Below are 236,359 nucleotides of genomic sequence, written 5' to 3'. Positions count from 1 at the left end.
CTGGGACCAGATTTTACAGAACTTATTCAAGATACATGGAGGAATAATAAAGAAGATTGAAGCTACTGCTCATTATCATTCTTTCATACTTTTAAGAGTTTGCATTCCTAGCACTTGGAATAGTTGATCATATACACAGCTGAAGGACGTATCCCTGAATGAGACCATTATATATAAACTGTAAAATATTTCACTATTTTTTTATTTTATAAATCTTTGTAGAAATAAGCAATGAAATACTACTTTCATCTTTTGAAATGGGATTTTTCAAGGCATTGTCCTTTCGGCATTAAGGTAGGGGGGAGTTAATATTCTCTCTGCCTTTTTCCATGTGAATCAATATGAAGTCATTGACATTTAAAAATCTCAATTTAATTTCTACATATATACTATGCAGTATAGCCATGAACAAGCAATGTAGACTTAGTTTTCTCATCTTCAAATGCCCTGATCACCCTACCTCACAGGGTTGTTGTGGGGATAAATAAAACTTTTATGGAAGCACTTTTCTTTGATGATATTTTATGAGCCTTTAGAGACACTGTAATATCTAACAACTTGTGTAGTGCTCTTTTTGTTTAAAAGTGACACAGTTTTTTTTCACATTTCTTTCCCTTTTGATGATCTTTAGGACAGACGTATAAGGAACATAATGTAGGTTACATATAAGAGAACAGGCTTGGAGAAGGATGTTACCCAAGACCTTTTAAGTATTTTGGGAGATTTGGATTCAAATATCACATGTTTTCTTCCCAAGGTCTTGGCATTCTTGTATAAGCATATTTGTACATAAATACAAAGCTTCCTCAAGTTATAAATCAATTTAGTTAACAAAATGTTCTTAGGAATAGAATTCACTGTAAAAGCTTGTGGTACAAACTAGGCCATAGAGTTTAGCAATCCAATTTTAATTTATTTTTTCCTTTATTTATTGATTTTTAGAGAGGAGAGAGAAGGGGGTGGTGGGGAGGAATGGGAAGCATCAACTCCCCATATGTGCCTTGACAGGGCAAGCCCAGGGTTTCAAACTGGTGACCTCAGCACTCTAGGTTGACTGCCTTACCCACTGCACTACCACAGGTCAGGCAGTCCAGTTTTTAAACTAGAAAGAAATTCCAACTTCAAAGCGCACACCTTTGTTTTACAAATAGGGAAGTGTGTCTAGAAAAGTCAGATTAGAATCGAGGTCTCAATTACAATTAATGTGGCTTTGGGAGGAATGACATTCTTAATTTCTACAACTACTGTCGTGCAGAAGTGAAAACATTTGAATAAAACCTGAAAAAAGGGGTTTTAAAAACTAGAGATCAGATGACAAAGAATCAGGTTATAGTGAGCTAAAATAATAAATTTGTCCTTGATGGACTAAACTTGAACCAATGTAGCTAAAATAGCACTGGTCCTACCCATCTGATAAGATTTTTTTTTTCTCTAGCTTTTATTGAGTAAGGTTGACATAATATGTAAGTTTAAGGTATTCAGTGTGGCAATTTGATGTACAGATATATTTTGAAATGTTTACCACAGTAATTTAACACATCCTTTGCCTCACATGATTACCATTTTTTTTATGGTGAGAACATTTAAAATCTTTAGTAGCAACTTTGAAGAATACAATACAACATTATTTATAGTCACCATACTATATATTAGAACCACAGAACAAGGTCCCCACAAAACTGGAAGTTTATAACATTTGGCCAATACCTTATCTTTTCCCCCACTCCCCAGCCCCTGCTGTGATTAGATCTTATAAAATAGCCTGGCCTGTGGTGGCGCAGTGGATAAAGCGTCGACTTGGAACACTGAGGTAGCCAGTTCAAAACCCTGGGCTTGCCTGGTCAAGGCATATGTGGGACTTGATGATTCCTGCTCCTCCCACTATTCTTCCCTCCCTCCCCCAAAATGAGTAAAATAATGCACAGACAGGTTTGAGAGTCACTTAAATAGACACTTAGAAACCAATGATGGTTTTAGATGAATAGTTGACATGGGAGTATGGTTAACAGGAGCATTAAGTTCAGAAGAGCTGAATTCAAGTCCTTAACATCCATGTACTTAACAAAGCTGCTGAGCCTCAGTTCGTTCATCTGTAAATGGGTGCACCAAGATCTGCCTTTCAGAATTTCAAAGATGAAACATGTCAAAGCATGTTATCAACTATAATGCAATATACAAATAACTACCAAATTGAAATGTTAAAGCAGCTAGTTCTCTTGAGTGTGTGAAAGATATACAGTTTTCAGCGATGACTGAAGTTAGAAGGGGCAGAAATAGGCAGTACAATTGGTATTACACATGTCTGGGAGAGTTTTCAAGAAGAGACATGAGCAGTAGGGTACATTAAAATGAAAACGAGAATAGGTCATCTATGATAACGTTTTGGTGAAAATACACAGTGTTCAGGAAAAAACAGGTGATGAGGAAACTGGAGAGTAAGTTGACTGGTTTAAATAAAAGTCTGGTAAGTAGATGGGGTAGCAGGCTCATATAAATTGCCAAGTTAGAAGTCTCTCAGCCTGACCAGGCAGTACGCAGAGCATTGGCTTGGAATGCTGAGGACCCATGTTTGAAAACCCGGGGTCGCTGGCTTGAGCCAGGGCTCACCAGGTTAAGCATGGGATCCTAGACATGGTGCCATGGTCGCTGGCTTCAGCCCAAAGATGGTGGGCTTGAAGCCCAAGAGCCCCAATCACCTGGTCAAGGCACATATGAAAAAGCAATCAATGGCCTGACCTGTGGTGGCACAGTGGACAAAGCGACCTTGAACGCTGGTGTTGCTGGTTTGAAGCCCCAGGCATGCCTGGTCCAGGCACATACGGGAGCTCATACTTCCTGCTCCGACCCCCTTCTCTCTCTCCTCTCTAAAATGAATACATAAAACCTTAAAGCAATCAATGAACTAAAGTGCTACAACTGAGTTGATGCTTCCCTCTCATTCCTGGTCTGTCTGTCCCCCTCTCCTCTCCTGCTAAAAAAAAAAAAAAAAAGTAAAAATAAAAAATAGGTCTCTTAGTAATGGATGAACCAAATTAACTAGTTTTACATTTGATGTATGACAATATTTGTTGAAGGTAGCTATATGCAGCCTTCCTAATGAGAGTAGAAATAATTTAAAACTCTACCTTACTATGTGATAGATACTGTGAATGGCAGAGGAAAGCAAACCTGAACTGCCCTCAAGCTTAGTCTATAAGTGGAGACAATATAGTTGGGAAAAGGGTCATGAAGGAGAAAAATAGCTTTGAGGGTGCCAATGGATCTAGGCTGAAAGTCAGGCTTGGGCTGGCTGAAGTTGATGCTTCCTGCTTCTCCCCCCTTCTCTCCTTTCTCTCTAAAAATGAATAAATTAAAAAGATTCTTGGGTAGGTGCAGGGGCGGGGGCAGGGACAGTTTAAAGTGGAGAAAGTGCATGACTAGGCGGTGGTGCAGTGAATAGAGTGTCAGCCTGGGATGCAGAGGACCCAGGTTCAAAACCCTGAGGTTGCCGACTTGAGCGTGGGATCATACACATGACTGCATGGCCACTGGCTTGAGCTCATAGATCACTGGTGTGCTGCCCAAGGTCGCTGGCTTGAGCAACGGGTCACCTGCTCTGCTGTAGCCCATCGATCAAGGCACATATGAGAAAGCAATCGATGAACAACTAAGGTGCCACAACGAAGAATTGATGCTTCTTATCTCTCTCCCTTCCTGTTTCTGTCCCTCTCTGTCACACACAAAAAAAGAAATATCCAGTCTTGCTTTCCTGAGACTCTACCTTGGGATAGTTGATTGTATCCTCAAATCCCTTTAGTAACTTATTATTTCCATTTCCTGGTTCAGGTTACTGCCCCACAATGCTGTAGGCTGTGTGTGTGTGAGAGAGAGAGAGAGAGAGAAAGAGAGGGACAGACACACAGGAAGGGAGAGGGATGAGAAACGTCAATTCTTCATTGCAGCACCTTAGTTCATTGATTGCTCTCTTGTATGTGCCTTGACCGGGGGCTACAGAAGAGCAGGTGACCCCTTGCTCAAGCCAGCAACCTTCAGCTTCAAGCTAGTGACCTTTGGGCTCAAGCTAGTGACCATGGGGTCATGTCTGATCAAGCTGGTGAGCCTGCACTCAAGCTGGTGACCTGTGGTTTCGAACCTGGGTCCTCTGTGTCCAAGTCCTACGCTCTATCCACTGTGCCACTGCCTGGTCAATCTGCTGTAGGCTTAATAATATAATAAAAAACTGTCTTTCTATGGGACCTGGCTATGTTTTCTTTTGGGACCACCTTTCAAGAAAAGAAACACTTGCCTGGTCATGGCACATATGAGAGTTGTTGCTTCCTGCTCCTCTTCCCCCCCCCCTCTAAAAATTGAATAAATAAAGTCCTTAAAAATAAATAAATAAATAAATAAACAAATAAATAAATAAAAAGAAAAGAAACAAAGGCCTGGGGGCTGTTTTTTCCTAGGAGGAAAATCCCAGTCTTGCATAAAAACTTATTCATGTAGTCATTCAACAGTTAAGTGTCTACTATGTGCCATACTCAGACTTAAGTATAGCAGAACTTTGCTTGTCTGGTGGTGGTGCAGTGGGTAGAACATCAGCCTTGGACACAGAGGACCCAGGTTGAAACCCTGAGGTCGCTGACTTGAGCATGGGATCATTGATATGTTGCCATGATCGCTGGCTTGAAGCCCAAGTTTGCTGGCTTGAGCAAGGGGTCACTGGCTTAGCTGGAGCCCCCGGCCCTCCAGTCACAGCACGTATGAGACACAATCAACAAAGTGCTGCAACTACGAGTTGATACTTCTCATCTCTCTCTCTTCCTGTCTCTCTCTTGCAAGTATAATAGAACTTAGTCTCAAAATTTCTTATCTGAAAGTAGATTACTAGGATGTATTTAAAATATCTGAGGCTGAGCCTGACCTGTGGTGGTGCAGTGGATAAAGTGTCGACCTGGAAATGCTGAGGTTGCCGGTTTGAAACCCTGGGCTTGCCTGGTCAAGGCACATATGGGAGTTGATGCTTCCAGCTCCTCCCCCCTTCTCTCTCTCTGTCTCTCTCCCTCTCTCTCTCCTCTCTAAAAATGAATAAATTAAAAAAATTTTTTTTTTAATAAAATAAAATATCTGAGGCTGAGAATGGAATACTGGAAAGATACTGAGGTACCTTGTGGCATTTACGGAAGAGCTGGAAAACTGGACCTCAAGAGAAGGCAATAGGCAGTCAGGTAGCCTGGGAAATCATTACTTCATCAGAGGTTTGTGGTCTTCCCCTCAGGGGCTGTCAATTCCCAGGCAGTGAAAGTCTCGTTCCAAATTCTAGAGCCCTGGGAAAGAGAATCTTTCCATTATCACTACATAACAATTTGCCTCAAAACTTAAAAGGTTTGCCTGACCAGGCGGTGGTGCAGTGGATAGAGCGTAGGATTGGGATGTGGAGGACCCAGGTTCGAGACCCCAAGGTCGCCAGCTTGAGCGCAGGTTCATCTGGTTTGAGCAAAGCTCACCAGCTTGAGCCCAAGGTCGCTGGCTCGAGCCAGGGGTCATTTGATCTGCTGTAGCCCCCCTGGTCAAAGCACATATGAGAAATCAATCAATGAACAACTAAGGAACTGTAACAAAGAACTGATATTTCTCATCTCTCTCCCTTCCTGTCTGTCTGTCCCTATCTGTCTCTCTCTCTGACTCTATCTCTGCCACAAAAAAACAAACAAACAAACAAAAAAAAACTTAAAAGGCTTGAGATAACTTTTCTCACAGGTCTTTGGGTTGACTTGGCTCAGCTGAACAACTCTTGCATGGGGTCTTCTGTGGATGCATTGAAATGGTAGTTGGGGATGGAATCTTCTGAAGGCTTAACCAGGATGAATGTCCAAGATGGTTTCTTCACTCCCATGTCTGGCATCTCTGCTGGGCTATCTCAAATAGACAGGGGGTGGCTGAGTACTTCTCTTCCAAAACAGCTTCCCCATATGGTTATCTTGAAATAGCACATGGTAGTCATAGGGTAGTATGACTTCTTAAATAGCAGCTGGCTTCCACAACAGCAAGCATTCCTTTTTTTCCAAGTGAGAGGATGGAAGATATAGCAACAGATTCCTGCATGCACTTGGACCAGTATCCACCCAGCAACCCCAGTCTGGGGATGATGCTGTGCCCATCTAGGACCATGCTTGCAATTGAGCTATTTTTAGCTCCTGAGGCTCCAATAGAGCTATGGCTATGGGAGGGGAAGAAAGAGAGAAAGAGAGAAAGAGAGAAGGGGGAGAGGGAGGGGTGGAGAACTTCTCCTGTTTGCCTTAACTGGGAATAGAACCTAGGATATCCACATGCCTGCTGACGCTCTACCACTGAGCCAACCAGTCAGGGCCCAGAGCAAGCATTCCAAAAGGCACAGGTGTAAGGTACAAGGCTTGCTATGGCCTAGCATTCATTGGATGTCACTTCTGCTCTGCTCTCTTGGTCAAAATGAATCATAGGGCTAGCCCAGATTCAAGAGGAGGGAACCACATCAAGGCTTGAATATTGTTCGGTGAAGGGCCCCCTTTGGAGACTAGTCACTAGGAATTTAAGGATTTCACTGGGTTACTTATATATATATCCCACCTAGGGGGAGATCCACGAGCTTCCTTAAAAAAACGGAGGGCCCACACAATGAGAGGCCCGGAAGGTACAGTATTATTAACTTCACAGTTAATCTGCTTCCAACCCCCCTTTTCAAATCAGCTATGGTAAAGGAATAAATGTGGCTTTGGGGAGCCCACTAATACTTGCGTACTAGGAGAATTTCCAGACAAGGAGGAATCGTGTGAGCTTTCCCCACCCCCTATCAGAAATGTCCAGTTCAAAGTAATATGATCATTTGAATCTCTAGAACCTAGGTCTTCTGACTTCCAACAGTGAATTTTCAAATACACCATATTCCACAGTGGTACAAAAAAATCTTACTCTATCCTCTGTATACCTTTTCCCCCTCTCTGGCTGCTCCTTAAATGTACATGTCCTTCAAGGTTTCTTCTCATTCTAACCTATTTTCAGATCGCCTCTTTCACATAATTCTATCCACTGCCATAATCAGATGACTCCTAATCCTCTATCTGTGGTCCAGGCTTTTATACTTCCAAATGTATACTAGCCAATTCCATCGAATGTCCCACAGGAAGTTCATGACCTGTGTGGCCAAAAATCCATTCCTTATTAGGATGAAAGGGACCATACAGTCATTTTCATAAACATTTACTGAGCATTTACTATGTGCCAGGCACTGGATATACAGTAGTAAAGGACAAGGTACTCCAAAGAGACATGAAATAAACAAAGTCAGAGATTGTGATAAATGCTATGGCAAAAACAGAGTGATGAGATAGAGTAACTGAAGAAGCCCCTTGCAGGAGGGAGATTAGGGAAGACCTTTCTGCAAAAGTAACATCTGCACTGGACTGACTTGTGATGGTGCAGTGGATCAAGAGTCAACCTAGAGTGCTAAGGTCACAGGTTCAAAACCCCTGCCTTGCCCCATCAAGGCACATATGGGGAACAACTATGAGTTGATACTTCCTGCCCCCCCACTTTCATGCTCTCTCCCTCTCTCTCTCAAATGAATAATAAAAAAAAAATTCTACTTTGATTTGAAGGAGGAAAAAGTCAATCATGCAGAGGTGTGGGAAGAGCAATGTAGGCAGAAAGTCTAAAATAGGAAAAGGCTTAACCTTAGAGAGCCAGTAGCAATGAGGTTAATGAGAGAGACTGGCGTAAGAGAGCAGGTGGGAGGTAGAAGTTAGTCTATGCAAGGCCTTGTAGGCCAGAGTAAGGAGTTGAATTTTACTATAAAAATAAGAGAGAGAGAAACATTGATTTGTTGTTCCACTATTTATGCATTCATTCGTTGTTTCTTGTATGTGCCCTGACCAGGGGTCAAACCTGCGACCTTGGTGAAAGGAGACAATGCTCTTCAGAGTCCAAGGGCAGTCTGGAGACAGAATTATTTCCTCAGTGTTTTCTTTTTTTTTTCTTTTTGTATTTTTCTGAAGTTGGAAATGGGGAGGCAGTCAGACAGACTCCCGCATGTGCCCGACTGGGATTCACCCGGCATGCCCACCAGGGGGCAATGCTCTGCCCATCTGGGGCGTTGCTCTGTTGCAACCAGGGCCATTCTAGCACCTGAGGCAGAGGCCATAGAGCCATCCTCAGAGCCCGGGCCAACTTTGCTCCAATGGAGCCTTGGCTGCGGGAGGGGAAGAGAGAGACAGAGAGGAAGGAGAGGGGGAGGGGTGGAGAAGCAGATGGGTGCTTCTCCTGTGTGCCCTGGCTGGGAACCGAACCCGGGACTCCTGCACACCAGGCCGATGCTCTACCACTGAACCAACCGGCCAGGGCTTCCTCAGTGTTTTCTTAAGGCCTTAAACTAACTGGATAAGAATGACCCACATTATGCGGGATAATCGATAATCTGCTTTACTAAGTCTACTGATTTAAATGTTAAGACCATATAAATACAGCAAATACTAGACTAATGTTTGACCAAAAATTAGGCTAGGTACCATGGACTAGCCAAGTTGACACACAAAATTAACCATCACAGTCACTAAATTCTGTTGATCTTAACCTGTAAATATCATACTTCTCAGATTGGTTCCTTCCTCTCTGTTGCCATTACCTTATTTTAGGCTTATGTACTCACTTAATTAAAAAAATACAGCCTGGCCTGTGGTGGTGTATATATGAGAAACAATGAATAAACAACTAAAGTGAAGCAACTATGAGTTGATACTTCTTGCTCCATCCCCACCCTCATCTCTGTAAAATCAATAAATAAAATATTAAAAAATATATTTACTTATGTATCAGACAGTGCCAAAAGTCAGAGACAACAATTGTTAATGAAAGATAGATTGTACTCTAGGGACCTTACATTCCAGCCTTTCGCTTCCTTCAGTCCTGTCTCCTTCCAAAAATCTTCATAAATGGATGTCTGTGTATCACTGCCTCTCACATTTTAATATGCAGTCAGATTCTGATTCATTAGGTCTGGGATGGGGCCTGAGATTCTGCACCTCTAACAAGCTCCCCAGGTGTTGCTTCTGGATCAGGAACGAACTGTGCATATGGACTGCAGAATATCTCTTGAAAGGCCATCTTTATAAAATGTGTATTTGTAGACACTCTGAAAAGATTGACAAGAAATGGGAAACAGTGGTTACCACTAGAAAGAACAGAAAGGCTGATCGTTGTATATATATAGCCTTTTACAACCTGAACGTTGTACCAAGTACATGTATTGCATATTCGAAAATCAAATAAGAAAATAACAAAAGCAAAATAAAGTATCTGAAACTGCTCACTTCTAAAAACCCTGCAGTGAGAAAAGAAAGAAGAAAATAAATAAATAAATAAATAAATGAAATAAAAATCCTGCAGTGGAGCCCAGTGGCCCACAGGTCAGAATGCAGCTTACCCTATCTTGGAGCCCTTTATTATGATCCGTTTACCTGTTCAGTTTATCTCCAGTATCGCCATTCAAGTCAGGGACTACTTGGGTACTCTCTAACCAGAGCGAATTTCACTTGGTCTTCTAAACTCCAGTTTCCGCAGCTCTAACCTCAGGCAGCCTTTCACGAATCCTTCCGTTCCCCCCGCTGTTAATGATACCTTTCTACATTAACCTCACAATGCTTCTTTTTGTTTCAGTTATCACACTGTGTCGAAATTTATTTACATGTCTATCTTAGCCACTCGACTGTGCGTACCTTGAGGACAAGGCTAGAGTTTACGTCTAGCGCAGACCGAGTTCCGAAGTTATCCTGCGAAAGAACTAATCGTACTGGCCTCTAACGGCTCATAGGAAGGGAAAATCCTCGAGTACCGTGGCTCTCTTCGATCCCTTCGTGACGACCGCGAGGCCACCGTGCCAGGAGCTGAGTCCGAGCACCCAGGCCAGGATCGCCGCCAGAACGCCGCCCTCTGCACTCGCCGCTTCCCGGGAACACAGCGCACGCCGGCTTCCAGACGATGTTCCCGCCCCCTGCACGCGACTGCGCCCTCAGGGGGCCGGGAAAGCGGGTCCACGGTCCCCACAGGCGTACAGGCCGTTCAGAGCCCGCTTCGGAGCGTGGCGCGATTAACTGGAAGCCTCCTTGGTATCCGTCAGCGATCACCGGCGGCGCTCAAAGTGACGCTCGGGGTGCGGGTAGGACAGGCAGGGAAGGTAGCGAGGACCGCAGAGAGCCAGGCAAGTGACATCCTGCTAACTTCTAAGGACTTACATTCCTTCCCCGGGGCACAGGCTGGCGTGGCAGTCTCCAGGCTGCCTCCTCTCTCCCCTCCCTGCGTCGCGCCCTCCGGCGCAGACGGAGGACCACTTCCCACGCTGCCTTCCCGCGCTCGCGCGTTGCCTCTGCCAGAGGGGGCGGGGCCTGGGCCTGGGCGTACAGTCAGCCACGGTCCCAGCCTGCCCTGCGCGGGCCAACGAGTGCGCAGCCAGTGACTCACCCCCGCCGCGCTAACTCCTCGGTACCTCTCCCCTCACACACGCTCACGCCCGGTTCGACATGGCGGCGACGGCGGCGGCGGCGGCGGGGGACTCCGACTCCTGGGGTGAGGAGAAGTTCCGGGGGCAGGGCCCGAGACTGCGCTGGCCCCTTGGCGAGGCAGGCACTAACGCGGCTCGCTCTCTTCCGTAGACGCGGACACGTTCTCCGTGGAAGAGCCGGTGCGGAAGGTGGGGGGCGGCGGCACCGCCGGCGGGGACCGCTGGGAAGGCGAGGACGAGGACGAGGACGTCAAGGTGGGTGCGGGCCGGGGCTGCGAGCATAGCGGGAGCGGGCTGGCGCCGCAGCGGGTGGGTTGCCTGCCGACAGGTGGTCGGGTGGGCTCTGGGCCCAGGGGCGCCGCCCGGGCCTGCGATCCCAGGGTCCAGGCGCGAGCTTAGGGCCCAGCGGTGCCCTCGTCCCCTCCGCTTGCCAATCGTATGGGCCGGAGACGGCGGCATGGCCTTTCGGACTTCCCCGGCGAGGGAGGCGGCGGCCCTGGCCCTGACCCGTCTCTGTCGGTCTGCGCCCCGGCCTGGATCCCACCGGCCAACTGGCGACCGGAGGTGACAGCAGCAGTGCGGCCGGCCCACGTGCGAACTTCGTCGTGAGGAGCCTCTCGCCGAGATGAGACCGGCAAGTTGGGGATTGAGCCCATGGCTTATCCCATATTGAAAATCTAGCAACGCACCTGCCTTTTCGAGCTCAGGTCGCCCCAGAGCCAGTAATTAATGTCCCCGAAGGCTCAGTTGGAGAGTTTGTACAATTTGATAAGTGAAATACTGTGGATTAATTTTAACCTTTTTCTCACACAAGAGAAATAGAAACAGTAAAGTGTAACGACTTTAGCCTCCCCAGTGTGTGCAAAGCTCCCACATTTCTAAACATCACGTTCGATAAATTGAACATTCCCTCATCAAACTCAGGTGAAAAGAGTAAAATTAAAACAAAAGCAGTGGTTCATCCTCTAGTAAAAGGATGGACTGGGAGTACTGAGATAGCAGATACTGGTCAGGAACTTGAGTAGTCCACACAGCGACCTGAAAAATGTCGAGTTGACAGAGTGGTATTAATTGTAACACGAGATATCAAAGATTTGGTGGTTGGAGTAGACAGGAGGGCCAGAGCTTTATATATTTTTTCCTATGCTTTGTAGATCTGATCCAGATTTACCTTCCTGGTTTGTTTTTGAAAACCCCTGGGGCTTATCTTATGGTTTCAGATGACATTGTGACTACAACATTCCTTTTTTTAAGTGGCTTGAAAAGTCTCAAGCCCAGTATGTTAAGACTGTTATTAACAGAGTTCTCAAAATCTTTTTTTTATTTTTTTATTTTTCCGAAGTGAGAAACAGGGGCCGGCAGACAGACTCCTGCATGTGCCCAGCTGGGATCCATGGGAATGCCCACCAGGGGATGATGCTCTGCCCATCTGGGGCGTTTCTCTGCTGCAACTGGAGGCATTCCAGTGCCTCAGGTGGAGGCCATGAAACCATCCTCAGTGCCTGGGCCAACTTTGCTCCAGTGGAGCCTTGGCTGTGGGAGGGGAAGAGAGAGACAGAGAGGAAGGAGAGGGGGAGGGGTGGAGAAACAGATGGGCTCTTCTCCTGTGTGCCCTGGCTGGGAATCGAACCCTGGACTTCTACACGTCGGGCCAATGCTCAACTGCTAAGCCAACTGGCCAGGACTGAGAATTTTTTTTTTTTAATTGAATGAGAGGCAGGAAGGCAGACAGACTGACTCTCACATGCACCTCCACCAGGATCCACCCGGCAAGTCCCCTACAGGGCGTTGCTCTGCCCATCTGAGAACACTATTCTGTTGCTCGGCAACCAAGCTGTTTTAGTGCCTGAAGCAGGCCATCCTTGGGCCTGGGGCCAACTTGCTGGAACCTTTCAAGCCATGGCTACAGGAGGGAGAAATAGAGATGGGGGAAGGGTGGAGAAGCAGATGCTCGCTTTTCCTGTTCTCTGACCAGGAATTGAACCCAGAACTTCCACATGCCTCAACCACTGAACCAAACAGCCAGCACCTTTTTCTTTTTTAATTTATTTATTGGTTTTAGAGAGAGGTGGAGAGAGGAGCAGGAAGCATCCACTCATAGTGGTTGCTTCTTGTATGTGCCTTGACCAGGCAAGCCCAGGGTTTCAAACCCCCGTCCTCAGCATTCCAGGTTGATACTTTATCCACTGTGCCACCACAGGTCAGTCTGTAGCAGATTTTCTGATTTTAGGCTATAGTTCATATTTGTCCTTTCAGTTTTTCTATGCATACCTAGATGCAACAGTTAAGACATCTGTAAATGAAAATTGGAACTAAGTTATAAAATGTAAAATGAGGGGAATAGATTATCCAATCTGGACAAAAGTACTAGAAAACGAGGTTTTAATGGAGTAGTCTGGACTGATAGGAAGTAGACTGCCTGAGATTATTGGATCTAAATGGTGTCAATCTGCCTGGTCTGTGGTGGCAAAGTGGATGAAGTATCCACTTGGAATGCTGAGGTTGCTGGTTTGAAATCTTGGGCTTGCTGGGTCAAGGCATGTATGAGAAGCAACTACTACAGAGTTGATGCTTCCTGCTCTTTCTGCACTCCCTCTTTCTATTCTATCTAAAATCAATAAAGTCTTTAAAAAATGTTTAAAAAATAATAAATGGTTCCAATCTTGATAAATGTAATTCTGTCCAGTTGGGATTAATTTTGGAGATTATTTCAAGTTGTAAGGGACCATAAAGGTCATCTTTTCCATTCACTCTTTCAATACAGAATTTCTTTTATACAAATAGCTTATTTCTTTTACATAAACTCTGAAGTTGTTCTTGAAGAAGAAAGTTGAACTTGTCCATTTTATTTCCAAGTTTAAATGTTATTTTATTTCTGTTGAGTTTCTTCAAGATTCTTAGGATGTGATATCTATGGAGTAGTTTGATTCCTGGACTCTGCAATCAGACAGACCTGGGTTGATATTGTTGCCTTTATATTTTATATATTTGTGGTCATAAACAAGTTTTTTAATCTTCCTGTTTTAGTTTTCCAGTCTGTAAATTGTCATTATAGGAGCTTCCTTGGGGGGCTAATTTACATTTTATTTTATTTTTTTTAAAGGACTTTATTTGTTCATTTAGAGAAAGAGAGAGAGAAGGGGGTAGGAGCAGGAAGCATTAAGGCACTTCCCGTATGTGCCTTGACAGGCAAATCCAGGGTTTTGAACCAGTGACCTCAGTGTTCCAGGTCAATGCTTTATCCACTGTGCCACCACAGGTCAGGCCATTTTATTTTATTTTATTATTTTTATTGATTTTAGAAAGAGGAAGAGAGAGAATGGGAGAGAGACAAGAACATCTATCTGTTCCTGTATGTGCCATGATCCAGGATCAAAACAGCAGTGTCTGTGCATCAGGATGATGCTCTAACCAGCTGAGCTCTCTGGCCAGGGCAATTTACATTTTGGGTGAGACAGTTCAGGGACAATTCGGGAAGCATTAAGCAGAGCTGCCTAGTACTTGGTAGGCGCTCAATAAATGTGAATTCTCTCTTCTAGATGTAGTCTTACTTTTTCTGGCTAATAGAAAATATGCTTAAGCTGTTTAGACCTAGTATTGGAGTTTATTTTGTGCCACATTTTTGATTTTCTTAGCTCACAAGGCTAAGTTCTTTCCACAGTGGCTATTTACTGTGAAGTTTGTGTTTTGAATGGAATGACCATGTTTTGTTTTTTTTGTTTTTTTGTTTTTTATTTTCTACAGAGCCAGAGAGAGGGATAGATAGGGACAAAGAGAGATGAGAAGCATCAATCATTAGTTCTTCATTGCGCGTTGCAACACCTTAGTTGTTCACTGATTGCTTTCTCATATGTGCCTCGACCGCGGGCCTTCAGCAGACCAAGTAACCCCTTGCAGGAGCCAGCGACCTTGGGTTCAAGCTGATGGGCTTTTCCTCAAACCAGATGAGCCCGCACTCAAGCTGGCGACCTTGGGGTCTCGAACTTGGGTCCTCTGCATCCCAGTCCGATGCTCCATCCACTGCGCCACCGCCTGGTCAAGCGGAATGACCATGTTTATCAAGCACGTTTTTGCTTGCTCAAAGGTTACTAATCTAAAATTTGTCTCCTTGGATGATAATACCAAATTTCTGAATCCAATGTTTAATACTTAATCCTTTTGTAAGGAGATGCAAACAAGGCTTAGTTTCCATGAGATCGAGTCATCATAGTCCTTAATACAAATGTGATTTCTTATTTTAGCAAGGGAGAGACAGACACAGGAAGGGAGAGAGATAAGAAACATCAACTTGTAGCACTTTAGTTGTTCATTCATTGTTTCTCATACATGCCTTGACTCAGGGGCTCCAGCTGAGCCAGTGATCTTACTCAAGCCAGCAGCCAAGGGATCATACCCATGATCCCATGCTCAAGCTGGTGACCCGTGCTCAAGCCTGCAACCTCGGGGGTTTTGAACCTGGGACCTCAGTGTTTCATGTCCACACTCTATCCACTGCGCCACCACTGGTCAGGCACAATATGTGAATTTTTAAAATTCTTGAGGAGAAATGTGGAAACTACAGTAACTTCTTCAGTTTACATCAGTAGCTACTGTTTAACCTTTAAGAGTATAGTTTTGTTTTTAAGTGAGAGGAGGGGAGATAGAGAAACACCTGTGTGCCCTGACCAGGAGCCATCCGGCAACAATACCTGTCTGGGGCTGAAGCTTGAATCAGCTGACCTATCCTCAGTGCCTGGGGCCAACACTAAACAGTTGAGCCACTGGCTCTAATAGGGGAAGAGAAAGAGAAGAGGGAGAGGGAGAAGAGAAGTCGGTGGTCACTTTTGATGTATGCCATGACGGGGGATTGAACTCAGGATTTCCTGCACACTGGGTTGACACTCTATCCATTGAGCAAACCAGCCAGGGCCAGAAATATAGACTTAAAAAATTTTTTTTATTTATTTATTCATTTTAGAGAGATGGGGGAGAGAGAGAGAGAAGAGGATGAGCAGAAAGCATCAACTCCCACATATGCCTTGACCAGGCATGCCCAGGGATTTGAACTGGCGACCTCAGGGTTCCAGGTCGATGCTTTATCTACTGTGCCACCACAGGTCAGGCCAAGAATATAAATTTAATGTCATTTGTAATGTCCGGAGAAATGAAAGGAAAATTGAGGTTTTTGTTATAGTAATTTACTCCAATAGTTTACTACCTTTTAGTAGACATGTCATTTTGCTGCACTTGACCTTTCAAATAGCTGTCTGGCAGTGGCAGAAGTGGATTTAGGTGAAACTGTAGAATTATTACTATTCATGATACAGAGGAGGGGGAAACATATGCTTATTCCCAGCTTAAAATGTTAGAACTAGGGAGCATATTTTCCTGATAACACTGACTTTCTTTTACTTACTATACTGATGTTATGCAGAAGCAGTGGGAGGAGTTGTTCACTTGGTATATGGAGTCCTTCCCCATTGCAGGAATGATGTGTAGGCTGTGTTGACAACAAGTCAGTGAGTACCTGCCCACTGCAAATAGGGACAATAAAAGTTTTAGTAAACTTTACTAGTCTCCAGCATTTCGGTAGAACAGATTAGAAGCTAGATTTAATCGAAGGGTGTAGAGTTTGTTTTGAAAAAACTGCTCCTGGTTGTGTTCAAGCATTTCAGGCATTTGCTTCTATTACATACTGTAGAATTTCTTTAAAAGATCCTAGAGAACTGACTTAGTTGAAACTGCCTGCCTCACCCTACCCCTTGAACCATCCTTTGTGGGTTAATAGCTTAAATCTACCACAGTAATGACATTTTTTAAGCATTGCAAATAGTACTTCTGAAGAATGGGATCTGTATTTCAAAGAAATGGGAGATTGTTGGAAAATAATCAGTAGATAGGCATTTTGCCAGGAAATGGGTATCTTGAAGTGTGTGTAACTTCTTATGAAAAAATTTCAATGATACGCAGAAGTAGAAAGAAAGGTTTAATAAACCCATGGCCAGTCTTCTGCTGTATCCCTACTTACTGCTCTCCTCCAACCAGATTATTTTGAAGAAAATCTCAATTATATCATTTTAATTCCCTGACAGTTTTTTTATTTTTATTTATTTTTTTTATTCATTTTAGAGAGGAGGGAGGGAGAGCAAGCGAGAGAGAAAGGGGGGAGGAGCAGAAAGCATCAACTCTCATATATGCCTTGACCAGACAAGTGCAGGGTTTTGAACCGCCAACCTCAGTGTTCCCGGTTCGACGCTTTATCCACTGCGCCACCAGAGGTCAGGCTCCCTGACAGTTTTTTAAAAAAGGTTTTTTTATTTGTTTTTTAAATTGACAAGAGAGAGAGAGAGGGAGGAGAGAAATGAGAAATATCGACTCGTAGTTGCTTCACTTTAGTTATTCATTGATTGCTTCTCATGAGGTAGGGGGAGCTCAAGCCAAGCCCGAGACCCCATGCTCAAGCCAGCAACCTTGGGATCATGTACATCAGGGGTCCCCAAACTTTTTACACAGGGGGCCAGTTCACTGTCCCTCAGACCGTTGGAGGGCCAGACTATAAAAAAAACTATGAACAAATCCCTATGCACACTGCACATATCTTATTTTAAAGTAAAAAAACAAAACGGGAACAAATACAATATTTAAAATAAAGAACAAGTAAATTTAAATCAATAAACTGACCAGTATTTCAATGGGAACTATGCTCCTCTCACTGACCACCAATTAAAGAGGTGCCCCTTCCAGAAGTGCAGCGGCGGCCGGATAAATGGCCTGAGGGGGCCACATGTGGCCCGCGGGCCGTAGTTTGGGGACCCCTGATGTACATGATCCTGTGCTCAATCTGGCAAGCCCATGCTCTAGCTGGTGACCACAGGGTTTCTAACTGGGTTCCGGGTCAATGTTCTATCTATAACGCCACTAAACCAGTCAGGCTACCCTGACAGTTTTTATAAACATAAGCTTTTAGTTAGGAAGCATGTACACTATTGAAAAATACTTGCCCAATGTTACTGTAATGCTGGAATACTGAAAATAAATAGGCCAGTTGTTTAGATTTCATTGTCTTGATCATGATCTTGCTTAACCTGAAATTTAAAATCGCATTGATTGATAACAGTTTCGAATATTAGACAGGTAGGCATTGAGGTGGAGTTCAACTGAGTGCTTGGCTGTGTATATAGGATGTTAAAAACTCAGTGAAATTGAATTAAATGAATGACATGGCTTCCAGAGACCAGCACAGTTCTGAGATGATAGAAAACGCTTGAACTTCTTTTAAAAACTGAACTTTGCGGCCCCGGCCGGTTGGCTCAGCGGTAGAACATCGGCCTGGCGTGTGGGGGACCCGGGTTCGATTCCCGGCCAGGGCACATAGGAGAGGCGCCCTTTTGCTTCTCCACCCCCCCCCCCCTCCTTCCTCTCTGTCTCTCTCTTCCCCTCCCGCAGCCAAGGCTCCATTGGAGCAAAAGATGGCCCGGGCGCTGGGGATGGCTCCTTGGCCTCTGCCCCAGGTGCTAGAGTGGCTCTGGTCTCAGCAGAGTGACGCCCCGGAGGGGCAGAGCATCGCCCCCTGGTGGGCAGAGCTTCGCCCCTGGTGGGCGTGCCGGGTGGATCCCGGTCGGGCGCATGCGGGAGTCTGTCTGACTGTCTCTCCCCGTTTCCAGCTTCAGAAAAATACAAAAAAAAAAAAAACCCCAAAAAAACTGAACTTTGCCCTGGATGGTTGGCTCAGTGGTAGAGCGTCGGCCTGGTGTGCAGAAGTCCTGGGTTCAATTCCCGGCCAGGGCACACAGGAGAAGCGCCCATCTGCTTCTCTGCCCCAACCCCTCTCCTTCCTCTCTGTCTCTCTCTTCCCCTCCCACAGCCAAGGCTCCATTGGAGCAAAGATGGCCTGGGCGCTGGGGATGGCTCTGTGGCCTCTGCCTCAGGCGTTAGAGTGGCTCTGGTTGAGACATAGCGAGGCCCTGGAGGGGCAGAGCATCGCCCCCTGGTGGGCGTGCCCGGTGGATCCCAGTCGGGCACATGCGGGAGTCTGACTGTCTCTCCCCATTTCCAGCTTCAGAAAAATGCAAAAAACAAAACAAAAAAACCCCTGAACTTTGCTGTGAAATAAGCCAGACATAGAAAGAAAAAAAAATCCTTGTATGATCTTAATTTGCATATAGAATCTTACATAGTCCAGTACATAGAAGCAGGTTGTAAAATGGTGATTAGCAGGAGGGGAAACAAAATTAAAAGATGTTGTCAAAAGGGTAAAAAGTTTCAGTTGTATAAAATGATTAAGTCTAGAAATCTAATGTACAGAATGTGACTACAGGCCTGACCTGTGGTGGCGCAGTAGATAAAGTTTGACCTGGAATGCTGAGGTTGCTGGTTTGAAACCCTGGGCTTGCCTGGTCAAGGCTTATATGGGAGTTGATGCTTCCTGCTCCTACCCCCTTCTCTCTCTTTCTCTCCTCTCTAAAATGAATAAATAAAAATCATTAGCCTGACCAGGCGGTAGCGCAGTGGATAGAGCATTGGACTGGGACACGGAGGACTCAGATTTGAAACCCCAAGGTTGCTGGCTTGAGCAAGGGGTCACTCGGTCAGCTGTAGGTCAAGGCACATATGAGAAAGCAATCAATGAACAACTATGGTGCCGCAACGAAGTATTGATGCTTCTCATCTCTCTCCCTTCCTGTCTGTCCCTATCTGACCCTTTCACTATCTATCTCTTCACACACACAAAAATTATTATTTTGTTTTGTTTTTTGTTTTTTTTTTTTTCATTTTTCTGAAGCTGGAAACAGGGAGAGACAGTCAGACAGACTCCCGCATGCGCCCGACCGGGATCCACCCGGCACGCCCACCAGGGGCGACGGTCTGCCCACCAGGGGGCGATGCTCTGCCCATCCTGGGCATCGCCATGTTGCGACCAGAGCCACTCTAGCGCCTGAGGCAGAGGCCACAGAGCCATCCCCAGCGCCCGGGCCATCTTTGCTCCAATGGAGCCTTGGCTGCGGGAGGGGAAGAGAGAGACAGAGAGGAAAGCGCGGCGGAGGGGTGGAGAAGCAAATGGGCGCTTCTCCTGTGTGCCCTGGCCGGGAATCGAACCCGGGTCCTCCTGCTTGCTAGGCCGACGCTCTACCGCTGAGCCAACCGGCCAGGGCCACAAAAATTATTTTTAAAAAAAGGAATGGTCTGACCTGTGGTGGCGCGGTGGATCAAGTGTCGACCTGGAACGCTGAGGTCACTGATTCAAAACCCTGGGTTTGCCTGGTCATGGCACATATGGCATATGGGAGTTGATGCTTCCTGCTCCCCACCCCTCACCCCCTTCTCTCTTCTCTAAAATGAAAAAAAGAAAAGAATTGGCTACAGTTAATAATACTGCATTAAATATTGGAAATTTGCTAAGAGAATAAATGTCAAGTGCTCTCATCACACACAAAAACAGTGGTAACTACATTAGCTTGACTGTAGTAATTATTTTCTATGTATCTGTATCAAATTATCATCATGTTATATACTTTATATATATATATATATATGCTTTTTTAATTTTTAAAGTAAATAAGAAAAGAAAACCGCAAAACCCCCTGAACTTTCCTGGGAAGTCCAGCCTTGCCAACAGCCATTACAGAGTTTTGAGGCCTTTCTCACAGTAGGTCCATACAGCTTACAAAACACCAGCCAGTAAAAGACTCTTTTACTGTAAGAGATTATGCTTTATTCTAAACCAGATTACTTAAAGAGTGGAAGGAGTATATGTTAGACTGTGACTATGGGGTGGAAGAATTTTACTGCTCTTTTGAAGCTACTTCAACTTGACAGTCTATAAATATATCTTGCTTAAGCTGGAAAGCATTTTCAGCCCTAAATATGTTCTCTCATTGCATGTGACATTCTGTAGTTGTACGTGATAAAAATGACAGACCAACCAACTACTGGCCACATTGTTAGAAATAAAAAGAAAGCAGGGTTTAAAATTTTTTGTATTTTATATTGGGAATCAGTTTTATTTTTTCTTTAAAGATTTTATTTATTTTAGAGAGGGGAGAGAGAAAGGGAAAGAAATTGGGGAGTAGAAAGTATCAACTCCCTAATGTACCTTGACTGGGCAAGCCCAGGGTTTTGAACCGGCGACCTCAGTATTCCAGGTTCACACTATCCACTGTGCCACCACAGGTCAGGCAGGACGCAGCTTTTTATTTAAAGGGCTTTTAAATTTTTTTTAAATTTTTTTATTTTATTTTTAAATTTTTTTTGTGAGAGGAGGCAAGGCAGAGACAGACTCCCACATATGCTTTGACCAGGATTCACCCGGCAGGCCCACTAGAGGGCAATTCTCTGCCCATCTGGGGCGTTGCTCTGTTGAGGCTGGAGCCATTATTTAGCACCTGAGGCGGAGGCCATGGAGCCATCCTCAGCACCTGGGGCCAACTCGCTCTAATCAAGCCATGGCTGCAGGTGGGGAGGAGAAGAGAGAGAGAGAGAGAAAATCAAGGGGGGGGGGATGGAGAAGCAGAGGTGTGCTTCTCCTGTGTGCCCTGACTGAGAATTGAACCCGGGACATTGACACTACAGGCCGATGCTCTACCACTGAGCCAGCTGGCCAGGGCTGAAGGGCTTTTTAAAAGATTATTTTAGAAGAAGTGGTGGAGAGAGAATAAAAAAACATCAGTTTGTAGTTCCATTTATTTATGTATTGGTTGATTCTTGTATGTGCTCTGACTGGGTGTTGAACCCACAACCTTGGTGTATCAGGATGATGCTCTAACCAGCTGAGCTATTGGACCAGGGCTATGAATCAGTTTTTAAATTTGAAAAACAGCCATCTCTTTCAGAAAAAACGGCTCAAAGGACTTTGAGTGTGTATCTATAGAAGAAGAGTATAGAAAAATGAGTGGTAGTTTACAAACAGCCTCTGTTCTAAGGAAGCTACCCATGTTAGGAGAGCAGCATAGCAGATTCTTTTGGAGATAAATAGGGTATAATAGTTGGAAGATTTATTGGCTACCTAAAATAATTAGATAAGGAATTTAATTGGATTCTTTGATAGGTAGTCTTTTGAAGCACATAACCATTTAAGGCTTACTAAATTATAGACTTCCTATTTTAAGTGTTAATTTTAGGTATTTCTCTAGGAATCTATTTTGCATTTTATTTGAATTTATTGTCAGCATTTACAAAGTCCTAGTGTTTACAGAAAATTCAGCAGATTCAGGCATTAACTTGTAGGGCAGCTGCAAATTTTATAACTAAGGAAACAAAACTTCTGTTCCTAGCCTTTTGCTTTGGAGATTATAACTATTTGGAAATATGACCAGTCTCTTTTTACTGATATCACTATGCTCTCTTCTTTAGGGATTTCTCACTAGTATGGTAGTAACTTCGGGGCGAACTTATTTCAGGTACTCTTGGGGTGAGGGTGACAGGAAAGGCATGCCTTTCAGTGTCCTTTTACAAACTCATAACTGTTTCTATAGCTTGTTAGGAACCACTGCTTTTGCTACTAAAATCCACTCCTTTGTGAAATTCAAGGTAGCCTTATATCTAGCTGATGAGATAGCTTAACTTGACTGTCTGGGGTTTTTTGCTTTGATGGGTAAACCCAGGAACATTAGAATTAGTGTGAATGAGATACTGAGGGAGCAGTGATAGAGTAGAGCAGGGGTGATGTTTTACTGGGAAAGGGAATTAAGGAACATTAGCATTGAATAAAAATGCTTTTCTGGCCCTGGCCAGTTGGCTCAGTGGTAGAGCGTCGGCCTGGCGTGCAGGAGTCCCGGGTTTGATTCCCAGCCAGGGCACACAGGAGAAGCTCCCATCTGCTCTCCACCCCTCCCCCTCTCCTTCTTCTCTGTCTCTCTCTTCCCCTCCCGCAGCCAAGGCTCCATTGGAGCAAAGTTGGCCTGGGCGCTGAGGATGGCTCCATGGCCTCTGCCTCAGGCGCTAGAATGGCTCTAGTTGCAACAGCGACGCCCCAGATGGGCAGAGCATCGCCCCCTGGTGGGCATGTCGGGTGGATCCCGATCGGGCGCATGTCTGTCTGCCTCCCCGTTTCCAACTTCAGAAAAATACAAAAAAAAATGCTTTTTGCAGCTGTTCCTCTATTTTGTAGTTATTGGAATAGAACTGCTCATTTTCAGCCATACCTCTCCTTTTTTTCTTTTTTTTTTTTTTTTTATTACAGGAACAGAGAGAGAGTCAGAGAGAGGGATAGAGACAGACAGACAGGAACGGAGAGAGATGAGAAGCATCAATCATTAGTTTTTCGTTGTGACACTTTTTTTTTTAGTTGTTCATTGATTGCTTTCTCATATGTGCCTTGACCATGGGCCTTCAGCAGACCGAGTAACCCCTTGCTTGAGCCAGCGACCTTGAGTCCAAGCTGGTGAGCTTTTGCTCAAACAAGATGAGCCCGCACTCAAGCTGGCGAGCTCGGGGTCTCGAACCTGGGTCCTCGGCATCCCAGTTTGATGCTCTATCCACTGTGCCACCGCCTGGTCAGGCTTTTTTTTCTTTTTTTAAATTTATTTTTGAGAGAGAGGGGGGGGGATAGACAGGGACAGACAGGAACGGAGAGTTGAGAAGCATCAATCATTAGTTTTTCATTGCGAATTGCAACACCTTAGTAGTTCATTGATTGCTTTCTTTTTGTGTGTGTGTGTGTGTGTATTTTTCTGAAGCTGGAAACGGGGAGGCAGTCAGACAGATTCCTGCATGCACCCGACCGGGATTCACCCGGCATGCCCACCAGGGGGCGATGCTCTGCCCATCTGGGGTGTCGCTCTGTCGCAACCAGAGCCATTCTAGCGCCTGAGGCCATAGAGCCATCCTCAGCGCCCGGGCCAACTTTGCTCCAGTGGAGCCTTGGCTGCGGGAGGGGAAGAGAGAGACAGAGAGGAAGGAGAGGGGGATGGGTGGAGAAGCAGATGGGCGCTTCTCCTGTGTGCCCTGGCCGGGAATCAAACCCGGGACTCCTGCATGCCAGGCCGATGCTCTACCACTGAGCCAACCCGCCAGGGCAGATTGCTTTCCCATATGTGCCTTGACCACAGGCCTTCAGCAGACCAAGTAACCCCTTGCTTGAGCCAGCTACCTTGGGCTCAAGCCGGTGAGCTTTTGCTCAAACCAGATGAGCCCGCGCTTAAGCTGGCAACCTCGGGGTCTAGAACTGGATCTTCCACATCCCAGTCCGACACTCTATTCACTGCGCCACCACCTGGTCAGCCCCCTCCCTTTTTTTACAAAAAAGTTTTATATTGATTTAAGAGAGAGAGGAAGTGGGAGAGAGAGAGACAGGAACATTGATCTGCTTCTGTATATGCCTTGACAGGGGATTGAACTGGCAACCTCTGTGCTCAGGGGCAACTCTAACTAATGCTATCCAGCCCATACCTCCCTTTTTAGCCTTCCAGTACCTGAGGCGCTAGTACAAAACCATCACAGGCAATTTGAGATGGGTAACTGATGTAGTTGTAGCTGACCCTTCTCTTTGATGAGATTCCTTGTCATTCCACCAAAGCTCATTCAGAACTAATTGAAAGAACAAATTTTGGTGGAGAGGAACCTAGTTCTCAGATAGTTATTTTATACTTCAGGACTCAGGTGAGAAGTCAGGTTTACCATGACATTTTAAAGGAACTTTGGCCCATTCAAAACAAGTTTCTTCATTATTTTTCACTGAGATTGTGGGGTAGCTATTTTTGGGTCTTAGTGTCTTTGTCTGTTAAATGAAGATAACAGTACCTTATAGGACTTTTGTGAGCCTTACTTTTTTTTTTTTTTTTTTGACAGAATCAGAGAGAGGGACAGCTAGGGACAGACAGACAGGAAGAGAGCGAGATGAGAAGCATCAGTTCTTTGGTGCAGCACCTTAGTTGTTCATTGATTGCTTTCTCTAATGTGCCTTGACCAGGGGGCTACAGCAGAGCAAAGGACCCTTTGCTTAAGCCAGCGACCTTGGGCTTCAAGCCAGTGACCTTTGGGCTCAAACAGTGACCATGGGGTCATGTCTATGATCTCACACTCAAGCCAGCAATCCCATGCTTAAGCTGGTGAGCCTGCGCTCAAGCCAGCAACCTCAGGGTTTCTAACCTGACTCCTCTGCGTCCCAGTTCGATGCTCTATCTACTGCACCACCACCTGGTCAGGCGAGGCTTACTTTTTACTTACATATAAAACCCTTTGCACAGTGCCTGACATACACTTAGTAAATGCTGTCTGTCTACCACCATCATCATCATCTCTATTAGGAGACAGTTATAAATATGCACTCCCTGGAATAGAAAATGGTCCTCCTCTCTGAGGCACTGCCCAAGCATTTATCACTCACAGACCTAGCTTCCTATGTTCTGTGAAGATTAAAACAAAACAAAAACAAGTAGTTAACTTTTATTTTTAGTTTGGTTCTCTTTGTCCTAGAGTGTATTGATATAAGGACTTAAGTAAACCAGAAATGTAACACAAACATTTGCTTTCTATTTTCCAACTCTAGTATATCAGATTTCCAAACAATGGCTAGCTGGTTTGCTTGCTTTCTTTTTTAATCAATAAAATAGCCATTTATTTATTTATATATTTATAATATATATTTATTTATTTATTTTAGTGGGTAGGGGGACAGACAGGAACGGAGAGAGATGAGAAGCATCAGCTCATAGTTGCGGCACCTTCGTTGTTTATTGATTGCTTTCTCATGTGCCTTGACTGGGGGCTCCAGCTGAGCCAGTGACCCCTTGCTCAAGCCAGCGACCTTGGGCTTCACGCCAGTGATCTTTGGGCTCAAGCCAGTGGCCATGGGGTCGTGTCTATTATCCTGCGCTCAAGCTGGTGAGTCTGCGCTCAAGCCGGATAAGCCCACCCTCAAGCTGGCGACTTTGGGGTTCCAAACCTTGGTCCTCTTTGTCCCAGGCTGATGATGCTCTATCCACTGTGCCACCACCTGATCAGGCTTATTTTTCAGTTATAATTTACTTTTAATATTATTTTGTGTTGGTTTCAGGTGTACAGCATAGTGTTTACACAATCATATATACTTTATAAAGTGTTCCCCTCAGTATTTCCAATATCCACTTGCCGCATTCATAGTTAATTACAATATTATTGGCTATATTTCCTTTGCTGAACTCTACATCCCCATAACTATTTTGTAACTTCTGGTCTGTACTTCTTAACCCTTTCACCTCTTTCACCCAGTCCCCAGCCCTCCTTCCTCTCTGGAAACCACCAATTTGCTCTTGGTTTGCTTTCATTCTGTGAACTCTGAACTGTGGGTTAAATTGCCAAAGTGATAATAAAAATATTTTTATTTGTATGCAAGTCCTTTCTACTCTGCTTGCAGACCCCATGGCAGCCTTAATTAGGACTTTTGTTTCCTTGATGGAGTTACAGGTTTTTGTTTCTTTTTTTAAGAATCTAGGCTTGGGTGTTTATATATGTAGAATGATTCAGATTTATGTTCTGTTTTGTTATAAAACCAGAAGCTTGGTGTCATAGTTAAGGCACATTAGTCAGCCTCAGCGTCATGCAATAGCGTCAGGGCCACTTGCTCTGCATCTGCCGTCTTGTGGCTCAGCTTCCAATGGTGTGTCATACTATGCCTGGTGGTTGCTTAGACAATGACCAGGCTACCTGTGCATTAAAGCCCTATTTAAATTCAGAGCTGTGTCTATCCTTATTAAACTTAAATTTAAATTCTGTTAAGCCTTTAGAAAATTGTTTGAAGTTGGTTTATTTTTAGCTCAATGATATTAGGCATAGAAAAGACAGAGTATGTATCCACCTTAAAGTGCCCCACCTAAGTTAGGGAGTATGTTCCATGAAACTGTTTATCAGTTCTTGACTCTTCTTAAAGATGACTACGTGAGACAGAGTTTATTCTTGTGTTGTTTACTAATTATTGTATTATTTTCCATAGGAACTATTGTAAACCTACTTTTGCCCTTCCCTGCACTGTCTTATGTAGATTTAATTCAGTAACCAGGGTTGTGTTATATGGAATATGACTTGAAATAATTGAACCAGTGGTTAGAATGCTGGATGTTTTTACATTTGAGAAAGTAAGAAGTATAAAGTCCTTAGTTTTTTTGTTTTAAAATAATCGGCCTGACCTGTGGTGGCACAGTGGATTAAGCGTCGACCTGGAAATGCTGAGGTCTCCGGTTCGAAACCCTGGGCTTGCCTGGTCAAGGCACATATGGGAGTTGATGCTTCCAGCTCCTCCCCCCTTCTCTCTCTCTGTCTCTCTCCTCTCTTTCTCTCTCTCTCTCTCCCTCCCTCCCTCCCTCCCTCCCTCCCTCCCTCTCCTCTCTAAAATGAATAAATAAATTAAAAAAATTAAAAACTAAAATAACCGAATTTTAAAGAGGCTATTAGTTTTGGTTTGGTTGTCTTGTGTTTTGTTAATGAAGCAGCTTTTTTTATAGAATTAGACAAGTAGATATAAAAGTTCATATGGAAAAACAAACATGCAAGAATGGTCAGGAGAACACTTTAAAACCTGAAAATCTATGAGAGGAGACTAGCCCTGGCCTACATAAATAAATACTACAAAGCCTATGTAATTAAAGCAGTGTTGTACTTACTGGTATATGAAGAGACAGTAGTCCTGTGGGATAAGATAGAAAGAAATAGACCAGGTAACTATGAAAATATAGGATATAGTAAATGATGTGGCAAAAGTGAACTTTTTAATAAATGATGCTGTGATACCCATTTGGAAAAAGATATAATTAGATCCAGACTTTACACCACACAAAAGAAACTATTTACGATACAGTTTTCTTCAGTTTATTTATTTATTTTTTTATTTTTTTCCTGTATTTTTCTGAAGCCGGAAACAGGGAGAGACAGTCAGACAGACTCCCGCATGCGCCCGACCAGGGTCCACCCGGCACGCCCACCAGGGGGCGACGCTCTGCCCCTCCGGGGGGTCGCTCTGTTGCCGACCAGAGCCACTCTAGTGCCTGGGGCAGAGGCCGAGGAGCCATCCCCAGCGCCCGGGCCATCTTTGCTCCAGTGGAGCCTCGGCTGCAGGAGGGGAAAAGAGAGACAGAGAGGAAGGAGAGGGGGAGGGGTGGAGAAGCAGATGGGCGCTTCTCCTGTGTGCCCTGGCTGGGAATTGAACCCAGGACTTCTGCACGCCAGGCCAACGCTCTACCACTGAGCCAACCGGCCAGGGCCTACAAAAGAAACTCTAAGTGGACCAGATATATAAATGAAAACAATGAAATCATACTTGTTCTAGAAAATTTTTTGTTATAAAATCAAGAGGCAATAAAAGAAAAGATTGATAAATGTTACTGCATAAGTGTGCTGAAGTGCACATAGCACATCATGGGGAAATTAGAGTAATTTTCCTTAGCAGGAAAAGGCAGTGATGCCCATTATCTCTGCTGCTATTCAAATTGTGCTCTAGAGGTTTAGCCAGTGCAATTAGATAAAGAAATTGGCATAAGTGGTATAGAAGTAAAGCTATCTCTTGTTTGCAGATGATATGGTAGCATACCTTGAAAACCCCCTAGTCAATGATAAATCTAACTTCAAGTGATAAATGACATCAGTAATGTAGTAATATATAAAATTAGTATATAATTAACTAATGTCACACTTATAAATTCAATAAAAAAGTAAAAAAAAAAAAGCTTTTCTATTTACAAATAACCAGTTAGAAGACATAAAGGGGAAAACCTGTTGATAGTAACACAGAGGATGAATACTTGGGAATAAACCCAGAGAGAAATGTGCAAAACCTTCAAGAGAGAAACTTGAAAACACTTTAAAAATACAGAAGTCAACTTGAACAAATGGAAAGATAGCTCTTTTTCTTGGTGAGGACAGTTCAAAATGAGAAAGATGTCAGTTCTCCAATATTTATAAATTTAATGCAGCCTGACCAGGCGGTGGCGCAGTGGATAGAGCGTCGGACTGGGATACTGAGGACCCAGGTTCGAGACCTGGGGGTCGCCAGCTTGAGCGCGGGCTCATCTGGTTTGAGCAAAGCTCACCAGCTTGGACCCAAGGTCGCTGGCTCCAGCAAGGGGTTACTTGGTCTGCTGAGGGCCCATGGTCAAGGCACATGTGAGAGAGCAATGAAAAACTAATGATTCATGCTTCTCATCTCTCTGTTCCTGTCTGTCTGTCCCTGACTACCCTTTCTCTGACTCTCTCTCTGTCTCTGTAAAAAAAATAAATAAATAATAAATAAATAATTTAATGCAATACCAAAAAATACCACCAATTTTTTTTTTTTTTTTTTTTTTTTTTGGTGACAGAGACAGAGAAAGTCAGACAGGAAGGGAGAGAGATGAGAAACATCAATTCTTCGTTATTGCTCCTTAGTTCATTGATTGATTTCTCATATGTCCCTTGACTGGGAGGATACAGCAGACTGAGTATCCCCTTGCTCGAGCCAGCGACCTTGGGTCCAAGCTGGTGAGCTTTTGCTCAAACCCAATGAACCTGTGCTTAAGCTGGTGACCTCTGGGTCTTGAACCTGGGTCCTCTACATCCCAGTCCGACGCTCTGTCTACTGTGCCACCACCTGGTCAGGTCCAACAAGCATTTTTCTATGGAGTTAGACAAGCTGATAATTAAGTATACATGGAAAAGTAAACATGCAAGAATAATTAATGGAGATTTTTTTCTTTAGGATAACTGGGATGATGATGACGAGGAAAAAAAAGAGGAAGCAGAAGTAAAACCTGGTGAGCTACTGGGGTTTCTCCATTTTTGGTTTTATGTTATGGAGAGCTTCTGATGCTTACATTAATTGTAAACCAGTAGTTTTATTGCTAGCTTTACCCAGTGGCCAAATAAGTTTCTGTTGAATGAGTACAAAAACGTTTTACATAAATGTTAAAGGCACACTTTAAAATTAAATACCCATTGAATTTGAAGTTATTTATTACGTTCTATAAGCTAATATATTTTTAAAGTATGATATTTGTAAAACACTGTGTAATATGACAACACGAGAATTCTCATATCCGTCCACAGTATGTTAAGACAAATGACAAAATGCTCTCAAAATTGAAAATTTTGGTATTTAGAAACCAAATGCTCTTCCATTCCCTCTTTATCTTCTCCCTGCATCTCTTCTCTCAAAACAGAATCAGATTGGCTACCTGTTGTTTTTCTGAGCATTGTTCTTAGGAGAGAGTAAAGGGTGTAGCATCATGGTTGAATGATCTAAGTCCCGCCTGAAAGGCTGTAGAAAGATATGAAGGGAGATGTTTGGATCTTAGGGATCATGTTAGAGAAGAAAAAGGAAGAGAGCCCCAGAACTTTCCCATTCTTATTTGCCAGGAGATCACCATATAAAATTGGAGCTGGGAGAGGTTTGGTCTCTTGATATACACACATATCATGTCTCTCTCCTTTGTAAACTGGAAAATATTCTAGATAATTGATTTAAAAGTTTTCTTTACTTTTAGAAGTAAAAATTTCGGAAAAGAAAAAAATAACAGAGAAGATAAAAGAGAAAGAACGGCAGCAGAAAAAAAGGCAAGAAGAAATTAAAAAAAGGGTAAGTACTATTGACTTTCTAAAATATAGAACTCTCACCTCAGTAGTGGTACAGTGCCTTAACAGCAAATATTACCTAGCAATTTGAGGGACTTTATAAAGACTTTTAAGTGGACACAATCAGATAAGTGAGTCCCCAAACTAAATTTGTGATTTTTGCAAAAACCAAACCCAGAAGCTTTATTAGAATACCTTTTTTAAGTTTTTGCAAACATTCAGGAACAGTCATGATTGTGTAATGACCACATTCAGTGACTTTTTGCTAGTGACTGTAGTTCTTTCTAGTTGAGATTAGTCTTTATTTGCAGTGTACATATTGAGTGAAATACAAAAAGCATCTGTTTCTCTGCCATGTAGTATGTGTGTTTGTTCTTAATTATTTGGAACAAGATCAGGAATCTTATATTAATTTATTTGTTTTCTTGAATAGAAAACTTTTTTTTTAATTTATTTTATTTTATTTATTCATTTTTAGAGAGGAGAGAGGGAGAGAGAGAGACAGAGAGGGAGAGAGAGGAGAGAGAGACAGAGAGAGAGAAGGGGGGAGGAGCTGGAAGCATCAACTCCCATATGTGCCTTGACCAGGCAAGCCCAGGGATTCGAACCGGCGACCTCAGCATTTCCAGGTCGACGCTTTATCCACTGTGCCACCACAGGTCAGGCAGAAAACTTTTTTAATTAGCAAGAGAGAAAGACAAGAGACAGGAAGGGAGAGAGATGAGAAGCATCAACTTGTAGTTGCTTCACTTTAGCTGTTCATTGATTGCTTCTCATATGTGCCTTGGTCAGGGGGCTCCAGCAGAGCCAATGACCCCTTGCTCTAGCCAGGCATCCCCAAACTACGGCCCCACGGGCTGCATGTGACCCCCTGAGGCCATTTATTCGCCTGCCCCCCCCCCCCCCCCGCCGCACTTCCGGAAGGGGCACCTCTTTCATTGGTGGTCAGTGAGAGGAGCACTGTATGTGGCGGCCTTCCAACGGTCTGAGGGACAGTGAACTGGCCCCCTGTGTAAAAAGTTTGGGGACCCTGCCTGACCAGGCGGTGGCACAGTGGATAGAGCGTTGAGCGTCGGACTGGGATGCAGAAGACCCAGGTTTGAGACCCCGAGGTCGCCAGCTTAAGCGCGGGCTCATCTGGTTTAAACAAAAGCTCACCAGCTTGAGCCCAAGGTCGCTGGCTTGAGCAAGGGGTTACTCAGTCTGCTGAAGGCCCGCGGTCAAGGCACATATGAGAAAGCAATCAGTGAACAACTAAGGTGTTGCAATGCGCAACGAAAAACTAATGATTGATGCTTCTGATCTCTTCGTTACTGTCTGTCCCTCTCTCTCTCTCTCTCTCTCTCTCTCTCTGTCTCTAAAAAAAAAAAAGTTTGGGGACCCCTACAGTGACCTTGGGCTCAAGCCAATGACCATGGGATCATTTCAGTGATTCCACACTCAAACCAGCAACCCTATGCTCAAGCTGGATGAGCCCACGCTCAAGCTGGTAACCTCAGGGTTTCGAACCTGGGACCTCAGCATTGCAGGTCAGTGTTCTATGTACTGATCCCCTGTGCTACCACTGGTCAGATTGAATAGAAAACACATTTACATGATTTAAAATCAAAACAATATTAAGAATCTCTCCCAATCCTTCATTCATCTATACTGTTTCCCTCTGCCCCATAAGTAAATATTGGTGTCTTTTTTTTTTTTTTTTTTTTTTTTTTACAGAGAGAGAGTCAGGGAGAGGGATAGACAGGGACAGACAGACAGGAACAGAGAGATGAGAAGCATCAATCATTAGTTTTTCATTGCGCATTGCGACACCTTAATTGTTCATTGATTGCTTCCTCATACGTGCCTTGACCGTGGGCCTTCAGCAGACCGAGTAACCCCTTGCTGGAGCCAGCGACCTTGGGCTCAAGCTGGTGAGCTTTTGCTCAAACCGGATGAGCCTGTGCTCAAGCTGGCGACCTCAGGGTCTCGAACCTGGGTCTTCCACATCCCAGTCCAACGTTCTATCCACTGCGCCACCGCCCAGTCAGGCAATATTGGTGTCTTTCTGTCTCTATAATGTCTTTATGTATTTGGATACAACTATTGTATATTCTTATTCCTTCCTTCCTTTTTAATATAGTTTTCACCTTTTTTTTCCGCTGAAGTTAGAAGCAAGGAGGCAGTCAGACAGACTCCTGCATGTGCCCAACTGGGATCCACCCGGCATGCCCACCAGGGGGACAGTGCTCTGCCCATCTGGGGCATTGTTTCGTTGCAGTGGGAGCCATTCTAGCACCTAAGGTGGGGTCCATGGAGCCGTCTTCAGTACCCGGGCCAACTTTGCCCCAATGGAGCCTTGGCTGCAGGAGGGGAAGAGAGAGACAGAAAGGAGAGGGGGAAGGGTAGAAAAGCAGATGGGCGCGTCTCCTATGTGACCTGGCCAGGAATTGAGCCTAGGACTTCCACACACCGGGCCGACTCTCTACCACTGAGCCAACTGGCCAGGGCTCTGCCCATCTGGGGCTATGTTTGCAACCAAGCTATTTTTAGCATCTGAGGTAGAAGCTCCATGGAGCCCGAGGCCAATATGCTCGAACCAGTTGAGCCATGGTTGCGGGAGGAGAAGAGAGAGAGAGAGAAAGAAAAAGAGGAGAAAGGGGTAGAGAAGCAGATGGTCACTTTTGCTGTGTGCCCTGACCAGGAATTGAACCCAGGACATCCACACACTGGGCTGACACTCTACCACTGAGCCAGAGCTAATCTATTATTTTTTTGCTAAAATAAAATCAAATAAGTAACAAGTATTACTCATTTTACATCTGTCCTCAAATGGAATACTTTAGAGGTAATGCTGTGTGCTTCATATTTCATCACATCAGTAGTCATATAATGTCTGTCTTATTATTAGTGATGCTAAAGTCGATCAGTGGTTTAAGGTGTGAGCAGCCTTATCCCTTTCATAAAATTATGTATTTCTTCTGACAGTTTCATGTCAGTTTCTCACCCATTAGTTTTGTATTATTTCACTAGGTAATGCAGATTGGTGATTTTTCTCCTTCTGTGATTTCTCTTCCCTTTTTTTTGTTGGCTGGCTTCTCTTTTCCTCTTCTTTTGCTATTTGGCTACGTTGGATCTAGTTTCTACTAGAAAAGCAGAGTAAAGCTTAATTTTTTTCTTTTTAATTACCAACTTTCAGAGTAAGGAAGGGGTATAAAAACTTCAAGTGGTGAAAAATGAGTGATATTGTGGATTTTATTTAAGGCTGTTTATTTTTGAGTAGATTTATAGACTTACAGATTATTATAAATTCATTGTGTTTTACTAAGATACAGTAGTTTTTTGTTTTTACAGAGACAAGATAGTGAGTCAGAGAGAGGGATAGACAGGGACAGACAGACAGGAACGGAGAGAGATGAGAAGCATCAATCATTAGTTTTTCATTGTGCATTGCAACACCATAGTTGTTCATTGATTGCTTTCTCATATGTGCCTTGACCGCGGGCCTTCAGCAGACCGAGTAACCCCTTGCTGGAGCCAGCGACCTTGGGTTCAAGCGGGTGGGATTTTTGCTCAAACCAGATGAGCTCGTGCTCAAGCTGGCGACCTCAGGGTCTCGAACCGGGTCCTCTGCATCCCAGTCCGATGCTCTATCTACTGCGCCACTGCCCGGTCAGGCCAGTAGTTTGTTTGTTTGTTTGTTTTTTTTGTATTTTTCTGAAGCTGGAAACGGGGAGAGACAGTCAGACAGACTCCCGCATGCGCCCGACCGGGATCCACCCGGCACGCCCACCAGGGGTGACGTTCTGCCCACCAGGGGGCGATGCTCTGCCCCTCCGGGGCGTCGCTCTGCGGCGACCAGAGCCACTCTAGCGCTTGGGGCAGAGGCCAAGGAGCCATCCCCAGCGCCCGGGCCATCTTTGCTCCAATGGAACCTCGGCTGCAGGAGGGGAAGAGAGAGACAGAGAGGAAGAGCGGGGGTGGGGGTGGAGAAGCAAATGGACGCTTCTCCTATGTGCCCTGGCTGGGAATCGAACCCGGGTCCCCCGCACGCCAGGCCGACGCTCTACCGCTGAGCCAACCGGCCAGGGCCCCAGTAGTTTTTTTTGATGCTCAAATTGTCCCAACTTTGGGCAGTAGGCATCCCCTTAAGTAATTCCTATCTTCATCCTTTTGACAGAACCCCAGTAATCTTTGAAAGCTTCCTTGTTTTCTGGCACAGTAAGTGCCAGGTGCACCTGATAAACTGTCTTCTTTAAGTCTGGAATCAGCTACTTTTCTGAAGTTTATTTTAGTGGGAAATATGTAGTGGACAAATCTAGGTGCTCATAGTACTTAGTGTTATGGTGAGAGCCTTGCCATCTGCACCCATTTTTATGGATTAAACTAGGAAAGTGTGCGTGTGTATGTGTAATCATTAGTTCATATTGATATTTTCTGTTCTTCTCACAAGGATTTCCTTGCAATTCTTTTTGGGATTAGAATATATCCTGTTAGCCTGACCAGGTGGTGGCGCAGTAGATAGAGCATTGGCCTTGAATGCTAAGGACCCAGGTTTGAAACCCCAAGGTCACCAACTTGAGCGCAGGCTCATCTGGCTTAAGACAGGATCATAGACATAACCCTGTGGTTGCTGGCTTGTGTCCAAGTCTCTGGCTTGAGCAAGGAGTCACTCGCTCTGCTGGAGCCCCTCAGTCAAGGATCATATGCGAAAGCAATCAGTGAACAACTGTAGCACAGCAACAAAGATTTGATGCTTCTCATCTCTCTCTCTCACTAAAAAAAAAAAGAAAAAAATGTATCCTGCTAAGAATGTATAATTATATTCTGCATTTTAAAGTCATTTTCTGGGCCCTGGCCAGTTGGCTCAGTGGTAGAGCGTCAGCCTGGCGTGCAGGAGTCCCGGGTTGCATTCCCGGCCAGGGCACACAGGAGAAGCGCCCATCTGCTTCTCCACCCCTCCCCCCCTTCCTCTCTGTCTCTCTCTTCCCCTCCCGCAGCCAAGGCTCCATTTGAGCAAAGTTGGCCCGGGCACTGAGGATGGCTCTTTGGCCTCTGCCTCAGGCACTGGAACGGCTCTGGTTGCAACAGAGCGACACCCCAGATGGGTAGAGCATCGCCCCCTGGTGGGTGTGCCAGGTGGATCCCGTCAGGCACATGCGGGAGTCTGTCTGACTGCCTCCATTTTCCAACTTCAGGGGGAAAAAATAAATAAAATTAAAATAAAGTTGTTTTCTGTGTCATTATGTCTAATATGATGTATATTTGTTTCAGTTTTCAGTTTTAAAATATTTAACTTTCTTTTTATTATTTTGTATTAAGTTTTTATTACTATTATTTTTTTTTAATAATTTTATTTTTAATGGGGCGACATCAATAAATCAGGATACATATATTCAAAGATAACTCCAGGTTATCTTGTCGTTCACTTATGTTGCATACCCATCACCCAAAGTCAGATTGTCCTCTGTCACCTTCTATCTAGTTTTCTTTGTGCCCCTCCCCCTCCCCCTTTTCCTCTCCCTCTTCCCCTTCCCCCCCGTAACCACCACACTCTTATCACTGTCTCTTAGTTTCACTTTTATGTCCCACCTACGTATGGAATTCAGTTCCTGGTTTTTTCTGATTTACTTATTTCACTTCGTATAATGTTATCAAGTTCCCACCATTTTGCTGTAAATGATCCGATGTCATCATTTCTTATGGCTGAGTAGTATTCCATAGTGTATATGTGCCACATCTTCTTTATCCAGTCATCTATTGATGGGTTTTTTTGTTGTTTCCATGTCCTGGCCACTGTGAACAAGGCTGCAATGAACATGGGGCTGCATGTGTCTTTATGTATCAATGGTTCTGAGTTTTGGGGGTTATTATTTTTGTATTAAGTGAGAAGCGGGGAGGCAGAGAGATTCCCGCATGCGCCTGATGGATCTACCCAGCAAGTCCACTAGGGGACGATGCTCTGCCCATCTAGGGCTGTTGCTCCATTGCAACCAGAGCCATTTTAGTGCCTGAGGTGAGGCCATGGAGCCATTCTTAGCACCTGGGCCAACTTGCTCCAGTGGAGCCTTGGCAGTAGGAGGGGAAGAGAGAGAGAGAGAGAAAAGAGAGGGGGAAGGGTGGAGAAGCAGATGGTCACTTCTCTTGTGTGCCCTGACTTGGAATTGAACCCAGGACTTCCACACACTGGGCCAATGCTCTTACTATTGAGCCAACAGGCCAGGGCCTTTCTTTTTTAAACATGAAATACTATATGTTCATTAGTCAAAAGTTCCATTGAGTGGATCTTTCTTGGTCATTAAAGTTAGAATTATACTTACCCTATTTCCCCATGTACAGTATAAGACGCACCTTAATTTTGGGGTCCGCAATTTGAAAAACGTGTATTACATAAAGTTATTGAACTCAAAAGTTTTATTCATCGTAAAATTCATGCAACTCATCACTATCAGAACTCCCATGCATTAGCTTGTCCTCATCTGTGTCTGATGACGAATCAGTGTCTTCAACACTGAGTGCAGAAACAAGTGGGAAATGCAAGTAAAAAAAAATCTACAACCACTGTATAAGATGCACCCAGTTCTTAAACCCCAAATTTTTTGAAAAAAGTTGCATGTTATACTTGGGGGAATACGGTATGTTGTTGTATCTTGGTATTAGTCTCTAACATAAATCTTAGTTTGAATGTACTCAGTTTATCTTGGGCCAAGTATTAAGATATATTTAGGTTGTTTTTTGTTTTATTTATTTTTTACAGAGACAGAGAGTGAATCAGAGAGAGGGATAGACAGGGACAGACAGACAGGAACGGAGAGAGATGAGAAGCATCAGTCATTAGTTTTTCATTGCGCGTTGCAACACCTTAGTTGTTCATCGATTGATTGCCTGTGCCCTGACGTCAGGCCTTCAACAGACCAAGCAACCCCTTGCTCAAGCCAGCGACCTTGGGTTCAAGCTGGTGGGCTCTTGCTCAAACCAGATGAGCCCGCGCTCAAGCTGGTGACCTCAGGGTCTCGAACCTGGGTCTTCTGCATCCCAGTCCAACCCTGTATCCACTGCGCCACCACCTGGTCAGGTGATATATTTAGTTTTGATGCAGGAAATACTTTATGTCCAGACTTAACTGTTAGACAGTTAAGGTATTTCCCTTTTTCTTTGTAGAAAGTGTTCTGAGATTTTCTAACTTGGCATAATGACCCTTTTCACTTCATCTCTGTAAGAAATACAACAATCTATTTCAGAAGTGGACTTTTTTTTTTAAGCAAGAAAGAGACAGACTGGGACAGACAAACAGGAAGGGAGAGAGATGAGAAGCATCAATTCATAGTTGCGGCACCTTAGTTGTTCATTGATTGCTTTCTCATATGTATGTGCCTTGACCAAGGAGGTTACAGCCGAGCCAGTGACCCCTTGCTCAAGCCAGCGACCTCGGGTTCAAGCCAGTGACCTTTGGGCTCAAGCCAGCAATCATGGAGTCATGTCTATGATTCCATGCTCAAGCTGGTGAGCTTGCACTCAAGCCAGTGACCCTGGATTTTCGAACCTGGGTCCCCAGTATCCCAGGCCAACGCTGTATTCACTGAGCCACTGCCTGATCAGGCCAGAAGTGGACTTCTAAATCAAAATCTTCAAAATGCATAGGCATGGAATGATTATGAGTGGCACAACTTCCCTTTACGTTTTCCCACTTTGATAATTATTAAAGATTTCCCCTCATAAAAAAGGCAGTATGGGCCCTGGCTGGTTGGCTCAGTGGTAGAGCGTAGAGCGTTGGCCTGGCGTGCAGAAGTCTCGGGTTTGATTCCCGGCCAGGGCACACAGGAGAAGCACCCATCTGCTTCTCCACCCCTCCCCCTCTCCTTCCTCTCTGTCTCTCCCCTTCCCGCAGCCGAGGCTCTATTGGAGCAAAGATGGCCCGGGCGCTGGGGATGGCTCCTTGACCTCGGCCCCAGGCGCTAGAGTGGCTCTGGTCGCGGCAGAGCGATGCCCCGGAGGGGCAGAGCATCGCCCCCTGGTGGGCAGAGTGTCGCCCCCTGGTGGGCGTGCCGGGTGGATCCCGGTCGGGCGCATGCGGGAGTCTGTCTGACTGTCTCTCCCTGTTTCTAGCTTCAGAAAAATACAAAAAAACAAAACAAAACAGTATGTGTTGTAGAAAATTATAGTGGTACCTTGAGATACAAACAGACCAACATACGAATTTTTTAAGATATGAGCTGTGACTGAGTCGTATTTTTGTTTGAGATCCAAGCGGAATTCCTAGATACAAGCCGTGGTTCAGGAAGCTGCTGCTAGTTGGCGCGTTGCACATGGGTCCAATATCAGCAATTTGATATACGAGTTGACTGACTTACGAGCTCGGTTACAGAACGAATTAAATTCATATCTCAAGGTACCACTGTGTACCATAGTATACCAAAATGATTATATTAAACTGTTAACTGTCATCTCAGAGGACTGGGATTGAGACATAAATGACAACTTCTATTGTTTTGAAATTTGTTATGATAATATGTATGTTTTTCATAGTACAAAGTAATATGATAAAAAAATAAGGGGAAAATATTTTTCTGATTGGGAAAAAAACACTTAATGTTTGTATAGTATTGTCATATGGGTATGCCATACTTTATTCTGTTGTTGAACATTCAGATTATCTCTAAATTTATTTGAAATTATAAATACTCCATTGGACATCCTTGTGGATAAAATCTGTGTGCCTCTTGGTTTCTTAAGATAAATATCTAGCAGTGGAATCACTTGATTAAAGCCTGTCAAAATATTTTAAGACTTGATACATATTACCAAGTTGTCCTGGGAAGGTTGATTCAGTATACAGTGTTAGCAGCAGTACATGACAGTGCCATTTTCACCTTGTTCATAGTTTCAATTCTTTATTTTTAACAAAGGCTGTAGAAATAAATTCAGTCTTCCTGGGTTTGAAGTTCCACTCTTCCATTACCAGCTATGTTAACCTTCTGTTACTGTGGACAGGTTGCTTAACTTCTCTGTGCCATAGGTTTTTTTCCTGTTATTTTAAGATAAGACTAAAGTGTTTAAAAGAAGGCTGAAATACAGTATGTAAATGCTTTGTGTTTGCTATTATTTATAATTACATGTGCTTATAAAAAATTCATACAATACAGATGTGTTGGGTCAATCCATCATGATTCCAGCCCTTCTAAAACTTCATTTCTGTCCCATTGTAGTTAGAAGAACCTGAAGAAAATCAAGTACTAACACCAGAAGAACAATTAGCAGATAAACTGCGGCTAAAGAAATTACAGGAAGAATCAGACCTTGAATTAGCAAAAGAAACTTTTGGTAAGCAGGGGGGTGATTGCAGTACAATATTGAGGTTCCAAGTGACTACTCTGAAAGTGTTACTAGTAATGAATGTTCAGGAAACACCTTTTTTGAGATTTCATTAATTACAGTAGAGTGGGTACATGTTCAGATTTTTTTTTTTAAGCAGGGGTGGTTGGAGGACAATGCCAGACAGACAAGGGAGAGAGATAAGAAGTATCAAGTTGTAGTTACGGCCCTTTAGTTGTTTGATTGCTTCACATACCTTGATGGGGGGGGGGGGCTCCAGCTGAGCCAGTGACCCCTTGCTCAAGCCAGTGCTCTTGGGTTCAAGCCAGCGACCATGGGGTCATGTCTATGATCCCACGCTCAAGCCCTGTGTTCAAGCTGGTGACCCTGTACTCAGCCTCGGTTTTTTTTGTTTGTTTGTTTTTGGGTTTTTGGGGTGTTTTTTTTGTATTTTTCTGAAGCTGGAAACGGGGAGAGACAGTCAGACTCCCGCATGCGCCCGACCGGGATCCACCCGGCACACCCACCAGGGGCGAAGCTCTGCCCACCACGGGGCGATGCTCTGCCCCTCCGGGGCATCGCTCTGCCGCGACCAGAGCCACTCTAGCGCCTGGGGCAGAGGCCAAGGAGCCATCCCCAGCGCCCGGGCCATCTTTGCTCCGATGGAGCCTTGGCTGCAGGAGGGGAAGAGAGAGACAGAGAGGAAGGGGGGGGGGGGGTGTAGAGAAGCAAATGGGCGCTTCTCCTATGTGCCCTGGCTGGGAATCAAACCCAGGTCCCCCGCACGCCAGGCGATGCTCTACCGCTGAGCCAACCGGCCAGGGCCATCGTTTTTGTTTTTGACAGAGACAGAAAGAGGGACAGATAGGGACAGACAGGAAGGGAGAGAGATGAGAAGCATTAATTTTTCATTGCGGCACCTTAGTTGTTCATTGATTACTTTATCATATGTGCCTTGACGGGGAGGGGGGGGCTGCAGCAGAGCGAGTGACCCCTTGTTCAAACCAGCGACCTTGGGCTCAAGCCAGCAACCATGAGTCATGTTAATGATCCCATGCGACCCCACACTGAAGCTGGTGAGCCAGTCCTCAAGCCGATGAACCTACACTCAAGCTGACAACCTTGTGGTTTTGAACCTGGGTCCTCTGTGTCCCAGTGTGATGCTCTATCTACTGCGCCACCACCTGGTCAGGCTTGACCTCAGGGTTTTGAATCGGGGTCCTCAGCATCTGGGGTCAGTGATCTGTCCACTGCATCAGTGCCTGGTGAGGCAGTCTACCACTTTTTTAAATGTATTTGTCCCCTGGCCGGTTGGCTCAGTGGTAGAGCATCGGCCTGGCGTGCAGAAGTCCTGGGTTCGATTCCCGGCCAGGGCACACAGGAGAAGCACCCATCTGCTTCTCCACCCCTCCCCCTCTTTTTCCTCTCTGTCTCTCTCTTCCCCTCCCGCAGCTGAGGCTCCATTGGAGCAAAGATGGCCCGGGTGCCGGGGATGGCTTCTTGACCTCGGCCCCAGGCGCTAGAGTGGCTCTGGTCGCGGCAGAGTGAGGCCCGGGAAGGGCAGAGCATCGCCCCCTGGTGGGCAGAGCGTCGCCCCCTGGTGGGCGTGCCGGGTGGATCCCGGTTGGGCGCATGCGGGAGTCTGTCTGACTGTCTCTCCCTGTTTCCAGCTTCAGAAAAATACAAAAAAAAAAAAATGTATTTGTCAGCTGGATGAAATTTGGGTGTAATGTGAGGTCTATAGCTTTGAGATTTTAAGTACTGAACTGCATGTAGGACTGTCCTATTGTTTGGGTTTTTTTTGTTGTGTTTTTTTTTTTACAGGGACAGAGAGAGAGTAAGAGACAGGGACAGACAGACAGGAATGGAGAGATGAGAAACATCAATCATTAGTTTTTCATTGCGCATTGTGACACCTTAGTTGTTCATTGATTGCTTTCTCATATGTGCCTTGACCGTGGGCCTTCAGCAGACCGAGTAACCCCTTGCTCAAGCCAGCGACCTTGGGTCCAAGCTGATGAGCTCTGCTCAAACCAGATGAGCCTGTGCTCAAGCTGGTGACCTTGGGGTCTCGAACCTGGGTCCTTTTGCATCCCAGTCCGATGCTCTATCCACTGCGCCACCACCTGGTCAGGCTGTCCTATTGTTTTAAGTCTGGATAAGGCTTAGACAGTATTGCATGCTGGTCCCAGGAGAGGGTGGTGGTGGGGAAGGGGTGGCAATTCAGCTTTGACTATTCTTTCTTGTGATCAGTGTGATTTCTTTGTGCAACTCTTCTTGGCCCTCACATGCTCTAGCTCTAGAGGACTTGCATTTCTGTGCACCATACTTGCAGCTGTGATAAAAGATATGCTCAGGATCCTGTAAATATATAAGTGCATGGTGTTCTAGAAGGAGTTATATGACACAGGTGGTAAAAGTAAGGAACATGGCCAGAGAAATTAAAAGCTCTCACTTTGGGCTCTGGCCGTTTGGCTCAGTGGTAGAGCATCAGCCCGGCATGTGGAAGTCCCAGGTTCGATTCCCGGCCAGGGCACACAGAAGCGCCCATCTGCTTCTCCACCCTTTCCCCTCTCCTTTCTCTCTGTCTCTCTCTTCCCCTCCTGCAGCCAAGGCTCCACTGGAGCAAGGTTGGCCTAGGCGCTGAGGATGGCTCCATGGCCTCTGCCTCAGGCACTAGAATGGCTCCAGTTGCAACAGAGCAACGCCCCAGACGGGCAGAGCCTTGCACCCTGGTGGGCATGCCAGGTAGATCCCAGTCAGGCACATGTGGGAGTTTTCCTCTCTGCCTCCTTGCTTCTCATTCTCACTTCAGAAAAATAAACAAAAAAACTCTCACTTGTTTTACCAAAGTATTTTGCAGAGTAGAAGATCATATTGAAACAGATAAATAACTTGAAATTGAAACCTAGAGCCAAGATGGATCTACTTTTTTCCCCTACCCTCTTTTTTAGAATGGATCAAGCAGGCTGACTGTCGTGATCATTTCCTTTCCATGGGAAGTGTCACCTTGTCTTTCACTGGTAATCTCAAGAGTTGCAGTTGATGCTCCTGTCCACTGATGTGTGCTTGCAGTGTCTTAATTGCACTCATCTCATTGCAGAGGGCACTCAGCCCTGATCCTGTGTTTTCCTAGGATGGTAAAAGCCACCCATGTGTTTATTAAAGAGAAGGGTTTATGCAGTACCCATAAATCCTAATATGGGACACTAATTATAGATTAAAAGGCAAAAACGTGCATTCATACAGTCATTGTTTAATAGGATTTCAGTGTTGTGTTTCTCATATTAAAATACTGAATCAGTGCTACTGTTAACTAATTTACTTGACTATTGAGGAGAATACAAAAGTGTACCATCTCTTAGCCTAGAATCCTTTTAGGACATATTAATTTTTCTATTGGGATTAACATATGGTTTGCTCCTCCTCAGCTTCTAGAGTTAGTTAACTGGATCCTTTCACAGGAACCATCTTTTTCTTTGCTTTTTTCTTTCTCTCCCCACTTTACTAGGGGCCGTTTCTTGACAGATACTTTAAGAAAGTGTCCTGTGTGCCAGAGACTCCTTTGGCAGTCTGGAGAAACCTATGTGCCCCTTTCTCATATGTTTTTAAATGCATAAAATGCAAAGGATTTTACTTACAAAAGAAATCTTTTATATTGAAGTAGGTATCAAAATATTAAAATTACTTTTGATACAGTAATTACATGCTTTATTAATGCATTAAATAAGATATAGGGCAGGCCTGATAAGTAATGTACTTTGAAAATAATGGTTACTGTGAACAATATTTCAGGATATTGGCAGCAGTTGTAATGTGATACAAAAGTATCTGATATCTGTTGGTAGCAGTCAGGCTAATACCACTGTGATTTGTTACCTGTAATCAAAATGGAAGGAAACACTAAATGAGAGGCTAGTAAAAATAAAGCTATAATCCAAATTCATGGATACCCTCTGAATTCTGTTCAAGGACTCCAGTGGGCCCAGTTTAAGAATCTGCTGTAGAGGCCCTGGCCCGTTGGCTCAGTGGTAGAGCGTCGGCCTGGCGTGCGGGGGACCCGGGTTCGATTCCCGGCCAGGGCACACAGGAGAAGCGCCCATTTGCTTCTCCACCCCCTCCCCCTTCCTTCCTTTCTGTCTCTCTCTTACCCTCCCGCAGCCAAGGCTCCATTGGAGCAAAGATGGCCCGGGCGCTGGGGATGGCTCTGTGGCCTCTGCCCCAGGCACTAGAGTGCCTCTGGTCGCGGCAGAGCAACGCCCGGGAGGGGCAGAGCATCGCCCCCTGGTGGGCGGAGCGTGGCCCCTGGTGGGTGTGCCGGGGATCGTCGGGCGCATGCGGGAGTCTGTCTGACTGTCTCTCCCCGTTTCCAGCTTCAGGAAAAAAAAAAAAAGAATCTGCTTTAGAATGAAATAACAGGGTTATTCAGATGTCTAATTGGTTTATAAACTTTATTATTTTTTTATTTATTCATTTTTAGAGAGGAGAGAGAGAGACAGAGAGGGAGAGAGAGGAGAGACAGAGAGAGAGAGAAGGGGGGAGGAGCTGGAAGCATCAACTCCCATATGTGCCTTACCCAGGCAAGCCCAGGGTTTCAAACCGGCAACCTCAGCATTTCAAGGTCGATGCTTTATCTACTGCGCCACCACAGGTCAGACTAAACTTTATTATTTTTTAGTTGAATTTATTCAGGTACAGGTTCAGGTGTGCAACTCAATAAAACATCATCTGTGTACTGCATTGTGTGCCCATCGCTGCAAGCAGAGTCTCTTTTGTCCCCATTCCGCCCCACCTTAGCCCACCTCTACCTGCCCCCTACCCCCCTTTCCCTCTGACTGTCACCACACTATTGTCTGTGTCTACATGTTATATATGCTTGGGGGGGGGGCTTAATCCCTTCACCTTCTATCATCCAGTCCCCCAATCCCTTTCCCCTCTATATCCATGTCTCTGTTTCTGTTTTGTTCATCAGTTTAATTTGTTCTTTAAATTCCATATATAAGTGAAATTATATAGTATTTGTCTTTATGGGGTACTATGTAGCCATAAAAATGAAGATCTTATATTTTGTGACAGTGTGAATGGTTTATAAACTTTTGAAAATCTTTCTGATATTTTCAGTGCCCCTTTTCTGTTACAGGTGTTACTAATACAGTTTATGGAATAGATGCTATGAACCCATCTTCAAGAGATGACTTCACAGAGTTTGGAAAATTACTAAAAGATAAAATTACACAATATGAGAAATCACTATATTATGCCAGTTTTTTGGAAGCCTTAGTTCGAGATGTGTGTATTTCGTGTAAGTAATTCTAACCTCTAGCCCCTGTGGGTGGGTTTTAGTAAGGGCACACTTAGGAAGATGGAGGCTGACTTTTGGGGGGAGGGGGAGATGCTATAATATATAGACTTAGGATTTTCTTTTTAGCAGTTACTATGAGAATGTTCTGCAGGTACGCAATTAGTTTGGATGGTTTTCATTTTATTTTTGAGGTTTTGTTCATTCTTAATGTTTTTACAGTGGCTTCTCAAAGAGACATTGAGATTTCTTGCTAGGGCAGCTAATGTCTAATTATGTCTTGAAATGAGCTAGGAAGTGTCTTTGAGTGAAAATACTCTTTGGGCATACAAGATTTTAGAGCCTTGACCACAGTTAAGTGTCTGTTCATTTTACAAACGAGGAAGTCTGTGACCAGGTATTAAGTTGCTCAACAGAGCTGGAACCTACTCTCTGGGTCCATGGGTGTGGTCTGTACCTTGAGAGAAGTCACACATTTCAGGGGCCAGGTGTATGGGAGTAACAACCAGTGGTGGTGCAGTACTAATGTGGAAGGGACTGGTTTTGCTAGTATTTACTGTTTTTAAGAGTAATATATAATAGATTTTAAATTGGGTTTTCTTAGAGAAATTATTTCTAAGTTAGAGGTTATTATATACATAATACCATAATACTATATAGTTGGTATTTCTGCATATACTATTTTTCCTGTTTTTGAAGGTGCTAACAAAAACTGAACACTTTTTAGTAGCTAAAAACTGGTATCTGTCTTTAGCTTTATATTTTTATAAAGATGGAAGGATACGTTGTCCACTAAATAGGCTTGTCTCCTGTTAGGACACAGATTTCTGAGATATCTGCTATTTTCGTTCTAGTTCGTGTATTAGGAAATGGAGACCCCAAGGTGGGGGGTTGTCATCTGTAGGTTTCAAGAATTGTCATTCCATGTTCATTCTGCTGCGCCTTACTGAGCACCAGTGTGTTATGGAAGGGCATGGTTATCTGTATGTTTGGTGGGGAGAGAGGATGGTAGGGAACACTGAGTTATAAAGACAGTTTTAGTTTCTCTTCAGTTGAGTATTGGTGTCTCGGTGACAACAGGTCATTATGAAGATGAATTTTTGTTGCTGAATTTGCCGTTTTACTTTAATAGTTCTGATTTGTAAGCCTGGCTGTAGACTGAATGATTTTTTACTATGGTATGTCAAATAGGGGAATCATAGCCTTTTAAATGTTATTGAAGTTGATGACAGGCAAATTAGATTTCTCATAACCATGGGGAAGAATGTATATTTTGCTTTCATTTATTCCCTGAAATGATAAAAAAAATTAGTGATACACCTTTTTTCTTTCTTTAGTGGAAATTGATGACTTGAAAAAGATTACCAATTCATTGACTGTGCTTTGTAGTGAGAAACAGAAGCAAGAAAAGGTAAGAGCAAGCTGTGTGGGGCACACGTGTTCCATTAGGATGGCAGTGCAGGCAGTTTCAACAAGCCTAGAAAGCTTAAAGGTCAAGCAATTCACCAATACCATTTAAATTGGATTAGAACACGAGTATGATATTTACTGTCTTTTACATGTTCACAGTCTTATTTTTTGAATTAATCATAGAAATTGCCCTGGGTTAGGTCTGGGAATCTCCCTTAGAGAACTAAAGTTTTTCTGGGACCAGATGCTTTGGTGTCTCTGAGCTATAACAGATAAGATGCATATGGTGCCTTAAGTCTCACAAATTTAACTCTTTTATCTTTAGCAAAGCAAAGCCAAAAAGAAGAAGAAAGGTGTGGTTCCTGGAGGGGGATTAAAGGCCACCATGAAAGACGATCTGGCAGATTACGGTGGTTATGATGGAGGATATGTACAAGACTATGAAGATTTCATGTGACATTTTATCTTCTCTGGTGTCTTCTTTTTGTTGCCCACAATCCCTTCAACATGTAGCACAACTTCCTTTCCTTTCAGTTCTGCCAAATGCTACAATCAGAAGTGCAGTATCTTTTGTGCTGGTTATTTAACCCCTTGACACTTAGGTGCTAATGTGCAAATGAGAGAACTTGGATCTTGCTGCCAAGGGGTTAAAATTGGGAGCCTCAGTTGCTACTAAATCATAGTTTAAAGAAAACCAACAAAAACCTAATAATGTGGTCATTGTTGCTATCTGATTCTGTAGGAGCAGTCACTAAATTGGAAACAAGGGTTGCAACACGACAAAAAAGTGTGTAGTATTGACCAGCACCATTCAGTAATACAGCCTTAACCACACCTTTCTGAACTACTTCATAACTTGTCAAGAAAAGCAGTTTGCAGCAAGGGCATATGGTGTGCACCTAGTATTAAAATTGCTTTGTCTTAAAATCGAGCGTGAGGATATTAAACATACATTGTGAAGAAGACTGCTTATCTCAGAGTGAAGATACGGCAGCTGAAAAGCACTAGTTTCATACTTAAAAATTAAATAACCAAGCCCTCCAACTTTGAAGCTGAAGAAGGTAAACCTCTGTTATCGCATTACAAGTTGTGGAATCTCTTGAATGCAGACTGGCTAGTTTATCAGACTATTCTACTGATGGGGAGCAAAATCCTACCTGGTTTATTTGCCTGACTTAAGTGTCTGAGAAACAAATCTTTGTTCTCCTAGGCTGCAATGGAACAACTTTAAACAGGGTTTTGGCATTTCCTTTCCTTTATAAAACATGCTCAGCAAGCTGTACTAGTTAACTACAGTTTGGTAAATTGTTATGTTAACAATTATGATATCTGCAATGTTTTATAAAGCAACTAATTTAATAAAATCACTATTGTGAGGACGTAAATTTTGTGTTAACTCCCAAGAGGTATTTTTGGAGAGTATAGAGCACAGCTCTTGGGACTAGAGTTCTCTATATACTTACAAAGCTTAATAAATGTTTGATGAGTAGTTAATAGCTTTAAAACAAAAATAATTTGTCAGGCCCTCAATAGTGTCAACTTACATCAACAAAGTTATAGAGCTGCCTTCCTCGTCTTATTTATTTGGGGAAATTATTTGGTTGTCTAGATACTGAGGCCTAATTAAGCACCTAAAAGACTTATTTATTTGTAGTAATTGAGCTTATAACGCACATTACGGCTGTAAGCATAGACTGAGTGATTTTATTATATATTTTCTTTTAAGCAATTTAACCAAATTTGTGATTAGAGTCTGTTTTGAAACTGTCACAGATTCAAAACTAGGGACAGAGCAAAAAATGTTTTTAACTAGTCTTACATGTGAAGGGGGGAGCCTTAGTGCAAGCTCTGTAGACCACTCTGTGGAAGACAGGACCGTCCATAAGATTTGAGGAATTAACAGAAAGTAGTAACTACACAGCAATAATTATAGCAAATAAAGATTGTCTTAAGGCAGACAAGGGCTAAGATTTCCTTAGCAGTTAATAATGACATACACTGAATTTAAAATCTATTTTATTATAGAGATCAGTTTCTAACTAACGGAAATGTATCATCTGTTCCTTAACTATGTAAATAACATTAAATTCCTTTGAAACTGGAATTTGCAGGCACAGGTATTTTTTAACCAATATTGTATCATGTCCTAAAGTAAAAGCCATCCTGAGGAAGATGGAATTTTTGGTCTTAATACCAATATCTATATAAAATGGTACAGAGGAACAATTATTTTTAAAATAGTAATTACCTTGTAAAAACTTGCATTCTTTACCTACTATTCACAAAGGACTAATATGATTAGTTCTGGGGTTTTATTACTTGGACAACAAAGATTCCCCAGATGCATTATGCTCCTCTGATCACAAACATCTGTCAGAACCTCGTTTCAGAACAAGGAAACAAGCCCCTTATAACCATGCTCTTGTCATCTGAATCCATCTAACCTGCTAGCATGTCCTTCAGACAGCAACCTGTCTGAGGGTCCCTCAGAAGCTTGTTGACAACATCATAAAATTTGTATTCATATGCCAGCTTGTAATATAGATAGACATCTTCACAATATGTGAGTAACTTCTTCATGTTTTTCACAGCCATGTCAGTAGGCTGATGTTGTTTATATCTAGACAAAGAAACAAGAATGTACAGGTTTAAAATACTGTATCTTGAGCAAGGGCCATCAGTTCTGACACTTAGGACTACATACAGAGGAGAAGGTGCAATGCTAGACAGTCTGGGAAATTAAGAGGAACTAGCATTAGGGGGTGTCTGATGAACACTAAAATTATTTCTTTAAAAATGAGTATCTTGCCTGACCAGTGGTGGTGCAATGGACAGAGTGTCAACCTGGAATGCTGAAGTTCTAGTTTCAAAACCCCAAGGTCACCACCTTGAGCATGGGATCATCTACATCAGGGGTCGGGAAAGTTTTTGGCTGAGAGAGCCATGAATGCCACATATTTTAAAATGTAATTCTGTGAGAGCCATACAACGACCTGTGTACGTTACACATTATCCAATAAAAATTTGGTGTTGTCCTGGAGGACAGCTGTGATTGGCTCCAGCCACCTGCAACCATGAACATGAGTGGTAGGAAATGAATGGATTGTAATACATGAGAATGTCTTATATTTTTAACGTTATTTTTGTTTTTTATTAAAGATTTGTCTGTGAGCCAGATGCAGCCATCAAAAGAGTCACATCTGGCTCGTGAGCTATAGGTTCCCAACCTCTGATCTACATGATTCCCGGGTTGCTGGCTCAGCTTGAGCCCTCCGCCCCCGGTCAAGGCACATATATGAAAAGTAATCAATGAACAACTAAAAAGTTAACACAACTATGAGTTGATCCTTTTCATCTTTCTCCCTTTCTGTCTCTCAAAAAAAAAAGGAGTATCCTGACCTGTGGTGGTGCAGTGGATAGTGTCCACCTGGAATGCTGCACTTGTCTGGTCAAGGCACATGGGAGTTGATGCTTCCTGCTCCTTCTCTCTCTCTCTCTCTCTCTCTCTCTCTCTCTCTCTCTCACCTCTCTAAAATGAATGAAAAACAAAACAAAACAAAAAGGAGTATCTTAATGCTTACCTTAATTAGAATAAGTTTAGTACTCCAGAGGGAACTCTGATTAGTTTCTGGCACCTCAGGCTAGCTAAGTAGCTGTCTTCCAGTTTTAAGTACAGCGCACCATAAGCAAACTTTTTAGCAAGAGAAAGAGGGACAGACAGGAAGGGAGAGAGATGAGAAGCATCAACTCATAGTTGTGGCACCATAGTTGATCACTGATTGCTTCTCATATGTGCCTTGACTGGGGGTGGCTCAAGCCAAGCCAGTGACCATGGGGTCATTCATGTCTATGATCCCATGCTTAAGCCAGCAACTTTGGGGTTTCGAACCTGGGTCCTCTGCGTCCCACACCAATGCTCTATCCACTGCATCACTGCCTGGTCAGGCAAGCAAACTTTTCATCTGTTTGCATAATTCATTAAAAGATTTCTTCTTTCTGGGCATTCCTGACAGCTCTTTGTCATCTCAAACAGAGGGGTGGCTACAGGCATGCTTAGTCATTAAATTCTTACCGTGCCTTACCCAATACAGAGGCATTTTAATACTTACTTTTTTGAAATCTCTTCAAATATACTCGTTCGTAATAACCTTTGCTGCTTAAATTCTTCCAAGTAATTAAAGTCTCCTTTAAGAATCACTTGTTGGTATAGAATTTCAGCCCAATCTGGAACAAAGTCATAGGCCTCAGCCACAATAGAAGCCTTAAAGGGATGGGGGGGGGGGGGGGGGGAGAAAAACACTATGTAAAATTGATGGCAGATTGTTCTAGAAAACAATACACTCATACAGTAAATGTGATTATTACCAATCATATTAAAAGGCTCTATCTGTATCAGAATTGGTGGAAAGCTTGGTGTTAGTGTGACATTTCCCTCCCCCTAAACCCCCAAATACTGTCCTTTGGTGGATTAATAAAACAGCTAAGAACATGTTTTCAACTAAACTGTATAAGGAACAGTGAAACCATCCCTCAGTAAAGGACTGGAACTAGGCTGCTAGGAACCCTGACTCCCTGTGCTAATCCAGGTGCACCCTTCTGTAAAATACTAGGGCTGAAGCATGCTTGCAGGACCACTAGCAGGGATATTCCTCTGAACCTCACTGTCTAAAGGACAAAGGTGTCTGCCCCTCTGATGGCCTAACCTTTGTCCAAACATGCTAGCAAGAAATAATGCCATAGAAAGGCAATTTGTATGTCAGACAGTTAAGTCAGGAGAACTGAACTGTCCTGGTTCTGTCACTAGACTTTTGGCAAGTATACTCACTCTGAGTCTTACTAGACAGCAGGAGAGGATGGGCAATGCTGGCTAGATTTTTCTTCCTTGCTCACCTGGTAAAACCGAGGTAGGGACAAGATGCAGTCCATCAGCCTATGCTGGCTCAGATTGATAAGCATTGTGTTTTGGCCACTGTTCAGAAAGTGAATCTGCAGTGTTAACAACTTGGTGAGCTGATGACAGTGCAGGGCCTGTCGTACGCAGGAGTCCTGAGGGACAGGGTGGAGGGAGGCACACATAAAGACTTGAACAGCATCTCACCATGAACCCTCCAGCAATTGGACTCACTCCTGCCTGCAGTTGGCCCAACTCCCACTTCACATGGAAGAGCCAATAATCCCTGTGGACAGCAAGCACCAAAACCAGTCTGGAATAGAACTCTGCGGTTACCTTGGCATAACTCTCGGCTGCATCCAGCATCAGAGTCAGGGCCTTCAGCAGCAGCTGCTTCAGTTGGTTCCCATCCTTGAGGCTGTCCTCTGCAGAGTAAAGGAAGCTTGTGGGTGTGTCTGACTCGCTGGCTACTGTCCACCCCACTCTGATCATGGGCTGGACTAGAAATATGCCAGCTTGTGTTCAAAGGGAGGAAGATATGCCTGACTCAGGTAAAGGGTGTTGGGCCACAAGTACACACATTCTGGAGAACTCAGTGCCCCATCTAGTTTTTTATTCTGAAACATCATAGCAGTCTTAAATGGCATTAACATACACAGTGGTTCCTGACAGATGACATCTGGATGCACAGGCTACAAGATGGACAAATGCCTTACAATTCCCCTTCCCTACCCAGCTGGGGCCCGCTGAACAGCTGCTGGAAGCTGAGGTAGGTAGTTGTCAATCTCATGGGCTCTTGCTCCTTTTAGCCATAAGAACTTTCCCTGAGGGTGCTGCTGTGACCTCTGCTCACCCCAGGGCTGAGACTCGATCAATTTCAGTTGGATGCAGGCAGCTGCCTCATGGTTCTCCCCGATCTCCCTGCACATGCTGAAGCACAGGGCAATCATGTTGTGTTTCTCACTGTCCCCAGGGCGGCAGCGTTTGATGTAGTCCAGTAGGGCTGTCTTCAGAGTACCACTCTGCCCAGAAAAACAGGGAATACCAAGGTCTCAACCAGGAACTGCAAGGCAGGCAGGACTGGCTGAGTCCCCTGGTTCTGATAGTTCCTTAGAAACTCCCAAGAGCTTGACCATGCAGTGGTGCAGTGAATAGAGCATCGGACTGGGATGCAGAGGACCCAGGTTCAAAACCCCAAGGTTGCCAGCTTGAGTGTGGGCTCACCAGCTTGAGCACGGGGTCGCTGGCTTGAGCAAGGGGTCACTCCATCTGCTGTAGCCCCCCAGTCAAGGCACATATGAGAAAGCAATCAATGAACAACTAAGGTGCCACAATGAAGAATTGATGCTTCTCATCTCTCTCCTTCCTGTCTGTCCCTATCTGTCCCTCTCTCTGTCAAAAAAAAAAAAAAAAAAAAAAAAAAAAAAAAAAAAAAAAAAAAAAAAAAGGAAACTCCCAAGAAAAAGGAAAAGATAAAAATGAATATTAAAGTTTATGCTATCCTGAGTATAAGGAACCAGATACAGTCTCTTTGCTGGTGAGAGTATGGATGGTAAAACTTGTCAGAGGGGGGAAGGGGGACTTGTTAGAGGGAAGAAGCCTTTTTTTTTTCCTTTTTCTTTTCCAAGTGAGGAGAGGGGAAATAGACTCCTGCATGCACCCTGACCGGGATCCACCCAGTGACCCTCCTGTGGGGCTGATGCCTGCCCATCTTGGGCTGTGCTCGCAACCGAACTATTTTTAGTGCTCAAGGTGGAGGCCCCATGGAATTTTCCTCATTGCCTGGGCCAATGCACTAGAACCAGCCATGACTGCAGGAGGGGAAGAGAGAGGGCGAGAGAAAAAAAGCGGGAGAGAAGCACATGGTCACTTCTCCTGTGTGTCCTGACTAGGAATCAAACCTGGGACATCCACATGCCCGGCTGATGCTCTATATCTGAGCCAATTGGCCAGGGCTGGGGAGAAGCCTTAAAAATGCACAAATGTAAAAAAAAGGCACAAATGTGTTATTCTAACAATTCCACTTCTAGGAACCTATCCCTAAAGAAATAAGCAGAGAGGTGCTAAGATGGGTATAACAAGGATATTTATTGGAAAACAATTAGAAATAATCCAGATGTCCAAAATAATGGCTAAGAAAATATCACATAGCCATTAAAGCTGATGTTGATTTGGGAAATGCTCATTACATGCTTATCAATTGAGAAAGGCAGGCTATTTCATATTGGGCAGCATGATAAAAGCTTTGTTAAAAATATAAAGTATATGTGTATGTTTGTGGGTACATGTGCAAAGAAAGGGCCTATACCAAAATGTTAGCAGTGGCTATCTCCAGATGGTAGGTAAACAGGGCTTCTTTCTGTGTACTGTTTCTCAAGTGTCTTAACATTGAATATGCTTTACTTTTTGTAATAAGAAAGTTATTGCCTGGACAGGCGGTGGCGCAGTGGATAGAGCATCAGCCTGTGACACTGAGGAGCCAGGTTCGAAACCCCGAGGTCACCAGCTTGAGTGCTCACTTATCTGGCATGAGTGAAGGCTCACCAGCTTAAGCACAGGGTCACTGGCTTGAGCGTGGGATCACAGGGATGACCCCGTGGTTGCTGGCTTGAGCAAGGGGTCACTGGCTCTGCTGAAGACCCCCAGTCAAGGCACATATGAGAAAGCAATCAGCCCTGGCCGGTTGGCTCAGCGGTAGAGTGTCGGCCTAGCGTACGGAGGACCCGGGTTCGATTCCCGGCCAGGGCACACAGGAGAAGCGCCCATTTGCTTCTCCACCCCTCCGCCGCGCTTTCCTCTCTGTCTCTCTCTTCCCCTCCCGCAGCCAAGGCTCCATTGGAGCAGAGATGGCCCGGGCGCTGGGGATGGCTCTGTGGCCTCTGCCTCAGGCGCTAGAGTGGCTCTGGTCGCAACATGGTGACGCCCAGGATGGGCAGAGCGTCGCCCCTGGTGGGCGTGCCGGGTGGATCCCGGTCGGGCGCATGCGGGAGTCTGTCTGACTGTCTCTCCCTGTTTCCAGCTTCAGAAAAATGAAAAAAAAAAAAAAAAAAAAAAGAAAGCAATCAGTGAACAACTAAGGTGCCGCAACTATGAGTTGATGCTTTATCTTTCCTTCCTGTCTGTCTGTCTGTCTCTCTCTCAAAAAAAAAAGTTTTTAAAAGGATATTTAAATGCAGAAACAAAGATACCTGAAAAACAATTTAAATATCCTCTCGGGGATCCTAACGGTGTCTAGGACTTGCTCCTCTCCTGATTACTATGCTGGTCTGTCCTGAAACTAGCCCAGCACTGAGGGGGAGTTTTTCTGCTTTATCTCTTAATCCTGCTGGGCTGGGCCCGAGCTCCAAAAGCCAAAAGTGTCCTGTGGTTTTTAAATCTTCAGAGGTGAAATGGGCTGAAGAAATGAGTCAGTCAAATAAATGCTTTGAAAACAGGCTCTGTGAGTGACATACTTGGTGTCACGTAAGCATGCTGAGGACAAACGCCCAGAACTCAAAGGCCTATTAAGTCAGTCCTTGGCTACAAGACTTCTTCCTACTCATCATAAATAGCTCCACAGCTTTCCAGGCTCAGGTCTTGGTATTTACTTCCTAATAGTTTTCATGGTCCCCTGAAAACGCTCCACTGTAAAAGCCCACACACACGACCTACTACTGAGCTGGTCAATCCATTTCTGCAGGGCTCTCAGGAAAGGGTTTTGACTGTCACAGCAGACATTCAGATAGTTGAGGCAGGTGACAGCTGAGGTGGCCATGCACAAACATTTTCTTCACTATTGAGCATCTGTTACAATAATCACTACGTGGTCTGAACTCTGTAACCTTAAACTACTGGTTACAGTATATATCCTAGGGAGGTCCTTATTCCTTCCCACCATCCCCGAGGTCTACTCTGATTTGAGATTATTCCTGGGAAAGTCTGAGACTCCTGAAAGTCAGCAGTACATGTCATCCTGGAGCTCAAAATACCACACCTACCGGATCCAACTTCTTCCTCATCAGCACCTCGAAGTAGTGCTTTTTATGCAGCAATTCAAATATGTATGTCATTTCATTGTACCTTCCAATGCCAGTGAGCAGACGTACCTGAAAAGGGAGAAGGCAGCTTCCATCAGCATCAGTTGGAGTTCTCTGAGCCCGACTACCACCCTCATCAAGGTTGCTTGCAGATGCCAAGCTCCAGGCAGAAGGCCTGATGGCCAGGCTGCAGCTTCGCTCCCTCTCTCATGCACCCCACAGGGGCTGCTTCCAGAGGACAAGGAAATGCTAGTGATTGAGACACCACTTGCTGTTCCTTCCTCTGTTGTTTCTAAAGTGACTATCAAGTGCTGAAGTGCCCCCTCCTGGGCAGGCATTCTTCCCCTCTCCCCACTCCTTACTGCACTGCCCAGTGGCTTGCTCTGCCGCTTGGGGCAGTTTCAAGCCTAGTGTGTTTGGGAGGTTCAGAAAGCCTGTTATCAGCTCATTTCAATTCAGAGATAAGAGGTAGGTCTGAACCTTGTTTTGGGGGAATTACACCTTTTAGTCCCCTAGAAAAGCAAACTACCCTGGCAAGAGGGACGGTGGCCCTGGAGCACAGGTGCTCTCAACTTCCCCTTTGAAAGAAGCTGGTTCTGACAGGACTCACAGCCTGGAGCAGAGGATAGAGTGGCCCAGCCAGCTTCCCAGTAAACAGTGGTATACGGATGGGCAAACTCCCTAAGACTGCATCAGCTTTGAGCTGGTCCCAAGACGATCTGCTCTCAAAGGTTTTCTCGGGGTGGAAGGTGGGGGCGAGGGGCGGGCTTACCACCAGCCCATACTCCTCGCTGGGGGCCAAGTGGTCGTCCGTGAGCAGCCGGGCGGCCTGCAGAACTCGGATGATGCCCTCCATGTGGCACATCAACGTGAAGCAGTGATGGGCCAGGATCAGCAGCTCTGTGGCTGGGCAGGTGGGGTACTGGTAAGACAGGATTGTGAACCCTGGCCACCCACTGACTAGTTCTGTACCCAGCATGACTCCGAGGGCATTCTCTCTCTCAGGGAAGAGCCTCAGGGCCCAATCAAGTGCCACGTGACATTCTAACCGCTTTCTAGATTCATGAAAGATTTGACTACATACAAATTTAAAACTATTACACACAACCACTGTAAGAACAATTAAAAGGCAAACAGGAAAAATATTTGCAATGTTAAGACAGAAAAAGTTCTCAGCGTTAATGCGTGCTGTGCCTTCCGGGCCTTGGTACCTGTGAAGCCTTTCCAAACCTACTGACGACTGAGCAGCCCTGACTACTAATCCCTCAGGCCTCGGTTTGGACATTTTCTCTGAAAACCTCTCCTGACCCTATCAGTCCGGCTCTTGCTGTGTTTCACACCCTAGTCTGTGGGCCCCAAGACTGCTGCCCCATCTGTTCACATCTCTGGTATTCAGAGGACCTGGCACACAGCTGGTACTCTGTAAAGTCATTGAGCTGAACTGAGAAGATATATAGAAACCTATTTACAAATAAAACTGTTCAATCTTTTAAATGTTCCATTTATTCACTAAACATCAGTAAAAGGCCTTTTATTGGTCCATCAAATTTGCAAGTGGAATGGGTTCCAGGAAATGTTACTCTCACAGTTTGCTTACGTGGGAGTAGGAAGGGAATATTTTTCTGGAATAAAATTTGATAATATATGTATAAAGCTCTAAAAATTGTCACACTCTTGAATCAGGAGTTTATTATAGGGAAATAATCATAGATGTGCACATAGATTTTCCTATAAGGATGTTTGCCAGTGTTTGGTTTTTTGTTTGTTGTTTTTTTTTAGCAAGAGAGACAGAGAGAGGGACAGAAAGGCAGCAAGGGAGAGAGATGAGAAGCATCAATTCTTCACTGTGGCACCTTCGTTGTTCATTGATTGTTTTCTCATATGTGCCTTGACGGGGGGGGGGGGGGGCTACAACAGAGCAAGTGACCCCTTGCTCAAGCTAGCAACCATGGACTAAAGCCAGCGACCATGGGGTTAAGTCTATAATCCCATGCTCAAGCCGGCAACCCTGCACTGACGCTGGTGAGCCTGTGCTCAAATTGGTGACCCTGGGTTTCAAACCCGGGTCCTCTGTGGCCCAGTCTGATATTCTATCCACTGTGCCATCACCTGGTCAGCCTTGTCAATGTTTTAAAACAGCAGAAGCCCTGGCCGGTTGGCTCAGTGGTAGAGCATCAGCCTGGCATGCAGGAGTCCTGGGTTTGATTCCCAGCCAGGACACACAGGAGAAGTGCCCATCTGCTTCTCCACCCCTCCCCCTCTCTTTCCTCTCTGTCTCTCTCTTCCCCTCCCTCTCCCCTTCTCTCTCTTTCTTCCCCTCTTGCAGTCAGTGGCTCAACTGGTCCAAAATCGGCCTCAGGTATTGAGGATAGTTTGGTTTATTCAAGCTTTTTCCCCAGATGGGGGTTGCAAGGTGGATCTGATCCTGGTTGGGGCAAATGCAGGAGTCTGTCTTTCTATCTGCCCTCCTCTCACTTAAAAAACATCTAAAATTTGGCCCTGGCTGGTTGGCTCAGTGGTAGAGCGTTGGCCTGGCGTGCAGGAGTCCCGGGTTCGATTCCCAGCCAGGGCACACAGGAGAAGTGCCCATCTGCTTCTCCACCCTTCCCCCTCTCCTTCCTCTCTGTCTCTCTCTTCCCCTTCCGCAGCCAAGGCTCCATTGGAGCAAAGTTGGCCTGGGTGCTGAGTATGGCTCCATGGCCTCTGCCTCAGGTGCTAGAATGGCCCTGGTTGCAGCAGAGTGACGCCCCAGATGGGCAGAGCATCGCCCCCTGGTGGGCATGCCGCGTGGATCCCAGTAGGGCACATGCGGAAGTCTGTCTGACTGCCTTCCCGTTTCCAACTTCAGAAAAATACAAAAAAAGAAAAAGAAAACAGCAGAAAAGGCCAGATAGCTTGGTTAGTTCGGGCATCATCCCAAAGCACAGAGGTTGCCTGGTCAATCACGCTCAGGACACATACAGGAACAGATTGATGTTCCTGTCTCTCTCTCACTTGCTCTAAAATTAATAAAATCAATATTTAAAAAAAAGAACCCAGAAAATTGGAAACAACCTAAAGGTTCCCATAATAGAAAATACAATTTTAAATTACATATAAAAGAAATGATGTGTAACCATTAAAAATAAGATGAGAGCCTGACCAGTGGTGGCACAATGGGTAGAGCACTGAATTGGAATACTGAGGTCCCAGGTTCAAAACCCCGAGGTCGCCACCTTGGGCACAGGATTGCCAGCTTGAACGCATGATCATCAACATGGTCTCAGGTTCACTGGCTTCAGCAAGGGGTCACTGGCTCAGTTTGAGCTCCCCCACCCCCATCAAGGCACGTATGAGAAGCAATCAATGAACCACTAGAGTGACACAACTATGAGCTGATGCTTCTCATCTCTCTCCCTTCCCCCACCCCCAAAAGGAAAATGATACAGGAGAATATTCAAAGTCATGGAAAAATGTTAATGACAGCAAAGTCATAAAGTAATATAAACAGTATGCAGAGTGTAATGCCATTTTTGAAAAATAAAAACCTATAGATTTTCATGGAAGAAGATCAGAGGGCCATATTCTACTAAATGCCTATAAAGAACATTATGTAAAGTGAGAGGCTTTTAAATCACACAGACTGGATTCAAATATTAGTTCTGCCATTTAATAGTTAAATTTATTAACTCTTCTAAGCTTCAGTTTCCTTCTAAAATGAGGACAATATCTACTTTGCAAGATAATTTAAGAGTAAAATAAGATAAATATGCCAAATGTTAAAAGGTTATCTTTTTGTGTGATTTTAAATTTTGGGCTGCTTTTCCACACATATTTCCCAAACTTTCTTTAATTAACTTACGGTTTTCTATCAAGATCTTACAAACTATGCTGGAGGCAGATAGGGATAGGAGCCCTGAGTTTTGGGAAGACTAACTCTGGAAGACTTCTGCTTGCGCCCAACACACGTAAGAACGTGGCCAAGAACTTACTGCAGGACAGCTCCCCGGGGGGGACGGAGGAAACCTTCTCCAACAACTTCATGCCTACCAAGGTGCGGTCTGGACACAAAGCGGTCAGCTGAAGAAACGTCTGGCTTTCTTCTGCTGGGGTGACCATCTGCTTATGCCCTGCACAGACAGATGTGGAGAAAGGTGCTGGCTTTACCTTGAGAGAGCTGGGAGGAAGGTAAGAGCCCCCATGTGCCCAGGCATGGGCACCAGGAAATAATGCTGAAGGAGTTCCCAGTGCAGCTCCCTTACTGGCCTAGAGGTCATCTCACAGAGCAGCAGGCGTTCATTAGCTCAGAGAAAGGCACAGCTACACTAAGCATAATCATAAAACAATAAGCAACAACAACAAAATAAAAGCAATGTATTCCCTTACAAGTGCGATCTAGTAACTTAAGAGGGCAGCATGCAGGATGTATGTGAACAGAACATCCAGTCCTTAACACAGGGTACTAGTAAAGAGGTCTGGAGGGCGGGAGGCCTGCAGGGCAGCACACCTGCTCCCTCGGACAGGAACAGCAGCTCCCGGATCACCTCTTCGGCCACAAGTTCAGCCACCCTGTCTGGCTCGAGGCCCTGGGTGCTGATGAAGGCTTGGGCTCGCTTGCATCGGTCAGGCTGCTGAGAGGCCAGGATTGCTCGGAGCACGGCCTCCCCATCCCGAGCGGCCACATCTGTGTAGGAACAGCCCAACTCCTGAGAGAAGGCAAAATCAATCAGAACTGTTGTTAGAAGCCAAGAACAAGAGCCCTTTCTGAATTCTGATATGGACAGACTCCACTGCTCACCCCAAGCAGAACCTTAGAAAAAGAAGCAAGCACTGGCTCTAGCCCTTTCTATCACTTCACCAATGAGCCGAACCCCAGGAGGAGAAAGCTTGTCTTCAGAACACATCAGGTGACTGATCTCATGCTGAATACTGAGCTTTCAAATGTTATGAAACATGAGAAAGTTAAATAAAAGGCAGGAGCCACTTCCATGTTGTTCCCACGGCAGCAGCAAAATCCTCAGTTTCCAAAAGTCTCTGAGCCTTACCCAAGAGGGTAAGCAGAGGGGCAGAAGAGGGCTTTAGTGTTTATTTCTCTCGGACATTTTCTCTTCCACTTCACTTAAGAGTTTGCTTCTCTCTTTCAATCGGCACAAAGCCACAAACAATTCTTACTACTCTGGCTCCTGTCCTGAGGGTCATCACATGCCATTTCATTTTATTTTAAAACTTATTTTGGGCTCTCCCTCATATGGAAAGCTCCAAACAATCCTGAAGAAAATCTGGGATACGCGGGTGAGAATGGTCAAATCATTTATAGATCAAGAACGAGGGGCCTGGAGAAGTGGAACGTCTTGCCCTGACTTCTGGCTGGCTAAGCTGCAGCCGGGACTCAAGTCGCCGAGGCATGAGGCACGAGGCACGTGGTCCGTGGTCCGGCATCCTCCCCGCTATTCCCAAGGGATCGCGATCAGAGCTCTCCTCCCAGGTCATGATCATCATGGGCTGGCTTGGCAATGTCCAAATTCTACGCCCAGCCTCCCCCGTCCCTCCCTCCTGTGGAAGCCCCACCCTTTGGCACCACCTTGGAAAGCTCATACAGACAGAGGACCCGCCGGCAGTAGTTCTTCCCATGGAGGCATCTGCTTGTCAGCGTTTCCAGGTTAGTCACCACTTCATCACTGGGGGGGAGCATCACAAATGACTGACTATCCAAACTGGAAGCTGGAAGCAAATGCAGATGCAGGGGGGGTTGTTAAACTGGCAAGTTAAAGCCTCTGTCCAGCCCACTATGACTTCACCTCTCTGCCACAGCTTCCTGCACTGCACCCCCATAAATCCCTTTGGGTCTGGGACCACCTCTGACAGGGCCTGTTCCCACTTAAACTTCTTTCATTGCCTTCTTTCCTGGAAATCCCAGGCTGAAATACTTCAAAGGCCTCATAGGCTACAAAAGACTCAAAGCCACCTAATGAACACTAGAGAGCACCCCCCAAGCTGACTGTTAGACTCTCTTTCACAACCCCTCCTCCTAATTTCCCCTTATATCAAATAAATCACCAGTTCTAGCTGACTGTATATCAGAAACATCTCTCAACTCACTCCCCTAGTTGCAGCCTTCCTCACCCCGCATCTAAGAGGCTACCACTATCTCCTGCTGCCAGCCACCCCTTGCCCCAGGCCAATCTTCCCCACACAGCAGGATCTTTGTAAAATGCAAATCACAATAAAACAAGGATCATCTGAATAAATGCCACAAGGGAATAGTAAAATAAAAATCCATTCCTGCTTTAAAAAAAAAAAAGGCCCTGGCCCCGTTGGCTCAGTGGTAGAGCGTTGGCCTGGCGTGCAGAAGTCCCAGGTTCGATTCCCGGCCAGGGCACACAGGAGAAGCGCCCATTTGCTTCTCCACTCCCACCCTCCTTCCTCTCTGTCTCTCTCTTCCTCTCCCACAGCCGAGGCTCCATTGGAGCAAAAGATGGCCCGGGTGCTGGGGATGGCTCCTTGGCCTCTGCCTCAGGCGTTAAAATGGCTCTGGTTGTGACAGAGCGACACCCCCTGGTGGGCGTGTCGGGTGGATCCCGGTTGGGCACATGCTGGAGTTTGTCTGACTGCCTCCCCATTTCCAGCTTCAGAAAAATACACACACAAAAAAAAAGCTCTTAGGCTGAAATAGAAGAAAACTTTCTTCCCCTCTTCTCCCGCAGGCACCCCAACTGGGATCCACCAGCCCACAACCCCCATCTGGGGACTCTCTGACCAAGCTATTTTTAGCACCTGAGGCAGAGGCTCCAGGGAGCCATCCTCAGCACCTGGGGCCAATACCCTCAAGTCGAGCCATGGCTGCAGGAGGCGAAAAGAGAGAGAGAAAGAGGGAGAGAAAAAAAAGGGAGTGGGGAGGGAGAGGAGGGGGGAAGTAGATGGTCATCTTTCCTGTGTGCCTGACTGGGAATTGAACCCAGGGCTTCCACATGCCGGGTCGACACACTACTGCTGAGCCAACCAGCCAGGGCCAGAAAATTTCTTACTTTCATCAAGTGTATCAAGTGTTTCTATTAGAGGAAAAAGGAAGAATATTTACATAACACTTTCTAATAGCACAATAAAAACCTGAAAAACTTAAATCTGTATCAATAAAGCTTTGTTAAATATTAGTATATCCATATAGAATATTTTGAAGCTCTTAAAAAGAATGAGGTCAGCTCACTTTGGCAGCACATATACTAAAATTGGAAAGATACAGAGAAAACGTGAACTGGGCCTGGCCTGTGGTGGAGCAGTGGATGAAGCATGGACCTGGAAATGCTGAGGTCGCTGGTTTGAAACCCCGGGCTTGCTGGTCAAGGCACATGTGGGAGTTGATGCTTCCTGCCCTCCCTACTTTTTTCCTCTCTCTTTCTTCCTCTCTTTCTCTCCTCTAAAAATGAAAAAAAAAAAAAAAGTGAACTGACAGAAAAAGTGTAGAATGTAATTTCATTTTGGTAAAAAATAAACTGTGTGTGTGTATGCATGAGCCCACATGTACAAAAAACACACATGCCAAGCAAGTAAAAGATGTTATTTCAGGGAATTTGGTGGGGGTGGTGTTGAATGGGTAAATGACTTTATTTTTATTTTACATACTTCTGTACTGTGTTCTTTGTTACACTAAGTGTGTACTATTTTTTTCTCTGTGACAGAGAGAGAGAGAGGGACAGACAGGGACAGACAGGAAGATAAGAGATGAGAAGCCTCAATTCTTTGTTGAGGCACCTTAGTTGTTCATTGATTGCTTTCTCATATGTGCCTTGACAGGGGGCTACAGTAGAGTAGCCTTTGCTCAAGCCAGTGACCTTGGGGTCATGTCTATGATCCTACGCTCAAGACAGCAACCCCTTTGCAAGCTGGATGAGCCCACGCTCAAGCTGGTGACCTCGGGGTTTCGAACCTGGGCCCCCTGCATCCCAGTCTTATGCTTTATCCACTGAGCCACTACCTGGTCAGGCAAGTGTGTAATACTTTTGTATTTAAGATATTATACATTAAAAGTACACTTTTTTTCCCTAAATTTTTTATTTATTCATTTTAGAGAGGAGAGGGAGGGGGAGAGAGAGAGAGAGAGAGAGAGGAGAGAGAGAGAGAGAGAGAGAACAGGGGAGGAGCTGGAAGCATCAACTCCCATATGTGCCTTGACCAGGCAAGCCCAGGGTTTCGAACCGGCGACCTCAACATTTCCAGGTCGACACTTTACCCACTGCGCCACCACAGGTCAGGCAAAAATACACTTTTAAGACAAAAGTAAAAAGCAACACAGACCACGTTATTCTCCTACTTAAAATCCTGCATTGGAGCCCTAGCCGGTTGGCTCAGTGGTAGAGCGTCGGCCTGGCATGCAGGAGTCCCGGGTTCGATTCCCAGCCAGGGCACACAGGAGAAGCGCCCATCTGCTTCTCCACCCCCCCCCCCTCTCCTTCCTCTCTGTCTCTCTTTCCCTCCCGCAGCCGAGGCTCCATTGGAGCAAAGATGGCCCGGGCACTGAGGATGGCACTGTGGCCTCTGCCTCAGGCACTAGAATGGCCCTGGTTGCAACAGAGTGATGCCCTGGATGGGCAGAGCATTGCCCCCTGGTGAGCATGCCGGGTGGATCCCGGTCAGGCGCATGCGGGAGTCTGTCTGACTGCCTCCCCATTTCCAGCTTCAGAAAAATACAAAAAAGAAAAAAGAAAAAAAATCCTGCATTGGGGTTCCAGTTCTAGGTGAGGGGGAATAAGCTCATTCCACCCTCTCTCCCGCTGAACTCAACATAAAACCGACACGCTGCATGCAGCACTGTATGAGGACTCTGAAATGAAAACAGTAGCAGGTGGATTGAAGATGACCAGAAGAATCATTTTCTTCCCCTCTAGCAGTGGTGGGATTCAGCTGGTTCACATGAGTTAAGCAGAACTGATACCTAATTTTTTGTTGAGTTCAGCAAACTGGTTGTTAAAATGGCTCTTGTAATTAGGGTTCTCTCTAAGGTGAGCAGCTAGAAATCACAAATTTATATTCCTTACTCTTTTTTAACATCCATCTGCACAAGAGCGTACTATAAGAGCCGTAGTAATGTTCATTCCATCCACAGCTGAAAAAATTGCAAGTGAGGACACCAATCAAGAAGCAATATCGAGTCTGACCCAGATGGTCGCACAGTGGGTAGAGTGTTGGACTGGGACACAGGAGACCCAGGTTTGAAACACTGAGGTCTCTGGCTTGAGCACGGGCTCACCAGCTTGAGTGCAGGGTCACTGCCTTGAGCATGGGTCACTGCTCTGCTGTAGCCCCCTGGTCAAGGCATATATATGAGAAAGCAGTCAATGAACTAAGGTGCTGCAACGAAGAATTGATGCTTCTCATCTCTCTGCCTCTCTGTCTCTATCTGTCCTTCTATCCCTCTCGCTAAAGAAAAAAAAAAAAGGCAATATGGAAATATCTTAAATAGCAGTTTTATTGTTGGGTTTTTTTTTGCATTTTTCTGAAGCTGGAAACAGGGAGAGACAGTCAGACAGACTCCGCATGCGCCCGACCGGGATCCGCCTGGCACGCCCACCATGGGGCAACGCTCTGCCCACCAGGGGGCGATGCTCTGCCCATCCGGGGCGTCGCCATGTTGCGACCAGAGCCACTCTAGCGCCTGAGGCAGAGGCCACAGAGCCATCCCCAGCGCCCGGGCCATCTTTGCTCCAATGGAGCCTTGGCTGCGGGAGGGGAAGAGAGAGACAGAGAGGAAGGCGCAGCGGAAGGGTGGAGAAGCAAATGGGCGCTTCTCCTGTGTGCCCTGGCCGGGAATTGAACCCGGGTCCTCTGCACGCTAGGCCGACGCTCTACCGCTGAGCCAACCGGCCAGGGCCCCAGTTTTATTGTTTTTTATCAGGTATTATTTAATATTTTTTATTGTTATTTTAAAACCCTTTCTGATAATCTAGTTTTGTGTACCTCTTTTATTGTTCTTATGTAACTATTAAATGCACAAAATAATAAACTACCTTTCAGTGTATCCTTTTTTATACTTAAAATGGTCATTAGGGCAGAGAATCGGTTGTTAAATTATTTGAAGCCCACCACTGCCCTCTAGTAACCTTCAGCCTGATAGCAGTGCCACGTACAACCCGGAGCCTGCACTGAGGCTCACAGAGAGAGCCTGTCCCCAGGAGAAGCCCTCTAGTATGGGCTCAAAGAGCGGGGACAGGAACTCCTAATGCTCATTCTCTTTAATCCCAGCTCTTAACCCCTTGGCGTTGGTGGTAGAGGCTGAAGCAGCAGCTGACAAGAGCCAAAACTCTGAGAGGAACCTTCTTTTTGGATCAGAGGAGCTCTGGTCCCAAGAGTGTGGAGTGAACCCCTGTTCCTTTTTGCATTAGCCTCCTGTAAATTGGCCCTGGCTGCAGGCAAAGTCAGGGAAGTGCATAACAGAAGGGGACAGAGTGGGGGAACTAATCCTGCAGCTTTTGGCCAGAGGACTGAAAAGGGAAGCCTCAGGAAACCAGAAAGTACTTGGGGGAGAGATTCAGGAAAGCAACACAAAGGTGTTTATAAATGCTAGGGTTCACTCTTGGGCTTTGTGTGTGTGAATTTGATCCTAACCAGCATATCAAAGATTTTGAGAACTGAATTAGCAGATAAACCACTAGCCAGGTCACAAACTGACCTCAGGTGGATCTGAATAATACCACAAAGGACTTGAAAACTGAACTGAGGTCACAGGAAGTGGGTCAGAACGTATAGCCTAAACCTAACCAGGTCAATAGCCTGCTAAAGAAATATCAACATTCTGCCTGACCTGTGGTGGTGCAGTGGATAAAGCGTCGACCTGGAAATGCTGAGGTAGCCGGTTCGAAACCCTGGGCTTGCCTGGTCAAGGCACATATGGGAGTTGATGCTTCCAGCTCCCCCCCCCCCCTCTCTGTTTCTCTCCCCCTCTCTCTCCTCTCTAAAAATGAATAAATTAAAAAAAAATTATAAAAAAAAAGAAATATCAACATTCTTCATGGGATTTAAATAAGACTCAGAGTCTTATATTATTCAAAATGTTTAGATGTAACAAAATTACTTAACATACAAAAATATAGGATATCTCAACTCATGAGAAAAGACAATCAACAGATGACACTCAGCACTAACATGACATAAATGTTGAAACTCTGATAAAGACTTTAAATCTATTATATAAATGTTTCAAAAAGTAATTATGAATGCTCTTGAGACAAACAGAAAAACAAAACGTCTCAGCAAAGATATAGAAGATGTAAAGAAGAATAAAATGGAAATTTTAGAACTGAATAACTGAAATTTAAAAATCACAGAAATGAAAAAATTCAACAGCAGAATGAAAATGCCAGAGAAAAGAGACAATGAAATTGAAGATAGATGAACAGAAATTATCTGAACAACAGAGAGAAAAAAAGATTGGAAAAAAAAATTGAACAAAGCCTCTGGGACTTGTGAGAACATTAACAAAAGTTCCAAGATTCATGTCCCAAAAGGACAGAAGTAAAAGTATGTAAGAGAGAAAAATATTTGAAAAATATCTGAAAACAACCTAAATTTGGTAGAACATATAAACCTACATGTTCAAGAAGGTCAGTAAACCCCAAATAGGATAAACAGTAAGAAGTACATTCCCAGTCACACTATAATCTAACTGCTGAAGACTAAAGTCAGAAAACCATCTTGAAAGCAACCACAGAGAAAAGCATTATCTTTAGGGGGAAAAATAATTCAAATAAGTAACTAGATTATTCACTGATACCATGGAAGTCAAAAGAAAGTGGTTCAACATTTTTAAGTGCTGAAAAAAAATAAATTCTTTATATCCAGCAAAAACCATGCTTCAGGAATGAAGGTGAAATAGATACATGCTGGTTTTTCTTTCTTCTTCTTCTTTCCCAAATGAGAAGAGGGGGAGATAGACTGATTTCTCATGTGCCCTGACCAGGAACCACCCGACAACCCCCATATGGGGCCAATGCTCTGCCCATCTGGGGCCATACTCACAACTGAGCTATTTTTAGCATCATGGAGCTATCCTCAGCACCCAGGACCAATGTACTTGAACCAATCAAGCCATGCTGCAGGAGAAGAGGTGGGAGAGAGAAAGAGAAGGGGGAGGGGTGGAGATCGCTTCTCCTGTGTGCCCTGACCGGGAATCGAACCCAGGATTTCTACACACCAGGCTGACACTCTACCACTGAGACAACCAGCCAGGGCTAGATACGTACTTTCTTAGATGAAAAAAAATGAAGAGCCTGACCTGTGGTGGAGTAGTGGATAAAGTGCCGACCTGGAAAGCTGAGGTCGCAGGTTCAAAACCCTGGGCTTACCCAGTCAAGGCACATATGGGAGTTGATGCTTCCTGCTCCTCCCCCTTTGTGTCTCCCTTCTCTCTCTCTTTCTCTCTCTCTTCTCTCAAATGAATAAATCTTAAAAAAAGAAAAACAAAGAGAAGTTGTTGCTAACAGACAACTCTAAAAGAATTACTAGACAGAAGGAAAAAGAAACCAGGAGGAAACTTGAAACATCAGGAGTAAAGGAAGAGCAACAAAAGTTGTAAATATCTTAGTAAATATAATAAATATTTACTAATTTATATAATAAATTTATATAATATATAAATTTATATAATAAATTAGTTTCCCCTTGAGTTTTTAAAAATATATTTTTTGGGCCCTGGCCGGTTGGCTCAGTGGATAAACTGTCAGCCCAGCATGTGTCCATCACGGGTTTGATTCCCATTCAGGGCACATATGAGAAGCAACCATCTGCTTCTCTCTTCCTCCCTCTATCCCTTCTCTCTCTCTTCCCCTCACAGCCAGTGGCTAGGTTGGTCCGAACATTGGCCTCAGGTGCTGAGAATAGCTTGGTTGATTAGAAAGAACATCAGCCCCAGATGGGGGCTGCCAGGTGGATCCCATATATATATGCAGGGTCCAATATATATATAGTTCTTGAAAGCAAAAATTTATAGCACTCTTTGATGGGGTTTCCAATGTACATAGATATAATAAGACAACCTGTTATAGGGCTGTAAAGGGAGAGAAGTAAAATCTACATGTGGTCAAGTTTCTGCAGTCCAGTTGAAGTGGTAAAATACTGACTTTAACCAAATATATGGTGATGGTAGATGACTGACTTTGGGTGGTGGGCACATAATGCAATATACAGATGATGTATCATAGAAATGTACATTTGAAACCTATATGATTTTTAAAAATATTTATAATGGGTTTATATTTAATATAGTATTTCTCATTATGGAGGTGTTACTCAGTTAATAATATAAAAGCCTTTTTAAAACTCTATTCTCTATTTTAATGTCAATACAGAGTATTTTTTACATTGTCTTTTCTTCATTTCAATGTTAGATACAGTGAAAAGATTTTTTAACCATTTTTCCCCCCAAAGGAATAAAAGTTTTAAGATTTGACTGACTATATTTAATATCTAGTATCTAGGTACAATATTAACTTGGGAGATAACAGAACAAAAATATAATAAAAATATAGAGATCAGACGAGATCGGGCGCGTTCAGGGTGGTATGGCCGTAGACATAAAAATATAGAGAAAAGACCCCTCAACCATGCAGGAGACAGTGACTACATTTGAATAGTGGCAACTTCCTAGGGTTCTGGGCAGGTTTCCTTCTTCCAGTTCCATGTGCTTTGAGAATTCTGAGACTATTAAATATTACTTATACAAATTTCAGCCATCTTACTTCTCTGACTCTCTTTCCAATTAGCAAATACAAATTATAGACTGAAGTTTTCAGTGTATTATTTGTTGTAAAAAACATTTTTTTCCACTTAAAATATATCGATTTATTTCCATTTATAGGAAAACTAAAAATGTAAAATTACCCTATTTATTGTTTCTTTGGAATTTTCAGACACCAAAGCTCAGATTTTAACCTCAATAGCTCAAATTTTTTCAGGGCAAGGTTTGATTCAGGAGGCCCTTCAAGTCCCACCTCTCCATTTCTCTTCCCTGCATATACTCCCAAACAAGCACAAATGCCTGTAATGCAAAGAACCACACCTAAAAACAGCACGATTGCATCTCCAGCTTCTACTGCTTCAACAATAGGCATCCCCGAAAGCAGTGAAATGAGGACTAAGAAAAACTGTCTGAAACTGAGGTCATGATGGCTGGATCTTGAGTGCTGAAGGGTTCAAAGAAACAGTATACGTATAAGTCTATCTAACTTGAAACACTCCCTTCCTGGAACTCTGAATATTGAGTCTAAGAGGTTCCATGTGACAGCGCCTTCCAGGAAGCAGCCATTACAGGAATCAGAACATATATGATTTTCTTTTTTTTTTTTACAGAGACAGAGAGAGAGTCAGAGAGAGAGTCAGAGAAAGGGACAGACAGACAGGAATGGAGAGATGAGAAGCATCAATCATTAGTTTTTCGTTGCGCGTTGCGACACCTTAGTTGTTATTCATTGATTGCTTTCTCATATGTGCCTTGACTGCGGGCCTTCAGCAGATCGAGTAACCCCTTGCTCTAGCCAGTGACCTTGGGTCCAAGCTGGTGAGCTTTTGCTCAAACCAGATGAGCCCGCACTCAAGCTGGTGACCTCGGGGTCTCGAACCTGGGTCCTCCGCATCCCAGTCTGACGCTCTATCCACTGTGCCACTGCCTGGACAGGCACATATATGATTTTTAAAAAGTTAACTTTAGAGGGAGAGGAAAGGAGAGAGAGACAGAAATAACAGTCTGTTCCTGTATGTGTCTTGGCCAGGGATCAAACTGGCAACCTCTGCATCTGGACGATGTTCTAACCATTCAAGCTATCTGAGCAAGGCCTATATGATCTTATTAACCAATGTCACCCAATAAATTTAATAAAAAATACTGACCTTAAGTAGACTGAAACATTAATAATGTATAATGTAATCCCCCAAATAAACAATTTTTAAAAATTATGCAAAGATATATAGTCAAAGTCACAATAAACTAAAATGGAATACTAAAAATGTTCAAATAACCTAAAAGGCAGGAAAAAAAAAGTTTCATCAAAACCCACAAACTGGCCCTGGCTGGTTGGCTCAGTGGTAGAGTGTCGACCTGGCGTGTGGAAATACCGGGTTCAGTTCCTGGTCAGGGCACACAGGAGAAGCGAACATTTGCTTCTCCTTCCCCACTCTTCCCCCTTATTTCTCTCTCTTTCTTTCTCTTTCTCTCTCTCTGTCTTCCTCCCGAAGCCATGGTTCGAATAAGTAAACTGAGGATGGCTCCATGGCCTCATCTCAGGTGCTAAAATAGCTCAGTTGCTGAGCAATGGAGCAGCAGTCTCAGATGGACAGAGCATCAGCCCCAGAAGGGAGTTGTTGGGTGGATCCCGGCTGGGGCACATGTGGGAGTCTGTTTTTCCACCTCCCTGACTCTCACTTGATAAAAAAAAAAAGAAAAAAAGGGACATAAATCTTCCTGGAAAGAGTGTTGACACACTATTTAGGACTCAGGACAGTTTTATCTCCTTTACTTACTGCTTGGGGCTTTTCTTAGTGGGGTGCGAGGTTCCTTTTCTTCTTCCAGCAGCCCAGCACTTTGTAGGAGAGCATGGATCTCTGGATGTAGGTCTTGCACACTAGCTTCCCCTGAAGCCAGTGCTCTGCAGTGCAAGACCAAGGCAACATCTTGGTTATAGAAACGAAAATACCGGCATACTCTACTTGCTTCATGCACACAGCTATCATCCAATAGGTGACCAATTAAACAGTTTAGTGACTGCTGCTCCTTCCAATCTAGCCTATTCTCACAAGTCTCTTTGGATGGAAGGCCATTAAGTTCTAAGTATTTTGATGTGTTCAGAGCAGCCAATTTGGAGAATGAAAACTCACTGGCTAAGCTATCAAAGGAAAGTTCAGCACTGGTTGAGATCTGTTGAGAAAATCTGGGCTGTGTTTCCTGCTGGTTTCCTCTGCGGACGTCCTGTGTGATCCGGCAGAGCCAGATCTGCTTCTCCAGCTCCTCCAGCTCCTCCACTGGCACCGGATCCTCCTGAGCAAGCCAGTGCCCTGCCAGGGTTAGCAGCAGATGGCGCTCCTCTGTGCTGTTCTGTGCTTCCTCAGGAGGGAACTCACATACCACAAGGGTCTGGGCTGAGAAAAAGGAAGATGCTGCTTTGCTTGAAACAGAATTTTTCTTAAAATTTTCATGGCATTTTTTCCAGAAGTCAATTCTTGCTTGCTTCAGGGACCACTGGTCAATGTGTTTTAAGGTCTGCATTTCCTGTGTTATCTGTGAAATTTAATGAAGCGAATGTTAGCTTTTCCTAGATAAAGAGGTATCATAAACGCTACAGTTCCCTAATTATACAGAGAGAGAGAGAGAGACAGAGACAGAAACAGGAAGGAAAAGAGACGAGAAGCAACAACTTGTAGTTGCATTACTTAGTTGTTCATTGATTGCTTCTCTCATATATGCCTTTATGGGGTTGGGGGCTCTAGCCAAGCCAGTGACCCCTTGCTCAAGCCAGCAACCTTGGGCTCAAGCTAGCAACCTTTGGGCTCAAGCCAGCAACCACGTGGTCATGTCTATGATCCCATACTCAAGCTAGCGACCCCGCACTCAAGCTGGTGAGCCTGTGCTCAAGCCAGATGAGGCTGTGTTCAAGCTGGCAACCTCGGAGTTTCAAACATGGGATCTCAGCATCCCAGGTTGACGCTCAATCCACTGTGCCACTACTGGTCAGGCTAATTATACCATACTTTTTAAAACCAAGTCAGAGAACATGGGACATGGCTACAGACATTCCTGGGTATTTTATCTGGAAAGTTAAGATATGGAATACAGCCTGACCTGTGGTAGCGCAGTGGATAAAGCGTCGACCTGGAAATGCTGAGGTTGCCGGTTCGAAACCTTGGGCTTGCCTGGTCAAGGCACATATGGGAGTTGATGCTTCCAGCTCCTCCCCCCCTTCTCTCTCTCTCTCTCTCTCTCTCTCTCCCTCTCCTCTCTAAAATGAAAAAAAAAAAAAAAAAGATATGGAATACAATTCTAAATTTATCTAATTGAATGGGGTTCAAGAAGAAGCCACCTGGCCCTGGCCGGTTGGCTCAGCGGTAGAGCGTCGGCCTAGCGTGCGGAGGACCCGGGTTCAATTCCCAGCCAGGGCACATAGGAGAAGCGCCCATTTGCTTCTCCACCCCTCCGCCGCGCTTTCCTCTCTGTCTCTCTCTTCCCCTCCCGCAGCCAAGGCTCCATTGAAGCAAAGATGGCCCGGGTGCTGGGGATGGCTCTGTGGCCTCTGCCTCAAGCGCTAGAGTGGCTCTGGTCGCAATATGGCGACGCCCAGGATGGGCAGAGCATCGCCCCCTGGTGGGCAGAGCATCGCTCCTGGTGGGCGTGCCGGGTGGATCCCAGTCGGGCGCATGCGGGAGTCTGTCTGACTATCTCTCCCTGTTTCCAGCTTCAGAAAAATGAAAAAAAAAAAAAAAAAAAGAAGAAGCCACCTTATATTTAATTCTATTCAAAGGAAAATAGTTGTAGCATAGCCTATAAGCTAACCTTACATTTAAAGTATACATTCTTCAGTAATAGGAACCCCGGGCTCATCCATTTTCTGAAACTAATGTGTGCCAAAGTAAAAAAGCCTTATCTCCTATAAACTACATATCTCATTTGATTCTTTGTTTAATGCTGGTTCAAAAAGCTAAGATTTTAAATAACTTAAAAGACTTATGTTACCTCTTCAATAACCAAGTTGTCCACAGGTAACTCAGCTAATTCTGCTACCCTCCTAGCCAGAGCAAACTGTCTGTTTGTCTCCAGTTTTTCCAAAATAGATCTACATTCATGCTGAAAATTCTCAAGGCTATAGCTGGTAAAAATTACATGATTAATGGCTATGGATGTATCCTTCAAAATTTGGCTAAGGACACACAGCTTCTTCACATCGGGACCTGTATCAAAGAGAAGAGGATATAATCATTTCACCAATAAAATGCCGCTATGGCATTTCAAGAGTAACTAAATATCAAGAAGGAAATATCCATATTTAACATGATATTGTGGTTAAGAAAAACAAAAACCTCTTTTCCTACTCTAGATAATAAACAGAGGACGCAATAGGCAGCACCTTTCTCTGTATTTTTAAATTTTTATTTAGAAAATTAAATTTAATGGAGTGACACTGATCAATAAGAGTACACAGGTTTCAGGTGAACATCTCTATAGCATTTGAACTGTTGATTATGTTGTGTGCCCATCACCCAAAGTCAAGTCATTTTCCGTCACTGTATGTTTGCCCCAGCAGCTCCTCTATTTTAAGAACTGTTGGAGGGTGGCACACGGCCTCAACCTACACATCAGGCTTTACATACAAGGCAGAGGTTGGTGGTCTACTATGCAGTAGCAACTCAGTCATTCTTGGGAAGATCTGACCATTCATTCACGTTAGTCTCATCTCTTTCTGGATTTATCTCCTACCTTGTACAAACTTGTTTTCATGATTGTTCACGTGTTCATTTGATGCAGTGTCATGTGGATGAAGACACAGAACTTGTCAGTCAGCTGACACTGCAGCTGGCCAATAGCCAAAGCTGTATTCAGCACGGAGCATCTCTTGCTCCTCCAGATATCTATCCACTTAACCCTATGAGAACTAGCTGTGCTCTTCCTGATGTCTCTGGGAAATTCTTATCACTAGTAACATTAGGAATTCTCTGCCAACAACTTATGTGGCGGGGTTTGTTCCCACTCCCAAGCAGTCTGTGAGAAACCTATATGTGCATAAAAAGCACTCTATAGGAACCTGCTCCCAAAGTCACCCGCTGGGCTGTGCTCTGATGCAGGTAGTTCCAGAGACAGTGAGGCATCCTGCACAACCACCACCAGTATGAGCAGGCTAAGTTTCTTTGCTGGCATCATATAAAACACAGGCTTAAAAAGAACATATTTCTTTTTCCCAAGCACATACATGGTATATACACACACAGAAATACTCTTTAAAAATAAAAATAACTTAATTATGTGAATAAAAGCATTATAGAAATGTTAGCAATCTAGACAACCTTTGTAAATGGGATATTCATTTATAAAAAAATTAAAATTACTAAAAATCATGAAGACACCATTATGTTAAAAGGAACTGCTCTTTGGTAGACACAGTTACCTTCTAGGCCCTGCATTGAGGAAATAGCCCTTTTATCTTCCAGTCATCAGCCCTACAGCCTACTATAATGGCACTGAGTCCAGCATTCTCTGTGTTCTGTATAAATCTGAGCATATGTGAGTTCAAATGTGATAAAAATAACCCTAGTAGTGAATAAAGTCAGAATATAGTGTAAAAGAATAACATCATCATTCAACAAAAACTTGAAATTATCAAACAAGTAGAAAAGAGAATAAAGGCAATGATGGTTTCATTCACTAGGTAGCAAGGTTAGACAATGTCAGTGTCTGGAAACACCTGCAAAAAATGAGTGCGATTTGTATCTGAAAACTTCAATACAAAGTAGATATTCCTGAAATAAGTCTGTGACCCTGAGAAGTGACGATATGTTAAGGTTACTGTTCAGAGAAAAGAATGACAGTGACAGGGTAATATAGAGGCTAGCCAAGGGTAAATGTGGCTATTTGACAATTGCTTAGAATGAGAAGACAGTTCCGATATTTATGTCATATCCGGTGGTGCTATGTTTTGAATGCTTTAACCATGATTGAAGTTTCATAACCTCTTCTTCATACCCTGTTATGAACTATAAATATAATGTTATATCATATGCATTTTAATTTCCCAAATGCCCTTCTAAAATATTTTCAAGAGTAAGAAAGCAAACTTCTTAACAGTAACTTGACTGTAAGGATCATCTTACCATCAGAGAAGAGATGCTCTATTCCAACAAACAGCTGTAAAAGCTTCCCCAGCTCATACTGGGTCCTACACTGCTGCAGCATAAGCTTCAAAAGAAAACACACCTGCTCCTTTAGCCATGGGACAGGGATGACAGCATGGACCTTTTTGGCTGCTGTTTCAATCTATAAAATAAAAAAAGAGGGCCAGAGAAAGTGGTTACACAGGAACAGCAAATCAAAGTTCCAAATGTGGGAATATGTAAGAAAACCAAGGTGCCATCTCCTTCCAAAATCCTGGGCTTGCCCAGTCAGGGCACATATGAAGAGCAATATGAGTTGATGGTTCCTGCTCCTCCCCCATGCCTTTCTCTCTTTCTAAAACCAATAAATAAAATATTTTTTTTAAAAAGCCTGACCAGTGGTGGCGCAATGGCTAGAGCATTGACTTAGGATGTTGAGGTACCAGGTTTGAAATCCTAAGGTCGCCAGCTTGAGTGTGGGGTCGCCAACTTGAGCATGGGATCACAGACATGACCCCAGAGATCGCTGACTTGAAGCCTCCCAGTCAAGGCATGTATGAAAAGCAATCAATGAACAACTAAAGTGACGCAACTATGGGCTGATGCTTCTCATTTCTCTTCCTTCCTATCTGTCTTTCTCTGTCTCAAAAAAAAAGCATTTCCTGTCACAAAGGGTTATACTTCTTCAGGTCCTTTCTATAGCAGGAATTGGTAGTGTGGCTCAGAAGAGTGGCAAAAATAAGCCCTCCTTGGAAGCTCTGTAGTTTGTCTCTTTGTAGGACATCTTGGTGTAGAGAACTGTGTGTGTCAAAGTCAAAGATTGGAAAGGGACATAAGACTACTTTGGAGTGAACTGATGCAAACACCTCCAGTTATTGACAACCAAACAGCCCTGTGAATTGCTGTGAAATTAACCAGATGCATTTCTTCTTTTTTTTTAATAAATTTTTATTAATGTTAATGGGATGACATTAATAATTCAGGGTACATATATTCAAAGAAAACATGTCTAGGTTATCTTCTCATTAAATTATGTTGCATACCCCTCGCCCAGAGTCAGATTGTCCTCTGTCACCCTCTATCTAGTTTTCTCTGTGCCCCTCCCCCTCCCCCTAAATCTCTCCGTCCCTCCCTCCTGCGTCCTCCCTCCCCCCACCCCTGGTACCCACCACACTCTTGTCCATGTCTCTTAGTCTCGTTTTTATGTTTCACCAATGTATGGAATCATGTAGTTCTTGTTTTTTTCTGATTTACTTATTTCACTCCGTATAATGTTATCAAGATCCCACCATTTTGCTATAAATGATCTAATGTCATCATTTCTTATGGCTGAGTAGTATTCCATAGTGTATATGTGCCACATCTTCTTTATCCAGTCTTCTATTGAAGGGCTTTTTGGTTGTTTCCATGTCTTGGCCACTGTGAACAGTGCTGCTATGAACATGGGGCTACATGTGTCTTTACGTATCAATGATTCTGAGGTTTTGGGGTATATACCCAGTAGAGGGATTGCTGGGTCATAAGGTAGTTCTATTTGCAGTTTTTTGAGGAACCACCATACTTTCCTCCATAGTGCTTGTACTACTTTACATTCCCACCAACAGTGTATGAGTGTTCCTTTTTCTCCACAGCCTCTCCAACATTTGTTATTACCCGTCTTGTTGATAATAGCTAATCTAACAGGGGTGAGGTGGTATCTCATTGTAGTCTTGATTTGCATTTCTCTAATAACTAATGAAGCTGAGCATCTTTTCATATATCTGTTGGCCATTTGTATTTCTTCCTGGGAGAAGTGTCTGTTCATGTCCTCTTCCCATTTTTTTATTGGATTGTTTGTTTGTTTGTTGTTGAGTTTTATGAGTTCTTTGTAAATTTTGGATATTAGGCCCTTATCTGAGCTGTTGTTTGAAAATATCAGTTCCCATTTAGTTGGCTGTCTGTTCATTTTGATATCAGTTTCTCTTGCTGAGCAAAAACTTTTAATTCTGATGTAGTCCCATTCATTTATCTTTGCCTTCACTTCTCTTGCCATTGGAGTCAAGTTCATAAAATGTTCTTTAAAACCCAGATCCAGGCCCTGGCCGGTTGGCTCAGCGGTAGAGCGTCGGCCTGGCACGCGGGGGACCCGGGTTCGATTCCCGGCCAGGGCACATAGGAGAGGCGCCCATTTGCTTCTCCACCCCCACCCCCTCCTTCCTCTCTGTCTCTCTCTTCCCCTCCCGCAGCCGGGGCTCCATTGGAGCAAAGATGTCCCGGGCGCTGGGGATGGCTCCTTGGCCTCTGCCTCAGGCGCTAGAGTGGCTCTGGTCGCTGCAGAGCGACGCCCCGGAGGGGAAGAGCATTGCCCCCTGGTGGGCAGAGCATCGCCCATGGTGGGCGTGCCGGGTGGATACCGGTCGGGCGCATGCGGGAGTCTGTCTGACTGTCTCTCCCTGTTTCTAGCTTCAGAAAAATACAAAAAAAAAAAAAAAAAAAACCAGATCCATGAGTTTAGTACCTATGTCTTCTTCTATGTACTTTATTGTTTCAGATCTTATATTTAGGTCTTTGATCCATTTTGAATTAATTTTAGTACACGGGGACAGGCTGTAGTCGAGTTTCATTCTTTTGCATGTGGCTTTCCAGTTTTCCCAACACCATTTGTTGAAGAGGCTTTCTTTTCTCCATTTTGTGATGTTGGCCCCTTTATCAAAGATTATTTGACCATATATATGTGGTTTTATTTCTGGGCTTTCTATTCTGTTCCATTGGTCTGAATGTCTATTTTTCTGCCAATACCATGCAGTTTTGATTATTGTGGCCCTATAATATAGTTTAAAGTCAGGTATTGTAATGCCCCCAGCTTCATTCTTTTTCCTTAGGATTGCTTTGGCTATTCGGGGTTTTTTATAGTTCCATATAAATCTGATGATTTTTTGTTCCATTTCTTTAAAAAATGTCATAGGAATTTTGATGGGAATTGCATTAAATTTATATATTACTTTGGGTAATATGGCCATTTTAATTATATTTATTCTTCCTATCCAAGAACAAGGAATATTTTTCCATCTCATTGTGTCTTTTTCTATTTCTCTTAGCAATGCCTTGTAGTTTTCTTTATATAGGTCCTTTACATTCTTTGTTATGTTTATTCCTAGGTATTTTATTTTTTTTGTTGCAATCGTGAAGGGGATTATTTTTTTGAGTTCATTTTCTAATATTTCATTGTTGGCATATAGAAAGGCTATGGACTTCTGTATGTTAATTTTGTATCCTGCGACCTTACTGTATTGGTTTATTGTTTCTAGTAATCTTTTTGTGGAGTCCTTTGGGTTTTCGATGTATAGGATCATATCATCAGCAAAAAGTGATACCTTTACTTCTTCTTTTCCGATATGGATGCCTTTTATTTCTTTGTCTTGTCTGATTGCTCTGGCCAGAACTTCTAGCACCACGTTAAATAAGAGTGGAGAGAGTGTACACCCCTGTCGTGTTCCTGATTTAAGGGGGAAAGTCCTCAGTTTTACGCCATTTAATATGATGTTGGCTGATGGTTTATCATATATGGCCTTTATTATGTTGAGATATTTTCCTTCTATACCCATTTTGTTGAGAGTCTTAAACATAAAATTGTGTTGTATTTTATCGAAAGCCTTTTCTGCATCTATTGATAAGATCATGTGGTTTTTGTTCTTTGTTTTGTTGATATGGTGTATTACGTTAACTGTTTTACGTATGTTGAACCATCCTTGAGATTCTGGGATGAATCCCACTTGATCATGATGTATTATTTTTTTAATATGTTGTTGTATTCGATTTGCCAGTATTTTGTTTAGTATTTTAGCATCTGTATTCATTAGAGATATTGGTCTGTAGTTTTCTTTCTTTGTGCCATCCTTGCCAGGTTTTGGTATGAGGGTTATGTTGGCCGCATAAAATGTGTTTGGAAGTATTGCTTCTTCTTCTATTTTTTGGAAGACTTTGAGTAGAATAGGAACCAAGTCTTCTTTGAATGTTTGATAGAATTCACTAGTATAACCGTCTGGGCCTGGACTTTTATTTTTGGGGAGGTTTTTAATAGTTTTTTCTATTTCCTCCCTGCTGATTGGTCTGTTTAGGCTTTCTGCTTCTTCATGACTCAGTCTAGGAAGGTTGTATTGTTCTAGGAATTTATCCATTTCTTCTAGATTATTGTATTTGGTGGCATATAGTTTTTCATAGTATTCTACAATAATTCTTTGTATATCTATGATGTCTGTGGTGATCTCTCCTCTTTCATTTTGGATTTTATTTATTTGAGTCCTGTGTCTTTTTTCCTTGGTGAGTCTTGCCAAGGGTTTGTCGATTTTGTTGATCTTTTCAAAGAACCAGCTCCTTGTTTTATTGATTTTTTCTATAGTTTTTCTGTTCTCTATTTCGTTTATTTCTGCTCTGATTTTTATTATCTCCTTTCTTCGGCTGGTTTTGGGTTGTCTTTGTTCTTCTTTTTCTAGTTCCTTAAGGTGTGAAGTTAAGTGGTTTACTTCGGCTCTCTCTTGCTTGTTCATATAGGCCTGAAGTGATATAAACTTTCCTCTTATTACTGCTTTTGCTGCATCCCAGAGATTCTCATATGTCGTATTTTCATTTTCATTTGTCTGTATATATCTTTTGATCTCTGCGCTTATTTCTTCTTTGACCCATTCATTTTTTAGAAGTATGTTGTTTAGTTTCCACAATTTTGTGGGTTTTTCCCCCTTTTTTTTACAGTTGAATTCTAGTTTCAAGGCTTTATGATCAGAGAATATGCTTGGCACAATTTCAATTTTTTTAAATTTGCTGATATTGTCTTTGTGGCCCAACATATGGTCAATTCTTGAGAATGTTCCATGTACACTAGAGAAAAATGTATACTCTGTCGCTTTGGGATGAAGTGTCCTGTAGATGTCTATCATATCCAGGTGTTCTAGTATTTCGTTTAAGGCCACTATATCTTTATTGATTCTCTGTTTGGATGACCGATCTAGAGCCGTCAGCGGTGTATTGAGGTCTCCAAGTATGATTGTATTTTTGTTAGTTTTTGTTTTAAGGTCAATAAGTAGCTGTCTTATATATTTTGGTGCTCCTTGGTTTGGTGCATATATATTAAGGATTGTTATGTCTTCTTGATTCAACTTCCCCTTAATCATTATGAAATGACCATTTTTGTCTCTGAGTACTTTTTCTGTCTTGTAGTCAGCATTATTAGATATGAGTATTGCTACACCTGCTTTTTTTTGGGTGTTGTTTGCTTGGAGTATTGTTTTCCAGCCTTTCACTTTGAATTTGTTTTTATCCTTGTTGCTTAGATGTGTTTCTTGTAGGCAGCATATAGTTGGATTTTCTTTTTTAATCCATTCTGCTACTCTGTGTCTTTTTATTGGTAAGTTTAATCCATTTACATTTAGTGTAATTATTTACACTTGTGGGTTCCCTACTGCCATTTTATAAATTGCTTTCTGTTAGTTTTGTATCTTGTTTGATTCTTCTCTTTTGTTTTTCTATCATTTGTTTTTGTTTGTTTGTGTTCCATACTTCTTTCCTCTGTTGCTACCTTTTTTAAGTCAAGTGTTTTTGTGGTGGTTTTTTCAAGGGTGGTTACCATTAAGTAATGAAAAGAGTACCTACCATATTCATTGTAGTACCCTATCTTATGAGTATTTCTGCACTTCATCGTCCTTTGCTACTGTTAATCTCCATCCTCTCCCCCCTTTTTTTCCTTTGTTGTCACAGTTTAAGTTTGGTTTTATTGTGTTCTTGGTGGAGCTGTTACTTGTGGTGTTGTTTTCTATTGTTCTTTGAATCTGGTTGGAAAACCCCCTTTAGTATTTCCTGGAGTGGGGGCTTTCTGCTGATAAATTCTCTCATCTTTTCTGTATTTGTGAATGTTTTTATATCTCCTTCGTACTTGAAGGATAGCTTTGATGGGTATAGTATTCTTGGCTGAAAGTTCCTCTCTTTCAGGGCTTTAAATATTGGGGTCCACTCTCTTCTAGCTTGTAGAGTTTCTGCTGAGAAATCTGATGATAATCTAATAGGCCTTCCTTTATATGTTGTACTCTTCTTTTCCCTGGCTGCCTTGAGAATTTTTTCTTTGTCATTGGTTTGTGTCATCTTCATTATGATGTGCCTTGGAGTGGGTTTGTTGTGGTTAAGAAAACTTGGTGTTCTGTTTGCTTCTTGAATTTGAGGTTTTAATTCTTTCCACAGGCTTGGGAAGTTCTCATCTATTATTTGTTTGAGTATATTCTCCATTCCATTTTCTTTCTCTTCTCCCTCTGATATACCTATTATTCTTACGTTATTCTTTCTGATGGAGTCAGACAATTCCTGTAGGGCTTTCTCGTTTTTTATTATTTTTGAGTCTCTTTGTTCTTCTCTCTGTTGCGCCTCAAGTTGCTTGTCTTCTATTTCACTGATCCTGTCTTCTATCTGGGCTGTTCTATTAGCTAAGCTTGTTACCTCATTTTTCAGCTCTTGAATTGAGTTTTTCATTTCTGTTTGATTTGTTTTTATAGTTTCAATTTCCTTGGTAATATATTCTTTGTGATCGTTGAGTTGTTTTCTGATTTCCCTAAATTGCCTTTCTGTGTTTTCTTGTATATCTCTGAGTATTTTTAAGATTTCTATTTTAAATTCTCTGTCATTTGGCTCCAAGGCTTCCAATATGTTAAATCTTTTCTCCATAGATTTTTCCACATCTATTTGTGTTACCTCTCTGTCTTTTGTATCCATAATGTTCGATTTCCTTTTTCTTATTGGCATCTGAAGGTGGTCTTGATGATAGTGTTAATTGGAATTAATAAAAAATAAAAAGGAAAAAAAGAAAAAAGGAAAACACTCCACAAAAAAAAGTAATAATTTATTATTTCCCCCTTTTTTCTTTCTTCTCTTCCCCTCCTCTCACCTCCTTAGGGAAATATCGTGGTGACCTGTGAATTATATTATGCTAAATGGAACAAAAACTGCCTATAATGGAGGGCCTAATTTGGGGTGAAGAGTTCAAGGGGCAAAAAAGAGAGTAGGGACCTACTAAATACAAAAAAAAAAAGGGGGGGGGGAGAAAATCTTAGACAAGCATAAAATGATTTGCTTGTAAGTGATGGTTGACTAAGAGATATAATGAGAGGGATGAGAGGGAAACAGAAAAAAGGAGAGAAAAAACAATAATTAAAAAATAAAAAAATAAAAATAAAAATAATAAGTAAAAATCTGTTGTATTAAGTGGAGTGAAGACTAAATACAATGTGACTTTGGGTTGGGAGGAATGCTAGTGAGTTAAAAAGCAATGTAAAAAGTGCCCAAAATGCCACAAAAACAAACAAATAGAGGAAAACCAAGAACAAAAGCAGACGAAGAAAAATAAAGAACAACAACAACAAAAAAACCCCCACAAAAACTTGAGTCCCAAATTAAATAATTTGTTCGTGATTGAGGCTTAAATGGGAGGAAAAGTAAAAGGAGAAAAGAAGAAATGAATAGAAAGGAAAAAATAAGAGTAAGAGAGAAACGAAGGAAGAAAAAAAGGAAAGGAAAAAAAACAAAAGGGGAGAGACTGAGAGTTAAGGGTTTTGGAGTGTAACCCTAAAGGAGAGTTAGGATGAAGAAAAGAAATAAAATGTAACACTCATGGGTAGTGTAGTTCAAGAAAAGGGTAGCATAAGATGGGCAGAGAGTAAAAGGACCGAGGTGGAAGAAATAGAAATAATAATAAAGGCAATAAGATAGAAGAAAGAAATAACAACAACAAAGAATTAGTGGAACAAGTTATAAAGTCTGTGGATTTTTCTTGATTTTGAGAGGTTAACTTCTTCCTTTTTTTTTTTTCTCCCCCTCTTCCTGGTCGGTGACTCTGTACCCCAGGTTCTGCCCCTGTGTCACTCTTAGGTAGGAATTTGCAGTTGATGGTATTCTATGGCAATGTCATATAATTGGCTTTAGTCTCGCTGGTAGTCAAGGCTTGTTGGCGTTTGAAAAGTCCAACAATGAGAGAGTTTGCTTTCCTGGAGTCTCTTTCCTAATCTCCCCTTCCTGAATTAGCAGCCTGGTGATCCAGCTATGAGGCTGCCACTGCTTCTGTCTGGGGAGTAAGAGGCTCAAAGAGCTGGGAAATCCCCACTCTATCCTCACTCAGCGCAAGGCTCTGGGTAAGGCCCTGGCAGTCAGAGCCTCTAGCGTAATCAGGTGGGGCTGGGAGTCAATTGTTGTCAAGGTGACTGTTCAGCGCCTATCATTCAGTTGGACCACTCAACCCAGGCTTTCCACACTTGGTAGCCTGTTTTGGCTGGGAAGAAGCACTAGTCGCTGTTTGCTTTATGGATCTTAATATCTGCCAAGTCCCTCTTGTTAGGTATATCCCTGAATATGGAGGCTCTGTCAATCAGAAGTTGCCCCCGCCCCTTTAGCGAAAGGCACCAAAAAATATCATGCCTCTTGTCTTGGATCGCTGAACTGGGAGAGATCTTATCAATTAGAGCCCCGTGGGTGCGTAGATTTCATGGGTTAAGCTAATTTCAGTGATTGGATCCGCAGCTGTGCTCCAGAAAGTATTTCAGGCTGTCTGCGCGCCCCTCCCCCAGCGCTTGATTGTTAGCTTGAATGGCTGGGTGAGGTGCCCCGCCCACGGAGAGAATCTCCTGACTAGGAAAGACAGCCTTGGCGCCCCTCCCCGACCGTGGCTGGGGGGGGAGGGGACGCGTGCGCATGCGCGTGCGGTTTCTTGGCACACCAGTGGCCGGGGACCACAGCACGGTGCGCGCGCAGTTTCTCAGCACGCCAGTGGCCGGGGACCGCGGAACGGGGCGCGCGCGGGGTTTCTCCGCACGCCAGCGGCCAGACGCATTTCACATAAGAGCTTTTTCAGAAGATATACCCTGCCCTTGACTCCAAAAACTTTGAGATTCATGTATGAAGGAAGCTTAGAAAGACTAGCTTAACACTGCTGAACTGGTTCTACTAGTTAGCTTGTAGTTTGTAATATTGCTACAGAAGGATATCAATTAAAAAGGTTGGATTTATGTCATTTGTTTTTGTTTTTTGTATTTTTCCAAAGTTGGAAACGAGGAGACAGACAGACTCCCGCATGCGCCCGACCGGGATCCACCCAGCATGCCCACCAGGGGGCAATACTCTGCCCATCTGGGGCGTTGCTCTGTTGCAACCAGAGCCATTCTAGCGCCTGAGGCAGAGGCCATGGACCATCTTCAACGCCCGGGCCAACTTTGCTCCAATGGAGCCCTGGATGCAGGAAGGGAAGAGAGAGACAGAGAGGAAGGAGAGGGGGAGGGGTGGAGAAGCAGATGGGCGCTTCTCCTGTGTGCCCTGGCCGGGAATCGAACCCAGGACTCCTGCATGCCAGGCCGACGCTCTACCACTGAGCCAACCGGCCAGGGCTTATATCATTTGGTTTTTGACAAAGAGAGACAGAGAGAGGGACAGAGAGAGGAACAGATAGGACAAACAGACAAGAAGGGAGAGAGATGAGAAGCATCAATTCTTTGTTGCAGCACCTTAGTTGTTCACTGATTGCTTTCTCATATGTGCCTTGACTGGGGGGCTACAGCAGAGCGAGTGACCCCTTGCTCAAGTCAGAGACCTTGGGCTCAAGCCAGCGACCATGGAGTCATGTCTATGATCCCACATTAAAACTAGTGACCCTATGCTCAAGCTGGGGAGCCTGCACTCTAGCCAGATAAGGCCCGCGGTCAAGCCAGCGACCTCGGCATTTCGAACCTGGGTCCTCTGCTTCCCAGTCTGACTCTCTATCCACTGTGCTACCTCCTGGTCAGGCTGGATTTATGTCATTTTGATGAAATGCTAAAAATATTAATAGGAAAATGATCCCAAATAGAGGCCTCATTAGTTTGAATTAGACCATGATTTCTTAGTCTGTTTTTTACTGGTTTACCTACCTCTGTTGCTTTAAGAAGAGGGACTACAGCCTGGCCAGGCGGTGGTGCAGTGGACAGAGCGTTGAACTGGGATGCAGAGAACCCAGGTTTGAGACCCTGACATTGCCAGCTTGAGCACGGGCTTATCAGGTTTGAGCAAGGCTCACCACCTTGAGTCCAAGGTCGCTGGCTTGAGCAAGGGGTCACTTGGTCTGCTGTAGCCCCCCAGTCAAGGCACATATGAGAAATCAATCAATGAACAACTAAGGAATAGCAGTGAAGAATTGATGATTCTCATCTCTCTCCCTTCCTGTCTGTCTCTGTCTGTCCCTCTCTCTGATACTCTCTGTCTCTGTCAAAAAAAAAAGGGACTACAGAAGGCAGATGATGGAACTAGTTAAAGGAAAAACCATATGGAAATAAAGGGCTGAGGCAAGGATGGAGCAGTGGCACTGCCTCTCTGCAGGAGGCTGAAGCAGGAGCAGCCAGACAAGAATAAGAAGACACCCTGGAGGATCAAAATGTAAAACTCAAACTGATAAGCTGAACCTCATTAAAATTAAAATTTTCTGCTCTACAGAAGACACAGTTAATAGAGGACTGTTAACCAAAATATACAAAGAACTCTTTAAACAATAAGAAAACAAACTACCCTATTAAAAAACTGGACCAAAGACCTTAACAGGCATTTGATCAAAGAAGATATCCAGATGGTAAATAAGTGTATGACAAAGTGCTCAACACCATATATCCTCAGGGAAATACAAATTAAAACAGCAATGACATATCAACATACCTAGAGAATGGCTGAAATCTGGAACACTGACAACACCAAAGGCGTGCAAGACATAGACAAGGGCCCTCTCGTTCACTGCTGGTGGAAATGCAAAATGGTGCAGCCACTTTGGAAGACAGTTTGTTGGCTTCTCACAAAACAAAACCTACTCTTATATCATATGATCCAGCAATTTTGCTCCTTGGTATTTACTCAGAGCAGTTGAAATCTTACGTCCACACAAAATCCTGCACACATATTTTTAGAGCAGCTTTATTCATAACTGTGAAAATCTGGAAGCAACCAGGATGTCCTGCAGCAGGTGAAAGGACAGGCTGTGGTACATCCAGAAAGTGTAGCATTATTTATTATTAAAAAGAAATGAGCTATCAATCCATGAAAAGACATAGAGGAAACTTATATGCATATTACTAAGAGAAAGAAGCCAATCCGAAAAGTCTACATTCTATATGGTTCAAATTACAGCACACTCTGGAAAAGGCAAAACTATGGAGACAGTAAAGATATCAGTGGTTGCAGAAAAGGAAGGATGAACAGGTAGAACACAGAGGATTTCTAGGTTTCTGAAAATATTCTATATGATAGTATACTGATGGATATATATCATACATTTGTTCAAATGTATGCCCAAAGAATTTGCACCATCAAGAGGGAACCCTAAGTGAACTAGAGACTCTGGGTGATTACGATGTGTCTGTGCAGGTCCATCTTGGTAACAAATGGACAACTCTAGTGAGAAATATTAATAGAGGGGGAGGGTGTGCATGTGTGGGGACAGGGGGTACTGGGGAAACCTCTGTGATTGCTTGTAACATTTGTTGTGAACTAAAACTGCTCTAAAAAATAAATTCCTTAAAAACAGGGAGGGGGAGGGCGGTAGAGTGGAAAGCACTAGGAACCTGTCTCCCCATCTAGATAACAATTACACTAGTAGAATCTGTCCAATACAACTGTTTTGGAACTCTGGAGTCTGTTGAAGACTTGAGATTTCCAGAAAAAAACTTGGGAGGTAAACTGAAGTAATTCTGGTCAATTTCAGTCCTTAGCATAGTAGCAGCTACCCATCTCCCAATCCTAGTCAGGTGGTTGGCAGCTGTGCACCTGTTCCTGAAGCACTTGCACACAGCTTGCAGAAGTGCGTGTGCAAGATCCCATCTTCCAAATATCAAGAGATCTGTACTCCACTGGCTGATTGCTGCTTCTAACCACAGAGGTGCAGACAAGACAAAGAGGTGAGCAGCCATTTTTGTTTCACCTCCCCAATTATAGCAAGCCCCTCCTCCAGCTTAAATGACTTTCAGGAGATTTTAAGGGCTCGCACTTTTTTCTCCCCTCTTTATTTTTTGCTTTTCCCCCTTTCAGGACCCAGACATTAAAGACTAGGACATACAAAACAACTACACAGTCAGACCAGGTGGTGGCACAGTAGATAGAGCATCAGCCTGGGATGCTGTGGACTCAGGTTTGAAACCCTAAGGTTGCTGGTTTGAGCATGGGCTCACATCCTGCTTGAGTGCAGACTCACCAGCTTGAGCGTGGAGTTGCCGGCTTGAGTGTGGGATCATATAAATGACCCCATGGTTGCTAGCTTTGAGCCCAAATGTCGCTGGCTACTGGCTTGAGCAAGGGATTGCTGGCTTGGCTGGAGCCCCCTGGTCAAGGCATATATGAGAAGCAATCAATGAACAACTAAAAGTGCTGTAAGTACGAATTGATGCCTCTCATCTCTCTCCCTTCCTGTCTCTGTCTCTGTATCTCTCTGTCTCTCAAGCCAAAAAACAACAATAAAAAATACCCACAAAAAAACAACTATATGTCAAACAAGGAACAACAGAAAGCAACTATGTATGTCCAAGTAAAGGCTCAGAAAAAGATCTGAGAACTTAAGTTTACACCTCAGGTTGATGCTTGGCACAGAGACAGCCTATGAAATTAAAAAAAAAAAAAGTAACAAAAAAAATCGAACCCTGAGAAAGGGGGGTATTCTGATTTTCAAAGTAACCACACTATTAGATTCAAATGCCCAGTATTCAAAAAAAATCCTAACACATACAAAGAAACAGGAAAGTAGGAGGCAGAAGAGGGTCATGGGGGCGGACAAATGATGGTAGAAGGAGACTTGATTTGGGGTGGTGAACACACAATACAATGTACATATGATGTATTATAAAACTGTACACTTGAAACCTATATAATTTTATTAACCAATGTTGCTCCAATAAATTCAATTTAAAAAGTAAATAAGTAAAGACAATTCAAAGGGAAAAAATAAGTCAATCAACAGAAATTGTCTCTGAAAAGGAACTTATGGCAGATATATTCAATAGTAAACAAAGACTTCAAAACAACTGTTTTAAAGATGCTCAAAGAACTAAGAAAAATTTGGAGAAAGTCAAGAAAATAATGTGTAAACAAAATTGAAATATCAATAAAAAGACAAAAAAGCCTGAGCAGGAGTTGGCATAGTGGACAGAGCATCAGCCTGGGATGCTGAGGACCCAGGTTTGAAACCCTGATGTTGCCAGCTTGAGTGTGGGCTCATCTGGCTTGAGCATGGGATCATAAACATGACCCATGATCGCTGGCTTGAGCAAGGGGTTACTGGCTCAATTGGAGCTCCCCAGTCAAGGCACATATAAGAAAGCAATCAATGAACAGCTAAGGTGCCACAATGAAGAACTGATGCTCTTGATCTCTCTCCCTTCCTGCCTGTCTGTCTCTCATCAAAACAAAAAAGACACACAAAAAGACTAAAAAGAAACCCCAAAGAAATTGTGAAGCTAAAAAGTATAACAAAAATTTCACTAATGGGATTCAAAGGCAGATTTAACCAGGAAGAAAGAATTGGCAAACTTGAAGACTGGACAACTGAAATTACCAAGTCAGAGTGAGAGAAAGAAACAGACTGGAATAAAAGTAAACAGAGCCTAAAGGTTCAATAAGGGTAAATACACCAACAATTTTAAAAGTTAGTATAGGGACGTCAGAGTAATGGCGGAGTAGGAAGCGATACCGATAAATCTCCCCCAAAACTCAACAAGATCTTTAACCAGAAACAGAAAAAACTATCCTTGGAGCCTCCAGATGTTTCACAATACACCCAAAGGTATGATCGAGCGAAAAATTGGCTAAATATATAACCAAACCCCGAAGGAAACAGGGAGTAAGAAATGCTCCGCCTTCCTCACTAACCTAAACAGGGCGGTTTTCACTGGAAACTGAGAATATAGAAACTAAGGCGGACAAAGGGGGTGAATAGATCCAGGCTGCGGCACAAACGGCCGCACCAGGCTGTGGCACGGAGATCCAAGCCGAGGAAAAACTGTTCCTGTGACAACCCGGGCAATACAGCTAACACTCACGCCAAACCCAGACAAAGAAAGACAAGCAGGGCAGCCATTTTACCTGATCTCCTGGTCGGTGCACGCGCAGATAGTGGGCTAGAGATTCCTTCCAAAGCCCCAGGAGGGTGCGCCCGTATTACCCCACAGAGAGGCAGAGTCAGAGGCCTTTGTGTGGGCCGAAAGCCTCTGGGCCGCCCCAGCGCCCTGGGAGAGCTGAACACGGGGAGAGAGCGAGAGCTAATTCCAACACTGGAACTTTTCAGTGCGGGCGGGAGGTTTCACTCAGAGGGCAAGACTCCGGCCTCACATCCTGGTCTGCGCACACAGAGAGTGGGCAGGAGACTCCTCCCAGCACCTCGGGAGTGGGAGCCCGTGTTGTCCCACGGAGGGGCAGAGTCGGGGGCCTTTGTGTGGGCCGAGGGTGGAGTCTCAGGCCGCCCCAGCGCCTTGAAAAAGCCGCACACGGGGACGGAGTGAGAGCCAATTCCAACGCTGCAACTTTTCAGTGCGGGCAGGGGTTTCACTCAGAGGGCGAGACTTCCGGTGCCCGCCCGTGTTACCGGACAGAGTGGCAGAGCCAGAGGTCTTTGAGTGGGTGGAAGCCCTGGCTGATTATACTAGCGGCTCTGACTGACTGAGCCTTACACAGAGCCCTGTGCTGAGTGGGAATAGAGTGGGGAGTTGCCAGCTCTTTGAGCCTCTTACTATCCAGGCAGAGGCAGCAGCAACCTCATAGCTGGATTATCAGGCTACTAATTGAGGAAGGAAAGACGAGGAGAGAGGCTCCAGGAACACGGACTCTCTCATTGTCGGAGCCTATAAATGCTAATGAGCCTCGACTGCCAACGAGACTGAAGCACAATACATGACATTGCCATAGAGACTTATCAACTGCAAACCTCTACCTGAGCGTGCCAAAGGGGCAGAACCCGGGGTACAGAGTCACCGACCAGGAAGAGGGAGAGAAAAGAAAAAGCAAGAAGATAACCTCTCAAAATCAAGAATAATCCACAGACTTTATAACCTATCCCATTTTATTATATTTGTTCGTTTGTTTCTCTTACCTTCATCCTTGATTTTTTTTTTTCCTCCTCCAATTTGGTCGTTTAACTCTCTACCGGTCTTACTCTCTACTCTCCTTGAACTACACTACCCATAAGTGTTACATCTCCCATTATCTTTTCTTTCCTCTTCCTTTCTCTCTATGAGGGTTGCACTCCAAAACCCTTAACTCTCTCTCTCTCTCTCTCTCTCTCCTTTCTTTTTTCTTCTTTTAGTGGTTCCCTCTTTTTTGTCTCTCTCTCTCTTTCTTTTCTCCCTCTATATTAGTTTCTTCCTTTCTCCTTTACGTCTCCTCTCATTCAAACCTCAATAACGAACAAATTATTTAATCTGGGACTCAAACTTATGTTTGTGGCATTTTGGGGGGTTTTTACTTCCTTTTTTTTTTTTTTTTAGATTTTTATTTATTCATTTTTAGAGAGAGGGGAGAGAGAGAGAAGGGGGAGGAGCAGGAAGCATCAACTCCCATATGTGCCTTGACTGGGCAAGCCCCGGGTTCTGAACTGGCAACCTCAGCGTTCCAGGTCGACGTTTTATCCGCTGCGCCACCACAGGTCAGGCTTTACTTCACCTTTTTAACTCACTAGCAGTGCTCCCATCCCTGGCTCTCCATTTTATCAAGCTCTTGTTCCACTAAATACAATAGTAATTTTTTAATTTGTCCCCCCATTTTCCTGTTTCCCTCTTACTCCTCTCATCATAACTCTTAGTCAACCAACACCTAAACGCAAATCATTTTATTCTTGATCCAAATTTTTTCCTTATTTGCTTTTTGTGGGTCCATACCCCCCCTTTTTTTATTTTTTATTTTATTTTTTTTATTATTTTTTTTCTTGCCCCTTTATTACTTTTCCCCAAATCAGGCCCTCCATTACAGGCATTGTTTGTTCTATTGAATACAGTATAACCCACAGTTCACCACAAGATTTTCTCAAGAAAGAGGGGAGAAGAGAGGAGAGGAAAAAAGGGGGGGGAATAATTTCCTTTTTTATAATTTAAATTTTATTTTATTTTTCTTTATTTCATTATTAATTTTAAAAAACTTTTTTCGATTTTTTATTTTTTTAACTTTTTATTTTTTATTAAATCTCATTAATACTATCAACAAAACCACCCTCAGATGCCATTAAGGAAGAGAAAATCGAATATCATGGATACAAAAGAAAGAGAGATAACAGATAGATGAGGAAAAATCTATGGAGAAAAAATTTAATATATTGGAAACCTTGGAGTTAAATGACAGAGAATTCAAGATAGAAATCCTAAAAATCCTCCGAGATATACAAGAAAACACAGAAAGGCAATTTAGGGAGCTCAGAAAACAACTCAATGAACACAAAGAATATATGTCCAAGGAAATTGAAACAATAAAAACAAATCAAACAGAGATGAAAAACTCAATTTACGAGCTGAAAAACGAGGTAACAAGCTTGGCTAATAGAACAGGCCAGATAGAAGAGAGGATTAGTGAAATAGAAGACAAGCAACTTGAGGCACAACAGAGAGAAGAAAGAGACTCAAAAATTAAAAAAAATGAGATAGCCCTACAAGAATTATCTGACTCCATCAGAAAGAATAACATAAGAATAATAGGTATATCAGAGGGAGAAGAGAGAGAAAATGGAATGGAGAACATACTCAAACAAATAATAGGCCCTGGCCGGTTGGCTCAGTGGTAGAGCGTCGGCCTGGCGTGCAGAAGTCCCGGGTTCGATTCCCAGCCAGGGCACACAGGAGAAGCACCCATCTGCTTCTCCACCCCTCCCCCTCTCCTTCCTCTCTGTCTCTCTCTTCCCCTCCCGCAGCGAGGCTCCATTGAAGCGAGGATGGCCCGGGCGTTGGGGATGGCTCCTTGGCCTCTGCCCCAGGCGCTAGAGTGGCTCTGGTCACAACAGAGCAACGCCCCCTGGTGGGCAGAGCAGAGCATCGCCCCCTGGTAGGCGTGCCGGGTGGATCCCGGTCGGGCGCATGTGGGAGTCTGACTGTCTCTCCCCGTTTCCAGCTTCAGAAAAAAAAAAAAAATACAAAAAAAAAAAACCAACAACAAATAATAGATGAGAACTTCCCAAGCCTGTGGAAAGAACTAAAGCCTCAAATTCATGAAGCAAACAGAACTCTGAGTTTTCTTAACCCCAACAAACCTACTCCAAGGCACATCATAATGAAATTGGCACAAACCAACAGCAAAGAAAAAATTCTCAAGACAGCCAGGGAAAAGAAGAATACAACATATAAAGGAAGGCCCATTAGATTATCATCAGATTTCTCAGCAGAAACTCTACAAGCTAGAAGAGAGTGGACCCCAATATTTAAAATCCTGAAAGAGAGGAACTTTCAGCCACGAATACTATACCCATCAAAGCTATCCTTTAAATATGAAGGAGAAATAAAAACATTCACAGATACAGAAAAGATGAGGGAATTTATCATCAGAAAACCCCCACTCCAGGAATTACTAAAGGGGGTTCTCCAATCGGATACAAAGAACAAAAAAAAATAAAGCCACAAGTAAAAGCTCCAAGAAGAACACAATAAAACCAAATTTAAACTGTGACAACAACAGAAAGAAAGGGGGGAGAGGATGGAGATTAACAGTAGCAAAGGACGATGGAGTGCAAAAGTACTCACAAAATAGTGCGCTACAATGAACAGGGTAGGGACCCTTTTCATTACTTAAAGGTAACCACCATTGAAAAAACCACCACAGAAGTACATGGGATAAAAAAGATAGCAACAGTGGAAAGATGTATGGAATACAACCAAATAAAAACAAAAGATAGAAAAACGAAAGAGAAGGATCAAACAAGATACAAAACTAACAGAAAGCAATCTATAAAATGGCAATAGGGAACCCATAAGTGTCAATAATTACACTAAATGTAAACGGATTAAACTCACCAATAAAAAGACACAGAGTAGCAGAATGGATTAAAAAAGAAAATCCAACTGTATGCTGCCTACAGGAAACTCATCTAAGTAACAAGGATAAAAACAAATTCAAAGCGAAAGGCTGGAAAACAATACTCCAAGCAAATAACATCCAAAAAAAAGCAGGCGTAGCAATACTCATATCTGATAATGCTGACTACAGGACAACAAAAGTACTCAGAGACAAAAATGGCCATTTCATAATGGCTAAGGGGACACTGAATCAAGAAGACATAACAATTCTTAATATATATGCACCAAACCAAGGAGCACCAAAATGTATAAGACAGCTACTTATTGACCTTAAAACAAAAAGTGATAAAAATACAATCATACTTGGAGACCTCAATACACCACTGACGGCTCTAGATCGGTCATCCAAACAGAGAATCAACAAAGATATAGTGGCCTTAAACAAAACACTAGAGCACCTGGATATGATAGACATCTACAGGACATTTCATCCCAAAGTGACTGAGTATACATTTTTCTCCAGTGTACATGGATCATTCTCAAGAATTGACCATATGTTGGGCCACAAAAACAACATCAGCAAATTCAGAAAAATTGAAGTTGTACCAAGCATATTTTCTGATCATAAAGCCTTGAAACTAGAATTCAACTGCAAAAAGGAGGAAAAAAATCCCACAAAAATGTGGAAACTAAACAATATACTTTTAAAAAGTGAATGGGTCAAAGAAGAAATAAGCGCAGAGATCAAAAGATATATACAGACTAATGAAAATGACAATACGGCATATCAGAATCTATGGGATGCAGCAAAAGCAGTGATAAGAGGGAAGTTCATATCACTTCAGGCATATATGAACAAACAAGAGAGAGCCCAAGTGAACCACTTAACTTCACACCTTAAGGAACTAGAAAAAAAAGAACAAAGACAACCCAAAACCAGCCGAAGAAAGGAGATAATAAAAATCAGAGCAGAAATAAATGAAATAGAGAACAGTAAAACTATAGAAAAAATTAATAGAACAAGGAGCTGGTTCTTTGAAAAGATCAACAAAATTGACAAACCCTTGGCAAGACTTACCAAGGAAAAAAGAGAAAGAACTCATATAAACAAAATCCAAAATGAAAGAGGAGAAATCACAACGGACACTGTAGATATACAAAGAATTATTGTAGAATACTATGAAAAACTTTATGCCACTAAATTCAACAACCTAGAAGAAATGGATAAATTCCTAGAACAATACAACCTTCCAAGACTGAGTCAAGAAGAAGCAGAAAGCCTAAACAGACCTATTAGTAGAGAAGAAATAGAAAAGACCATTAAAAACCTCCCCAAAAATAAAAGTCCAGGCCTCTGATGGCTATACCAGCGAATTTTATCAAACATTCAAAGAAGACTTGGTTCCTATTCTACTGAAAGTCTTCCCAAAAATTGAAGAAGAAGCAATACTTCCAAACACATTTTATGCGGCCAACATAACCCTCATACCAAAACCAGGCAAGGATGGCACAAAGAAAGAAAACTACAGACCAATATCTCTAATGAATACAGATGCTAAAATACTAAACAAAATACTAGCAAATCGAATACAACAACATATTAAAAAAATAATACATCATGATCAAGTGGGATTCATCCCAGAATCTCAAGGATGGTTCAACATACGTAAAACGGTTAACGTAATACACCATATCAACAAAACAAATAACAAAAACCACATGATCTTATCAATAGACGCAGAAAAGGCTTTCGATAAAATACAACACAATTTTATGTTTAAGACTCTCAACAAAATGGGTATAGAAGGAAAATATCTCAACATGATAAAGGCCATATATGATAAACCATCAGCTAACATCATATTAAATGGCACTAAACGGAAGGCTTTCCCCCTTAAATCAGGAACAAGACAGGGTTGTCCACTCTCTCCACTCTTATTTAATGTGGTACTAGAGGTTCTAGCCAGAGCAATCAGACAAGACAAAGAAATAAAAGGCATCCATATCGGAAAAGAAGTAAAGGTATCACTTTTTGCAGATGATATGATCCTATACATCGAAAACCCCAAAGAATCCACAAAAAGACTACTAGAAACAATAAGCCAATACAGTAAGGTCGCAGGATACAAAATTAACATACAGAAGTCAATAGCCTTTCTATATGCCAACAATGAAACAACTGAGAACGAACTCAAAAGAATAATCCCCTTCACAATTGCAACAAAAAAAATAAAATACTTAGGAATAAACATAACAAAGACTGTAAAGGACTTATATAATGAAAACTATAAACCATTGTTAAGAGAAATTGAGAAAGATATAATGAGATGGAAGAATATTCCTTGTTCTTAGTTAGGAAGAATAAATATAATCAAGATGGCTATATTACCCAAAGCAATATACAAATTTAATGCAATTCCCATCAAAATTCCAATGACATTTTTTAAAGAAATGGAACAAAAAATCATCAGATTTATATGGAACTATAAAAAAACCCGAATAGCCAAAGCAATCCTCAAGAAAAAGAATGAAGCTGGGGGCATTACAATACCTGACTTCAAACTATATTATAGGGCCATGACAATCAAAACAGCATGGTATTGGCAGAAAAATAGACACTCAGACCAATGGAACAGAATAGAAAGTCCAGAAATAAAACCACATATATATGGTCAAATAATTTTTGATAAAGGGGCCAAGAACATACAATGGAGAAAAGAAAGCCTCTTCAATAAATGGTGCTGGGAAAACTGGAAAGCCACATGCAAAAGAATGAAACTGGACTACAGTTTGTCCCCCTGTACTAAAATTAACTCAAAATGGATCAAAGATCTAAACATAAGACCTGAAACAATTAAGTACATAGAAGAAGACATAGGTACTCAACTCATGGACCTGGGTTTTAAAGAGCATTTTATGAATTTGACTCCAATGGCAAGAGAAGTGAAGGCAAAAATTAATGAATGGGACTACATCAGACTAAGAAGTTTTTGCTCAGCAAGAGAAACTGATAACAAAATAAACAGAAAGCCAACTAAATGGGAAATGATATTTTCAAACAACAGCTCAGATAAGGGCCTAATATCCAAAATATACAAAGAACTCATAAAACTCAACAACAAACAAACAAACAATCCAATAAAAAAATGGGAAGAGGACATGAACAGACACTTCTCCCAGGAGGAAGTACAAATGGCCAACAGATATATGAAAAGATGCTCATCATCTTTAGTTATTAGAGAAATGCAAATCAAAACTGCAATGAGATACCACCTCACCCCTGTTAGATTAGCTATTATTAACAAGACAGGTAATAGCAAATGTTGGAGAGGCTGTGGAGAAAAAGGAACACTCATACACTGTTGGTGGGAATGTAAAGTAGTACAACCATTATGGAAGAAAGTATGGTGGTTCCTCAAAAAACTGAAAATAGAACTACCTTATGACCCAGCAATCCCTCTACTGGGTATATACCCCCAAAACTCAGAAACATTGATACGTAAAGACACATGCAGCCCCATGTTCATTGCAGCATTGTTCACAGTGGCCAGGACATGGAAACAACCAAAAAGCCCGTCAATAGATGACTGGATAAAGAAGATGTGGCACATATACACTATGGAATATTACTCAGCCATAAGAAATGATGACATCGGATCATTTACAGCAAAATGGTGGGATCTTGATAACATTATACGAAGTGAAATAAGTAAATCAGAAAAAACCAGGAACTGCATTATTCCATACGTAGGTGGGACATAAAAGTGAAACTAAGAGACATTGATAAGAGTGTGGTGGTTACAGGGGAAGGGGGAAAGGGAGAGGGAAAGGGGGAGGGGGAGGGGCACAAAGAAAACTAGATAGAAGGTGACAGAGGACAATCTGACTTTGGGTGATGGGTATGTAACATAATTGAAAGACAAGATAACCTGAACTTGTTGATCTTTGAATATATGTAACCTGATTTATTGATGTCGCCCCATTAAAAAATAAAATAAAATTATATAAAAAAAAAAGTTAGTATTGTTGTCACAACAGTTTTTTGTTTTTAATATGATTAAGAGACTAATTTATTTAAAGAAAAAAGAACAAATATTAGTATAAAAGCTAATTACTATAACTTTGGTTTGTAAAATTAAATCTTGTTTTCTTCATAATTTAAGAAACAAAATCATTGAAAAGAATTTATGTTTCAGGGTATACAATGTATAAAGATGTAATTTTTTGACAACTACAACAAAAGGCGGCAGGATGGAGCTGTAAGGAGCGGTTTATGTGTATTATTATAGTTAAGCTGGTATGAATTAAAATGACATTGTTAAGTGTAATCTTCATGGTAAACACAAAGAAAATAGCTATAACATAGATACAAAATGAAGTGAGAAATTTAAACAATTCACAAAAAAATCAACTAAACAAAATAGAAGACATTAATGCAGGGAATGAAGGACAAAAAAGCTATAAGGCATGTAAAAAATAAATAGGACAGTGACAGAAGTCCCTCCTTGTCAGGAATGATTTTAAATGTAAATTTATTAACTTCTCCAATTAAAAGACATAGATTGGCAGAATGAATAAAAACACATGATCCAACTATATATACTATCTACAAGAAATTTTCTTGAGATCTAAAGATCTCAATCAGGCTGAAAGTAAAAAGATGAGACAAAGAAAGACATTTATTAATAGAAGATTCAATATAGCAAGAAAATATGTCAATTAAAAACATTTGCACACCTAATGACAAACTATCAAAATATACTGACAAAATTTAAGGGAGAAATAGAAAGTTCTACAATAACACTTACTCACAATAATGGACAGAATAACCAGATACAACTTAAGTAAGAAAAGAATAATAGGAAACACATTCTTTTCAAATGCACACGAAATATTTTCCAGGGTAGAACATATGTTAGGCTACAAAATAAGTCTCAATACATTCTAAAAGATAAACATACAAAGTATCTTCTCTGACTACAATGGAATGAAGTTAGAAGTCAATTACAAAAGGAAACTGAAAAATTCAGAAAACTGTGAAAATATATTTTGAAAAAAAGAGAAGACTCAAATTACTAAAATCAGAAATGAAAATGGGAGACATTACTACCCTACCTATTCTACAAAACATAACAAGGAGTACAAGAGAGTACTGTGAAAAAATTTTATGCCAAAAAATTAGATAACCTAAGCCCTGGCCAGATAGCTCAGTGGTAGAGCGTCAGCCTGGAGTGCAGGAGTCCCAGGTTCGATTCCCAGCCAGGACACACAGGAGAAGCGCCCATCTGCTTCTCCACCCCTCCCCTTCTCTTTCCTCTCTGTCTCTCTCTTCCCCTCCCGCAGCCAAGGCTCCATTGGAGCAAAGTTGGCCCGGGCGCTGAGGATGGCTCTATGGCCTCTGCCTCAGTTGCTAGAATGGCTCTGGTTGCAACAGAGCAACGCCCCAGATGGGCAGAGCATCGCCCCCTGGTGGGCATGCTGGGTGGATCCCGGTCAGGCGCATGTGGGAGTGGGTCTGACTGCCTCCCTGTTTCCAACTTCAGAAAAGTTAAAAAAAAAAAATAGATAACCTAGATGAAATTGAAAAATTCCAGAAACACAAAACCTACCAAGACTAAATCAGAAAGAAACATACAGTCTGAATATACTTATAACTAGTAGGAGAATGAATCAGCAATAAAAAATCTCCCAACAAAGAAAAGTCTGGAGTTGATGGGTTTACTGGTGAATTCTACCAAACATTTAAAGTACCAATACCAACCCTTCTCAAACTTTTCCAAAAAATTAAAGAGGAAGGAACACTGCTTAACTCATTGTATGAAACCAACATGCTATTCACACCAAAGACAGACAAAGACACTACAAGAAAACCACATACCAATATCCTTTATGGATGATGATATAAAATCCTTAAAAAAATACTAGTAAACTGAATTCAGCAGCATCTTTAAAAAATTATACTTCATTACTAAATAGGATTTATGGAATGCAAGGATGATTCAACATACAAAAGTTGATCTTTAGATACATCACATCAATAGAACAAAAGAAGAAACTACATGATCATCTCAATTAATACAGAAAACATATCTGACAAAATTCAACACCATTTCATGATAAAAACACTCAACAATGCCTTGGCCAGATGGCTCGGTTGGTTAGAGTGTTGTTCCAATATGCATAGGTAACAGATTTGATCCCTGGTCAGGGCGCATACAGAAACAGATCAATGTTTCTGTCTCTTCCTTCCTCTCTCTCTAAAGTCAATAAAATAAAAATTAAAAAAAACAACTCAACAAACTAGGAATAAAAGGAAACTACTTGCATATATAACAAAAGCTATATGTGAAAACCCCACAGTGAATATCATACTCAATGGTGAAAGACTGAAAACAACCCCCTAAGATCAAGAACAAGGCAAGGATGCCCATTTTCATCTCCTCTACTCAGTACTGGAAGTGCTAGCCAGAGCATTTTGAGGAAAAACTGCATCCAAATTGGAAAGAAAGAAGTAAAAGGATTTCTGTTTGTAGATGATAAAATTTATATGTAGAAAGCCCTAAAGATCCGCCACCGCCCCCCAAAAAACACCAGATTAAATGAATTCAGCAAAGTAATAGGATAGAAAAAGTCACCATACAAAAGCCAGTTTCATGTCCATACAAAAACAATAAACAATCTGAAAAGGAAATTATAAAAATAATTTCATTTCCAATAGCATCAAAAATAAAATACTTAGACATTAACTTAATCAAGAAGGTGAAAGACTTGTACAATGAAAACTATAAAACACTGTTGAAAGAAATTAAAGACATAAAAAATGAAAATAGGCCCTGGCCAGTTGGCTCAGTGGTAGAGCATCAGCCTGGCATGCAGGAGTCCCGGGTTCGATTCCTGGCCAGGACACACAGGAGAGGCGTCCATCTGCTTCCCCACCACCCCCTCTCTTTTCTCTCTGTCTCTCTCTTCCCCTCCCACAGCCAAAGCTCCATTGGAGCAAAGTTGGCCCGGGCGCTGGGGATGGTTCCATGGCCTCTGCCTCAGGCGCTAGAATGGCCCTGGTTGCAACAGAGCAATGCCCTAGATGGGCAGAGCATTGCCCCCTGGTGGGCATGCCAGGTGGATCCTGGTCAGGCGCATGTGGGAGTCTGACTGCCTCCCCATTTCCAGCTTCGGAAAAATACAAAAAAAAAAAAAAAAAGAAGAAGAAAATACAAGACCTGGCCGGTTGGCTCAGCAGTAGAGCATTGGCCTGGCGTGCGGGGGACCTGGGTTCGATTCCCGGCACATAGGAGAGGTGCCCATTTGCTTCTCCACCCCCACCCCTCCTTCCTCTCTGTCTCTCTCTTCCCCTCCCGCAGCCGAGGCTCCACTGGAACAAAGATGGCCCGGGAGCTGGGGATGGCTCCTTGGCCTCTGCCCCAGGCGCTGGAGTGGCTCTGGTCGCGGCAGAGCGACGCCGCGGAGGGGCAGAGTATCGCCCCCTGGTAGGCAGAGCATCGCCCCTGGTGGGCGTGCAGGGTGGATCCCGGTTGGGCGCATGCGGGAGTCTGTCTGACTGTCTCTCCCCATTTCCAGCTTTGGAAAAATACAAAAAAAATACAAAGAAAATACATCCCAGGTTCATAGATTGGAAATCACTATTTAATAATACCTAAATGTCCATATTATCTAAAGCAACCTACAGATTCAATGCAATCCCTATTAAAATCCAAATGATGTTTTCAGAGAAACAGAAAAACCCATCCTAAAATCATATGGAATCTTGAGGGACCCCAAAGAGCCAAAACAATCTTGAAAAAGAACAAAATTCCCACTTTCTGAATTTAAAACTTACTACCAAGCTACAGTGAGGAGCCACTGTGCCACCTCACCCACAGGTGTTGTAAAGTACCAAAAGCTACAGAATTAATATTAATATTTTGGGAGGCTTGAAGAACATTTTATTAATTTGGGTTAAGGTGTGCAGAGAAATTGTGAGAATAGTCCCTGTACTGTGTGACTGGCATGACCAGGATGGTCCTTGGCATTGTATTGTAAATGCAAAGGGGAGGAAAACATGGATCCCCAGACATTCCACCACGCCTGTGGGGAAAGGGGTGAATGGCTAGCCAGGTACAGGGAGAGAAAAGCCAAAATAAACCTTTTCTCATAGCAATGAGCCATTTGCAGGCATTTGTCCCCACAGAAACTACCTCTCCTATGTAAATGCATGTGGTTAATACGTATGACTCTGGACAGAGAGATAGCAGATAAACACTAGATAATATAGGAAAGCCTTTTTTTTTTATTTTTTTATTTTTATTATTTATTTTATTTATTCATTTTTAGAGAGGAGAGAGAGACAGAGAAAGAGAAGGGGGGAGGAGCTGGAAGCATCAACTCCTATATGTGCCTTGACCAGGCAAGCCCAGGGTTTCGAACCGGGGACCTCAGCATTTCCAGGTCAATGCTTTATCCACTGCGCCGCCACCACAGGTCAAGCAGGAAAGCCTTTTAATATGTAAAGAGACATCTTCCTACCATTGTGTTGACTTGTAAATTTTGTTTTCTCCAAAATAATGTATGGCTTGCAAATTGAACGTGGTCCTATCATGTTAAAGGACATATGACTATAACCAATAGCGGTAAGGGGCTCTTAATTACAATTTTTGCTTCTGTACTTCCCACTTACAAAACTATAAAAACTAAGTAGAACAAAGGGCTAGCGTGCGCTCCCTCAGACCACTGTTGGAGCTGCTGCCGCTTGGCTAAGCTAGACAATAAAGCTTTGGTGTGTAATCGACGGATTTTGTTCGTGTCTTCAATGTTTCGGGTCCCTCCAGATTAGGCTTAACAGTAATCAAAATTGTGTTGTATTGAGATAAAGATAGATATGTAGACCAATGAAATAGAATAGAAAGCCCACAAATAAATCCTTGCATATATGATCAAATGATTTTTGACAAGGGTACCAAGATGATTCAATGAGAAAAAGTCTTTCAACACATGGTGCTGAGAAACCTGAGTATCAACATGCAAAACAAATAGCCTGACCTGTGGTGGCACAGTGGATAAAGCATCAATCTGAAATGTTGAGGTCACAGGTTCAAAACCCCTAGGCTTGCCTGGTCAAGGCACATACAATAAGCAACTATGAGCTGATACTCCCTTCCCTCTAAAATTAATCAATAATTTTTTTTTTATTAAGTGAGGGGGGGGGAGGCAGTGAGACAGACTCCTGCATGCACCCCAACCAGGATCCAATGGGTAAACCCCTACTGGGAGATGCTCTACCCATCTGGGGCTGCTGCTCTGTTGCTTGGCAACTGAGCTATTTTAGGGCCTGAGGCCATGGAGCTATCCTCAGTACCCAGAGCTAACTTGTTCAAACCATTGAAGCCATGGCTGTGGGAGGGAAAGAGAGACAGAGAGAGGAGGGGTGGAGAAGCAGCTGGTTGTTCCTCCTGTGTGACTGGGAGTTGAACCTGGGACTTCGACACACCCGGCCGACGCTCTACCACTGAGCCAAATGGCCAGGGCCAATAAATACAATAAAACAAAAAAGAAAGTTGGACCCTTACTTAAGAAGATACATAAAAATTAACTCAGATGAACAAACTACCTAAATATAAAACCTAAAACAATAAAACTAGAAGTAAACATAGGACAAAAGCTTTACAACACTGGATTTGGTGATAATTTCTTAGAAACAATACCAAAGGCACAATTAACAAAAGAAAAAAAATATACAAATTGGACTTCATGAAAATCTAACAATTTTCTGCATAAAAAGACACTATCAAAATAGTAAAAAGGCATCTCACCAATGGTAGAAAATATTTGCAAATCATATATCTGACACCGGATTAATATCCAGGATATGTAGAGAACTCCTAAAACTCAACAACAAAAACAATCCAATTCAAAAATACAAAAAGGGCCTGACCAGGTGGTGGCACAGTGGATAGAGCATTGACCTGGGATGCTGAGGACCCAGGTTTGAAATCCTGAGTTCATTGGCTTGAGCATGGGATCATAGACATGACTGGCTGGGCCCAAAAAGTCGTTGGCTTGAAGCCCAAGGTCTCTGGCTTGAAATCAAGGTCGCTGGCTTGAGCAAGGGGTTACTGGTTCTGCTGGGACCCCACACCCGACAAGGTACATATGAGAAAGCAATCAATGAACAATTAAAGTGCCCCAACTACGAGATGATGCTTCTCATCTCTCTCCCTTCTGTCTGTCTGACTCTCTATCTCCACTAAAAAAAAAAAAAAAAAAAAGAAATAATGCATAAAGGACTTGAACAGACATTTCTCCAAAAAGATATACAGGCCCTGGCCAGTTGGCTCAGTGGTAGAGCATAGGCCTGGCGTGCGGGGGACCCGGGTTCGATTCCCGGCCAGGGCACATAGGAGAAGCGCCCATTTGCTTCTCCACCACCCCCCTTCCTATCTGTCTCTCTCTTCCCCTCCCGAAGCCAAGGCTCCATTGGAGCAAAGATGTCCCGGGCACTGGGGATGGCTCCTTAGCCTCTGCCCCAGGCGCTAGAGTGGCCCTGGTGGGCGTGCTGGGTGGATCCCGGTTGGGCGCATGCGGGAGTCTGACTGTCTCTCCCCGTTTCCAGCTTCAGAAAAATACCAAAAAAAAAAAAAAAAAAGATATACAAATGGCCAATAAATACATGAAAAGATGCTCAACATCAGTAATCATTAAGAAAATGCAAATCAAAACTACAAGACACCACCTCACAACCATTAGTATGATTACTATAAAAAAAAAAAACTGGGCCTGACTAGGAGGTGACACAGTGGATAGAGCATTGCACTGGGACACAGAAGACACAGGTTTGAAACCCCAAGGTCACTAGCTTGAGTACAGGCTCATCTGGCTTGACCATGGGCTCACCAGCTTGAGTGTGGGGTCACTGGCTTGAGCATGGGATCATAGACATGACCCCATGGTCGCTGGCTTGAGCCCAAGGTCACTTATCCTGAGCAAGGGGTCACTTGCTCTGCTGTAGCCCCTCAGGCAAGGCACATATGAGAAAGCAATCAATGAACAACTAAGGAGCTGCAAGGAAGAATTGATGCTTCTCATCTCTCTCCCTTCCTATCTGTCTGTTCCTATCTGTCCCTCTCTCTGTCACACACACAAAAAACACAAATAAAAAAACAATGGATGGACATTATTATGGTAAGTGAATAAGCCAGGCAGAGAAAGACAAATACTATATGATTTTACTTATATGTGGAATCTAATGAGCACAATAAACTAAGGAACAAAATAGAAAGAGAGACAGGGTCACAGGGAACAGATGGACAGCTGTCAGAGGGAAGTGGGAAGTGGGAAGTGGGAAGAGGGAACGGGATCAAAGGAGGTGAAAGGATTCTCCAAAATCATATAGCTTAACACATATATACAGACAACAAAGTAGCAATAGCCAAAGGGAAGTGGGGATGGAGGTGGGGGTAAGGGGGACAAAGGGGGGGAAATGGGGGTAAAAAGCGACTTTGCATGGGGCATGGAGGGCATGATGTAATGGGTAGAGGGTGTTATATTGAGTGGGACACTTGAAACCAATGAACAACTAAGGTGCCACAGTGAAGAACTGATGCTTCTCATCTCTCTCCTTTTCTGCCTGTGTGTCCCTATCTGTCTGTCCCTCTCTCCCCGTCACAAAAAAAGTCTTAAAATATATATAAATAATAAAATAAACACAAGGTCGCTGCTTCGCGGATTTTCGCCTACCGCGGGGGTTCTGGAACCTAACCCCTGTGATAGATGAGGGACCAGTGTACTTAGAGTTGCCAAGATCAAAGACAGAAAGCAGAATGAGGGTTGCTAGGGGCTCAGGATAGGGGAGAACAGAAAGTTATTAATAGGTATAATTTCAGTTTTATAAGATGAAAAATTATTATGGAGATGAATAATGGTGATGGTCGCACAATAATGTAAATGTTTTAAATACCATTGAACTGTACACTTTAAAATGGCTAAGATGGTAAAGGTTATGTGTATTTAACCACAATAAATAATAATAATAATAAACAAGAAGATACCTGCAAGGGTCCCAGCTATGGAGAGTAGAGACCAAACACATTTTATTTTTTAAGAGAGAGAAAGAGAGAGAAAGGGACAGCAGACAGGAAGGAAGGGAGAGAGATGAAGAGCCTCAATTCTTCACTGTAGCACCTTAGTTGTTCATTGATTGCTTTCTCACTTTTTTTTTTTATTCATTTTTTAGAGAGGAGAGGAAGAGACAGAGAGAGAGAGAGAGAGAGAGAGAATGGGGGGAGGAGCTGGAAGCATCAACTCCCATATGTGCCTTGACCAGGCAAGCCCAGGGTTTTGAACTGGCGACCTCAGCATTTCCAGGTCGACGCTTTATCCACTGCGCCACCACAGGTCTGATTGCTTTCTCATATGTGCCTTGAGCAGGGGTCCAGCCGAGCCAGTGACCCCTTGCTCAAGCCAGTGACCTTGGGCTCAAGCTAGTGACCTTGGACTTCAAGCCAGTGACCATGGGGTCACGTCCATGATCCTATGCTCAAGCCAGCAACCCCACGCTCAAGCTGGTGAGCCCACACTCAAGCCGGCGACCTTGGGGTTCAAACGTGGGTCCTCTACCTCCCAGGCCGACGCTCTACACTGTGCCACCACCTGGTCAGGCTAGACCAAACACATTTTTTAAAAAAAATTATTGATTTTAGTGAGAGAGGAAGGGAGAAAGAAGAGAGAGACAGGAACATCGATCTATTCCTGTACGTGCCCTGACTGGGGATCAAACCCACAACCTTGGCATGCCAGGACAATGCTCTAACCAACTGAGCCATCCAGCCAGGACTAGACCAAACAAATTAATGTCTCTGTTTTCTGTGATTTAGAAACAGCAGGCATATTTGAATAACAATCTATATTTTCAAGTAATAAATAATAATCTTCATTATAGTTAAGACCAATGTGATAGAGAGCAAAAGCCTATATTGAGGTTCCACTGTGATATATTTGCTGGGTAGACTCAGTAAATAGTTTTGTCTTATTTATCATAGAGCCTTTTTGTGGTAGAGAAGGCAAAAGTGCCAAAACCCCAAGTAGAACTAAGGCATATTTCTCTTCCTTTTTTTTATAACTTCCGGTTTTTTCATAGGGTTATTAATCTTGGTTGCAGCATTAGGATACTGATCAGAGCTAGCACATTAGATGAAATCTCTGTCATTCCTGACAACTGAGGTGGTACAGGCAAGGCCACTGCCACTCCCGCTCTGCCTCCTCACTTTGGAACAGTACAAATGATTTAGTTTGAATCATGCCACCTAACAGCTATTCACCTGCTGCTACATCCTAACTACTAGCAGACAACAAATCACTCAAATGATTTTCAGAGTGGTGAGACAGAGCATATAATTCTGACTTACCGTTTCGAGGCTCTTCCGGAACTCCAGTAGTTTAGCTTCAGCTTCCTTGTAATTCTTGAAGAACATACACAGTTCATACATCTCCATCATCAACAGTAATGGTGAATCCTTGGAAGTAGAGTTTGAATGAAATTACAAAATCCCAAACTTAATACTATTTTCTCATGAATAATGCTAATATAAGGGAAGGTTAAAGTAAAAAACAAATACTGTTAATAATAGCTTCATAGAAGAATTAAATCATGTATGCTAAAAAAGAAAAGAAGTTAAATTTATAGTTCTTTTTCCTTTCGGGAAAAGTATCCTTTTGGGAAACAATACTTCGTCCAGGTAATCTACTTAATAGTCTATTTTCTGTCTATTCTATAATTATATAGAGCAGGACACGTTGCAATAGATGGTGCTAGGAAACCTCTACATACACTCCTAGATAATCGGCTCTACTGACCTGCTGGCCTATTACTGCCTGTGGCCTAAGTCCATGCAGTTCCGTCACCTCGGTGGGAGCTTTCCAGTCAGAGGACAGGAGTCGGGGATTAGAAAGTATGGATGTGAATTTTAAGTACACCACTTACGAAAGTACTTTGAGACCCTGGGCATGTTACTTAAATTCTGTTGGTCTTCATTTATTATTCTGTAAAATGAGGATAAGACCACCTCATAATATCCTCGTACAATATTATCTTTGTATAGGATTATTGTGAAAATTGATTCAAGTAATGTATAGAAAGCAGTTTGCTAAATAAATGGTAGTTCTATTATCATTTGTTGTTGGTTAAAAAATAAATCCAGGAATAGGTAGAAAGTCTGTGTGGGATATTCTAAAGTAATCCTTTTAAACTCAGGAAAGAAATGAAGTGACTATCATTACCTTGAAGAAAAGCTGGAAACCTCTGATGAGAGTTTTGCTCTTCTCCTTTGTTAATAATGTTCTCCAGATGACCGAGAGGTCCTTAAGGTCCCAGGTGTGACCCTCCGTTGAGCCCTGAATATATCCTATTGCTTCAGCTGCAATACTGTCCTCCACAGAAGTGATAATCCAAACACAGAGGCAAGAAATAGTGCTGGCATCCTACCATTGAATAAGAACTTTTCAAAATAAAATAACAACTGGCTTGGCTTACCTGATAGAGGAAGTTTCCAGCAATACTACAAATATGGATGGCTATTTTCTGTTTGGAACAAGTCACCTCACTAAATTGGTTAAAACAGCTTGAAAAGCCTTCAAATGTGAAACAAACTCTAATGAACAACGAAGGGACTTTTATAAATAATCCTGGAGTACGGCAGGTCAAAGACCCGGAGAGGCTGACAGATTTGTGTGAGAGTCAGGGAAATACTAAGTATAAGAAAACACAACTGCCCTCCACAGTACTGCTGAAAGGGACTATCTAGAGCAAGCAGTGGTTTTCCAACTTTTTACACTCAGGGACCGATGAAAATAGGAGAATTATTACAGGGACTGCTAAAGCAGAAACCACCTAGAGCACTAGTGAATTCAACTAAGATCACTGGGTTTATAACCTTCATACCACACCAGGTTGGTTAACTCTTTCATGGACTGGCGCAAAATTTCTGGCAGACTGGTCCGTGAATCAGTGGTTGAAAAACACCGGTCTAGAGCAGTGGTCCCCAACCTTTTTTGGGCTACGGACCAGTTTAATGTCAGAAAATATTTTCATGGACCAGCCTTTAGGGTGGGACAGATAAATGTATCACGTGACCAAGACAAGTACCAAGAGTCTTAGACGGATGTAACAGAGGGAATCTGGTCATTTTTTAAAAATAAAACATCGTTCAGACTTAAATATAAATAAAACGGAAATAATGTAAGTTATTTATTCTTTCTCTGTGGACCGGTACCAAATGGCCCACAGACCCGTACCAGTCCGCGGCCCGGGGGTTGGGGACCACTGGTCTAGAGTATCCTTCTTCGCTGCTCAGAGGTGGTCAATCCACCAAAGTATCTTTCTTTATGAGTGCCAACCTGGACTAGGGCTCTGACCACTTAAGCTACTATATGTCAAGGCATAAGAAGGTACACTGGAGGACATGGATCCTAAGCTGGAGAAGCATGGCAAGTTGCAGCGGCCTTGGACACACATGCTGGAGCCTCAATATCATCACCCCCTACACCCTCTCTGATTATCAGCCTGCCCTGTCCCTCCTACTTTTGCTATGGCTCTCTGAGTCCTTAATTTAGGCTTCTTGTGAGCCTCACCTGGAGACAGGAGGCTAGGACACTAAGAATAGGGGCCTGTTGTTTCACTGCTTCAGCCAGGAGCCAATACCAGGAGTTTGGCTCCTCTGAGCACTGGAGCAGAATTTCAAGGAAGTCAGTTGTCTCATTGTTTCTCTGGAGTGCCGGGGAGGACCTGTTGCAGAGTTGATCACTGTCCGTTCTGGAGATGGACACTGAGGGCAAATTCTCAAAAGCTAGCCTTAAGTGGTCTTGAAGGACAGGGCTGAAATACTGGAGAAGAGATTTCACCTGGAAAATATATTAGATGATTCAAACAGACAACCAAGTTGTTTTTTTTTAATTTTTCAATTATAGTTGACATTCAATATTATTTCATATTAATTTCAGGTGTACAGCATAGTGGTTAGACATTTATATAATTTACAGTGATCCTGCCGATAAGTCCAGTACCCACCTGGCACCATGCATAGTTATTACAACATTATTACTATATTCCCATGCTGCAGTTTGCATCCCCTGACTATTTTGTAACTGCCAATTTGTATTTCTCTTTTTTCTTTTTTTTGGGACAGAGACAAAGAGACGGACAAACAGACAGAAATGGAGATGAGAAGCATCAATTCTTCGTTGTAGCACCTTAGTTGTTCATTGATTGCTTTCTCATATGTGCCTTAACTGGGGGGCTACAGCAGAGTGAGTGACGCTTCACTCAAGCCAGCAACCTTGGGCTCCAAGCCAGTGACCTTTGGCTCAAGCCAGCGACCCCGCACCCAAGCTGGTGAGCCCATGCTCAAGCCGGCAACCTTGGGTTTTCGAACCTGGGTCCTCTGCATCCCAGTTCGACATTCTATCCACTGTGCCACAGCCTGGTCAGGCCAATTTGTACTTCTTAATCCTTTTGCCATTTTAACACATCCCCCCCAACCCCCTCCCATCTGGCCACCCTTAGTTTATTCTCTGTAACAAAGAGTCTCTTTCTATTTATTTTGACCTTTAAATTCACATATAAGCGAAATCACATGGTATTTGTCTTTCTCTGTCTGAATTATTTCATTTAGCATAATATTTTCTTGGTCCATCTGTATTCTCTAAAATGGTAAGATTTTATTCTTTTTATGGCTAAGTAATATTCCATTGTATCTATGTGCCACACCCTCTTTATTCAATTGTCTATTGGTGGACACTTAGGTTGCTTCCAAATCTTGGCATTTGTAAATAATGCTGCAATGGACATAGGGGTACATATATCTTTTTGAATTAGTGTTTGGTATTTCTTCAGATAAATATCCAGAAGTGAAATCGCTGGTTTATAAGGTAGTTCTATTTTTAAATTTTTGAATGACCTCCATACTGGTTTCCACAGTGGCTGCACCAATTTGTAATTGCACCAATAGTGCATGAGCCAGATAACCAAGTTTTATCAATAATTTCAGCTGGAGCTGAAAATGTTAGAAATAAAAGCACAGGCAAAATTGTTCTTTCTCAGCCTGAACTGTGTCAGAGGTATAATTTTACAAAGGTGTTTGTTACTTTTGAGTGAATTTCTATTTGCAATCTGGAGTCACAAGACGCTTCTTTCATCTCTTTAGTACTAATGACTAGTCCTTTGTCTGAAGCCAACCCAATTTTAGTAAAATAGTAGTACCATATCAAACAAAAGCCTATGTGTTCCCAACAGAAAGAACACCTTTTATTTTAAGAAGTGTTCCAATATCCTCTTCTTGAAAAACTGGCAACTATCAGTGGCTTACCTCCTCAGGGTGGTAATTATGGAGCTGGCTGTGAATAATGAACTGTAACCAATCATTTGCTTTGGCACATTCTCTAAGGTAAGATGTGCTCAATTTCAAATTGTGGAGCCTGCAGAACTGTACCACTAATGCCCACTGGCTGCTAAATTCGCTGGATAATCTGTAATTGGGGTGGGAGTGGGAAAGAAAAAACTTGTTAAAGTATTGCTTTAGTTTTAACTAAAAAATTAGTAAAAATTACATAAATTTAACTATAGTATATTTTCTAAAAAGCTTTTCAACAAATACCAAATATTTATTAGAATGCTTTGAAAAAAACAAAGAAGGACTCTTACCCATAAAACACAATAGCTTTTCTTAGCATGGTGGTACGATTTATTCTTTTCATCACCCAAGTATCTATATACAATTTCATCAACCAACTAGCTATGTACAATCTTTAGAAGAGAGAAAATAGTCACTCAAGAAATCTTCTGAGTGCTTAATTATCTTTCATGATTCACTTTAGAGAATTAGAGCCCTGACAGGTGCGTGGACTTCCTCACTAAGGGGAGGATACCTATTCCTACTGAAAGCAGGAAGCTGTTGAGAACAGTCCGTGACAGGAGTTACCGAAGACTGGTGTACTCCCAGGGTCTGGGGTGGCGGGGTCTGTCCCAGTGGGATAGCACAGAGGAAAGACAACATGAATGTACAGGGTGGAACAAAAGTAGGTTTACAGTTGTTCGCCTGGAAAATAATACATTAATAAATAATACAAAAATAAACTCTGTGTTTTGTGTACTCACAACTGTAAACCTACTTTTGCTCCACCCTGTATAAGGAGAGGGACTTTTGTGGATAGATGGTCATCTCAACTTCCATTATCAACTGACATATTAGCAAGAAAAAAATATGGCTTATTGGAGTCCAATTTTCTGATATCCATCCCACATTTTCCAAAATGACTTCAACATGCAACCTGACCAGTCAGGCAATGTAGGAGACAAAGCTTCTCTCCATATCTTGGAAACTCCATCTCTTAAGAGGGAAGCATTATCTTCACCCTTCTTCTACTAATGGTAGTATGTGATTAAAACCCAGTACCTACTATATGCTGGGTAAGAAGATAAGGTCTAGGGGAACTGGTGAAAACATCTGAGGTGTTGAAAGAAAGACGAGACAAACACACGTTGGGACAATAAAGCTTGCTAGAAAGAGGCTGGGATGACAACTCACAGACCTCTTTATTTCCTGTTGCTGAATGCTGTTCCATATACCTTCTTCTAAGAGAACAAGCAATTCTTCTATAGTTGCTTTTTCACCTACAGCCAGTTTAGACAGCTTTTCAACTATTAAGAAATATAAACAACAAATGTGGTCAAGAGAAAAAGTTAGGAATGGGCATTTCTGTTTGAAGAGAGTAGTCCAGGGTCATTTCAGTATCCAACAAAAGGACCCAAGATTAAGCAAGTTAAAGAACAAACACTGAAGGAAAAGGATAAAACAAAAACAAAACTGTTTCTTCCCCAACCCCTCACAATTCAATGCCTTTGACCTATCCATCCCATGCCCTCTACAAACCATACCACAGAAAGAAAAGGTGCTGTACCCAGCGACTCTCTGAGAAAGCTGTACGGAGCATCTGCATTTCTAGCTCTGTAGCTCAAAATTATATTGGCAACTTTCATATCCACTCTGAGCTTGAGGCTGTCGAGGCCAAGCAATTCTAAGAAACAAACACAGGCGGCTCCTATTGAAGGTGTGTGGAAGGAAGAGAGACCTAAAACATAGGCTTCATTGCCTGCTTGCTGAATCCTGGAAAAGAAAGGAAGCAAAATCATGTCAGCACATGAAAAGTATTTCTCATCAGGAAAAGCAGATGGAATCACAACAATGACACACGGAGTATCAGACAAGTGATTTTTGGCTTCCTCCCCCTTCCCTTTTTGCGCCCCTGGCAACCATTCATTTAGGTTCTTAGTAGCTTTTATCTGTCTTTTGGCTCCATAGCCCCCCGTATCTCTATATCTTTAAAACACCTAACTCATAGTCCAAATTAATCTACTTCCAGTTTCATCCAGGGAACAGGAAATAGAATTTACAAAAGACTGCCAATTTGTGATTTTGTCAATTATATGTACACAAACTACCACAAAAATTAATGCTACTTTAAGTCTGACATCATAAAGCACATAAATCTTAAAGGACTCATATGTACTTTTTTTTTTTTTTTTTTTTGTATTTTTCTGAAGCCAGAAACGGGGAGGCAGACAGACTCCCGCATGTGCCCGACCGGGATCCACCTGGCATGCCCACCAGGGGGCGATGCTCTGCCCATCTGGGGCCTCGCTCTGTCGCAACCAAAGCCATTCTAGCGCCTGAGGCAGAGGCCACAGAGCCATCCTCAGCGCCCGGGCAAACTCTGCTCCAATAGAGCCTTGGCTGTGGGAGGGGAAGAGAGAGACAGAGAGGAAAGAGAGGGGTTGGGGCAGAGAAGCAGATGGGCGCTTCTCCTGTGTGCCCTGGCCGGGAATCAAACCCGGGACTCCTGCACACCAGGCCGATGCTCTACCACTGAGCCAACCGGCCAGGGCTCATATGTACTTTTATATGCATAAAAGAATTTCAAAGAAAGACACAAAAAATTAACCGTGTTTATTTATTATGTAGACTGAGGACAGAAAACTTAGGGACTTTTATATTTCATTTTTCATCCTTCTGAACTACTTGAATATTTTACCATGAAAACCATTACTTTGTTAGTTATAAAACAAACCAATAAAGTAAACCTAACAAAGATCTTACATATAGAATTTACATCTCCTTATAGAATTCTCTCTTAAACAAAATGGCTAACATTTGGCAAGCTCCTGGGTTATTTTTTTTAAATATAAAATAAACTTTTTGTGTACCTGAAACCTATATAATTTTATTAACCAATATCACCTCAATAAATTCAATAAAAATTTTTAAAAAGTGAACCTGGCCAGTGGCTCAGTGGATAGAGCATTGGTCCAGCATATGGATGTCTGGGTTTGATTCCTGGTCAGGGCACACAGGAGAAGCAACAATCTACTTCTATCCCCATCCCTCTCCCCCTTCTCTTCCTCTTCCCCTTGTGCAGTCAGTGGCTCCACTGGTTCAAGCATGGCTTCCCATAGTGAGGATAGCTCCTTGGTAGCGCACCAGCCTCAGGTGCTAAAAATAGCTTGGTACTCTAGCATAGGCCCCAGATGGGATGCTGGGTAGAACTATCTTCCCTCCTCTCACTTAAAAAAAAAAAGTATATACTTTAAATCATTTTTCCTATTAACAAAAGTAACACACACTAAATCTCAAAAACCGGGGATACACAGAAAAGCACAAATGAAAAAAAAATATCACCATCCAATTCTAATCACTGTTAACACTGGTATACATGTTCCCAGTACATTTTTTTTAATGTACATATAAAATACACAAATAGGCCTTTTATAAACAGTAAAAATTTTGTTTTAAGTACTCACAGCTGCTTGGGTGTCTTGCTCTTAGTTAATTCCTGGGCCAAGAAAGTACCAAATGCAAATGATGGCTGTCCATGATATAAATAATAAGCAAAATTCAGATGTTCCACTATAGCATATTTATTAACCAGGTCAGGGCTAGAGAAATGTGGGAGATGACTTGATGTATCTGGGGGGAAGTGAAGCAATGTTAATGCTTTGCACCTCACCATGATTAATTGCAGATCTGCAAAAGGAAAACTCAAGCCTGAAATAGTAAATTAAAGTTGGCTGCTATGATCATTTTGTGCCACTGTGTGTCACTCTGAACCACCAAAATGTAAGTTTTATTTTAATGTGGAAAGATAGCCCTCATTCTATGCGAAAATGTATACCTGAGAAGCTGCATAAAAACATAAATTTTGCTTTTTGTCCATTGAACTTACTTGTAATTTTAGATGCTTTAATTTCATATTTAACTTCACAATGGCAATAACTCTTTAGCTACAAAAATTTTGCCACAGATTTGCAAAATGTTTTTCATTCATTCACACAGCTCATTATATAGTAAAATCCCTACTTAACATATATATGTGTCCTCTATTCACCAAGGCCAACTCACTGTACCATTCTCCAATAAACACCCTGAGAAGGCTCTGGTTTCTCCATACCCTCCTATACTCTCCTTTTGTTATCACTAGTTGTATTTTCCGATGTTGTATGCATAGAGCACCTTATCATCTACATATTGGTATCATCTTTCCAAGACCAGCAGAGTCACCCAGTTTAAAGTTCTTCTGTGCTCATGAAATTAGCCAAAAAAAATATATTTTTTAAATTTTCTCTAAGAAAATTTAAAGTCAGAACATATTTAGATGTAAGAAGTTACTATGAAATAACCACTCCTGTCAAGTCCTAATACGTCTTCTAGTCACTTACTATATATTAAAAAGAGAGAGAGATAACATTCTGGAAAACAGTGCATGTGTACTCATTATCAAGGTTTAAAGCTTACTTCTGAAATAAAGTTTTAGCCTCCCACAGAATTCCAAAAAATTTTTATATTGTGACTTGACTCCTACAAAAAAAGACAAGGACCTTAATGGTGTCTTGTCATCTTACAAAACTATTACTTAAAACTACACCCCCCTTTGAGATTAAATATTGTCACATGCCTTATCCGTATGCTTTGCAAGATCAGAGTAACTTTGGTAACTTATAATTCCAGATAAAACTATTCATTTGTCAAATATTTTCTGAGTACATGTCAAGTATATGGTACTTTCAGGTGCCAAGTAAGTAAACTTTAGTTAGTAAGCATTCTCATTAAATACAACTCTCCAATTTTATAAATCTGTATTACTGTTTTCATAATTGTTTCATTTCCTTTGTGCTTTATTTTCTCAGATGTGTTTTAAATGTCTAAAACCAGGCAAAGAACATGTCTTCAATTTCCTCTATTTCCCTAGTGTGTGCCTAGGAGTTGGAGTTGGAGGCATGAGAACAGGACAGGTGATTTTGTCTACTCTCTGGTTAACTTCATTGAGATTAGAACATGTGTTTTCATTTGAAAATGCAACAAGCACTACTTCATTCTGCACTCAACAAATATTTATTGAACATGTATTAGAGGTATGCAACGGGCTCTGGATACCAGGTAAATTCAATGTATTGAAATGTGAACTTACAAAACTGACACATTAGAAAATTCACTTTAATGTGTGTCAATAAATATTTACGGGTTGTATATTATGTACTAAGTACTAATTTGAAGCCAGCTTTAGAGTAATTTGGGTAGAAGCACCACAGGTAACATGATATTAAAGGCTAACTCTAAATGCAAAGAAAAAAAAAAGACAGTTTAAGAATGGAATTTGTATGTTAGCTATACTAAAAAAAAAAAAAAAAAAAAAAAAGGCGCGCACACACACACACACACACAAACAAACAAAAAACCACCCAGAGAAATTCTTATAGTCTAGACAGAAAGGCAATGTGTGTGTATCTGGTGCTGACCATGTGGCCAAGAACTGTGAGAGTTTGTTAAGTGCTTTGTCTCCTTTCATTTTCTATGTAGCATGTGAGGTGGGCACTGTTATTAAACTGTTTTAGAGGGAATTGAAGAGAGGTTAAATCACTTGCCCAAGGTCCTACAGCTATTACATGGTAGAGCCAGGATTTATCTAATGCCAACACTTGTGCTCTTTACCTTTATAAAACAATACTGCTAACAAAGGGGTTTTTGGAAAAAAAGAAATTTAAGCAGATAAGTACACATTACAGTTCCCAGCAAGTACAGCACTAGTGACCTAATCCAATGACTGCTAACTCGCAAGTTTTCAATTCACTGGAATACACCTTTATTTTTAAAATAGTAAGCAGTGGAAAGAACTGGATTGGCTCTACAGAAATCAACTCCTCCTATGGATCAACACTGCTGAAATCCTTCCAAAGCAAGAAGTACCTGTATTCATAATGACTTACCTCCTATAGCTAGTGTGTTGGCAGACTGCCAGCCAAACAATCTGCTGGGATCAAAGGGCAATAATGACTGTAAAAGGAGAAAAGTCAAATTAGAGTTAAAAGTCTAATAGCCTCTTGGAGCTCTACTCATAATCAGCATACTTCAATCCACTACAAAATATCCCTAAAAATTTGTGCAGACTCTGCAGATTCCAAAATAAAACTAGGGAATGTTATTGGACAACACATATTTCCCTAATCAAATCTGCCCCAATTCACCTAATAGGACGAGATTTTCCTGAAATTAATAACGTCCGTACAACCTTTTTCCAGAAGGTGAAATGTATTTAGAACTAAATGAATCAGATACTGAACCAATTGGGAAAATTAGGAAACTAATCTTGAGACTGACTGAACATTTGCTAACTATCTTCTTCATTAACTTCCATGAGAGCCTTAGGGGCAGCTTAACAGGGACCCTCTCCTCCCTTCTAGGGGTGGTGGCCCTCTCCCACCTAGGCCTCTTAAGAGGGAAAAAAAAATAACTTAATTGATTCTAACATAAGCAAATAAAACTATATTAAAGGACTTCATAGATAGTCTGCTTCCATTCTCCAGGGCAATTAAAAATCTTATCTTTCTGGACATATAATTCTTTGAACTCGACTAAAAAAAAAAAAGAATATATGTGACACTTTCATTTTAATAAAAATAGAACCAGTTATGTGCCTTTTAAAGACTCTCTTCAGGCCCTGGCCGGTTGGCTCAGTGGTGGAGCGTCGGCCTGGCGTGCAGGAGTCCCAGGTTTGATTCCCGGCCAGGGCACACAGGAGAGGCGCCCATCTGCTTCTCCACCCCTCCCCCTCTCCTTCCTCTCTGTCTCTCTCTTCCCCTCCTGCAGCAGGCACTAGAATGGCTCTGGTCACAACAGAGCGAAGCCCCAGATGGGCAGAGCATCGCCCCCTGGTGGGCATGCCAGGTGGATCCCAGTTGGGCGCATGTGGGAGTCTGTCTGACTGCCTCCCCGTTTCCAACTTCAGGAAAAAAAAAAAAAGACTCTCTTCACTTCAAATTATGTCTGCAAAATGCACACTCTTTTGGCAGAAGCAACATTAATAATAATGTAAAATGGACTCTGAAATGTTTTTGGAATCAAAAGGCAAGAGAACTAGGAGACTAGAAACTGTTGTCATGTACCGTATTTCCCCATGTATAAGATGCACCTTAATTTGGGGTCTCAAAATTTGAAAAAAAAAAGTACTACATAAAGTTATTGAATTCAAGTTTTATTTATCATAAAATTCATACATGCCCTCATTACTGTCAAAACTCTCATCCATTAGCTTGTTCTCATCTGTGTCTGATGATGAATCACTGTCTTCAACAATGAGTGCAAAAACAAGCACGAAAAAGCAGAAAGTGCAAGTTAAAAAAACTACAACCACTGTCTAAGACCTACCCAGGTTTTTTGGGGGGGTTTTGTTTGTATTTTTCTGAAGTGAGAAGCTGGGAGGCAAAGACAGACTGCTGCATGAGCCTGACCAGGATCCACCTGGCATGCCCACCAGGGGGCGATGCTGTGCCCATCTGAGGCATTGCTCCATTGCAACCGGACTCATTCTAGCGCCTGACGCAGAGGCCATGGAGCCGTCCTCAGTGCCTGGGCCAACTTTCCTTCAACGAAGCCCTGGCTGTGGGAGAGAAAGAGAGAGATAGAGAGCAGAAGTGGAAGGGTGGAAAAGCAGATGGGCGCTTCTCCTGTGTGCCCTGACTGTGAATCGAACCCAGGAGATCCACATGCTTGGCTGATGCTCTGTCACTGAGCCAAGCGGCCAGGGCTGCACCCAGTTTTTAGACCCCAAATTTTTTGAAAAAATGTGCATCTTATACATGGGGAAATATGGTAAGCATGATAAGGTGAGCTAAAGCAGGTCAGGAAAGGAAAAGAGTAAGACAATCAGATCAATGGTTAAAGGAATGTGATAAGCAAATCATCAATAACAAAGAAAACAGCAGATTAAGGTCAAGTGTGTCAGCAGTTTTGAGAGCAGGGAGCAGTGGATGTTTGAAATTTTTTTAATTTTTTAATTTTTTTATTTTATTTATTCATTTTAGAGAGGAGAGAGAGGGGGAGAGAGAGAGACAGAGACAGAGAGAGAGACAGGGGGGAGGAGCTGGAAGCATCAACTCCCATATGTGCCTTGACCAGGCAAGCCCAGGGTTTCGAACCGGCGACCTCAGCATTTCCAGGTCGACGCTTTATCCACTGCGCCACCACAGGTCAGGCTGAAATTTGTCTAGGCCAAAGGTTTAGCAAAGACTATAAACACATGGTGGGAGGGAGATAGGAGAAAACAGAACCAATAAGTCAAGGTTTGGATGGGTAAGGAAAGAGCAGCTTTGATTTTAAATCAAGGGAGAACTTGTGGACTATTAAGGAATATTTTTCCTGAAATAACAGGACTAGAAAATTGCATGAGCCAAGTTGAAAACAAAATAAAGAACAACCTGAAACCACTTTTGTTTTAGGCTGATTGAATCCATAGTGAAATTGTGATTTTTACATAATCCACTTTCTAGTGCAAGATTCTAATCTCATCTCAGCAACAAGCAAGTAATGGACTGGCACTGCTTGGGGGCCACATTTTTGAGTAGCAACAACCTATACCCTAAGAATTTTTCCCATCAGAATAAGAGAGAGTTTGGGCCTTTACAGGAAATTTAAATAGCATCTACTTTAAATTAAAAACATTACAGGAACCCAGAGGAAAAAAAGTGAAAGCAAATGAGAAATGAACAAAAGAAGGTGTTTTTAACAAGGATCCCTGAATAGGTTTCAGGGAATCTTCACAGATTGCTTTGAAATATAAGCAAAATTATAAGCATCTGTGCAATTTGTCTGGGTAGAGGGACTCATAGCTCTTTCACATTCAGGTCTTTTTCCTGAAAGAGATTAAGGAGCACTAATTTAAATAAACAGAGCTATTCATTAAGAAGAGACAGAATTCATCAGTGGTGGAATGAAGTGCCTTTTTTTTATATTTTACAGAGACAGAGAAAAAGTCAGAGAGAGGGATAGATAGGGACAGGCAGAAAGGAATGGAGAGAGATGAGAAGCATCAATCATCAGTTTTTCGTTGTGACACCTTAGTTGTTCATTGATTGCTTTCTCATATGTGCCTTGACCGTGGGGCTACAGCAGACCGAGTAACCCCTTGCTCAAACCAGCGACCTTGGGTCCAAGCTGGTGAGCTTTGCTCAAACCAGATGAGCCCACACTCAAGCTGGCGACCTCGGGGTCTCGAACCTGGGTCCTCCACATCCCAGTCCGACGCTCTATCCACTGAGCCACCGCCTGGTCAGGCTGGAATGGCTTTTATGACAGTAGCAGACAAGTCTGAAGTCAACTACCTGCTCTCAGATCCATTTCCACATTTCTCCTGCTCTCCCTGTACTGCAGTAAACTGTACTGCCCTAGCCCACTTGCCCTTTGGCTCGCAGGTAGGTTTAGCCATGAGAAACCACATGAGAGATTAAAAGGTGAGAAGAGGGGAGAAACCAAGATGTTTTTCCTCTTCTTTGTTCTCTGGGGCATCTCCTCCAAGGTTCCAGCCCCACCCTCTATGTTCTCAGCTCCTATTAGGCAACCTGGATTTGAGGTTAGAGCCCAGAGATAGCTCCAGCTCTGGGTTCTAATAACACCACTTTCTTAACAGTGTTCTTGCAACCTTAGAGGTGTTAATGGCTTTGTTCTTGGTCAGTTTTGGGGTTGTGTCACCATGGCACATCTGGTTTCTCCATTCTGCTATCACTCTATTTAAGCAATTCTCTATGCTAAGTGTTCTCCACTTGAAAAACCCAGAGTGGTTTCTGTTTTCCCGGCTGAACCTTGACTGATACTCCTAAATGCCAGCCACGTAAATAAATACTGTACCTGAATAAGGTGATAGAGTGTGATGTCAGGTGGCAGGACACTAGGGGCAATGTACTGTGGGAAGAGAGCAGTTTTTAGCTTGGGATAAGGTGTTAATGCCATCTTCAGTAGCTGGGGATCTACTTTCTTCAAATAGCTCTTATTTTCTTCATTCTGAACAACCTAAATAAAAAGACAGATAACATCATGTACAGTAATGTTTCGCTCTTCTCCAAATTTAAGTCCTTTTTCCATAACAACTTTGTGAAACAAGGCGAGTTTGGGAACGTATGTTGTAATGAAAATAGCATTGGACAAGGAGTCAGAAGCCAATAGTTCTGCTTCTGAGTCTAAGACAAACTACCTGTATGACCTACAGCTTTAGTTTCCTTACCTACAAAATTGAGAATCTCAGCTCAGTGGTTTTCAAACTCTATGTGGGAAAGTTGTTTGAAAAAGCATTGCTACTATAATAGTTAAAATACTTAAATATTAAATATTGCATTAGATATTAAATGGTAAATATTTTTAAAAATACTAGACAAGATGACTTGCTCAGCTCTCATTTACTCTATGACTATTTTATTTTATTTTTTTTAACTTGGTATTCTTTTTTCCCCATTTATTTAATTAGTTTATTATTATTATTAATTTTAATGGGGTGACATTGATAAATCAGGGTACATATGGTCAGAGAAAACATCTCCAGATTATTTTGACATTTGATTATGTTGCATACCCATCACTCAATCTATGACTAATTTTTAAAACTGATTTTAGCAAGTGACACAGGAGAGGAAGCGGGAGAGAGAGGGAAACATCCCATATGTGCCCAGACCGGAGACTGAACCAGCAACCTCTGTGCTTCAGTACTATGCTCTAACCAACTAAGCTATCCTGCCAAGGCTCTATGACTAATTTCTGACAGGTGATTAAGTACAGAGGAATAAATAACCATATAAGTTAAGGTATACTGCAATAATCTAAAAGAGATGGTATTAAATTGTTAGCATCAGCAAGAAATTTTTTTTTTTTTTTGTATTTTTCTGAAGCTGGAAACGGGGAGAGACAGTTAGACAGACTCCCGCATGCGCCCGACCGGGATCCACCCGGCACGCCCACCAGGGGGCCACGCTCTGCCCACCAGGGGGCAATGCTCTGCCCCTCCGGGGTGTCGCTCTGTCGCGACCAGAGCCACTCTAGCGCCTGGGGCAGAGGCCAAGAAGCCATCTCCAGCGCCCGGGCCATCTTTGCTCCAACCACTGAGCCAACTGGCCAGGGCAGCAAGAAATTTTTGAATATTAAATGTTTAAAAGCATTTGTAAGTTTCCTCTAACCAAGCATACTATAACTTTCAAAAAAGCAGAGATGGGAAAATTCCCACTGGGTCCCTGAAAAGAATTTATATGGGTAGCTAAAAATTATGATTTCCTTTTTACCTGTCCAAGAGGACAAATAGCACAAAATAATTCCTAAGCTACAGATCTAAAGTATACTTACAGAAACAATCAGATCCTGATTCTATCCTGAAAATAAATCTGGAGCTTTAGAAAACAAATAAAGGAGAAAAATAACAATCTTCGTACAATATTAGGGTGGTTATCTCTTCCGTGAACCAGCACAAAATTTCTGGCAGATCGGCAGTTGAACAACACTGCTATACAGCATATTAGTTCCCTTTCAACTTAAGAGGATATAATAGAAAAATTTTAAATTCACCCTTGTTTTATGCTCTTTAAGCTAATGAAAAACTTATAAGTGGTTATATTTTAATATCAACTGATTTTTAGAAAATCCATAGATATTTCTACAAAATTTACAATATGTCCTGTTTTGCCATAATAGGTAAAGGTGCTATCCATACCTGGCTGACACCACCGGGAGCATACATTGTGGTAGCGAGAGCCAGGAGAGTATGTCCTTCCAACAGCATACTGCTCACACTGGCCTGGTTGCTGGGAATCAGTATTTGAGCATTTGCAAGGCTAGCCTGAAAGATCAGCTTAGAATCTGGAAAACAAAAAAGTATGATTTTCTCCTTAACATAAATTAAGAACTATATAATTCTGGGAAAGAAATTTTTAAAAAATTATTTTTTTAATTTATTGATTTCAGCGAGATAGGAAGGGGGCAAGAGAGACAGACAAGAACATTCTGTTCCTATATGTGCCCTGACTGGGGATCAAACTGGCAACCTCTGCACTTCAGGATGATGTTCTAACCAACCGAGCTATACAGCCAGGGCAAGAAAATTAATTTTTAGCTCTATCCACAGTAAGAAGGGCTTTCTAAATTTAAAAGCAATAGGAAAACATCACAAAAAGAAAAATGAAAGGTCTATCTACATAAAAATAAAAACTTTTATTAAAAAAAAAAATTGAAAGGTAATAATGAACTTGGGGGAGAAATTAACAACAGATGACAACCTAAGAATTAATGTCTTTAACAAAGAGCTCATACAAAACAACACCCCAAATACTGATTCTAACAAATAGACAAAAAAAATAACCATTTTATAAAGGAGAAACTTTAAGTGTCCACCACATAAAAATATATAATTCACTAACAATAAAGAAATGCATATTGAAATAATTAGATGCTATCTAATTATTAGCCTCAATGTTAAAAAAAGAGACAATAGTAAAGAGTATATCCATACAGGTCCTGGCCGTTTGGCTCAGCGGTAGCACCTATCATAATAGCAATGATTTTAGAAAACAATTATCCTCAGTCACAGAGCTGGTCAGGGTGTATAGAATAGCTGGGACTTATGGATAAAATGGTATAAACCCCCTGGAAAGCAATCTGGTCTTTTTTTTTTTGTATTTTTCTGAAGTTGGAAACGGGGAGGCAGTCAGACAGACTCCCGCATGCGCCTGATGGGGATCCACCTGGCATGCCCACCAGCAATCTGGTCTTATAGCAAGAACCTTCAAAGTGTGTATAACCTTTGATCCAGTAATTTCATAGCCAGAAACCTATCTGTACTAAAGAAATAATCTGAAACAAGAAAAAAAATTTATGGGCAAATATAATCAAGGATATTAATTATAGGAGAAAAAAACTGAAAACAGCCTCAATGTTAAAAAAAGAGACAATAGTAAAGAGTATATCCATACAGGTCCTGGCCGTTTGGCTCAGCCGTAGAGCGACGGCCCAGTGTGTGGAAGTCCTGGGTTCGATTCCCAGCTAGGGCACACAGGAGAAGTGCCTATCTGCTTCTCCACCCTTCCCCCATCTCCTTTCTCTATCTCTCTCTTCCCCTCCCGCAGCCAAGGTTCCATTGGAGCAAAGTTGGCCCCCGCACTGAGGACGGCTCCATGGCCTCCGCCTCAGGTGCTAGAATGGCTCCAGTTGCAGCAGAGCAATGGCCCAGATGGGCAGAGCATCACTCCCTGGTGGGCACACCGGATGGATCCCTGTGGGTGTATGCGGGAGCATCTGTCTGCCTCCTCCCCACCCCCGCTTCTCACTTCAGAAAATTACAAAAGAAAAAGTATATACATACAATGAAATATTATGTAAGCATAAAATGGTCATTGCCTCTAGGAACACCGAAAAATTCTTATGTTATAATTAGTTTATGAAAAAAGCAGTATACAAATACACAAGTGTTTCTGGTTGTATCCCTAGCACTAACATACTACACAAGGTAGGAGCTCAATAAATATATATTTGTTATTTAAATGAAATACAATTTTAGGTTTAAAAAAAAGTATGGAGAAAATAAGTAGGACAAAATACATTAAAATATATTAAGAGTTAACTATGGATCTTCCTGTCTATCTTGGCTTTTCTACCTATGGACGTTTATCATTTTGATAGTTGTGGCTTCCAATTTATTTATTTATTTTACAATGAACATATATTACTTTATAATCATCATCAAAAGAACAAACAAAACAAAGCAACACACACACATATTACAAAAAAATTCTTCATTTTTGTAAAGAAACTGGACACGATATAGAAGTGAAAGATTGGCTGTTGACTGACAGCCTTACCCTTTCCCGAATGTCAGCACTAACACCAGCAAAACCCTCATGGCCCACAGGGCTATTCCACCCGGTAACCAGAGCCACACTGTCTGCAGCTCCCCAACAGAAGACACAAGCCCATACATACTATGGATTTCTTTTCACTCCATCTAGAGTTCCATACTAAAATAAGACAGACCACTCTTCATGGGAAAAGGGTGTCAATCTGCAGAGAGCAGGAATTAATTCAGCCTGTGATAAACTGGCAAGATGAGAGATATCCAAAGAGAACAGAGCACAAGGCTTAGAGGAAAAGGAAACAACTGCACATTCTGTCTAGGCTAGGAAGAAGCTAACATCTTCTACTTTTTTTTTTTTAGCCAAGGAGAGAGAGAGAGAGACAGAGAGGCAGATAGAAAGGAACAGACAGGACAGGAGAGAGATGAGAAGCATCATCTTGTAGTTGCGGCGCTTTAGTTGTTCAATGATTGCTTTCTCATAAATGTCTTGACCGGGGGCCTCCAGCTGAGTCAGTGACTCCTTGCTCAAGCCAGCGACCATCGGGTTGTGTCTATGATCACATACTCAAGACGGTGACTCCGCTGCTCAAGCTGGTGAGCCTGTGCTCAAGCCAGATGAGCCTGCGCTCAAGCCAGATGAGCCTGCTCAAGACAGCGAGCTCGGGGTTTCAAACCTGGGTCCTAAGCGTCCCAGGTTGATGCTCTATCCATTGTGCCACTACCTGGTCAGGCAACTACTTAAAGTTTGAGCTTAGATTATGGTCAGATATTTGTCTACAGCCAAATGATTTATTTAAAAGAGTACACAAGCCCTGGCCAGTTGGCTCAGTGGTAGAGCGTCGGCCTAGCATGCGGAGGACCCGGGTTCGATTCCCGGCCAGGGCACACAGGAGAAGCGCCCATTTGCTTCTCCACCCCTCCGCCGCGCTTTCCTCTCTGTCTCTCTCTTCCCCTCCCGCAACCAAGGCTCCATTGGAGCAAAGATGGCCCAGGCGCTGGGGATGGCTCTGTGGCCTCTGCCTCAGGCGCTAGAGTGGCTCTGGTCGCAACATGGCGACGCCCAGGATGGGCAGAGCATCGCCCCCTGGTGGGCAGAGCGTCGCCCCTGGTGGGCGTGCCGGGTGGATCCCGGTCGGGCGCATGCGGGAGTCTGTCTGACTGTCTCTCCCTGTTTCCAGCTTCAGAAAAATGAAAAAAAAAAAAAAAAAGAGTACACAAGTTAAATGTCATTTAAGAGATCAGTTAAGACCAAAGAAATTTTTATATTTAATACAGTACACCCATACCTGTTAAGTTACTGGAAACTTGTCGACACTGAACTAAAAATTCAAACCAAGGGTGAGCTTCATGTAATTCTTTTTTTCCCAAAAAGGGACAATTTGGAGGACTAAGCCTATATATAAAACAAAAAGAAAACAAATTCTCTTATTAACATACAGGAAAAGACAGACAGTTACAACTGTGTTTGCTCAGGTAATAACTAGCATAAAAAAAACACACAAAAACTTGAAATTAAAAAGTAGGCCCTGGCCTGACCGGTGGTGGCGCAGTGGATCAAGCATCGACCTGGAACTCTGAGGTCGCTGGTTCAAAACCCTGGACTTGCCCAGTCAAGGCACATATGGGAGTTGATGCTTCCTGCTCCTCCCCCCCTTCTCTCTCTCTCATCTCTAAAATGAATGAATAAATAAATAAATAATAAAATTTAAAAAGTAGGCCCTGGCTGGTGGGTCACTGAAGAGAGCCTTGGTCTGACCTACGGACCTCCTGGGTTCGATTCCTGGCCAGGGCACACAGAAGGAGTGCCCATCTGCTTCTCCCGTGTCCCCCTCTTCTCTATTCTCTTCCTCTTCCCCTCCCACATTCAGTGGCTTGGTTGGTTCGTGCGTGCGTGGCCCTGGGTGCTGAGACAGCTCCTTTCCACTGCATTAGCTCGGTATTCAAGCATCCGCCCCAGATGGGGTTGCCGGGTGGATCCTGGTTGGGGCACATGGGGAAGTCTACCTCACTATCTCTCCTCCTCTTATCTAAAAAAATAATAATAAAAATAAATAAATAAAAATGTAAATATAATATACTCCCACTTGTGTTGTTTTACATATTCCTTATGATCTATAAATAGAGGAAAATTTTAGAGACAGAAATAATAATATTTAAAATGTGTTTACTGCCATAATACTTTTTACCAGCTCTGTATAACATTAACAGATAACCTGTATTTTAAGATACTGTATATTTTATTATTTTTGGAACAAAAGCTCTTTAGCATTTTCCAATTTAAGAGGGTTTTTTGTTTTTTTTTTTGTTTTTTTTTGCATTTTTCCAAAGCTGGAAACAGGGAGGCAGTCAGACTCCTGCATGCGCCTGACCTGGATCCACCCAGCATGCCCACCAGGGGGCGATGCTCTGCCCCTCTGGGGCTTTGCTCTGTTGCATCCAGAGCCATCCTGGCGCCTGAAGCAGAGGCCACAGAGCCATCCTCAGCGCCCAGGCAAACTGCTCCAATGGAGCCTTGGCTGCGGGAGAGGAAGAGAGAGACAGAGGAAGGAGAGGGGGAGGGGTGGAGAAGCAGATGGGCGCTTCTCCTGTGTGCCCTGGCCAGGAATCGAACCCGAGACTCCTGCATGCCAGACCGATGCTCTACCACTGAGCCAACCGGCCAGGGCCCAATTTAAGAGGTTTTTAAAAACCTTTACATAACTATAGAGAAGCTAGGACTGTGGAGTTAAGGCTCAGAATAGGTTTTTCAAAAATATAACTTTTAACATCATCTCGTCAGTAGCTTTGGGGAAAACATTTCTTTGTGTAAGTAAGCCTCAACAACATAAACCAGACATATACCCTCTTGTTTGAATTCCTAGTCTTTACTAAGTAAGGCAATTAATCTCTCTCAAAGCTTCAGTTTCCTCATCTGTGAAATGGAGATAGTAGTAACCATCTCACAGAGTTACTACTAAGATTGAGATAATCTAAGTGCCAAGAATATTGTAAGCACTCATATATTAGAGACTACTATTACTGTTGCTATACTGACTCAATAGCAATAAATACTGGCCATCGATATGATTCTGCCAGTTGATCTTAAGTAGGTATATATCGGTATCCATTCATCCATCCATCCATCCATCCAAATATCTAACCTGCAGTGGTTATGAGGTCAAGTTGTTTAGCATTTACCTAGCAATGAAAGTATCAAAGAACTCCAAGTTAACCTTCAGTATCTTCCTCTTTTAAACTTTTAAAGTATTTCTTTCTCCTTATTTTAATCTCTAGTTATTTAAAAGGTTAACAGAGATGTTATACATTTAATATCACCAAAAAAACACATGATAGCATTTAGTTGAATGTAGCACGGATAAAAGATATATCAAGTGCTGCAGTGGGAGGAACTACTTCAAAAAGATCAGTATTCCTCACATGAATGCTCAATATTTTCCTATTGTCACATTCAAGTAGAACTGAAGGAGGAAATATGAAGACCTGCTCAAGGACAAATAAATTCTCTGTACTTACTTGTAACAGTCGAGATAAACATAAAGAAGATACTGCAGACTGTGTTCCAAACAATAGAGAATAAAGTGGGAATGGAAATCCCAACCTTCCTTGGACCTGTAGTTTTGAACAGGAAGGGCATCTTGCATCACACCCCCAATACGATTCAGTCTTAGGAGGAAACATTCAAAGTCTTCTAGTTCAGATGTAAGAAAAATCCCATTCCTATAGGGCAGGTTTAAGATACGGCAAGTTAAAAAGTTGCTAGATTCAGAGAACACCAAACCAACTTCCATCAGTTGAAGTCCAACTACAGCAGGTCCCCAGGTAATGTCCTTTGATTTGTTCAACACCATTTTGTTATAGCACAATATTGATAAAATGCTGTAGTAACTTAACTCTTGTTTATATCAATTAGCCTGTGGTAAAACTGGTTTCATTATGGGTCATTTCACTTAAAGTCATTGAACCTATAGACAACATTAAGCGAGGGCTTACTGTAGTTAACAAAAAAAAGTATTTACAAATTACTACTGCCAATTCTTACTCTAAATACATTCTGACATATATTTTGTTGGTTTCCAACAAAGGATCTTGAATCATTGTAGTATTTAAAGGTAGTAATGACAGTCTCAAGTTATCTTAAATATTTTAAAAGTATTTAACTAAGCTATCTTCTTTTTTTTTTTTTTTTTTTTTTGCTTTGACTGGAACTGTCCAACCCAGTGTGCATCATTGGCTAACTCTCGAAGCTTGATGTTTCAAGCACTAAGAAACTCACCAATATATACAGTGTGTCCGTAAAGTCATGGTACACTTTTGACCAGTCACAGGGAAGCAACAAAAGACGATAGAAATGTGAAATCTGCACCAAATAAAAATGTGAAAACTCTCCCAGTTTCATACCTATTCAGTGCAGTTCGATGTGGGCTCATGCACAGATTTTTAGGGCTCCTTAGGTATCTATCCCGTAGAGCCTCTACAGACTCGTCACTGACTGATGACCTACCAGAATGGGGTTTCTCTACCAAACTGCCGGTTTCCTTCAACTGCTTATCCCACCGAGTAATGTTATTCCTATGTGGTGGCGCTTCGTTATAAACGCACCGATATTCACATTGCACTTTGGTCACGGATTCGAATTTAGTGAGCCACAGAACACACTGAACTTTCCTCTGCACCATCCACATCTTGACTGGCATGGCTGTGGGCTGCTCTACACAGTGTTACATCATCATCTGTGCATGCACACATGCTGCCACATCATCCTACAGAAAGTGGGAGGGTTTTCCTTTGATTTGGTGCAGATTTCACATTTCTATAGTCTTTTGTTACTTTCCTGTGACCGGTCAAAAGTGCACCATGACTTTATGGACACACTGTATTTAAGAAGTCATTAGCCCTGGCCGGTTGGCTCAGCGGTAGAGCGTCGGCCTAGCGTGCGGAGGACCCGGGTTCGATTCCCGGCCAGGGCACACAGGAGAAGCGCTCATTTGCTTCTCCACCCCTCCGCCGCGCTTTCCTCTCTGTCTCTCCCTTCCCCTCCTGCAGCCAAGGCTCCATTGGAGCAAAGATGGCCTGGGCGCTGGGGATGGCTCTGTGGCCTCTGCCTCAGGCGCTAGAGTGGCTCTGGTCGCAACATGGCGACGCCCAGAGCATCGCCCCCTGGTGGGCAGAGCATCGCCCCTGGTGGGCGTGCCGGGTGGATCCCGGTCGGGCGCATGCGGGAGTCTGTCTGACTGTCTCTCCCTGTTTCCAGCTTCAGAAAAAAGAAAAAAAAAAAAGAAAAAAAGAAGTCATTAAGAAACAACAGCAAAATAGTTTAAATAAACCAACTATTAAACAATAGAATTTGGCATTGAAATATTACTCTTTACAAATTTACTGTTAAATACATCATGTACACCATACAAAAGGAGTACAGAGAATATATTATGTGGAGTTTAAAGAAATGCCATGTAACCACCACCCAGATTATAGCACATTATACCTGGAAGCCCTTTGTGTATCCCCTTCCCAATGCATGTCTTTTGCTACCCTGACTTTGTAATAACCATTTCCTTAGTTTTACTCATAGTTTTAGCACTTATATATGTAATCCCAAATAATATAGGTTTGGTTTTATCTACTCAAACTTGTGCAGTTTATCTAGGTTGATACCTGTGATTACAGTTTGTTAAGTTTTTGTTATACAGTATTACATTGTATGATTATACTACATTTTATTTATCCACTCTACCTTTTTTTTTTTTTTTGGTATTTTTCATAAGTGAGAAGCAGGGAGGCAGAGAGACAGACTCCCACATGCACCTGACCGGATCCACCTGGCAAGCCCACTAGGGGGCAATGCTCTGCCCATCTGGGGCCACTGCTCTGTTGCAACCGGAGCCATTTTAGTGCCTGAGGTAAGGTCATGGTGCCATCCTCAGCACCCAGGCCAACTTGCTCTGGTGGAGCTTTGGCTGTAGAAGTGGAAGAGAGAGATAAAGAGAATGGAGAGGGGAAAGGGTGGAGAAGCAGATGGTTGCTTCTCCTGTGTGCCCTGACTGGGATTCGAACCTGGGGCATCCACATGCCAGGCCAGTGCTCTACCGCTAAACTAACTGGCCAGGGCCTAGCCACTCTACCTTTGATGGTCATTGCAGTTGTTCTTAGATTTTTTTTTTTGTAAAATAAATTTACTTTTCCATTACTACAAATGAGGAAGAGCATCTTTTCATGTTTATTGGCCATTTTTGTTTCTTCTTTGTGAAGTGCCTAATTGTGCTGGCTGGCATCTTCCCCTTCAGATCCAAGCTCTCCTCCTCTGCTGTGTCCCTGGAGGCCCACCTGTATTGGTTGCTCCACGCCCCAATGCCCTTAGGTTTCTGTTGTTACTTTGCCTTATGGGAGATCCCCACCAGGAGATGTCAGAAAAGTGTAGGATGGGGATGTCTTGGCTCTCTCTGTGCTGGATGTGCAGACTGACTAACACTCTCCTCTAAGAGACCCAACTCCTGCCAGGTAGCTCTCTTGATCTGTTTTCTTCCTTTGCCCTTCAGGACTTGTAGAAAGCACACTCTCATGGTCATGAAGATATTCTTCTGTATCTTCTAAAAGCTTTATAGTTTCACATTTGATATTTAGGTTTAAAAATCTACATGGAATTGACTTTATGTACAATATAAGGGAGAGGGTCCAATTTAACTTTCCCCTCAAATAGCTATCATCCAATCAACCCAGTTCCATTTGGCGAAAGGATTATTCATTCCTCACTGTTTTGTGGTGTCACCTTTGTCATCTATAAAGTGAATATGCATGTATAAGCTTGTTTCTATGCCCACTACTCTGTTCTACTGATCCATTTATCCATCCCTGCACTAACACTCCGACTGTCTTCATTGCTATTGCTTTAGAATAAATTTTGATATCTGGTCCTTCTTTTTTAGGGCTATTCTTGATCCTCTCTGCATTTCCAAATTAATATTTATAATCAGCTTATCAAATTCCAGAAAAAAACCTGCTGAGATTTTTATTGAGACTGTACTATATCTAAAGAGCAACTTGGGAAGAAATGATAGCAGGCTTGTCTTATTCCAAATCTAAGAGAATGCTTATAATGTTTCTCCACTCTTTTCTAATGTTACTAGATTTTTTTTAGATACCACATCCAAGTTAAGAGAGTTGAATCTATTCTTAGTTTGTTAACAGTTTTTATTATAAATATATGTTGAATTTTATTAAATGCTTTTATGTATCTATCAGGTTGGTATTTTTTTCCTTTAATCTGTTAATATAGATTTCAGTAGTTCATTATTGTCATATTTCATATTAAATCACACATATATTAACTTTTAAATAATCAAATATTAAGCAAAATACTTAATAAGAATAGAAGTAATATGAAATTTTACTTTTAGTAAACAAGAAGAGGCTTAGTACAATGTAAAGAAGAGTGAACAGAAAGTCAAGGGTAAAAAAAATTAAAACCTTTAAGTACTGTATTGGATAAAGGTCTTAAGTTCTCTGGGTCTCATTCTCCACACTTTTTACATTTTAATTCTTTTATTGATTTTTAGATAGAGGAAAGAGAGAGAGAGAGAGTAGGGAGACACAGGAAACATCAACTTGTAGTTGCTTCCTGTATGTGCCTTGACCAGGCAAGTGCAGGGTTTTGAACCGGTGACCTCAGCATTCCAGGTTGATACTTTATCCACTGCATCACCATAGGTCAGGCTCACTCTCCACATAAGTTAAGTAAACAATACAGCTATACTTCCCCAATAAGTATAATTATAAAATAAAGCATGAGAAATTAAATTTAAGAAACTTAAAAATTAATATACACTTTGTTTCCTTCTATTCTGACAGCTTAGGAAGATAGACAAAGTTGAACAATATAAAATTGCTGATAGTCATCCATTTTTGACCCACAAAAATGGCAAGTTCACATGATTTGATCTAATAGAATTATTTTTAGAAATTAAAGTTTTTGTTTTTAAAGATTTTGTTTATTCATTTTAGAGAGGGAAAAGAGAGAGAAAGAGAAGGGGGAGGAGCAGGGAGCATCAGTTCCCATATGTATCTCAGCCAGGCAAGCCCGGGGTTTTGGGGGGGCCCTCTCAAAGCCTGGGGTTTTGAACCAGCAACCTTAGCGTTCCAGGTCAACACTTTATCCACTGCGCCACCACAGGTCAGGCAGAAATTAATTAAAGTTTAAAGTCTTCCAGCAATCCCTCTACTGGGTATATACCCCAAAAACTCAGAAACATTGATACGTAAAGACACATGCAGCCCCATGTTTATTGCAGCATTGTTCACAGTGGCCAGGACATGGAAACAACCAAAAAGCCCGTCAATAGATGACTGGATAAAGAAGATGTGGCACATATACACTATGGAATACTACTCAGCCACAAGAAATGATGACATCGGAACATTTACAGCAAAATGGTGGGATCTTGATAACATGATACGAAGCGAAATAAGTAAATCAGAAAAAACCAGGAACTGCATTATTCCATACGTAGGTGGGACATAAAAGTGAAACTAAGAGACATTGATAAGAGTGTGGTGGTTAGGGGGGGGGGGAATGGGAGAGGGAAAGGGGGAGGGGGAGGGGCACAAAGAAAACAAGATAGAAGGTGACAGAGGACAATCTGACTTTGGGTGATGGGTATGCAACATAATTGAACAAGATAACCTGGACTTGTTATCTTTGAATATATGTATCCTGATTTATTGATGTCACCTCATTAAAAAAATAAAATTATAAATAAAAAATTAAAAAATTAAAAAAAAGTTTAAAGTCTTCCCTTAACACTTCAGGAGTTTCTTCCCCTCACTTATCTCTTAATTGAGTAGTTCTCTTTAGTTCAAGGCCATACATAGCATATGGGTGCAGTGAAAAGAGTGGGAGACACTACAGGATGCTAAGCTGTCCTTATCTCAGCTCTTGCCACTTGGTCCTTGTAGCTCACTGACAGCTTACCATTTCTACACCAAAGTACATACTAGGTTTAGGGAAGAAACTTCATCTAGAATTTGAGAGCTTATTCACCCCACATGATGCTAAATGCATGAGGTTTTAAAATCTCAATATATAATAATGCCTTTTTAATTTTTAAAAAATTTTTATTAGCCCTGGCCGGTTGGCTCAGCGGTAGAGCATCGGCCTAGCGTGTGGAGGACCCGGGTTCGATTCCTGGCCAGGGCACATAGGAGAAGCGCCCATTTGCTTCTCCACCCCTCCGCCGCGCTTTCCTCTCTGTCTCTCTCTTCCCCTCCCGCAGCCAAGGCTCCATTGGAGCAAAGATGGCCCGGGCGCTAGGGATGGCTCTGTGGCCTCTGCCTCAGGCGCTAGAGTGCTCTGGTCGCAACATGGCGACGCCCAGGATGGGCAGAGCATCGCCCCCTGGTGGGCAGAGCATTGCCCCTGGTGGGCATGCCGGGTGGATCCCGGTCGGGCGGGAGTCTGTCTGACTGTCTCTCCCTGTTTCCAGCTTCAGAAAAATGCAAAAAAAAAAAATTTTTTTTATTAATTTTAGAGAGGAAGGAGCAGAGAGAGACAGAGAAATACACACACACATAGAGACACTGATTTGTTCTACTTATTTATGCAGTCATTGGCTGATTCTATTTTTTGTGAGAGAAACAGAGAGAGAAACAAAGAGAGGGACAGATAGGGACAGGAAGGGAGAGAGATGAGAGGCATCAATTCTTCGTTGTAGCTCCTTAGTTATTCATTGATTGCTTTCTCATATGTGCCTGGACGGGGGTGGGGGTGGGTGGGGGGGACTGCAGCAAAGCGAGTGATCCTGTGCTCAAGCCAGCGACCTTGGGCCAAAGCCAGAGACCTTGGGCTTCAAGCCAGTGATCTCTGGGCTCAAGCCAGCACCATGGGGTCATGTCTATGACCCCATGCTCAAGCCAGCGACCCCATGCTCAGGCTGGTGAGCCTGTGCTAAAGCCGGATGAGCCCATACTCAAGCCGGCAACCTCGGGATTTCGAACCTGGGTCCTCCACATCCCAGTCCGACACTCTATACACTGCGCCATCGCCTGGTCAGGCCATTGGTTGATTTCTGACTGGGGATCAAACCTACAACCTTGGCATATTGGGACAGCATTCTAACCAAATGAGCTAACCAGCCAGGGCCTAACCTCTCAATTTTACAATACTATGAAACAACATTCCTCTGGAGTCATGTCATTTCAAAGGAAACATCACAAAATTATTTTTTATTGCTCTTCCCCAGAGTTATTGTACCTGGCAAGCTCATCTAAAATTTTATTCCTCATGTTGTTGTTGCAGCAAGTATTCTGATCAATAACATCAACAGTTAGAGGAGGCCATTTGTTCTGCTGAAGTGAAGAATAACTAGTCTGGGTCTGAAATTCTTCAATCCACGAGATAATGCTTAACCAATCATGGTGAGCTGTGAGGTATCTCCAGAGGGCTTCGGCAGAATATGATTTATATTCTACATTAAAAACAAAATACATTTTAAGATAGCAATGAATTACAATTATTGAGACAAAACTTAATACTAATCAATAGAGAAAATATGATGATCTAAACAAATATATATATATATATATATATATATATATGAATTATTCAGGGCCTCTGCTTCTTTTACTGTTTTCTTCTTTTATGTTGTTGTTCTTTCTATAATCAAGTCAGCTGGAGAAAGAGCTAAGCATTGCTTCTTATTAGTATAGTGGTTAAATAAAATTTGGGAAAAAACCCTCTTTTTCATTTTCTTTTAAAATATATATATATATATCTCATTGATTGATTTTACAGAGAGAGGAGAGAGGGCGGGGGAGCAAGGAGTATCAACTCATATAGTTGTTTCACTTTAACTAGTTGTTTCTGGCATGTGCCTTGACTAGGCAAGCCCAGTTTCAGACTGGCAACTTCAGCATTCCAGGTCAACACAACACGTTTTCCACTGTGCCACCACAGGCCAGGCTCTTTTTCTTTCTTTTTCTATTTTAGCGAAGGGCAGTGGGGTGGGGGGAATACAGACAAGAAGAGAGAAGCATCAATTCTTCGTTGCATCTCCTTAGTTGTTCATTGATTGCTTTCTCATATGTGTTTTGACTAGGGGGCTCCAGCAGAATGAATGACACCTTGCTCAAGCCAGTGACCTTTGGGCTCAAGCCAGCAACCATGGGATCATGTCTATAATCCCACGCTCAGGCCAGCAACCCTGTGCTCAAGCTGATGAGCCCACGTTCAAGCCGGGGACCTCAGGGTTTTGAACTGGGTCCTCAGCATCTCAGACCTACACTCTATCCACAGTGCCACTGCCTGGTCAGCTACTTTTTTAATATAAATAACACTTTGGCTATAATAATAAACATAAATTTTATACCCTATGAATTACCACTATTTACTACTGCTAGTTATTCCCCAGAGGCCCAATGTGATATAGACCCTCAGTTTACACAAAAAGAAACTCAAAGACTCTTTGGAAAAATAAAAATGTCACTTTGAAGCAGGGAAGAAAACTCAATTTACTGAACCATACAACTTTTCTCTTTCACTATAACATTATAAGTCCCTTACAAAAACTTTGAGACAAAATGTTTTTAACAACTTGCATTTTAAAGCAACTGAATAATTTCCCCCAAAGGAATTCTAAAATGGAGACACCCCAAAATACACTAATGCCTAATTTAATACTCATTCAGTATGTTCAAATATCAGGCTCTCTCACACTTGCCTTCTGTATTTATCCTAGGGAGAAGAATGGATTCTTGCATTAGTTGATTCCACCACTGAGCCCAATTTAATGCAATTCTATGGTGCTGTTCGTTCAATATATCTTTATAATCATATTTCAGGAATGAGTCCAAAACAGATTTGTGCTTGAAAAAATCTTGTTCCTTTATCCAATACCTAAAACAGTGATATAAATTTTTTTTATTTTGGAGGAAAAAGCATAATTTCTTTTTATCTACTCAAAAACTTCTATTTTGAAAGAGAACATATTTTGACATTCTTAATATTGTATCTATTATCTTTAAAATACATATATTTTTAAAGAACAGGAAATTCCTGAGTTTATTCTGGACGATGCAAGTTTCACCTCCACAGGGAATGTAAGCTCAGTCCCACAGAAGAAATTGATGCTCACTAGCAATTAAAAACTAAACATGGCCTTGGCTGGTTGGCTCAGTGGTAGAGCACTGGCCTGGCGTGTGGATGCTCCAGGTTCGATTCCCAGTCAGAGCACACAGGAGATATGACCATCTGCTCCTCCAACCCACCCCATTCTCTCTCTCTCTATCTCTCTCTTCTCTTCCCACAGCCATGGCTTGATTGGTTCAAGTGTATCAGCCCCAGGCACTGAGGATGGCTGTGGAGCCTCGGCCTCAGGCTCTAATAATGGTTCAGCTGCAAGCATGGCCCCAAATGGGCAGAGCATCAGCCCCAGACGGGGGTTGCCAGGTGGATCCCGGTTGAGGCGCATGTGGGAGTCTATCTCCCCTCCTCTCACTTGGAAAAGAAAAAAAAATTTTTAACAAACCAACTAAACACTATCTAAAATATTCTTCCCATTTTATCAAAGGGGGGGCTAACAAACCAACTAAACACTATCTAAAATATTCTTCCCATTTTATCAAAGGGGGGGCTAGTGAGACTACCTGGGAAAGGACTGGACCTCCACATTTTCTTGTGAATGTTCTGAATAAAACTTCTCAACTTGACACACGAAGTCTATAGTTCTTTTCTCTTTTTCAGAAAAATAATTTTTTTCTTTTAAAATGTCAACCTTGAATAAAAAGTAATTAAAGCAATGACATCACAAAAATCAAGCACATTTGCAAAACAAATGTCATGAAGTTAATGCCATTTAGGAATTTTGAATTTGAGGTAATGTATACATTCACACAAATTTTCCTTTACCACAAATGCAAAATGATCATTTAAAAAGACAAAAGGAGTTGTCTTATTTTTACTTACTGGATATTAGTTGAATGTTAATTTTCACCAAGGTTTACTAGAAAGTATAAACTACATAGTCTCACCTTTACCTACCAAAAAGTCCCGTATATTTTTATCAGTTGTATAGAAGCATATCTTGAGCAACTGTTCTTTTACATCAAAGCCCTATAACAAACAGAAAAAATCTTAATTTTGTAATGGAGCTATTTTAAATATAAATATATATGTTGGGTACAGAATACTCTATTACAGACATGTATAGAACATCACAGCTTTCCTGCTTCTGTGAACATTCATTTTCTATATTAATCATACATATTTACTGCCTATCCCTAAAGTCATTAAGCATTTTTCCAGAACAAAGGCAGCACATCAAATAATTTAGGATAATGCCAGGCTATCTACCATTGGACCAAACTATATGTATCTGCTATGATGATTCACTTAAAAACAAAAGTCAATGCAGCCTGACCAGGCGGTGGCACAGTGGATAGAGCGTTGGACAGGGATGCAGAAGACCCAGGTTCGAGACCCCAAGGTCTCCAGCTTGAGCGTGGGCTCATCTGGTTTGAGCAAAAAGCCCATCAGCTTGAACCCAAGGTCGCTGGCTCCAGCAAAGGGTTACTCGGTCTGCTGAAGGCCCGCAGTCATGGCACATATGAGAAAGCAATCAATGAACAACTAAGGTGTTGCAACGCGCAATGAAAAACTAATGATTGATGTTTCTCATCTCTCTCCATTCCTGTCTGTCTGTCCCTGTCTATCCCTCTCTCTGACTCACTCTCTGTCTCTGTAAAAAATAAATAAATAAATAAGTCAATGCAAATAACCTTATATAGTTTCACTCCTCTACATTTTCACGGGGAAGACTCTAACCATGAAGACTAGAGCCACATCTTAGTTTAGTTCACAAGACCTACCTCTAGGACTTCCTCTCCTCCAGTGAAGTAAAACCATGGGCTTAAAGCAAAGGCATAATGCATAAGCTATTAGAAAGATCAAATGGAGGTATAAGGGGTCACAAGAACGTTGTAGAATTTTCAACAAATAATGAGGTTCTGTGTAGGTTTTGATATGTGTGAAGTCTTCAACGAGAAACACTATCTACTTCTAGGCCAAGTGCCATGTCTAACAGAAAGCAAATGAATGAAAAATATCTTCAAGAAAGTTCTCAGCCCCCAAAAATATTTTAGTATTGATGTCATTATTTCACAAATGTCTTAGTCTGTGATCCAACTAAATACAAATCAATTCTTTCTCTTTTTTTGGATAAAATTTTGGCTTTATTATTTTATATTCAGTAGGTCAATTTAAGCTCCTGTCTATATCTTGTGGAGTGGAGGAGGCTGGGCCATAGTCAGCATGGCCTTTTCAAGTTATAAATCAGTAACAGCAGTCCAAAGGTATCTAATACATGTTGAGTTTATTGCATCATCGCAAACAGAAAAATTGTCTCCTCTTGACCAGACACCCAAAGGGTTATAAAAGAAATGTAACTTAGCTCAAATTTGAGCATTTGTACTAAAAAATTTAAGCCTCATCTTGGTATTTGTAAAAGACTAAGTGTGATCCTCTACAAGGCCTTCCATGTCATAAAAACATCCTACCACATCTACTTTAAAAGGCTGCAGGTTCTCATTACATTTGTAGTTCCATTGCAACTATTTAAATAAGATAAACATTCACACTGGCTGGAATGAAGTCCGATTTCCAATGACCAGCGCAGTCACAAATCAATTTTTTTGTCCATCGATTTCAGAGAAAGACAGGGAGGAGGGAAGGAAAATAGGTGGGGGGAGGGAGAGAGAGGGGGGAAGGGAGAGAGAGAGAAGGGAGAGAAAGAGAAAAGGGAAAGGAGAGAGGAGAGGAAAGAGAGAGGGGAGGGGGTAAGGAGAAAAGGGGAAGGGAGAGAGGGGGAAGGGAGAGAGAGGGGGAAGGGAAGGGGAGAGAGAGAAGAAAAGGGGGAGGAAGAGGGGGGAAGGGGATAAAGGGGAAGGGAGAGTGAGGGGGGGAAGGGAGAGAGGGGGACAGAGGGGGGGAGAGAGATAGAGAGGCAGGGGTAGGGAGAAAGAGAAGCATCAACTTGTTGTTCACTTAGTTGTGCACTCACTGATTGTTTCTCATACATGCCCTGACTGGGGCTCAAACCAGCGACCTGGGGTTAAGCTGGACTCCAGGATGACTCCAGGATGCACTGTGCCACCAGCCAGGATAAACCAGTTCTTATATCAACCAGAAACTATATTAAGTACATAGAGATCTTCTCTTACTTTAGGGACTTTAAGATCAGACAAATGGATTATACTACTCACCATATTCTTTAAAAGTTCAGAGGCTTCCTTTATATTTTTCTTTTTCAAACAGTCAAAGACCAAATCTAGGCCTATTCTAATCAGCTCTTCCAATCTTTGAGAGGAATGATTATTAATCCTGAAGAAAGTTTGTGCTTCTGGTATTTTGTTGTTTAAGATGGCATTGGCAATAACTTCCTAAGAAAAGGAGGAAAAACATCTGCCTTTTAAGTTCCTTTTTATTTCCTTATTATGATTATCAACATGGACTTACACATTTATCAAGCACCCACTATGGGACTTTTATTGAAAATCTACTACTACTAAATTTGGGCTTTGCACAGGGGATATAAAGTTGACTGAGACAGAGACACTGCTGTCCAGGAGCTTTTAGACTAGTGGAAGACACACAAATAAAGCACTGACTCTAGTACTGCAGGACAAGGGAGAGGATACAGGTATCCCAGGGTGCTGGAGAGGAGGGTCCAGAAGAGGAGCATCTAAATAAGAGGGGTGCCAACAAAGAAAAGGCTCTTTAGTATAGATGCCTGATGAGGTGAAAAGTTTCTTTTTTTAATAAATAAATTTTTATTAATTTTAATGGGGTGACATCAATAAATCAGGGTACATATATTCAAAGAAAACATGTCCAGGTTATCTTGTCATTCAATTATGTTGCATACCCATCACCCAAAGTCAGATTGTCCTCCGTCACCTTCTATCTAGTTTTTTTTGTGCCCCTCCCCCTCCCCCAAAAGTTTCTTTTTTAAATTTTTTTATTGAATTTATTATGGTAACACTAGTTAACACAATTATATAGGTTTCAGGTGCACAACTCTATAACAAATCTCTGTACAACATATCATGTGTTCAACTCCCCAAGTCAAGACTTCATCCATCACCATTTATGTCACCATATCCTCCTCCACCTCCCCCCTCAAGTAAAAGTTTATTTATTTATCTGAGAAGAAGGGAGATAGTGAGACAGATTCCCACATGCGCCCCAGTCAGGATCCACTTGCAAACCCCATCTAGGGCTGATGCTCAAATGAACCGATCTATCCTCAGTGCCAGGGGCTGAAGCTTGGACCAACCAAGGCAACCTAAGTACCTGGGGCGATGCTCAAACCATTCAAGCCACTGGCTGTGAGAAAAATAGAGAGAGAAGGGAGAGGGGGAAGGTGGAGAGGCAGATGGTCGCTTCTCCTATGTGCCTAGACCGGGAACCAACCTGGGACGTCCCTATGCCAGGATGACGCTTTACCCACTGAGCAAATCAGCCAGGGCCTCTTTCCTCAATATATATCACCTGTCTGTACAACTTTTGGGGCCAGGGCCTCTTTCCTCAATATATCATATATAACACTGTCTGTACAACTTTTGGGGCCAGGGCCTTTCCTCAATATATATAACGTTTGTCTGCACAACTTTTAGGTCCTGGCTGATTGGCTCAGTGGGTAGAGCACCAGCCTGGCATACGGACGTCCCAGGTTGATTCTGGTCAGGGCACACAGAAGAAGAGACCATCTGCCTCTCCACCTTCCCCCTCTCCCTTCTCTTTCCATCTCTCTCTTCTGGCTCAGTTGGAGCAAGTTGGCCCCAGGCACCGAGGATGGCTCCATAGCCTCACCTCAAGCACTAAAATATAAAAAGTTTGATTGGTGAGCAATGGAGCTGTGGCTCCAGATGGGCAGAACATCACCTGGTAGGGGGCTTGCCGGGTGGATCCTGGTCAAGGTGCATGCAGGGGTCTGTTTCTGCCTCCTTGCCTCTCACTTAATTAAAAAAAAAAAAGAGAGAAAAGACAAGAGTTCATAAAAGAGGGAAAATTATGTATAGAGGCAAAAGTATAGAAACAGGATCAAGTCATCATGGAACTCCAAATTACTCAATATAACAGGAGAGAAAAAAAAAGAAGCCTGACTTGTGGCGCACTGGATAAAGTGTCAACCTGGAACACTGAAGTCATTGGTTTGAAACCCCAGGCTTGCCTGGTCAAGGCACATATGGGAGTTGATGCTTCCTGCTCCTCCCCTCTTCTTTCTCTCTCTTCTCTCTAAAATGAATAAAATCTTAAAAAAAAAAAAAAAAAAAAAAAAACAGAAGAAAAAAGCCAGGGAAAGTAGCAAATGAAATTTGAAAGAAAAGTAGTGGTTCCATCATGAAGAGCATTGTGTGTGAGATAGATTTTATTCTGAAACTTATGTGGAGCACTGAAGGATCTTAAAAGGGTGAGGTGAGATAAGCGCATATAGTATATGGGATTCAAGCTCCAGATAGTGAGGCATTAGGTTACTGCAATAATTCAAATAAGAAAAAAATCAAGCATAAACTGAAGACCTAAGCCTAAGAGAGAATAGAAAGGTGGTGGCATTCTTTTTTTTTTTTAGAATGTGCACAAGACAGAGAGAGATAGACAGGAAGAGAGAGAGGTGAGAAACATTAACTCATAGTTGTGGCACTTTGGTTGGTCATTGATTGCTTTCTCATAGGTGTAGGTGCCTTGATGAGGAGAGGGGGGGGCTACAGCAGAGTGAGTGACTCCTTGCTCAAGCCAGCAACCTTTGGCTTCAACCCAGTGACCATGGGGACATGTCTATGATCTCACGCACAAGCTGGTGAACCCGCACTTAAGCCTGCAACTTAGGGGTTTTGAAGCTGGATCTTCAGTGTTCCCAGTCAATGCTCTACCCACTGCACCATTACCTGGTCAGGTGAAAGGAGGCATTCATAACCAGGGGCTTTAGAGGGGTCTGTACACCCCATTAAGTCATGTACAAAACTGTGTATGTGCACACACATACATTCATATGCATGTTTTTGGACACAGAGTCTACAGCTTTTATTAAAGTAGACTATAACCTCCCTGAAATTAAAAATCAGTGATTTTGATTAAAAAGAGCAGAGGAACATGGAAGGAGCCTTGAAAGACATTAAAAAGGGGTGGGTAGGGAGGAAGAGGAGGTCAAACCTGCGAATGAGAATGGAAAAGAAAAGCCAAATAAAGTAGGGGAAAATAGTAGCTTTTGGCTAGAGAATGAGTAAGGGATATAGAAAAGCAGTTACACCAGGCACTTCCATATGTCTCCACCCCAAGAACAGCAGTCCTGCGAACCTGGCATCCTCTCTTTTTTTTTTTTGTATTTTTCTGAAGCTGGAAACGGGGAGAGACAGTCAGACAGACTCCCGCATGCGCCCAACCGGGATCCACCTGGCACGCCCACCAGGGGCGACACTCTGCCCACCAGGGGGTGATGCTCTGCCCCTCCGGGGCGTCGCTCTGCCAAGACCAGAGCCACTCTAGCGCCTGGGGCAGAGGCCAAGGAGCCATCCCCAGTGCCCGGGCCATCTTTGCTCCAATGGAGCCTTGGCTGCGGGAGGGGAAGAGAGAGACAGAGAGGAAGGAGGGGGTGGGGTGGAGAAGCAAATGGGCGCTTCTCCTATGTGCCCTGGCTGGGAATCGAACCTGGGTCCCCCGCAAGCCAGGCTGATGCTCTACCGCTGGGCCAACCGGCCAGGGCCGGCATCCTCTCAATCTTATCACTCTCACTGCCTATTGATGCTGATCAGCTGGGTTAAGCTAGTTTGGCCTTTGTCGTTCCAATGCCAATGTTCTCCACCTGGGTGGAGGGAGTCTTCTATTTCCTGGTCCAGCACAGTTTGACTGTATTAACCTCTATTATAAAAGAAAGGCAGACAGTGCCCGCCACAGTCCGCGGATCTGTCTCTTGCTTCAACAGTGTTTGGACAGAGCAGACCCTTGGACATCGTTTCTTCCAGCCCTCAAATACCTTCCAATCTCTTTTTCAGTCACTACCTTCTGAACCACCTCAGCCTCCAGAGACCAGCCCACACCATTTTTGACCTTAACTCCTTACTGCGTAGTAACCATGAGCTCCCAAGTTCGTCAGAATTATTCCCCGGACGTGGAGGCTGCCGTCAACCGCCTGATCAACCTGCATCTGTGGGCCTCCTACAACTACCTCTCTGGGCTTCTATTTCAATCATGACGATGTGGCTCTGGAGGGTGTAAGCCACTTCTTCTGCAAGTTGGCCAAGGAGAAGCGGGAGGGCGCTGAGCGTCTCTTAAAACTGCAAAACCAGTGTGGTGGCCGCATTCTCTTCCAAGATGTGCAGAAGCCTTCCCAAGATGATTGGGGTAAAACTCAGGATGCCATGGAAGCCGCCATGGCCTTGGAGAAGAGCCTGAACCAGGCCCTTCTGGATCTGCATGCCCTGGGTTCTACCCGTACAGACCCTCACCTCTGTGACTTCCTGGAGGACCACTTCTTGGATGAGGAGGTGAAAATCATCAAGAAGATGGGCGACCACCTGACCAACCTCCGCAGACTGGCTGAACCCCAGGCTGGGGTGGCCGAGTATCTCTTTGAAAGGCTCACCCTCAAGCACGACTAGGAGCCTTAGAGCCCAGAAGCCTTTCAGGGGCCCCTCTGCATTCCCCTCTGCAATGTGTCTGGCATTGGTTTGAGCCTCTCCCTGAAACCATTCCTCATCCTTTTAACCTCCCTGCAGCCCTCTCCCATGCATTGGACCAAATTGAAATAAAGCTTTTTGCAGCAAAAAAAAAAAAAAAAAGAGAAAAGAAAAAAAAAAAAAGGCAAACAGATGAGCACAGTAAATTTAAATGGCAAAATGCCTTAACTAGAATCTGAGACAGGACTCAAATCAAATATACTTCCAGGCGATAATGTTATAAAATAAAAGTTTCCTAGGACTGAATCACTAGCATCAATTCAAAGAATGGGCAGAATGTGTAAGTCCAAAGTACCAGGCCCTAGTCATGCAGGAAGTGCTGCTCATGGGTTTGGGGCTGGGCGTCTGTCACCGGATCCAAGTGGGCAGAGGTGGCACTAAGAGGGAGCCTACCTGTGTTCTGAATTAAATAAACAAAACTTATAAACAAACTGAAGTTGTGCCCATAGATCTCCAAATCTACAAAACCTAGAACTCTTGCAAAAGATTCTGAATCACAGTATACAGAGTCTAAATTCTGTTTCTTCTATTGTTTTCTCAGATCATCTGAATCTGGAAAATAAAAGAAGTGATAATTACTCATATTTACCTCAGTGCTGAGTTTCTTCCATATACTGCTCTCCTCTACTTTGGGGACATTTTCATTTACATCATATTCATCTACAGTATCTGTGAGCTTCCAAGGAAACTTGATCATGAAGGTTCGAAGTTCATTAATGTAGCTGGTCAAAATGTTCACTCCTTTCTGTAGATGTTCATCTAACTCTATGGGAAACACCAACATAACAGTTTCAGACAAACATAAAAGTATGTGTGTGTATAGAAAGAATATATCATAAGCTGTTATAATTATAAAGAATTCTAGAAAATGTCAAAATTCAAACTCAAATGTTTTCAAAACTTCAAACAAAAAAATCTGAGCTTTTTCCTATTTATAAGTAGCTCCATGATTTAATGCAACTCTTCTCACAGCAATTAGTCCTTTCTGCCCACTTCCCTGGGGTTGAAGCCCATTTCACTCACTCAGTTACACAAATGGTACTCCACTGGTTTACGTGCTCTCCAGCAATAGGACCACTTACACCTGTGTTCTGACACAGAATAGAACAACTGCACCCTTCTTTGCTGCTACTCTTACCTTCATTGTGAATAAAAAGCTCCTTTATTTGTTTGTTAAGGAAGGACAGTGTAAGGTTAAGCAACTGTTCTGAGAAGTTTTTGCTTTGGGTTTCAGAATCATTTTCTCTAATTGCTGAGCAGAGTAAATCCAATGCTGGTGTCAGCTCTTCCACATCTGAGAAAGAACCAAAGAAATTAACATGAAGAACACCAGAATATTCCCAATAAAATGAGCATATCCAAAAATACCATATTTTAAAATATGTCTTATTCTCAAAAAGCTCAGAAAAATTTTATTATTATTTTTTTTATAGAGGAAGGGATTTAGTGAGACAGACTCCTGCATGTGCCCGACTAGCATCCACCTGGCAATCCCTGTCTCTTGCTGATGCTGGAATCAACCAAGCTACTTTTAGTGCCTGAGGCTGATGCTCAACCAATGGAGCTATTCTCAGCACCTGGAGCCAATGCTTGAACCTGCCTGCAAGAAGGAAAGAGAGTGAGGAGGACAGGGAGGGGAAGAGAAGCAGATGGTCACTTCTCACATGTGTCCTGACTGGGGGTGAAACCCAGAACATCCATATGCCAGGCTCACACTCTATTCACTGAACCAGGCAGCCAGGGCCTAAAAAACTTTTTCTTTTTGAAGTGAGAGTAAGGGAGATAAGAGTCAGACTCCTCCACGCGCCCCAATTGGGATCCACCGGCAACATCTGTCTGGGGCAGATGCTTGAATCAACCAAGCTGTCCTCAGTGCCTGAGGCTGATGCTCAAACCAACTGAGCTATCCTCAGCACCTGGGGCCAATGCTCTCAGACCAATAAGCCACTGGCTATGAGAGGGGGAGAGAGAAAGGAGAAAGAAAGAAGAGAAGTATATGGTTGCTTCTCATGTGTGCCCTGTCCGGGGATTGAAACTGGACGTCTGCATGACTGGCTGACACTCTATCCACTAGAAAAAAAAATTTTTTTTTTTTTTTTAAAGAGGCAGAGATAGACAGGGACAGACAGACAGGAACAGAGAGAGATGAGAAGCATCAATCATCAGTTTCTCGTTACGCGTTGCGACTTCTTATTCATTGATTGCTTTCTCACATGTGCCTTGACCGTGGGCCTTCAGCAGACCAAGTAACCCCCTGCTGGAGCCAGCGACCTTGGGTCTAAGCTGGTGAGCTCTTTGCTCAAGCCAGATGAGCCTGCGCTCAAGCTGGCGACCTTGGGGTCTCGAACCTGGGTCCTTCCGCATCCCAGTCCGACGCTCTATCCACTGCGCCACCACCTGGTCAGGCTAGAAAACTTTTATAAAGTCTTATTACTGCAAACTTCAGTGATTCTACTTATTACTGGTCATTACTTACTGTAATTACTAGTAACTATCATTTTGCTGACCATCTACTACATCTTAAGTATTGTATTGGGTGCTTTTTGTTTTGTTTTGTTTTTAGTAAGAGGAGGGGAGGCAGTCAGACTCCCACATGCACCCAACAGAAATACACCCAGCAAACCCACTAGGGGGCGATGCTCTGCCCATCTGGGCCCCTTGCTCCACTGCAACTGAAGCCATTTTTTTTAGCGCCTGAGTCAGAGGCCATGGAGTCATCCTCAGCACCCAGAGTCAACTCTGTAGTAGGGGAGGAAAAGAGAGAGAGAGAAGCAAGAGGGGGAGGGGTGGAGAAGCAGATGAGTGCTTCTCCTGTGTGCCCTGGCCGGGAATCAAACCCGGGATATCTACACATCCAGCCAAAGTTCTACTACTGAGCAACCTGGCCAGGCCTGTATTTGGTGTTTTATAAATGCTATCTCATTTATTCCTTTCAACAACCTGAGAGATAGGAGGTATAGCCTCCTACCTAATAGATGAGGAAACTGAGATTCAGAGAGAATAAAAAACTTGCCCAAATTAATTTGGAAAGTGGCAGAGCCAAAATCTGAACTTAAGCCTGATTTCAAAAACATTCTCTTAAACATGATGGTGATAGCAAGGGTCTTCCATTGGCCACTTGCAGGCCCTAATGAAGCGTTTCTTGTTTACCTCAGCATCAGCTCTAGAACTGTGTGAGTAGCAAGGATCAGAAACATGGATTTTCCCCTGGGAGAGCAGATAAAGCTGTTCCCATGCTTATTTCCAGTCTCATTCCTCTAGCCTTTAGGGCAGAGCAATGCGGGTGAGAGTTAACTGACCAGAAATCACCAGCCACGGAAAAGCAGTAGTAAGTAATGACCATATAATCGCTGATGGAGCCACACTCACCACCACAGACAAGGCTCTTTTCTATAAATTTGAGCAGATTAAAAAAAATTAGAGCATAAAAACAGTAGCAATTCAAGAGGGAGGAGACCAAACTGCACTCAAAACAGAAGAGAATGTTTTTTTGGTTTTTTTTTTGTTTTTTTTTACAGAGACAGAGAGAGAGAGTCAGAGAGAGGGACAGATAGGGCCAGACAAACAGGAATGGAGAGAGATGAGAAGCATCAATCATTAGTTTTTCGTTGTGGCACCTTAGTTGTTCACTGACTGCTCTCTCATATGTGCCTTGACTGCGGGCCTTCAGCAGACCGAGTAACCCTTGCTCAAGCCAGCAACCTTGGGTTAAGCTGGTGAGCCTTGCTCAAACCAGATGAGCCCACGCTCAAACTGGCGACCTCGGGGTCTCGAACCTGGGTCCTCCACATCCCAGTCTGACACTCTATCCACTGCGCCACCGCCTGGTCAGGCTAGAATAAAGTGTTTTGTTTTGTTTTTAAATTTCTAATCCCTATTCTTTCTTTAAAATCATATTTATTGATTTTATAGAGAAAGAGAGAAAGAGAGAAAGAAAAAGAAGAAGGAAGAGAGAGAAATATCCAGGGATAGAACCCACAACCTTGGTGTATCGGGATGATGCTCTAACCAACAGAGCTACCAGCCAGGGCTCTAAATCCACCTTCTTAGAGAGAACCAACACTACATTGGCGGAAAAGCAGGTTGTCATTGTCTTCACATAACTAGAATACAAGTTGGTAAAATTTTTCTGAAGGACAATTTATCAAAGTATTTAAGAATATAAAATATATACCTCTTTGACATGGAAATTCCATATCTAGAAATTTATCCCAAGTAATTAACTGTATATATGTGATATTTTATACACATGGCATTGATAGCACATAGAAAAATAATAGTAAAAATTGGGATCAATCCAAATGTCTAACAGAAGTTTGGCTGGGTAAATTACTGTACAACCCATGCAGTGAAATTCTATGTCACAGTAAATACCCTGTCCAAAATATCTACAAAGACATTTGGTCCAGCCAGCTCATCTACCTTAATCTCATGTGCAATGACCAGCAAGTCTACTGAGGCAAGAAGGGTTATAATTGGCAATACAGCCACAACACAATTATTGGACCAATAAAACATGTTTTTTCTTTTGGTTTTTCTTTTTTTTAGGTGAGAGGAGGGGAGATAGTGAAGCAGACTCTCCCATGTGCCCCAACCAAGAACCATCTGGCAACCTGATCATGGGCCCATGCTTGAGTACCGAGCTATTTTTAGCACCTGGGGCTGTTGTGCTCCAATGGAGCTATCCTCAGTGCCAGGGGCCATGCTTGAACCAACTGAGCCACTGACTGCAGGGGGGGAAGAAGGAGAGAAGGGGGAGAGGGGTGGGGAGGAAAGCAGATAGTTGTTTCTCCTGTGTGTCCTGAACAGGAATTGAACCCAAGATGTCCATACACTGGGTGGATGCTCTATCCACTCAGCCACTGGCCAGGGCCCATTGTAGTATTTTTAATGTATTAATCCTGTAAACTAAAAGTATAAATAAACATTATGGGGCTGTTTGAACTCAGGGACATTTCCTAAGCATGGACATTTCTTTTTTTTAAGTGAGAGAAGGAGAGATAAACAGACCCCCACATGCACCCCGACTAGGATCCACTCGAAACCTCTATCTGGGGCCGATGCTTGAATCAACTGAGCTATCCTCAGTTCCTGAGGCCAACACTCAGACCAACTCAGTTATCCTCAGTGCCCAGGGCTGACACTTGAACCAGTTGAGCCACTGGCTGCGAGAGGGAAAGAAAGAGAGAAGGGGGAGGAGGAGGGGAAGAGAAGCAGATGGTCACTTCTTGTATGTACCCTGACAGGGGATGCAACCAAGAATGTCTGCATGCTGGGCTGACACTGTATCTAGTGAGCCAACTGGCCAGGACCACATGGACACTTTTGATAGGACCTAATTTCAAGGACCTTTAGATGTAGATTAAATGTCTCCAAAATGTTTGGACAGGACCAAAAAAAAAAAGTTCACTAATCCCATAAATAATAAGTATGTCTATTATTAACAAGAAAGATGTCTATAATATATCATCAAATAAAAATATTATAAGATTATAAACTTAGCCTGACCAGGCGGTGGCGCAGTGGATAGTGTCAGACTGGGATGTGGAGGACTGAGGTTCAAGACCCCAAGGTCACCAGCTTGAGCACAGGCTCATCTGGTTTGAGCAAAAAGCTCACCAGCTTGGACCCAAGGTCGCTGGCTCGAGCAAAGGGTTACTCAGTCTGCTGAAGGCCCACGGTCAAGGCACATATGAGAAACCAGTCAAGAAACAACTAAGGTGTTGCAACAAAAAATGGATGATTGATGCTTCTCATTCATCTTTCTTTCTTTTTTTTTTTTTGTATTTTTCTGAAGCTGGAAAGGGGGGGGGGGGGCAGTCAGACTCCCGCATGCGCCAACTGGGATCCACCCGGCACGCCCACCAGGGGATGCTCTGCCCCTCCAGGGCGTCGCCCTGTCACGACCAGAGCCACTCTAGCGCCTGGGGCAGAGGCCAAGGAGCCATCCCCAGCGCCCGGGCCATCTTTTGCTCCAATGGAGCCTCAGCTGCGGGAGGGGAAGAGAGAGGCAGAGAGGAAGGAGAGGGGGAGGGGTGGAGAAGCAGATGGGTGCCTCTCCTGTGTGCCCTGGCCAGGAATCAAAACCGGGACTTCTGCACGCAAGGCCGACGCTCTACCACTGAGCCAACCGGCCAGGGCCTCTCTCCATTCTTGTCTGTCCCTATCTATCCCTCTCTCTGACTCCCTGTAAAAAAAAAAGATTATAAACTTTATGTACAGGGGGAAACACACTTTATTACCCTATGTCTCAGCAGAGAAGATCTGTATGGCTACCAGTCCAAGAATAAATGCTAGCTTTCCTGTTTATTTAAAAAAAAAAAAAAAAAAAGACAAGGGTGGTGGGGTGGGGGTGGGGAACTAAAAAAATAATAAATTTTAAAAGGACAGCCAAAATTTTGAAGTGTTGGTATTTCAGCAGATGAGTTAGGCTGAAAATTCTTATAACAAGTCCCAATTCATAGCTCAGTCAGCTGCACTGTCACTATACATCGGGCAGTTGCAAAGGTAGGCAATTTTACTAATGAATTTTATTCTCTTTTGGATAAAAACCTCTTAATCCTGGCAGGGTAGCTTGGTTGGTTTGAGCATCATCACCATAAGCCAAGGTTGTGGGTTTGATCCTCTGTCAGGGCACATACAGGAATCAACCAACGAATGCATAAATGGAACTGATGTTTCTATCTCTCTTCTCCTCCCTCTAAAATCAATCAATAAATTGAAAAAAAATTTTTTAAAGCTCTTGAATTTGAACAATCATCTCTTCCTTGCAGAATAAAAATACAAAGCATAGTACAGAATCTGAATAATAAATAGCCCTCTTAGAATGAGAATATTTATAGATTCTCACAACTCAACTTTCCACAAAGTAAATAAAATCTCATGACTGAGTGTGATAAATAAGTCATCAGAAAACACAATGATAATTTGAAAGTGATTAAAATGATAAACACAATGTAGACATCTTTGTTTTACTTACTTCTTAAATATAAATGAGATGGAAAGTGATCAAACTGATCAGGTACAGAAGATTTTGGGGATGGAGTCAAAAGATTTTCCTTGCTCTTCAAAAAGAAATTTACTGTGTCCAGTTGACGGTTTTCTATCCCGGCCTACAATGAAAGAAAATCAGAAAAAAATTACAATAGGAAAAAAAGTCAGGGCACAATATTTTTTTAAACTTCAGAACTTAATGTGCTGAGACTGAAGACACAAGTCTCTCTTCATCATGCAGGAGGGCCTACGTTCTAGTGAGGATTCTGACAATGCTTAATTATGCAACCTGGGGCAAGTCTCTGTAACCTTTCCAACCATCAGTTTCTGCTTCAGCAGAAAAAGGTTAGACTAGAACACCCTTCCAACTTCACTATTCTGTAATTCTATAACAATACAATGCTAGGTACTTGTGGCTCACTCTTTTTTTTTTTTTTTTTTTTTTTTTTTTGTATTTTTCTGAAGTGAGAAGCGGGGAGGCAGACAGACAGACTCCCACATGTGCCCAACCAGGATCCATCCGGCATGCACACTAGGGGGCGATGTTCTATTGCAACTGGAGCCATTCTAGTGCCTGAGGCGAAGTCACAGAGCCATCCTCAGCACCCGGGCCAACTTTACTCCAATGGAGCCTTGGCTACAGGAGAGGATGAGAGATAAAGAGAAAGGAGAGGGGAAAGGGTGGAGAAGCAGATGGGTGCTTCTACTGTGTGCCCTGGCTGGGAATTGAATCTGGTACATCCACATACCAGGCGGACGTTCTACCACTGAGCCAACTGGTTAGGGCATGGCTCACTCTTACAATTAATTTATACCCTGAATTAAAATGTTAAAGCAGTACAACATAAAGTTAAATGAAAAGCAGGCTAAAAACAGGCTAATATTTCTGATCTTGAATAACCTCTCTAGAGAGACTATTTTAAAATCACAGATTTAAAAAAAAAATGTGTGAGTTTATGTGTATGTATCTTTTTTTTTAAGTGAGAGGCAGGGAGGCAGAGAGAGACTCCCACATGTGCTGTAACCAGGATCCACCCAACAACCCTCGTCTAGGACTAATGCTCTGGCCATCTGGGGCTGCTGCTCAGTTGCTCAGCAACCAAGCTATTTTAGCACTTGAGGGGAGGCAATGGAGTCATCCTCAGCACCCAGGGCCAATATGTCTATGGGTGAGGGTGGGGGAGAGAGAGAGAGAGAGAGGAGGGGGAGGAGTAGATGGTCGCTTTTCCTGTATACCCACCCGACCAGGAATTGAACCTGGGACTTCCATATGCCAGGCCAACACCAGGGCCAATGCTCCACTTCTGAGCCAACCAGCCAGGGCCTGTGTGTGTAATCTTTAAATGCTCAGTTAAATGGGAAAGAAAGTAGAAAAAGTACTCATGGGATAAAAATGAGGAGAAGAAAGACAAATTCAGCAAAGTGACTGAGCTCTAAAGCCAACTGCTGGCTTAAATTATCTACAGAGACCTGTTGGATTAAAACAGGGTGGAAAACAAAAGCCCACCAGTCAAACCCAGCCTTCGTCTGTTTTGGTAAATGAAGCTTTATGGGAACACAGCCACACCCACTCACATACTGTTAATGGCTACAACAGCACAACTGAATAGCCCAAACAGAAACCACAAGGCCTGCAAAGCCTAAAATATTTACCATCTGGCCTTTACAGCAAAAGTTTGCTACTCCTAGAGTAAAGTACTGTAAGCACCACCTAAAGAGCTTGTGAAAATGTAGATTGCTGAACCCTGCCCCCAGAGTTTCTGATTTCCTAGGTCTGGAATGGGATCTAATAATTTGCATTTCTAATAAATCCCCAGGAGATAGTGATACTGCTGGTCTAAGGACAACACTTTGAGAATCAATGGACCAAAGTTCTGGGTATTAACAGACCAGGCAGGCTGGGGTGAGAAGTATTGGTGGAAATTATGTATGGAGGAAAACAGAGAGGCTAAACCTAGGGGCCATTCAAAGTAACATTCTGAAAATGGCTGAACTAGATAAATTATCTCCCCCAGAGGAAGACCATAAACAAATTAAGCCTTTGCTCTGGGAGGTAAGAGGAAAAACTGAATTATGTATGATTTAAAAAAAGGATATTACTCTAAATATCTGCTAAAATATTTAGAGTTCACTTTATTATTTTTTGAAGTTTCTCTGTAAATTTGAAAATTTTCAAAATAACACATTTAAAAACAATGACCTAACAAATTCTAGATAAGAACTATTAAAATAGAAATTATATGTGTTTTATATCAGATTAGATATAACTAAAAAGAATTAATGAGCTATCAACTGCCATTTTGCGGAGCGTTTCCTCAATCCACTGAGACTTTGCCTCCCAGCAACTGTCAACAGTTTGGCTCAACTAAACTTTTTTTTTTTTTTTTAGTAAGATTTCTTTTGTTTGGATTTTTATTTATTCATTTTAGGTATGAGAGAGAGAGAGAGAGAGAGACAGAGGAGAGGGAAGGGGGGAGAAGCCGGAAGTATCAACTCCCATATATGCCCTGACCAGGCAAGCCCAGGGTTTTGAACCAGCAACTTCAGCATTCCAGGTTGATGCTCCATCCACTGTGCCACCACAGGCCAGCCTGGCTCAAATAAACTTATAAAAATTCTTACAAGCAGTAGAGGGCACAGGAGCTTCTGAAGTGCTAGTAATGTTTTATTTCTTTTTTCTTTTTTTTCTTTTTTTTTAGAGAGAGAGAATCAGAGAGAAGGACAGATAGGGACAGACAGACAGGAATGGAGAGATGAGAAGCATCAATCATCAGTTTTTTGTTGTGACACCTTAGTTGTTCATTGATTGCTTTCTCATATGTGCCTTGACTGTGGGCCTTCAGCTGACCGAGTAACCCCTTGCTCGAGCCAGCGACCTTGGGTCTAAGCTGGTGAGCTTTTTGCTCAAACCAGATGAGCCCGCACTCAAACTGGCAACCTCGGGGTGTCGAACCTGGGTCCTCAGCATCCCAGTCCAACGCTGCGCCACCACCTAGTCAGACATAATGTTTTATTTCTTGACCTACATGGTAGTTACAACAATTTTTGCTTTGTAAACTATACATATATTCTGCATACTTTTTACTACATGTTATACTTTAAAATAAAATAAAATTGTTAGGGATAAAATAAAATAAAATTGATTAATGTGGCTTATTACAGTAGCCTATTAGAGATGATTCATACAATTATCTTAATAGATTCAGAATAAGCATTCAATAAAATTCAACACCCATTCATGATAAAAACTCAAAGCTGGTGTAAAAGAAACTTAAGCTTATAAATTTTTTTCCTTAATATACACACAGACACACAACTTCATAGTGAGATAATACAGGTATCTTTAAAATCAGGAATAAGATAAGGATGCCCACAATTACTTCTGGGTCTATTATATATACTAGAGGTCCCAGCAGCAAAATACAACAAGAAAAAATAGTAAAAAGAATAAGAATTTGAAGAGATGAGAAACAAAACTGTATTATTTTGATGTTAAATGTAAACTGACTATATAAAAACGTCAATAAAATCTAACTGGTAAATTATTTGAATAAGAGAAATGAGAAACTTTTCTGGATACAAATTCAATATATAGGCCCTGGCCAGTTGGCTCAGTGGTAGAGCATCGACCTAGCATGTGGAAGTCCCGGGTTCAATTCCCAGTAAGGGCACACAGGAGAAGTGACCATCTGCTTCTCCTCCCCCCTCTTAAAAATAGCTTGGTTGCCAGCATGGGCCTCAGATGGTCAGAGCAACAGCCTTAGACGGAAGTCCTAGGGTGAATCTCGGTTGGGGCGTATGTGGGAATCTATCTCCCCCCCCTCACTTAAATTAAAATTTCAATATATAAATGTTAAATATATTTATATACTACTAACAAACAAAATGTAAATTAAAAGCATAACGTTTATAATAGCAATATACACAGTATTTAAATATAAACATATACTATGCATTTTAATACATATTTAAAATATATATACACACACATATAAAATATTTAAATATCAACACACACCAAAAATAAAGCTAACAAAAAATATCAAGCTTTTACTGAAAGAAAAAACTGTAAAAATTGTAATTCTTATTGCAGGACATTAATAAAGACCTAAAAAATGGGGAGAGTGATTATGTTTGTGGATGGAAACATTAAGTAGCCTAAAGATGTTACTTACTTCTTCCCAAATTGACATATAGATTTAACGTAATTCTAATAAAAATCCTAATAGCTTTTCATGAAACTTGACAAGATGATACTAAAATATAAAAGAGCATTTCAAGAGAGGGAGAATAACAAAAAAATCCTGAAGAATAATAAAGTGAGAGATTTATAATTCAGATAGGATATCTGAATTATATCCTGGGCCAAAGACAAAGACCACTCATGCATATGTGGAAACTTGACAAGGCATTTCTGATCAATGGTAAGATAACTTTTGAAAACATGGTGCTGAGATAAATGGTAATCAATATGGGGGGAAGGGGAATAGGTCTCTACCTTATATGCATAAACATAAGTTCCAAATGGTAAAGGACTTAAATGTCAAAGTCATAATTTTAAAACTTAGGAAAAAATATAAAAACATCTGTATAACTTCAGAATAGAAGTCATAAACTATAAAAGAAAAAGCTGATTAATTAAACATTAAAATTAGAGACCCTGTGAAAAAAGTAAAAAGCAAAGATTAAAATATGTATATTCACCACACTTACAACAAAGAATTAGTATCTAGAATATATCAAACACTATACAAACCACTAAGAAAAAGACAAATACCAAAGAGAATAAAAGGCAAAAGACTTAGTCACCAAAGAAATCCAAATAACAACATAATATTATATCAACATATAAATATAATATATATAAGTGCACAAGTTAATCAGGGAAATGCAAATTAAAATCCATCATACCATCAGACTGGCAAAAATTTTTTTAATTTTATTAAATTTATTGGGGTGACACTGGGTAATTGAATTATATAGGTTTCAATGTGTTTCACTAGAGAATTGGGTAAAAAAGATGTGGTACATATATCCAATGGAATACTACTTAGCCGTAAGAAATGATGAAATTCTGCCATTTGCAACAACATGAATGGATCTTGAGAATATCATGTTAAGCAAAGTAAGTCAGGCAGGAAAAGTCAAGAACCATATAATTTCCATTTATGTGTTGCAAAACTTTTTAAAATCTGAGTATGTCAAGTGTTGGCAGAGACATAGAATAATTAGAACTCACATATATTGCTGGTGAAAGCATAAACTGACAAAACAACTGTGGAAAATTACAGTACTACCTAGGAAAGTTAAAGATGCATATGCACGCTGACCCAGAAATTCTACCACCACCATAAGTGCTACACAGTGCTATAGTAGATGCATAAGAAACAGTTTCTAGCAACATTGTTTCTAACAACAAATGGAAATAAGCTAAAGCTGGATAAATACACACACACACACACACACACACACACACACACACACTATAAGAGACTACATAGGGGTGAAACTGAGTGAATTAGTTATACAAATGAACATAAATAAATCACAAAAAATCATGTTGAGTGAAAAATGAAAAAAGCAAGTACCAAAAAGAATATACACAGTGATTCCATTTTACACAAAATTCAACAACAGTCAAAACAAAATGGCATTATTTGAGAATACATTTATATGAAGCAAGATAAAGAAAAGCACTGGGATGGTTAAAACGTTCAGAATGGCACTCAACTCTGAGGTTTGGTGAGGTAAGGAAATAGGATGGGGACCGCACGCATTCAATAGGAAAACCACACATTCAAAAACAGTGCTGATAATGTAGCTCTTGCCTGCATGGTACAAGAACATTTGTTTTATTATAGTTGTTATCACTTAAATCATACATATTCACTCATTTTTACATGAAGAAAGACATAGGTCAAAACTATGTTGTATTCCATGCAATTCCAATTAAACACACACTTGCATGCACACTGTATAAGGGCAGAGGCTCTGCAGTCACACTGCCTGGGCTCAAATCCTACCACTACCACCTACTGTCCATGTGTATCTGAATTAGATTTCCTAACCGTTCTGTGTTCCCTCATCTATCAAATGGGGATAATAACAATATTTACTTATAGGGTTGATAAGATTATGAGTTAATACTTGATTATTAACATTAATATTTAGAAAAAACAAGTACTATATAAGGAAATAATCCTAATAGTAAAACATGATGGCTTCTAGATAATAGATTTATAGGTGACTGACTTGCTTTTTTTCTATTACTCAAACTTTCTATAACAATATTTTGCAGTATATAAAAGTTTTTTAATATATGGTGCTGGAACAACTGACTATCTACATGTAAAAGGATAAAGTTAGATTTCTTCTTCATATCATATATGAAAATTAGTAAAAATGCATCATAAACCTAAAATATAAGAGCTGAAACAATAAGACTCCTATAAGAGCAAATCTCAGATTAGGCAATGGTTTCTTGGATATGACACAAAAGCAAAAATGACCAAAAAGGAAAATTTTGACTTCATCAAAATTAAAAACTTGTGTTTCAAAGAACAATCATCAAGAAGCTGAAAAAATAATCCACAGAATGGGAGAAAATATTTACAAGTCTTATATCTCATAAAGGTCTAGTCTCCAGAACATATAAAGAACTGTTCAAACTCAACAGTAAACACAAATAACTCAACTTAGAAGTGGACAAAGAATATAAATAGACATTTCTCCAAAAAGATAGATATACAAATGGTCAATAAGCTCATGAAAACATATTCAACATCATTAGTCATTAGCAAAATGCCAAATCAACATCACAATGGGTACCACTTCATTTTGACTTTGCAACGACTAGGATGGCTATAAAAGGAAAAGTGAACAGTAAGTGTTGACAAGGATATGGAGCTATTGGAACCCTCATATATTGCTGGTGAGAATGTAAAATAGGGCAACTGTTGTGGAAAAGTTTGGTGGTTCTTCAAAAAGTTAAATGATCCAGTCATTCCACTGCTAGCTTATATACCCAAGAGAAATGGAAACATATTGTGATCACTGTTCATATCAGAATTGTTCATAAAAGCCCAAAGGTGGAAACAACTCAAATATCTATCAACTGATGAATGGACAAATGAAATGTGGTATATTCATATAATGAAGCAGTTAGCCATAAAAAAGAATGAAGTACTGAAACATACTACCACATGTATGAACCTTGAAAACATGCTATGTGAAAGAGCCAGTCACAAAAATCTATTTTAAATTCCATTTATATGAGATGTCCAGAAAAAGCAAATCCAGAGACAGAAAGCAGATTCATGTTTGGGACTTAGAGGCTCCAAGGAAAAAGAAGTGACTGCTAACAGGTAAAGAGTTTTTTTCTTCTATTTATTGATTTTAAAGAGAGAGGAAGGGAGAGGGAGGGAGGGAAGGAGGGAGAGAGAGAGAGACAGGATCATCAGTTTCTTTCTGTATGTGCCCTGAATAGGGATCAAACCGGCAACCTCTGCACTTTGGGATGATGCTGAACCAACCAAGCCATCTGGCTAGGACAGGTACAGAGCTTCTTTTTGGGGTGGTGAAATGTTCTGGAATTAAAACAGTGGTGCCTGACTAGGCAGTGGCGCAGTGGATAGAGCGCTGGACTGGGACACAAAGGGCCCAGGTTCAAAACCCCAAGGTCGCCTGACCAGGCGGTGGCACAGTAGATAGAGCGTGGGACTGGGATACAGAAGACCCAGGTTCGAGACCCCAAGGTCACCGGCTTAAGCGCAGGCTCTCATCTGGTTTGAGCAAGGCTCACCAACTTGAGCCCAAGGTCGCTGGCTTGAATAAGGGGTCACTCAGTCTGCTGTAGCCCCCCGGTCAAGGCACATATGAGAAAGCAATCAATGAACAACTAAGGTGCAACAAAGAATTGATGCTTATCATCTGTCTTCCCTTCCTGTCTCTCTCTCTGTCATAAAAAACAAACAAACAAAAAAAACAGTGGTGATGGCTGTGTAACTCTGAATATACCAAAAACCAGTAAACTGTATACTTTATATGGGTGAATTTTTTTCTTGGTGTCTGTAACCAAATTTATCCCTGAAGCCCAAAGGAAATCAAGGCCCATGAGTCACAATGTTTTTAGGGCAGCCTTCTGGGCCACTGCCACCCAAGAGCAGGGCAGGCACTGTATTTGACATGGCTGCAGCAGATCAGTGAATTTTATGGTATGTGAATTATATCTCATCTCAATAAAGCTGTCATTTTTTTTAAGTTAAAAAAGAACTAGCACAGAATATTAACTTCCACTTTTTGACCTTTCAGGAGCCATGTGGTCTTTATTAGTATGGCTATGGGCCACTCACTCAACCCTTCTGAGCCTAAGGATTTTCTTTTTTAAAAAAATTTATTTATTTATTTATTTATTTATTTATTTATTTATTTATTGTCCTTTTCTTCCCCTAAGGACTTTCATCTGTAAAATGAAATGAATAAAAACTATCCAACCCATCTCATGTGGTTATTTTAGGACAAAATTAGATAATATATATAGAAAGAGTATTTGTAAACTATAAGATACTATATAAATTCAGGTGATGTCATTACTATAGCCGGAATAGAAGAGTAGGGACTACAAGGGAGGCATAAATGTTCACTCGGGTTCAGGCTTTCCATAGCTTGCTTCCACGTCATTTAGTCTCACTGGCTTATTGTTGCCTCCAACTTGTAACTTTTGTCTCCTTAAACAATGTTTATTATAATCTTACATCTTTTAAAGCCAAAAAAGTGTAAACTGCTAAACAGGGTTAGGGTGATGAATCAGTCAGAACTAAACAAACAGATAAAGACTATAGTTGTTTTTGCTACTAGGTTAAATGAATTCTCACAAATCTTCTGTCAATTAAGAGTGTCTGACAGAAAATCATCAAGCAGAGTTCTACAGACATGTACTTCTGTTACCTCGAGCGCATGTATGGGGATTGAGCACCGCCCCCAACCATTGAGGTGACAGAGGGAGTCCACAGTGCTGGCACTTCCATGGATCATTAGTCTATTTAAAAACTCCTCTTGAGTCAAACCAAACAAAATCAGAGAGAGTCCATTTTCTACAGGAAAAAGAAAAGTTAGCTTCAATAAATTAGTAGGACTTAGGTTTTTAGAATTATGACAGTAATTATAATTATCCAAATACTTCAGCATTATGACTACAGATATATTTATCGGAAATCAGTTACTATTATGCCCTTAATTCATCATAATTTTTCAATGTTTTTAGAGTGTTCTATTTTTAAAACACTGACTACAAGGCAAATTCTAGAAAGAACAATGCAGTCTATGAAATAGCACTAAATTTTACTTTTCTACTTTGTATTATCTTGCACAATCAATACCTGGAATAGTTAACTACTTATAGAGATGTCACATATCTGGTTTACTAAAATAAAACAAATAGCATGCCTTTGACCAACAGATACACAAAAGTGGGGTACTGAAGACAACATGGTTAGTTCAATTATAATATTTGATAGCTTTATAGAAGGTTATGGCATAAATGCTAAATGAATGTGTATCTGATATATTAAATCCAGATGCCTACAGGGGTCAGGTAGGTAATGAGAGATGTGCAAGAGAAAGGTAACCAGAAGGAAAGTGGCTCTTCCAAGAGAGCTGACATTCATCGCCCACCCCGCTACTCTGCAGGAATGCAGATCCAGTATCGCCAGATCTTCTAATGCTTCAGGAACAGCTGGAAATCTATTTTTCACGTGAAATTCTCTAATTTTATATGTTTATAATACATAAAATCTTTTGTAGAAGTACAAGCCAAACAATAAAGCTGCAGTTTATTCATGGCCTATAAGCAGCCACCTTGTGACCTGTGCTTTTACAGATCTAAGTCAAGTGAAGACTCCCCTGACAAAAACCAAACTTTATTTCTCTTAAACTTTCTCTGACTTAGTATCTTAGCATTTAGCTCAGCAAAGATCATATGAGAAAACCTTTCCATTAGTAACACCAAATTTTCTCTGTGAAAGATGGGCACTTAGTAAACAGTATATGCGCTAACACCTCTAGGGCAGCAGAAGTAAAACACATTAAGAGAAAGCAACTGTCTTCTCAGCAATGGACAACCTGACACAAAGCATTCTCACCTGTCAAAACAAGGGACAGCTGCTGGTCTCCACTACTGTCTACAGGAATACACATTTTGCCAAGGGGAAAGCACTGCATGCGCTCCGTCTCCAAATCCCAAAGGACAATGCAGCAGCCCACTCTTTCCACTGCCCAAGTAAACAGTGCAGTGAATCCTGTCACAGATACACATCTAAGCTCGATGGGTTCCTCTTGCTCACTTATGTGCATTATTTTCCATGCTCTTCCTGGATCACTGGTCTTGGCATGATCTTTCCATGGAAAATTATACTGACTGTGCAGCATGTCCTGTGGGATGAAGGCCCAACTTGACACACCAGTACAGCAATTATTAGATTCAGGTGACTCCAAATGCAGAATATCCTGGAACCACGGAGCACAGTGGGAAACTTCCCATTTGGAGCTCTTTATTGTTTCACTCAATGATAATAGCTGGGCTTTCCAAGACCTGGAAGACAAGGTAGAACTCACACCTGTTACAAGGGAAAGGCACTAAGTAAAACACTAAACAAGGAACAGGTTGCACTTTTTCAAAAAAAAGTACCTATCTCTGTAAAGATCTTTAGTGAAAAGGTATGGGCACGCATGACAAAAGGAGAAAATGATAAAGGAAGTCCAAAAATGAGGTTTCTGTACCTATCAACTTGAAAGGAAAACTTGGTCAGTTTCATGTTGTAGTCAGAATTAACAGGATCATCTTCGTCTATCCCTTTAGGGCCTTCAATAGGAATGTCTTCTCGAGTTTTTTCATAAAGTAGATGTCCTGGGTGTTGCCTACATTTTAAAATAACAGGCATGGTCAAAAGTGATGATCAAATCCAAATCTGTGTTACCACTGCTCCAGTTAAAAATTGGGGGGGAGAGAGGGGGTTGTGTCACAGAGAAGGAACAGTGCAGACAATAAGTTTCCTTGAACAGGACTCCTTCTTATCTCCATCACTTACAGCAGAATGATCAAGTCAGTCTTAACAGTTTAACCCATTGAAACTATGTATGGTGATAGATGTTAACTAGATTTACTGTGGTGATCATTTCACAATATATACATATATGGAGTTATTATGTTATACACCTGAAACTAATATGATGTTATGTCAATTATATTTGAATTAAAAAATATTGACACTTAAGGGCAGTTAGCTTTATAAAGATATTAGAGCATTTATCATCTACTATATTGTAGATGTTGTGATTTTAAAAAAGCTTTACATAACCCTGGCTGGATAGCTCAAGTGGTTAGAGCATTATCCCAAAATGCAGAGGTTGCCAGTTTGATCCCTGATCAGGGCACATACAGGAACAAGTACACGTCTGTGTGTCTCTCTGTCTCTCTCTCTCTTTCTCTCCCTTCCTCTCGCTGAAATCAATAAATAAAAATTTTAAAAGAACTTTATATAAATTATATTTTTTTCTTGAAACAGAAACAGAGAGAGAGTCAGAGTGAGGGACAGACAGACAGGAAGGGAGAGAGATGAGAAGCATCAATTCTTTGTTGCGGCAACTTAGTTGTTCAATGATTGCTTTCTTGTATGTGCCTTGACCAAGGCTACAGCAGAGCAAGTGACCCCTTGCTCAAGCCAGGAACCCTGCACTCACGCTGGTGAGCCCATGCTTAAGCTAGCAACCTTGGGGTTTCGAACCTGGGCCCTCTGTATCCCAGTCCAATGCTCTATCCACTGTGCCACCCCCTAGTCAGACACATAAATTATATTATTTAAGCCTTTCAACAACGCTAAGAAACATATGCTCATTTTATAGACATGGGAACTAGGCTCAGAGAAATAGTGGAGCTGTATTTGAATCAGGTCAATGTGACCATAATAGTTTTTAAGCACTCACTATACTGACACCAAAATGACTTAAGCTAAGACAGCGGAAATGTATGAAAAGTAGGAAGACACAGTATGAGTGTGGGTGAGTATAGGCAGAAAGAGGGCTGTCACTCTTGAGAAACACAAAAAAGGTTAGAGTGGCTAAAGCATAGTGAATAAGAAGTACGGTGGTGTGAGTTCAGGCTGGAGAGGTTGGCAGGACAGGTGGTACAGGGCTTTATGGATTATTAAGAACTTTTTATTTTTATCTTAGGGAGGAGAAAGGAAGCTAAATAAGGGTTTTAAGCAGAGAAGTGATATGATCAGATGCAGAACAATAGCTGAGGGGAGAAAGGAAGGCATTTAAACCCTGAGCAATTAATTATTAATTATTGACCTTTTCAACAATCTGAAGGTAATACGTTGACACAGATTAGTCAAGAAGCTGGTGAAAAGAAGTTAAAGAAAACAGGGTGACAGTGAAAAAAGATGATACATGGAGACAGCATCTACCCTGTCCCCAGATGTTAAAACCTGGCTATACCTCTTAGAAGATATGAATTTTAACACCACCACACTCTAGTTACTCTATAGAGGATAGATTTGAGGGTTTAAGAACAGACATGGAGAGACCAATTATAAGGCTATTAAGTAGTTCAGGTAAGTGATAATAGTGGATTGGATTAGAGTGATGACACAGGAGTTAAGAAAAGTGGACACCCCTGACCTGGGATGGTGCAGTGGATAAAACACTGACCTGGGACGTTAACATCACCAGTTTGAAACCCTGAGCTCGCCTGGTCCAGGCACAAATGGGAGTAGATGCTTCCTGCTCCTCCCCCCTTTTCTCTCTCTCTCCTCTTTCTCTCTCTTCTCTAAAATGAATAAAATCTAATATATAAAAAAGAAAGTGGACAGGCCTGACCATTGGCACAGTGGATGAGCATTGACCTGGGACACTGAGATCCCAGATTCGAAACCCCGAGGTCACCAGCTTAAGCACAAGCTCACCAGCTTGAGCAGGGGATTGCCGGCTTAAACATAGGAACATAGACATGATCCCATGGTCCCTAGCTTGAGCCCAAAGGTCGCTGGCTTGGAGCCCAAGGTCATTGGCTTGAACCCAAGGCTGCTTGGCTCGGCTGGAGACCCTCAGTCAAGGCACATCTGAGGAGCAATCAATAAACTACTAAAGTGATGCAACTACAAGTTGATGCTTCTCTCTCTCCCTTCCTGTCTGACTCTCTTTCTCAAAAAAAAAAGAGAGAGAGAGAGCCTGACCTGTGGTGGCACAGTGGATAAAGTGTCAACCTGGAAATGCTGAGGTTGCCGGTTCAAAACCCTGGGCTTGCCTGGTCAAGGCACATATGGGAGTTGATGCTTTCTGCTCCTCCCCTTTCTCTCTCTCTCTCTCTCTCTCTCCCCTCTCTATAATGGATACATAAAATCTTTAAAAAAAAAAAGAGAGAGAGAGAGAGAGAGAGAGAGAGAAAAGTGAACAGAGTCAAGAAACATTTATGATGATAGAATGGTTAGGACCCAGTGATTAACTGGATATTGATCTAATACTTCAGAGGTTGGAAACATAGAAAGGAAATGGCAAACAGTCCCTTAAAAGGAAAGGAGGGTGCTAAAGAGCACAGAGGGATGGGCTTTCACAGGAGGTGGGAAATCCCTCCGTTGTAATAAAGGGAAGACAGAGAGGGTGGGTGCAGAAAAGTGGTTTGTAATTTAATGTGATAAACAAAAGGAGCTCCCATTATATGGGTTCTCCTCCATTATAAAGCAGGAGGCAAAGTCACCCAAGAAAAGCTGGGAGTAAAGAGATGAAGAACAGATGTTTGAGGAAAATGGAGGATTAAAAACACTGTTACAAAAAATAGACTCACGAAAAAAATCATTGTAAAATTCAACTGCAAGACCAGTTGAAGGTCGTGAATGTGAACTTACAATGGTATCAATTTTTCTTTGTGATTTTCACATAAGTGCTTAGTTGTTTGGGTGCTGGGACTAAGAAGGCAGAGTTAAAGAAAAAAAGGGCCCTGGCCAGTTTGCTCAGTGGTAAAGCCTCGGCCAGTGTGTGGATATCCTGGTTCCATTCCTGGTCAGGGCACACAGGAGAAGTGACCATCTGCTTCTCCATTCCGCCCCCTCTCACTTTTCTCTTTCTCTCTTTCTCTATCTTCCCCTCCCGCAGTCATGCTTGATTGGAATGAGTTGGCCCCAGGCACTGAGGATGGCTCTGTGGACTCTGCTTATGCCCTAAGAATAACTTGACTGCTGAGCAACGGAGCAACAACCCAGATAGGCAGAGCATCGGCCCCGACGGGGGTCTCCAGGTTGATCCCTGGCGGGGTGCATGCAGGAGTCTGTTTTTATCTCCCTTCCTCTCACTTAATAAAAAAATAAAATATGGCCTAACCAGGCGGTGGCGCAGTGGATAGAGCGTCAGACTGGGATGCGAAGGACCCAGGTTCGAGGCCCCGGGGTCGCCTGCTTGAGTGCGGGCTCATCTGGTTTGAGCAAAAGCTCACCAGCTTGGACCCAAGGTCGCTGGCTCGAGCAAGGGGTTACTTGGTCTGCTAAAGGCCCGTGGTAAGGGCACATATGAGAAAGCAATCAATGAACAACCAAGGAGTCGCAATGTGCAACTAAAAACTAATGATTGATGCTTCTCATCTCTCCATTCCTGTCTGTCTGTCCCTGTCTATCCCTCTCTCTGACTGTCTGTCTCTGAAAAATAAATAAATAAATAAATAAAATAAAATATGATTTTGTCAGATCAAGTGCTATTATAGGGTAGGAGCAAGAGTTTAGCGTGCATGCAAAAAAAGTGACTGAAATACTGGGTCACAGAATCTATGCTGAAAAAGAAGGGAAATGAAGACAGGAGGGGGCTGGAGTGGAAGGTCAACAAACTGGAAATTCCACTGAGGTCAGATGACAGGTGAAGTGGAGATGCTCAAGTAAGTGGCTAGAAATGTTGGGAAGTTGTGGTGAGTGAGATGGGTAGAAAAGTGGTTTGAGGGAGAAGCAGTTTCAAACAATGACAAAGCCCAGGATATGACTATGAGAACGAACAGCTAAGGAACTGGAAGAAAAAGTCACTGACAATGAACTTCAAGAACAAACCATGAGTTTGGGTTCTCAAGGAGCTTCCAAGCTCTATCAGAAACATAAAAAAAGTAGGCAAATAACACAAGAGTATACAATTTAGTGCTAAGTGGTAGTTTAAAGCAGAAGTGCTACAGAAGTTCAAAAAGGAGAAAAATTATAAAATGAGTATAAAATTATAAGAGGAAGGGATTTTAGGAAGGAAAGGCTTCATGAAAGAGTTGACTATCAAAGAATCCACAGGACTTGATAAAATAAAAAGGAGGGACTGACATTCTGTTTCAGAGGGAAAAAGATTCACGAGTCAGGAAAGACAGAAACACTTTCAGATTTCAGAGCACACTTACAAAGTAAAACACAGTCAACACCAAAAAAGTTATAATAACTAAAGAGTATTTATGCTAAAAATTAATAAAGAGATCACTCATTTAGCTGGACAGGACAGACCCCTAAATTACTGCAGGGAATAGATCAGTAGCTCTTTTGGCTGATGACACATGGCTGAATTGAATGAAATTTGTTCAAAGGAATGTGCCTGGTGCCTCCTTCAGAGTTCTCTTAGAGTGCTCCCAGAGGAAGAAAACTTACATTCAAGGATCAGAAGTGGCTGAGAAGGCTTTCCTCCCTCCTCACCTGTTAAATTGCTTTTACTGATTAGAAAGTAATTACAGCCCTGGCCGGTTGGCTCAGTGGTAGAGCGTCGGCCTAGCGTGCAGGAGTCCCGGGTTCGATTCCTGGCCAGGGCACACAGGAGAAGTGTCCATCTGCTTCTCCACCCCTCCCCCTTTCCTTCCTCTCTCTCTGTTCCCCTTCCGCAGCCAAGGCTCCATTGGAGCAAAGTTAGCCCAGGTGCTGAGTGAGGATGGCTCTGTGGCCTCTGCCTCAGGCGCTAGAATGGCTCTGATTGCAGCAGAGCAACGCCCCAAGATGGGCAGAGCATCGCCCCCTGGTGGGCGTGCCGGGTGGATCCCGGTCCGGGGCATGCGGGAGTCTGACTGCCTCCCTGTTTCTGGCTTGGGAAAAATACAAAAAAAAAAAAAAAAAAAGTAATTACACATACAGGTATTAGATTTAGTCAGTAAAAATGCCCTACTAAAAAGCAAGCACACAATCTGAGAATATGCTAATCATCCCTGCTCAAAAAGAAAAAAATATCAGATTGATGAGAAGTTCTGATAGATATGTAAAGATGAATTTATCATTCTTTGTGATTCAATAAGCAATACAATCCATCAAAAAGCACTCCAATTATAAGGATTAGTTTATCTCATTCATATTAAGTTAGGACCAAAAATCCTAATGGTTTTGAATGGCCCTAAATATTAAAAGTCCTAAATGTGGTCCAGCTGACTTTTAGGAAAGCAAGTTGCAACATTATAAGCTCCTCTGTGCGAGCGCCTCTCAAACATTAGAAAATCAGAAGCAATTAGAATACTATCTAAACCAAAAAGCAACACAATAAGCACTCAATTTTTACTAATATATTTAGACAGCCAAAAGTATGGACTCTCCAAGGGAAACACTTGAAATTCTCAGCTGGAGAAAGTCAGCTTACTTTATCTTGTCAGACTCTTTTAAGAGATAAGTAATCCCCATGAAAGCCAGGATGCTTGACCACATGAAAATCTAACACAGTGTAAATTCCATTTTTCTTCTACTCTAATGTGTGGCAAGGGGTGAGTAGACAGTGTATAATATCCAAGGGCTTTTAAAATTGTGGTTGATTACTTTTTTACTTATATGATGACATAAGCCGTATATAATAACATATATAACTCAAAAATTTTGACATAAACATCCATAAATAAAAAGGTAGCCAGTGGTCATTTGCACACATTATTATACAGTAACAACCTCACTATGGAATAGCTAGAATATGACCTAACTGAATAGAGGAAAAACTCTATTAAGTATTAATAAAACTCTAAAAAGTATTAAGAAAAAGCTAACAAATACATTTTAAACCTCTTATGGCTCAAATTATTTGCCTCCAATTAGAGATTGCTGTGATCTACATACCTGAAATACAAATTTAAGTTAAGAGCAATTGCAGAGCTGGAGGTGCTGACGATCACTACAACATCCAGGTCTTGAGACACTTTCAGTGAAGTAAAGGGAGAAATCTTGGCTGGCTCCTGTTGCTGCTCATTGCACATATCTTCTTGGTGAAGTGCTAAATCCACATGAGCTACATGTGCACCATCCACAATGTCAAAAATGTCTTTGAGTTAGAATTAAAGAAAATGCCAGTCTTAAGTATGCCTACCCGTTTAAATCACAGGCTGGATAGAGCTACAGACTTCCTTGCTCCAACCTTGTAGGTGCATAACAGAAGGGACACTGAGGCTGCCCCCACCCATCACAGTAGCCAGATGACTACAGAGTTGGTAGCCCAATAAACAACCTGATAGAGAGTCCATTCAACAATATTTGCTGAATACTCACTCTGTGCCAGGTCCTCAGACATTGGCAATATTTTCCACTAGTGTTCTACAACAGTGCTGTCCAAGAGAAATACAATGCGAACCACATTTGTCATTGTAAAATTTCTAGTAGCCTTACTAAAAAGAAACCTGTGAACCTAATTTTAATATTTTACTTAACTCAGTGTATCCAAAATATCATCTCAACATATAATCAGTAAAAAAACCTTATACTTAATAGCAATCTCAATTTGGACACTAAATTTTCACAGAAAATACTTGATCTGTATTTAGATTTCATAAAATTTTACATTTCAGAACTTGGAACCAAAGTTGTTCCAAACGTACTTAAAAGTTCTCCAAAAGCTGAACCAAGTATCACCTTTTAAATCTAAATTAATTAAGTAAAATTAAGAGTTTAGTTCCTCAGTCACACTAGTCAGTTTCAAGTGTTCAAAAGCCACATATGCCTAGAGCTGTGTTGGACAGCACAGTTCTATAACCTGGCAACAAAAATAAAGTTAATACAATAATTCGACATTCTTAAAAAAGAAGTTTTAATATAGGCTGATACTGTAGCTAAAATAAAAATTAAAAAACTATTCCTTTAATTCAAAAATAAAAGTTCCAAAATCACATAATGAGTTACTTTTCAAGGCTTCAAAATAATTTTGGCGATGACCTATGGATCTGAGAGAAAAAAAAAACCACATAACATTTTCCAAAAATAAATAAAAGTGGTTAAGCAAACCATATGATTCACTAATACAATGGAGTCGTGATTCGCAATAAGAGATAGATGTGTCACATCAGAAATAGTTATCTAAATCTTTCCTGGAACAAGCACATAACAGGTATTTAATTAACATATTTGAATAAATAGGTAATGCAGAGCATGCACAATTTAAAAAGAACACAAATAAGCAGGACAAGATAATTGTGACTATGAAAAAACATGTGTATACATTGGAAAATATTTGAATGGAATATGAATCAATATAGTTCTAAGTTCATGAAAATCTTTTTCCCTGAAAAGTTTTACTAAAGAAGTAACCATCTGCCTATACCCCAGTTTGCTAAAACTAAGAGCCTAAAAAAGGTTCATTTTCCTAGATATTCCCCTCCCCTGCATATCAACATCTTTACCACCAAGGATACAGATCCAGCCTAAACTACTCAAAACAAAAAGAATTCCTCTGCAGAGCTGTACGTCAATAATACTGTCCACTACCTGTGCACGCAAGGGTAATGTGAAATAGTTGAGTACTCTAATCTCAGCACCTCTTTCAGGAAACATGATGTGTAAGACGATACATTTGTTGATGAACAATAATGATGTGTTATTGTGAAAAGACAGAATTCTTAAAGATAGTAAGGAAATACCTAGGAAACAAAAGAATATTATTTCAGACTTGTTGGTCACAATGTTACAATGGGTAAATTTGATTTTGTAAACATAATAGAAACAGGTAAAACAAAAAAGAAACAGCACTTAACTCAGTTCAACTCTAGGCAGTTATTATTCATACCCACCTAAGCAAGTAGTCATCGGAAGGTAAATAAAGGGATGAATAAAGACAGTCGATAATATCTTTGTTCCTTCCACTATGGCCAGTCGGACAGCACACCAGAAGGTTCAAAAAGCCTACTTACCCATGGGACCCCACAAGAACAGTCACAGACTTTAAAAAACAACAACCAGGAACCTTAAAATCAAGGGTGGCAAATATGCTACTGCCTTAAAGATAGAAGCCTCAGTGTCTTGATTTCTGTTCCCTGCAGCCCTCAGAATGGGACATAGTAAATAACTCTGTAATTAGTGTACATCAGCACTACTCAATAGAAATATAATGTTAGCCAGAAATGAAGCCACATGTAATTTAAAATTTTTTAGTAGCTGCATTGAAAAAAAAAAAATAGGTGAAACTGTCCTAGACAGTGGCACAGTGGATAGAGGGTTGTCCTGGAGCACCAAGGTTGCTGGTCCAATCCTGGGGTCACAGGCTCTATCCTGGGGTTGCCAGCTCAAGCCTCAGTCAGGGCACATATGAGAAGCAATCAATGGCACAACTAAGTGGAACAATGGGTTGATAATATGCTCTCTCAAACTCCCTTCCCCCTTCAAAATAATAGGTGAAACTAATTTTAGTATATATTATTTACTTTATTATATCCAAAATATTTCAACATATAATGAATACAAAAATCTGTTAATGAAACATTTTAATTTTTTTGTACTAAGTCTTCAAAATCTAGTATGTATTTGACACATAAAGGGCATCTTAATTCATATTAACCACTGACCAGGCGGTGGCACAGTGGATAGAGTGTCAGACTGGGATATGGGGGACCCAGGTTGGAGATCCCGAAGTCACCAGCTTGAGCGCGGGCTCATCTGGTTTGAGCAAGGCTCACCAGCTTGAGCCCAAGGTCGCTGGATCGAGCAAGGGGTCACTCAGTCTGTGGTAGCCCCCCAGTCAAGGCACATATGAGAAATCAATCAATGAATAACTAAGGAGCCACAACGAAGAATTGATGTTTCTCGCCTGCACAGGCGATGGCGCAGTGGATAGAGTGTTGGACTGGGGTGCCGAGGACCCAGGTTCAAGACCCCGAAGTCGCCAGTTTGAGCATGGGCTCATCTGGTTTGAGCAAAAGCTAAGCTCACCAGCTTGGACCCAAGGTCGCTGGCTCAAGCAAGGGGTTACTCAGTCTGCTGAAGGCCCAGTCAAGGCACATATGAGAAAGCAATCAATGAACAACTAAGGTGTCACAATGCGCAACAAAAAACTAATAATGATTGATGCCTCTCATCTCTCTGTTCCTGTCTGTCTGTCCCTGTCTATCCCTCTCTCTGACTCTGTCTTTGTAAAAAAAAAAAAAAAAAAAGAATTAATGTTTGTTGGTGGCTAGTATTAGTTAGACAAGGCAGGTCTCCCACTCTGATTTCACCTATATAAGGATCTTTCCTGAAATATACAAAATTACATAGTAATGTCACAGATTTAAACATGATGAAAGACTACCTGTAGATACTTACTGATATTTTGATCTTCTATGAGTTTTTGCAATGTCTCCTCATTATAGTTATACAAAATGGTTCCATCACATCTTCTCTCTTTCAAATTAAATTCATAGATGAGCAGTTCATAATTTTCACTAAGAGCGAGCAGTCTGGGCTTGTCTGTTGTTGTGCTGCTGTTACGAGAATCCTCCCACACAAATCTAAGGAAAAAGTTTAGATTATTTTTTATATTCTATATCTACAATAATATTTACCCACAATGGGGTGCGATTGTAAGGGCAGAATGAATAGAGAACGGATCTTTAGTTCACCTGGTAGCATTAACTCTACATCCAATTTAAGAGAATGTAAACGCTCTTATAGGACTTCCTGCCTCTTTCCCCTTCCCCTTCACACTGACATAAGAATATAGAAGTGGGACAAGGGACAAGAAATTATGGCTGCTTTTGTTTCTTCATCCTAAATCCTGACATATATTTAAAAGTACTGTCATGAACAAGGATAAGTTTCAACAACGAAGTATATACATTACTTACATGAGGTGGTACTCACAATTAACAAAGTAAGTTTTTCTAACTTAAATGATTTCAATAACTTCTTTAAAAAGTGATCATTTATATTAATAGACCTTATGACTCCAAAATGCTGTATTATAGAATAGCTCTGTCCAACAGAATTCTCTGTGATGACATAAGTGTTCTATATATTAGCATTGCTCAATACAGCAGACAAAGGCCACACATGGTTACTGAGCACTTGAAATGTGAGTAATATGAGGAAATGAATTTAAAATTTTACGTTACATGTGGTTGCTGGCTACCATGTTAGACAGCACAGTTACAGAATTTTTAAAGCAGTGTAATGTCAACATACCAACACTACCTAACAAGGATAGAAAGAGACCAACAATGCTATAGCTTCAAGTTAAATAACAAATCAAATTACATTTAAAAAATAAAAGGAGCCCTGACCAGGTAGCTCAGTTGGTTAGAGCATCATCCTGATAGGCCAAGGTTGCGGGTTCAATCCCTGGTCAGGGCACATACAAGAATCACCAATGAATGCAGAAGTAAGTGGAACAATAAATTGGTTTCTCTTTCTCTCTCTCTCTCCCTTCTTCTCTCTCTAAAATCAATAAATTACATTAAAAATTTTAATAACTTAAAAAAAATGGGAGCGTATCTTCATATTGTTCTGCAATGAGACATTTACATTGCTTTCAATGTTTTAAAAAAATTAAAATAAATAAATAAAAAGGGCCCAGTTCTGAAAACAAAGCAATGAGATGAGATTAGGCTACCATGCTGATAAGTTTCATCTCTTTAAAAAATTGTTTTTCTACAGCAGTAATTTTATATATAGAAAAACTTGATGCCATTAAGTCCTTATTAGACAATAAGGTTAACACATATATTTCTGTGCTTATACCTAGATTTATGACTTTTTTGTTAACACTCAATTTCTGACTACCCTGAAAATTTGGAAAACAATATAAATGTAGAATATGGAAAATGTTCAACAAATTAAGATACACTGAAGAGGCAGAATACTGTGACACCATTAACATCATTAGCACATGGATTATATTAGCACATGGAAAGACAAAATGTTCAATGAAATAAAAGATGGAATGTACAGGGATTTCAACAAAATATAAAGGACAAGTAGGATGCAATACTATAAACTTGTCATTTTTACCCTATGAAGTATTTTAATTGGATTAAAATTCAATTCAAATAAAAAAATAAAAAAGCTTTTCTTTTTTTTTAAATTTTATTTATTTATATTTTTTTACAGAGAGTGAGTAAGAGAGAGGGATAGACAGGGACGGAGAGAGATGAGAAGCATCAATCATAAGTTTTTCATTGCGCGTTGAGAAACACCTTAGTTGTTCATTGATTGCTTTCTCATATGTGCCCTGACCGCAGGCCTTCAGCAGACCGAGCAACCCCTTGCTGGAGCCAGGGACCTTGGGTCCAAGCTGGTGGGCTTTTTCTCAAACCAGATGAGCCCGCGCTCAAGCTGGTGACCTCTGGGTCTCGAATCTGGGTCCTCTGCCTCCCAGTTCGATGCTCTATCCACTGTGCCACCGCCTGGTCAGGCAAAGCTTTTCTTGATTCACCCCCTTCAATACTAATTTCATTCAGTACTTAGAAATGCCCCATTAATTCAAACTACGGTAATTCATGTGTGTACGTCTTATCTTCTGTTACGTTCTCAAATACCTGAAGCGTTCTGCTTTTCACTCTGCCTCGTCCCTGTCTTTACTAGGCGCTGTTCATAGGGTACCTAATACGGTTGAATAAACTTATACTTCCCCTAGGGAGTTTCCTCTTTCTAGCAACTAGAGATCAGGGATAAAGACGACAAACACAGAACAGATCAATGCATTCACTGATTTAACAAACGCATCTCTGTCGAATACGGTAATAGAACCTGGAGATTTCCAGGTAAAACACCTCTTGGCCACTCAGTCTTAAAGAGATGAATATTTCCAAAAACATTTTCTGTTATAAAAAGAGCCCAAAGACTCAGAGGGTACTACCAAACTTAATGATGCAAAAACTAAGTCCTAAACCAAGAGTTAGAAAAGTAGAAAGCAATACATGATTGTAATTATGAGCCCTCCCACCCCTGTATTTTTAAATAGTGCCGGCCTCACGTGTAAGAATTCTTATTCACCTTTTTAGGCATTGCTCCTAGGAAACAGCGCGTAATAAGTAATTGTTGAGTGAATAAATGAGTGGAAAAAATAGGCTTTCTGTCCTAAGGGGTAAAGCCCGTTTGCGAAGGAACTCTACGTTTTAGGCGCAAGAAAAAGGTGTCAAGATGATCCTAATCAACAGATTTAATTAAAAGAAGAAAATGCGCAAGGCGCACGGCACAATGACTATTGTTCGAACTTTGCGGAAGGAATAAAAGAATCCGCGCCTAGACTGGGACCCCTCCAGGTTCGCCATGGTTGACAGATAATCGGGACGCATGCTCGCTCACGTGGAACTGGGAATCGAGGGCGCAGAAATGCACCAAAGCGGGAACGGTTCTGAGAGAGAACCCGGCTCCTTCTCCGGGATGTCCGCCGCTGTCATTCCTCTCCTGTTACCTCCCTGCGGTGGCGGTGGGGGAGCGGGGGGATGCATTCGGGCCGCCGAGCTAGGGCTCGGGCTCCCCCAGCACTGCCCAGCCCTCCCTCAGCACTTACTGCCGAAAGGGGCCGTCCAGGGAGCAACCACCCCCGCCGCGGCCGCCCGGCGCTAGGGAAAGCACTTGAAGGCTGCCTGCAGCGGTCAAGCTCCCCAGGACCTCCTGCTCTCTGTGCAGCTGCGCCCGGGTTCCTAGGCGCCCCAATGCCTCGGGAGGGACCGGCACCAACAACATAGGTAGAACCTGTCCCATGGCTTTAGCGGCGCAGCTGCCGCTCCCAGCAGCACTTCCGGGCCGCTTCTCCGCCGCCATCTTTGGTCCAGCAGTCTCCGCCCCCTGCCCCACACCCGCCCCCAATTACGTCATGGGCATGCGCAGTGTAGCCAACCCTCTCCCTGCTTCGTGACCCTCAGCTGCAGCTGGGCTTTCTCTGCCGGTGACATTACTTGCCTGTAGAGGCGACACCAACCACTCCGCCAAAGCCACATCTTCATTTGCCTCAAGCCTGCTCTTTACTTACAGACCCTGAAGTACCGTATTTCCCCATATGTAAGGCGTATCCTTTTTCAAAAAAATTGGGGTCTAAAAACTGGGTGTGTCTTATAAAGTGGTTGTAAATTTTTACTTGCGTTTCCCGCTTTTTTGCGCGAATGAGAAGTTGTATGAATTTTATGATGAATAAAACTTTAGTTCAATAATTTTATGTAAGACAACTTTTTTCAAATTTTGGGCCTCAAATTTAAGGTGCATCTTATACATGAGAGCATCTTATATATGAGGAAATACGGTAGTTGAGAGCCTAATTTAGCAGCCTAAGGCAGGCTGTGACAGTTTGCTCACTCTGTAGCATTACCCTTCACTGCCTTAATCTAGCTGCCACACCTAGCTATTGCAACCCGTTTCCTGCCTCCTTTCTTGGCTTTTCCTGTTGTGCTATTTTCATCTGTGTACAGGCCCTAGGGTAGTGCAGTGTCCTTAGTAGTGTGGACTGAGCCATCATGAGGGAGTTGACCTGAGTTTTGAAATCAAATAATGTCCGTTGTAATGGGCAGGAAATCAAGGTAAGGGGTGGAGGTGGTGGAGTTCCCATTTCATTACTACTCTTCTCAGGAGTGTGATCCAAGATCAGCAGAGAGAGAGAGAGAGAGAGAGGAGCAGAGGGGATGATGAGAAGCATGAAGTAGGCATTTTGGAAAGACAGCAGTGCCTCTGTTATCAGCACATTCTTTTCCACAATCAGATGGGGTCAGAGGGCTACCAAAGATCAGTTCTGCCGTTTGTGCTTTGACTCCAATCCTCCTCTTGTTCTAGGGCTTTGTGTGTGTAAAATGCTTTTCACCCTGCATTGCTTTCTCCTCCTTTATTAGAGTGATTTAATTATCATGCAGACTGCTATAAGATGTGAAACCTATGGTCCCTATGACTTCGATTAAATTTAAATCTTGGCTCTAGAAAATCATCTCTCTGTATATCCCTCAGATCTAGCCTTTCCCCGGGATAATCAGCAGTCCCTGAGGCAGCAGAAGACAGTGGGTTACACTTGACTAATAGCCACACTAACCAAAACTCTGACAGGCTAAAAAATAACATTTTGACCTAACTTATGTTTCAGTGTTTCAGCCCTAAGGTGAAACAATGCCTGTGCTACTTTACATGAGACCATAGGGAGCCTGAAAAGACTTCAGAGCTGTCCTCAAGACCTAAAGAAATTATTACCTTACCCTACCTCTGACCAATCAGCTCCCAGCGTGATCCCAATTCCTAATCCAGGCGTGGCCAACAGCTTTTGCCCCCGGGCTAGATTTGAAAAAAAAACTTTTTTCACAGGCCGGACGAAATATTAAAATTAAAAAATGTTAAATACAAAAATGATTCGTTTAAGTAAACAATTTTATTATGTAATTTGTTTATGAATAAATATGAGTGAAAAGATTTTAATATACATTATTTTAATAAAGATATATTTTAATAAAAATATAATTACATACCGTATAAATATCCAAACTATCGCAATCAATCGAAACAATGTTTAATTAATAGAATGAGCTTGAAAGGGTTATATCACAAATAAAACAATTATTTCATTTTACAAACAGCCTGGACACATTTTCAGTTATCAACTACAGCTATTGTCTATGCTACAATGCCACTTGATTCAGCACACTTGACCACAAAAATAACGAATTGTTTGACCTTGGGTGCGCACTGGCAAACTCTGCCTAAAAGAATGTGGGTTTCACATCACTGCTAACGTCAAACAGTTCATATCGAGTACAGACGAGTACAAAAGTTGTAAATCTTTATAACGGAATTATTTTAAAAAATAAGTATCATGATGCCTGACCAGGCAGTGGCGCAGTGGATAGAGCGTCGGACTAGGATACAGAGGACCCAGGTTCGAGACCCCGAGGTCGCCAGCTTGAGCGAGGGCTCATCTGGTTAGAGCAAAAGCCCACCAGCTTGAACCCAAGGTCGCTGGCTCCAGCAAGGGGTTACTCAGTCTGCTGAAGGCCTGAGATCAAGGCACATATGAGAAAGCAATCAATGAACAACTAAAGTGTCACAATGTGCAACGAAAAACTAATGATTGATGCTTCTCATCTCTCTCCTTTCCTGTCTGTCTGTCCCTGTCTATCCCTCTCTCTGACTCACTGTCTGTCTCTTTAAAAAAATAAAACAAATAAATTAAAAAAAAAAAAATAAGTATCATGAATCCATTCAACCAATTATTGGAAGTTAACCCTAGTTTAGTCACACATGAAATTCTTTTCCACGTATCACTTATTTTCTTAAATATCTTGATTACTAATAATCAAAGATGCTTCCACTTCTGAGTAGCTGAGATTTTAAAGTAGCGGAGAATATTAAAAATTTAATCACGGGCTGCATAAACTCACTACATGGGCCAAATCCGGCCCGTGGGCCGTATATTGGCCATGCTTACCATAACTCATGATGCCTTGTGATTTGGCCCTGTATAACCTGTACCTATAGGGTGTAGAGGAGTTTCAGCTTTTGAGCATTAGCTTCCTGTTCTCCTAGATGGCACCATTCATCAATAAAATAGCTACTATTTCTCTACTGCAATTCTTGGTGTTTAGTGTTTGGCTCTGCTAGCCCCAAATGGACAAATTCTTTGTTCTAAAATACGTCATTCTTAAAACAAAAAAGACTTCCCTTAACCTACACCAATGCCTACCTACTGCCAAATTTCTACTTCCCTTTTAGAAAATTCCAAGCTGACTCCTCTTATAGTCAGAAAAACTCCCTCTCCTCACCTCAACCCCTGTAATCTGGCTGCCATATCCACCAAAACTGCTCCTCAAGATTAATGATGTCTGTATTACCACAACCAGCCATTACCTATCACTCCTCACTACTTTTTTAAAGTATTTTCTTTTCAACTTTGGTAATACCACTTACCTAGTTTTTTACCTATTTCCCTGGCAACTCCTCAGATGGCTTTTCTTCTTATGCGATCTCTTCTGACATCTATATGCTGATAACTCCCACTTTTGTGTCTTTATCCCCATTTTTTGCAAATTCAGACTGCTGTAAACTACTTACTTGCTTCGTCTACTTGGATTTCTAATAGGACTCAAATTTAAAGTGTCTAAATTTGATATTTTTAACCCCTCACAAACCCATTTTTCTCATTTCCCCCCACTTCAGTATGGGGCCCCCACCATTCACTCTACCTGGGAGTAATCCTTGATTCTTAACCACTACCCTTATCCAGCCCATCAGCAATGTCTGTCAACTCTTACTTCCAAGACTTTTTCCAAATCTCTTGTTTTCTGTCACTACTACTCTTAAATTATTGCCTGGGCTGTTGGGAGGGGGGGTACCTATGGACATTTCCCGTTTGCCCTTATTCCCTAAACATTTAGCAGTCAGTGATCTTCTAAAAATAAAATGTCAGGTTACTGTCCTGTTTAAAATTCTTACTCATTGCAGTTTAAAAAAATCAAAAATTTTGGCCCTGGCTGGCTGGCTCAGTGGTGGAGCATCAGCCTGGTGTGTAGAAGTCCCATGTTCAATTCCCAGTCAGGGCACACAGGAGAAGTGCCCATCTGCTTCTCCACCCTTCCCCCTCTCCTTTCTCTCTCTCTCTCTCTCTCTCTCTCTCTCTCTCTCTCTCTCTCTTCCCCTCTCGCAGCCAAGGCTCCATTGGAGCAAAGTTGGCCCCAGAGTGCTGAGGATGGCTTCATGGCTTCTGCCTCAGGCACTAGAATGGCTCTAGTTGCAACAACAGAGCAACGCCCCAGATGGGCAGAGCATCGCCCCCTAGTGGGTATGCTGGGTGGATCCTGGTTGGGCGCATTTAGGAGTCTGTCTCTCTGCCTCCCTGCTTCTCATTCTCACTTCAGAAAAATACAAAAAACAAACAAAAAAACCCCAATTTTTTAAAAATCATGGCTTACAAATCTATACCCTGCCTACCTCTCTCCAACCTCATCATTCTCCCCACTTAGCTGTGTATTTCAGCCACACTTTCTTTTCCTGAAACACACCAAGTTCATTCTCACTTTAGAGGCTTTATGCTCAATAGTGCCTCTACATGAAATACTTTTCAGTTCAGCTTAAATGTAACCTCTTTTGACAGGCCATCCTGGACCATTCCACTCCAGTCACTCATCACCAAGTTTTGTTTTCGCCATGGTATTTTTAACCATTTGACATTTTGCTGTTAGTCCCTGTGCAAACAGAATGTAAGTTTCAGAAGAGCAGGGACTTTTCCTTCCTCACCACTATTACCCTAACACCTATAATGGTTCCTGGTTCATAAAGGCACTCTAGTGTTTGCTGATGAATGCATAACCTTGTTTGTCTAGTTCAGGGGTTGGGAACCTTTTTTGACTGAGAGAGCCATGAATGCCACATATTTTAGAATAAATCTTTTTTTTTTATTTATTTATTCATTTTAGAGAGGAGAGAGAAATGGAGAGAGACAGAGAGGGAGAGAGAGAGGAGAGAGAGACAGAGAGAGAAGGTGGGGAGGAGCTGGAAGCATCAACTCCCATATGTGCCTTGACCAGGCAAACCCAGGGTTTCGAACCGGCAACCTCAGCATTTCCAGGTCGACACTTTATCCACTGCGCCACCACAGGTCAGGCATTTTTTTTTTTTAAGCTGGAAACGGGGAGAGACAGTCAGACAGACTCCCGCATGCGCCCGACCGGGATCCACCCGGCATGCCCACGACGGGCGAATCTCTGCCCACCAGGGGGCGATGCTCTGCCCCCCCCCCCCCGGGGCGTCGCTCTGCCGCGACCAGAGCCACTCCAGCGCCTGGGGCAGAGGCCAAGGAGCCATCCCCAGCGCCTGGGCCATCCTTGCTCCAATGGAGCCTCGGCTGCGGGAGGGGAAGAGAGAGACAGAGAGGAAGGAGGGGGTGGGGGTGGGGAAGCAAATGGGCGCTTCTCCTGTGTGCCCTGGCCGGGAATCGAACCCGGGTCCCCCGCACGCCAGGCAGACACTCTACCGCTGAGCCAACCGGCCAGGGCCTTTTTTTTTTTTTTTTTTTTTTTTTTTTAAGTTCTTTAGTTCTTTTTTTTCAAATTTATTTTATTTATTTTATTTTTTATTCATTTTTTAGAGAGGAGAGGGAGAGAGAGAGAGAGAGAGGAGAGACAGAGAGAGAGAAGTGGGGGAGGAGCTGGAAGCATCAACTCCCATATGTGCCTTGACCAGGCAAACCCAGGGTTTCGAACCGGCGGCCACATATTTTAAAATGTAATTCCGTGAGAGCCATACAACGACCTGTGTACTTTATGCATTATCCAATAAAAATTTTGTGTTGTCCCAGAGGACAGCTGTAATTGGCTCTAACCACCCACAACCATGAACATGAGCGGTAGGAAATGAATGGATTGTAATATATGAGAATGTTTATTTATTTTATTTATTTATTTTTTATTTTTTATTTTTTAATAATTTTATTTTTAATGGGGCGACATCAATAAATCAGGATACATATATTCAAAGATAACAACTCCAGGTTATCTTGTCGTTCACTTATGTTGCATACCCATCACCCAAAGTCAGATTGTCCTCTGTCACCTTCTATCTAGTTTTCTTTGTGCCCTTCCCTCTCCCCCTTTCCCTCTCCTTCCCCCCCGTAACCACCACACTCTTATCAATGTCTCTTAGTTTCACTTTTAAGTCCCACCTACGTATGGAATAATGCAGTTCCTGGTTTTTTTCTGATTTACTTATTTCACTTCGTATGTTATCAAGATCCCACCATTTTGCTGTAAATGATCCGATGTCATCATTTCTTATGGCTGAGTAGTATTCCATAGTGTATATGTGCCACATCTTCTTTATCCAGTCATCTATTGATGGGCTTTTTGGTTGTTTCCATGTCCTGGCCACTGTGAACAATGCTGCAATGAACATGGGGCTGCATGTGTCTTTACGTATCAATGTTTCCGAGTTTTGGGGGTATATACCCAGTAGAGGGATTGCTGGGTCATAAGGTAATTCTATTTTCAATTTTTTGAGGAACCACCAAACTTTCTTCCATAATGATTGTACTACTTTACATTCCCACCAACAGTTTGAGGGTTCCTTTTTCTCCACAGCCTCTCCAACATTTGTTATTACCTGTCTTGTTAATAATAGCTAATCTAACAGGAGTGAGGTGGTATCTCATTGCAGTTTTTTTGTTTTGTTTTGTTTTTTTGTATTTTTCTGAAGCTGGAAACGGGGAGAGACAGTCAGACAGACTCCCACATGAGCCCGACCGGGATCCACCCGGCATGCCCACCAGGGGGCGATGCTCTGCCCCTCCGGGGCGTCTCTCTGTTGCAACCAGAGCCACTCTAGCGCCTGGGGCAGAGGCCAAGGAGCCATCCCCAGCACCCGGGCCATCTTTGCTCCAATGGCTGCGGGAGGGGAAGAGAGAGACAGAGAGGAAGGAGAGGGGGAGGGGTGGAGAAGCAGATTGGCACTTCTCCTGTGTGCCCTGGCCAGGAATCGAACCTGGGACTTCTGCACGCCAGGCCGACGCTCTACCACTGAGCCAACCGGCCAGGGCCTCTCATTGCAGTTTTGATTTGCATTTCTCTAATAATTAACGAAGATGAGCATCTTTTCATATATCTGTTGGCCATTTGTATTTCTTCCTGGGAGAAGTGTCTGTTCATGTCCTCTTCCCATTTTTTTATTGGATTGTTTGTTGTTGAGTTTTATGAGTTCTTTGTATATTTTGGATATTAGGCCCTTATCTGAGCTGTTGTTTGAAAATATCATTTCCCATTTAGTTGGCTGTTTATTTTGTTATCAGTTTCTCTTGCTGAGCAAAAACTTCTTAGTCTGATGTAGTCCCATTCATTAATTTTTGCCTTCACTTTTCTTGCCATTGGAGTCAAATTCATAAAATGCTCTTTAAAACCCAGGTCCATGAGTTGAGTACCTATGTCTTCTTCTATATACTTAATTGTTGCAGGTCTTATGTTTAGATCTTTGATCCATTTTGAGTTAATTTTTGTACAGGGGTACAGACTGTAGTCCAGTTTCATTCTTTTGCATGTGGCTTTCCAGTTTTCCCAGCACCATTTATTGAAGAGGCTTTCTTTTCTCCATTGTGTGTTGTTGGCCCCTTTATCAAAAATTATTTGACTATATATATGTGGTTTTATTTCTGGGTTTTCTATTCTGTTCCATTGGTCTGAGTGTCTATTTTTCTGCCAATACCATGCTGTTTTGATTGTCGTGGCCCTATAATATAGTTTGAAGTCAGGTATTGTAATGCCCCCAGCTTCATTCTTTTTCTTTAGGATTGCTTTGGCTATTCGGGGTTTTTTATAGTTCCATATAAATCTGATGATTTTTTGCTCCATTTCTTTTTTTTTTTTTTATATATATATAAATAAATTTTTATTTTAATGGGGTGACATCAATAAATCAGGGTACATACATTCAAAGAAAACATTTCCAGGTTATCTTGTCATTTAGTTATGTTGCATACCCATCACCCAAAGAGAGATCGTCCTCTGCCACCCTCCATCCAGTTCTCTCTGTACCCCTCCCCCTCCCCTCCCCCTTTCCCTCCTTCCCTCCCCCCACCCCCCATAGCCACCACACTCCTGTTCATGCCTCTCAGTCTCGCTTTTATGTCCCACTAATGTATGGAATCCTGCAGTTCCTGTTTTTTTTCTGATTCGCTTATTTCACTCCGCACAATGCTACCAAGACTCCACCATTCCGCTATAAGTGATCCAATGTCACCATTTCTCCTAGCTGAATAATATACCATGGTGTATATGTGCCCCATCTTCTTCATCTAGTCCTCTATTTTTTTTACAGTGATTAAAAGCCTTTAAGCAAACTCTTGGCCAATACAGCAAGAATCTATAAATGAGTAGTGTCCTTAACATGTTCCCCAAGTCCAAGTTGGCCCCCTCACCATGCCAAATCCCTGAAAAATGCAACCCAACCACAGTTCAGTCTGTTAGGTTGCTCCATTTCTTTAAAAAATGTCATTGGAATTTTGATGGGAATTGCATTAAATTTGTATATTGCTTTGGGTAATATGGCCATCTTGATTCTATTTATTCTTCCTAACCAAGAACAAGGTATATTCTTCCATCTCATTATATCTTTTTCGATTTCCCTTAACAATGGTTTATAGTTTTCATTATATAAGTCCTTTACTTTTTTTTTTTTTTTTTTAATGAATGACCCCTTGTCAAGCCAGCACCTTTGGGCTCAAGCCAGCAGCGACCGTGGGGTCATGTCCATGATCCCACGTTCAAGCCAATGAGCTGGTGCTCATGCCAACAACCTCAGGATTTCTTTTTTTTTTTTTTTTAATTTTTATTTATTCATTTTAGAGAGGAGAGGGAGAGACAAAGAGAGAGAAAGAGAGGAGAGACAGAGAGAGAGAAGGGGGGGAGGAGCTGGAAGCATCAACTCCCATATGTGCCTTGACCAGGCAAGCCCAGGGTTTCGAACCGGCGACCTCAGCATTTCCAGGTCGACGCTTTATCCACTGCGCCACCACAGGTCAGGCCAGAATGTTTATTTTTAACGTTATTTTTTTTTTATTAAAGATTTCTCTGTGAGCCAGATGCAGCCATCAAAAGAGCCACATCTGGCTCTTGAGCCATAGGTTCCTGATCCCTGATCTATTGTAGTTAAACCAAACATTTCATATACTGAAAGAGATATTTATATTCAACTCTCTTAACTCAGTTTAGGCTTATGTTTATAAAAAATGGCAACATTGAAGCAATTCCCAAGGTCATACTTTTGTTAGACATAACAAGGCCTTATCCCTTATATTAACAACATTCTTAGAGCATTCACACTTAAGCAAATGGCTTTTATTATACCTCCTAACTTACAAACAAGTTTCAACACATAATTATATTATCTCTTTAATTATACCTTACTATATTCTGCCTTTTTAGGCATATTATTCAGGTTTTTGAAGAAAGCATAAGAAAATGTTTTGGGAAGGGTCCTCCAGTATATCAAGGCATAAGAAATGTCTTCAGACTCTTGGATCCCTGTAGACATAGCCCATATAGCTAGTGTCTGATGGTTAAACTTTTCCCACATATACAGATTCCAGAACAATGAGGTCAGTAGATTCAGGCAAGCCTACAAAGAAAACAGGTGTTAACTGCAAACAATTCCATTTTCTAAAGTATTAATGTGGTTTAATTACTATCTCTTTCCACCTGATCATAAATTCTGAGGACAGAGATGACCTCCATGTTGTTCATATTTATATTTTGGAATAGTTGTCCCTCAAGTGTTTCTTGAATGAACAATTCAGTTTCTCAAATTAAGTCTTGTCCTTAAATAGCTTAACATGGTAAATGACCAAAGCACCTAGGAATCAAATGGTTTGTTTGAAGAAACAGGCCATAGGGCCCTAACTTGAGGTAAACTGGTTACTCAGTATATGCCAGAATTTCTGGAACTACTTCTAAAAGCAAACTATTCTACATGCTCTTGGTTTAAAAGAAATAGAAAAGTAAGTGACAGAAACTAGGTTAGGCTTGAAGAAGGGATAAGGCCTTGTTATGTCTAACAAAAGTATAACCTTGTTTCTGCCGTAGCTTGCTGCATCATAGCTTCTAGCTGCTGTACCAACTGTTTGTCCACATGGCGACAGAACATGGGAAGAAGGTTGCTGGGGAAGGCTAGGGGTTCTGCCAGAGAGGCTGTAGGCAACTGAGCTATCTCCCAGGCGATCCAAATCACTATGTCTGTCCTGGAAGGCCAAGGAGGAAATACACCAGAGCATTTGTATTTATGCAGGAAACACACTCAAGGCCAACGTCTTTATCCTTTTCCACCACTATCACCCTCTGTGCATGTAGCAATTAAGAGAAAATATGCACATTTGGTATATGCCAGAGCACTGTTCAGTGCTTTACACATCTTCTCTCCTAATTTTAAGAACTCCAAGTAGGTAGTACTGTCATTCCTAGATCCCTAGTTTATAAATGAGGAAACAGGCTAAGAGAAGGTAAATAACATGCTCAAAAGTTATAGTGCTAATAAGTGACAGAGGCATTATTCAAACCTAGATCTGTGTGACACTAAAGCGTGTCCCCTTAATTACTATATACACTGCCTCCCATGGAAAATAACGTTCTAGGGGACTAAGGCAGGGGCCTGGGAGGCAGAGCAGCAACAGCTCTGCTAGTAGTCCTTTTGACCAGCTTCCTCCCTGATGCCTGAATACACCATTCAGGAAATATCTCATCTGGCCCAGTCAACACATCCCAGAGGTACTGAAGTATTTATAGGCCATTATGATCTTACCAAGCTATATGGTCACTATTGGATTCCTCTAGGGATGGATCCAGGGATACCAGCTGCTCTCCATGGCTCAGCAGGGCATAGAGCAAAGATATTCCAAACTGCAAATGATCAAGTGTCCAGGGAAAAATGAGTTCACCTCAGGCATTTGGTGCTTCCCTGGCTGTTGTCCCAACTAAAAGGGCAATTCTACATGTACAGATGGAACCCAGTACCCATTTAACTCAGATATTACACTGGCTGGCCAAAGAACTTTTAGACCTTTCAAAGGGAATCACTGCTCTGAACTTCTCAAAAGGTTCTTTGAGGAGCTGACTAAATGCACACTCATGGGTTCTGCCCCTAGGAGTCAGAGTCTGTAGATCAGGAAATGACCCAGGAATTCGACACAAGTAGTCTGTGGATCCCACTTTAAGAAGCACAGCTGTAGGCAAAGATCTTCGGAGAGGGGTTCATAAGGCAATTCTCTGGCATATTAGAAGAGATCAGAACTTTATGTCTCAAGTCTCATCTTTTAAAATGTTCTGCTTTGTATTTCTTATGTACCTAATATTAGTATAGTGTTACATATTAATGACTTATAAACACACATATGGGTGATGTGGTTCAGAGTTTTTTTTTTTCCAGAAGGGAAACAAAAACCAACTTTGGTGATCTCTGCTCTAGAGGTCCACACCAGCACCGTCGTCAGAGAGCTTGTTACAAAAGCAGATGTGTGGGCCTCACCTCGGTCTACTAAAGGAGACTCTCTGACAGTGGGCCCGAGAACTGGTGTTCAGATAAGCTCTCAAGGTGATCCTAGTGCTCACGGGAAGTTGATAAGTACTGCAGAAGATAAGCTGCAGAGATGAGAAGACTGGGGAGATGAGAACAGTCCCTCATTTCTTCCTTGCCAGTGATACCACCTGGAGGCCATCTATGCAAAGAGAAAAGGCTCCCAGATATGTTACCCGATTCTGAAGCACCACAGTGACTGGTCGCTCTGAGGAGCCAGATGGGAGAAGCATTAATCCCTGAAGTCCTTGGAGGAGTTCTTGGAAGGTCAAGTGACGGATGTATTTGCCCAGAGGTTTGAATAACACTGGTAGGACCTGCAAGAAGGTAAATGAGTGCCTGCCTCTCTGACTCTACTATAACTTTACCTCCTCCTACCTTGCCTCTGATCCCTTGTCTTGCTGACCTGCCTCTGTCACCTACTCGATCAGGTTATTTACCAGACCTATCACCACTAATGCCTGTCCCCAACACAAGTCCTTCAACACGTACTTGTTCTAGGATGCCTTCCCTAGGAAAGTCAACACAAGCCTCAACACTTGTCAGGGAGTCCATATTTTCTCACCCTTTACAGCGCACAATCTCACCTGTGCAGCCAGTCCATATTTTCTCACCCTTTACAGCGCACAATCTCACCTGTGCAGCCAAGGCCTGTGTGTTTTCTTTTGTTCATTATACCCAAAGATGATCAGCTGTTCCTATAGTTTATCCTGTAACTCGCTCACCTGAGGGTGGCAGGGTCGACACCCCTCACTGCCCAGCACCTTCTCTGGCATCTCTGGGGGTGGGAACTGGAGGAGGAGAAAAGATCCCTAACCCATCCATGAAACCATCCTTTTCTCCACTTAATGCCATGGTACCTGGTCAGCTACATCCCTCTTGACCAGGAAGGGCAGATGGTGGGTGATAGCCAGAAGAAGGCTAACAGCCCGATCCTGGGGCAGGAGGGGGAGCAGCCGGGCCACTAGGGCTTTCCCCTTCCTCACAGAGAGCACCTGCAGGAAGCCATCTGCTGCCTCCCTGGGAGTGAGAGAGAATATTTTCAGGGCAGTGCAGAGGAGAGGGCAACATGCCGGAAAGGAGGGGCTGAAGCAAAGCCAACGTCTTTGCCAATCCTCCCCCTCTTGGGCTGGGCGTGACCCTCCCGCACTTACTCCAGGTTATTCCACTCCTGGGTCTTTAAGACCTGGAAGAGCTTCTCGACCTGGTTCCTCTGCTGCTCAGAGTAACAGGGCTGTGGAGGCCCATTCTTCTGACCCTCCTCTATCTCTAGTAACTGAAGAAACATCTGGGGATTTGACAGGAAAAGAGGAAGAAGAGGTCAATTTGAGCAACATTCCACTTTCAAGGATAAGTTAGGAACTCATCTCTTAAGGAGCTGATCTCACCTTCTCAATCCAGGACAACATCCGAAGCCTCTGACTGCTTGCAGCTCCCGTCTCCTAGAAGAAAGTCCCAGCCATCACCCCCAACCCCACAACAGCAGCCCGGCCTCCAGAGAATCTGAGCTGGAAAGACTAAACCGAGCCTTTCCACTTTCTGACCACACTTCTTCCTCCCTCTTAGGTCACAATCTGAACTCAAGCATGAGGGTGCTCAAGACCTTTCTCCAAAACAGAGAGGAGAAAAAAGGTTCTGGGAAGATAATGCTCCTACCAGCTCTGGAGATCCATGGGGCACAGCATCAATAGCTCTGCGAGGGCTAAAACACGTGGACACGGCTACTTGGCCCAGGGAACCCTCGATTCGAACCACTGCATGAGAGGAGTCAGGACAGGCGTATGTCCCTCCCCTTTCCACCCTCTGACCACCCAGATAGACAGCCCAACCCAGCAGGTCAGCCGAGGTCCTACCTGACTCATAAGTCTCTGCCTTCTGAATGTAAGGCGTTACTAGCTTGAGGGACTCAGTTTTGCTCCTTCGTCCAAGCAGCTCTTCATCTGCCTCCTTCTTCTCTAGTTTCTGATAATATTTCTGAGTCCATGAGATGTAAAAATTGTATTCTCATCTTCTGAATTTACAATTAAAGTTCTCAAGTGCAACTTCTCAACACACCCATTCCAGAAATGTTCCTGGCCTCTTAGGCCCCATTGGCAATCATTTTAAAATATCTTAAACATACTGTACCTCATGCTACCTGTCCTGGGACCCCCATACTAAGGACTTCAAAGCTAGGGTCCACTACCAAGTCTGATAGAAAGGCAGAGAGAAAAGTGGAAAGCCAGGAAGCAAACCTGTCCCAGCATCTACAACCTTCCTGAATTCCTTGTTCCCAAGTTGTACACTGCACACCTCATATCCTTCACCTCCTCGTTTTGATTTTGTGATTCTACCTGTGCTTTCCAAAGTCAGACTATCTGATGGCATGAAGACCATCAGTAGTGTGGAGTACAGAGATAGTGCTATTGTCACTTGGCCTCTAGGCCGGTTTGATATTTGAGGATTTTCTCAGCAGCTCTAATATTTTCTTAAAAGAAATCTGTGCCCTGGCCAGGTAGCTCAGTTGCTTAGAGCATCATCCCAATATGCCGGAATTGTGGGTTCAATCCCAGGTCTGGGCACAGATTTCTTTAATATAAAAAATATATATAAGAAAATAATCAACCAACAAGTGCATAAATAAATGGAACAAATTGATTTTTCTCCTCTAAAATCAATAAAAAAAGAAAAGAAATCTGTAAAATCCCAAGGTAAAATAAAGCCATTGACTCTGAGCCGAACAAGGATTTGAGCAAAGCTCCTTTCTTTAGGAGCAGTACCAAAGAAGGCCAGGGTATAAAAGTATTCATTTTCAGTGATTCTGACAGAGGAGTTTTGAAGCAGGCTGGAAGCAAACAAACAAACAAAATTAAACAGGAAGAACATAAAGGCGGGAACCTTGGTAGGGGGCTCATGGAGGTTGAGGAGTAAGTGAAACAAAGCTTGGACAATCAAAAACCCACACACAAAGATCGTCCCTGTAAAGGAAGGGGAGATAGGAAGCAGGAAGAAATGAATGGAAATGTCTGCCATCATTTGTTCAATTCAACCAATCGAATCCGTCTCTTTCTAAGATCCCTGGGTTTTCAATCAAAAAGTAAAAGGTATGTAAATGAATATTTATAACAAGACATTTCTAAAGCCTCACAAAAGTATACAAAGGTGGAAAAGTCCATATTCCTAGGCTGAACAGAGGAAATTCTTGGCAAAGGATGGAAACAAAACCTCAGTGTGTTTGGGGAATTATAAATGACCCCATTTGGCTGAGAAGTAGGAGACTAGAGGGGTGAATGAGGTTGGAATGTCAACTTTAGAAATATGGCCCCTACAAGCTGAAGGGAGGATCTGATCCGGCCCACAGAGTCCGGGCCCTTTTGACCCCAAGGTCAGAGTCTGGGAAGAGCACACACGGCTCACCTGGTAGTAGTAGTCATCCAGGCAGGGGTTCTCACTCTGCAGCTGGACCATCTGCACTTTTATCACCCAGTCCTTCTCTTTTCGGGTCATGAGGTTAGCATAGGGGTCTGGTTGCTGAGACCAAGGCTTCTTGGCTGGGGGACTTGAAGCCAGCAGTATCCCTTTAGGCCCACCCACCCTGCCACAGTGAACTTCCTGAGTAGGGAGTGGAGAGGTCTGGGAAGGACAGGAGAGAGTGCAGAGGTGGGCAGTGCTGTCGGAGTCCTAACTGTGCAGGGGCTTTGGGGGAAAGACCCAGCATGTCGGTGAGGTGCCCTCACCCTACTGCTGGTTCAGGTTTTACCTTGATGTCCGACTATGCTGCTGCAGCTGCAAGATCCGTTGGTGCTGAGGGTGCAGCTGGGTCAGGTGACTGGGAAGACTTAGAAAGAAACTCGGGCTGGCTGAAAGCAAAGTCTCAGCTCCCTACCCCCTCCACTCATTTAGCTTCTGGTGACCCCAGCTGCACAGAAGGAAACTGTTTATGTGCCTCCTCAAAGTCGGCCACAGAAAACATCACAATCCTAGCTCAACAGGGCTCGCGTTCCCCTCCAAAATGTACTTTTCTGCGATTTGGCTGCAGGAAATCTTGACACAGTAGAGAACCATTTAGCCCAGTTGTTGGGAGTTCTGAGTCCTAATCTGAGTTCTGCTATGCCAAGTAATCCTCAAGTAAGGGTTACCTTTGCTCATCTTTGAGGCAGAAGGGGCTGGGCTCTACCTCACGCTTTCCTTATTAAGATTCTGTAAGTATTTATCTGTGGCAGCTGGTAGAGAGGCCCCACCCCTCCTCAGTCACTACTTCCTGAGACCTCTGGAGAGGAGCTCAGGCTGTGTGGACACTGGGTTGCTTGGCACTCTGAACCAGTACCTGAACCTAAGGGGCCATGAGGCCGGTGGGCTGCAGAAGAGAGACGGGTCTGGTGAGAGCAGCTGAGGTCCAAAGTGCCGCACTGGAGAGCTGGTGCAGGGAAGGGCGGGCCGGAAAGGGACTGGCGACAAGTAGTCCAGGGTCTAAGAGGAATTAAGAGGTTTGGGAGAAGACTATCTACACCAACAGATGCTGCTCTTGCTGCTGAGTGCCTTCCCTGCCTCTCCATTCTCGCCTGCCTTTTCCCTCAAGAACCTCACCAAATATTTTGTTGTCTCAGGGGACAGTCAAGCCAGCTGTACGGTCACCAGATGGTGGATCCCGTTCTTGTTTCCGAAAGGGTTTGTCACTTCCTAAGGAGCAGCTCTTCAGTCCCTGACAATGTGCTTTTCCTGCTGTCTCTCTGTCGTAGTCTTCTCTCAGGCCTTTGTGCCTTCAGCCACATGGGCAATGCTTAGCTGTTTCTTTTCAGACTCACCTGAAGCCCTCCTCAGGAGTGCAATTTCCTTTCCTCCTGCAGTATATCCTGCAATTCTTCCACCCAAACCAGGTTCTCACTATGCAGTTAATTGAAGGGTAAGCGCTCTTTCTAGCCCTAAGCTCAGTGCTGCTTATCTGCTGAAATGCTGGGACGTAGAACGAGGGATCTAGTTTGTCCTTTTTCATATGAATGCCAGTCATCCCAGTACCACCTCTGTCATTTACCAACCTTCCCTACATGCCGGCATCTCCCACTTCCCATGCCTACACCTCACTTTGGGAGCTTCTCCAGAGCAAGGTCAAGAGCAGACGACCGAACAAGACGGAAATAAGAGACACTCGGCATGCTTTGCAGCACCTAGTCACTTCCTCACACTGTGGAGACTGGAGTGACTCACCTGCCATTGAAAGCGTAAGGAGGCAGGTGACATCCCCAGCACACCAGATGCCTTGATTCCAGGAGAGCTAAGAAGATCTCTCTGGAACAGAAGGGAAGAGCAGTCAGGCTCATATGAACCTCTGTGGTGTCCTCTAAATTCATCTGTGTCCATGGCAGGTAGGGAGAGGGGGACAGCAAGGCCAACCATTTCCAATACCCAGGACAGTGGTAACCTGACCCTCCCTCACAATCAAGTCAACTAGGCCAAGGCCCCTCTCCCTCCCTGAGGGGAAGCAAGACTGATCTCAGGAGTAGATTGAAGGAGAGTCTGAGTCACTTCTCACTTCATTCTACATGGGAATCCTTGTCTCTCTCCACTGGCTGTGGGCATCCAAAGGAATACGTATCAGGAATGAACTGCTGAGACATGGGCCCAGAAAGATCACGCACCTTCAGCACCAGGAGCAGGACCAGCACTTATAGGTGACACACAGCCCCGACAGGACCTTTTTTTTTTTTCCTTAAGTGAAGTGGAGAGGCAGAGAGACAGACTCCCACATGTGCCCTAACTGGATCCACCTGGCAAGCCCTCTATGGGGTGATGCTCTGCCCATCTGGGGCTGTTGCTCCATTTCTCAGGAACTGAGCTATGTTTAGCTCTAGAGGGGAGGCCATGGAGCCATCCTCAGCACCTGGAGCAAGTTGCCCTACTTGCTCTAACTGAGCCATGGCTGCAGGAGAGGAATAGAGAGATAGAGAGAAGGGAAAAGGGGAGGGGTGGAGAAGCAGATGGGCACTTTTCCTGTGTGCTCTGATCGGGAATCAAACCTGGCACATCCACATGCTGGGCTGATGCTCTACCACTGAGCAAACCGGCCAGGGCCAGGACCTGGTTTTTAAGGTGAAGACAGCATCAGAAACTAAGTGGATGACAGGAGGAAAGAGGGAAGAAGAAAAGAGTCCCTACTCAGGTTCAAGCCTGAAATAAAAAAAGTATTTGCCTAGAGAAGAGGAGAGGGATATTTAACCACAGTCTGTGAGCTGCAGACAGTTTAGGACAACTGACCCTCAAGGTACCTGGCTGTTACGGACAGCACTGAGGCCAGCTGGATCCCCAAGATCGTCCTCCTCTTCATTTACTTCCTCCTCCAGGTCCGGGTCTAGATTCTCCTCTTCCTCCTCATTTTCTTCTTCCTCCTCCAATTGGGATGCAGACATCAGCTCCTCCTCAGGAGCAAAGGGTCCACAGGACTTGCCTGGGCCTTGGTGTAAGTGATGGCCTGAAGAAGTAAACAGAAGCTCAGGTGTGAGAAGTCTCATCTAGAGAGGCTGCTTCTCAGTAGTACTCTATCATTAGCTGTCTCCAGCACCACCTTCAAACAATGCCTCCTGCTCTAAGGGTTCAGTTCGCTGCTCCAGAAGGCCCTACCTGTCCTCCACTAGAACAAACAGAACCTGGCAGGGGCCAGACACCTTCACTTTCTCCATCCCCTTTTCAATTGCTTCAGGCTCCTCCACCTGCTCTCCTCTACCTAACAGCCCTTTCTGTGCCTCTTTAATGAACCAAGTTCCAGCTATCCTAACTCGCTGCAATTTAGCCCTATTGTATGCCAGATACTTTACATGTATGTGTTCATTTAACTCTTATAACTACGTATCATACAGGCCTGTTATTGATCATTTCACAATGAAAGTGAGAAAAGGGGGCCTAGAAAAATGATTTCAGTCACCCAGCATGATATAGCTAACAAGTGGAAGAGTTTGGAATCACTCCCAACAATTCTGGACACACAAACCCATATCCATGCTTTTTATCCAGATACTATGGCCCACTTGGGGGTACCTTCAAGACATTTCATCTTTGCAAGCTGGCGGACTTCCTCCACGGCTGCGTCCTCTGGTGAGAGAGCACTGTCAGCCTCTGGGAGGTAAACCTAGGACAGGGAAGAGAACCAGAGGCACCCTCCTCCTCAGTAAGGCATGGCAGCCTAAAACATGGTCATCCCCTGACAAGGCTTTCAGGGAACTCTTGGCCCAGGATCTCAAGAAGCAGGACTCTTGGCTCTCAGACTGCCATGAACCCCGACCCTCTGACCTTATCAGCCCAAGTCTAGACAGCTGTCCTGCAGAAGGACAGAAGAAAGGACATAGGTTCAGGAGTGGAGAAGCACTACCACACAGACACCACCAGCCTCCATCTGTGCATAGTGAGGGGGCCTCACAGCGGCCTTGTTGCTGACACTTACCACCTGACGGCTGCTGTCCTTTCTGCTTACTTTAGCCATGGAAGCCTGGCCCAGTGCTGTCTTGCTGCCTCTGGCTTTAAGGGTCCCAGCCCCTCCCCTATTTTCCTGTTAAAGGGCCAGACTCCCCCAACAATGGCATCTTGATAGAAACATGAGAACATAATCTTACAATAAAGAAAACTCTTAAAAGGGCAAAAGAAATAAACTGCATCTTTCATCAGTCAAGGTTTGATTACAGTTTATTGGGAGTAGACCTTTAAAAAGAAGATCCCTATTTTCCACAGCTACAGTAGGAACTTTGTGTGGTTATGTTCCCTTCAATCCCTAATTCTGCTCTAGCAAAACTGGATAGGCACATAGGTGAATCCTGGGGAGATTACCTAGCAACCAAGCGCTTCAGGGTAGTGCACATGGGATCCCTGCAGTTCACCTGGCGGTGCTTGCCCTTCCTGTGTCCCATGAGCTTAAGTCTGCTACCCAGCTCTGAGTGATGAGAGAACCCTGTAAATACGGAAATTAGATCTTAAAGGTAAAAACACATTTCCATGAGTTACACAAACAATCTTGCATCTTCTTGGCTGTTCTAATAAAAAAACTGGTTCAGAAGCTGAGGAATAAAAAGAGAAGAAAACAATAACAAAACAAGCACATTAGTACGACAGGTCAGCAACAACTAAGCCCCAAGGGATCCTGGTTCTGTGCCCACATCCTGTGTTCAGCTGAACCCCACATGACTGTAGAATTCTGAATAAAAATAAAAACAAAGCTAATTTTTTTCCATCAGAAAGGCAAGGTAGGGGTCTATTTTCCTGGTTATAGGACTATGATTCTTGATGCCTCTAAATAAAAATATTTGTTTCAAAAGTTTTGCTGTAGGTCAGAATTGTATGGATGGGGGAAAATTTTAAGTAGCTTGACAGTTACTGAAAAACTTTTTAATTATCTGAATTGGGTTCAGGAGTTTAGTTATGTTATTCAGCTGCTTCTCTCATGAATTTCCTAAAAGTTCACTTTAGTTATTATTAACAAAAGGGCCAAATGGTGAATTTCAGTGTTCCAGAAGTGAGTAATTAGGTTTTTATAGAGACCACATCTGACGGAGGAGCAGATTTTCTTTCTGAAGGGACTGACCCCTTGTACCAGCCAGTACCAAGCAGGTCATATGGGGTTTAGTTTTCAAGATGACATCCTTCCTTTGGCTGTTTGAAACTTCACCTGGGCCCTTGCCAGATTGCTCGGTTGGTTGGAGCATCGTCTGGAAGAGCAAAAGTTACCGGTTTGATCCCTGGTCAAGGCACGTACAGAAACAGCTGGATGTTCCTGTCTCTCTTTCTCCCCTTTCCTATCTCTCTAAAGTGAATAAAATAAACATTAAAAAAGAGATTGTTAGGAAATTCCTTAAAAAAAAAAAAAAAAAGAAATTTCACTTGGGACCTCTCACCCAGGGGCTGGGAGTTTTAGTCAATTGTTGATTAAAGCTGCTGCCTGTCCCAGTTCTTTCTTTTCAGTGACATTAAACATGTGTATCTTAGCAGATAATGCTATTCATTGTGTCACACAAGAAAAATAAGTTTGTGAAGGAAGCGTTATTTTAATTGGAATGTAGTTAATTAAACTGCCTTACTCTAATAATCTAAACATTCTGAGTGGGAAATTCAGGCTTTACCTCCTCCAGGAAGCCTTCCCAGATAACCCTTCCCTTCTAGGCTGCATGAGGTGCCCTTCTAATGTACATTCATTGGTCCTTACACTTCTTTCTCATACTTACACATTGAGTTGCAATTCTTTCTGTGTTTGTCACCCCCACCTGAGAACAGAGAAGTGTCTTCCTCAACTTTGTGCCTCTAACAATTAACACAGTATCTCAGTGAATATTAATTGAGTTGAACTGAAAAGAAAAGTAACCCTCTTTCCCCTCAAAGGCTTCTTCAGGTGGGGCTGCTTTCTGGACACCTGGCTGTGTCCTACTCCAGCACATTCTCCACAGTGCCCCCAATAAATGCCATTCTGAGAAAACAAACCTCATGATACTTAAGTCAGAAATCATAAAAGACATATAGATTTGTCTAAAAAGTGAAACTTTTTTTACAGGGACAGAGAGAGGGTTAGCTAGGGACAGACAGACAGGAACGGAGAGGGATGAGAAGCATCAATCATCAGTTTTTCGTTGTGGCACCTTAGTTGTTCATTGATTGCTTTCTCATATGTGCCTTGACCACGGGGCTACAGCAGACCGAGTAACCCCTTGCTCAAGCCAGCAAGCGACGTTGGGTCCAAGCTGGTGAGCTTTTTTTTTTTTGCTCAAGCCAGATGAGCCCGCGCTCAAGCTGGCGACCTCGGGGTCTCGAACCTGGGTCCTCCACATTCCAGTCCGACGTTCTATTCACTGTGCCACCGCCTGGTCAGGCTAAAAGGTGAAACTTTTATCCTGAAGACATATTTATGCCAAAGTAAATTCTTATGGAGCAAAGATTTATTTATTTTTTTACAGAGACAGAGAGAGAGTCAGAGAGAGGGACAGACAGACAGTAATGGAGAGAGATGAGAAGCATCAATCATCAGTTTTTCGTTGTGACATCTTAGTTGTCCATTGATTGCTTTCTCATATGTGCCTTGACCGTGGGGCTACAGCAGACTGAGTAATCCCTTGCTCAAGCCAGCGAGCGACCTTGGGTCCAAGCTGGTGATCTTTGCTCAAGCCAGATGAGCCCGCGCTCAAGCTGGTGACCTCGGGGTCTCGAACCTGGGTCCTCCGCATCCCAGTTCAACGCTCTATCCACTATGCCACCGCCTGTTAGGCAAGATTTAAATATAAAAAAAAATTAAACCTAAAAAATACTTATCAGGTTCAAGTTTGGAGGTAAGGGGCAGAAGGCTGCAAGGGGCCGAGAACGGAAAGGCAGATAGGGCATGCTTTATTGGACAGCGGCAGCAACAACGGCAATATGGTGGCAGCAAAAACAGTAGCAGCCTGATGCAGTACACAGGCGTTTTATAGTAAAATCACACAAAAGTGGCACCAAGCCATAATTACAGAGAGGCTAACATAAGTGAAGGTCACATAAGATGGGCGTGTATGCGTACTGTCCCTGCCTGTTTCCCTTAGTCATGGATGGCCAGATCTGATGTAGTGGACCTGTCCACACTGACTCCATCTTGTGCAAGCTGTTTACCAATTCTGGGGAGACCAGCTTCCCCACAATACTCAAAGAAAATAAGTGTGAATTTTAATTTTTTTAAATGATTTTACTTATTGATTTTTAGAGAGAGAGAGAGAGAAAGGAAGTGGGGAGGAATAGGAAGCATCAACTTGTAGTAGTTACTTCCCACATATGCCTTGACTGAGCAAGCCCAGGGTTTCAAACCCACGACCTCAGTATTCCAAGTTGAAGGCTTTACCCACTGTGCCACCACAGGTCAGGCAAGTGTGGGTTTTTTAAAAAAAATATGAGGTTCTTTTTTAAAGGAGGCCCTTCCAATCATGACCCCAAATCCATAAGCCATGAAAGATGACCAATAAATTTACCTACATAAAAATGTAAGGCCTCTGAATGGCAATAAATAAATATATAAGATCATATACAAATTTAAAAGCAATTTATTTCAAACTGGTAATCTTAAATTTACCTTTAAGAATTATTATTTTTTTAGACAGTAGCTTTAAATGTTTTTAACTTGTTGAGAGAGGGAGAAAGAGAAGGGGAGAGAAAGAGAGAGAGAGAAAGAGAGAAACATCAATCTGTTCTTGTATGTACTTTGATTGGGGGTAGAACCAGCAACCTCTGCGCAGTGGGATAACACTCTTAACCAACTGAGCAGAATTATTTAAAGAACTTTCAGGTGAAAATTCTTTTTATCATTTCTGAAAACTTTGAGGGCTAAGAACACAGATTTATGTTAAACCATGGTTCTTTTTTTTTTTTTTTTTCTTTTTTTTTTTTTGTATTTTTCTGAAGCTGGAAACGGGGAGAGACAGTCAGACAGACTCCTGCATGCGTCCGACCGGGATCCACCTGGCACGCCCACCAGAGGGTGATGCTCTGCCCCTCCGGGGGCGTCGCTCTGTTATGACCAGAGACACTCTAGCGCCTGGGGCAGAGGCCAAGAAGCCATCCACAGTGCCCGGGCCATCTTTGCTCCAATGGAGCCTCAGCTCGGGAGGGGAAGAGAGAGACAGAGAGGAAGGAGAGGGGGAGGGGTGGAGAAGCAGATGGGCGCTTCTCCTGTGTGCCCTGGCCGGGAATAGAACCTGGGATTTCTGCACGCCAGGCCGACGCTCTACCACTGAGCCAACCCGCCAGGGCTTAAACCATGGTTCTTTTAGCAATATTCCTTCATAACTGCTGGTAATCAATATCATATATCTGAAATCTATATAATTTTATTAATCGATATTACTCCAATAAATTCCATAAAAATTAAAAAAATAAATGCCACTAGTGGACCTAAAAAATATTAAAAAAAAAAAAAGTTGTTGTTCTTGGAGATTTCCAGAAGATTGACCTACTGGGCAAATAGTGCTTTTGTTTTTTTTTTTTAAATAGTTTTTTTGTTTCTTTGTTTCTTGTTACAGAGACAGAGAGAGTCAGAGAGAGGGATAGATAGGGACAGACAGACAGGAACGGAGAGAGATGAGAAGCATCAATCATCAGTTTTTTGTTGCGACACTTTAGTTGTTAATTGATTGCTTTCCTCATATGTGCCTTGACCGTGGGCCTTCAGCAGACCAAGTAACCCCTTGCTCAAGCCAGCGACCTTGGGCTCAAGCTGGTGAGCTTTTGTTCAAGCCAGATGAGCCTGCGCTCAAGCTGGCGACCTCGGGGTCTTGTACCTGGGTCCTCCGCATCCCAGTCCGACGCTCTATCCACCGCCTGGTCAGGATAAAAAATAGTTTTTATCTGTTTTTCACCCTCACTATTCAAAACTTGTTATCAGTGGAAAGCCAAGAAAAATACAAGAATTCCTTAAATACATAAAATTTAAAGGTATACTTTTCTGTCTTCACTATATTGTTTTATTGCCTTTAAAACTGGTTTCTAAGTAGGACAGAATCTATCTTTGATACATTTTAATGTATTAGGGAATTTAGGGGTGAAAAATGGCCCAGTCTCTTCCTATACTCCTAGGTCAGTAGAAAGTATTCAACACTAACATTTCAGGCCTTTAGGAGCCTTAAATGAGTTATAAAACCAGTGGAAGGGCAGGAATGTCTCTACTCCTAACTTTATACATAGAACTTTTTTCAGTATTTCAAGAGAATTATAGGTAAAGCTGGTGGAAAAACTAGGTAAATAACAGTAATTACAGGACACTTGTTAAATTTTACAGATACTCTCTATGTGTTAGGAACTGTTGTGAGGTCCTGTGTGCCTTATTTCATTAGGTCTGTGGAGAATATTTGTCTTTTTCTAGTTAAGCCATGGCTTCCACAATAGGGGTTATTTAAAATTCTAAAAATCTGTGAAAGAAATCCAGAAGATATTTGTTGTGCTCCGTGGGGAAGCACAGCCCAACTCCCTTCAACTGAAAATCATGGTGATTTCCCAGATCTCTGCCTCTGCCCACTCCTATGGTTGACTTCCTCTTCTCACTGTTCTTACTCAGGGAAGAACAGAGAACTCGCAGTCTTGGGCTGGCAGCACCTTTTTAAATGGTATTTCAGAGTGTAGTTTTTCTTAATGAATCTGTCTAATATCCTCACGCTCTTATAATCAGTAGTTTTAACTTCTTTAGCTGGGTGCAATTTAAATTCTCACTAAAACTCCCGTGCCCTTTATCTCTGAAATGTCAGAAGCATGACGGTCGATGGTATCAGGTCAGAGTTTGAATCCTGCTCTTTTGACCTGTGCTCTCCCTATCCACAATAATGAATGAGGTAATTCCTACCGCCTACAGTTTATCAAGGTATTCGCTCCCTCTTTGCTACTATCATTTATTCATCCAGTTTTACAGAACATCTATGCGCCAAGCACCATTCTGGTAAGGCAATTCGCAGGGAATGAAACGCCTAAAGGGTTTGTAAGCTCTCAAATTCAAAGCAGTTACCGCTTTTACTATCAGTGGTCGTTTTCCTCACAAAAAATGTCGTTTCCCCAAAACAAAGAAAAATCACCTAAATAAAACGGGAAGATACAAAGAAGAATTCCTTGGTACAGAGTTTTACAAAAAAGACACCTTTCCCTGAAGGAAGCAAGAAGACCCTCCACTCCGAACAGTCCTCTGAGCTGTTTTTAGGAGCCCTCGAGGTTCCTGGACTATTTTTCTTGCCCCGCAAATCCGGAAACCTAACACTGTATTCCAGGTTGTAATTATTAACCACAACCCTTGTCCTTCCGGGCACCGTTCATCCTCTATCTACACACTTAATCTTTCTGATTTTCCTTTAAAAAAAATGAAAGCGCAGATTTCAGGCTCCTAACTGGTTGAGGTATGGTAAGCAAGTGACTATCTCTAGGTCTGGCTCAGAAAGCAAGGACTCTGGGCAAAAGGTCCGTTCTCACTTAAAGTTCCAGGATGGGCGGTCCGCGCCCCAAGCTCGGGGATGCTCCTAGGATCGGAGAGCGCCCATTTACAGATAGCGAACCCACCCCGTCCAATCGATGCCTTCTCGAACATCACGAGACCTTATAGGAAACTGAAACTGAAAATGGGCAAGTCCCTTGACTAACCTGGTCCAGCGCCGCCAGCTAGGAGACTGGTGACGGGCAGAGTTCTGATTGGTGGTGCGCGCGTGGAATATAAGACGAGGCGCGAGGCCCACAGCGCATTTTCGTCGGCGCTCCTGTGGCTGAGATGGCTCGCTCAGTGGTCTTGGTCCTGCTCGGGCTGTTCGCCCTGTCTGGCCTGGACGCCCTCCAGCGTGAGTGCTCTTTCCTCCCCGTTTCTCCTTCGCTCGTCTTTCCTCTCCCGGGCCCCCACCCTCTTTGGCACTCTCGGTCTTCTCTAACTCTGTAACCCCCAGTTCCTCTAAGAGTTCTTTCCCGGCCAGGGAACTAGCCCCGGCTGGGTCTGGGGACGGGGCAGCGGGTGTGTGCAAGCCCAGGACGCTAGCTTTTTTCTTCTTTCTCCGGGAGCAGAGGGCGTTGGGGGGAGAGCGCTGGCACGCCCGGGCAGGGTAGGTCGGGACAGAGTTTCGGGAAAGTTTCTCTTCTGCTCTTACGCCAGACCTCTCGCGCTCCGGGCGCAACTAGAGGGGAAAGCGGGTAGGCGGGCTCCGAAGGCTCGGAGTTGGGGACTCTGAATAGGTGGAGACAGACCCTTGGGTTTTGGGTGAGGTATCCCGGTGTGAATAGTCCATCGCAACTACGCTGCTTCACTGGGAACCGCAGGGCTTCCGGCTTCCTTCTAGCGCCGGCCAGGTTCATTTGCCTCTTCACACTTTCCCATAAATAAGGGATCAAACCTGGCGTGGCATCAGCACGCGACGTTTGTAGAATGTTCTGAGGTGTTACAGAGCTTTTTCACATTATTAACTCACTTTGAGTTATGTAACTCACGATTACATGTCGCTTTTTAAATTGATTTTAATTTATTGTGTATACATAGATTCTAGTATTCAATAATCATATGAGCCACCCGTTTTTGACAACTTATAGTGTGCGTCCACAATGTAAATATAAAGGTTATCATCAGCATCTCACAGCTGAGGAAACCGAGGCACCAAGAGTTTGAGTAACTTAATCACACAGGGAGTAACTGGCAGACAATTGCCCCTTACCAGAGCATTATGCTGGAGTAAACCTTTGGGCTGTATGTGCGTTTTTCAGAACCATCTCCTTTGGGTATGAGATTGTCTGAACAAGCTGGGCCGCCATGAGCCTCTGTTGCCTTTTGCTTACAGAAGGTTTCTTCTTTGGCACCTTGCCTGGTTCTTTCCAAGATGAACAGAGCTTCTACTTTCAGTTTTGAAAAAGCCAAGGTTAATCAGAGAGGTTATAAAACCAGTGATAAGGGTAATCAAAGTGGTTACTTACTTACCCAGGCTGTCTGTCGGAGAAACCAGGGATATTAAGCACATTTCAAATATTTTGTAATATACCAGACCATCTCATTTCCCCCCTCATAAAAGCCTCTGGGAAGTGTGGTTTTTTGATCATGAGAAAAAGGTGTTTAATTTATAATTTATTTACAAAGTAAAGCAGAATGTCTGTAATCACTATTATTGACATTTGCTGCTGACTATAGAAGAAGCCTTTTGAAAAATAAACTGACATTAAAAAATATCTAAATTTGAAAAATTCCAAAGTAAGACATTTTATGCATAGATCAGTTCTGGAAGATACACAATTGGTAATGGTGATTGCCTGCAGGGGTCAGTTTTCTGCTCTATCCCATGTGTGTTTTGCTTGGTTTGTTGTGGGCATAAATTAATTTTTCAGGTAAGCTTCAAAAGCTAAAATCATTCTCCTAAAGTTACAGAACCAGTAAGTGCCTGAGTCCAGATTCAGATCCAGGCCTGGCCGATACTGATTCTCTTCTTAGAGGCTTTCATGTTTTTGCAAAACCCTACCTGGTTTGCTCAACTTGAGAATTCCAGGCCAGATTAACGTTGCTTTGACTCCTGTAGCATTTATTGTGTCCTACTTATTAGAAGCTCAAATATGAAGAGCACTGTGATTTATCTTAACTTTTAACTTGATAGGGAAAAAAAATCAGGGTTTCACTGAGATCCCCAGTCCAGCTCTTGTGGACTTTGATACTCCTTTTCCTGGTGACCTTTCCTTTGATGATAGAGTGTTTCTAGACATATACATATGGTCTGAGTGGCCTGGTACTTCTCCTTCCCACCACCTTCTGGACCTGGAGGAACAGCTGCCCTATAGTAATCATGTACCCTGAATGTGTATGTATTTTAAAGTGAATTATACACATGTATTAGTGTCCATCCATATATCTATATTTACTAGCAGTAACATTTCTCTTCATTTTGGATGAAAAATATAGAAACAGAGTTTATATTTTCTTTCTGTACCGACAGGGATGGTCTAGTCATACATCCCATCTGCTTTTGGAAACCACTGTTTTATAGCATTATGCAATATATTCCAAACCAGGCCAACAATAGGAATAATTTCAGGGTGCTGATTAAAATGCAAATCTCATTTTCTTGCATTATTCTACTTCTTCTCTCCCATTTGCCAGAGTCCACACCCTTTCCTATTGTCTGACCCAGCCCAACTCGCTCATGTAAGCTATTTGTGAGCATTTAAATCTTGTAGATCATGAAATCAGGTACAAAATCAGATAAGGGTTTAGTGTATAAACCCCAGGCAGGATGAAGAGGTTGTGTTTTGTAGGAACATACTTTGGGTTGACTCTCTTAGGCACCTGAACAACTACGTAATAGTAATAGCATCTGCCACTTACAGAGCAGCTGCTATGTGCCAGGCGCTTTACCAAACACTCAATAATTTGAGAAGTTAGATGGGCGTTCATCTAGGAGGAGCAGGAGCCAGAAAAGGAAAGATATAAACATAAGAAAAAAGTGGACAGGGCTGAAACAGGATACAATAACATGAGCTTTCTAATGTGACAATTATGAAGGGTATGTGAAATGAAAAATGAAGTTTAAAAAGTAGGTTAGGGCCATCATGTAGACTTTTGTGGTATGGGTGCTGAGAAGCCATCAAACGTTATTGAAAGCCTCCACAGAAAGATTCTTAAAGATTTGGCACAATCTCTAGAGACAGAGGAGATACTAATAGAAATCTGCTAGAAAAGGCCAGAAAAAGCAGTGTAGGAGAATTGTGTGGGAAAGACACTAAATCATAGTTTATCCCTCCAATGGAGATAGATGTTTTTGGAAAAGTGGAAGCTTATTTGGCCAGAATGGAAATGGAATTGGGAGAAATAGATGATCAAATTTAAACAGTTGGTGCTTGATATAGCTTTAGACCAAGGTAGCCGCAAGTGAAGTACTCTGCAATTATCATTTCTCTTTCCCTGATGTTCCTCAGGTCCACCGAGGGTTCAGGTTTATTCACGGCATCCTGCGGAGAATGGAAAGCCGAATTTCCTGAACTGCTACGTATCTGGTTTTCATCCACCCCAAATTGAAATTGATCTGCTGAAGAATGGCGAGAAAATGAAAGTGGAGAAGTCAGACCTGTCTTTCAGCAAGGACTGGTCTTTCTATCTCCTTGTGCACGCAAACTTCACTCCCAGTGCAGGAGATAAGTACAGCTGCCGTGTTGAACACGTTACTCTCACTGAGCCCAAGACAGTCCAATGGGGTAAGTTTTCAAGTTCTTTCCTTAGCTGCCAACAGTTGTGTCTGAGTATAACCGTAGCATAAATCTGCTTTGATATATATATATTTTTAAGATTTTATTTATTGATCTTTAGAAAAAGGAGAGAGAGTGAGAAAGAAATGCAGGGCGGGGTAGGGTGCAGGAGGAGGAAGCATCAACTCGTAGTTGTTTCTGGTATGTGCCTTGACTGGGCAAGCCGGGGGCCTTGAACAGGTAACCTTAGCATTCCAGGTCTATGCTTTATCCACTGTACCAACACAGGTCAGGCTGCTTTGATATTTAAAAAAATCTGACCTGACCAGGTGGTGGCACAGTGGATAGAGAGTCGGCCTGGGATGCTGAGGACCAAGGTTCACAACCCCGAGGTTGCTGGCTTGAGCACGGGCTCATCTGGCTTGAGCGCAGGCTCACCAGGTTGAGCGTTGGATCATAGACAGGACCCCATGGTCACTGGCTTGAGTCCAAAGTCCCTGGCTTGAGCAAGGGGTCACTTGCTCTGCTGGAGCCCCCTGCCCATCCCACCCCCCGGTCAAGGCACATATGAGAAAGCAATCAATGAACAGCTAAGGTACCGTAACGAAGAATTGATGCTTCTCATCTCTCTCCTTTTCTGTCATTCTGCCCCTGTCTGTCTCTCTCCCTCTCACTGAAAAAAAAAAAAAATTCTGCATACTAGGACTGTCAGGGAATGTTATCAAAGCTCTGATAAGTGGCACCTTTTGAGAGACCTCTGCACAGCATAATCCTGGAAATGGTAGTCTTTCCATGGCAAGAACAAGGAGCAGCAACAGCATTTGCACAAATGTGCACTCATTCCCAATGTTTCTTACCCGCTGGCTTCCTTGAGCTTTCCTGCTTGTGGACACTTAGTGTCACAGGAATCTCAGAGAGGCATGGGCCTTTGTACGTCTTGCTCTCCTAGCACCCTGCCATCCTGTAGTTCTCCAGCACTCTGACTGGGTTGGGCTTTGAGGCTAGTAGGCAGGTTTAGGTCCTACTGGGTAATTCTAAACAAGGTTTACATGATTAGGGACAGCAGGCTATTTTGCCAGACATTTTTTAATACATAGTATTTTAAAAGTAAAACTTACTGTTTTTCTTTTTTACAGATCAGTACAACTAACCAGCATCATGTAAGTAGGTTTCTAACTTGAAGAAAATGTTTTTTTGTTTGTTGTTTGTTTCATTATTCTAGGGACTGTTTCTAGAAAGCTCTAACGTGATAACCCTCAGTATGTGGAAGGCATTAATCAGGATAGCATTTCAGCAGCAGAGAAGAATCCTACAGGGTCACGTTCCCTTCCCCTGCGGGGTGGCATAAGGAAGGTGTGTGGCCCTAGTTGGGGCTCTGCCAGCGTCACTGGCCCTCGGAAGGAAATCAGAGGAGCTGCTGGTGTGGTATGGCAGGAGAGAGGCAGCTGGTTACCCACACTACCTACAAGAGCTGCTCAATCTTCTGCTGTTTCCACATAGGACATCTCTGGGCCTTCAGAAATAAACCATTCTCTTCTGTTGCATAGCAGTTGTTTTATTATTTAGTAAGAAGAGAGGAGTGACGTGGTTCTGAAGATGTCCTGTTCCTTCTTCAGTCCCTTTTTGAGCCTTAGTGTATAGGCACTGTGTTTGCCTTCTAGAGGCCCCCAGTCCAGTAGTGGAAATAGAAACAGATTGTTATAATGCAGTGTAAAGATACTAAAGTAGATGTATCTACAAGGAGCTCTAGCAGCATGAAAGAGGGAGGAATGGGACATCTCTTAAGTCTTTGGTTAGGGTCCAGAGGTAGAAAATCCAGCTTTTCAGAGAGCATCAGAGAAGCTGGGTAACCTACCCAGAGTCACATAGTAACTAAATAGTAGAGCCACAGTTTGAACTCTAATACTAGCATTCTTTTCTCTTAGGTTGTGGGAGAATCAATGGGATAAACTAATGGGAAATGCTCTCTGTAATGGGTGTAGAAAATTGTAGCTACTTATTTTACAAATAGTGATGTAGAAAGCAAAAATTAGATAAATTGGGTGGTGTGATCTATAATCCAAATAAAATAAGTGTATTTGCTAACAAGACTTTTTTTTTTCCTTCAGGCTTGAAAATGCCTCATTTGGATTGGACTAAGTCCAAATTCTGGGTTGTTTTTTTCTTTTTAATGCTGATATGTCATCATGCTTTATACACTCAAATTAAAAAGCTATATTGATGTTAACCCAAATATCATTTTTGTAATTTTGCTTTGTACTCTGTATCTCCCTAGTTGACCTATCTGGGCAGGGGCCTGTTGACAGCTTAGAGGTGGGGAAGAGAGAATTCTCATGTTCAACATCAACATGATAAAAGAATTTCCTATAAAAATCCATATTTACCTCTTAATCTGTGTTGCACATATTTTGATATTTTTGCTTCACTTATTAAACAGTGGTAATACTTGATGTGTTCAGTTTCTTCTATATCTCGCCTTCTCTCACCCTTTGTTTTCAAACAAGGATACAGTCTTCAAGTATCACAGGGTTTGGTTCACAGCGGAAGGGGCCTTAGTGATCTGCATTTTACAGCTGAGAAACAGGATCCCAGAGAAGTTAAATGACTTTGTTTAGGTGGCACAGTTGTCTGCTGGAAGACCAGGCTCCCAACTTTTAGCCCGAGTTCTGTTCCCTGGGCCAAGACATGCAGAATGTGCGGTCTCAAAGAGGGGGCAAAAGTTTCTGGAGGATTTCTAGTTTAATAAGCAGTAGATATATTGAGTGAGAGATACTAGATATTAAAAAATTGAAGGCATAGTTTGTACATAAACATTTGTGTTTTTTTGACCAATAATCTCAGCTAGAGCTAGATACTGACAAGATGAATAAAACACAACACTGCTCTCAAATGCTCAGTGGAGTGGAGGAGCAGACGTGCACTCAGACAAGTAAAATGTATCCTGATAAAGAGGAGAGCATAGGTAAGCCCAAAGAACTAGGTGAAAGGAAAATGTGTTCAGAGAACAACACACTAGATAGGTATTAGGGAAGCCATTTGCTTGAGCTAAGCCTTGATGGTGAGTGGGCCTGGGGTTTTCTTTGGGGGGGAGTATGAGACATAGAGGTGCGACAGGTATGGGTAATTCCAAACAGCAGAGCAAGAGTGCCAGGGGGAAGATTTGTAGGAACTTAGCTGAAAAGATTGAGGGGTGACTTAGATCAGTAACTATTCACCCTGGATGCACAAGAGAATCACCTGTGGAACTTATTAAAAAATACCAGCTCTAAAAAATAAAATCTATTTTTAAAAATAACCTCAGCTTTCTTGGCTACAAACTAGACCAACTCAATCACAGTCTGTATGTATGGAGCCCAGCCAGACAACACTTGTTTTTTAAAATGAAGACCTTACAGCCTGACCTGTAGTGGTGCAGTGGATAAGGCGTTGACCTGTAATGCTAAGGTTGCTGGTTTGAAACCCTGAGCTTGCCCAGTCAAGGCAAATATGGGAAGTAACTACTATGAGTTAATGTTTCCTGCTCCTCCCTCCTCTCTCTTTCTCTCTCTCTTTAAAATCAACAAACAAAATCTGTAAAAGAAAAAAAAGAGACCTTACATTTTTAGAGCCATTTTAGGTTCACAGCAAAATTGAGAGGGAAGTGAAGAGATTTCCCTTACGTTCCTTACCCCCACCAGTCATAGCCTCCCCCATTATCAACATCCCTGACCAGAGTGGTACATGTGTTACAACTGATGGACCTACATTGACACAACTTTATCACCCACATCATAGTTTACATTGTGGTTCACTCTTGGTATATTTGTATGTTCTATGGGTTTGGAAAAATGTATAATGACATGTATCCATCACTATTGTATTAAACTGATTATTTCACTGCCCTAAATATCCTCTGTGCTCCCAACATTTGTTCTTTTTACCTGCCCCCTGAACCTGTGGCAACCACTAATCTTGTTACCATCCTCATAGTTTTGCCTTATCCAGAATATCATATAGTTCAGGGGTCTCAAACTCGCGGCCTGCCGAACGGCTGTGATCTTGCTCTGTGGCCCACATGCTGAGTTGAGTTTGAGACCCCTGATATAGTTGGACTCATACAATACAGTGTGTTCGTAAAGTCATGGTGCACTTTTGACCAGTCACAGGAAAGCAACAAAAGATGATAGAAATATGAAATCTGCACCAAATAAAAGAGAAACTTACAGTTTCATACCTATTCAGTGCAGTTCGATGTGGACTCACGCACAGATTTTTTAGGGCTCCCGTATAGCCTCAGAGGTACAGATTTCCCATTTCTATTGTCTTTTGTTGCTTTCCTGTGACTGGTCAAAAGTGCACCATGACTTTACGGACACACTGTATATATAATCTTTTCAAATTGGCTTCTTTCAATTAGTAATATGTATTTATGGTTTATTTACATCTTTTTATGACTTGATAGTGCATTTCTTTTGTGTTAAATAATATTCTATCAGGCATCCCCTAACTACGACCCGCGGGCCACATGCGGCCTTCTGAGGCCATTTATCTGGCCCCCTGCCACTCTTCTGGAAGGGGCACCTCTTTCATTGGTGGTCAGTGAGAGGAGCACTGTATGTGGCGGCCCTCCAACGGTCTGAGGGACAGTGAACTGGTCCCCTGTGTAAAAAGTTTGGGGACCCCTGTTCTATAGTCTATTATCCATTTACCTAATGAAGAACATATTTGTTCCAAATTTTGGCAATTATAAATAAAGCTGATACAAATACCATGTGCAGGTTTTTGTGTGGATTAAAGTTTTCATAATATATTTTTTAAATCTCTAGATAGTTTTAATATGTAGCCAAGTTTGAGACAAATTGAGTTAACTCATAAAGTTTCTGTTCCATGTCGTTCAACAGAACTATTTAGTGAAAAGTTTGTTTGCTGGCTGGTGGTTCAATGTATGCTCCTTTGGAACATGCCTTAGTTCCCCATTTCAGAACTAGAAACTGATGAAAGAGAATGAATACTGGAGCATAACTATGCTCATTAGAATATAATTGTGCAATGCAAATTAAAGGTTTCAATGTCAGTAACAGAGAATTAGAAGACCTTACATACTGACATAGACTATCCATGCTATATTGCTGGAATAAAAAAGTAATTTCTAAACAATATATATTATGAGTCTTTTAAAACACCAAAGTATATAAAGCACATGCATTACATATACACTGTGCACACACAAAAGCAGGACTGGAAAGTCATGATCTAAGTTGTTGTTAGTGCTTACTCAAGGTATTGGAGAAAGGTAAAGGATAAGATACTGACAAATCTGTTAGGAAATTAACTTGCTAAAAGCCATTTTGCTGAGTATCAGTTGACATTTTCCTGGAAGCCCATATAAGTGTGTGTGGTGGGGGAGGGATTTTGGGGTGGGACATGAGTAGAGGAGTAGATGGTGAAACAGGACAGACTCAGACCTTAAGCAGGGGTGTTTCCCTCCTGCTCTCACCATGGCCAACAGTGTGGCCTGCGTAATGCCCTTCTGAACGGGGCAATGTGGCAGCTGAGCCAACCATTGTCTACTATGGCCTGGCCAAATGGAAGGAGGCTGGAAACCACCAAGCTCCTCCACTCGCCCAGGCAGAGGGGCCAGTCTCACCCCAGACTATGTTGGGGAAAGGGCTGAAGGAAGCTATCTCTCACCTTGAAGCGGATTCATTACTTGAAGAATTGGTTGGCTAATTAATATATAACACTTTTCTTTTAGAAAATTTATTGTAGAATTGTTTTAAAATTGTCTCCATCATCTAACAATGAAAATAAAAATATCATAAGCCTCTGCAAACTCCTATGACAAAAATTACTACCTTGTGGGCCCCGCTGGATTTTCTCAGTGTGTACCTATCACTCTCCATTTTACGTTATGGCTGCTTTTAAATTTTAATCTTTATTAAATAGTTCTCCTTGAATATCCTTACAATTCCCCTTTTAGGAAAATTTATAAAGGTCCAAGAAACCAGAGAAAGGCAAGCTATAATTTGATGTAGGCTCTAGATCTTTGGGAATAGCCTAAGAGGACCTCATACTTTGAATGACCAAAGTGATAGTGAGAAAAAGCTGTAAGATGGGAGCCATGGCTTAAGGCCATTCACCAAGGTGAAGGGGAGAAATTCATCTAGAAGAAACAGCCCCAGGAAATACAGAAGTGTGAGTCAGAATTCAGCAGTTTTAACTGGAAACTGCTGTGTTGACCCAAGCATCTCCTAGGAAAACATCAAGAGATGAGACAGTGGGCTGTAACTTAGTAATATGTATTTGTGTGTAAAACTCCTGGAGAATGGTGCTCTGATCTTGGCAGCTGTGCAGACATCCTGCTAATCCCCCCTTCAGAGCACCTGCATTGGCCCATCTCTGGCACTCCAAGCTGAGGTGCTACTTCTGACCCCATTTTTATATATTTTTAAACAAATTATATTAGCTTTTTTACTTCTTTTCCCCCAACCTCTCTTAGCAGATAAACCTACAGGAAAAAGTAAAAAAATATATACAACCACCTCTTAACAATTTTTACATAGGCATAGGGGCTAAGATGTCAGAAGAAGGATAAAAGCAGACATTTAACAACATTATGCTACATACTTCTTTGTGACTTAAAGTGTTACAACTTTTATCATTTGAGTATATGGTCATTATTTCTTAAAATAGGATGTTCATATAGGCAGAAAGGAAAAGAAAATGTGTTAATCCTACCACGGAGAGCTAATCATTTGTCAGTGTTCATTTGGGTGTGTTTAGCTCTTCAGATTTTTCTTTATTCTACATTTTAAAATGGTTATTGTTATATCATGTTTACTTTAAAATATTTTCAAATAATTTTTGTATATCATTTTTCACTATTGCTAAGAAAAACATGGCGTAAATAAAAACAATACAAAGAACCGGCTGATGTTTTTATAGTCTTTGTCAACAATGACTCTCCCAGTATCTTTGGTCTGTTACTTTTTACTTGTCTTTTATATATTGTAAACTTGAGGTAAAACTCAAGGTCTTTCTTTAATAAAATAAATATTTTGTTTGTGATATAGACATTAAGATTCTAGGGGAAAAATTAGCCTTATCTGTCCTTGGACTCTAGGTTTTAAACTAACGTTTGGGTTAGTTTAAAAATAAATAAAGTATCTGTGAATACCCTGACTGGAAACTTTATGCATTAAAACTATTCTGATACTTTTGGGAAGCACAGAAAGGGCTGATAGAAATAAAAAACCTAGTAAATATAATTAAAAATAACAGTTTGATCATGTATCAAGCATTTACTATTACTAAATTCCATACATCTTCTCTCGTTAGTTGGATGCACACAGTTATGTATCTTCTTTGGTCCTTACAACATAGATGATTAAATGTCTACAAAACTGAAGAGATATTTATGTCTCTGCAGCACACAGGCCCAACCGAAGCCCAACCACAGGCCCAACCATGGGCCACTTCCTCATTTTACTGTTTTCAGTTAGAAAGAAACAGAGAGGACTTTTGCTGCCAGACAATGCTGAACAGAGTGCTATTTGTATCTGTATCTGTTGGCAAGTGCAGGTGACATTTTTATCACCTGCAGAGTCAGTGAGTGCCTTAGGTCAATTTCTTGCAGATGCAGGCCCCCACACAAGGATTTGCATGCAAGTGACTTATTGCGAAAGTGCTTCTGGGAGAAACCAATAAGGGAGTGGGAGATGAAGGGTAGGAAATGGGAAGAAGCCAAGCGAGGGTGTGATTTCAGAAGTCCCACACTCAGCCTGTTCCCACAGGGAGTTTCTAGAACAAAGAACAAACCTCGGAGTCTGTTCTACTTGGAAGCAAAGGAGCTGGGCTTTCCTGTCTTAGGCTACAGGCTGCTCAGGAGTGTGAAGCGGGGTCAAACATAAAACTCCCAGGTACTTCCAGCTCACTTCAGTGTCCAAGGGAAATCTGCAGGTCCGAGGATAATGTGGAGGTGCTAGTTATTGGCAACAAAATACGAAAAAAGCTGGGGATGGGATCATAGAGTCAAGGTGGGGTGTCAGTCTGCTACTGTGAGTTTCCTGTTAACATCTTCTGCTGACCCCTCAAGACATGCCCCCTGAAATTTTCATTAAAAGTTCAGTTTCTAAGGGGCTAGCATTGAAGTGTGAATGCCATTGAACTCAAACCTGAGTTTGAACCTTTTTTTTTAAAGATTTTATTTATTGATTTTACAGAGGAGAGGAGCGAAGCAAGTAGTATCAACTTATAGTTGTTTCACTTTAGTTGTTCATTGCTTGCTTGTCATACGTGCTGTGACCAGGTAAGCCCAGGGTTTCAAACCGAGGACCTCCGCGTCCCGGGTCAAAGCTCTATCCACGGTGCCACCACAGGCCAGGCCTGAGTTTGAACCTTAGTTCTACATACAAGAGTAATGAGAAAAGTCATATTCCTGCATTGTCTTTTCATCACCATCTCCATAAAATGGAACAATACGTCCTACATCATCAAGTTTATTCATTTATTCACTTAATCATTTGTTCAATAAATATGGAATGTCTATTCTGTGCCAGGCACTGTTCCAGGAATATTGTGACAAGGAAAAGTGAGAAGGAGAGCACTATAAAATGTAGAGCTCTAGGTAATTGCTTTTACTTCCAATGGTTCTTCATTTTCACAGCTCACTGGAATGTAAACTTACCTAAAATTATAGCAAGGAGATCTAGGGGCAACTTCCTAGTGCATAGGCGGTGAAAAAAACCCCAAAACGACTATGGTGGAATTCCTTTCCCTACAGGGCTTTAGGTAACAGATGGCCCTCACTCTGGACAGTTCCTCCGAAGGTAAATCAGAGGTAGGCAGAGTTCTCTTCTGGTTGTCAGTCTCAGAATTTCTGGAAATGGTTTTGCTTAAAGAATTCACAAGTCTAGTTGCATATTCAGCAGCTTCTAGTCCTGCCTTTGTCATAGTTCATCCTTTTTCAAATATTTTGACCTTTCCTGGCCTTACTTTCATCTACAAAATAAAGGGTTCTTGACCATTAACTGGTGATGGCGCAGTAAGCAAGTCACTTGTGTATTAGAGCCTTATCTGCTATATGTCTAGGACAGGGAGTCAGTACTCAAGCTCAAGCTTGATGGACTGAGTTGGGTACAGTCCCCAGGACCTCAGTGTAGATTAGAGGTACACAGGCAGATTTAACGGCAGGGGCACAGGGCGCGTGCCCTGGGCCCCGACTTCTGAAGGGCTCTGCAAAACCCCAACTTGACACTTTTTTCTAATGACAACAGCCCAATATTTTCTTCTTCGCCCGGGGTCTCAACCGACTTTAATCTGCCTCTGTAGAGGTATCATCAACTCCAATGAGATTCAACACCCACCCATCCTCCTTGTCTCAACATCTCCCTTTTATTAAAACTGTTTTATGGTTACTCCTTTACTAATTTGATTATGAAAACCAAGAAGTTAAGTATATGAATGTTCTAGCTTGGCTGCACTGGCGAGTGTAAAGAAGTACCAGATGCTTGCAACTCTCGGGATCTCTGTGAACTGATGAAGAAAAAAATAAAATGGAATAAATATTGCTAAGAAGGTCCTTAAAAGAAGTCATGAGGCGATGAAGGAAGTGGGGCCTATGTACATCTTGTGACTCAGTTCTCAGAGCTGCTATTAAGTTGCTAAACTGAGCTCAAACCATCCTGGAGCCTGTCAAAAATTAATACATGGAGCCAAAAATTAGAATGGAGCTGGGGCTGTCATGCCAGAGGAAACACCTTGCACATCTTATGCCTCATACAGTTAAAATGTAAAAACAGGGCAAATAACTTTTGGGCTAAGCCTAAGCTAACATTGTGTCCCAAAGAACTGTGTGCAAGGATAACAAGAAATTATGACTATAGGAAGAACAGAAAATTAAAAACATTATTTAAAATTAGTATCACTAGCCTGACTAGGCAGTGGCGCAGTGGATAGAGCATGGGACTGGAACCCGGAGGGCCCAGGCTTTAAACCCTCAGGTTGCAGGCTTGAGCGCAAGCTCATCTGGCTTGAGCGTGGGCTCACCAGCTTGAGCGAGGGGTCGCTGGCTTAAGCGTGGGATCATAGACATGACCCTATGGTAGCTGGTTTGAGCCCAAAGGTCACTAGTTTGAAGCCCAAGGTCACTGGCTTGAGTCCAAGGTCTCTGGCTTGAGCAAGGGGCCACTCACCCTGCTGTAGCCCCCTGGTTAAAGCACAATGAACAACTAAGGAGCTGCAATGAAGAACTGATGCTTCTTATCTCTCTCCCTTCCTGTCTGTCCCTGTCTCTGACTCTCTTTGTCAAAAAAAAAAAAAAAAAAAAAAGTATCATTATGTTATCTGCACCAATAAAAATGCCTTCCTTCTAATGATGTAATTTTTCCCTTCCCTTTCTCATAAATTAGCACTGCTTTTGTCTCTTAATCTGAACAATATTTGGGTTTCTGCCTGAACCAGTGCCTCCCAATTAGTTTTTTTTTTAATCTCAAATAAATGCTTGTTGCCTCTCACTGTGAAAGGCCTTTTATTTTTAGGTTAGCAAGCCATAAACACCCTGGAACAATAATTGCTACATGGACGAATGTGGACTTTACTTCCTTATAGTTTCTGCTTCTGTCATTTTCATACTGGTACTAACCAATCCCTGTGATCCTAGCCAGCAACTCTTCATTTACATTCTGTGGGTTGGGCCTTCACGGACTCCGCCTTTCTTTGTTCTCTCCGGAGTGCAGTTAGAGTTGCTACCTGATTCTGTGTCTCTTGGATTGTATTTTGCTCAAATAAATGCTTTTTGTTTTGTTTTATTGTACTACAGCCTAATCCTCTTCCTTGGTTAACAGAGCCATGATATTGAGGACTGAAAGTTGCACTATATTTGATAGCTAAGATTCAGGTATAGTATTGCTGGTTGTGGTGTGATTGTCTGAAACGATGACATCTCTAAGTAAAATTCCAAAACAAACAAAGCGATGCATCTTCCTTTGAGTTGCCTGGTAGTTGCATACCTGGAAAATTCAGTGTGTATGGGACTGGTATAGTAGATGGTCAATAAATATTCAAGGAATAAATTAAAATAATTGAGAAATAAAACACGTTTTTACATGTGGTTGTAAATCCTGGATTATAAGCGGGTTTTCATACATTTTTTGTGTGTGTATGTAGGTAGGGACTCCTGACCTTCAGCTCTTAAATAGCTGTAGTGACCCCATTGTTGGAACAACCAAATATAGCCCTGTTAATTTACAAAAGTTCTCTTTGAGACCTACTGCCTATATTAAAAACCACTTTTCTAGAGCGGGAACTCGCTGATCTAATGACTAATGTAAAGCAGTAAAAATAAACAAAACACAACCACTCCCGTCCCTTCCCCATTTCTCAGAAAGCATGAGACTTCTGGACAAACAGGAAACTCAGGACGGGAAAGTCCCCTTTTCTAGCCTGAAGCAGCATTTTTTGCTCAGAGACCAGTGACGAGCTAAGCCTAGCTCGGGTTTTGATTGGGCTTTTGAGAAACTAAAATAGCGGGTTAAAAAGGGGCAAAATCCCAATACCTTCCGCCACCTGGTTGGTGGAATACATGCTAGGACTCCCGGCTCAGGAACTTGGGCTTAGTTCTCCGCCGGGGGCCGCCGCCAGCCAGGGTGCATCCTCCCGTGCGGCCCCTCCCTCTGCTTCTCTCTCTCTGTCCACCCGCTCTCCCTCTGGCCCTGTGACTCCGCGGTCATCCTTTCCTGCTCAGTATATCCAGGCACCCAGGTTCGGATCGATTAGGATCGGTCCGGACCTTTCCGGGAAGCCGCGGAGAGGCGGGCAAGTGGCGCACGGAGGGAGCGCACGCTCTATCCTCGTTGGGTACCTACCTGGGCAGAGCGGAGCCGTATAGGACAAACTACTAACTAGGCCATTGACGAGCCGCTGGGTGCGCGAGTGGGGTTGGTGGTGGTCGGCACTGCTTTCCCGGGATGCCACGTCTCGTTCTATTGATAGAATCTCGCTTTCTTTGGGTGCTTCGCGAAGCGATAGGGGCAGGCGGGTCACGAAAGCAAATACATCACTGAGGGTAATGATTTAGTGTCTGCGGGATCCAAGAAAAGTATTACTTCAGTCAGTATGGCAGCGCCTGGAGTGGAATGCTGAACACTGCTCTATATTCTGGTCTCACCCCGTTTTCCTCTCGAGCTCCACACCTCCTTAACCAGGTTCTGAGTCCTGGGTCTAAGTCCGGGTCATGGCACATTCTGTGGCAGTTTATGTGTTTGTTTGTTTTAGCAAAAGCCTTACTGAGATATAATTCACAAACTATACAATTCACCTACTTAAAGAATACAGTCTGGTGGGTTTTAGTGTATCACAGTGTTGTGTAACCATCATCTCAATTTTAGAACATTTACATCACCCCAAAAGAACCCCTATAATCATTAGCAGTCGTTCCCATTTCTCCCCATGGATTTGCCTATTACTGACATTTCATATAAATGGAAGCATACAGTATGTGTGGTCTTTATGATTGGCTTGTCGCTTAATATGAAGTTTTCAGAGGTCATCCATACTATAGCAAGTATCAGCCCTTTGTTCACTTTTATTGCTGAATAATTAATTCTCCATTGAATGGATATTGCACATTTTGTTTATCCATTCATCAGGTGATGGGCATTTGGGTTGTTTCTACTTTTCATTATTATGAATACTCTTGTACAAGTTTTCCATGTGAACGTGTTTTCAATTCTCTTGGGTATAAACCTAGGGGTGGAATTGCTGGGTCATCTGGTACCTCTATGCTTAACCTTTTGAGGAGCTGCCAAACTGTTTTCCAAAGCTGCCACACCATTTTACATTCCCACCAGCAATGTATGACAGTACCAGTTTTTCCCACTAATGCTTATCTTTTTTTTTTAAGTGAGAAGAAGGGAGATTGAAAGACAGACCCCGCATGTGCCCCAACCAAGATCTACCCAGCAACCTCCGTCTGGGGCCAATGCTTGCATCAACCGAGCTATCCTTAGTGCCCGGGCCTCATGGCTGCACGAGGGAAAGAGAATGAGAAGGGGGAGAGGGAAGGGAAGAGAAGCAGATGTTTGCTTCTCATGTGTGCCCTGACCAAGGATTGAACCCAGGATGTCAGCACACCAGGCTCTATCCACTGAGCAACTGGCCAGGGCCTAAATTTATCATTTTTATCATTGCATCCTACCAGGTGTGAAATGGTATGTCATTATGACTTTGATTTATATTTCCTTAATGACTAATGATATTTTAAAATTAAAAAATAATTTATAGGACTTTTATAAAGTTTTGAGAACTTTAACCATCTAAATCATATACCCAAAAGTCATGGAGAGTAGATTCAAACCAAGACTCCCTGTGATGAATGCTTGAACTCTATCCCTTCTTTCCTAGAACAGAATTTGGGCTAAAACTCTTCAAAACTTTACTTGCTGCCTCTGTTAGAGAATCCTGGGCAAGATGAACCTTTACATTAACTAAATAGTTCACTTCTTATTTGCAGTTAAACACTCAAATATGCACAGAGCTTTTTGTTATTTCCATTTTTATATACTTTGTAATGAAGTGTTTCCTGGAATTCCTCATCAGGGATCTTGAATGAAGTGGGGACCCTTTCTTGGTGTTTATGATTGTATATACAGGTGCTTCTCTTCCTGTAAGTGCCCCCTGGGCTCTCCTTCTCTCCCCTGCCATCAGGATATGGAATGAGGAGGAACACAAAGCTTAAGCTTTGTTTAAATGCACAATATCGCCTGACCTGTGGTGGCGCAGCAGATAAAGCGTCAACCTAGAAACACTGAGGTTGCCGGTTCAAAACCCTGGGCTTGCCTGGTCAAGGCACATATGGGAGTTGATGCTTCCTGCTCCTCCCCCTTCTCTCTCTCTCTCTCTCTCTCTCTCTCTCTCTCTCTCTCTCTCTATCTCCCCCCTCCTCTCTAAAATGAATAAATAAATAAAAATTAAAAAAAAAATAAATAAATGCACAACTATCAAAAAAGTGTGAGTATGCATTTTCCCTATATACCTATATATTTTATACTACTATCAATGTTATTTTACATATTACTAAAGCTTAATTTTTCTCTCATTTTTCAGTTTAAAATTCAGCTTGAGCTGCCTTTATAAGCGGCTCCCAGAAGATTCACACCTTATCCCCCGTGGCAACACAGCAGTTGTGGAGGTGGAGAGAGGACTAGCCCCAGAATCAGCATTCATATATACCCCAAAATCTGGACTCTGGATTCTTATGTAAGTCAGAGTAACTGACTAACAGCTGCGAGACACTGAGGACCCTAACATTCACCGTAAACTTTGGCACAGACCACTTACTTCTCTGAAGACTGTATCCGAAAAGCACAATGAATGCAAGTACATGCTATGGTAGCATGGCTAATTTCAGACAAGCTTGAAAATTTTTGTACAGTTGGGGAAGGAGGCCCAACTCCTGAGACGGTCTTGGAAGGAGAGCTGATAGTTCTTGGAGAAAGTGATGAAGTGGTTGTCCTCACCTCTGAATCCCTAAAAACTACAGTGATTGACTTAACTTACCATGCTTCTGTTGATTACTGAGGGAAGGAAGAGGCCAAGGAGAAACAAAAGGTCACTCCAAGGCCAAACTGGCATCTGTATGGTGAGCAGTAAAAAGAAAGGGTTGATGAAGGACAGAGATGTGTCTGTGACCAATAGCACTAACCATAACACCCTGGAAAAAGAAACTTTAAGTTGCACACTACCTGGGCATATCCATGGCTGAATTTGTATGGATGGGTACTTGGAGATTGAATTGAGTAGATGACACATCTATTCTACAAAATGCGGCCACATCTTCTGTAGTTGGTGCCTCTGCACTTTCCTTAAATATACTAAAAATTGCCCAGTTTGTTTGAAAAAAAATCAACTACCATCAGCACCACTGCATTTATATATGATGTGTGCTGTGTTGCTCAGGACAGACAAATCCCTGACTGGAGTTTTCCATGTCCTTGTGCAGAAACTATGGAGCTTTGCTTCCAATGTTCTGAGCCCAAGAAGCCCAATTTTAAAAATTGCTCTCTGGAGTGTATGAAAAACTCTTATTTCTCACAAGCTATGAGACTGCTCTTTGATTCCTTTGGTTTCGTGCTACAGGGCTGAACTTTTGTTGTTCTACTGAACCAGAGACTGCTGGTTGTCCTCAAAGCAATTTTCCTTTTTTTCTCATAGTAATCAATTTTTAACTGGCCACATGTAGGCATTTTGGAGTGTGTAAATAAAAGCAACATCCTAGAGACAAAAGGAAGCCAGGAGAATAACACCTCTGCAAACCAGAGCCACGTGTTTGCATTTTTACATGCGAGGTAAATAAACTTCATTCTTGTTTAAGCAACAATTGCACTGGGTCTTGTTTAGAACAATGAAACCTTTATTTTGATTAATTGACTAGACAGGGTACTGTTTCTGGGCTTCTCTGGATTTCCTGATTCCACTGGAGTGGAAGGAAGTTGGTCCTTTCTGACCACCTGCTCCACCGGCAGGGTGGAGCGGGGTGTTGCCACGGGCAGGCACTTTGTCCTTCTGGGAATAGTGGCTTCTGAGGCCAGCCTGAAGAGTTGTATAGGCAACCAGAGTTGGGTTCTGTGCTTTCTAACCTGCCAAGCCAGAGAGGGACTGCCTTCACCCTGGCTTTACAGGGGTGACTGTCTTCTAGCACACTGCTCAGCTGATCAACAGGTTGGCACGCTACTCTGAACAATCACATCACTGCATCACCGTCCTAGCTGCTCCAGCAGCCTGGCTGAGTCACAGGCCTTGGGAAGACCTCCTCCCCTCCCACCCCAAACACATATATAACTCTTTTCTTTTGCAGAAAATCACTCGGCACAATTCAGCTTGCACATCTGAATTGGAGAGGGCACGATTTCTGTGATGTTCTCTCCTTTTCCTTCAGAATGAAATGTGCAGTCAAGTTTGCTCCTTACTTACACTGGTTGTATAGCATGGGGGCTCCGTCTTGCCAGTGGAATTGTGCTCATCCCTGCATCATGTCTGTCTACTCACTGCGGTCTCCCGAATGTCTTATTCTCCAGACCTCAGTTGCTTGACTTGGCACAGGGTATGCAAGATAAATGTATACTCCCTTCTTTGGGTTCCTTTGTATATTCTAAAGTGCAATGAAGAAGAAAAATAACATGAAAATAGAAAATAATAGAAGAAACTCTAAGTATTATCATCTTTCATTTCAACAGAGCATCTTGTGCATCTACTTTGGAGAGGATTAATTGTTGTGTGACATAGCACAGTGCATCACAAACTTGACTAATCAAAATAAGTGAGGTATCCATTAGATCAGATTCTGCTTCTGTATGTATTGTCCTTGTGATCTGGATAAACAGCACACTCTCTCCAGTCTGCCAGCAGCTGACTTTCCCTGTTGTATGCTACCCCAGCCCACTACATATGTACCTTACCTGCCAAGCTCATGCAGACATTTAAGATTTTGATATCTGATTTGGTGGGAAAAATAGCATTCTGGCTTAAAAAAAATTAAGATAAATTTCACAGACAGCAAAATGCACTGACCTTAAATATATAATTAGATGAATTTGAGCTAATATACTACTCATATGACCAACATCCCAATCAAAATATAGAACAATTTTATCTTTATGCCTTCTTGTTCATTCCCATCCCCCACAGTCAACCACTCTACTGATTACTATCACCATAGATATATTTGGAGACAGTGACTTGAATTATTTAATAGTTTAGCCCAGTTTGTCATGGATGAAAATTTGATAGAGATTTGGATTTTAAGCACTAGGATCAAGGGTTTGTTTTAGTAGAGCATGATATAGTCCCTCTTTTAAGAATTGAAGCAAGAAAGTATTAATAATGACACCTGCTATTTTTTAAAAAAATAATTTTATTTTTTTAATGGGGCGACATCAATAAATCAGGATACATATATTCAAAGATAACAACTCCAGGTTATCTTGTCATTCACTTATGTTGCACACCCATCACCCAAAGTCAGATTGTCCTCTGTCACCTTCTATCTAGTTTTCTTTGTGCTCCTCCCCCTCCCCTTTCCCTCTCCCTCTCCCCCCTCCCCCCGTAACCACCACACTCTTATCAATGTCTCTTAGTTTCAATTTTATGTCCCACCTACGTATGGAATAATACAGTTCCTGGTTTTTTCTGATTTACTTATTTCACTTCATATAATGTTATCAAGATCCCACCATTTTGCTGTAAATGATCCGATGTCATCATTTCTTATGGCTGAGTAGTATTCCATAGTGTATATGTGCCACATCTTCTTTATCCAGTCATCTATTGACGGGCTTTTTGGTTGTTTCCATGTCCTGGCCACTGTGAACAATGCTGCAATGAACATGGGGCTGCATGTGTCTTTACGTATCAATGTTTCTGAGTTTTGGGGGTATATACCCAGTAGAGGGATTGCTGGGTCATAAGGTAGTTCTATTTTCAGTTTTTTGAGGAACGACACCTGCTATTTTTTAAGCAATATATGTTTTAGGCACAGTCCCAGGCACTGGACACATCATGAGCAGTCAAGGTATACAGTACACCAGAGCCAGAACCCAGCAAAGAGTAAGAGCAGAGGTTGAAGGGAGCTGCACAGGGCACATGACTGTGAATAATCTGGTGATGAGTGTACATGGTGGTGGGAAGAAGTGAGGGCCTAAAGCGGGAAGAGAAAATGAAGGCCACATCGTGGGTAGAGCACTGTGTACGGTGTTATGGAGTTTCGATTTTATTTTATAGGTGCTAAGAAGTCATTAAAGGCTTGGGAGGAGAGCCCCAGAAAAAGATTCATAAGGATTTAGCATGATCTCAGTGAAGGCTGAAGATAACTGTTTGAAAGTTGGGGTAAAAATATGGAGACAGAATTAGGAAGGAAAGATCTCAGTGTTGATTTCCTCTAAAAATAGAAGTGTATTTTATGAAGTGTATAAGAAAAAGGATGAAGTAAACTTGGTCTAAGGAATCGGTACTATACTGTACTTCTCTGCCTTTGGATGTCTAATTCTTTCATGTAGTATAGCCAGCTTTTGAACTGTGCTAGCTCTTGAGAAATGGCCATTGGTCTGAGGTGACAATGATAGGAGTCCAGGGCTGTGGCAGTTTGAATTTAGCTTTCAGGTATCTTTTTAGAAAAGTGAAAGTGCCTATGGTGAGTGTGGAAATAAGATTAGTTGAGGTGGGCAATCAAATTTACCTACTTGATGCCTGATCTAGTTTTAGGCCCAATTAGTCTTACCATGAGATAACCTGGTAATTTTCATTTGTCATTTCTTGATGTTCATTGAGAGATTATAGTAGAAAATGAAAGCTAAATTAGGGCAGCATTTAATAAGGGCCCTCTCCTGCCTCCTTAGCTGTCAGCAGGCAAACAAATCTTACAGGGCATAGTTCCTTCTCCTGTGGAGTGACATGAAGAAGGCATGTGGCTCCAGGTGTGGCTCTTCCAGCATCACTGATCGTCTCAAAGGAGGGCAAGGGATGGTCAGTGTGATGTGACAGGACAGAGGCAGTCAGATACCCACACCACTTGGCTTCCCTGCTGACAAGAAGCCAACTTCTCTCTTCATTTCTGAACAAGCCCAGGACACAGAAATAGCAGCTTCTCTATTCTGCAACCAGAAGAGAGAAGGTGTGTTGCTTAGCTGGGCATGAGCCATTCATTAATTCACTCACTTACCTGCTTGTTTACCTGTATAATTAAAAAGATGAATAAGACAATCCTTTTCTCTAAGAAGCTATGGGATATTGAGGAAGAGATATGAAAACAAATAGTTTTTTTTCTTTTTAATTTTTTTATTGAGAGGAGAGGAGGCAGAGATAGACTCCTGCATGTGCCCTGACTGTGGTCCACCCGGCAAGCCCACTAGGGGGCTATGCTCTCTCCATCTGGGGCCCTTTTCCATTGCAACTGGAGCCATTTTCTTTTTAGCACCTGAGGCGGAGGCCATGGAGCCATCCTCAGCACCTGGGGCTAACTCGTTCTAATTGAGCCATGGCGGGGGAGGGTTAGAGAAGCAGATGGGCGCTTCTCCTATGTGCCCTGACTGGGAATCGAACCCTGGACATCCACACACCAAGCCAATTGGCCAAAAATAAATAGTTTTAACAATGAAAGAAATAATGCAGTGTAGTAAAAGCTATGATAGAAATATCTGCTAGGGAAAAATAGACACTCAGACCAATGGAACAGAATAGAAAGTCCAGAAATAAAACCATATATATATAGTCAAATAATTTTTGATAAAGGGGCCAACAACACACAATGGAGAAAAGAAAGCCTCTTCAATAAATGGTGCTGGGAAAACTGGAAAGCCACATGCAAAAGAATGAAACTGGACTACAGTCTCTCCCCCTGTACAAAAATTAACTCAAAATGGATCAAAGATCTAAACATAAGACTTGAAACAATTAAGTACATAGAAGAAGACATAGGTACTCAACTCATGGACCTGGGTTTTAAAGAGCATTTTATGAATTTGACTCCAATGGCAAGAGAAGTGAAGGCAAAAATTAATGAATGGGACTACATCAGACTAAGAAGTTTTTGCTCAGCAAGAGAAACTGATAACAAAATAAACAGAAAGCCAACTAAATGGGAAATGATATTTTCAAACAACAGCTCAGATAAGGGCCTAATATCCAAAATATACAAAGAACTCATAAAACTCAACAACAAACAATCCAATAAAAAAATGGGAAGAGGATATGAATAGACACTTCTCCCAGGAAGAAATACAAATGGCCAACAGATATATGAAAAGATGCTCATCTTCTTTAGCTATTAGAGAAATGCAAATCAAAACGGCAATGAGATACCACCTCACACCTGTTTGATTAGCTGTCATTAGCAAGACAGGTAATAGCAAATGTTGGAGAGGCTGTGGAGAAAAAGGAACCCTCATACACTGTTGGTGGGAATGTAAAGTAGTACAACCATTATGGAAGAAAGTATGGTGGTTCCTCAAAAAACTGAAAATAGAACTACCTTATGACCCAGCAATCCCTCTACTGGGTATATATCCCAAAAACTCAGAAACATTGATACGTAAAGACACATGCAGCCCCATGTTCATTGCAGCATTGTTCACAGTGGCCAGGACATGGAAACAACCAAAAAGCCCATCAATAGATGACTGGATAAAGAAGATGTGGCACATATACACTATGGAATACTACTCAGCCATAAGAAATGATGACATCGGAACATTTACAGCAAAATGGTGGGATCTTGATAACATGATACGAAGCGAAATAAGTAAATCAGAAAAAACCAGGAACTGTATTATTCCATACGTAGGTGGGACATAATAGTGAAACTAAGAGACATTGATAAGAGTGTGGTGGTTACAGGGGGGGGGGAGGGGGGAATGGGAGATGGAAAGGGGGTGGGGAGGGGCACAAAGAAAACAAGATAGAAGGTGACAGAGGACAGTCTGACTTTGGGTGGTGGGTATGCAACATAATTGAACGACAATATAACCTGGACTTGTTATCTTTGAATATATGTATCCTGATTTATTGATGTCACCCTATTAAAAAAATAAAATTATTAAAAAAAAAAAAGAAATATCTGCTAGGTGCTGCATTAAAGAAGCATAGAAGAGAAAATAACTGACTTCTCAGTAACTTCCTTGGAGCTTAGAAGATGGAAAATTGAACTTTAAATTCATATTGAGCTCTGTTAGAGTCCGTGAAGATTAATAGCTACTTACATCTCTTGTTATAGTTTAAGTCAAAAAGTTAATTTGAGGGAGAAGTTTTGTAAACTATTTGCTATACCAATGTTAGTAAATAATAGTAGTTATTACCATTTATTGGGTTCTCATTATGTGCCAGGTACTGCTAAGTATTTCACATATATCATTTCATTTAATCCTCACAACGATCCTGTGAAGGAGATATTATCATCCCTGTTTTATGTATAATAAAACTGAGGCTTAGGAAAGAGAAGTAACTTTGGCTTAAGACTTTGTTTTTGTTGTTTTCCGAAAAAGTGGTAAAACCTGGTATATGTAGTTTTTTAGACATCACCGTCCACTGGCTCTCCCCAACTTTGTTTTAAAATAGTGAAATAGAAATTTACAATGCCGCTTTGTGAAATTTGGGACCTCTTGCTACGTATGTAGGCTTTGGAATCACAAACATTAGAGGTAGACGAGGAGTCTTAGGACTTCCGATTTTACAGAGGGAAGGAATGATGTCCAGAGGAGGTACACATCTGAGTCAGCGCTCTTCAGGAGACAAGGCTTTTGTCTTCTAGGTCAGGGCTCTCCCTCCTGGGCCAAAGGCTCTGGACTGTGCAGATTCCAGGATTTAGTACAATCATCTTTGTTAAACATTGTAACCAAGAACAAAATTATTCAAGATGAAACCAAATTAATTTTTACCTCAGGGACATAGTTTCTAGGTGATCATCAGCATTTTATAGCCATTTACCTGACAAGGAATTTGATCCAATGAATGCCATGTACTGTCAAAGTGAACAAGACACAGCACTACCCAGTGGTTCACAATTTAGTGAAGAGGAGGACATGCAATCAAAAATTAAAATAATCACGCCCAGGTATGTACAAAGATCTAGGGTTCTATGGAAATGTGTAAAGCAATAGTTCTCAACTGGGGGTAGGTAAGTCCTAACCCCATATCCTCAGTGGATTTTTGGCAATGTCTGGAGATATTTTTATTGTCACAAATAGGGGTTGTTACTGGTATCTAATGAGCAGGTGCTAAGTATCACAAATTTTTATAGGACCTCCCCCCACAACAAACACTTAACTACCCAAAAATATCAATAAGGCTGAGGTTGAGAAAATGTGTTATAGAACCAGAAAAACATTTTCTACAAGGAATAGGGGGAAGGTGATATTTGGGTGCTGGTTACAGCAGAGTTTAATGAAGAGATCATGGTTCAGGGAGGGAGGATTCCCAGTAGAAAGTACAGCATATGCAAAATAGCATATATGGGTAGTCCCAAACATGGAGGGGGTAAGATTTGTGGGCATTGAGGCTGAACAGCTAGGCAGGAGCTAGAGATTTAAGAAACTATACTGAGTTAGAGGAATTACTGTAAGAAAAGCTGTTTGGTTCCATGATGGTCACTCAGGACAGAGGCAGATTAAGGTCAATTGAGGCCCCAGGTGCAGAAGAAAATATTGGGCCCCTTAAAAAAACAGAGACAAGAAAAATAAAAATACATGTTAACCATATTTTTAAATAAATAAAAAATATTATGTCCTATTAATGTTAAAATTGCACATATGAAACCAAACTTGGTGTCATTAGAAAAATGTGTAAAGTTGGGGTTTTGCGGGGCCCTTCAGAAGTCGGGGCCCAGTGCGCGAGCCTGGTGCGCCTGCTGTTAAATCTGCCTCTGACTCAGAAGTACAATCTAACCCTGTATCTCTGTGAGCTAACACTGATGAAGAAAGCTGTTTGAAGTTAGGCTTTTCTCATCTTGCTTCCTTGGGGCCTCGGCTTTTTCAGGCCCTCGTTGCTTTCTCAGACGTTAAGAGTAGGAGCTGTTTCAGTGGAATGTGAGCTCTGAGAGGTGAAATAACTCTCTATTAAAGCCACTTAGCAGGGGAGGAGCACAAAGAAAACCGGATAGAAGGTGATGGAAGACAATTTGACTTTGGGTGATTGGTATGCAACATAATCAAATGTCAAAATAACCTGGAGATGTTTTCTCTGAACATATATATACTGATTTATCAATGTCATCCCATTAAAATTAATAATAATAATAATAAATAAAGCCACTTAGCTAGGGTCTCAATGCTGTGATGGGATCATGAGGGCTGAGGTAGTTATTTTTTATGCATTAGGCTTATGGGCAGATGGTGATTATTTCCTCTTTTGTAGGGCACTTCAGTTCAGAAATGGGGATGTGTGAAGCTTAAGATTAGACTGAAAAGCCTGACCAGGTGGTGGCACAGTGGATAGAGCGTCGGATTGGGATGCAGAGGACCCAGGTTCGAGACCCTGAGGTCGCCAGCTTGAGCGTGGGATCATCTGGTTTGAGCAAGAGCCCACCAGGTTGAACCCAAGGTCACTGGCTCTAGCAAGGGGTTCCTCAGTCTGCTGAAGGCCCACGGTCAAGGCACATATGAGAGAGCAATCAATGAACAACTAAGGTGTTGCAAGGCGCAATGAAGACTGATGATTGATGCTTCTCATCTCTCTCCGTTCCTGTCTGTCTGTCCCTGTCTATCCCTCTCTCTGACTCATTCTGTCTCTGTAAAAAAAATAAATAAAAATAAAAATTAAAAAAAAAAAAAGATTAGACTGAAAAGAAAAAGGAAGAAAAAGGAAAAGATTAGACTGCCACATCAAATCTAAATGAGTTCCTTTTCCCTCTTCCCCACAAAAAGAGAGTGGGCAGCTAGGCCTCTATTCCAGCCCAGGTTTCTCCTTCTCCTAAGCTAAGGACCATCAAAGCAACTGACAAACTGTCACGGAATCTGCCAGACCTCCGTCCGGCCTTGCCTCTTCTCCTAGCTACCGAACACATTCCCTCCGTCTGTCATGCTCTGAGCCCATTCTTAGCAAGCTACCAGGCCCTGGACACCTGGTCTGCAGCCGTCCTGAACCAGTTGAGCTCTGGGTCAAGTGCCTGCTTCTGCCCCTGCTGGCCTGATGATAAAGCTTAATGGAGGTGAATTACTCTTTTCTAACTCAGCTAGTTTTCTAGGCATACAGAAGGAGGTATGCATTTTAGAACATGAAAGGAAACTCTGGGAAATATTTAATAGTGACAGCTTACAGCTTCTATACTCTCTTCAGGTCTTGGGATAACCGGGCACTTAGATAAAAGAAGTTGTAGAAAAGTAATGAAACCTACCATAAACTTTTGAGAAAAGTTACATTAAGTTAAATGCTATAAAAATTTACTTTCCTTATGGATGTATCATTTTCAGATTAAAAAAAATTATTATGTAGCCTGGCCTGTGGTGGCACAGTAGATGGAGTATCGACCTGGAGTGGTGAAGTCGCCAGTTTGAAACCCAGGGCTTGCTGGGTCAAGGCACATAACAAGAAGCAAGCAATGAACAACTAAAGTGAAGCAACTATGAGTTGATACTTCTTGCTCCGTCCCTCTCTCTGTAAAATCAATAAATAAAATCTTTTTTTTAAAGATATTTTTTAAATTAATGATTTCAGAGAGAGGAGAGAGAGAGAGGGAGAAGGGGAGGAGGAGAGAGGAGAGAGAAGCATCAACTCATAGTAGTTGCTTCTTGTACGTGCCTTGACTGGGCAAGCCGGGGGTTTTTTGAACTGGCGACCTCAGCATTCCAGGTTGACACTTTATCTACTGAACCACCGCAAATTAGGCAATAAATAAAATCTTTAAAAATATTTTATTATGTATAACTTAGTTTGCTTGTGATACTATCACATTTGATATTTTATATTTAAAACAGTTGATTCTCAGAGGTGAAATATTTTTAATTGAGTTTCTTTAAGCTCCATTCAGAGCTAAAATGAGAGTAATATTCTGAACTAACACTTCTTTTGATAGACAAAACAAAATGTTTATTTACTACACAAAAGCTGGAACAACTCACTAAAATTTATCAACAAGAAATTTTAACACAAGTTCTTATGTAATGAGTTATTTCCATCAGTTTCCACTTCCTATAGTTTGATTTAAATGTATATTAATCATTAAGATCAGGTTCTAATTTCCTTGATTATGGGACCTTTAGATTTTCTCTTCCTATTCTCTGTCTTTAAGTGTTTAAACAATTATAAATGTTTTTAAAATAATTTCCAGAGGGGGAAAAAAAACACTTGCCTATTTCTAATACACTCTTATTATTAAATCAAAGTCATACCTTTGATTTAAAAATACATACCTTTTCATACTAGTAAAAAAATAGGGTGGCCTGACCGATGTTGATGCAGTGAATAAACTGTCCACCTGGGATGCTGAAGTCCCACCTTTGAAACCCTGAGGTTGCCAGCATGAGCACAGGCTCATCGGCTGAGTACAGGGTTGTGAACTTGAGTGAGGGATCATCAACAGAATCCCATGGTGGTTGGCTTGAGCTCAAGGCCACTGGCTTGAACCCAAGGTGGCTGGCTTGAAACCCAAGGTTGCTGGATTGAGCAAGGGGTCACAGGCTTGGCTTGAGCCTCCCCCTACCCTGCTCTGGTCAAGGCATGTATGAGAAGCAATTAATAAACAACTAAAGTGCCACAACTACAAGTTGATGCATTTCATCTCTCTCCCTTCCTGTCTTTCTCTCATAATGATGATGATGATGATGATGATGATGATGATGTGTGGAATAGTGAGCTTCTCATTATTTCAAATCTTCAGGGAGAGGTTGGAAAGGAGTAAACTGAATGACTTAAGATCTCTTTCAACTCTGAGAAATTCTAATCAGTCAATAGTTCATGATCTTTCGTTCAGTGTGAAAATAGCAGGGCATATGAAGCAGGGCTGTATCTTGCTTTTGTGTTTGAGCTGGCTGTGCCATGCAGCTTATCCTCTACAGATGAATTGTATTTCTCTGCTTTTAAGGTTAATTGTTCAGAAAATTTGTCCATCAGAGTTTTCAAAAATATTACTTTGAAGGAATAAAAGCTGGAAAAAAATTCCCTTAAAAATGCAACAAATGCCCTTAAAAAGGAACAGATCTCTTTAAATATTTTAGTATACATAATTTCAAGAGTTCATAATCCAAAACTTCTCAGAAAAAAAAAAACCCTCTGGGGAAAATTAAGTATTTCTTCTACAAGTTTCCAAGGACTATCATTGCTCCACCTTTCACTTTTTCTCTGCTCTACAAAAATGTACATGGTTAGTGGAAGGAGGTGGATGTGTTTTTTTTAGAAGGTGATTCCCACCAGCCTGAGGCTTTCTAAGGATGAACATCAATTCTTGACTTGAATTTCGCTCCCTGTGCCTGAAGGTTAAGCTTTCTCCAAGGGGCTGGCAGTGTGTGTGATTTCTTAAGATTTCCAACTAGAGAAAGTTTAGAATCTCCTTTGGTTTCCAATTCTATTCGTCCCTATAGTGCAGTGGGAAGTTGTTCCAGCTATTTTGCCTCATGAATTTGATCCATTTAATAAATTGCATTGCACAAAACATGAATTGATTCTCTGCTGACTCACTGATTAGGATAATGGGCTTTAGGGTCAGATAAATAGTTCAAATCCAGGCTCCTTCACTTAATTACTGAGTGACCCTGGCAATTTAACCTCTTTAAGCTTTAATTTCCTTTAAAAATGGCATAATGATACCTATTTTATCAGGTTGTTATGACAATTTTTTGTAGTCCTTTGGTTTTATTTTCTAAAATAAAGTATAGGCATAAATGTTTTTACATGGTCCTCTTGAATATATCCTTTAAAATAACTCATAAAATAGCTTATTTCATGTCTCTTGATTATCAGTATCCATCAATGTCACCATCAGCTTTGATTACTTGGTTGAAAATTTCAGAGCAAAAGTAATTTATGAATATTTTTCCAATCCCTGAGAATCATAATCTTCAAAGAAATATTATCCCTTCATCATAAATCTCTGGAAAGTAGTTGCATTTATTCATTATTAATAGAGTAAGGAATGGTGTCATAGCGAGTTAATTCATGTAAATTGCCTTCCACCTATAAAGAAACTTTCTGAAAATCAGGGATATAAATCAGGAAAAACACTAAGTAGGAAAGTGACAGGTCAAGATGGCAGTGTAGGTAAATGAGGTACTCGCCTCTTCACACAACCACATCAAAATTACAACTAAACTACAGAACAATCATCATTTAGAACCACTTACAATCAAGCTGAGCACCTGACCTGTGGTGGCAAAGCGGATAAAGCATCTACCTGGAATACTAAAGTCGCGGTTCGAAACCTCAGGCTTGCCTGGTCAAGGCTCATATGACAAGCAATGAGTTGATGCTTCCTGCTCTTCTCACCTGCCTTTTTCTCTTTCTTCTCTCTAAAATAAATAACTAAAATCTTTTTTTAAAAAATCACTGAGCAGGACTAAGGATATAAAGAAGAAGTCACATTGAAACTGGTAGGAGGAGTGAAGATGCAGAAAGGGCTGGTCCCACACCCATGTGTGGCAGATAAAAATTGGAAAGGGTATCTTGGCTGTGGAGGTTCCCCCTGAAGTGTGAGGAGTCCCAGCCCTTCACCAGGTCACCGCAGCCCAGGGTTCCAGCGCCAGGAAGAGAAATCTCCACACTTCTGTTTGTAAAAAACCAGTGGGAATTGTGGTTGAGACAGAGGGTGGCTGGAGTCCCAGGCAGTTCCTCTTAGGACTGCTTTCACTGTGTCCCATAGATTTGAGTTGTGTTCTCATTTTTATTTTTTTCAAGGTATCTTTTGATTTCTTCCTTGATTTCAGTGTTAACCCATTCATTGTTTAGTAATATTTTATTTAATCTCCATGTTTTTGGTGGTTTTCAGTTTTTTTCTTGTGATTGATTTCTAGTTTCATACCATTATGTTCAGAGAAGATGCTCGATATGATTTCAATCTTCTCAAATTTAGAGACTTGTGTTGTGTCCTAACGTGTGGTCTATTCTAGAAAATATTCCATGATCACTTGAAAATGATATATATTCTGCTGCTATGGGCTGAAATGCTCTGAAGATATCAATGAAATTTATCTGATCTAGTATGTCATTTAAGGCTGCTGTTTTCTTGTTGATTCTGTCTGGAAGATCTAGCCATTGATGTTAATGTGGTGTTAACAATCCCCTACTAAGACTGTATTACTGTTGATCTTTCCCTGTATGTCCATCAAGATTTGCTTTACATATTTGTGTGATCTTATATTGGGTGCATAAATGTTTACAAGGGTTATATCATCTTGTTGGATTGCTCCCTTTGTCATTATGTAGTGACCTTTTTTGCCTCTTACTGTAGCCTTTATTGTAAAGTCTATTTTGGCAGATACAAGTATTGCTGCCCCAGCTTTTTAAATATTTCCATTGCATGTGATATCTTTTTCCATCCCTTTACTTTCAGTCTGTATGTCTCTTACATTCTGATGTGGGGTCTCTTGTAGACACCAGATATATGGGTCTTGTTTTCTTATCTAGTTACCCTGCTTTTGGTTAAAGCATTTAAGTGATTTATATTGAAAGTGATTGTTATTATTTTTAGAAAGACAGAGAATGAGAGAGAGACAGGAACAGACAGGAAGGGAGAAAGATGAGAAGCATCAACTCATAGTTGTGGCACTTTAGTTGTTCATTGATTGCTTCTCATATGTGCTTTGACCGGGGGTCTTCAGCAGAGCCAGTGACTCTTTGCTCAAGCCAGCGACCTTGTGCTCAAGCCAGTGACCTCGGGATTTTGATCCTGGGTCCTCAGCATCCCAGACTGATGCTCTATCCACTGCACCACCACCTTGTCATGCGATTATTATTATTATTATTTTAGAAAGAGACAAGAAGTGTGTGTGTGGAGGGGGAGAGATGAGAAGCATCAACTCATAGTTGCTGCACTTTAGTTGTTTATTGATTTCTTCTTATACATGCTTTGACCAGGGGACTCAAGCTGAGCCAGGGACCCCTTGCTGAAGCTGGTGACCTTGAGCTCAAGCCAGTGGTCTTGGGCTTCAAGCCAGGGGCCTTTGGCTTCAAGCCAGTGACCTTGGGATAATGTCAGTGATTCTACACTCAAGCTGGCAAGCCCACACTCAAGCTGGCAAACCTGTGCTCAAGCTGATGATCCAGTGCTCTATCCAGTGACCTCAGTGTCCTGGGCAACACTCAATCTACTGTGCCACCACTGGTCAGGCAAAAGTGATTATTGATAGGTGTATATTTATTGCCATTTTATTTTTTTAACTGTGTTCCTCTGATGTTTTTTCTTCTCTTCCTCCTTCTCCTCTTTCTTCTTCTAGAAGGTCCTTTAACATTTCTTGTAATGTTGGTTTGGTGGTAACAAACTCCTTTAGCTTTTTCTTGCCTCAGAAGCTCTTTATTTCTCCTTCAATTTTAAATGATAGCCTTACTGGGTAAATGTAGTTTTGGTTTTGGTCCTTGATTTTCATCACTTTGAGTATTTCATGCCTCTGGCCTGAAAAGTTTCTGTTGAGAAATCAGTTGACAGTATTATGGAAGCTCCCTTGTAGGCAACTTTCTCTTGCTGTTTAAGAATCTCTCTTTATTTTTACCCTTTGCCATTTTAATTATGACATGTCTTGGTGTGGGCCTCTTTGGGTTCATCTTATTTGGACTCTGCACTTCCTGGACTTCTGTGTCCTTTTCCTTCACCAAGTTAGGGAAGTTTTTGGTCTTAGTTCTTCAAATAGCTTCTCAGTTCTTTGTTTTCTCTTTTCTCCTTCCGGTACCCCCATGTGAACATGTTATTATGCTTCATGTTGTCCCAGAGGTCCCTTAAACTATCCTCATTTTTAAATTAAAAATTTTTTTTTTTGCTGCTCTGAGTGTTTTTTTCCACCTTGTCTTTCAAATTGCTGATTCAGTCCTCTGCTTCATCCAACATTATTCCTTCCAGTGTAGTCTTCATTTCAGATATTGTATTCTTTTTTCTTATTGGTTCTTTTTTTTTTATGGTTTCTATGTCCTTTTTCAAGCTGTTGAGCATCCTTATAACTGTTGCTTTAAACTCTATATCTGATCAATTGTTTGCTGCCATATAATTTAGCTATTTTTCTGGAGACTTCTACTATTCTTTCATTTGAGGCATGTTTCTTTGTCTCCCCATTTTAGATGCCTCTTTGTATTTGTTACTATGTATTAGATAGATTTGCTATGACTCCCAGTCTTAGCGGGGTAGCTTTATGTAGCAAGTGTCTTGTGGATCCAGTGGTGCCATCTTCTTGATCACTTCAGCTGAATGCTTCAGGAATGTCTCTTTTGTGGGTTATATGTCCCCCCCCCACATTGTAACTAAGTCTTAATTGCTATTGACCTGTTTGTGCATGGGACAAACCCTCAGGTTGGCTGACTGTGAGGCTCAAACCTGACTTTGGTTTGTGAGCTATTGTGTAGGTACTGACCACATGAAACAGAATTCACCTCAGCAGGGTCTAGTGCCTGCTGAGATCTCCCTTTGGATATGACTCTTGTGAAGCTTATTGGATCCTGCTCTGATATTGTCTGACACTGGCCACTGCATGTGCTCAGTCTAGGTCTCTTGGGAGAGACTCCGGTGAAGGCCAATGTCAGAAGCTGCCTGTAACTGGCCCTGGGGAATCTGAAGCTACAAGTGATCCACAGTTTGTGGTTGCCTCTACAGAGCCTGGGTGCACATGGGAAGGACTATGCTGCACACTAAGGCCAGATTTTACCAGCACTGGGCTTGGGGGCAAGTCAGCAAAAGTGCCAAGGCACTCCAAGATATGCTTCTGCTTGTGTGGGCCTGCTGGAGCCTGTTAGGTTCAGTCACTAAGAGAGCTGCTGGCAGCGTTCGAGTTGCATGAGGTAGGGGTGAGTGGTATTCCACCAGACTGATACAGATTCAAACTTGGTGCCAGTGCTGTGCCTAAAACCACTCAAAAAATGTTTCCAGATATACCAAGTCTCACTGTCACCCACTGGGTACTTGCACACCTTTGTGTTGGGATGGGATCTCAGGGAATAATCAGCAAGAGGCCAGCAGTATTTATCAAGCCCAAACAAACCAAGATTTGGCCATGTGAAGGGTGGTCTTTACTGTGGTCAGACATGTGAGGGAAAAATAACCCTTGTTGTAGAGTCACACAGTTTAATCTGTCCCAGATTCTGCCAGGAGGAGATGAAGCTCAGCAGGGTGAGGCCAGTAGGAGTTGGGAGGATGGGACTAGGGGATCTCCTGTGAGTGGGAGGTGCTGGTCAGACTTTGGGGAAGGTGGGGGTGTGTGGCTCCCACCTCAGAGCCACACAACGTAGTCTGTACCAGATTTTGTTTCAACCTCAACAGACAGAGTCACTAGAAGTTGAGTGGGTGAGGCCAACCGAGCCCTGAGTGTGGGTAGAAGCCTGGAAGGTGGTTCTACCAGATTTCTTGTGAGGGGGAAGTGCCAGTCAGGTTCATGGAAAAGTCGAGGGAATTTCCCCCACCCCAAGGCCACACAACTCAGTCACTGACATCTCCTGAGTCTGCCCAGACCTCTACACCCTGGCCCAGGCAGCTGAGACCTCAGCAGGGCATAAGCTCTGCAGAGTGCAGTAAGAGGAGGTCCAAAGGGTGGGGCTACTGTTTGGGGCTACTGTTCCACTCAAGAATGATGGTGTCTGCAATGTGGGAGATTGACTGAGCACAGGGAACCTGGTGTCTGTCCCTTTAGCTCTCTCCTCAGAGCCACAAATCCCAGACTTTCCTCACATAACTCTAGTCTGCTCTGTCCTCCCTCAGTCAAGCCTAGGGTGAGTTACTACAAATGAAATTTATGTATTGGCCCTTTAAGAGAGTGCCTGTGTTTCTAGCATGCTCCCATCTTTCCCTGATAAACAGAAACCCCGCCACTTTTCACAGCCAGATGTTATTTGGTTGCCTTTTCCTGGATCTGATGCTCTGGATTAGGGAGCCTGACTTGGGATTGAAACCCCACCTTCTCAGGGGGAACTGACCTCCACAGCTGAGACATCCCTCCATAACTTCAGTCACCACCTATGGCTAGGGATACCCTTTTTGTGTCTCTGCCCTTCCTACCAGTCTTGATGTGGCTTCTTCTGTAAATATTTGGTTATTTTCTTTCTTCTTTTCCAGGTGAGAGGAGGGGAAATAGAGAGACAGATTCCTGCATGCTCCTGACCGGGATCTATCTGGCAACCCCTGTCTGGGGATGATGCTCTGCTCATTTGGGGCCATGCTCACAACTGAGCTATTTTTAACACTTGAGGTGGAGGCTACTTGGAGCCATCCTCAGCGCTTGGGGTGATGCACTCGAACCAATTGAGCTATGGCTGCAGGAGGAGGAGGAGGAAGAGGAAGAGAGAGAAAGAGAGAGAGAGAGAGAGAAAGGGAGGGGGAAGGATGGAGAAGCAAATGGTCATTTCTCCTGTGTGTCCTGACCGGGAATTGAACCTGGGACATCCATTCACCAGGCCAATGCTCTACCATTGAGCCAACCAGCCAGGCCCTAAATCCTTGGTTATAGGACTTCTCGTCAGTTAGTCTTCAGTTGGTTATTTAGGATGATTGTTCTATGATTTAGTTGTAATTCCAGTTTGATCCTGGGAGGGGGTAGGGTAGCTTCCACTTACTCCACCACTGTCTTGGATCTCCTTGCAGAGGGCATAAAGTCAGGGAAATTGGCAAAATCTCAATCAGCAAGATGAATTAATAAAATTATGATCATATAATATCAACAATCAATAACATTAAATATATATTTTCATATCATAAAATTTACCCTTATACAGTGTACAACTCAGTAATTTTTTAGTCTAGTCACAAAGTTGTACAACCATCAGCACTATCTAATTCTAGAGCCTTTTTATCACCTCAAAAAGAAATTTCACATCCATTAGCAATTCACACTCATTAGCAATTCACTCTTCATTTCCCCCTTGCCCCAACCCTGACAACCACTAATCTACTTTAAATATACATTTAAAAACACATTCAATAAAGTTCCTAAATGGCATCCATTTCCAAAAGATACTGCATTCACTAGGATTAAAAACTGGCTTTACTAGGCAAACTTTCTTTTAAATCACCCTCAATTGGTCAAGTTCTCCCACAAGTTTTATCTTATAACATTAAATATAAATTTAATGTTAAAGTTTTCAAGACACCTGATAGGCTTAAAATGCAATATATTTTGTACATGGATATTCCCAGATGGGCATATTTTTCTGAGTTTGATCTTTTATGCACATATTGAAAGGGTGGAGGATAAACAAGTTCTCTCTCTTCACTTTCACACAATTGCCCACTCAACCTAGCACAAAAAAAGTGGAAAAATCTTTT

General features: G+C 42.3%; 4 protein-coding genes, 3 non-coding genes and 1 pseudogene across 10 annotated transcripts; 4 read left to right on the top strand and 4 right to left on the bottom strand.

Moving 5' to 3' along the window:
- Positions 1-10,433: 10,433 nt before the first annotated feature.
- On the top strand, positions 10,434-47,383 carry EIF3J (eukaryotic translation initiation factor 3 subunit J). The gene is made up of 8 exons (XM_066276600.1): positions 10,434-10,572; positions 10,659-10,762; positions 29,127-29,181; positions 29,911-30,002; positions 39,184-39,298; positions 44,430-44,591; positions 45,926-45,999; positions 46,324-47,383. Exons 1-8 carry the CDS (start codon positions 10,527-10,529, stop codon positions 46,453-46,455), a joined length of 780 nt encoding a protein of 259 aa, XP_066132697.1. The 5' UTR covers positions 10,434-10,526; the 3' UTR covers positions 46,456-47,383.
- On the bottom strand, positions 19,562-19,638 carry TRNAA-AGC (transfer RNA alanine (anticodon AGC)). Its single transcript has one exon. It is a non-coding gene; the product is annotated as a tRNA-Ala (tRNA).
- A 614-nt stretch (positions 47,384-47,997) lies between the features above and the next one.
- On the bottom strand, positions 47,998-174,589 carry SPG11 (SPG11 vesicle trafficking associated, spatacsin). Of its 4 annotated transcripts, XM_066276597.1 has the most exons (41): positions 174,323-174,589; positions 171,136-171,320; positions 169,254-169,478; positions 167,692-167,893; positions 161,384-161,521; positions 160,747-161,195; positions 159,554-159,699; positions 150,594-150,726; positions 144,753-144,908; positions 144,204-144,379; positions 139,142-139,318; positions 136,923-136,994; positions 136,529-136,656; positions 135,604-135,779; positions 134,139-134,352; positions 127,412-127,615; positions 125,185-125,291; positions 121,766-121,911; positions 119,923-120,084; positions 116,010-116,076; positions 113,550-113,715; positions 111,653-111,858; positions 111,284-111,392; positions 110,062-110,221; positions 108,329-108,598; positions 106,979-107,179; positions 106,108-106,215; positions 74,721-74,883; positions 72,592-72,806; positions 70,389-71,142; positions 60,466-60,605; positions 59,392-59,590; positions 58,877-59,014; positions 55,678-55,811; positions 54,867-54,974; positions 51,743-51,911; positions 51,226-51,314; positions 50,889-51,044; positions 50,108-50,259; positions 49,398-49,527; positions 48,495-48,618 (listed from the first exon to the last, which is right to left on the bottom strand). In XM_066276597.1, exons 1-41 carry the CDS (start codon positions 174,574-174,576, stop codon positions 48,613-48,615), a joined length of 7,290 nt encoding a protein of 2,429 aa, XP_066132694.1. In that variant the 5' UTR covers positions 174,577-174,589; the 3' UTR covers positions 48,495-48,612. The 4 variants fall into 4 exon arrangements, with proteins under 4 accessions (XP_066132692.1, XP_066132696.1, XP_066132693.1 ...); XM_066276595.1 differs by lacking the exon at positions 49,398-49,527 and having other exon boundaries at positions 47,998-48,618; XM_066276599.1 differs by lacking the exons at positions 49,398-49,527; positions 174,323-174,589 and adding an exon at positions 174,115-174,275 and having other exon boundaries at positions 47,998-48,618.
- On the top strand, positions 124,708-124,783 carry TRNAA-AGC (transfer RNA alanine (anticodon AGC)). Its single transcript has one exon. It is a non-coding gene; the product is annotated as a tRNA-Ala (tRNA).
- Positions 158,669-158,800, bottom strand: LOC136337108 (small nucleolar RNA SNORA5). Its single transcript, XR_010731813.1, has one exon. It is a non-coding gene; the product is annotated as a small nucleolar RNA SNORA5 (small nucleolar RNA).
- Positions 174,590-184,308: 9,719 nt separating the features above from the next.
- On the bottom strand, positions 184,309-192,862 carry PATL2 (PAT1 homolog 2). The gene is made up of 14 exons (XM_066276694.1): positions 192,832-192,862; positions 192,066-192,268; positions 191,008-191,088; positions 190,130-190,272; positions 189,563-189,640; positions 189,220-189,361; positions 187,677-187,797; positions 187,480-187,577; positions 187,212-187,265; positions 186,978-187,111; positions 186,684-186,843; positions 186,000-186,140; positions 185,053-185,150; positions 184,309-184,495 (listed from the first exon to the last, which is right to left on the bottom strand). The coding sequence occupies exons 1-14, from the start codon at positions 192,845-192,847 to the stop codon at positions 184,309-184,311; spliced, it is 1,656 nt and encodes a 551-aa protein (XP_066132791.1). The 5' UTR covers positions 192,848-192,862.
- Positions 192,863-199,935: 7,073 nt separating this feature from the next.
- Positions 199,936-205,907, top strand: B2M (beta-2-microglobulin). Its single transcript, XM_066276585.1, has 4 exons — positions 199,936-200,093; positions 203,191-203,466; positions 204,594-204,617; positions 205,566-205,907. Exons 1-3 carry the CDS (start codon positions 200,027-200,029, stop codon positions 204,605-204,607), a joined length of 357 nt encoding a protein of 118 aa, XP_066132682.1. The 5' UTR covers positions 199,936-200,026; the 3' UTR covers positions 204,608-204,617; positions 205,566-205,907.
- Positions 205,908-217,802: 11,895 nt separating this feature from the next.
- Positions 217,803-218,372, top strand: LOC136336140 (E3 ubiquitin-protein ligase RNF4 pseudogene; annotated as a pseudogene).
- The last annotated feature ends 17,987 nt before the right edge of the window (positions 218,373-236,359 follow it).

Source organism: Saccopteryx bilineata, chromosome 4, assembly GCF_036850765.1.
Source record: "Saccopteryx bilineata isolate mSacBil1 chromosome 4, mSacBil1_pri_phased_curated, whole genome shotgun sequence".
Lineage (NCBI taxonomy): Eukaryota > Metazoa > Chordata > Mammalia > Chiroptera > Emballonuridae > Saccopteryx > Saccopteryx bilineata.
Note: the sequence above shows the minus strand (reverse complement) of the source record. Positions and strands in the feature narration are given on the sequence as shown.

Coding starts and splice junctions, on each gene's coding strand:
- PATL2 (XM_066276694.1), bottom strand. Junction 191,089..192,065: donor GTGCTGTCCGTAACAGCCAG/GTACCTTGAGGG, acceptor CTTCTGTTCCAG/AGAGATCTTCTTAGCTCTCC. Junction 189,641..190,129: donor TCATGGCCCCTTAGGTTCAG/GTACTGGTTCAG, acceptor TTTCTTTCTAAG/TCTTCCCAGTCACCTGACCC.
- B2M (XM_066276585.1), top strand. CDS start 200,027: ATGGCTCGCTCAGTGGTCTTGGTCCTGCTCGGGCTGTTCGCCCTGTCT. Junction 200,094..203,190: donor TGGCCTGGACGCCCTCCAGC/GTGAGTGCTCTT, acceptor GATGTTCCTCAG/GTCCACCGAGGGTTCAGGTT.
- EIF3J (XM_066276600.1), top strand. CDS start 10,527: ATGGCGGCGACGGCGGCGGCGGCGGCGGGGGACTCCGACTCCTGGG. Junction 29,182..29,910: donor GGAAGCAGAAGTAAAACCTG/GTGAGCTACTGG, acceptor CTTTACTTTTAG/AAGTAAAAATTTCGGAAAAG. Junction 46,000..46,323: donor AGAAACAGAAGCAAGAAAAG/GTAAGAGCAAGC, acceptor TTTTATCTTTAG/CAAAGCAAAGCCAAAAAGAA.
- SPG11 (XM_066276595.1), bottom strand. CDS start 174,576: ATGGCGGCGGAGAAGCGGCCCGGAAGTGCTGCTGGGAGCGGCAGCTGC. Junction 59,015..59,391: donor GTTCCTGTCCGAGGGAGCAG/GTGTGCTGCCCT, acceptor CTGTCTGTGCAG/GGCATAAGCAGATGGTCACC. Junction 51,315..51,742: donor GATCGAGTCTCAGCCCTGGG/GTGAGCAGAGGT, acceptor TTTACTCTGCAG/AGGACAGCCTCAAGGATGGG.